Raw genomic sequence first — 246,624 nt, 5'->3', positions numbered from 1 at the left:
TTGCGGCGTCGCTCCCGGCGCGCCCCGCCTCGCCGCTCGCTCGCCGCCGCCGCCTCTCCACAGCGTTAAAGAGGAGCGCATCTTTGTAAACACTGAACAGGCACGCCAAACGCGCCTCTCAGAGCGAAACGGTGCTTTAGTTTATGAATTTACAACGCAGATACAAATGACACATTCATGTTTTTGTGTAATAATGACAACGTATACGCACGCGGACGATTGACTTGTTGATGGTGATGGCAAGAACGCTGTCGGGGGTTTTCTTTTCAAATGTTCGTTCATAGCCGTTGTGCTGCTATGATAGGCCATTTCCGCTCGACACAGTGTGCATACAACAACATTATTAGGCCGTTTATTGAAATACTCCCACACTTTTGACGACTTTTGGCGTGCTTTTTTCCCCTCGCTCGCATCATCTGCTTTGCGCTCCGCCATGACAGTAAAGTCGACGCGTCGTTTCAGCCTTAGATCCATCCCTTCATTAGTTTGGCGCTTCTTCTGACTTCAATACTGTGCTAAAGTCTTTTGAAGGTCACCACTAATATTGTTGTTTTTTTCACAAACACTCATCACTAGTGGTTTTTTAACAGAAATTGGATGGATTTTAAGGTACTTTTTTCTTCACTTTCTTACTTTTTTCGTTTTATTTTTAAGTTACCGGTATTTTATACATTTTTTCTCTTTTTTTGAGCATATTCTTATGTATTTTTGTCCTAAATTAAGCATTTTAAGCATGAAAATTACTAAAGCAAATTAAAAAAGCAAAATACTACAGTAGTATTAGCCATTAGATCAGGAGGGTCCCCAAACTTTTTGACCTGGGGGCCCATTGGGTTGAAAAAATGTGTCCGGGTGCCGGGCTATAAATATATAAATATACACTGGGATTTCACCGAACCAAATCCTCTGAAGAGCAGGGAAACCTGTGGAACAGGCCTGTAGGGATGAAACAGCCTCCGTGTTTTTTCACGACCTAACAAATATATATATATATATATATATATATATATATATATATATATATATATATATATATATATATATATATATATATATATATATATATATATATATATATATATACATATATACAAACCCCGTTTCCATATGAGTTGGGAAATTGTGTTAGATGTAAATATAAACGGAATAAAATGATTTGCAAATCCTTTTCAACCCATATTCAGTTGAATATGCTACAAAGACAACATATTTGATGTTCAAACTGATAAAAAAAATTTTTTTTGCAAATAATCATTAACTTTAAAATTTGATGCCAGCAACACGTGACAAAGAAGTTGGGAAAGGTGGCAATAAATACTGATAAAGTTGAGGAATGCTCATCAAACACTTATTTGGAACATCCCACAGGTGAACAGGCTAATTGGGAACAGGTGGGTGCCATGATTGGGTATAAAAGTAGATTCCATGAAATGCTCAGTCATTCACAAACAAGGATGGGGCGAGGGTCACCACTTTGTCAACAAATGCGTGAGCAAATTGTTGAACAGTTTAAGAAAAACCTTTCTCAACCAGCTATTGCAAGGAATTTAGGGATTTCACCATCTACGGTCCGTAATATCATTTCACCATCTACGCTCCGTAATATCATCAAAGGGTTCAGAGAATCTGGAGAAATCACTGCACGTAAGCAGCTAAGCCCGTGACCTTCCATCCCTCAGGCTGCACTGCATCAACAAGCCACATCAGTGTGTAAAGGATATCACCACATGGGCTCAGGAACACTTCAGAAACCCACTGTCAGTAACTACAGTTGGTCGCTACATCTGTAAGTGCAAGTTAAAACTCTCCTATGCAAGGCAAAAACCGTTTATCAACAACACCCAGAAACGCCGTCGGCTTCGCTGGGCCTGAGCTCATCTAAGATGGACTGATGCAAAGTGGAAAAGTGTTCTGTGGTCTGACGAGTCCACATTTCAAATTGTTTTTGAGAACTGTGGACGTCGTGTCCTCCGGACCAAAGAGGAAAAGAACCATCCGGATTGTTATAGGCGCAAACTGTAAAAGGCAGCATGTGTGATGGTATGGGGGTGTATTAGTGCCCAAGACATGGGTAACTTACACATCTGTGAAGGTGCCATTAATGCTGAAAGGTACATACAGGTTTTGGAGCAACATATGTTGCCATCCAAGCAACGTTACCATGGACGCCCCTGCTTATTTCAGCAACACAATGCCAAGCCACGTGTTACATCAACGTGGCTTCATAGTAAAAAAGTGCGGGTACTAGACTGGCCTGCCTGTAGTCCAGACCTGTCTCCCATTGAAAATGTGTGGCGCATTATGAAGCCTAAAATAGCACAACGGAGACCCCCGGACTGTTGAACAACTTAAGCTGTACATCAAGCAAGAATGGGAAAGAATTCCACCTGAGAAGCTTAAAAAATGTGTCTCCTCAGTTCCCAAACGTTTACTGAGTGTTGTTAAAAGGAAAGTCCATGTAACACAGTGGTGAACATGCCCTTTCCCAACTAATTTGGCACGTGTTGCAGCCATGAAATTCTAAGTTAATTATTATTTGCAGAAAAAAAATAAAGTTTATGAGTTTGAACATCAAATATCTTGTCTTTGTAGTGCATTCAATTGAATATATATATATATATATATGATCTGTCTCATTACAGATTAGGCAAGCTGCCTTTTCCTTACACTGAACAAAAAAAAAGTAATATGTCCACTGATGTTTAAAAACTCTACATTCAGAGTCTATTTTACGTTTCCCCAACAATTTCACCATTTTTTCCCCTGGTGCACTAATTCAGTGCGGTGCGAGCATGATGACTTCACATTATCGATGGGAAAATGCATTTTTAGACAATATGATTTGGCTGAGCGGCTAGGAGACCCAGAGAGTAACAAGCGGTAGAAAATGCATTGATGGATGGGCTACAAAGGACAGATAAAAAAAAAAGATAATTAAAAAAAACAAAACTACGCGGTCTGTAGTTTGGAGGCCTCTTCATTAGATGAAAGAACGCATTATTCAGTATTGTGGCTCCTGATTGGCTCAGGCAGCATCCAGTCTCGCCTTTACGAGTCTAAAAGTGGCTATGTGGGTGCATTTCGTCTCTAGAGGACTCTCATGATGTCAAAAAAATATGTTTTGTTTATCTTCTAGCTATGAAAATGTTGGATTTTTAATCAATACATTCCCTTCCCAGAGCCAGAACCAATTAATAGTGATACACCATATTACTGTAGTGAAGTATTTGTAATTTCATCAGGCCTATGTTTAGTGCTTGTCGCACACAAATAGGGCAAATTACTATACATTTTTTTTATATTTAAATGCATTTTGGGGGATTCTCCTGTACCAGACAGGATTTCTAAGGCCTAAGACTTTTGCAGAGTACTGTATTTTGTCACGTTTTTTTTGGGGGGGGGGGGGGGGGGGGGATACTATCTTATATGAATCGTTCTATTTGCTTGTGTTTTGAAATGTAAATATTTAAACCTTAAAGATCAACATGAAAGGACTTGGTCTTTGTCAACACTTGTGCATAATTACCACCATCAAGTGTCACAACTCCCTCTCAAGCACGACGTTGATTTACAGCTCCTTCACCATGTAACCACTGAACACACACAAGAGTCTTTACAGCTCCTTCACCATGTAACCACTGAACACACACAAGAGTCTTTACAGCTCCTTCACCATGTAACCACTGAACACACACAAGAGGCTCTGCTGTCCAGTCCGGACGTGACCAAAGAGGCCAGCACCTCTTATTCACCAAAGTGAAATCAGATGCTTCGGTCTCTCAAAACACACTTGGGATTAGCTGATTTTTTTGTTCACCCCCTCCCTATCCAAAACCCCCCAGTGAATTGTTGATGAGCTGGCTTTGTTTGTTCACAGGAGGATGTAAGGTAATATGGAGCATCAATTATGGAACACACACACAGAATGACACACACTACTCCCAAATAACCAGGGTCAATACCAGCTGCTTGATGGGTAACACAACAATTTACCCAGGAAAAGTACACTTTGTTAGTGTTAAAATTAGGGCTGTCAAAATTAACGTGTCACAAAAAATATATCAGTCATGTATAATCGGCTGGTGCCAAAACCCCAAATATTTATACTCCAACACCAGGAGGGTGTGCCTCGCATGATCTCTGGAGAGGTAACAGTCTGGAGGACGTGCTAGCTGTTCTAAGTCGTGACCTGGGGTAAACCAACTCCTCTTCAACGTGGATGAAGACATCCTACGACCCACTGCCTGCTTCCCAATGGACTGGACTCTCACATTACCATGAATAATTCAATAACTGTAACCACTTGGCATCCATTGGTCAGATCTAGTCTTAGACTTAGATTGGTCAGATCTAGCCTTAGACTTAGAGTGGTCACATCTAGTCTTAGATTGGTCAGATGTAGTCTTCGACTTATATTGGGTCAGATCTAGTCATAGGTCAAATCTAGTCTTAGACTTAGATTAATCAGATCTAGTCTTAGACTTATATTGGTCAGCTGTAGTCTTTGACTTATATTGGTCAGATCTAGTCATAGGTCTAATCTAGTCTTAGACTTAGATTGGTCACATCTAGTCTTAGATTGGTCAGATGTAGTCTTCGACTTATATTGGGTCGGATCTAGTCAAAGGTCAAATCTAGTCTTAGACTTAGATTAATCAGATCTAGTCTTTGACTTATATTGGTCAGCTGTAGTCTTTGACTTATATTGGTCAGATCTAGTCATAGGTCTAATCTAGTCATAGACTTAGATTGGTCAGATCTAGTCTTAGACTTAGATTGGTCAGATATAGTCTTAGACTTAGATTGGTCAGATCTAGTCTAGCGGCTGGTGCCAAAACCCAAATATTTATACTCCAACACCAGGAGGGTGTGCCTCGCCTGATCTCTGGAGAGGTAACAGTCTGGAGGACACGCTAGCTGTTCTAAGTCGTGACCTGGGGTAAACTAACTCCTACGACGTGGATGAAGACATCCTACGACCCACTGCCTGCTTCCCAATGGACTGGACTCTCACATTACCATGAATAATTCAATAACTGTACCCACTTGGCATCCATTTCAGCCGGTCACCCAGGAGGCGAGTCCTCACATCCTCCTTCCCAAGGTTTCCTCCTTTCCCCCATCTTGGGCGTTTGGAGATTTTCCTTGCTGGGATGTGGGTTTCAGATCAGGGGGATGTTGCAGAGGTTCTTGCAGCCCTTCGAGGCACTCGCGATTAAGGGCTATATAAATGAACTTTGATGGATTGATTGATGTATAAACTCAGAATAATTAATTTCCCAGGCGTTCAATCGATCACAAGTGGACTGTTTGGTTTGTCTTAGAAGACGTTTTGTCTCTCATCCAAGTAGGCTTCATCAGTTCATGCTCATAGAATTAGATTGGTCAGATCTAGTCTTAGAATTGGATAAGTCAAATCTAGTCTCAGACTTAAATTGGTCAGATCTCGTCTCAGACTTAGATTGGTCCGATCTAGTCATAGACTTACATTGGTCAGATTTAGTCTAGGGGCTGGTGCCGAAACCCCAAATATTTATACTCCAACACCAGGAGGGTGTGCCTGGGCAGGGACGTTCCAGTCCTATCGTAGTGAGACAAACAACTGTTGAGATGCAAACAAGCAATCCTAACTGTCGACGCCAACAACAGTCGTTGAAATGTAAATTCCCCTCGTTAGCATTGAGGTGTTGAGTGGCAGAACGATCGCTGTGGATCGACTACGACCAATCCAAAAACAGTCGGATCACCCTTGTTAGCACCTCTCTCCCACATACAACACTGTCCTTTCAACCATTCATAAAAGACTCTGCAATTTAGCCCCCAACAAATAACAGGACTTAAACATTCTAGTCACAGATGCTCTTTTGTGCCATTTGTTTACAACTGAATGGAATACTAACATGGGTGATTCCATCTATTATTGGGCGGTTAGTGGCAATCGTTCTGCCATAAAAGACCTCAACACTAGCGAGGGGGAATTACACTTCGACTGTCAATGGCGTTGACAGTTAGGATAGCTTGTTTGCATCAAAACAGTTTTTTTGTCTCACTACGATAGGACAGAAATGCATTGCCCAGGCACGACTTAGAAGCATTTAAGTCCCATCTTAAAACTCATTTGTGTACTCTAGTCTTTAAATAGCCTCCCTTTTTAGCGGGGGCACAGGTCCGGTGGCCATGGATGAAGTGCTGGCTGTCCAGAGTCGGGACCCGGCGTGGACCTCTCGCCTGTGCATCGGTTGGGGACATCTCTGCGCTGCTGACCCGTCTCCGCTCGGGATGGTTTCCTGCTGGCCCCACTATGGACTGGACTTTCACTATTATGTTAGATCCACTATGGACTGGACTCTCACTATTATGTTAGATCCACTATGGACTGGACTTTCACACTATTATGTTAGATCCACTATGGACTGGACTTTCACTATTATGTTGGATCCACTGTGGACTGGACTTTCACTATTATGTTAGATCCACTATGGACTGGACTCTCACACTATTATGTTAGATCCACTATGGACTGGACTCTCACACTATTATGTTAGATCCGCTATGGACTGGACTCTCACTATTATGTTAGATCCACTATGGACTGGACTCTCACTATTATGTTAGATCCACTATGGACTGGACTCTCTCACTATTATGTTAGATCCACTATGGACTGGACTCTCACTATTATGTTAGATCCACTATGGACTGGACTCTCACTATTATGTTAGATCCACTATGGACTGGACTCTCACTATCATGTTAGATCCACTATGGACTGGACTTTCACAATATTATGTCAGACCCACTTGACATCCATTGCTTTCGGTCTCCCCTAGAGGGTGGGGTGGGGTGGGGTTATTCAAATATGTGGTCCTCTCCAAGGTTTCTCATAGTCATTCACCTCGACGTCCCACTGGGGTGAGTTTTTCCTTGCCCTTATGTGGGCTCTGTACCGAGGATGTCGTTGTGGCTTGTGCAGCCCTTTGAGACACTTGTGATTTAGGGCTATATAAATAAACATTGGCTGATTGATTGATTGATGAGAACAGCTAGCGTGTCCTCCAGACTGTTAGCTCTCCAGAGATCATGCCAGGCACACCGTCCTGAGTATAAATATTTGGGGTTTTGGCTACAGCCGCTCGACTAGATCTGACCAATCTAAGTCTAAGAGTAGATCTAACCAATCTACTGTAAGTCTAAGACTATATCAGATCAATCTAAGTCTATGACTAGATTTGACCTATGACTAGATCCGACCAAAATAAGTCTAAGACTCGATCTGTCATAAAAAAAACCAATCATGTGTGCTTACGGACTGTATCCCTGCAGACTGTATTGATATATATTGATATATAATGTAAGAACCTACCAGAATATTAATAACAGAAAGAAACAACCCTTTTGTGTGAATGAGTGTGAATGGGGGAGGGAGGTTTTTTGGGTTGGTGCACTAATTGTAAGTGTATCTTGTGTTTTTTATGTTGATTTAATTAAAAAAAAAAAAAATTGTATTTGTATTTTATTTTTTAAAAATTTTTTAATTCTTCTGCGGCCCGGTACCAATCGATCCACGGACTGGTACCGGGCCGCGGCCCGGTGGTTGGGGACCACTGGTATAATGCACATGTTCCTTGACTGCACTTAAATGTAGAATATATGTAGACTATATTTATATTATTCATATATTACACATTTTATATATCATGTATTATCTATATTATATTATTTATTATTATTATTGTGTATTGTGAGCGAATTGTGGTGCTGAATTTCCCCCAGCGATCAATAAAGTACTTTCTATTCTATTGTATAGCACTTTTCTACCTTCAAGGAACTCAAAGCGCTTTGAAACTATTTTCACATTCACCCATTCACACACACATTCACACACTGATGGAGGGAGCTGCCATGCAAGGTGCTAACCACCACCCATCAGGAGCAAGGGGGAAGTGTCTTGCTCAAGGACACAACGGACGTGACGAGGATGGTAGAAGGCGGCGATTGAACCAGGAACCCTCAGGTTGCTGGCACAGCCACTCTCCCAACCGCGCCATGCCGTCCCCTGTCTAAGACTAGATCTGACCAATCTAAGTCTATGATCATGAACTGATTACCGTATTTTCCGCACTATTAGCCGCACCTAAAAACCACAAATTTACTCAAAAGCTGACAGTGCGGCTTATAACCCGGTGCGCTTTATATATGGATTAATATTAAGATTCATTTTCATAAAGTTTAGGTCTCGCAACTACGGTAAACAGCCGCCATCTTTTTTCTTCTTCTACGGCAAGCAACCGCCAAGGTAAGCACCCGCCCCCATAGAACAGGAAGCACTTCTTCTTCTACTGTAAGCAACCACCCGCCCCCGTAGAAGAAGAAGAAGCGCGCGGATATTACGTTTCATTTCCTTTGTGTGTTTACATCTGTAAAGACCACAAAATGGCTCCTACTAAGCGACAGGTTTCCGGTTCATGAAAAGACGCAATCTCTCCATCCGCACACGGACTACTATTTCACAGCAACTGCCTAAAGACTTTCAAGAAAAGCTGGCTACTTTCCGTGCATATTGTAAAAACAAGATAGCTGAAAAAAAGATCCGGCCAGAGAACATTATCAACATGGACGAGGTTCCACTGACTTTTGATATTCCTGTGAACCGCACTGTGGATACAACGGGAGCACGTACGGTGAATATTCGCACCACAGGGAATGAGAAGTCATCCTTCACTGTGGTTCTAGCTTGCCATGCTAATGGCCAGAAACTTCCACCCATGGTGATATTCAAAAGGAAGACCTTGCCAAAAGAGACCTTTCCAGCCGGCGTCATCATAAAAGCTAACTCGAAGGGATGGATGGATGAAGAAAAGATGAGCGAGTGGTTAAGGTAAGTTTACGCGAAGAGGCCGGGTGGCTTTTTTCACGCAGCTCCGTCCATGTTGATATACGACTCCATGCGCGCCCACATCACGCTGGTTTTTAATATATTATTAAAGTTTGACTGACCTATCTGACTGTTTTTTGACATTCCCTTTAGCGCAGTTAGATGCGGCTTATAACACGGGGCGGCTTATAGGTGGACAAAGTTTTGAAATATGCCGTTCATTGAAGGCGCGGCTTATAACCCAGGGCGGCTTATGGTGCGGAAAATACGGTAAGTCTATTTGGGGCGGTATAGCTCGGTTGGTAGAGTGGCCGTGCCAGCAACTTGAGGGTTCCAGGTTCGATCCCCGCTTCCGCCATCCTAGTCACTGCCGTTGTGTCCTTGGGCAAGACACTTTACCCACCTGCTCCCAGTGCCACCCACACTGCTTTAAATGTAACTTAGATATTGGCTTTCACTATGTAAAGTGCTTTGAGTCACTAGAGAAAAGCGCTATATAAATATAATTCACTTATCTTCACTACTTGGATGAGAGGCTTCAGTAGTGTGTGTGAGAGAAAAAAATGTCAGTTGTTTATGTGAGAGCTTTTCAGTAGTGTATGTAAGAGGTAATTCTGAATAACGTCCCTAACGGCCCCTCATACGCAGGGGCGCCGAAAAGGGGGTGTAAAGGAGACAGATTCTAGGGGCCCATGATGGAGGGGGCCCAGAGAGGCCCCTAATGATGATGAAATTATAATACAGAAAAAATAATGACACTGTGTTGGGGGCCCTGTAAAGATTATTTTCATGGGGCCCAAAATCCCTAGCGGTGCCCCTGCTCATACGAAACGTCTTCTCAGACAAACCAAACAGTCCCGTTGTGATGGATTGAACGCCCTGAGATGACAAAGACCTGATGAATGACAACATCCACAGACAAGTCAGATTAATTCAACATGAACAAATGATCTTGTATGACATTTAGACAATACAATTGCATTTATTTCAAAAATATTGGTGCGTTCTTGAAGCGATTTCCTGTGATTAAACTGAAATCAGATCTGTGATTAAGCTGACTGAAAAATATATAATACATAGAAAATGCATTTTTTCTAAAATATTAGGCCACTTCAAATATAATTCACATTTGTTTTATGTTTCTTATAGAAAAAACATACTGTATTATTATGGATATAAATTATTGTATAAAACGATTTATTATACACTTCATATCATTTCATGTTAATTTGCACTTAGAAATTCTATTTTCTGTCAATAATATGTAAACATAACATTTCACTGCTACTACTTTTTCAAACCATATGTGACTTAAAAAGTCCAAGTGCAATCAAAGCACTTTCTACTTCCTGTTTTTTTTATTTTTTTTATTTGTCGTAGAACTATTTTGAAATATTTTTTACAGATTATTTTCAAGAAATATTTACAATATGTATGTTTTAGTAAAATACATGGTACACCTGCATCACATTCAACTTCATTAATGTCCTGACCTTTATTTAACAGCAGAGAGCGCTGTAGTGCCACATCCCACTTAGTGTTAATGGTGGGCGGCCTCGGCAGTGTACTTAAAGGCCTACTGAAAGCCACTACTAGCGACCACGCAGTCTGATAGTTGATATATCAATGATGAAATCTTAACATTGCAACACATGCCAATACGGCCGGGTTAGCTTACTAAAGTCCACCCATCCATCCATCTTCTTCCGCTTATCCGAGGTCGGGTCGCGGGGGCAGCAGCTTAAGCAGAGAAGCCCAGACTTCCCTCTCCCCAGACACTTCGTCCAGCTCCTCCCGGGGGATCCCGAGGCGTTCCCAGGCCAGCCAGGAGAGATAGTCTTCCCAGCGTGTCCTGGGTCTTCCCCGTGGCCTCCTACCGGTCGGACGTGCCCGAAACACCTTCCTAGGGAGGCGTTCGGGTGGCATCCTGACCAGATGCCCGAACCACCTCATCTGGCTCCTCTCCATGTGGAGAAGCAGCGGCTTTACTTTGAGCTCCCCCCGAATGACAGAGCTTCTCACCCTATCTCTAAGGGAGAGCCCCGCCACTCGGCGGAGGAAACTCATTTCGGCCACTTGTACCCGTGATCTTGTCCTTTCGGTCATGACCCAAAGCTCATGACCATAGGTGAGGATGGGAACGTAGATCGACCGGTAAATCGAGAGCTTTGCCTTCCGGCTCAGCTCCTTCTTCACCACAACGGATCGATACAGCGTCCGCATTACTGAAGACGCCCCACCGATCCGCCTGTCGATCTCACAATCCACTCTTCCCCCACTCGTGAACAAGACCCCGAGGTACTTGAACTCTTCCACTTGGGGCAAGATCTCCTCCCCAACCCGGAGATGGCACTCCACCCTTTTCCGGGAGAGAACCATGGACTCGGACTTGGAGGTGCTGATTCCCATCCCAGTCGCTTCACACTCGGCTGCGAACCGATCCAGTGAGAGCTGAAGATCTTGGCCGGAGGAAGCCATCAGGACCACATCATCTGCAAACAGCAGAGACCTAATCCTGCAGCCACCAAACCAGATCCCCTCAACGCCTTGACTGCGCCTAGAAATTCTGTCCATAAAGGTTATGAACAGAATGAGTGACAAAGGGCAGCCTTGGCGGAGTCCAACCCTCACTGGAAACGTGTCCGACTTACTGCCGGCAATGCGGACCAAGCTCTGACACTGATCATACAGGGAGTGGACTGCCACAATCAGACAGTCCGATACCCCATACTCTCTGAGCACTCCCCACAGGACTTCCCGGGGTACACGGTCGAATGCCTTCTCCAAGTCCACAAAGCACATGTAGACTGGTTGGGCAAACTCCCATGCACCCTCAAGGACCCTGCCGAGAGTATAGAGCTGGTCCACAGTTCCACGACCAGGACGAAAACCACACTGTTCCTCCTGAATCCGAGGTTCGACTATCCGGCGTAGCCTCCTCTCCAGTACACCTGAATAGACCTTACTTACTAAAGTGCAATTTTAAATTTTGCGCGAAATATCCTGCTGAAAACGTCTCGGTATGATGACGTCAGCGCGTGATGTCGCGGATTGTGGAGGACATTTTGAGACAGCATGATGGCCAGCTATTAAGTCGTCTGTTTTCATGGCAAAATTCCACAGTGTTCTGAACATCTGTGTTGGTGAATCTTTTGCAATTTGTTCAATGAACAATGGAGACAGCAAAGAAGAAAGCTGTAGGTGGGAAGCGGTGTATTGCGGCAGGTGTTGTGCCGGATAACGCACACCCGCTGTAGAATGCACCCCCTGACAGTTGTGCCGGATAACACAGCCGGTGTTTCATTGTTTACATTCCTGAAAGATGACAGTCAAGCTTTACCATTGGCCTGTGGAGAACTGGGACAACAGAGACTCTTACCAGGAGGACTTTGAGTTAGATGCGCAGACATGGTGCCGTGAGTACGCATGCAGCTGTGGCTTCCAAACATTTGATCGCTTGCCCGTACGTGCGTGCCGCTATGTGCATGTCACGTACGTAACTTTGGGGACTTTGGGGAAATATATGTGCTGTGTGAACTTTGGGGAGGTGAACGGTACTTTGGGCTGTGGGATTGAGTGTGTTGTGCAGGTGTTTGAGTTGTATTGGCGGGTTATATGGATGGGAGGGGGGAGGTGTTTGTTATGCGGGATTAATTTGTGGCATATTCAATATAAGCCTGGTTGTGTTGTGGCTAATAGAGTATATATATGTCTTGTGTTTATTTACTGTTTTAGTCATTCCCAGCTGAATATCAGGTCCCACCCGCCTCTCACAGCATCTTCCCTATCTGAATCGCTCCCACTGCCCTCTAGTTCTTCACTCTCACTTTCCTCATCCACGAATCTTTCATCCTCGCTCAAATTAATGGGGAAATCGTCGCTTTCTCGGTCCGAATCGCTCTCGCTGCTGGTGGCCATGATTGTAAACAATGTGCAGATGTGAGGAGCTCCACAACCTGTGACGTCACGCTACTCGTCTGCTACTTCCGCTACAGGCAAAGCTTTTTCATCAGCGACCAAAAGTTGCGAACTTTATCGTCGATGTTCTCTACTAAATCCTTTCAGCAAAAATATGGCAATATCGCGAAATGATCAAGTATGACACATAGAATGGACCTGCTATCCCCGTTTAAATAAGAAAATCGCATTTCAGTAGGCCTTTAAGTCGCATGTTCTTTAACAGGGATGCATCAGAATACAGTGTGAAGCGACTGGGATGAGAATCAGCACCTCCACGTCCGAGTCCATGGTTCTCGCCCGGAAAAGGGTGGAGTGCCATCTCCGGGTTGGGGAGGAGATCTTGCCCCAAGTGGAGGAGTTCAAGTACCTCGGAGTCTTGTTCACGAGTGGGGGAAGAGTGGATCGTGAGATCGACAGTTGGATCGGTGCGGCGTCTTCAGTAATGCGGACGCTGTATCGATCCGTTGTGGTGAAGAAGGAGCTGAGCCGGAAGGCAAAGCTCTCGATTCACCGGTCGATCTACGTTCCCATCCTCACCTATGGTCATGAGCTTTGGGTCATGACCGAAAGTGTTGCGGCACAAGCACGCTCTTTGCTTCCCTCTTCTGCTGGAGCACTCAGAGGCTCTGCTGTGAGCACCAGACACGCCCCTGCGCTCGTCACGCAGACCGCGCCCACACTCCGCCGCAGCTGGAGACAATCTACAAACAACACACCTGGCTTTGATGAGGGACAACAGTATAAAGAGCCCCGACGCTGATTCCTCGTCGTCGGAACGTCACTCTGCTCGCAGTAAGCTTCACGTATCTGACTTCCCTCCAGCTCTCGCTCGTTTTTGCCTATTTCCTTGTGCCTCTTTTTCTGATCCCAGTGTTGTCTTTCGTTTCCCCACAGTGCTCGTGTATCAGCCTTGTTGTATCCACCGCTGCCATATTTCCCTCCTGGACTCTGCTTGCCTCCCCGATCCTTGACCCAGTTTTGGACTTCCGGATTTCGCCCTCCCGCTCTCGACCCCGCTTGGATATTGGACTCTCTCTTGGATCACCCCTTTGGACTTGGACGCTTTTCATTCAACACGCACCTCAACAAACCTTACGGTATTCATATGGTTAAATTCACACACATAGTTTCTCATGCAAACACATAGTAGCATACACACCCCATTCACTCATCAAGCACACAATAAACCTGTTGAGCTTGATATTCTGTTGTCGTGCCGTCTCCTTCCCCAGTTCGACATAACAGAAAGGACAAGATCACGGCTACAATCAGCTGAAATGAGTTTCCTCCGCCGGGTGGCGGGTCTCTCCCTTAGAGATAGGGTGAGAAGCTCTGCCATCCGGGAGGAGCTCAAAGTAAAGCCGCTGCTCCTCCACATCGAGAGGAGCCAGATGAGGTGGTTCGGGCATCTGGTCAGGATGCCACCCGAACGCCTCCCTCGGGAGGTGTTTAGGGCACGTCCGACCGGTAGGAGGCCACGGGGAAGACCCAGGACACGTTGGGAAGACTATGTCTCCCGGCTGGCCTGAGAACGCCTCGGGGTCCCACAGGAAGAGCTGGACGAAGTGGCTGGGGAGAGGGAAGTCTGGGCTTCCCTGCTTAGGCTGCTGCCCCCGCGACCCGACCTCGGATAAGCGGAAGAAGATGGATGGATGGATGGATGGATATATATATACATATATATATATATATATATACATACTTTCAACCTGAGAAATAACAGCTACCAACCATTCACGAAACCCAACACAACACTCCAATACGTGCACCATGACAGCAACCACCCACCCACCACCACTAAAAGAATACCTACCGGAATCAATACAAGGCTATCGATGCTGTCATCTAGCAAAGCTGAATTTGACCAAGCAACCCCCCCGTACCAAAAAGCCCTTGATGAAAGCGGATACAATTTCACCCTCACCTATGAACCCACGCCAGGAAACCAGCCAAAAAAGAACAGAAAACGAAACGACATCATCTGGTACAACCCCCCATACAGCAAAAACGTCTCAACTAACATTGGACACAAATTCCTCAATCTGATTGACAAACACTTTCCCAAAGACAAAAACCCTAAGAAAAGTATTCAACAAGAACAACATTAAATTGAGCCACAGCTGCATGAACAATATACGACAAATCATCTCAAACCACAACAAAACAATTGCAAATGAGCCGTCGGCCCCCAGACAGAGCGACTCCAAAACCAACAAAGGATGTAACTGCCGAAAGAAACCTGATTGCCCTCTCAACGGGGGGTGCTTACAAACATCAGTTGTCTACCAATCTAAGGTAATACGCAAGGACATTAACACATCCGACACATATGTAGGATTAACCGAGGGAGAATTCAAAACCAGATGGAACAATCACAAGGCTTCTTTCAGGAACAAAAACCTGCGAAATACCACAGAACTCAGCAAACACATTTGGGACCTCAAAGACAATAATGTTGAATATTCAATAACATGGCAAATTCTTGCATTCAGCACACCTTACAATAGTGGTAATAAAAGATGCAACCTATGCTTGAAAGAGAAACTGTTTATTATTTACCGTCCAGACCTGTCATCCCTCAACAAGCGCAGCGAAATTGTAACAGCATGCCGCCATAGACGGAAGCACCTCCTAGGTAACACATGAGCCAATCACCACGCCCCTACGCCAGCCTGTACCCACCCACTCTGTGCCCTATATAAACCATGGTATGCGAATGCTCCCATTAAAATCTCCTGATGATTGAGGGTACCCCCCCTCATGAAACAGGCCTGTAGAGATGAAATAGTCTTGTGATTTTTTTCCCACACATACATATATATATATATATATATATATATATATATAGTTAGAATTCACTGAAAGTCAAGTATTTCTTATATATACATATATATATATGAAATACTTGACTTGGTGAATTCTAGCTGTAAATATACTCCTCCCCTCTTAACCACGTCCTCACCCCGACCACGCCCCCCCACCTCCCGAAATCGGAGGTCTCAAGGTTGGCAAGTATAGTCCTATTATACACAAGTAGTTGTATTTACGCATGGACAATTGGTTCAAAAAAAGCTAACATTAGTGTATGAAATATTGCCCAAAATATGAATACATAACTTTTAGAACTCTGATACAGAACAAAAAAACCCTGCTTTTCATTTGTGTAAACTCCAGTCCATCTGTGACCATGTGCTCCATGATTTGACTTATTACTGCTGTTAGTGTGCAGCACAGTGGCACAGGGGTTAGTGTGTCTGCCTCACAATACGAAGGTCCTGGGTTCGATCCTGCACTCGGGATCTTTTCTGTGTGGAGTTTGCATGTTCTCCCTGTGACTGCGTGGGTTCCCTCCGGGTACTCCGGCTTCCTCCCACCTCCAAAGACATGCACCTGGGGATAGGCCCCTCCCACCTCCAAAGACATACACCTGGGGATAGGCCCCTCCCACCCCCAAAGACATGCACCTGGAGATAGGTTGATTGGCAACGGGGGCGGTATAGCTGGGTTGGTAGAGTGGCCATGCCAGCAACTTGAGGGTTCCAGGTTCGATCCAAGCTTCCGCCATCCTAGTCACTGCCGTTGTGTCCTTGGGCAAGACACTTTACCCACCTGCTCCCAGTGCCACCCACACTGCTTTAAATGTAACTTAGATATTGGCTTTCACTATGTAAAGTGCTTTGAGTCACTAGAGAAAAGCGCTAAATAAATATAATTCACTTCACAACACTAAATGGTCCCTAGTGTGTGAATGTTGTCTATCTGTGTTGGCCCTGTGATGAGGTGGTGACTTGTCCAGGGTGTACACCGCCTTCCGCCCAAATGTAGCTGAGATAGGCTCCAGCACCACCCGCAACTCAGAAAGGGACAAGCGGTAGAAAAAGGATGGATGTATGGACTGCTGTTAGTGCGATTGGTCGGTATGATGCAGGCTCATTTGCTGCTTTACTGTATCGTATATCCTTGCTTGAAACCAGCCCTTATGCTCGATACTGCCCGATTTCTCTTGCTTATTTTCAGCATAACTAGTTGTGTCATGGGCAGCACGGTGTAACAGGGGTTAGTGCATGTGCCTCACAATACGAAGGTCCTTTGTTCAATCCCGGGCTCGGGATCTTTCTGTGTGGGGTTTGCATGTTCTCCCTGTGACTGCGTGGGTTCCCTCCGGGTACTCCGGCTTCCTCCCACCGCCAAAAAAACCATGCACCTGGGGATAGACCCCTCCCACCTCCAAAGACATGCACCTGGGGATAGGTTGATTGGCAACACTAAATGGTCCCTAGTGTGTGAATGTGAGTGTGAATGTTGTCTGTCTATCTCTGTTGGCCCTGCGATGAGGTAGCGACTTGTCCAGGGTGTATCCCGCCTTCCACCCGAATGCAGCTGAGATAGGCTCCAGCACCCCCAGCGACCCCAAAAGGGACAAGCGGTAGAAAATGGATGGATGGATGGATAGTTGTGTCATTTGAAATAAGTGAACTTTTTGATATTGATCCCCTACTGACTGCCCTGGAGATTCTTACCTGTTTTGACCGAGATGACGATCCTGACGAGTCCTCTTAAAGGACTGATGTTAACTTTTTTTTACTTCTTCCCTTCGTAGCCAAAAATGTAATCATCCCCTAACAAATTGTGGTGTGAATCCTGTGCAGGTGCCGAGAACTTTCCTATCATTACTGCTTTTTTCCCTGTGACTGCTACTAAGAGTGTAGAACGCATTAAGTATGTTTTTTATAATCTGTTGAGAATGACCAACCTGACACGTGATGCTGTTGAGGGACTTGCTGAACAGCTTGCCCTGACTTCCCTTATGGCCATCAGGAACCGAATAGCCATTGACTGCATCCTAGCCAAGGAAGAAGGTGCATATGCAAGGTTTGGTGACCAATGCTGAACCTTCATGCCTAACAGTATTGCCCCCGATGGCTCGGTCTGGAGGGCCTTAGAAGGCATCTGAGCCCTGTCCAAAGAACTTATTGAAGTATCTGGTGTCTCTGACCCCTTTAAAGATTGGCACCACAACATCTTCAGCAGGTGGTCTGACCTAATTAAGTCTGCCCTGGTCTCCATTTGAGTTTTCTTGGCTATTATAGCTCCATGCGGATGCTTCATTGCCCCTTGTGCTAGGTCCCTATGCACCCGCATCATTGCTAGGGCTGTTGAGGACCAACCCCACCTTATTTCTAGGCTTGCTATTTCACTGAAGGGACTCAAGCACAGTAGTGACATTTGTGATGTTTTGAAGAAGCAGCTGTGTTCCTTTCTGGCCGAGAGGGGCTGTTTTTGCTCTACATAAGCGGACTCTTTTTGTTTGGATTTAGACCTTGCTTGTTGATGCTATGGTTGCATTGTAAGGCCTGGTCTCCTAGCGATTCAGTTAAACGTGGTATTGTACCATTCTGTCTCTGGGGTCCTTTTTACTCAACATACATGTCATCCAAAAGAATTTGGGATTGACCAGTGTGTTTTATTCCCTGAGAGGAAAACTGGCCGCACGCACCAGTACCCGCCACCAGCAGAGGTGTTCTTCTGTTTCCCAGCAGCGTGATCGCCATCAGATCTGACTGTCTCTTGTCCTGCATCGTTTTGGTCTTCTTGGAGGCCCAGATGCCGGTGCCCAGCACCAGCAGGTAGAAGAGCACCATCACAAAACTCACACTCATCGTGCTCCGAGGGAATGATAAACCACCCTCGCACACACACTTTATTTCTGCATGAATTTTTTTATTTGAGCAATTGTTTTCTGCAGGAGCTGTAAATGATAGCTCCGAAGTAAACACATAAGATGAACTGGTTTCTGTATAAATAGAAATAAAATCAATATGTAAAAGCATCCATTTTTTTTGCCATTTTTATATGATTAAGATAATTTGTAATACAAATACAGTCATGTTAAGTTAATTCAGTTCCTGCAGTTATACTAATGTTTGGTATTTCGTAATTGCTTCTCCAGGCTTTTTTTTTTGCCCTACTAGAATATGACAACGCATTGAAGCGCTTCACTGTGACAATACGGTGGAAGACGAAGAAAGACCAGGGTGTTGTTTTCATTCTTGTTAATAAGGATACGATTATGCAGAAGTGTACTTATAACACTTTTATAGCCAAATGGTAGTGAGTGAGGGGGGCACAAATGATGTTCTTCTTCTATAATTGAGAAGCACTGAATTAAGCTGGAGTGTACCCAACCTCTTGTCTGAAGTCAGCTGGGATAGGCCTTAGCTTACCTGTGGTTGTGACAGTAATGAGCATACTTGCCAACCCTCCCGATTTTCCCTCAATAGTCCCAAATTTCATTGCACCCCCCGAAAATCTCCCGGGGCCACCATTCTCACGAATTTCTCCCGATTTCCACCCGGACAACAATATTGCTACACCATCCTTCACTAGGGATGATGTTCGAAAACTAGCTAGCACAACAGTAAAAGCCAACTTCTCTTGCCTCGTTATGCGTATCGATTCGCTACCGTGCTGGTCCCCTTCTTCTCCACAGTGTGCTTCACCGGGATGTCGAAAGTGAGCGGCACCTTGTCCATGTTGGTGATGTGTTTGTCGGCAATTTTTGTATTTACAACGCACATAGCAGCACTATATGCTCACTGGGGGCGTGCCTTAAGCATCCTCTCTCACCTGAAACCTTCACTCTTTAACGGCCGCATGCTGTCCTCAGTCACGTCCGCTTTTTCTCCATATAACAGTCATATAACATCTATGGCTGTTGGAACTCAGTGCACACACAACAACCTATCTGGATTTGATAACAGATTTGATAAGGAATTGGTTCGATAAGAGGATTCAATAATGGCATCGACATTGATAATTTCTTAACGAACATCATCCCTATCCTATATATATGTATATATATATGCCCTCTCAACGGGGGGTGCTTACAAACATCAGTTGTCTACCAATCTAAAGTAACACGCAAGGACATTAACACATCCGACACATATGTAGGATTAACCGAGGGAGAGTTCAAAACCAGATGGAACAATCACAAGGCTTCTTTCAGAAACAAAAACCTGCGAAATACCACAGAACTCAGCAAACACATTTGGGACCTCAAAGACAATAATGTTGAATATTCAATAACATGGCAAATTCTTGCATCCAGCACACCTTACAATAGTGGTAATAAAAGATGCAACCTATGCTTGAAAGAGAAACTGTTTATTATTTACCGTCCAGACCTGTCATCCCTCAACAAGCGCAGCGAAATTGTAACAGCATGCCGCCACAGACGGAAACACCTCCTAGGTAACACATGAGCCAATCACCACGCCCCTACGCCAGCCTGTACCCACCCACTCTGTGCCCTATATAAACCATGGTATGTGAATGCTCCCATTAAAATCTCCTGATGATTGAGGGAACCCCCTCATGAAACAGGCCTGTAGAGATGAAATAGTCTTGTGATTTTTTTTCCCCACACATACATATATTGCGCTCTACTACGGTATCGAGCACTATTTTTTGGATAACCTTATTAAGACATATATATATATATATATATATATATATATATATATATATATATATATATATATATATATATATATATATATATATATTAGAGATGCGCGGTTTGCGGACACAACCGCGGAGTCCGCGGATTATCCGCGGTTCGGGCGGTTGAAATAAAAAAAAAATTAGATTTTAAATAGATTCAGGCGGGTGGCAGTTAAACCAATTGGGAAATATATATACATAGTTAAATGTTGTTACCCACATACGAAAAACGAGCAGGCACCTGCAGCATATGCCACAACAGAAGAAGAAAAAAAAAAGAGATGGACACTTTTACGGAGCGGAGAAGGGACGCCTCGCCGGGGTCCGGGACCAAGGCCCCTTCCCCCGAGAGGGCCCCACCGGGAGCCGTAGCTGAGGCGATCCGCGAGAAGGGCCCGACGCACGTCCAGGGTCACCACCGCGCCCACCGCACCGACACCCCGCCTCGTCCGCCTTCGCCGCGGCCGGCGTCACGCGCAGCAGGTAAGCAGCTTACCTGCCCGCCACCCCCGTGGCCGGGGGCTCGTAACAGGGGTCACTCCGCGCGCTCCGCCCGCGCAGCTTACCTGCGCTCATCAGACCTCAGAAAAGGTGTTGGTTGATATAGACAGCAGGACGGTGGCCATGGAAGTCGGAACCCGCTAAGGAGTGTGTAACAACCCACCTGCCGAATCAACTAGCCCTGAAAATGGATGGCGCTGGAGCGTCGGGCCCATACCCGGCCGTCGCCGGCAGCGAGAGCCGCGAGAGCTAGGCCGCGACGAGTAGGATTGCTCCACCCGGGCTCGCGCCCGAGGCTTCAGCGCGCACCGCGGGTGCGAGGGACATCGCACCTCCACGCGCTTGGAGGTGCGCTCAGCGCGGCTCCCAGATGATTGCTGCATTGGATCAGTCTCCTTTCTTTAACAGGCAAAAGCTTTAATAACCTCACTAATGCCTTGCATCGTCTATATTAGATATATAACAACGGGCGGGTGCGGTGTTGATTAAATTTTAATTCGGGTGGATGCGGATGTTTGACGACTTTTATGATGCGGTTGCGGATGAAATAATTGCCTATCCGCGCATCTCTAATATATATATATATATATATATACAGGTAAAAGCCAGTAAATTAGAATATTTTGAAAAACTTGATTTATTTCAGTAATTGCATTCAAAAGGTGTAACTTGTACATTATATTTATTCATTGCACACAGACTGATGCATTCAAATGTTTATTTCATTTCATTTTGATGATTTGAAGTGGCAACAAATGAAAATCCAAAATTCCGTGTGTCACAAAATTAGAATATTACTTAAGGCTAATACAAAAAAGGGATTTTTAGAAATGTTGGCCAACTGAAAAGTATGAAAATGAAAAATATGAGCATGTACAATACTCAATACTTGGTTGGAGCTCCTTTTGCCTCAATTACTGCGTTAATGCGGCGTGGCATGGAGTCGATGAGTTTCTGGCACTGCTCAGGTGTTATGAGAGCCCAGGTTGCTCTGATAGTGGCCTTCAACTCTTCTGCGTTTTTGGGTCTGGCATTCTGCATCTTCCTTTTCACAATACCCCACAGATTTTCTATGGGGCTAAGGTCAGGGGAGTTGGCGGGCCAATTTAGAACAGAAATACCATGGTCCGTAAACCAGGCACGGGTAGATTTTGCGCTATGTGCAGGCGCCAAGTCCTGTTGGAACTTGAAATCTCCATCTCCATAGAGCAGGTCAGCAGCAGGAAGCATGAAGTGCTCTAAAACTTGCTGGTAGACGGCTGCGATGACCCTGGATCTCAGGAAACAGAGTGGACCGACACCAGCAGATGACATGGCACCCCAAACCATCACTGATGGTGGAAACTTTACACTAGACTTCAGGCAACGTGGATCCTGTGCCTCTCCTGTCTTCCTCCAGACTCTGGGACCTCGATTTCCAAAGGAAATGCAAAATTTGCATGGTTGGGTGATGGTTTGGGGTGCCATGTCATCTGCTGGTGTCGGTCCACTCTGTTTCCTGAGATCCAGGGTCAACGCAGCCGTCTACCAGCAAGTTTTAGAGCACTTCATGCTTCCTGCTGCTGACCTGCTCTATGGAGATGGAGATTTCAAGTTCCAACAGGACTTGGCGCCTGCACACAGCGCAAAATCTACCCGTGCCTGGTTTACGGACCATGGTATTTCTGTTCTAAATTGGCCTGCCAACTCCCCTGACCTTAGCCCCATAGAAAATCTGTGGGGTATTGTGAAAAGGAAGATGCAGAATGCCAGACCCAAAAACGCAGAAGAGTTGAAGGCCACTATCAGAGCAACCTGGGCTCTCATAACACCTGAGCAGTGCCAGAAACTCATCGACTCCATGCCACGCCGCATTAACGCAGTAATTGAGGCAAAAGGAGCTCCAACCAAGTATTGAGTATTGTACATGCTCATATTTTTCATTTTCATACTTTTCAGTTGGCCAACATTTCTAAAAATCCCTTTTTTGTATTAGCCTTAAGTAATATTCTAATTTTGTGACACACGGAATTTTGGATTTTCATTTCTGGCCACTTCAAATCATCAAAATTAAATGAAATAAACATTTGAATGCATCAGTCTGTGTGCAATGAATAAATATAATGTACAAGTTACACCTTTTGAATGCAATTACTGAAATAAATCAAGTTTTTCAAAATATTCTAATTTACTGGCTTTTACCTGTATATATATATATATATATATATATATATATATATATATATATATATATATATATATATATATATATATATATATATATATATATATATATACATATATGTGTGTATTGGTGGTAGCGGGGGTGTACTGTATATTGTAGCCTGGAAGAGTTAGGGATGCAATGGATTCTGGGTATTTGTTCTGTTGTGTTTATGTTGTGTTACGGTGCGGATGTTCTCCCGAAATGTGTTTGTCATTCTTGTTTGGTGTGGGTTCACAGTGTGGTGCATATTTGTAACAGTGTTAAACTTGTTTATACACCCACCCTCAGTGTGACCTGTATGGCTGTTGATCAAGTATGCCTTGCAGTCACTTTCGTGTGTATGCAGAAGCCGCATTGAGTTGTGCATAAGATTGAATAATGTATTGAATAATAAAAACAAAGTATTGTCTGCCGCATTGAGTTGTGCATAAGATTGAATGATGTATTGAATAATAAAGATTGAATAATGTATTGAATAATAAAGACAAAGTATTGTCTGCCGCATTGAGTTGTGCATAAGATTGAATGATGTATTGAATAATAAAGATTGAATAATGTATTGAATAATAAAGACAAAGTATTGTCTGCCGCATTGCTTTGGCGGCGCCGAGCACTCTGCGCACGCGCACTGGCACTCTCCACAGGCGCACGAACCAAACATGGCGGCGGCCGTCGACAGTGTTGTGAAAGTGTAAGTTTGCCTTTTTTATTTCCTTCATGTCGCTCCAATAATATTCTGGCGCAACAATTAGGTCTCTGTTGACTTTGGGGAAAACACAACGCTCCCACAGACGTCTTGGAACACAAACGATGTGCCAAGAGAATAAGATCATCTTCGGTGCTAAGGTTAGCATGTTAGCTTGTTAGCCGCGGACAAATGGAAGCCAAGTAAGGAGTTAAGTTAGTAACTTACACTTCACAAACACTCACTTCACCGCCCTGCTTGCGTTTAAAGGCACATTCAGTCTACATTGCCAGTTGGCTGCCTGCTAATAAACATGTATTAGATTTGTATTGACGAGAGGCTAACAATCAACCTTTTGTTCAGGCGGGGATAGTGTTTTCATCTGGCAACCTTTAGCACCACCTAGCAACCTTTAGCACCACCTGGCAACATTTAGCGCCACCTGCCAACCTTTAGCACCACCTGGCAACTTTTATCACCACCTAACAACCTTTAGCACCACCTGGCAACTTTTATCACCACCTAACAACCTTTAGCACCACCTGGCAACTTTTATCACCACCTAACAACCTTTAGCACCACCTGGCAACATTTAGCACCACCTAACAACCTTTAGCACCATCTGCCAACCTTTAGCACCACCTGGCAACCTTTAGCACCACCTAACAACCTTTAGCACCATCTGGCAACCTTTAGCACCACCTAACAACCTTTAGCACCATCTGGCAACCTTTAGCACCACCTAGCAACCTTTAGCACCACCTGGCAACATTTAGCGCCATCTGCCAACCTTTAGCACCACTTGGCAACCTTTATCACCACCTGGCAGCCTTTATTATAATCTGGCAACCTTTATCACAATCTGGCAACCTTTAGCACCATCTGCCAGCCTTTATCATAATCTGGCAACCTTTATCACAATCTGGCAACCTTTAGCACCATCTGCCAACCTTTAGCACCACCTGGCAACCTTTATCACCACCTGGCAACCTTTAGCACCACCTGGCAACCTTTAGCACCACCTGGCAACCTTTAGCACCATCTGGCAACCTTTAGCACCACCTGGCAACCTTTAGCACCACCTGGCAACCTTTAGCACCATCTGGCAACCTTGATCACCATCTGGCAACCTTTAGCACATTTATCCAACCACTAAATGCACACTTCCAATAGAGCTAGGGTTAGGGTTAGTAGTTTACCATCACCTCTTCCAATAGAGCTGCACATAGGGCTAGTTGTTTACCAACACCACTTCCAATAGAGCTGCACATAGGGCTAGTTGTTTACCAACACCACTTCCAATAGAGCTGCACATAGGGTTAGTTGTTTACCAACACCACTTCCAATAGAGCTGCACATAGGGTTAGTTGTTTACCAACACCACTTCCAATAGAGCTGCACATAGGGTTAGTTGTTTACCAACACCACTTCCAATAGAGCTAGCTGCACATAGGGCTAGTTGTTTACCATCAGTGTTGCCACAGTTACCTTGAAAAACTAATCTGATTACTCCTTTTAGAAAGTAACTTAGTTACTTTATCGATTAATTGATTTTAAAAGTAACTAAATTAGATTGCAAGTTACTTTATTAGTTACATTCAGCGATGCAGCTACCGACATTACCCCGCCGCCTCAACATAAAAATGACAAGCGGTTTTGCCAATAATCACTTTATTTAACATCAACTGCACTTAACATAAATATTTTATTTGTTTTACATATTAACAAAATAAATAATGACAGTCTTTCTTTACTGGACATAAATACTTGTTTTATCTATATATCCATCCATCCGTCTTCTTCCGCTTATCCGAGGTGGGGTCGCGGGGGCAGCAGCCGAAGCAGGGAAGCCCAGACTAATTGGTACAGCTCCATCCGGGGGATCCCGAGGCGTTCCAAGGCCTGTCGGGAGACATAGTCTTCCCAACATGTCCTGGGTCTTCCCCGTGGCCGAAAAACCTCCTGAGGGAGGCGTTCGGGTGGCATCCTGACCAGATGCCCGAACCACCTCATCTGGCTCCTCTCCATGTGGAGGAGCAGCGGCTTTACTTTGAGCTCCCCCCGGATGACAGAGCTTCTCACCCTATCTCTAAGGGAGAGACCCGCCACCCAACAGAGGAAACTAATTTCGTCCGCTTGTACCCGTGATCTTGTCCTTTCGGTCATGACCCAAAGCTCATGACCATAGGTGAGGATGGGAACGTAGATCGACCGCTAAATTGAGAGCTTTGCCTTCCGGCTCAGCTCCTTCTTCACCACAACGGATCGATACAGCGTCCGCATTACTGAAGATGCCGCACCGATCCGCCTGTCCATCTCACCATCCACTCTTCCCTCACTCGTGAACAAGACTATATATATATATATATATATATATATATATATATATATATATATATATATATATATATATATATACATACCGTATTTTCCGCACTATAAGGCGCACCGGATTATTAGCCGCACCTTCTATGAATTACATATTTCATAATTTTGTCCACCAATAAGCCGCCCCGGACTATAAGCCGCGCCTACGCTGCGCTAAAGTGAATGTCAAAAAAACGCTGCGCTAAAGTGAATGTCAAAAAAACAGTCAGATAGTTCAGTCAAACTTTAATAATATATTGAAAACCAGCGTTCTAACAACTCTGTCCCAAAATGTACGCAAATGTGCAATCACAAACATAGTAAAATTCAAAATGGTGTAGAGCAATAGTAACATAATGTTGCTCGAACGTTAATGTCACAACACACAAAATAAACATAGCGCTCACCTTCTGAAGTTATTCTTCATTCGTAAATCCTTCGAATTCTTCGTCTTCGGTGTCCGAATTGAAAAGTTGCGCAAGCGTGGTATCCAAAATGGCCGGTTCCGTCTCGTCGAAGTCATCGGGAGTCAGTGTCGCTGTTGTTCTGTGAATCCTGCCTTCCGGAAAGCTCGGACCACAGTTGTGACCGAAATATCTGCCCAGGCATTTACGATCCACTGGCAAATGTTGGCGTATGTCGTCCGGAGCTGTCTGCCCGTCTTAGTGAAGGTGTGTTCGCCTTCGGAGCTGTGTGAAAAAAGCCACCCGGCCTCTTCGCGTAAACTTCCCTTAACCACTCGCTCATCTTTTCTTCATCCATCCATCCCTTCGAGTTAGCTTTTATGATGACGCCGGCTGGAAAGGTCTCTTTTGGCAAGGTCTTCCTTTTGAATATCACCATGGGTGGAAGTTAGCATGGCAAGCTAGAACCACAGTGAAGGATGACTTCTCATTCCCTGTGGTGCGAATATTCACCGTACGTGCTCCCGTTCCACAGTGCAGTTCACAGGAATATCAGTTGCTGTGAAATACAGTAGTAATCCGTGTGCGGATGGAGAGATTGCGTCTTTTTATGAACCGGATCCTTGTCCTTTGTAGGAGCCATTTTGTGGTCTTTACAGATGTAAACAGGAAATGAAACGTACGGTGATATCCGCGCGTTTTTTCTTCTTCTTCCGGGGGCGGGTGGTTGCTTAAAGCGCTTCCTGTTCTATGGGGGCGGGTGCTTTCCTTGGCGGTTGCTTGCGTAGAAGAAGAAGCGCTTCCTGTTCTACCGGGAAAAAAGATGGCGGCTGTTTACCGAAGTTGCGAGATCGAAACTTTATGAAAATTAATCGTAATAAAGCGCACCGGGTTATAAGGCGCACTGTTAGCTTTTGAGAAAAGTTGTGGTTTTTAGGTGCGCCTTATAGTGCGGAAAATACGGTATATATATATATATATATATATGTATATATATATATTTATATATATACACACAGGTAAAAGCCAGTAAATTAGAATATTTTGAAAAACTTGATTTATATCAGTAATTGCATTCAAAAGGTGTAACTTGTACATTATATTTATTCATTGCACACAGACTGATGCATTCAAATGTTTATTTCATTTAATTTTGATGATTTGAAGTGGCCAGAAATGAAAATCCAAAATTCCGTGTGTCACAAAATTAGAATATTACTTAAGGCTAATACAAAAAAGGGATTTTTAGAAATGTTGGCCAACTGAAAAGTATGAAAATGAAAAATATGAGCATGTACAATACTCAATACTTGGTTGGAGCTCCTTTTGCCTCAATTACTGCGTTAATGCGGCGTGGCATGGAGTCCATGAGTTTCTGGCACTGCTCAGGTGTTATGAGAGCCCAGGTTGCTCTGATAGTGGCCTTCAACTCTTCTGCGTTTTTGGGTCTGGCATTCTGCATCTTCCTTTTCACAATACCCCACAGATTTTCTATGGGGCTAAGGTCAGGGGAGTTGGCGGGCCAATTTAGAACAGAAATACCATGGTCCGTAAACCAGGCACGGGTAGATTTTGCGCTGTGTGCAGGCGCCAAGTCCTGTTGGAACTTGAAATCTCCATCTCCATAGAGCAGGTCAGCAGCAGGAAGCATGAAGTGCTCTAAAACTTGCTGGTAGACGGCTGCGTTGACCCTGGATCTCAGGAAACAGAGTGGACCGACACCAGCAGATGACATGGCACCCCAAACCATCACTGATGGTGGAAACTTTACACTAGACTTCAGGCAACGTGGATCCTGTGCCTCTCCTGTCTTCCTCCAGACTCTGGGACCTCGATTTCCAAAGGAAATGCAAAATTTGCATGGTTGGGTGATGGTTTGGGGTGCCATGTCATCTGCTGGTGTCGGTCCACTCTGTTTCCTGAGATCCAGGCTTTTACCTGTGTATATATATACTGTATATATATATATATATATATATATATATATACTGTATATAAAACAACCAGTTTTTCTTTACAGCAGTTGACATAAATTATGTTTTTTATAAAAATAGAATAAATACTGTCTTTTTAACCTGACTGTTAATACTGCAATGGCAAAACCTGCAAATATAAATGTAACTTAAATTATGTTGAACTTTTTTTATGGACACTGAACCTGTTGTTCACAACATCAGAGCAGCTCGGCGTGCTTTTACACAACAGTGTATAACACCACATGTTAGCTCTCATTGTTGCATTGTTATAATCGAGTTATGAGTCAAACATTGTATAACACCACATGTTAGCTCTCATTGTTGTATTGTTATAATCTAGTTATGAGTCAAACAGTGTATAACACCACATGTTAGCTCTCATTGTTGCATTGTTATAATCTAGTTATGAGTCAAACATTGTATAACACCACATGTTAGCTCTCATTGTTGCATTGTTATAATCTAGTTATGAGTGGCGTGGGGCGAGTAAACCAGTGGTTGTAGGGTTAGGGTTAGGGTTAGGGGTTAGGGTTAGGGTTAGGGTTAGGGTTAACCCTCTCAAACCTCTTGTCAGAAAGTCTATTCCTCATCCAGTGCAGCTTTCAGGTTGCTCTCCATCTGTGCATGCTCCATCTCCAGGTATGACCAAAAGGATGTTCTGTGAGGCAAGTCCGCCTTGATCGTAGCGAGGATCTTGTTTATAATGGCACGAAACCAGGGCGAGTCAACTGTGCTTAAGGGCAGCATTTCCTCCACTACATACTGCCCGACCAACTTCTTTAACTCCAAATAAAGACTATTTCCAACTTGAAAACGCGCTTCTCTCTCCGGCCTCCATTGTTGTTTACTTCGGTGTCGCACACGTGTTCTCCTCATGCTAAAAACGTGACGTGTCGCCTACGTGACGTCATTTTCCAAGACGGCAAGAAGAAAAACAATTTATTTTTACAAGGGAAAATAAAAAAATAGTAACGCACAGTGACATGGATTAAATAAACTTTAATCTGACTACTGGTTTGGAAATAGTAACGCGTTAGATTTGCCGTTAATGAAAAAAGACATCATATTAGATGAACGTGTTACTAAGCAACGTGCTACCGGCATCAGTGTTTACCATCCTTGTTGTACATTGCAGTGGTGTATTATTTTTTACTGTGTTTATCTACATCATGGGATGGGTGAAACTACACACATTGTGGTCAAATGAACCACACCTGAGCCTGCCTTGTAATATGTGCAATGAGTTGTAATACGAATTGTAGTTTGGCCAATACAGTTCATGTTATGATTGTGTTTCAGGCTAGGGGAGCAATATTACCGAGATGCCATGGAGCAGTGCCACAGCTACAATGCCCGACTGTGTGCTGAACGCAGCATCCTCATGCCCTTCCTCGACTCGCAAACCGGTGTGGCTCAGTCCAACTGCTACATCTGGATGGAGAAGCGACATCGAAGCACAGGTACACACCAAGTACAGTACACTCGGGCAGCATGATTGTGAATGTGAATCACTATTTTCTTGCTCAAAATGAAGATCGCGATTGTCTGAAACAATGTTTCTTTCACACGCGCCATGTTCCCAGGGCCATTTCTTTTTGTTTTTACACAACTTACAGTTATTATTACTAGATTCCTTGTTGTCTTGTTCTTCTTTTTTTTTGTAAATGAATAGAAAGACAAAATAATCCCAACAAATGAAAACAAAGCACGCTTGGTCACTCCACAATGCATAATAAAGAATGGTGATCGCTTCTCCCACGATGTGATGAATTGTAACTAGTACTCCAGTACGGTGAGAGAAAAGAAAAATAGTTGGCCGATGGTGTTTTTACTTCTTTTTGTGCAGCCCTACAGTGCACACTCGTCAAAATATGCCAACTGTTGGTCCTTTACTATGTCGGTCAGGTGTAGCTCCAGGTCAGCTGTACACTTACCCAGCTCGTCGCTGGAGGAAGAAACGACGCTCTCATCCACCCGAGGATCCGCGATTGGCTTTCCCACCTCTCAAAGCTGGTATTTACAGAAACGTCAGATGTTTATTTTATGAAAGACCTGTTCAAACTATCATTTGGTGTGTGTGTGTGTGTGTGTGTGTGTGTGTGTGTGTGTGTGTGTGTGTGTGTGTGTGTGTGTGTGTGTGTGTGTGGTGACTTAACTTTAGCTGGTGTGTGCGCAGCAGATTTAGACCTGGGCTTGAAGCGAGAGGCCATAGGGGCGGTGGACGGCAGCAGTCTGGAGGCCTTACTGAAGGGCGAGCCTCTGGACAGGAGAAGTGGCGTGGCAGACGTTCGTGGTCCTGAGGACGATGCAGCTACACCGGAGCCTCCCGCTAGCTCAACAGCCACTCACACGTCCTCCGGGCGTGTTCGCAAGGTCAGGGTAAACGTACTTCTCCATTGCATTTTTATGACATTTTAGAAATACTGTAAATTTGCGATTAAAATTGTTGGATAAAATATATTACAGCTAATTATTTGACTGAATAGTTGCTTGCTAGATTAGGGCATCAATTAAAATGTGTACATAAAATATTTGTTTCTTCCATTTCTTCTCTGATATTACAAAACAGTTATTTTCTGTCTATGCTAAAATATTACCTTTTCATATGATTACTTTTTTTCTACATTTAAAACACTTCCCTGTGGTTTACATAAAATGCAATGTTGGTTCTATGGTCAAAATGGTCAGACCATCTTCTAGCCACTTTCTGATCATCTCTTCAGGATGCGCTGTTTTGTGGGCGGTCTTTTTTACCTGCCTCAGTTTCGATTGCGTCTTCTCCCCGGCAGCCATGAGCGCTTCCTTGTGGCGTCTACTGACAGATATAAGTTAGAACTTTATGCTGCTTTGTATTAGAAATGACAACAGTAAAAGATGCATGAGCATGTACAAGTCAGTCTGCCCCACAACAAGAAAAAGAAGGAGCTTATTTACCACGTTGGACTACAATGATGGATTTGCGCAAAGCTCTCTTTGGGTATATGGAAAATATCTGCTGATGTCACAATTTGGGGGGAAAAAAGCTGGGCAAATTCCATACGGCTCGTTTGGAGAAAGTATTGTTTTATAAATATCACTGCTATACTTTCATGGTTTGATTTCAAATTTCCGGGACTTATGCATAATCCAAATACACAAAAACAGGTGCTAATAAGTAAGTAAAGTTGGTTTTGCATAAGAGGGCTCCTTTAAACATAGTATAATGTGTATAACGTGAGTATGCAAGGTGTTGATTAAAACTGAAATCGATCTTTAAAGTGCTAAGAAAAGTCATTGAGTTTCACTTTGAATCTATATCTTCTCACTGCAGAGAGTCTTGGACCACGAGGACTATTTGGATGACTTAGACGATGAAGACTTTGAGGATGAGACCCCAAAGAGGAGAGGCAAGAGCAAATCCAAAGTGAGTGCCAACTCTCTAAACTGGTGGGCTCTTCAGAGAATATAAGCTCTAAAGTTATACTTTTTTGCAAGATGTAACATCGTTGCACGGTATAGACGGTATTAATAACATACAATTGGCCAACTATAGAGCTTTTAATACTATTGTCATATCGTGATAATGAATGTTGATGACACATTTTAGCTGCGTTCACACATTTGACAGCAACAAGCAAACAAAGGAGTCCTAACCACAGTGTAGCAAGCTGGCAGCTAACATCCTCCCACAGTGCTAAGTTACTTCCAAGCCCCCAATCCCTGCTTCACAGGTGGCAAATAAACTGTTTATTTACAAGTAATATCACTGTAGGACCAGTAATAGTTGAACATACTACACTACACTACACACTGGAGGAGGATACAACAAGCCATACTAACCGCTAAGCTAGAGCCTTTGCATGTAAAAATGAGGTGTGCGGATCAATACAAATATTGACAGTAACAATAGTGGTAGTAATATGGTTGATACCACAGTGATCAGATCAATATTTTATATTATCACAAAACATTTTGTCGTTATTGTTTACAAACTCGGGGGGGGAAAGTCCCTGGACACGGGAGGACTTCAAGAGCAAAAACCAAAGGATGTAAATAAAAAATGGTAGTTTTTGTTAATGTTTAGTTATTTTACACTATTGACTTTAATTTGTTCAAAATATTGTATGTAAAAACAGGTACCGGTACTTGGGAATTTATTTTAATATTCAAGTGATATTCTTACCTCCCCATCCTGTGTTTTTGTCTGATTAGAATAGTGATCAAAAACGTAATCAATCAATCAAGGTTTATTTGTTAGCACATTACAACATCACAAAGGCCTTTACAGGAGAAAGACGTTAAAAGCAAGTAAAACCATGCATATTAAAACAGTTAAAAACCCTTCATATCTAAAAACACATGAGGCAATTAATGGTTAAAAGTCAGTTTAAAACAAAAAAGGGTTTTTAGTTGAGATTTAAAAGCGTCTCGCTCCGTAATGGCTCGCAACTCAGGGGGAGGGAGTTCCATGACCTGGGTGCAAAAATGCACCCCATTTTTTAACTCTAGTCCTCGGTACTTCCAAAAAGTGGGTCGCAAACAGTTAAATCATTCAATGATCTTAACTATTTTAAATATCAGTATTAGCATTGGTATGACCTGTAACTACTTGGTATTGAATGGATATCCAAATTTGTAGTATCACCCAAAACTATCCAAAGAACAGAACAATAAGTGATTGTTACAGAAGACATGTTAATATATGGTTACAAGAGAAAATAACCATATAATAACAGTAAATCAGCAAGTAGATTATTAATAGTTTTGAGAAAATATTACAACTGGAAATGATAGACTATGTCGCCGCATACTTTAGCAGCTAAATTAGGAGCTTTTGTAACTCATTTTTAAATGGATCAATCGTCATTTACATGCCAAATAATATATTGTGATGGTCTGATGAAACAAAGATTGAACCCTTTAGTGTGAATGCCAGGCACCATGTTTGGAGGAACATGCACCGCCCATCACCATCCCTACAGTGAAGCATCATGCTGTGGGGATGTTTTTTAGCGGCAGGAACTGGGAGACAAGTCACGATAGAGGGAAAGTGACCAAAGATAGTGTGCCAATCTTGTGGCATCGTATTCAAAAAGACTTGAGGCTGTAATTGTTGCCAAAGGTATTGAGCAAAGGCTGTAAATATTTATGTTGTTGTTTTGTTTTTTATACATTTGCAAACATTTTTAATAAAAACATGTCACATTGTCATTATGGTGTTTTGTCTGTAGAATTTTAAAGACAAAAATGAATTTATTCCATTTTGGAAAAAGGCTTTGGCATCAAATGCTGAAAAAATGAAGGGCTGTGAATACTTTTCCGATGCACTGTATATGGTTATCGTAGGAGGCTAAAATATATCGTGATATAGATTTTTCGGACATATTGCTCATCCCTAATGTGAAATACCTTTACTGGGTTCTTAAGGGTCGCAGTGACAAGAATGGCAAGAAAAAAAGTGAGGCTGCAGCTGCAGCTCTGGAGGAAAGAGACAAACCTTACGCCTGCGACAGTAAGTCAAAATACTCGTCTTACCGCCTGTGTACGCAGCAACAAAGCTTTGCTTTTCCTATTGAACAACAGTAACAGTTTGCATCATGTGACCTGTAAGACTGGAACTGAAGTAGAGAAAGATGCTTGGCTGGAAGCTTTTTTCCCGCCTCCTCCGCCATGTCTTTTGTGCTTTGTAATTGTTGTCTGCAGCCTGCTGTGCCAGTGCTGTTTGTGCTTGCTACTGTGCCAGCGTTGTTTGTGCTTGCTACTGTGCCATCGCTGTTTGTGCTTGCTACTGTGCCATCGCTGTTTGTGCTTGCTACTGTGCCATCGCTGTTTGTGCTTGCTACTGTGCCAGCGCTGTTTGTGCTTGCTACTGGCCATTAACCTGAGAAAATACGTGTGATGTCTATTTAGGTTAAAGTGGGAAATGAATGTGACACTTTCATGGCTCTGGTAGTTCCACCATCACTATAACCCTGTCTATAACTGTGTGTGTGTGTGTGTGTGTGTGTGTGTGTGTGTGTCAGTCTGTGGGAAGCGCTACAAGAACCGTCCGGGCCTGAGCTACCACTATACACATTCTCACCTGGCGGAGGAGGAGGGCGAGGACCGCGAGGAGATGGAGGCACCACCCACTCCTCGCCAGCCTGAGGAGCAGAAGAGTGAGTGCTGAGAGGAGAAGAAAACGAGGGGCGTGGGCTTGCATGTGTGTGTTTCCATGAGGAGGGTCACTTCTTCATCTTTTTGCTCTGGCCTAATTGGCCTTGATTTGATTAGATTTTCAGATGATCAAGAACTACACCCTGTTTGCGATAGTAAGCTGCTTAAAAAGATAACACTAGTTTTTTTTCTATCCCAACAAAACCATTGCATTGTTTTCTTTTGTACATGAAAAATTGTTGTCACATCTCAGTTCACATTATCAGCTATAGTTCCATAATTGTCATAATTATCATGAAAATGTTGCTATTCTTTAGGTTGCATCTATTGGAAAGTTCCAAAAGAGGAACCTTGATGAAGAGAGGCACTGTATTCATTGAACAATATGTTCATTGTGTTTGAAGTTGAGCTGTTTCTAATATTTTGCTTCCCCTCATGGCTCCTAAGGCCACCAACCTACCTATCAGTTTGATGCAGTGCACTAATTGTTAGTGTTAGATTGTGCATGTGCAGTGCACACAATGAGGTGACATATCAAGATAGTTCAACATTTAGTGTTGTTGGAATTGCATCTTCAATGCATTTGAAATGATGTCTTTTCCTCCTGTGTAGCCAATAAGAAGGGTCCAAATGGACTGGCACTGCCCAACGATTACTGCGATTTCTGTCTGGGAGACTCTACCATCAATCAGAAAACTGGCCACTCAGAGGAGCTGGTGTCCTGTTCAGACTGCGGCCGTTCGGGTATGGACGGGCCTATTGTCCCGATCACTACTTGCTGCTTGCTTGTGACTGATGGCGTTACTCCCTGCAGGCCACCCCACGTGTCTGCAGTTCACGCCCGTGATGATGGCCGCTGTCAAGACCTACCGCTGGCAGTGCATCGAGTGCAAGTGCTGCAACGTTTGTGGCACCTCGGAGAATGACGTGAGCATCTTTCCTAACATTCCTTCACCCCTCTTAAAAGGGCTATTTTCTACCTTGCATGTGAAAAAAAGTGCATATTCTGTACGTATATAAACAATCCAACTATGCAGTAGACTTGAACACTATACTTTATGAAAAATAGATTGATACATGAATTATTCGTTGGTCGTGTTTCCAGACATGTCAAACTGTATCGTGCTCCAGAAGTCATTCAATGTAAGGACAGCGCGGCTCGGATGTTAAAAACGGCCGTGCCAGCAATTTGAGGGTTCCAGGTTCGATCCCAGTCTGGTCCGTTGTGTCCTTGGGCAAGACACTTCATCCTTGCTCCTGATGGCTGGTGGTTCGGGCCTTGCATGGCAGCCATCAATGTGTGAATGTGATAATAATGTCCAAGCACTTTGAGCACCTTGAAGGTGGAAAAGTATAACCCTTATATATACAATATGGAGGGCCGGCCCTCGGCTTTTTGTGGCCCTGAACAAGATTTTGTTTGTGGCCTGGTTTCGGCCTTCAATATTACTTGTGCAACATGCTCTGCAGCCTAGTGAGTATTGTAATATAGTTGTCCTTCGCCACATCCTGTTTGCAGCTGGTAAAGGTGACTGCAGGCCAAAGTCACTTTTAGACTTAGACAAGCAAGGGAAATTGTTCCACACAGTAGATCACTATGGAAAGGATAATACAGGTATAAAGTAGACAAAAAATGTACCATAGTAGCAATATAAATATAACATGTATGTAATATTGACATATTACATATACCGTATATAGTAATGATATATTATATTTTTATATAATATACACGATATATAACAAATCCCAATTATCATGTACAATATTACAGTATTGTATTTTCCGCACTATAAGCCGCACCTAAAAAACACACATTTTCTCAAAAGCTGACAGTGCGGCTTTTATATGGATTAATATTAAAATTCATTTTCATAAAGTTTAGGTCTCGCAACTACGGTAAACAGCCGCCATCTTTTTTCCCCGCAGAAGAGGAAGCGCTTCTTCTTCTACGATAAGCAACCACCCGCCCCCGTAGAAGAAGAAGCGTGCGGGTATTACGTTTCATTTCATGTGTGTGTTTTTGTACAAAAAGACCACAAAATGGCTCCTACTAAGAGACACGCATACAACGCAGAATTCAAACTCAAGGCAATAAGTCACGCAGAAGAACACGGAAATAGAGCCGCAGCGAGAGAATTGAACATGAATGAATGAATGAATGATGCGTAGGTGGAGGAAGCAACAAGATGACCTGCGCCAAGTAAAGAAGACACAACAGAGTTTCTGAGGGAACAAAGCAAGATGACAACAGTTGGAGGACAAACTGGAACAGTGGCTTGTTGAGCAGAGAGCAGCAAGCAGAAGTGTCAGTACCATCACTATTGGAATGAAGGCAACAGAAGTGTCAGTACCATCACTATTGGAATGAAGTAAGGCAACAGAAGTGTCAGTATTGGAATGAAGTAAGGCAACAGAAGTGTCAGTATTGGAATGAAGGCAACAGAAGTGTCAGTACCATCACTATTGGAATGAAGGCAACAGAAGTGTCACTATTGGAATGAAGGCAACAGAAGTGTCAGTACCATCACTATTGGAATGAAGGCAACAGAAGTGTCACTATTGGAATGAAGGCAACAGAAGTATCAGTATTGGAATGAAGGCAACAGAAGTGTCAGTACCATCACTATTGGAATGAAGGCAACAGAAGTGTCACTATTGGAATGAAGGCAACAGAAGTATCAGTATTGGAATGAAGGCAACAGAAGTGTCAGTACCATCACTATTGGAATGAAGGCAACAGAAGTGTCACTATTGGAATGAAGGCAACAGAAGTGTCAGTATTGGAATGAAGTAAGGCAACAGAAGTGTCAGAACCATCACTATTGGAATGAAGGCAACAGAAGTGTCACTATTGGAATGAAGGCAACAGAAGTGTCAGTATTGGAATGAAGTAAGGCAACAGAAGTGTCAGTACCATCACTATTGGAATGAAGGCAACAGAAGTGTCACTATTGGAATGAAGGCAACAGAAGTATCAGTATTGGAATGAAGGCAACAGAAGTGTCAGTACCATCACTATTGGAATGAAGGCAACAGAAGTGTCACTATTGGAATGAAGGCAACAGAAGTGTCAGTATTGGAATGAAGTAAGGCAACAGAAGTGTCAGAACCATCACTATTGGAATGAAGGCAACAGAAGTGTCACTATTGGAATGAAGGCAACAGAAGTGTCACTATTGGAATGAAGGCAACAGAAGTGTCAGTATTGGAATGAAGTAAGGCAACAGAAGTGTCAGTACCATCACTATTGGAATGAAGGCAACAGAAGTGTCAGTACCATCACTATTGGAATGAAGGCAACAGAAGTGTCACTATTGGAATGAAGGCAACAGAAGTGTCAGTATTGGAATGAAGTAAGGCAACAGAAGTGTCAGTACCATCACTATTGGAATGAAGGCAACAGAAGTGTCAGTACCATCACTATTGGAATGAAGGCAACAGAAGTGTCACTATTGGAATGAAGGCAACAGAAGTGTCAGTATTGGAATGAAGTAAGGCAACAGCGCTAGCTAGCCAACTTGACTTGGATGATTTTAAAGGTGGTGCTTCTTGGTGTTTCTGGTTCATGAAAAGACGCAATCTCTCCATCCGCACACGGACTACTATTTCACAGCAACTGCCTAAAGACTTTCAAGAAAAGCTGGCTACTTTCTGTGCATATTGTAAAAACAAGATAGCTGAAGAAAAGATGCGGCCAGAGCACATGATCAACATGGACGAGGTTCCACTGACTTTTGATATTCCTGTGAACTGCACTGTGGATACAACGGGAGCACGTACGGTGAATATTCACACCACAGGGAATGAGAAGTGGTCCTTCACTGTGGTTCTAGCTTGCCATGCTAAACTTCCACCCATGGTGATATTCAAAAGGAAGACCTTGACAAAAGAGAACTTTCCAGCCGGCGTCATCAAAAAAGCTAACTGGAGGGGATGGATGGATGAAGAAAAGATGAGCGAGTGGTTGAGGGAAGTTTACGCCAAGAGGCCGGGTGGCTTTTTTTTTCACGCAGCTCCGTCCATGTTGATATACGACTCCATGCACACCCACATCACACAAGTGAAGCACACTAATACAACACTTGCACACTAATACAACACTAGCCATCATTCCGGGTGGATTCACCAAAGAACTCCAACTGCTGGATATTGCTGTCAACAGGCCATTCAAAGCACGACTGCCAACAACATGGGAACAATGGATGACCGAAGGAGAACACATCTTCACTAAGACATACGCCAACATCTGCCAGTGGATCCTAAATGCCTGGGCGGGTATATATCAGTCTCAACTGTGGTCCCAGCTTTCCGGAAGACAGGATTCATGGAACTGCTGGACAACAACAGATATCTCAAACTACTGTGATGTGCCGACCCTCAAACTACTGTGACGTGCCGACCCTCAAACTACTGTGACGTGCCGACCCTCAAACTACTGTGACGTGCCGACCCTCAAACTACTGTGACGTGCCGACCCTCAAACTACTGTGACGTGCCGACCCTCAAACTACTGTGACGTGCCGACCCTCAAACTACTGTGACGTGCCGACCCTCAAACTACTGTGACGTGCCGACCCTCAAACTACTGTGACGTGCCGACCCTCAAACTACTGTGACGTGCCGACCCTCAAACTACTGTGACGTGCCGACCCTCAAACTACTGTGACGTGCTGACCCCTAGTCGCCCCAAACACCCACATGCCTATCTCTCCTAAGCATTATATCTTGCCCTCTTTCAGCACATCATGTAGCATAGGATTTAAAAGGCGTACACACTCATTAGTTTGTGTGTGATAACCATTTAGCAAAGTTTAGTTGAATGCTTTTTCATATGTGACACCGTGTGAGTGACAACCAAGCAATTCTTTATTCACAATCACATGACTTTTTATTGACAACGGCTTCACAAACTAGGAATTTGACTTGGTGCAACTTAAGACATATAAGACAGAATAGGTAATAACAGAAGACATAATAGGTAATAACATAAGACAGTATAGGTAATAACATAAGACAGAATAGGTAATAACATAAGACAGTATAGGTACCGTATTTTCCGCACCATAAGGCGCCCTGGGTTATAAGCCGCGCCTTCAATGAACGGCATATTTCAAAACTTTGTCCACCTATAAGCCGCCCAGTGTTGTAAGCCGCATCTAACTGCGCTAAAGGAATGTCAAAAAAACAGTCAGATAGGTCAGTCAAACTTTAATAATATATTAAAACCAGCGTGATGTGGGCGCGCATGGAGTCGTATATCAACATGGACAGAGCTGCGTGAAAAAAGCCACCCGGCCTCTTCGCGTAAACTTACCTTAACCACTCGCTCATCTTTTCTTCATCCATCCATCCCTTCGAGTTAGCTTTTATGATGACGCCGGCTGGAAAGGTCTCTTTTGGCAAGGTCTTCCTTTTGAATATCACCATGGGTGGAAGTTTCTGGCCATTAGCATGGCAAGCTAGAACCACAGTGAAGGATGACTTCTCATTCCCTGTGGTGCGAATATTCACCGTACGTGCTCCCGTTGTATCCACAGTGCGGTTCACAGGAATATCAGTTGCTGTGAAATAGTAATCCGTGTGTGGATGGAGAGATTGCGTCTTTTCATGAACCGGATCCCTGTCGCTTAGTAGGAGCCATTTTGTGGTCTTTACAGATGTAAACACACAAAGGAAATGAAACGGTAATATCCGCGCGCTTTTTCTTCTTCTACGCGGGCGGGTGGTTGCTTACAGTAGAAGAAGAAGCGCTTCCTGTTCTATGGGGGCGGGTGCTTACCTTGGCGGTTGCTTGCGTAGAAGAAGAAGCGCTTCCTGTTCTACCGGGAAAAAAGATGGCGGCTGTTTACCGAAGTTGCGAGACCGAAACTTTATGAAAATTAATCTTAATATTTATCCATATATAAAGCGCACCGGGTTATAAGGCGCACTGTCAGCTTTTGAGAAAATTTGTGGTTTTTAGGTGCGCCTTATAGTGCGGAAAATACGGTAATAACATAAGACAGAATAGGTAATAACATAAAAGACAGAATAGGTAATAACATAAAACACAGAATGGGTAATAACAAGACAGAATAGGTAATAACATAAAAGACAGAATAGGTAATAACATAAGACAGAATAGGTAATAACATAAAAGACAGAATAGGTAATAACATAAAAGACAGAATAGGTAATAACATAAAAGACAGAATAGGTAATAACATAAAAGACAGAATAGGTAATAACATAAAAGACTGAATAGGTAATAACATAAGACAGAATAGGTAATAACATAAGACAGAATAGGTGATAACATAAAAGACAGAATAGGTAACATAAAAGACAGAATAGGTAATAACATAAAAGACAGAATAGGTAATAACATAAAAGACAGAATAGGTAATAACATAAAAGACAGAATAGGTAATAACATATAAGACAGAATAGGTAATAACATAAAAGACAGAATAGGTAATAACATAAAAGACTGAATAGGTAATAACATAAGACAGAATAGGTAATAACATAAGACAGAATAGGTAATAACATAAAAGACAGAATAGGTAACATAAAAGACAGAATAGGTAATAACATAAGACAGAATAGGTAATAACATAAGACAGAATAGGTAATAACATATAAGACAGAATAGGTAATAACATATAAGACAGAATAGGTAATAACATATAAGACAGAATAGGTAATAACATAAGACAGAATAGGTAATAACATAAGACAGAATAGGTAATAACATATAAGACAGAATAGGTAATAACATATAAGACAGAATAGGTAATAACATATAAGACAGAATAGGTAATAACATATAAGACAGAATAGGTAATAACATATAAGACAGAATAGGTAATAACATATAAGACAGAATAGGTAATAACATATAAGACAGAATAGGTAATAACATAAGACAGAATAGGTAATAACATATAAGACAGAATAGGTAATAACATATAAGACAGAATAGGTAATAACATAAAAGACAGAATAGGTAATAACATAAAAGACAGAATAGGTAATAACATAAAAGACTGAATAGGTAATAACATATAAGACAGAATAGGTAATAACATATAAGACAGAATAGGTAATAACATAAGACAGAATAGGTAATAACATATAAGACAGAATAGGTAATAACATATAAGACAGAATAGGTAATAACATAAAAGACAGAATAGGTAATAACATAAAAGACAGAATAGGTAATAACATAAAAGACAGAATAGGTAATAACATAAAAGACAGAATAGGTAATAACATAAAAGGCAGAATAGGTAATAACATATAAGACAGAATAGGTAATAACATATAAGACAGAATAGGTAATAACATATAAGACAGAATAGGTAATAACATATAAGACAGAATAGGTAATAACATAAAAGACAGAATAGGTAATAACATAAAAGACATAATAGGTAATAACATAAAAGACAGAATAGGTATTAACATATAAGACAGAATAGGTAATAACATATAAGACAGAATAGGTAATAACATAAGACAGAATAGGTAATAACATAAGACAGAATAGGTAATAACATAAGACAGAATAGGTAATAACATATAAGACAGAATAGGTAATAACATATAAGACAGAATAGGTAATAACATAAGACAGAATAGGTAATAACATAAGACAGAATAGGTAATAACATATAAGACAGAATAGGTAATAACATAAAAGACAGAATAGGTAATAACATATAAGACAGAATAGGTAATAACATAAAAGACAGAATAGGTAATAACATAAAAGACAGAATAGGTAATAACATAAAAGGCAGAATAGGTAATAACATATAAGACAGAATAGGTAATAACATAAAAGACAGAATAGGTAATAACATAAAAGACAGAATAGGTAATAACATATAAGACAGAATAGGTAATAACATATAAGACAGAATAGGTAATAACATATAAGACAGAATAGGTAATAACATAAGACAGAATAGGTAATAACATAAGACAGAATAGGTAATAACATATAAGACAGAATAGGTAATAACATAAAAGACAGAATAGGTAATAACATATAAGACAGAATAGGTAATAACATATAAGACAGAATAGGTAATAACATATAAGACAGAATAGGTAATAACATAAAAGACAGAATAGGTAATAACATAAAAGACAGAATAGGTAATAACATATAAGACAGAATAGGTAATAACATAAAAGACAGAATAGGTAATAACATAAAAGACAGAATAGGTAATAACATATAAGACAGAATAGGTAATAACATATAAGACAGAATAGGTAATAACATATAAGACAGAATAGGTAATAACATAAGACAGAATAGGTAATAACATAAGACAGAATAGGTAATAACATATAAGACAGAATAGGTAATAACATAAAAGACAGAATAGGTAATAACATATAAGACAGAATAGGTAATAACATATAAGACAGAATAGGTAATAACATATAAGACAGAATAGGTAATAACATAAAAGACAGAATAGGTAATAACATAAAAGACAGAATAGGTAATAACATATAAGACAGAATAGGTAATAACATAAAAGACAGAATAGGTAATAACATAAAAGACAGAATAGGTAATAACATATAAGACAGAATAGGTAATAACATATAAGACAGAATAGGTAATAACATATAAGACAGAATAGGTAATAACATAAGACAGAATAGGTAATAACATAAGACAGAATAGGTAATAACATATAAGACAGAATAGGTAATAACATAAAAGACAGAATAGGTAATAACATATAAGACAGAATAGGTAATAACATATAAGACAGAATAGGTAATAACATATAAGACAGAATAGGTAATAACATATAAGACAGAATAGGTAATAACATATAAGACAGAATAGGTAATAACATATAAGACAGAATAGGTAATAACATAAAAGACAGAATAGGTAATAAGATGAGCTGTAACTGAGCTATCAGATCTTGTCTGAAGGCGGAGGGTAAAAAGTGTTGAGGTGTTTTATTGAATAGAATTGTGTGGAGAAAAGAACATTTGAAGATGTGTTGTTGTTAAATCCACTCATGGAACAGAAGCTAGTCGGTGATCTTCTTCTTCTATTTTCACCTTCAAAAGTTGCAAACATCCTCTTTAGAAGTGAAAGAATGACTTGTAATATTTGTGTGTAGGACCAGCTGATGTTATATGTAATATAATATGTAATATAATATGTAATATAATATGTAATATTTGTGTGTAGGACCAGCTGCTGTTCTGTGACGACTGTGACCGAGGTTACCACATGTACTGCCTTTCTCCTCCCATGACAGAACCACCCGAGGGTAAGTTGAAATATTCTAACATCCTGCATCGTACTCGTCTTTTGTTTGTTTGATTAAGTTGAAATATTCTAACATCCTGCATCGTACTCGTCTTTTGTTTGATTGATTAAGTTGAAATATTCTAACATCCTGCATCGTACTCGTCTTTTGTTTGTTTGACCAAGTTGAAATATTCTAACATCCTGCATCGTACTCGTCTTATGTTTGTTTGATTAAGTTGAAATATTCTAACAACATCCTGCATCGTACTGGTCTTTTGTTTGATTGCAGGAAGCTGGAGCTGCCACCTGTGCCTGGCTCTGCTCAAGGAGAAAGCCTCCATATACCAGCAGAACCAGAACCCGGCCTCCGAGTGACATGGCACCAACTAGTTAGTCTCAGCCCCTCGGTCACACATCACAGCGCTCTTCTCAAGGACACTTTCCAAGTCTGGAGCTCAAGCAGTCGAAGTCTCCGTCGACATGGAAGCAAAACAGACCTCAGATCAGTTGAAGTGAGCCGCCAAGCTGCCTGCGAAGGCTTGGCTCACACATAAATATGTCTTGGAGACAGGAGAGCATGTGGTAACCATAGCAACAGCTGTCTCCATGGGAGCTCTGGGCAGTTGCATCTCAGCTAATTATCTGCATTTTGCCAAATGATCTATTTTGACTTGCCAGAAGCCGTGGGGGCAAATATAACAAACAGAATTATTATTGTTATTGTTCTCGTGGATTTTTGTAGTGTACTTTGTCCGATTCCATTGGAACAAGTCCAGCTCAGTCTGTTACTGTCAGGCAAACACCATGGAGATGATTGACTGTAGACAGGGTTCATCACAAAACATGTTGTTCTTAGTATTTATCCACCAAAGGGAGCTCACATTGTCTTACTTTTAGCGTCTGGCATACGGTAGCCTCAGTATGACGCTTGGCACACCATCTGTACCGTAGTAGAAACCACCCACGGCAACACACTCGCATCCTTCTTTTTGAGAAAATACAAATACAAAAATGACCTACTATTCCATGGGTGTTGGGAGAATTTTCTAGTCCAGTTTTGTAAAGTGTGTGCTGTACACTTATACCAAGATCATGCATTCTATGTACTGTGTTGCCTTTTTTGTTGTAACTGTGACATGTTTTCCATTCATTTGACTGTTCAAATATGTCAGACCTCCATTTTGAGTATTTGTAAAATGATGTACTTTGTTGTACTATTTTAATTTTTTTACATTTTTTCGACTAGCCTGACTGAAATAAACATCACTTTTCATTGGAATGATGAGTTTTTTTTTCAGTAATTGTGCTATTGTAGATTTGACCTTCTCCAACTTCTGCTTCAAGAATGTAAGTTATGCAGTTTAAATGTTCACTCTTGGTTGCTATATGGCAGTGATTCTCACCCTGTGGTATGTGGGCTCCATCTAGTGGTATTCCAGAGAGTCACTTAATAAAATGTTCATAGGACAGTGTTACCGTTCAAATTGTGTGCAATGTTAGTGGCAAGAAATATTAAATATATCTGTTAAAAAAAACAACCCTCTGCTGTGTTTTTAATAAATACTTGGGCCTACTATGCTATTGCATTAATGTTGGTAATTTAAATAGACTTCCTACCAGGACAAAAGTCCACTCCCTCTGGCATCTGAAATCAGCAGCCATTAAAAGGCACAAAGTGACTTTTACGTAAAGTAGCGTTTTAATTTCCCCGACAATAACAGAGCAGCACTTCTTCCAGGCACAAACAATCAAACACTTTGTAAACAACTTTCTGTCACACGCCACTTGCAGCAGAGCGAGCGTGAGTCTTTTACAACACATGATGGACTATGTGCAAGTACTGAAGAACTCTATTCTATAAAGTTGTGTTGCAGGTACAAAACACTCTCGTATCAAAAGGAGCTCTTATGAAATTCACTGTAGTGAAAAAAGCCAAATTGCGTCTTCTCTACAGCCACTCAAAGCTGATGGAGCAAAAGAGGAAGATGGCGTAGAGCAGCATGAGCCAGACACCCAGCCTGCGGTCCAACTTCCAGCGGTTCAGGTGCACACACAGGACCTGGAGCAGGTGGACACGAGAGAGAAAGACGGAAGACATCATGTTGTGTTGTGGTGGAAAAGATGGAGGGTTATAAAAGCAGACTTACAGTGAGAGTCACTGAGGCCAAGAGAAGGATGACGGAGTAAACCAGGCCTCTGCTGTTGATTGGCACCTGAAAACACACAAGAAGATGACTCTGTCATGCTCTTCCACACCAACACCAGTATGACCACAGTCATGTGGGGACACACCAACACCAGTATGACCACAGTCATGTGGGGACACACCAACACCAGTATGACCACAGTCATGTGGGGACACACCAACACCAGTATGACCACAGTCATGTGGGGACACACCAACACCAGTATGACCACAGTCATGTGGGGACACACCAACACCAGTATGACCACAGTCATGTGGGGACACACCAACATCAGTATGACCACAGTCATGTGGGGACACACCAACACCAGTATGACCACAGTCATGTGGGGACACACCAACACCAGTATGACCACAGTCATGTGGGGACACACCAACACCAGTATGACCACAGTCATGTGGGGACACACCAACACCAGTATGACCACAGTCATGTGGGGACACACCAACACCAGTATGACCACAGTCATGTGGGGACACACCAGTATGACCACAGTCATGTGGGGACACACCAACACCAGTATGACCACAGTCATGTGGGGACACACCAACACCAGTATGACCACAGTCATGTGGGGACACATAAATGCTCCCACAAAGTTGGAAGCATATAATCGTGCCAAAATTCTGGCAACATCAAGAATTAGGAGTAATCTCTGATCACCTTCTACAAACCCTGTTTCCATATGAGTTGGGAAATTGTGTTAGATGTAAATATAAACGGAATACAATGATTTGCAAATCCTTTTCAAGCCATATTCAGTTGAATATGCTACAAAGACAACATATTTCATGTTCAAACTCATAAACATTTTTTTTTTTTGCAAATAATCATTAACTTTAGAATTTGATGGCAGCAACACGTGACAAAGAAGTTGGGAAAGGTGGCAATAAATACTGATAAAGTTGAGGAATGCTCATCAAACACTTATTTGGAACATCCCACAGGTGTGCAGGCTAATTGGGAACAGGTGGGTGCCATGATTGGGTATAAAAACAGTTTCCCAAAAAATGCTCAGTCTTTCACAAGAAAGGATGGGGCGAGGTACACCCCTTTGTCCACAAATGTGTGAGCAAATTGTTGAACAGTTTAAGAAAAACCTTTCTCAACCAGAGGGATTTCAACATCTACGGTCCATAATATCATCAAAAGGTTGAGAGAATGTGGAGAAATCACTCCACGTAAGCGGCATGGCCGGAAAGCAACATTGAATGAGCGTGACCTTCCATCCCTCAGACGGCACTGTATCAAAAAGTGACATCAATCTGTGAAGGATATCACGTTGAGTGTGCCTGGAAGAGTGGCAGCACATCACAGTAGCTCCTAGTACTGTAAAGGAGTGTGTTTGGACGCCGGACATTCAACTTCTGCCTGTTGGAATTCGGACATATTATTTGCCAAGGGAGTTTACTTCATTGGAGTGTATGTTCCTCCTTCTGTTATCTTCATTGGAGTGTATGTTCCTCCTTCTGTTATCTTCATTGGAGTGTATGTTCCTCCTTCTGTTATCTTCATTGGAGTGTATGTTCCTCCTTCTGTTATCTTCATTGGAGTGTATGTTCCTCCTTCTGTTATCTTCATTGGAGTGTATGTTCCTCCTTCTGTTATCTTCATTGGAGTGTATGTTCCTCCTTCTGCTGACCAAACTGCTGCTTGTCACACCATTCATGCTGCTGTTGCTAAGCAACAGACCAAACATCCCGATGCCCTCATTCTCATTTCGGGTGACTTTAATCATGTTTCTCTGGACTCTATTTTACCCACTTTCCATCAATATGCCATCACAGGCTTCAACAATAAAGCCAAACTGCTGGATGGGGGTGTAGATAGAGCCAATAGATGGGGGTGTAGATAGAGCCAATAGATGGGGGTGTAGATAGAGCCAATAGATGGGGGTGTAGATGGAGCCAATAGATGGGGGTGTAGATAGAGCCAATAGATGGGGGTGTAGATGGAGCCAATAGATGGGGGTGTAGATGGAGCCAATAGATGGGGGTGTAGATAGAGCCAATAGATGGGGGTGTAGATAGAGCCAATAGATGGGGGTGTAGATGGAGCCAATAGATGGGGGTGTAGATAGAGCCAATAGATGGGGGTGTAGATGGAGCCAATAGATGGGGGTGTAGATGGAGCCAATAGATGGGGGTGTAGATGGAGCCAATAGATGGGGGTGTAGATGGAGCCAATAGATGGGGGTGTAGATAGAGCCAATAGATGGGGGTGTAGATAGAGCCAATAGATGGGGGTGTAGATGGAGCCAATAGATGGGGGTGTAGATAGAGCCAATAGATGGGGGTGTAGATGGAGCCAATAGATGGGGGTGTAGATGGAGCCAATAGATGGGGGTGTAGATGGAGCCAATAGATGGGGGTGTAGATGGAGCCAATAGATGGGGGTGTAGATAGAGCCAATAGATGGGGGTGTAGATAGAGCCAATAGATGGGGGTGTAGGTAGAGCCAACCAGCTGAATTTGTTTTTCAATAGATTTAACAATGCACCCCTTACTGGCGGAGCCTCCCCCCACTACTCTTGTTCTCACACCTCCCCTGAACTTCAATACACTAACTCCTTCTCTCTTACCTGCCACAGACATTTATTTGCCCCTCCCCCACTGAGAAAGCCAGCCCAGTGTGTCTGACACCTGGACATGTAAGACGGCAGCTGGAGAGAGTCAATCCAGCTAAATCAGCAGGCCCTGACCGAGTCAAGCCCTGGGTCCTGAAGACTTGCGCTGCTCAGCTAACTGGGATCCTGCACTCCATCTTCAACCTGAGTCTGAAGTTAGAACGGATACCAGTGCTATGGAAAACATCCTGCATAGTGCCAGTGCCCAAGAAGCCCATCCCATCGGGCTCAAATGACTTCAGACCTGTTGCCCTGACGTCCCAGGTCATGAAGGTCCTCGAGAGACTTGTGCTGGATCAGCTGAGACCACTGGTGGCTCCTTCCCTGGATCCTCTACAGTTTGCATATCAGCCCCATGTAGGAGTGGACGATGCTGTTATCTACCTGCTGCATCCTGCTCACTCTCACCTGGATGGTGGGAGAAGCACTGTGAGGATCAGGTTCTTTGATTTCTCCAGTGCCTTTAACACCATTCAGCCAATTGTGATGAGTGACAAGTCGCTCAGGACGGGTGTCAGTTCATCCATTGTCTCCTGGATCACTGATGACTTGTCTGACAGGCCCCAGTTTGTGCGACTGGGGAGCTCCCTGTCGGATACTGTGGTCAGTGGTGTAGGTGCTCCACAGGGGACTGTCCTGTCTCCTTTCCTGTTCACCCTGTACACCTCAGACTTCCAGTACAGTTCCAGGTCCTGCCACCTGCAGAAATACTCTGACGACTCTGCTGTGGTCGGGTGTATCAGAGAGGGACGGGAATTGGAGTACAGGACACTGATCGCTGACTTTGTGGAGTGGTCTCAGGCCAACCATCTGCTCCTTAATGTGGACAAGACCAAGGAGCTGGTCATCGACTTCAGGAAGAGAATGACCCCGGTGGAGCCCATCAAGATTCAGGGCCGGGAGGTGGCAGTAGTGGAGCAGTACAAGTACCTGGGAGTCCATTTGAACAGCAGACTGGACTGGAAGGACAACTGCAAAGCTGTTTACAAGAAGGGCATGAGCAGACTCTTTTTCCTGAGGAAGCTTAGGTCCTTTAATGTGTGTTGGAGATCTTTTATCAGTCTGTTGTGGCCAGTGCCCTGTACTTTGCAGTGCTTTGTTGGGGGAGCAGCACCAGCAAAAGGGACTCAAACCGGATTGATAAACTGATCCGGAAAGCCGGCCAAACTATTGGCACGCAGTTGGAGGCGTTTGTGTGAGTGAGGGACAGGAGGACAAAGTCAAGTGTTTGTGTGAGTGAGGGACAGGAGGACACTGGACAAAGTGATGGCCATCATGGACAATCGTGCCCACCCACTCCACCTGACAATTGAGGGACAGCGGAGTTCATACTCCAACAGACTCCTTCAGCTTCCTTCCCACACTGTGCCATTCAACAACTCCTTCATTCCATCCAGCTGTATAAAACACTGGCCATACAGCAATAGATGACATCTGTCTATTACCTGACACCTGACATGTGAAGTGAATTATATTTATATAGCGCTTTTCTCTAGTGACTCAAAGCGCTTTACATAGTGAAAGCCAATATCTAAGTTCCATTTAAAGCAGTGTGGGTGGCACTGGGAGCAGGTGGGTAAAGTGTCTTGCCCAAGGACACAACAGCAGAATCAGAATCAGAATCAGCTGTATTGTCATTACGCAAGGTAACGAGATTGAGGCCATTCCATACAGTGCGATGTGTGCATGCTAGAAAAACAATGTGCAAATATATAAAAATATAAAAAATGTAGAAGTGCAATGAATATGGTGTGAAATGAATATATACATGAAAAAAACAAAAACAAAAACAGGGTGGTTGGTGGAATGGGTTATTGCACCGAAGAGAAGGCAGTTATGAGGGACAATGGGGCAGTCCGTTCAGGATGGTTATGGCCCTGGGGAAGAAGCTGTTCTTTAGCCTGTTTGTTTTGGTTTTAATGCACCTGTAGCGCTTCCCAGAGGGCAGCAGGTGGAACAGGTCAGAGCCAGGGTGGGTGCTGTGACTAGGATGGCAGAAGCAGGGATCGAACCTGCAACCCTCAAGTTGCTGGCACGGCCACTCTACCAACCTAGCTATGCCGCCCCATGTTAGCTACTTCTCTTTGTTTATAATGTATATAATGTCTATTTTCTATTTCCTGCTGGATCTACTCTCTATTTTATGCTGCTGCTGTCACATATACTGTAATATTCTACATGTGTTGTATATATTGTATATATGTTATAGACAAAATATAATATATATGTATATATATTATTCTGTACACATATTATGTATATATTCGTATATATGTTAGATTTTTTTTATCGCTATAATAGTATTTATACCTGCAATGTCCTTTCCATCCTTACACTTTCCATCATTGTAACTGAGCTACTGTGTTGAACAATTTCCCTTGTGGATCATTAAAGTTTGTCTAAGTCTAAGTCTAAGTCACCACATGGGCTCAGGAACACTTCAGAAACCCACTGTCAGTAACTACAGTTGGTCGCTACATCTGTAAGTGCAAGTTAAAGCTCTACTATGCAAAGCGAAAGCCATTTATCAACAACACCCAGAAACGCCGCCGGCTTCTCTGGGCCCGAGATCATCTAAGATGGACTCATGCAAAGTGGAAAAGTGTTCTGTGGTCCAAATTGTTTTTGGAAATATTCGACATCGTGTCATCCGGACCAAAGGGGAAGCGAACCATCCAGACTGTTATTGACGCAAAGTTCAAAAGCCAGCATCTGTGATGGTATGGGGGTGCATTAGTGCCCAAGGTATGGGTAACTTACACATCTGTGAAGGCACCATTAATGCTGAAAGGTACATACAGCTTTTGGAACAACATATGCTGCCATCTAAGCGCTTATTTCAGCTAGACAATGCCAAGCCACATTCAGCATCTGTTACAACAGCGTGGCTTCGTAAAAAAAGAGTGCGGGTACTTTCCTGGCCCGCCTGCAGTCCAGACCTGTCTCCCATCAAAAATGTGTGGCGCATTATGAAGCCTAAAATACGACAGCGGAGACCCCGGTCTGTTGAACGACTGAAGCTCTACATAAAACAAGAATGGGAAAGAATTCCACTTTCAGAGCTTCAACAATTAGTTTCCTCAGTTCCCAAACGTTTACTGAGTGTTGTTAAAAGGAAAGGCCATGTAACACAGTGGTGAACATGCCCTTTCCCAACTACTTTGTCACGTGTTGCAGCCATGAAATTCCAAGTTAATTATTATTTGCAAAAAAAAACAAAGTTTATGAGTTTGAACATCAAATATGTTGTCTTTGTAGCATATTCAACTGAATATGGCTTGAAAAGGATTTGCAAATCATTGTATTCCGTTTATATTTACATCTAACACAATTTCCCAACTCTTATGGAAACAGGGTTTGTATTTTGTCATTGACATTAGTAAATCTGTGCGGCACTCTCAACGTAGATTGTTGATCATTTCAATGGTAAGAAGGTCATATTTGCACAATTGAAGGTAAATGTACACAAATAAAGAATTGATGATATAATATAGATGAATATAAGATATATTCACATGTATATTCTTTACAGCTCTTCCATTAGGATGTATCAATAAAAGAATGGATGACACACACTTAGTTAACTAGGACTTAACCAGGTTAGAATGGTAATAATGGACTCAAACTTGAACTTTAACCTTCAGTCGATAACATCAGCAGCTTTCTACCACCTGGAAAACATCCGAGGGATAATGACTCCATCAGACTTGCAAAGACTAATCCATGCAAGTTAGACTACTGTAGCGACCTTCTGACTGAGCTCTTTAAAGCAGCTGCTGCTCGAGTTTGACTAGAACCAGGACTAATCCATGCCTTGGTCTCCAACAAGTTAGACTACTTTAACAACCTTCTCACTGTGCTCTTTAAAACAGCTGCATCACATCCAAAGTGCTGCTGCTGGAGTTTGACTAGAACCAGGAAACATGACCATATTAGTCAGTGCACTGGCTTCCTGTTCCTGCTCAGAGAATGGACTAGGAGGTGAATCGTCGAGAGCTGTGAGAAACTCGGGGAGGACTCTCCTGCTGGTGCCTGGTCAGGACCAAACATGGCGAGGCTACCTTTTACTTCTACGCTCCTAAAATGTCAAAGAGTCTTCCAGAAGATGTGAACAAGCCTCAACTTTGGCAAAGTTCAAATCCAGGCTGGAAACACTTGTATTGAATTGTGGATATGACAAGGGAAAGTATTTGATCTACACTCTTTCATTCATTTTTATATGAATTGAAATTGTTTTATGATCATTTTGTTTTATGGTTTGAATATTAATGATGATTTCATATGTGCCTTGTTGTCATTCTGCACATTGTGATAAAGGCCTTAGAACTAGTCCAAGGTGAGAAGGTATGAGCTCACCACTGAGCCGTAGCTGACCAGCAGGGTCCTCAGAGCCCAGGGGAAGCCCAGACCCAGCAGCACGTCAAAGATGTTACTGCCGATGGAGTTGGACACGGCCATGTCGCCCAGGCCTGCAGGCAGAGGCACAGTGCTAATGCTAGTACCAAGTGTGTGTGTGTGTTGCCATGGAGACACACCCTGGCGGGCCACGATGAGGCTGGCCATGCAGTCAGGGACACTGGTGCCGGCCGCCAGGAAGGTGATCCCCATGATGACCTCGGGGATTCCAAGTGTGTAGCTGATGATGGACACCTGCTAGGAGAACTAGTGTGTGGACAGGCACCAATGTGTGTGTGTGTGTGTGTGTGTGTGTGTGTGTCGTACCATCCAGACCATGAGGTAGGAGAAGAGGGCGATCCAGAGTGTGGAGGTGAGGAAGGTCAGCAGGTAGCAGTGTTGCCACTGTGGAAGAGTACAGTCGGGCACGCTGCAGTGAAGCAGGAGGCTCACTGGCCAGGACAGCAGCCATTTTACACGCACACACCAGCCCTCTGTGACACACACACACACACACACACACACACACACACACACACACACACACACACACACACACAGTTAATACAATGATTCATGGAGGCTTCAGTCAACAAAGTTTCCACCTGGTATGATGAAAGGTTTAAATGGACTATTCTCCTCCTCTTCCTCCTCCTGCTCTTCATCCTCCTCCTCCTCCTCCTCTTTGGTTCCGCCCCCAAGTTGCCGTCCTGGCTCCTTCCCCGCTGGTCTCTCCACATCCAAAGGCTGAGCGTCTGTCTCGGCCGCCGACCCGTTCTCTCTCCCCCACGGCCCTGCGGAGCTGTCATCCACTGATGCTCCGCCCTGAGCCTGGACCAGCCTCTGTCTCTGTGGGAGGTGAGGCCAGTGAGGTCCAGGTGAGAGGAACACTCACCAAACCACCTGAGATGCAGACTGGCTTCATGCTGGATTGAGAGTGCTGACTCAGTAAGTGTGAGCCAGCACAGGAGCAAAGACGGCACATCTGCACGCCTTTAAGCAACACAGGAAATGAAGTATTGGAAATGGCGAGTAGACAGAGAGTAGACGAAGAGAAGACAGAGAGTAGATAGAGAGTAGACAGAGAGTAGACAGAGAGTAGATATAGAGTAGACAGAGAGTAGATAGCAGACAGAGAGTAGATAGAGAGCAGAGAGAGTAGATAGAGAGTACCGTATTTTCCGCACTATAAGGCGCACCTAAAAACCACACATTTTCTCAAAAGCTGACAGTGCGCCTTATAACCCGGTGCGCTTTATATATGGATAAATATTAAGATTCATTTTCATAAAGTTTCGGTCTCGCAACTTCGGTAAACAGCCGCCATCTTTTTTCCCGGTAGAACAGGAAGCGCTTCTTCTTCTACGCAAGCAACCGCCAAGGTAAGCACCCGCCCCCATAGAACAGGAAGCGCTTCTTCTTCTACTGTAAGCAACCACCCGCCCGCGTAGAAGAAGAAAAAGCGCGCGGATATACCGTACGTTTCATTTCCTTTGTGTGTTTACATCTGTAAAGACCACAAAATGGCTCCTACTAAGCGACAGGTATCCGGTTCATGAAAAGACGCAATCTCTCCATCCGCACACGGATTACTATTTCACAGCAACTGATATTCCTGTGAACCGCACTGTGGATACAACGGGAGCACGTACGGTGAATATTCGCACCACAGGGAATGAGAAGTCATCCTTCACTGTGGTTCTAGCTTGCCATGCTAATGGCCAGAAACTTCCACCCATGGTGATATTCAAAAGGAAGACCTTGCCAAAAGAGACCTTTCCAGCCGGCGTCATCATAAAAGCTAACTCGAAGGGATGGATGAAGAAAAGATGAGCGAGTGGTTAAGGTAAGTTTAAGTTTACGCGAAGAGGCCGGGTGGCTTTTTTCACGCAGCTCTGTCCATGTTGATATACGTATGTTTGTGATTGCACATTTGCGTACATTTTGGGAGTGAACAGAGTTGTTAGAACGCTGGTTTTTAATATATTATTAAAGTTTGACTGACCTATCTGACTGTTTTTTTGACATTCCTTTAGCGCAGTTAGATGCGGCTTACAACACGGGGCGGCTTATAGGTGGACAAAGTTTTGAAATATGCCGTTCATTGAAGGCGCGGCTTATAACCCAGGGCGCCTTATGGTGCGGAAAATACGGTAATATCAGTACTGTCAATTGATGTAAATAAAGTAGTAAAATAAATAAAATGGCTTTATTATCTATTTAAGGCTGCTGTACAAATCCATACGGTTTCAAAATGAATATTATATTTTGTTTTCTTTGTAATATTTGATATGACATTGTTATTGAAATAAAGATGACAGAATGAGAAAACCATGGTAACGGTGATGGCGTAAAACAAGTGACGTAGACCTTGCACATGTCTTGTGGTACTGGTGGGGCAGTGAGTCTATCCACAGTGTGGAGCTGTTTCTAAAGCACTAATTCTCGCCTCCATTGCTGCAAATAAACTGTGTTTCCCAGCGTTGTACCATCAGGACAAAGAATAACCATAAGAGGATACAAAAAGAGCTCTTGAATGGAAACAGGGGTGGGTGGATCGACACAAATATCGACAGTAATGATACCACGTATGGTATCAGTGTATTACTTCATTAACCAGATTGATATTTTTACTATCACAAATTATTTTGTCATTTTGCTGTTGTTTACAAACTTGGTAAATGTTGCACTATTGATTAATTTAAAGTGGTCATATTGTGATTTATTTTCTACATATAAAATACTTCCTTGTGGTCTACATAACATTTCATTGAGATTCTTTGCATAAATGATGTTTTACAGACCATCTTGGCAGTCTCTTCAGGATGCGCCGTTTTCTTATTTACGTGCCTCCAATTTGACTGCGACTTCTCCCTGCCATCTTTGTTGTAGTTTTAGCACTTCCATAGCGAGTCTACTGACAGATATAAGTTAGAACTATACGCTGCTTTGTAGCAGAAAACTAATGTAGAGAAGAGGTAGAAAGAGTCATGTCACAGCTATGAACAGTACCGTATTTTCCGCACTATTAGCCGCACCTAAAAACCACAAATTTACTCAAAAGCTGACAGTGCGGCTTATAACCCGGTGCGCTTTATATATGGATTAATATTAAGATTCATTTTCATAAAGTTTAGGTCTCGCAACTACGGTAAACAGCCGCCATCTTTTTTCCCCGTAGAAGAAGAAGTGCTTCTTCTTCTACGCCAAGCAACCGCCAAGGTAAGCACCCGCCCCCATAGAAGAAGAAGCGCGCGGGTATTACGTTTCATTTCCTTTGTGTGTTTACATCTGTAAAGACCACAAAATGGCTCCTACTAAGCGACACACTGTGGTTCTAGCTTGCCATGCTAATGGCCAGAAACTTCCACCCATGGTGATATTCAAAAGGAAGACCTTGCCAAAAGAGACCTTTCCAGCCGGCGTCATCATAAAAGCTAACTCGAAGGGATGGATGGATGAAGAAAAGATGAGCGAGTGGTTAAGGTAAGTTTACGCGAAGAGGCCGGGTGGCTTTTTTCACGCAGCTCCGTCCATGTTGATATACGACTCCATGCGCGCCCACATCACAGATGGTGTCAAAAAACAAGTGAAGCACACAAATACAACACTCACCGTCATTCCGGGTGGATTAACCAAAGAACTCCAACCGCTCGATATTGGTGTCAACAAGGCATTTAAAGCATGACTGCGAACGGCGTGGGAACAATGGATGACCGAAGGCGAACACACCTTCACTAAGACAGGGAGACAGCGCCGGACGACATACGCCAACATCTGCCAGTGGATCGTAAATGCTTGGGCGGATATTTCGGTCTCAACTGTGGTCCGAGCTTTCCGGAAGGCAGGATTCACGGAACTGCTGGAAAAACAACAGCGACACTGACTCTGATGACTTCGACGAGACGGAGCCGGCCATTTTGGATCCCGTAATTCGCCCAACTTTTTAATTCGGACACCGTAGGAGAAGAATTCGAGGGATTTATGAATGAAGAATAACTTCAGAAAGTGAGTGTTATGTTTATTTTGTGTGTTGTGACAGTAACGTTCGAGCAACATTAAGTTATTGCTATTGCTCTGCACTATTTTGAATTTTACTATGTTTGTGATTGCACATTACCGTACATTTTGGGAGTGAACAGAGTTGTTAGAACGCTGGTTTTTAATATATTATTAAAGTTTAACTGACCTATCTGACTGTTTTTTTGACATTCCCTGTAGCGCAGTTAGATGCGGCTTATAACACGGGGCGGCTTATAGGTGGACAAAGTTTTGAAATATGCCGTTCATTGAAGGCGCGGCTTATAACACGGGGCGGCTTATGGTGTGGAAAATACGGTACATTAGCAAGTACCTTAACAATAGTTTTGAGACATGTATACAACTGGCAATGTTACAGCATCCATCCATCCATCCATCCATTTTCTACCGCTTATTCCCTTAGGGGTTGCGGGGGGCGCTGGAGTCTATCTCAGCTACAATCGGGCGGAAGGCGGTGTACACCCTGGACAAGTCATTGCAGGGCCTGTTACAGCAAATGTCAGCAGCTAAATGATTCATGTTTTCATGCCAAATACGATATTGTGTACCGCGGGAGGCTGCAATATATATTTTAGGCCATGTTGCCCATCCCTGGTTTGGATGCTTACTGTATATGTGTGTGAATGCTTAAGCCCACAAGAGTTGGCCCGCTCACCGGGATGGGTCGGGTCCACTAGCACACCCAGCGAGGAGGGAAGTTAGTGAAAGGGTGCAAGCGCGTGCAGTCTACCTCGTTGATGACCATGCGTCCCGCCATGCGCAGGCGGGTGTAGGGGTGGAAATGCGAGGTGATGAGAAGGCGGAGGCTTGCCTCTGAGAAGGTGAGCTGGTGAGGATGCAGGTTGAGCAGCTCATCCACCATCACCACCCCTGAGTTTTGACCGACCACCGCGCAAGAGTCTGAGCAAGATGTCAAGAAAAAGAAGAAGGTTAAGAAGGCAGGACTTCAAGTAGCTCAGCTGTGGTTTAGATTCCCACAGGAGCAACTGAAAGGATCACATACCTGACTTGAGTGGCACAATATCGGCGTCACAATCTCCGGCATTCCCCACCGCTGTTGTACGGCGCAGGCTGCTCAAACATGGCTGACCTCTGGGACTGCAGTGTCTCTCTAGCAGGCTGCACAGGGAGCCATTGAACCTGAACACACACTGATGTTGACGTGGTACAACCCAATGTAAACAATAGCTGAGACTACACTTACTTCATGATAATGATGTATAGTCCATACATGGACATCAGGACAATTGTCTCCCACCTGCAGGATGCACATACACAGACTGAGAAATTCACTACTGGAACTTGTAAACTCAGCTCCTAGCCAAAGATCCTACCACTGGACTTTTTCATCGTAGATCACCTGCAAGTGTAAGGAAGACAAAAAAGAATCAGACTGCACACAGAAAAGGTTCATCAAGGAGTGCTAATCAAACAGATGAGAGGAGCTCCAGTATGGATGTTGACTTTCACAAGGTGTAAATTGCCATTAGGGAAGCGTTCCAATACAGTTCCTGGTACCTTACACCGGTACTTAACAGTACCAATTTCCTTTACCTTTGTGTGTGTTAATAAATGTTAGTTTGATTACAAATAAAATCTAATTTAAAAATGTTTAAAAAAAACAAATTTTAACTGTAATGTTTAGTTGTATGTTGTTTTCTTATTACCGTATTTGTTGGACCATAAGGCGCACCGGATTAAAAGGTGTACTGCCAATGAGCGTGTCTATTCAGATGACGTGACGTCACAAGCAACACAGCTATTGCAAAATGGCAATGTTTGATTTGACATGAAATGATAGTCGTTAGTACCTACGGAATTCAGCCGGTGCCCATTAAAGCACCAAGTTTGGTACCCACTCCTAATTACCATGAAGAGATGAAAATATTGAAATATTCGTTCTTACTATGATGAGCACGATGATGGAAAAGATGTAGAAGACAGCATCGCGAAACAGAGGCCACCAGCTCAGAGAGATTGGCTGGAGAAAGAAGACAGAAACATCCCACTTTTATTCCTTACAGGTAACTAGAGGTTTAACTTCATGGGTGTGTGTGTGTGTGTGTGCGTATATGTGTGTGTGTGTGTGTGTGCATGCGTGCATGTGTGTGTGAGACCTGTACTGCAAAGATGCCACAGAGGCCAATGATGACCAGGATGTTAAAGACCGCCGATCCCACGATTGTTCCCACACCCACGTCCCCTTTTGTGATAAACACTCCTGAAAACAGAGTTGAGTCCAAAAAGATAAAAAATTCTCTCCTGTCTCTTTTTCTCATGACTTATTTGGCCGCATCACACTTGAGCAAGACATAGTCTTAAACATGTGACCAAGAAGAAGTCTTTTCCAGAAAGAACTGAGGGAAAGTAACAATCACACACTCACAGCACTTGGACTTACCTCATTAGTTCATCACTTAGCACTTTCATAAATGAGCTTTTGCCTGTAAAAGTCCTTTGCTACTGTGTTTTGCTTTGCCAATCAAGCGTGTCTAAGTCTGTTTACGTAATGTTTGGAAAAAGACATTGTTGAGTGTCTCATGTCTATGTTAGGTATATTCTTGTGACCAGGAGACGATTGCATTATGCAGTATTGTTACAGATGTACCCATGAATTGGCTACCCATCTGTATTGGCCCATTTTTGTGGAAAAGTATGTCATCGCCATTGCTGTTTAATGCCTATCACAGACACAGATCCCCTCTGGCGGACACCATTTATTTTTAGTCCCTGGTTGACAAGCGGCTAGCAGCTAATTGTGTGTCTCCATACACAGTGTGGAGCCGCTCCCCTAAGATAATAATCAATCAATGTTTATTTATATAGCCCTAAATCACAAGTGTCTCAAAGGGCTGCACAAGCCACAACCAGAGCCCACATAATAATCACCTCCATAGCGGCAAATAACCTTCATTTCTTAGTATCATAATCAAACATCATTATTATTGGAAGACGAGGTTACACATTATTCAGATCAAGCATGCTAATATCTCAGCTAATGGCTAAACTACTTTGAAACAACAGCAAGAAATAAGTGCTTAGTAAACTTTAAGAAGTGTAGATGGAAGTACGTTACAGCAGAACGTAAGCGACCCCCAAGTCAAAAGAGGAATACATATCAGCATTGTCACAGCTAGTATCGACACACCAGAGGAGAACGGATGGATACCAAGAGTAGCATCAGTATTTGATCCATATATTTATTGTCTCAAAATTCTTATTTTTGTTGTTGTTAATGTTTACAAACTCAGGGAAAATGTCCCTGAGAGGACATTAAGGGAAAAAGACTTGAAGGATTTCAGAATCAGAATAGTTGTATTGCCATAGTTTGAGAGGGGGTTCACAAACTAGGAATTTGTCTTGGTGCAATCATGCAACATAAATGTTTTTTATATTTGTTTAAATGAGGAGTAGATATTAGTTTTTGCTTTTGTTGACTTATTGTGTACTATTGACTTTGTTTTGCTCTTACAATTGTATGCAATTAAATAGAATAAGGAAGTACTTTGAAGTTTGTGTTGACATTGTTAAACTGTCAACGCACTCACCATAAATACATTTAATAAATGTAGAGTTAATACATGGCTCATCTCACTCATGGATGATTGGAATTGGCAGCGTAAGATCTTTAATTATTATACTTTAACTATATATTGTTGTGTATGTTATGCATTCTATTTTGTAGTTATTAATGAACCAGGTAATTATGAATTATGTAAATGTCTTGGGGTTTACAAAAAAGCTAATTTGAGTGATAGAGAGAACACCATATGCTTATGGGAATATATATTTATTTGTGTTCGACATTATCTTGATGGATATTAAATCATTTGAATGATTATTCCATCCATCTTCTTCCGCTATCCGAGGTCGGGTCGCGGGGGCAGCAGCCTAAGCAGGGAAGCCCAGATTTCCCAGCCACTTCGTCCAGCTCTTGCCGGGGGACCCCGAGGCGTTCCCAGGCCAGCCGGGAGACATAGTCTTCCCAACGTGTCCTAGGTCTTCCCCGTGGCCTCCTACCGGTCGGACGTGCCCTAAACACCTCCCTAGGGAGGCGTTCGGGTGGCATCCTGACCAGATGCCCGAACCACCTCATCTGGCTCCTCTCCATGTGGAGGAGCAGCGGCTTTACTTTGAGCTCCCCCCGGATGACAGAGCTTCTCACCCTATCTCTAAGGGAGAGACCCGCCACCCGGCGGAGGAAACTCATTTGGGCCGCTTGTACCCGTGATCTTGTCCTTTCGGTCATGACCCAAAGCTCATGACCATAGGTGAGGATGGGAACGTAGATCGACCGGTAAATCGAGAGCTTTGCCTTCCGGCTCAGCTCCTTCTTCACCACAACGGATCGATACAGCGTCCGCATTACTGAAGACGCCGCACCGATCCGCCTGTCGCTCTCACGATCCACTCTTCCCTCACTCGTGAACAAGACTCCGAGGTACTTGAACTCCTCCACTTGGGGCAAGATCTCCTCCCAAACCTGGAGATGGCACTCCACCCTTTTCCGGGCGAGAACCATGGACTCGGACGTGGAGGTGCTGATTCGGAACGTCACCTCGCTGAATGATTATTGTTATGTTCAAATGTTTACTTATAGTAAAACATTTTGATACAAAATTGCTTGTTGAAGCCAAATGGTGGCCCACATACACTAGAACAGTGTTTCTTAACCATAGGGCCGGGGGCCCATTGTTGGGCTACCAAAACAAATGTGTTTCTCAGCCGTGGTCCGTATGGGCCGCAGCGGTACTCCGTTGTAATTCACTCGTCCACCACATGTGGCAGTAAACCTACTCAGTGGCCTAGTGGTTAGAGTGTCCGCCCTGAGATCGGTAGGTTGTGAGTTCAAACCCCGGCCGAGTCATACCAAAGACTATAAAAATGGGACCCATTACCTCCCTGCTTGGCACTCAGCATCAAGGGTTGGAATTGGGGGTTAAATCACCAAAATGATTCCCGGGCGCGGCCACCGCTGCTGCCCACTGCTCCCCTCACCTCCCAGGGGGTGATCAAGGGTGATGGGTCAAATGCAGAGAATAATCTTGCCACACCTAGTGTGTGTGTGACAATCATTGGTACTTTAACTTTAACTTTAAACAGAAGAAGCCCAGAGCTACAAATATGACTTACGTTGTGACCATGTATTTTCAATTACACTTTATTGACAGTTTACTTAAGAAACATATTCATTATTCATTTAGTCTAACACAACATAATTGTGTGTACATTTATTTTCGCCAGTCATTTACGAGTCTCTTTTTATGCAGTATATTTGGTTAGTACTTGTTTTTTTAACCAGCCTGACTTCACTCTATGGTTTATGTGTTAATAATACAAATAATAATCTTTGTGATTAACACATGTTTTCATATCCTTTGACAAGATTGTAAACTGTAAGTAGGTTGGATATAATTATTGAATATGATTCAAATCAAGATGACTAAATCAGTGTTAATATTGGAGTGGAAAAGTTAGGCCCCGAGGTCAAAAAGGTTAAGAATCCTTGCACTAAAAGCCAATCTGGTGAAGATGCTGATGATGAGGTGTAATTTGCTGGTGGAACACCATTGAGTAAATCATATGTCACACTGACCAATCAAGGAGGTGAAGAGCTCAGGGGCAGAGCTGCCAGCTGCCATGAAGGTTGCCCCGGCAACATCCTGGCTGAGTTGCAGGTTCTAAAGGGTTCAATAAAGGTGGAAAGTTGTGGTGTGCAACTTATCATTTGGATTTGGATATAAGTCCTAATAAAGTTTACAACAAACCTCTGAGATTTTTTCCAGTGAGGGCACAAAATAAACCTCACACACTATGGCCAGGGCATGAAACATGTAGATAGCCTGCAAAAGGAGAAGAAGAAAATAAACATGACACACTATGGCCAGAGCATGAAACATGTAGATAGAAGAAGAAGAAAATAAACATGACACACTATGGCCAGGGAGTGAAACGTGTAGATAGAAGAAGAAAATAAACATGACACACTATGGCCAGGGAGTGAAAGATGTAGATAGAAGAAGAAGAAAATAAACATGACACACTATGGCCAGGGAGTGAAAGATGTAGATAGAAGAAGAAGAAAATAAACATGACACACTATGGCCAGGGAGTGAAACGTGTAGATAGAAGAAGAAGAAAATAAACATGACACACTATGGCCAGGGAGTGAAACGTGTAGATAGAAGAAGAAGAAAATAAACATGACACACTATGGCCAGGGAGTGAAACATGTAGATAGAAGAAGAAGAAAATAAACATGACACACTATGGCCAGGGAGTGAAAGATGTAGATAGAAGAAGAAAATAAACATGACACACTATGGCCAGGGAGTGAAAGATGTAGATAGAAGAAGAAGAAAATAAACATGACACACTATGGCCAGGGAGTGAAAGATGTAGATAGAAGAAGAAAATAAACATGACACACTATGGCCAGGGAGTGAAAGATGTAGATAGAAGAAGAAGAAAATAAACATGACACACTATGGCCAGGGAGTGAAAGATGTAGATAGAAGAAGAAGAAAATAAACATGACACACTATGGCCAGGGAGTGAAAGATGTAGATAGAAGAAGAAAAAACATCCGACTTGAAACATGCAGATAGAAGAAGAATTTGAGCCAGTAGACAACTCACACAGAGCACATGGAGGATGACAGCTCCCGCTCTCCTCTGCTCCAGACTAAAGATGTCTTCAGGAAACTCACTGATTGCTGAACAGACGACAACAACAAATAGTGGAACATTATTCATTATCTGTGTTTTCATCACGACACAGAAAATCTACTTAATTGTCTTGTTCTAAGATTAGAAACTTTCCTTCACGGCTTAGTTCATTTTTCTGTTGGACTTTTCTTTGCAGAAGTGAGCGGCTCAGTGTGTGACTAAGCTGCCTTACTGGCTTCTTAATTCACTTTTCTCCCTTTTTCTTCTGACTCCTCACAATCTGTCCTGCCATTTTACACACTTCTCTCAACTATTCCCTTCAAAAGCCGCCTTGACAAACTTCCTTTCAAGGGCCTTGTCTTAAATAGGGATGTGCTGCTATCAGAATGGGCCCATTTTCATGAAAAATAATGTCCATCACAGACTGACACTATTTATTTTTGGTCCCCTGGCTGACGAGCGGCCAGCAACCAATTATGGGTCTCCATACACAGTGTGGAGCCGCTCCACAACACATAAGAATAAACACCTCCATTATGGCAAATGAGCAGCATTTTATACTTTCTAAAGTATCATTTTCAGAGCAGAACAAGGCTAAACATGTTACACATCGACAGCAAGCCAGGAGCAAACAGCTAAGCCCTAAACTAGCTTGAAATAACCCCTATCCCAGCTGCATTCGGGCGGAAGGCGGGGCACACCCTGGACAAGTCGCCACCTCATCGAAGCTTTTACATGATATATTTGATCAAATATATCATTGACATCAATACCATGGATTAAAAACATTGAAGTGGGTGTGTTTTGATGCCACACAAAGGCGGCGCTATGTCAGACGACAAGCATAGAGACCTGTCAGCCGATGTCATCTTGCTTCAGAGCAACTTTATGGATTATTATTACCGTATTTTTCAAAGTATAAATCGCACCTGCCGAAAATGCATAATAAAGAAGGAAAAAAACATATATAAGTCGCACTGGAGCCCGGCCAAACTATGAAAAAAAACTGCGACTTATAGTCCGAAAAATACGGTATACTTCCTTTTTCCACTTTTTGGAGTGGATTAATATTGGCCTGTGGGTTACTGGATCAGCGGCGGTCGTGACTGGTGAGTAAAGCGCGTTCAATCGGACACCCTTATTAACTTGCGTGGGACTTTTGTGGAGGAAATATTGCTGTGTTGCAAACTTTTGTATGGTGTTGCTTCCTTATTTGTGATTATTCCAAGCTGATTATCAGATCCTACCTGTGTCTTTTTATTGTGGTGTAGCGGCACCTACAGTAAGTTCATGTGTCGGGGCGCACTTGAATAAGAAAAATACCGATGGCTGTATCATTTGTCCAGGATCTTAACGGTTTCCCTGGACCGATCCAGATAGGAACTGATACCAAAAAAAATAGTATACATCCCTAACAATAACCGTTGTGTCAGCATTGTCAGTCAGTACACGGCATATAAGAGAAGGGCAGATCAATAATCAGTATATGATTGATACTGGGGTCATGTTTTGTTTTTGTTCATGTTTACAAACTACAGACTAATTCCCTGGACACAGAAGAAACAAAGGATGTAAATGAGTAACAGAAAATAGTACTACCGACTTTGTTCTGCCCAACCAATTGTATGGCATAGAAGAGAATAGGGAAGCAGTTGAATTATTGTGTTGATATTCACTGTCAATAGCACGCACCATTGTACAATATGTGTAGTGGTACTGACCCATCTCACCCATGGATGGTCAGCAGCATAAAACCCTGATCAGACAGTAAATATGATCAAACATGGAGACTACCTGTGCTTTATCTAAAGATCTGTAAGCCCCTCAAGTATATGATTTAGATTAGACTCAACATACCTCCTCTCAGCATCCAAATGACTCCCCACTTCAGGCAAACATGTTTAAGTGATGAGAATGCTTGTGATGAAGAGGCCACTAATCAGCGGGTCATTACAGCAGGTCGCTGCATGGTGCTTTCATTTCAACTACAGATGCATCCTTCAGTTTCTTAGCAACCGCATCCCTCAAAGGCTCAGTGTGCCTTAACATGTCGGTGGTGGACACACTGCCAGGTGTGTTGAAAGATGATTTGTGTGTGCTCTGCATAGTCACATGTTAATCATTGGTGCTGATCATGTGTGTGGCATCATTACATCAAACATGATTTCATCTTACCAGATTTTGAGTCTGTGCTTTGGTTGTTATCTTTCTGTGTGGCGACCTCCTTTTTGGTTAAGAAGATGTCACCATCTCCAGTGGATCCATGAGGGGCTGCAAAGATTGCTTCATTGATACAGAATATATTAGTTTTCATGAGGATCAACACTGCAGAACAGATCATTCTGTTTGATGAATGAACAAAATATTGCCACATCAAGTTGAAGGTAATATGTTGCACCTGTGACATCACTGGGATGCACCAGCCAGGCGGCTGCAAGCAGGCCGACAGCAGCGACGCAGAGCCGGGGGAGGAGCAGCGTCTGCCTCGGTCTTCTCGCCGCCTTCATTCCTGCCGCTCCTTCAGAACATGTCCACGCTCCTGAAATGGCTCAAAAGCAGCTTAGCGCCTACTTGTTAAGCGGGAAGATAGGCGGCGCGTCAAAGGTATCTCAGCATCCGAGCCAGCTGGAAGGGATCCGGACTCCTAAGAGGAAATACACGTCGAAAAGAGAGTCTTTACATCTCCCGGGTCCGGAAGAAACATGAGGTTGCGCGATCGGAGGAAGGCGAGGCGGTTGGCCGGTGCGATGGCTCACCACCAGAGGGCGCCCTTGCTGTGAGTGGGCGGCTGCACTGGTGGAGGAGGAGACACTGTTGCTAACACTTCCATCTAGCCATTTTCTACCACTTGTCCCTTTCGGGGTCGCTGCAGGGCGGGGAGGAGGAGACACTGTTGCTAACACTTCCATCTAGACCAGGGGTAGGGAACCTGTGGCTCTCGAGCCAGATGTGGCTCTCTTGATGACTGCATCTGGCTCTCAGATAAATCTTAGCTGACATTGCTTAACACGATGATTAATGAATAATTACACTGGTAATCACAGTGTTAAAAATAACGTTCAAAATATAAAACATCCTCGTGCATTTTAATCCATCCATCCGTTTTCTACCGCACCTGTTCAAGAAGTCGCATTAATGGTAAGAAGTATTTTATTTATTATTGGTTTGCGTCAGAATAACAATGTTATTAAAAAAAGAATAAGAGACTTATTATAGTCTAAAAATGTTGGTCTTACTTAAACACATTTAGTTGTATTCAGTGTTAAAAAATATTATTTGGCTCTCACGGAAATACATTTGAAATTAAAGCTGCAAGCAGCATTGGTCGGGCCCGCGTATTTGGCAGGTGCTAGTCCTAACTGTCCCAATACTTTTGTCCAGTGATAGTCATAAGTGTCCCAATACTTTTGTCTACTTTTAGTCTGAAGTGTCCCAAGACTTTTGTCTAGTGTACCTACCTTGTCTGCATTGTGTGGGCACGTTGGTGCTTCCTGCTTTTAAGCAGCCATATTAAAAAAAACAGCAGCGCAGCGGGTCTTTGAAGGGTCATAAAATCAAAACCGGAGCAGTTAGAAAAAAAGCGCTTCTGTCATTGTAATCACAAGGGTTCAATCTCTCTTCTGTGTTAGTTTGAAGGTGAAACGACAAACGCGCTCAGAGGAGTTCGTTTTTGAAGGAAGGTGACCGTTTTTTACAAAAAATTTGGTTTGAAGGGGGAATAGCAAACTTCCTGTTGATTTTTGCTGGGGGTTGTCAATTTATGAAATGTAGGTCTAAGTGAGACCTACATAGAGGTTTTTGTTTCATGTCTCTCCGACTTTCCCAGTGGGAGTTACAGGCAGTGTTGTCATTTTCTTCTTCCGAGGAGCAGTTTTTTCTGCGTTTTATAAAAAAATTGCGGTAGAGCACAATTTTTAGATTTGGGGTTAGGTTTTTTCATTAGATCACAGTTTTAGCCAGTCCTGGTGTGTGTGTTCAGTTTGGTGAGTTTTGAAGCATGTTAAGGGGGTCAAATTAGAGCTCAAAGAGGCAAAAGTGACTGTTTTTAGTACTTTTTTGTCTTGAAGGGGGAATTGCCAACTTCCTGTTGATTTTAGCCCAAGAATGTACTATTATGAAATGTAGGTCTAAGTCAGACCTACATAGAGGTTTTTGTTTCATGTCTCTCCGACCTTCCTAGTGGGAGTTACAAGCAGTCTAGTTTTTTTTCTTTTCCTAGGGGGCGCTAGAGCGCAATTTTGAGTTTTGTGGTTCGGTTTTTTTTTTAAAAAGGCAATTTTCGCAGGTCCTGATGTGTGGGTCAAATATGGTGAGTTTTGAAGCATGTTAAGTGGGTCAAATTACAGTTTAATGTCGCGGCGGAAGAATAAAGAATAAAGAATAAAACCTTACAAATTCAATAGGTCCTTATGTCCCATTGCATAAGGACTCCCACAGGGAGTCCTTATGCAATGGGCCATGCGGGCCCTAAAAATGTGGCCTTCATGGCTTTCTCAGCCAAAAAGGTTCCCGACACCTGATCTAGCCATTTTCTACCACTTGTCCCTTTCGGGGTCGCTGCAGGGCGGGGAGGAGGAGACACAGTTGCATTCCACAAGACGACAAGGTGTCCCAGCAGACTGTGGAAGCCTGCAATTGGAAAGCATCTTACCTTGAGGATGAGGTGTTAAAACAAACAAAAACAAATGCCACAAACAAAATGTATTTTTCCCCACACAATACAATGAAGTGTGATAGGAAGTGGACTTGACATACATAGACAAGTGCTTGGGTCAGACAGGAGGCAAGGCTCCATAGTGCACATTAAAGTAAGGCTCTAATGTCAGACATAAGCGCCTCCACAGCTCGCTGATGGAGACAAAGTCTGCATGGCTCCCTGCAGCCAGGCTGAGCAAGATGGCCACGAGCAGCAGCATGCAGAGCACTACCACTTTGTGGCTGCTGGACGTCTTGGCCTGCGTACACCTCCAACACACACAGGGAGCCAATGAATGATGAGTGAAAGCATGCATGATCCAACACAGGACATTTACTTGCTGGTTGGAGGCTTGACTAGAAGACTGCTGGCTTCCTCGGGCTCACTGTCCTCCTGTACACACGGCCACATGCACCTCAATCACTCCTGCTCAAATGAAGTTATTCTAACATGAGAATAACTCATACATGACTTGAATCCTTGGAGGGTACCAACATGCTTTTCATGCCCGCTGTGGAGGCCAGAAGCCTAATCTCCTCTGCCAGAGACATGGCGGGGACATGTGACGCCTCCTTGTCGCCCAACAAGTCGTTAAGTGTGTCGCTGAAAACAACCACAAGTCAGTCAAGTGCACACAGAAAAAGTTGGAGTGCTTCCCAGAAGATCGTATATTGGCCCAAATGTAAGACAGCAAAACACATTTGGAGATTTATACACATTTTCCTTCTTGTCACTCACATACAATAAGTTGCAAACGTGTCTTAATTAAAGGTTGCTAGCTACAAGAGAAAAGTGATGACTGTACTCTAATGTTATCCATGAAGCATAATCATCAAACTGGAGCAACTGGGAGAAAAGATGAATAAGAAATAATTATTTTGTCTCCAAAATATCTTCTGAAAAAACATGTCATCTTGTATTTAGGTCAATGTGGTATTTAGAGCTCGTCTTACAGTGAAGCCTCATCCTCTCTGTCCTCCAACTGACTCTTCAGCTCCTGGTTGGTCAGCCGAAGATCCTCAAGTACAAACAATACAAACATCTCAGACGTGGATGATGTGCTTCGCTTTGCTCTGTTTCACATTTGTAATGATGAGCTCCTGTCTGATAACTCAGGACTTCCCCCATTGCAGTTGAAATGGATGATGCACAACATCTGCATACTAATACTGTAGTATCTTATCATGGTAACATCTGCATACTAATATTGTAGTATCTTATCATGGTAACATCTGCATACTAATATTGTAGTATCTTATCATGGTAACATCTGCATAGTCTATACTAATACTGTAGGAGATAATCATGGTAACATCTGCATAGTCTATACTAATATTGTAGGAGATAATCATGGTAACATCTGCATAGTCTATATTAATACTGTAGTATCTTATCATGGTAACATCTGCATAGTCTATACTAATACTGTAGTATCTTATCATGGTAACATCTGCATACTAATATTGTAGTATCTTATCATGGTAACATCTGCATACTAATATTGTAGTATCTTATCATGGTAACATCTGCATACTAATATTGTAGTATCTTATCATGGTAACATCTGCATACTAATATTGTAGTATCTTATCATGGTAACATCTGCACAGTCTATATTAATACTGTAGTATCTTATCATGGTAACATCTGCATAGTCTATACTAATACTGTAGTATCTTATCATGGTAACATCTGCATACTAATGTTGTAGTATCTTATCATGGTAACATCTGCATAGTCTATACTAATACTGTAGTATCTTATCATGGTAACATCTGCATACTAATGTTGTAGTATCTTATCATGGTAACATCTGCATAGTCTATACTAATACTGTAGTAGCTAATCATGGTAACATCTGCATACTAATATTGTAATATCTTATCATGGTAACATCTGCATAGTCTATACTGATACTGTCGTAGCTAATCATGGTAACATCTGCATAGTCTATACTAATACTGTAGTAGCAAATTCTACGGACAAAGGGGATTTGTATCTTTTTAGTTCAATTCAACTCAGTTGGTGGGGCATACTAATCAATTTAAGACGTCTTATTGTGTAATACAATTCACCTAGGTGTACTAACATCTGTGTGTGTAATCAAATTCACCTGTGTGTACTACTGTATGTGTGTGTGTGTAATCCAATTCACCTGTGTGTACTAATGTATGTGTGTGTGTAATACAATTCATCTGTGTGTACTAATGTCTGTGTGTGTGTGTGTGATACAATTCACCTGTGTGTACTAATGTCTATGTGTGTGTAATACAATTCACCTGTGTGTACTAATGTCTGTGTGTGTGATACAATTCACCTGTGTGTACTAATGTTTGTGTGTGTAATTAGGTACGCGTGTGTGTTTTAAGTTGTACATGTTATGATTTGTCAGTGTGTATAAAATATGTGTCAGTCTGTATTTGGATGAGTGTGTGTGTAAAAAATAGGTATGTGTACATATTTAGATGTGTGTGAAGCAGAAACTTTCTATTGGCTGTCTTTTCACACCTGACTTTTACGACACTTTCGGCGTGTGTGAGTTGTAAATGCAAAGGGGAGTAAACACAATCTTTTGGGCCTGGTTGTCATTAGATAACAACTTGTTACAGTGTGAGTGTTACAGTGTGAGTGTGAGTGTGAGTGTTACAGTGTGAGTGTTACAGTGTGAGTGTTACAGTGTGAGTGACTGCAAGGTGAGCATAAGAAAGGCAACTCCTTCAAATCCCTGTACTCAGACAACTCACACACTGCACAAGTGTAACAAGACAGCCATTCCTGCTTCACACACACACACACACACACACACACACACACACACACACACACAGACCTAAATACGCAGACACACACACCCATCAAAACACGACAGATATTTTTTTACACTGACGCTGATCGAAATAAGTACAGACTGTTTTTTATTTACACAAAGACAAATCATAACACAGGCAAGTAACTTAAAAAACACATATGACTACACACACAGACACACACATTAGCGCACACACACACACACACACACACACACACACACACAGACACACACACACACACACACACACACACACACACACAGAGACTGATATACAGACACACACAGATGAATTGGATTACACAGGCACAGATTGAGATACAGGTTTGCAAATAACGATGCTACAGTAATACTTCAATATTATTTATCATGAATGCTAGCAACAGAAAGAATCAATAATGTGTGCAGAGCTGCTCTCTGCTGCTCTCACCTGTTGATTGCAGGAAGTATTTGAATTACCTTGATGATATTAGCGTACTCCTCTACTGTTTCCTCTGCTTGCTTTAACTGCAGCTTGTTCTACCACACACACACGCATGTGAAACCATGAAGAATAGTCACAATAGTACCTCAAAATATCAGCATTTTTACTTTACCTGTTGAATAACCTCATCCCTTTGCTGCAGTCCTATCTGAGCTGCTTCTATTCCATACTGATGAAACACACTCTTTATAAGTCGGAATAGTGTGTGGACACTAGGATATGTGTATGAGAAACACTCTTTAAAAGTCAGAATAGTACATGGACACTAAGATATGTGTATGAGAAACTCTTTAAAAGTCAGAATAGTGTGTGGACACTAGGATATGTGTATGAGAAACACTCTTTAAAAGTCAGGATAGTGCATGGACACTAGGATATGTGCATGAGAAACACTCTTTAAAAGTCAGAATAGTGTGTGGACACTAGGATATGTGTATGAGAAACACTCTTTAAAAGTCGGAATAGTGTGTGGACACTAGGATATGTGTATGAGAAACACTCTTTAAAAGTACATGGACACTAAGATATGTGTATGAGAAACTCTTTAAAAGTCAGAAAAGTGTGTGGACACTAGGATATGTGTATGAGAAACACTCTTTAAAAGTCAGAATAGTGTGTGGACACTAGGATATGTGTATGAGAAACACTCTTTAAAAGTCAGAATAGTGTGTGGACACTAGGATATGTGTATGAGAAACACTCTTTAAAAGTCAGAATAGTGTGTGGACACTAGGATATGTGTATGAGAAACACTCTTTAAAAGTCGGAATAGTGTGTGGACACTAGGATATGTGTATGAGAAACACTCTTTATAAGTCGGAATAGTGTGTGGACACTAGGATATGTGTATGAGAAACACTCTTTAAAAGTCAGAATAGTGTGTGGACACTAGGATATGTGTATGAGAAACACTCTTTAAAAGTCGGAATAGTGTGTGGACACTAGGATATGTGTATGAGAAACACTCTTTATAAGTCGGAATAGTGTGTGGACACTAGGATATGTGTATGAGAAACACTCTTTAAAAATCAGAATAGTACATGGACACTAAGATATGTGTATGAGAAACACTCTTTAAAAGTCAGAATAGTGTGTGGACACTAGGATATGTGTATGAGAAACACTCTTTAAAAGTCAGAATAGCGTGTGGACACTAGGATATGTGTATGAGAAACACATGGATTTTACCTCAAGATTTTGAAGAGCAAGACTGAACCTATTCAAGCGTATCTGGTCCTTCTCTTTTTGCTCCTGGAGGATCTGAACCTGAACATATTGATAATAATGTTCATTAAGGTTTCCACCTTTGGGATATTATTTCTTAAAAAACACACTTCTGCGGTCAGTTCTTTATTTTGCTCCTTCATCACCATGGATTGCATCTCCTGCACACAGGACACAACTCAAATAAAGTGATCCATTTTCAAATGTCTTAATGCTACACTGTAGAAGTGTTTCTTGTCAACTACTGGCCAATAATTGCATGACTTTCACAGTAATTTATTGTGAAATATCTTTACTGAAACAGTAGTACAAGAGATCTGTGAGTTTATTGAGGATCCCCATTAGCCCACGCACAAACGCCAGGCTAGTCTTCCCGGAGTCCTTTTCAAAAGTTCAAAGTCAAATAATAATACACAGATCCAGTTACAAAACATACACAAATCCAATTACAAATGAAAGAAAGGAAAAAGGAAAAGAAAAAGAAAATTCTCAAAATAATAAAAAAAGGTTGTCTTGTACACAAGATAAATGACCAAACTTCTTACATTATTATATCTCCTTCGCTTGTGAACAAGCAAGCCACTTATTTCATTCTTCTGCAGATAAGGACTGGATCAACATAGAAAAAATATGTTAATGAATTTGGACATTTATATTATATTAAAAAAATACCTAATGAATTGAGGCAGAGCCCAATAGAAGCCACCTTTAACATTCTAAAACTGTGCCAGAAAATTCTAGGAATCAACTCAATGACATCTGTCAATCAACTGCTTTGGTACAATTCTAATATCATCATTAATAAAAATGTGGTTAAATGGACAACATGGAAAGACAGAGGTATTAGTAAACCTCATCATATTATTAATAAAAACTCTTTTAAACCGTTCAACGATTTAGTTGATCAATATAATGTACCTAGAAATCATTTTTAAATTTTTATCTCTTCAAAACACGCTGTAAATAAATGCATATCCTCTGAAAGTATGTCTTTAAATAGCCGTGAACTGGAAGATGCACTTTTTAATCAAGATACAATTAAGAAATTAATTAAACTATTTTATGGAATAATAAATGAACACCACACAAGAAATGCAAATGATGCATGTGTTGGGAAATGGATGATGCACTTAAACATTTGAGATGAAAGAGACAGATCATGGAATGATATTTGGAAAAATGCCAATAAGCCCTTTAGAAGCATTAAAGATAAGCTGACTTAATTTAAGATCTTGAATAGATTGTATTTGACATCTTCTCAGCTGTTTAAAATTGGTGTAGTAGATAGCAAGTTATGTATGAAGTGTTGTTCATTTATTGTGGGAATGTCAGAGAATAAAAGAGTTATAGTTGAAAACAACAAAAGAAGCAATCACAAATTCCTTAATATAAACATCCCAATGACACGGCAAACTTGTATTCTTGGGTATCTCAATCAATTTAGTAACGTGTCATCAAAGAGTAAAAATGCTTTTCTTTCAATGTGCATAATAACAAAAAGGGTAATATTTAAAAAAATGGATAGTTGTTGATAGTCCAACTCATACTGACTGCTACACACAGGCTATGGAGATGATATCAGTAGAAAAAACTGCATTTAGTTTAGATAATAATGAGTCATACATTGGAATATGGGATCCATTATTTAAATTTGTTTTAACTATTAAATGAACCAAAATATGACTTATTATATCTTTGTGGAAAATATTGGACACAGTGTGTTGTCAAGCTTATGAGATGTGATGCAAGTGTAAGCCACTGTCACACTATTGTTCTTTTTTAATATATATATTTCTTCTATTCATGTTTTTAATGATAATATCAATGAGGTTTTTTTTTAATCACTGCTATTTTGAAATTGTTACTAATGTTGATACTGTTGTTGATGGTATTCATTTTTGTTTTGCTACTTTTGGATTGTTCCGTGTCATGTTTGTGTGTCCTCAATAGCTCTCAATTGCTCTGTTTATTGCTATTCTGGGTGTTGCTGGGTCGGGTTTGGTTTTGGAGTTGGATTGCATTGTTGTGGTGTTTTTGTGTGTTGTTTTGTTGAATTGATCAATAAATACATGAAAAAAATAAAATAAAATAAAGTAAAAATAAAAATAATAATAATAATAATAAAAAGATAACAGGAGAACATATGCAGATCCAGTTACAGTAAAAGAAAGGAAAAAGGAAAAGAGAAGGAAAATTCTCTAAAGAGTAAAAATAACAGTACACAGATCCAGTTACAATAAAAGAAAGGAAAATGGGAAAGAGAAAAAAAAAGTTCTCACATTGATAACATGAAATATTAACTCTTAAGTCTAAAAAGTGACCTTACATGTTTCTTAAATGCTTTTTTACTGGGAATAGTCCTAATATTGAAATGAAGAGTATTCCATAATGAAATGCTTCTGTATACAACATTGAATGAGTGCTTGGTGGTGGTAATGCCAGTAGACCTTGAGTTGGAGCTCTACTACTGTAGTGGTGAACATCAGCATTAGAACCAAGCTGCTTCAAAAGAGCATAGGGTACTTGGTATGAATAATGTTCCCAATAAATAACAATAAACTGCTGGATAATCTATGAATAACCTTCAGCCATCCAAGACAAGAATGCATACGGTCCACACTCCATCTATAAGAAGAATCAAGAGTAAGTCTAGCTGCCCTATTTTCAGCTGTTTGTCATTTTGTAAACTCAACTTTGGGTGCAGAAGCCCAAATAACTGAACAATAACCCAGATGACACAACACCAATGTTTGTACTACCTGTCTGCCAATTGCAGGTGTTACATACCTATCACATTTCCTAACAGCAGCGATACTTCTACCCATCTTAGCCACGATTTGATTGATATATTCGGACCAGGAAAGTGTATTACTAAGTGTAACGCCCAAAAGTCCTCTTGTTTGATTAATTGTCCTGAAATCTCTAAATTAAGTATAGGATTTTTTTTGCCAGACTATGTCGTGAACCAAAGACAATACTTGTTGTTTTTAAAATGTTTAAAAGCAGTCTATTACTTATAACCCACTCAATAACAGCATCTAAGTTGTTGACATAATATGTAATGTAATGTATTGTTGACATACAAACCTCGTGTCCATATGAGTTGGGAAATTGTGTTCGATGTAAATAAAAACGGAAAACAATTAGCAAATCCTTTTCAAGCCATATTCAATTGAATGCACTACAAAGACAACATATTTGATGTTCAAACTCATAAACTTTATTTTTTTTTTGCAAATAATAATTAACTTAGAATTTCATGGCTGCAACACGTGCCAAAGTAGTTGGGAAAGGGCATGTTCACCACTGTGTTACATGGCCTTTCCTTTTAACAACACTCAGTAAACGTTTGGGAACTGAAGAGACACATTTTTGAAGCTTCTCAGGTGGAATTCTTTCCCATTCTTGCTTGATGTACAGCTTAAGTTGTTCAACAGTCCGGGGGTCTCCCTTCTGCTATTTTAGGCTTCACATTTTCAATGGGAGACAGGTCTGGACTACAGGCAGGACAGTCTAGTACCCGCACTCTTTTACTAGGAAGCCACGCTGTTGTAACACATGGCTTGGCGTAGTCTTGCTGAAATAAGCAGGGGCGTCCATGGTAACGTTGCTTGGATGGCAACATATGTTGCTCCAAAACCTGTATGTACCTTTCAGCATTAATGGTGCCTTCACAGATGTGTAAGTTACCCATGTCTTGGGCACTAATACACCCCCATACCATCACACATGCTGCCTTTTACACTTTGCGCCTATAACAATCCGGATGGTTCTTTTCCTCTTTGGTTCGGAGGACACAACGTCCACAGTTTCCAAAAACAATTTGAAATGTGGACTCGTCAGACCACAGAACACTTTTCCGCTTTGTATCAGTCCATCTTAGATGAGCTCAGGCCCAGCGAAGCCGACGGCGTTTCTGGGTGTTGTTGATAAACGGTTTTCGCCTTGCATAGGAGAGTTTTAACTTGCACTTACAGATGTAGCGACCAACTGTAGTTACTGACAGTGGGTTTCTGAAGTGTTTCAGAGCCCATGTTGTGATATCCTTTACACACTGATGTCGCTTGTTGATGCAGTACAGCCTGAGAAATCGAAGGTCACGGGCTTAGCTGCTTACGTGCCGTGATTTCTCCAGTTTTCTCTGAACCCTTTGATGATATTACAGACCGTAGATGGTGAAATCCCTAAATTCCGTGCAATAGCTGATTGAGAAAGGTTTTTCTTAAACTGTTCAACAATTTGCTCACGCATTTGTTGACAAAGTGGTGACCCTCGCCCCATCCTTGTTTGTGAATGACTGAGCTTTACATGGAATCTACTTTTATACCCAATCATGGCACCCACCTGTTCCCAATTTGCCTGCTCACCTGTGGGATGTTCCAAATAAGTGTTTGATGAGCATTCCTCAACTTTATCAGTATTTATTGCCACCTTTCCCAACTTCTTTGTCACGTGTTGCTGGCATCAAATTCTAAAGTTAATGATTATTTGCAACAAAAAAAAAGTTTATCAGTTTGAACATCAAATATGTTGTCTTTGTAGCATATTCAACTGAATATGGCTTGAAAATGATTTGCAAATCATTGTATTCCGTTTATATTTACATCTAACACAATTTCCCAACTCATATGGAAACGGGGTTTGTAATATGTAATGTAATGTATTGTTGACCTATAATGTAATATAATGTATTGTTGACATAGTATGTAATGTAATGTATTGTTGACCTAATATGTGATGTAATGTATTGTTGACATAATATGTAATGTATTGTTGACATATGTAATGTAATGTATTGTTGACATAATATATAATGTATTGTTGACCTAATATGTAATGTCATGTATTGTTGACATAATATATAATGTATTGTTGACCTAATATGTAATGTAAAGTATTGTTGACATAATATGTAATGTAATGTATTGTTGACATAATATGTATTGTTGACATAATACATAATGTCATGTATTGCTGACATAATATGTAATGTAATGTATTGTTGACATAATATATAATGTCATGTATTGTTGACATAATATATAATGTCATGTATTGTTGACATAATATATAATGTCATGTATTGTTGACATAATATGTAATGTAATGTTGTATCCTCAGTCAGGATGTGACCTTCTTATCTACGTGCCTCCACACGGACTGCGTCTTATCCCCGCCATCATTGTTGTAGTTTTGAACATTTCAATGGCTTCCATAGAGAGTTGACTTTGTCCTACAGAGGATGATGCATGTGCATGTACGAGCCAGTGTGCCCCACAACAAGAGGATAGTGAAGAAGAAGGACGAGGATGGTGGATTCACGCAAAGCCCTCTGGGTAAACTTCTAGCAAATATGAATAATCTGCTGATGTCACCAAGTGGAAAAACCTCAACAAATGGTGCAAATTCCAAACTGCTCCTTTCCTGGAAGTGTTTTATAAATATCTCCGCCATGGTTTGATCTCCAATTTTCCAGACTTATACAGATCCCAAATACACAACAGCAGGTACCAATAGTTTACAAAAAAAAGTTGGTTTTGCATAATAGGACCTCTTTTAAATGCTTGAAACCTTAGTAAGAAATGTTACAGTGTACATTGTCACCCACCAGTTTTTCTATCATGTATTCAGTCTTTCTGCTCTTTTCACCAGGATCCTGGTCCAAGTGCCACCTGCAAGGCTCTACTTTTCCTCGCACGCCATCTGTGTTCATCTGCTCCAGCCTGCACACACACAACCATTCAAGTCCAGTAGACAGTCCTGCACAGGACTACACTGAACCATTCAAGTCCAGTAGACAGTCCTGCACAGGACTACACTGAACCATTCAAGTCCAGTAGACAGTCCTGCACAGGACTACACTGAACCATTCAAGTCCAGTAGACAGTCCTGCACAGGACTACACTGAACCATTCAAGTCCAGTAGACAGTCCTGCACAGGACTACACTGAACCATTCAAGTCCAGTAGACAGTCCTGCACAGGACTACACTGGACAAGTCGAGTAGACAGTCCTGCACAGGACTGCATTGGACAAGTCCAGTAGACAGTCCTGCACAGGACTACACTGGACAAGTCCAGTAGACAGTCCTGCACAGGACTGCATTGGACAAGTCCAGTAGACAGTCCTGCACAGGACTACACTGGACAAGTCCAGTAGACAGTCCTGCACAGTACTACACTGGACAAATCCAGTGTTCTGAGAAAAAAATGGGTTGCTTCATAAAACAATGCAGCCAGTTACGTAATCTAATAGTTAGCAACATAGTAAAATGATGGCTAGCAACATAGTAAAATGATAGCTAGAAACATAGAATCTGATGGTTAGCAACAAAGTAATCTGATAGTTAGCAACATAGTAATCTGATAGTTAGCAACATAGTAATCTATGGTAAGCAACATAGTAATCTGATGGTTAGCAACATAGTAATCTGATGGTAAGCAACATAGTAATCTGATGGTTAGCAACATAGTAAAATGATAGTTAGCAACATAGTAATCTGATAGTTAGCAACATAGTAATCTATGGTAAGCAACATAGTAATCTGATGGTTAGCAACATAGTAATCTGATAGTTAGCAACATAGTAATCTGATGGTAAGCAACATAGTAATCTGATGGTTAGCAACATAGTAAAATGATAGTTAGCAACATAGTACTCTGATGGTTAGCAACATAGTAAAATGATAGTTAGCAACATAGTACTCTGATGGTTAGCAACATAGTAAAATGATAGTTAGCAACATAGTAATCTGATAGTTAGCAACATAGTAATCTGATGGTAAGCAACATAGTACTCTGATGGTTAGCAACATAGTAAAATGATAGTTAGCAACATAGTAATCTGATAGTTAGCAACATAGTAATCTGATGGTAAGCAACATAGTAATCTGATAGTTAGCAACATAGTAATCTGATAGTTAGCAACATAGTAATCTGATGGTAAGCAACATAGTAATCTGATGGTTAGCAACATAGTAAAATGATAGTTAGCAACATAGTACTCTGATGGTTAGCAACATAGTAAAATGATAGTTAGCAACATAGTAATCTGATAGTTAGCAACATAGTAATCTGATGGTAAGCAACATAGTAATCTGATGGTTAGCAACATAGTAAAATGATAGTTAGCAACATAGTAATCTGATGGTTAGCAACATAGTAAAATGATAGTTAGCAACATAGTAATCTGATAGTTAGCAACATAGTAATCTGATAGTTAGCAACATAGTAATCTATGGTAAGCAACATAGTAATCTGATGGTTAGCAACATAGTAATCTGATAGTTAGCAACATAGTAATCTGATGGTAAGCAACATAGTAAAATGATAGTTAGCAACATAGTAATCTGATGGTTAGCAACATAGTAAAATGATAGTTAGCAACATAGTAATCTGATAGTTAGCAACATAGTATGACGATAGATAGCAACATAGTAATCTGATGGTTAGCAACATAGTAATCTGATGGTTAGCAACATAGTAATCTGATAGTTAGCAACATAGTAATCTGATGGTAAGCAACATAGTAATCTGATGGTTAGCAACATAGTAAGATGATAGTTAGCAACATAGTAATCTGATAGTTAGCAACATAGTAAAATGATAGTTAGCAACATAGTAATCTGATAGTTAGCAACATAGTAATCTGATGGTAAGCAACATAGTAAAATGATAGTTAGCAACATAGTAATCTGATGGTTAGCAACATAGTAAAATGATAGTTAGCAACATAGTAATCTGATAGTTAGCAACATAGTAAAATGATAGTTAGCAACATAGTAATCTGATAGTTAGCAACATAGTATGACGATAGATAGCAACATAGTAATCTGATAGTTAGCAACATAGTAATCTGATAGTTAGCAACATAGTAATCTGATGGTTAGCAACATAGTAAGATGATAGTTAGCAACATAGTAATCTGATAGTTAGCAACATAGTAAAATGATAGTTAGCAACATAGTAATCTGATAGTTAGCAACATAGCAATCTGATAGTTAGCAACATAGTAATCTGATAGTTAGCAACATAGCAATCTGATAGTTAGCAACATACTGGTATGACCAGTATGTTGCTAACTGGTATATGGTACCACCATAATGACAACATTAAATACAGTAGTGTAGTAGACCTAAGTATTCATTAAGTACCACCATAATGACAACATTAAATACAGTAGTGTAGTAGACCTAAGTATTCATTAAGTACCACCATAATGACAACATTAAATACAGTAGTGTAGTAGACCTAAGTATTCATTAAGTACCACCATAATGACCACATTAAAATACAGTAGTGTAGTAGACCTAAGTATTCATTAAGTACCACCATAATGACCACATTAAAATACAGTACTATAGCAGGACTTAGTAGTCAATAAAAAGAAAACAGAAGTTTGATTTCACAAAAATGTTTGACATTTTTGGCCATTGTAACATTCCACACAGTTTGAACAGTAACACTGTGTGTATTGTTTGTCATAATACCAGATGTGTACTATAGTTAGACAATCACTAACAAGCAGCCATGCATTTCAGCTTAATACTGTTTTTGTTTTGCTTTGTAAACTAAATACTCAAAGTAATCACAATATAATATAATATATGAACGTAAACTAAAGTAACCACAATATAATATAATATATGAACGTAAACTAAAGTAACCACAATATAATATATGAACGTTTGTCACCTTCATTGATGATCTTATTACTGCACATGCTCAGTAGTGTGGACTACCATTTTAGTGCTGAACACCATTTCTTTCCTTGTATATAGTGTCATGTATATAGGGTCATGTATATAGAGTCATGTATATAGAGTCATGTATATAGAGTCATGTATATAGAGTCATGTATATATAATCATGTATATAGAGTCATGTATATAGAGTCATGTATATAGAGTCATGTATATAGAGTCATGTATATATAATCATGTATATAGAGTCATGTATATAGAGTCATGTATATATAATCATGTATATAGTGTCATGTATATAGAGTCATGTATATAGGGTCATGTATATAGGGTCATGTATATAGGGTCATGTATATAGGGTCATGTATATAGGGTCATGTATATAGGGTCATGTATATAGAGTCATGTATATAGGGTCATGTATATAGAGTCATGTATATAGGGTCATGTATATAGAGTCATGTATATAGAGTCATGTATATAGAGTCATGTATATATAATCATGTATATAGGGTCATGTATATAGAGTCATGTATATAGAGTCATGTATATATAATCATGTATATAGAGTCATGTATATAGAGTCATGTATATATAGTCATGTATATAGTGTCATGTATATAGAGTCATGTATATAGGGTCATGTATATAGAGTCATGTATATAGAGTCATGTATATAGAGTCATGTATATAGTGTCATGTATATAGAGTCATGTATATAGAGTCATGTATATAGAGTCATGTATATAGGGTCATGTATATAGAGTCATGTATATAGAGTCATGTATATAGAGTCATGTATATAGAGTCATGTATATAGGGTCATGTATATAGAGTCATGTATATAGAGTCATGTATATAGAGTCATCTATATAGAGTCATGTATATAGAGTCATGTATATAGAGTCATGTATATAGGGTCATGTATATAGAGTCATGCATATACAGTCATCTATATAGAGTCATGTATATACAGTCATGTATATAGAGTCATGTATATAGAGTCATGCATATACAGTCATCTATATAGAGTCATGTATATAGAGTCATGTATATAGAGTCATGTATATAGAGTCATGTATATATAATCATGTATATAGTGTCATGTATATAGTGTCATGTATATAGAGTCATGTATATAGGGTCATGTATATAGTCATGTATATAGAGTCATGTATATAGAGTCATGTATATAGTGTCATGTATATAGAGTCATGTATATAGAGTCATGTATATAGGGTTATGTATATACAGTCATGTATATAGAGTCATGCATATACAGTCATCTATATAGAGTCATGTATATAGAGTCATGTATATAGAGTCATGTATATAGAGTCATGTATATAGTGTCATGTATATAGAGTCATGTATATAGAGTCATGTATATAGAGTCATGTATATACAGTCATGTATATAGAGTCATGTATATAGAGTCATGTATATAGGGTCATGTATACAGAGTCATGTATATAGGGTCATGTAAATAGAGTCATGTATATAGAGTCATGTATATAGAGTCATGTATATAGAGTCATGTATATAGTGTCATGTATATACAGTCATGTATATAGAGTCATGTATATAGAGTCATGCATATACAGTCATCTATATAGAGTCATGTATATAGAGTCATGTATATAGAGTCATGTATATAGGGTCATGTATACAGAGTCATGTATATAGGGTCATGTAAATAGAGTCATGTATATAGAGTCATGTATATAGAGTCATGTATATAGTGTCATGTATATAGAGTCATGTATATAGAGTCATGTATATATAATCATGTATATAGTGTCATGTATATAGAGTCATGTATATAGGGTCATGTATATAGAGTCATGTATATAGAGTCATGTATATAGAGTCATGTATATAGGGTCATGTATATAGAGTCATGTATATAGAGTCATGTATATAGAGTCATGTATATAGGGTCATGTATATACAGTCATGTATATAGAGTCATGTATATAGAGTCATGTATATAGAGTCATGTATATAGGGTCATGTATACAGAGTCATGTATATAGGGTCATGTAAATAGAGTCATGTATATAGTCATGTATATAGGGTCATGTATATAGAGTCATGTATATAGGGTCATGTATATAGAGTCATGTATATAGGGTCATGTATATAGAGTCATGTATATAGGGTCATGTTTATAGAGTCATGTATATAGGGTCAAGTATATAGAGTCTTGTATATAGGGTCATGTATATAGGGTCATGTATATAGGGTCATGTATATAGTGTCATGTATATAGAGTCATGTATATAGCGTCATGTATATAGCGTCATGTATATAGAGTCATGTATATAGAGTCATGTATATAGGGTCATGTATATAGGGTCATGTATATAGGGTTATGTATATAGGGTCATGTATATAGGGTCAGTATATAGAGTCTTGTATATAGGGTCATGTATATAGAGTCATGTATATAGGGTCATGTTTATAGAGTCATGTATATAGGGTCAAGTATATAGAGTCTTGTATATAGGGTCATGTATATAGGGTCATGTATATAGTGTCATGTATATAGAGTCATGTATATAGCGTCATGTATATAGCGTCATGTATATAGAGTCATGTATATAGAGTCATGTATATAGGGTCATGTATATAGGGTCATGTATATAGGGTTATGTATATAGGGTCATGTATATAGGGTCAGTATATAGAGTCTTGTATATAGGGTCATGTATATAGAGTCATGTATATAGGGTCATGTTTATAGAGTCATGTATATAGGGTCAAGTATATAGAGTCTTGTATATAGGGTCATGTATATAGGGTCATGTATATAGGGTCATGTATATAGTGTCATGTATATAGAGTCATGTATATAGCGTCATGTATATAGCGTCATGTATATAGAGTCATGTATATAGAGTCATGTATATAGGGTCATGTATATAGGGTCATGTATATAGGGTTATGTATATAGGGTCATGTATATAGGGTCAGTATATAGAGTCTTGTATATAGGGTCATGTATATAGAGTCATGTATATAGGGTCATGTATATAGAGTCATGTATATAGGGTCATGTATATAGGGTCATGTATATAGGGTCATGTATATAGTGTCATGTATATAGAGTCATGTATATAGGGTCATGTATATAGGGTTATGTATATAGGGTCATGTATATAGGGTCAGTATATAGAGTCTTGTATATAGGGTCATGTATATAGAGTCATGTATATAGAGTCATGTATATAGGGTCAAGTATAGAGTCTTGTATATAGGGTCATGTATATAGAGTCATGTATATAGGGTCATGTATATAGGGTCATGTATATAGAGTCTTGTATATAGAGTCATGTATATAGTGTCATGTATATAGAGTCATGTATATAGGGTCATGTATATAGAGTCATGTATATAGTGTCATGTATATAGGGTCATGTATATAGGGTCATGTATATAGAGTCATGTATATAGTGTCATGTATATATAATCATGTATATAGTGTCATGTATATAGTGTCATGTATATAATTATCATGTATATAGTGTCATGTATATACAGTCATGTATATAGAGTCATGTATATAGAGTCATGCATATACAGTCATCTATATAGAGTCATGTATATAGAGTCATGTATATAGAGTCATGTATATAGGGTCATGTATACAGAGTCATGTATATAGGGTCATGTAAATAGAGTCATGTATATAGAGTCATGTATATAGAGTCATGTATATAGTGTCATGTATATAGAGTCATGTATATAGAGTCATGTATATATAATCATGTATATAGTGTCATGTATATAGAGTCATGTATATAGGGTCATGTATATAGAGTCATGTATATAGAGTCATGTATATAGAGTCATGTATATAGGGTCATGTATATAGAGTCATGTATATAGAGTCATGTATATAGAGTCATGTATATAGGGTCATGTATATACAGTCATGTATATAGAGTCATGTATATAGAGTCATGTATATAGAGTCATGTATATAGGGTCATGTATACAGAGTCATGTATATAGGGTCATGTAAATAGAGTCATGTATATAGTCATGTATATAGGGTCATGTATATAGAGTCATGTATATAGGGTCATGTATATAGAGTCATGTATATAGGGTCATGTATATAGAGTCATGTATATAGGGTCATGTTTATAGAGTCATGTATATAGGGTCAAGTATATAGAGTCTTGTATATAGGGTCATGTATATAGGGTCATGTATATAGGGTCATGTATATAGTGTCATATATATAGAGTCATGTATATAGCGTCATGTATATAGCGTCATGTATATAGAGTCATGTATATAGAGTCATGTATATAGGTTCATGTATATAGGGTCATGTATATAGGGTTATGTATATAGGGTCATGTATATAGGGTCAGTATATAGAGTCTTGTATATAGGGTCATGTATATAGAGTCATGTATATAGGGTCATGTTTATAGAGTCATGTATATAGGGTCAAGTATATAGAGTCTTGTATATAGGGTCATGTATATAGGGTCATGTATATAGTGTCATGTATATAGAGTCATGTATATAGCGTCATGTATATAGCGTCATGTATATAGAGTCATGTATATAGAGTCATGTATATAGGGTCATGTATATAGGGTCATGTATATAGGGTTATGTATATAGGGTCATGTATATAGGGTCAGTATATAGAGTCTTGTATATAGGGTCATGTATATAGAGTCATGTATATAGGGTCATGTTTATAGAGTCATGTATATAGGGTCAAGTATATAGAGTCTTGTATATAGGGTCATGTATATAGGGTCATGTATATAGGGTCATGTATATAGTGTCATGTATATAGAGTCATGTATATAGCGTCATGTATATAGCGTCATGTATATAGAGTCATGTATATAGAGTCATGTATATAGGGTCATGTATATAGGGTCATGTATATAGGGTTATGTATATAGGGTCATGTATATAGGGTCAGTATATAGAGTCTTGTATATAGGGTCATGTATATAGAGTCATGTATATAGGGTCATGTATATAGAGTCATGTATATAGGGTCATGTATATAGGGTCATGTATATAGGGTCATGTATATAGTGTCATGTATATAGAGTCATGTATATAGGGTCATGTATATAGGGTTATGTATATAGGGTCATGTATATAGGGTCAGTATATAGAGTCTTGTATATAGGGTCATGTATATAGAGTCATGTATATAGAGTCATGTATATAGGGTCAAGTATAGAGTCTTGTATATAGGGTCATGTATATAGAGTCATGTATATAGGGTCATGTATATAGGGTCATGTATATAGAGTCTTGTATATAGAGTCATGTATATAGTGTCATGTATATAGAGTCATGTATATAGGGTCATGTATATAGAGTCATGTATATAGTGTCATGTATATAGGGTCATGTATATAGGGTCATGTATATAGAGTCATGTATATAGTGTCATGTATATATAATCATGTATATAGTGTCATGTATATAGTGTCATGTATATAATTATCATGTATATAGTGTCATGTATATAGTGTCATGTATGGAGGATATCAAACATTCCAGTTTTAAAGACAGATCTATTTGGTTTTACCAAATAAAATAGACAAAAACTAAATGTTCACAGGTTGTCACAAATACATCCAATAGGAATAATAATAATAATAATAATAAAGGTGGTTTAGTTGAACTGCTCTGCTGTGAAGGAAATGAAGTTTTCTCAATGAGACTTTAGAAAGTTTAAATGAGGATTTAGCAAAGTTTGCGTGGTTGTAAGAACTGAAAATGACTCACATATTTTCCTCTGAGACTTCCTTTGACTCCTGCCTGCCAACACAACAACAACATGCACTTAAGTGTAGTATAAATACCATCATTGACAGCAGTTTAGCGGCCACCATGACGAGGAAAAGACGAAATAGTTACCTAGGAAACCACAGAAAGGAAGGTAGCTTTAAGCTAAGCTGCCCTAGCTAGCATGTGTGTCATTAGCACATCTCTATGGATGTTCTCATCAATGAACACACTTTACCCAACAACAATATTTCATAGACGACATACATTGACATTCAATAAAGAAAGGACTGCAAACTTACCACAAATAAGGATTTTATTCCTCTTTCATGCAGTCTTCACATCAGCTTGAACGAGTGCTTTCTTAGGGGTCGTCTAGTAACTCTCACAATTGATGAAGGGGAAACAATAGTTTGTTTATACTTAAATTTGTATACAACAAAAAAAAAAACCCATAATAGTCTCAATATAGCTGCTGCGCTTTTAGATGAATATTTCAACGGTGGATAACTACACAAAAAGTTCAAGTTTTTCCAGTTACTTTGACGTTACTCCCTAAGAGTAGCACACTTTATTGATCAAAGGATAAACCGCCATACATGTACAGTAAAGCTTTTGAAAAATCATTAAAAATAGATTTTCAACGTAGATTGAAGCGACTAGAAAGCCAGAAACACAGAGTACAAATTAAACAGTAAACACAAAATGTATTTCAGGTTTTGAAAAAAAAAAAAAACATCTTCCAAAACCAAAGCAAGACATATAAACAACAATACTGAGAAAATAGCTTTGGCTGTAATGGAAACAAATACTTACAAACATTCAACTAAAAGGGGTCTAATAAGGCAACCGGTGGTGCTGGAAAGATGGTGCCACTGGTTCTTAATCCCACACACAAAAACACTGTTCAGATGGTGGACTTGATATCCTGCAGACTATTTGTGACAGCTAAGAAACCATCATCATCATCATCATCATCATCATGATAAGTGAAATGGAGATTAAAGATGGATGACAAAGTCAAACTTCTCAGCATTCCAAAGAAACAATGTATGTTTCTGGAGGAACATTCTTCTAGTCCAGCCAAAGTAATGTTGTTCAGTCCACAGCAGAATACACCCCCAGTCTTATTAGTGGGGGGGCTCCAGTGACCCCGTCACCTGGAAGTGTATCCCATCCCCCCAAGCCCCAGTCTTATTAGTGGGGGGGCTCCAGTGACCCCGTCACCTGGAAGTGTATCCCATCCCCCGGTAGTGGCGATGAGATGAGCGGGCAAAGCCAGCCAAGGTACCAGCGACTGCCTAATGTGTGACGCAAGTTGCCCAGGAGTCCCAGGTTGTAGGGCCTGCGGGACGAGTACCACTCCCTGGTGGTTTGTCCCCGAACAAGCAGGAAGAGATGGAAGAAGAAGAAGGCGGAGACCAGCAGGAGGCCCACGACACAGGTGTCAGCGATGAAGGCGAAAGAGAAGGCCCGTGCAGACACCTGGCCTGTTGGGAGCCACAGCCATGAGTTGGTGTAGAAACATTGTGCAGATGAAAGATGGCAGTACCTGACACCAGCATGATCCAGGGTATGAGCAGCAGCAGGAGGCTGTGCACAGTCACTCCCTCCTTCAGTATGAGGAGGAAGACCTCGGCGTTCATCCAGGTGGCGTACAGGAGCCCCGACCACATGTAGAGCAGGCAAGTCAGGAAGTAGCGGTAGTTGCGGAAGCCCACGCAGCGGCCGAAGAAGACGCAGTGGTGGTCCCGCCGCAGCACGCACACCTTGCAGTCGTAGCAGTGCGAGCAGCGGGGAGGAGTGTGCGTCTCACAGGTGTAGCAGTACCTGCTCAAGCGGAAGAGGACACAGGTGTAGCAGTACCTGCTCAAGCAGAATAATCCAACATACAAGAGTGGTGTCTTACTTCCATCCTTGCCCCACATGATCCCCTCCCAGGAACACCCCCTTGATGCTGGGGGTGGTCCTGACGAAGAGCAGGGCGTTCCAGCAGATGTTCCCCAGCATGAAGAACTGGGCCAGCAGGTGCATGGACTTCCACGCTGAGGACCACTTCTGGCCAGCCTCCAACGGGGCCTGCACCAGCACCAGGTAGCTCACCTCCGCGGTGATGGAGAAGACCAGGAAGGTGTTGAGGAGCACGGGCAGGTGGGAGCACATCTTCTCCACATTGCCAAGCACGCTGCTCGTCATGGCGTCTGCTTCTACTCACTGCTTTGACCGCGGCAGTAACAACATTAACACACGCATTCAAACTAACTATTAGGAAGAACGATAATGGCGTGTGTGCAAGCCTCTCACCTTCTCGCTGGATCTGGGCCGGCACCGGTGTTGTGACGTCATTTCCGGGTTAGCCTGCTATGACTTTTGAGTGAATTAATGCTATTATAAACCCTTTAAAGTACATATTATCGGGGAGAGAAGGAGCCAATAAATGAGGTTGAATTTAAAATACAATAATTTAAATAGGAAGCGGTAAAAGTAAATAAAATGTTCGACCCCGGAATTGTTTCTGATGGCAGTGTTACATGAAAATACGTCCGCGGTACAACTATGGTTTCCGATAGCAGTGTTACATGAAAATACGTCCGTGGTACAACTATGCATGCTAAGGATACGCAGCATGGAGCGCTACTGCCTACTGGCGCTGACGAGACGCGGGGCCGCCATCTTGGAGTGGTGATCCGCTCCACTCAGTGCAATTCATTTGGCAGGAGCAAAGAACTGTCAGCGCATTTAATTCATTTGACCTCACTGAACATTACTGATTTTCACGCGCTTTTTTGTCATACGTGTAGCTATGATAAAGGACACATGTTTTATTATTCATAGTTTGCTTAACAGTAATAGAATAATCTTATGTGCTATAAGTGACTAGACGTCCCAGATCAAAACTGGGAATATAATCCCAGAAAAGGGTCAGCTATTTTGAAGTTGAAGAAACAATATAATTAGGTTATATATACATGCTACATAAACAATGTATGAATACATTAGATATCTATATATTTTATAGATTGTATCTCTGTTGCTGCCTATAAAACGTCCGCGGTACAACTATGGTTTCCGATAGCAGTGTTACATGAAAATACGTCCGCGGTACAACTGTTAGTTTTCACAACGTTCCCATGCATAATACAAGTACAGTGAAAAAATAGATTGGACATTTTTCGGCTTTTACATGTCATTTTGTATTGTAATAATTCCGGTTTAAAAAGGGCGTTCCTGCCTCTGCTCCCTCCCCCAAAGGCACTTAATCCCCGTTAATCTCTTGTGCTCCATAGAAAGTCTGCGGCCATGGAGACACGCAGGGATCATTTCTCCTCACTTTGGCATCTCAATGGCACACATGTCAACATTTGTAGAGAACACGGTCACAAAATGTGGTAAGGCCCTTCATTTTCAGTGCAATGTGGCTATTTTCATTTTTTTCATTTATTTATTTATTTCAGGCAATGACATAAAAAAGTACAAAGTTGACAAGACATAATAATATAAATGAATATAGTGCAAAAGGTAATGTATAGTATGTAATGCAGGATTGTCCAGTTTTGTCTGAAAGGGAGTGGGAATGGTTGGATATAGAGACAAGTTATGGTTGGATATAGAGACAAGTTATGGTTGGATATAGAGACAAGTTATGGTTGGATATAGAGACAAGTTATGGTTGGATACAGAGACACGTTATGGTTGGATACAGAGACACGTTATGGTTGGATACAGAGACAAGTTATGGTTAGATATAGAGACAAGCTATGGTTGGATATAGAGACAAGCTATGGTTGGATATAGAGACAAGTTATGGTTGGATATAGAGACAAGTTATGGTTGGATATAGAGACAAGTTATGGTTGGATATAGAGACAAGTTATGGTTGGATACAGAGACAAGTTATGGTTGGATATAGAGACAAGTTATGGTTGGATATAGAGACAAGTTATGGTTGGATATAGAGACAAGTTATGGTTGGATACAGAGACAAGTTATGGTTAGATATAGAGACAAGTTATGGTTGGATATAGAGACAAGTTATGGTTGGATATAGAGACAAGTTATGGTTGGATATAGAGACAAGCTATGGTTGGATATAGAGACAAGCTATGGTTGGATATAGAGACAAGTTATGGTTGGATATAGAGACAAGTTATGGTTGGATACAAAGACAAGTTATGGTTAGATATAGAGACAAGTTATGGTTGGATACAGAGACAAGTTATGGTTGGATACAGAGACAAGTTATGGTTGGATACAGAGACAAGTTATGGTTGGATACAGAGACACGTTATGGTTGGATACAGAGACACGTTATGGTTGGATACAGAGACACGTTATGGTTGGATACAGAGACAAGTTATGGTTAGATATAGAGACAAGTTATGGTTGGATATAGAGACAAGCTATGGTTGGATATAGAGACAAGCTATGGTTGGATATAGAGACAAGTTATGGTTGGATATAGAGACAAGTTATGGTTGGATATAGAGACAAGTTATGGTTGGATACAGAGACAAGTTATGGTTGGATACAGAGACAAGTTATGGTTGGATATAGAGACAAGTTATGGTTGGATATAGAGACAAGTTATGGTTGGATATAGAGACAAGTTATGGTTGGATATAGAGACAAGTTATGGTTGGATATAGAGACAAGCTATGGTTGGATATAGAGACAAGTTATGGTTGGATATAGAGACAAGTTATGGTTGGATATAGAGACAAGCTATGGTTGGATATAGAGACAAGCTATGGTTGGATATAGAGACAAGTTATGGTTGGATACAGAGACAAGTTATGGTTAGATATAGAGACAAGTTATGGTTGGATATAGAGACAAGTTATGGTTGGATATAGAGTCAAGTTATGGTTGGATATAGAGACAAGTTATGGTTAGATATAGAGACAAGTTATGGTTGGATATAGAGACAAGTTATGGTTGGATATAGAGACAAGCTGTACATTGTGTCAATGAAGTCATCAACATGTTTTTGCTTGGTTGACTTCAACAAATCAATGTTCAAATCACCACAGATAAAAACATGTTTTTATGGTTCACAGAGGAAAATAGTTTACTCATCCACTCATTGAAAGTTTCTATGCTTGAAGCAGGTGCCCGATATACACAACTCATGAAGATATTTGTCTTTTTTTCATTTATATTATATACTGTTAAACATTCAAATAATCCATCGACTGCTATGGTCATATTTGTCAAAACTTTAAATGTAACAGATTTATGAATGTACAATGCGACTCCTCCTCCTATTTTATTTGTTCTGTTTATGTATCTTCATTCATAGTCATTCAGACTAAAATCAAGACCTTTATCATTGTTGAAGCAGGTTTCAGTAATTGCAATAATGGTAAATGGATGACTAAATTCTTTCAAGTAATCCTTGATAGCCTCAAAGTTAGTGTACATGCTTCGACTATTGAAATGTATTATTGACAGACTATCTTCTGATTCTACACTGTTTTCATATTGTTCACAGGTCAAATAATTACAGTTTTTTACAATCGCAGAGAACAAATTATTATCAGGGTCTATCTCCATATCAGTCTCTGTTGATACTCACACGTTTACTTCTTTTTGTTGATGTTGTAGGATCTTGTGTAATGTAATGTCCATATCAGTACTTGGTGTGGTCTGGGTTCTTGGTGTGGGGAGCATTGAGATGATGTAAAGGTCACAAAGCTACATTGATACCAACAACTGCATCCATGTCAAGATCTTCTATGTTCCTTATCATCAAGGCTTTTGCTTCCTCCGGCGTCCCATTTAGTTTGATGAAGATCTTACAGTTGGTTACCCAGGTTTGTTGAATCTGGCTTTGCCTTTTAAGTTGTCGTGCGATTCTTGCCATGTCAGCATTTTTCTTGGTCAAAAGTCCATTTCTGAAAACATCTGTACCTTTCAGTTTGTGTCCTTGCCTTAATAGTGCCATTTTCTTTTTCCTGTTTGTGAATGTCATGATGACAGCTGGTGGTCTCTGGTTCCTCACGGGCAGTGGGTGACAAGCCTCCATGTGCTCCAGGTCCATCTCTATTCCCCTGCTCTGGAGATAGGAAGCCACCTGCTGTGTTTCCTGCACGTTGGGCTCCTCGCTGTCCTCGGCCACCGCACGCGTGTAGGAGCGCGGCTTGATCTTGATGCCGGTGATGACCACATCATTCATGCGGGACTATTGCTCCAGCTCGTCCACTCGCCGCTCCAGGTCCACAATGCGCCGCTCTTTTTCCACGTTCTGGAGGCGTAGTTGTTTGACCTCCTCCAGCAGGCCCAATATAGCTGCTCCTGCTGTGTTCTTATCGCCGCATAGGGAGTGGAGTGTGAGCCTCATCTCCTCCAACTCCTCCGATGTCGGGCTTTTCCTCGGTGCAGGCATCACGATGGTCTATCTGCCGACGCATCCAGCAACAGAAGAAAATAATCCCACCTCCGTATCTCAGGCTGCTAATGCTAGGTGTGCTAGCTCGCAGCCCCGATCGACACAAGCTGCAAAGTGTCACGACACAGTGACACAGTGACACAGCGAAGCCAAAAAAGCACAAAAAGATGTGCTGGCTTTGCACAAGGCGATCGCCAAACTCGACAGCCCCACGTCGAAAACAGCCAGTCAGACGCGCGTGAACTCCTAAACATGTCACAGTACTGCTGTAAAATGATGTCTGCAGTGTTCAAGTCAGAAGTATTACAAAATGACTTTCCCACTCAGAGGCATTTACTGTGAGAAATGAATGATCTTTATGTTGACATTGATATTTCTTTTCAGCAGCAAGCTGCATCTGCAACAGCGCTTGCAGGAGTTAAAGTGCAGAGAGTGCATGGCCCACCATAACAACAAAGAGCTGCTGCAGCAGTTTGACAAAGCTCAGGACACACTGAGTGACATGATCACTGCCACTGCTGCCATGAAAACTGTGCGGGTAGGTTTTACACACAGACACTTCACATTTCATGCACAACTTTCATGCTGACCTAACAGTTGGATGCTGCAGAAGGAGTACGAGCATCACTTGGAGGCCAGTGCTCCTTGTTGGCAGCAACAGATGAAGGAGGAAACACGAGGTCATCACACCACGGCACAACAGAAGCATCTTCTCGCTGAGTCAGCACACCGTCCCGTACTCCCTCCGTTTCTTCAACATGTCATTGCCCCTGTGACACACCCCCAGTGCGGGCCCAGGCTAAATGCAACAAGATGGGCCTCTAATCAAGATGACGGCCCCTGGTCCTCAGTAGGGATGCCCTCAGGCTCTGATGGTCATCTGTGCATGGAGGACTCCACAGCACACCTTGCTGAAACATGCAGTCATTCATCCCAGGAGCTGGATGTTCCACCAGGTAGGAATAGTAAACACCCAAACACTCGCCCTTTTTTGTGTACCGTAATTTCCGGACTATAAGGCGCACCTGACTATAAGCCGCACCAGCTAAATTTAGGGGAAAATACAGATTGCTCCATATATAAGCCGCACCCAACTATAAGCCGCAGGCGTTTTGATGTGTAATTACCGTAGTATATAGGGGTTCCTGCTACCACGGAGGGGATTGTCAGGACAGAGATGACTGTTTGGGAACGCAAAGCGTCCCATTTATTAACAATAAATCTTTCAATCATTCAATCAAACTTTCACATCTTTGACATGGCGAACAGCATTCGTGCAGAGTCCTTGTGAGAGGCAAGTCAAAGGACAGAGGCACTTCATCCATGTTTATTATCTCATCCGGTCCGATGGAATATTCGTCTATCTTTCTTTGTGTGAATTCGCGGAAGTTTGTTATTTTCTCCTTGTGGTCGGGAGGGAGTTGCTGACTCAGAGTCGTCCGTGCCCTAATGGACAGTCCTTTTCGTCTCATAAATCTGAGACACCATGATGGTCCACCTCTAAAATCTTCAATATTCATTTCTTTGGCGGTTGTTTGGGCTTTCAGTCGGATCTGCACGGTGGAAACACCCCGGCCGTCTGCTCTCTGTGTGTTCACCCAGTCCTCAAGAAAGTTTTCAAGTTCCGGCCATCTGCTTTTATTACCTCTGAAGGATTTTTTTGTCTTTTTGCATTGAATCAGTTCTTCATGCTGCCGTCTCCAACGTCTCACCATTGATTCATTGATGTCAAAGGTACGTGCAGCAGCTCTATTTCCTTCTTTGACAGCCAGATCGATTGCCTTTAACTTAAAAGCAGCATCATATGCACTTCTCCGTTTGTTTTCCATATTGAGGGTGTTTGCATGAACATTTCCTTCGCGCAAACTGTCGCTGACGGTCTCCTACTCTTTGTTTTGCTCTCGTTACCTGGCGCCAGATGTCTGCCTCGGTCTCGCGCATCCTCGGTAGTGCGCGCCCCTGGTTACCGTAAGCCGCAGAAAAGCCGCACCGTTGTATAAGCCGCAGGGACCAGAACGAGGGGAAAAAGTAGCGGCTTATAGTCCGGAAATTACGGTAATATCTATTTGTTCCACAGTGCGTTCAGCCAGTGAGCATGCACAACATGTCGGCAGCAGCACAGGGTCAACAGAACATGTCAGCAGCACAGGGTCAACAGAACATGTCAGCAGCAGCAGCACAGGATCAACAGAACATGTCGGCAGCAGCAGCACAGGATCAACAGAACATGTCGGCAGCAGCAGCACAGGATCAAGACGAGCGAGGACAAAGACGAAAGGAAGCACCTTTACAGAGAACAGATGCAGCTCTCAGGGGTAAGCCTTCATTTTGAAGACTTGCCAACATAATTCTTATATTTTTAACAACACCCCCTTTTGTTCATGGTGATTAAACAACTACCGTTAGTCATTTACATGCCATAAATGCTCTAATTAACCCCTCAATCAAGAGTATTCTATAGTCACCAGGTGAATGCTAAATAAAGGCCAGTGTCTCTAATTAGTGCAGGATCACAAACATTTGGAATTAGGCAACCTCCTAATGTAGTTTGCAGTAAGTCTAGGCTGCATTTGAAGTATGACTCAGCAGCAGGATCCACCTGTGCACCCGAGTGTTCACAATGGACTCAGCAGTATTCACCGTTACAACATTGGTTCTGTTGCTGCTCTCATAAATGATCATGTGGCCAAAGAGAGCAATTTTCTTTTCCGCTTTCTCATGCAGTCCAAGTGCTAGGAGAATAAGTAGTTAACATATAGAGTAGGACTCCAACTTGGTTCTGCCACAGAGCTCGTACCCCAAAACGCTCATCTGATATCAACATCTCCTATTGATATCAATGTATTGGAGTTTCCCCCCATCCATCCATCCATCTTCTTCCGCTTATCCGAGGTCGGGTCGCGGGGGCAGCAGCCTAAGCAGGGAAGCCCAGACTTCCCTCTCCCCAGCCACTTCGTCCAGCTCCTCCCGGGGGATCCCGAGGCGTTCCCAGGCCAGCCGGGAGACAGAGTCTGCCCCGTGGCCTCCTACCGGTTGGACGTGCCCTAAACACCTTCCTAGGGAGGCGATCGGGTGGCATCCTGACCAGATGCCCGAACCACCTCATCTGGCTCCTCTCCATGTGGAGGAGCAGCGGCTTTACTTTGAGCTCCTCCCGGATGACAGAGCTTCTCACCCCATCTCTAAGGGAGAGACCCACCACCCGGCGGAGGAAACTCATTTCGGCCGCTTGTACCCGTGAGCTTGTCCTTTCGGTCATAACCCAAAGCTCATGACCATAGGTGAGGATGGGAACGTAGATCGACCGGTAAATTGAGAGCTTTGCCTTCCAGCTCAGCTCCTTCTTCACCACAACGGATCGATACAGCGTCCGCATTACTGAAGACGCCGCACCGATCCGCCTGTTGATCTCACCATCCACTCTTCCCTCACTCGTGAACAAGACTCCAAGGTACTTGAACTCCTCCACTTGGGGCAGGGTCTCCTCCCCAACCCGGAGATGGCACGCCACCCTTTTCCGGGCGAGAACCATGGACTCGGACTTGGAGGTGCTGATTCTCATCCCAGTCGCTTCACACTCGGCTGCGAACCTATCCAGCGAGAGCTGAAGATCCTGGCCAGATGAAGCCATCAGGACCACATCATCTGCAAAAAGCAGAGACCTAATCCTGCAGCCACCAAACCGGATCCCCTCAACGCCTAGAAATTCTGTCCATAAAAGTTATGAACAGAATGGGTGACAAAGGGCAGCCTTGGCGGAGTCCAACCCTCACTGGAAACGTGTCCGACTTACTGCCGGCAATGCGGACCAAGCTCTGACACTGATCATACAGGGAGCGGATCGCCAAAATCAGACAGTCCGATACCCCATACTCTCTGAGCACTCCCCACAGGACTTCCCGAGGGACACGGTCGAATGCCTTCTCCAAGTCCACAAAGCACATGTAGACTGGTTGGGCAAACTCCCATGCACCCTCAAGGACCCTGCCGAGAGTATAGAGCTGGTCCACAGTTCCACGACCAGGAAGAAAACCACACTGTTCCTCCTGAATCCGAGGTTCGACTATCTGGCGTAGCCTCCTCTCCAGTACACCTGAATAGACCTTACCGGGAAGGCTGAGGAGTGTGATCCCACGATAGTGAGAACACACCCTCCGGTTCCCCTTTTTAAAGAGAGGAACCACCACCCCGGTCTGCCAATCCAGAGGTACCGCGCCCGATGTCCACGCGATGTTGCAGAGTCTTGTCAACCAAGACAGACCCACAGCATCCAGAGCCTTAAGGAACTCCGGGCGGGTCTCATCCACCCCCGGGGCCTTGCCACCGAGGAGCTTTTTAACTACCTCAGCAACCTCATCCCCAGAAATAGAAGAGCCCACCACAGATTCCCCAGGCACTGCTTCCTCATAGGAAGACGTGTTGGTGGGATTGAGGAGGTCTTCGAAGTATTCTCTCCACCGATCCACAACATCCGCAGTCAAGGTCAGCAGAACACCATCCTCACCATACACGGTGTTGATAGTGCACTACTTCCCCTTCCTGAGGCGGCGGATGGTGGTCCAGAATCGCTTCGAAGCCGTCCGGAAGTCGTTTTCCATGGCTTCCCCGAACTCCTCCCATGTCCGAGTTTTTCCCTCCGCAACCGCTGAAGCCGCACACTGCTTGGCCTGTCGGTACCTGTCCGCTGCCTCAGGAGTCCTATGAGCCAAAAGAACCCGATAGGACTCCTTCTTCAGCTTGACGGCATCCCTCACCGCCGGTGTCCGCCAACGGGTTCTAGGATTACCGCCACGACAGGCACCAACTACCTTGCGGACACAGCTCCAATCAGCTGCCTCGACAATAGAGGCGCGGAACATGGTCCACTCGGACTCAATGTCCAGCACCTCCCTCGTGACATGTTCAAAGTTCTTCCGGAGGTGGGAATTGAAACTCTCTCTGACAGGAGACTCTGCCAGACGTTCCCAGCAAACCCTCACAATGCGTTTGGGCCTTCCAGGTCTGTCCGGCATCCTCCCCCACCATCGCAGCCAACTCACCACCAGGTGGTGATCGGTAGAAAGCTCTGCCCCTCTCTTCACCCGAGTGTCCAAAACATGAGGCCGCAAATCCGATGTCCAAAACATGAGGCCGCAAATCCGATGGCACAACAACAAAGTCGATCATGGAACTGCGGCCTAGGGTGTCCTGGTGCCAAGTGCACATATGGACACCCTTATGTTTGAACATGGTGTTCGTTATGGACAATCTGTGACGGGCACAAAAGTCCAATAGCAAAACACCACTCGGGTTCAGAATCCTAGCGGCCATTCTTCCCAATCACGCCTCTCCAGGTTTCACTGTCGCTGCCAACATGAGCATTGAAGTCCTCCAGTAGAACAAGGGAATCACCCGGGGGAGCACTCTCAAGTACTCCCTCGAGCGAATCCAAAAAGGGCGGGTACTCTGAGCTGCCGTTTGGCGCGTAAGCGCAAACCACAGTCAGGACCCGTCCCCCCACCCGAAGGCGGAGGGAAGCTACCCTCTCGTCCACCGGGTTGAACTCCAACGTGCAGGCTCTGAGCCGGGGGGAAATAAGAATTGCCACCCCAGCCCGCCGCCTCTCACTGCTGGCAACGCCAGAGTGGAAGAGAGTCCAGCCCCTCTCGAGAGAACTGCTTCCAGATCCCTTGCTGTGCGTCGAAGTGAGTCCGACTATATCTGGCCGGAACTTCTCGACCTCGCACACTAGCTCAGGCTCCTTCCCCCGCAGCAAGGTGACGTTCCACGTCCCAAGAGCTAGCTTCTGTAGCCGAGGATCGGACCGCCAAGTGCCCTGCTTTCGGCTTCCGCCCAGCTCACATTGCACCTGACCTCTATGGCCCCTGCTATGGGTGCTGAGCCCATTGGAGGGGGGACCCACGTTGCCTCTTCGGGCTGTGCCCGGCTGGGCCCCATGGGGACAGGCCCGGCCACCAGGCGCTCGCCATCGTGCCCCGCCTCCGGGCCTGGCTCCAGAGGGGTGTCCCGGTGACCCGCGTCCGGGCGAGGGAAATCTGAGTCTCGATTCTTGTATTTCCATAGAAGTCTACGAGCTGCTATTTGTCTGATCCCTCACCTAGGACCAGTTCCCAAACGTTTACGGAGTGTTGTTAAAAGGAAAGGCCATGTAACACAGTGGTGAACATGCCCTTTCCCAACTACTTTGGCACATGTTGCAGCCATGAAATTCTAAGTTAATTATTATTTGCAAAAAATAATAATTAACGAGTTTGAACATCAAATATCTTGTCTTTGTAGTGCGTTCAATTGAATATGGGTTGAAAAGGATTTGCAAATCATTGTATTTCGTTTATATTTACATCTAACACAATTTCCCAGCTCATATGGAAACAGGGTTTGTAATAAAACAGCCCCAGCATCTACAATATTTTCATAGGTTCTACTTGTTTCAGATCATCCAGGACGTCCTCAGCTGCAGTGTCTGGAGGTCAATCTTCATCACGCAAAGGCAGCACCGGGACAATCAGAAGGAAAGTCATGGGACTTGCGCTTGGATCCCCAAAGATGAAGAACAAGAGAAATGACCAAGAGAGTCCAACAAGTTCTTCTCTCAGTAAATCTCCAGGTGAGGATGCAGGGAGTGCGAGTCCTTTCAACCAATCAGAAAGCACGAGAGAGCATCCAGCGTGTGGCAGCGGAAGCAACAAGGCTGTGGAAAGCAAGGACCACGAAGAAGAAATGGACAGAGAAGAGGACAGTGGTGAGGATGAAGAGCTGGATGAAGAGACGTCACAAGGGGATGAGAGCGAGGAGGATGGTGATGACCTTTCAGACAAGGTCAACAAGAAGGATTCAGTTTCTTTGCAGGAAGAGGAGGAGCAGAGTGAGGACAATGTAGAAGAGACTGATGAAGAGGAGGAGCAGAGTGAGGACAATGTAGAAGAGACTGATGAAGAGGAGGAGCAGAGGGAGGACAATGTAGAAGAGACTGATGAAGAGGAGGAGCAGAGGGAGGACAATGTAGAAGAGACTGATGAAGAGCAAACAAGTGAGGAGGAGAGCGAGTCAGATGACAGCATCATTGCACCTTTGCAGAAAAGGTAAGACAATGACTGTCCTCTCACCTTCAAAAAGTCAACACAGGATCTTCTTTCAGAGCTGAGATCCTCCAGGAGGTGTCTGATGGCAGGGAGGAGAGCACAAGAAGGTCTGATGGCAGGGAGGAGAACACAAGAAGGTCTGATGGCAGGGAGGGGAGCACAAGAAGGTCTGATGGCAGGGAGGAGAGCACAAGAAGGTCTGATGAAGACTCCACCGACGTCTTTGACGACAAGATAGAAAACCTCCTTGCTCCTCAGACAAAGAAAGTAGAGTAAGTCATTTTGTTCATTCTGTCTCTTCTATACTAACTCACTTTTTGTCTCCAGAGAAAATGACGTGAAAGCAGAAGAGGAACACAAAGGTATTACAGAAACAAATATATTTATTTTTGTTGTTGATTCATGTTTTCTTTATCTTCCAGCAACTTGCAATGTGAAGATTTCCCCAGCAGAAACACACCAGTCAAGACACTCTGATGACTTTGACCATTTTTATGACTGACCTACCTCCTAGTAGAAGCAGAAGAGATGTTGACATCAGAAGCAGTGGTCAAGGTCATGTCCAGTAAGAGATGATGACATTAGAAGCAGTGGTCAAGGTCATGTCCAGTAAGAGATGATGACATTAGAAGCAGTGGTCAAGGTCATGTCCGGTAAGAGATGACGACAATAGAAGCAGTGGTCAAGGTCATGTCCAGTAAGAGATGATGACATTAGAAGCAGTGGTCAAGGTCATGTATAGTAAGAGATGTTGACATCAGAAGCAGTGGTCAAGGTCATGTCCAGTAAGAGATGATGACATTAGAAGCAGTGGTCAAGGTCATGTCCAGTAAGAGATGATGACATTAGAAGCAGTGGTCAAGGTCATGTCCAGTAAGAGATGATGAGATTATAAGCAGTGGTCAAGGTCATGTCCAGTAAGAGATGATGACATTAGAAGCAGTGGTCAAGGTCATGTCCAGTAAGAGATGATGACATTAGAAGCAGTGGTCAAGGTCATGTACAGTAAGAGATGATGACATTAGAAGCAGTGGTCAAGGTCATGTCCAGTAAGAGATGATGACATTAGAAGCAGTGGTCAAGGTCATGTCCGGTAAGAGATGACGACAATAGAAGCAGTGGTCAAGGTCATGTCCAGTAAGAGATGATGACATTAGAAGCAGTGGTCAAGGTCATGTATAGTAAGAGATGTTGACATCAGAAGCAGTGGTCAAGGTCATGTCCAGTAAGAGATGATGACATTAGAAGCAGTGGTCAAGGTCATGTCCAGTAAGAGATGATGACATTAGAAGCAGTGGTCAAGGTCATGTCCAGTAAGAGATGATGACATTAGAAGCAGTGGTCAAGGTCATGTCCAGTAAGAGATGTTGACATCAGAAGCAGTGGCAAGGTCATGTCCAGTAAGAGATGATGACATTAGAAGCAGTGGTCAAGGTCATGTCCAGTAAGAGATGATGACATTAGAAGCAGTGGTCAAGGTCATGTCCAGTAAGAGATGATGAGATTATAAGCAGTGGTCAAGATCATGTCCAGTAAGAGATGATGACATTAGAAGCAGTGGTCAAGGTCATGTCCAGTAAGAGATGATGAGATTATAAGCAGTGATCAAGGTCATGTCCAGTAAGAGATGATGACATTATAAGCAGTGGTCAAGGTCATGTCCAGTAAGAGATGATGACATTAGAAGCAGTGGTCAAGGTCATGTCCAGTAAGAGATGATGACATTAGAAGCAGTGGTCCAGGTCATGTCCAGTAAGAGATGATGACATCAGAAGCAGTGGTCAAGGTCATGTCCAGTAAGAGATGATGACATTAGAAGCAGTGGTCAAGGTCATGTCCAGTAAGAGATGATGACATTAGAAGCAGTGGTCAAGGTCATGTCCAGTAAGAGATGATGACATTAGAAGCAGTGGTCAAGGTCATGTCCAGTAAGAGATGTTGACATCAGAAGCAGTGGTCAAGGTCATGTCCAGTAAGAGATGATGATATTAGAAGCAGTGGTCAAGGTCATGTCCAGTAAGAGATGATGAGATTAGAAGCAGTGGTCAAGGTCATGTCCAGTAAGAGATGATGACATTAGAAGCAGTGGTCAAGGTCATGTCCAGTAAGAGATGATGACATTAGAAGCAGTGGTCAAGGTCATGTATAGTAAAAGATGATGACATTAGAAGCAGTGGTCAAGGTCATGTCCAGTAAGAGATGATGACATTAGAAGCAGTGGTCAAGGTCATGTCCAGTAAGAGATGATGACATTAGAAGCAGTGGTCAAGGTCATGTACAGTAAGAGATGATGACATTGGAAGCAGTGGTCAAGGTCATGTCCAGTAAGAGATGATGACATTAGAAGCAGTGGTCAAGGTCATGTACAGTAAGAGATGATGACATTAGAAGCAGTGGTCAAGGTCATATCCAGTAAGAGATGATGACATTAGAAGCAGTGGTCAAGGTCATGTACAGTAAGAGATGATGACATTAGAAGCAGTGGTCAAGGTCATGTACAGTAAGAGATGATGACATTAGAAGCAGTGGTCAAGGTCATGTATAGTAAAAGATGATGACATTAGAAGCAGTGGTCAAGGTCATGTCCAGTAAGAGATGATGACATTAGAAGCAGTGGTCAAGGTCATGTCCAGTAAGAGATGATGACATTAGAAGCAGTGGTCAAGGTCATGTACAGTAAGAGATGATGACATTAGAAGCAGTGGTCAAGGTCATGTCCAGTAAGAGATGATGACATTAGAAGCAGTGGTCAAGGTCATGTACAGTAAGAGATGATGACATTAGAAGCAGTGGTCAAGGTCATGTACAGTAAGAGATGATGACATTAGAAGCAGTGGTCAAGGTCATGTACAGTAAGAGATGATGACATTAGAAGCAGTGGTCAAGGTCATGTACAGTAAGAGATGATGACATTAGAAGCAGTGGTCAAGGTCATGTCCAGTAAGAGATGATGACATTAGAAGCAGTGGTCAAGGTCATGTCCAGTAAGAGATGATGACATTAGAAGCAGTGGTCAAGGTCATGTCCAGTAAGAGATGATGACATTAGAAGCAGTGGTCAAGGTCATGTACAGTAAGAGATGATGACATTAGAAGCAGTGGTCAAGGTCATGTCCAGTAAGAGATGATGACATTAGAAGCAGTGGTCAAGGTCATGTACAGTAAGAGATGATGACATTAGAAGCAGTGGTCAAGGTCATGTACAGTAAGAGATGATGACATTAGAAGCAGTGGTCAAGGTCATGTACAGTAAGAGATGATGACATTAGAAGCAGTGGTCAAGGTCATGTACAGTAAGAGATGATGACATTAGAAGCAGTGGTCAAGGTCATGTACAGTAAGAGATGTGCTTCTCCAACAAATACACCCTTGAAGACAGCAAAACATCAAACCCACAAAAACTCATACTGATCATTATACTGCTATAGTACATTATACTGCCATAGTACATTATACTGCCATAGTACATTATACTGCTATCGTGCATTATACTGCTATATTACATTATACTGTATAGTATGACCTTCAAAGCTGACTTCCTGTCATGTGTGATATTCTGCAAAATAAAGGCATGCATTTATTACTGGTATTATACTATCAAAAGTATATAGCTAACTGAAAGCTGTTGTGATTGCCATGCCTCCTTATATATTCTACGTTATGCCATTATCTTATCTTAGCTCAGCACCCAGATGTATGGTGTACTGCTGATGTCTAAAAAAAATTAAAAAATCCAACCTAAGAATGTTAGACTACACTTTAAAGTTAAACAGACTTTAAACTTACACGCAATGCATTCATTTTCAAACTTCCACTCCCAATGCGCCACACACGCACGCACGCACGCACGCACGCACGCACACACAACTTTGTGTGAGTGCACATCCTAAGAGATAAGGCGAACAACACGAAGAGCGTTTTTCTAATTTTTTTCTCCTCTTCCTATAAACATGTAACTTATTTTATATCACTTTATCATGCTATTCATATCGACTGTTATTATAGTTATTAATCTAGGCTATTAGTTGTTACATTATTTTAATTATATATATATTTATCATCATTGGGTCCCTCATAATCACCACCTGGTGGTGAGTTGGCTGCGATGGTGGGGGAGGATGCCGGACAGAAACGCATTGTGAGGGTTTGCTGGGAACGCCTGGCAGAGTCTCCTGTCAGAGAGAGTTTCAATTCCCACCTCCGGAAGAACTTTGAACATGTCACGAGGGAGGTGCTGGACATTGAGTCCGAGTGGACCATGTTCCGTACCTCTGTTGTCGGGATGCCGTCAAGCTGAAGAAAGAGTCCTATCGGGCTCTTTTGGCTCATAGGACTCCTGAGGCAGCAGACAGGTACCAACAGGCCAAGCGGTGTGCGGCTTCAGCGGTCGCGGAGGCAAAAACTCGGACATGGGAGGAGTTCGAGGAGGCCATGGAAAACTACTTCCGGACGGCTTCGAAGCAGTTCTGGACCACCATCTGCCGCTTCAGGAAGGGGAAGCAGTGCACTGTCAACACTGTGTATGGTGGGGATGGTGTTCTGCTGACCTCGACTGCGGATGTTGTGGATCGGTGGAGGGAATACTTCGAAGACCTCTTCAATCCCACCAGCACGTCTTACTATGAGGAAGCAGGGCCTGGGGAATCTGTAGTGGGCTCTTCTATTTCTAGGGCTGAGGTTGCCGAGGTAGTTAAAAAGCTCCTCGGTGGCAAGGCCCCGGGAGTGGATGAGATCCGCCCGGAGTTCCTTAAGGCTCTGGATGTTGTGGGGCTGTCTTGGTTGACAAGACTTTGCAACATCGCGTGGACATCGGGGGCGGTACCTCTGGATTGGCGGACCGGGGTGGTGGTTCCTCTCTTTAAGAAGGGGAACCGGAGGGTGTGTTCTAATTATCGTGGGATCACACTCCTCAGCCTTCCCGGTATGGTATATTCAGTTGTACTGGAGAGGAGGCTACGCCGGATAGTCAAACCTCGGATTCAGGAGGAACAGTGTGGTTTTCGTCCTGGTCGTGGAACTGTGGACCAGCTCTATACTCTCGGCAGTGTCCTTGAGGGTCCTTGGGAGTTTGCCCAACCAGTCTACATGTGCTTTGTGGACTTGGAGAAGGCATTTGACCGTGTACTTCGGGAAGTCCTGTGGGGAGTGCTCAGAGAGTATGGGGTAACGGACTGTCTTATTGTGGCAGTCCGCTCCCTGTATGATCAGTGTCAGAGCTTGGTCCGCATTGCCGGCAGTAAGTCGGACACGTTTCCAGTGAGGGTTGGACTCCGCCAAGGCTGCCCTTTGTCACCCATTCTGTTCATAACCTTTATGGACAGAATTTCTAGGCGCAGTCAAGGCGTTGAGGGTATCTGGTTTGGTGGCTGCAGGATTAGGTCTCTGCTATTTGCAGATGATGTGGTCCTGATGGCTTCATCTGGCCAGGATCTTCAGCTCTCACTGGATCGGTTCGCAGCCGAGTGTGAAGCAACTGGGATGAGAATCAGCACCTCCAAGTCCGAGTCCATGGTTCTCTCCTGGAAAAGGGTGGAGTGCCATCTCCGGGATGGGGAGGAGATCTTGCCCCAAGTGGAGGAGTTCAAGTACCTCGGAGTCTTGTTCACGAGGTATCGATCCGTTGTGGTGAAGAAGGAGCTGAGCCGGAAGGCAAAGCTCTCGATTTACCAGTCGATCTACGTTCCCATCCTCACCTATGGTCATCAGCTTTGGGTCATGACCGAAAGGACAAGATCACGGGTACAAGCGGCCCAAATGAGTTTCCTCCGCCGGGTGGCAGGTCTCTCCCTTAGAGATAGGGTGAGAAGCTCTGTCATCCGGGGGGAGCTCAAAGTAAAGCCGCTGCTCCTCCACATGGAGAGGAGCCAGATGAGGTGGTTCGGGCATCTGGTCAGGATGCCACCCGAACGCCTCCCTAGGGAGGTGTTTAGGGCACGTCCGACCGGTAGGAGGCCACGGGGAAGACCCAGGACACGTTGGGAAGACTATCTCTCCTGGCTGGCCTGGGAACACCTCGGGATCCCCTGGGAGGAGCTGGACGAAGTGACTGGGGAGAAGGAAGTCTGGGCTTCCCTGCTTAAGCTGCTGCCCCCGCGACCCGACCACGGATAAGCGGAAGAAGATGGATGGATAAATATATGTATATCCCCAATCATATTCTTCATATCTTATTTCAATACCCCCACATTATCTGGCGTACGCATTAGTTTATTCCATTTTGCATTTAATTATTCTTATTTGATTTCTTCATCTATTTTTACTTTTCTCTCACTCCTCACCTCTATCGTCTTTTTGGAATCTTTCACCTGCCAGTGTCCAATATTTCATATGTTTTTATTTGAACCTATTTTTATCTGAACCTTTTAGTCGAACCTTGGTTTTTACACTATTTGTACTTGGAAAGATACACACGTAAACAAACGAACAAACACCACATACCCTCATCCGTTACTTAAAAGAAAGAAAGTAAAGAAACGTACTTACTCACTGGATTCAAGTCCATATGGTCCTCCTTTAAATTGTGTTTGTGTCAAAATACTTAAGATGTCCAGTTGGCTACATTGTGGTCTTCTACTATGCACACACACTTACTGTACATCTACACCTGCTTTAAACAATATGTCTATGAACATATTATTATTATTAAATCTACACCTGCTTTAAACAATATGTCTATGAACATATTATTAAATCTACACCTGCTTTAAACAATATGTCTATGAACATGTGTTGTTATTATGTTGCAGCTAAAGAGTACATCAAACACAAGATTGTAGATTTATTGCTGCTGTGTAAGAACATTCTACAGTCACAGCAGCTCATGTATTTGGTAGGAAAATCAACAAAGTTATTGCAGCATACTTCATATCAGTTTGCAAAGTGTCCTTTGTCTGTTCAAACCTTCACCACCTGAGCTGCCAAACATGGACTGACTCTCTTCTTGTCTGCCGAGGCTGAGGTGCGCTTGACCATCAGCCTGCCATAAGTCCCGCCCACTTGACCTTTGGTCAGGCGTCCAGGATTGATGCACACGCAGCCAATCACGTCCTGCAAAGGTGACATTTTGAGAGCATGGTTGTTGTGTACCTTAACAAAGTAGTAAGGTGATTGTGTATAAATGAGAGTATGGTTGTTGTGTACCTTAACAAAGTAGTAAGTTGATTGTGTATAAATGAGAGTATGGTTGTTGTGTATCTTAACAAAGTAGTAAGTTGATTGTGTATAAATGAGAGTATGGTTGTTGTGTATCTTAACAAAGTAGTAAGGTGATTGCGTATAAATGAGAGTATGGTTGTTGTGTACCTTAACAAAGTAGCGCATCTCAGAGGGAATAACGAGGACATCAGGTGTGAGCGGCATTCGACCGAAGCTGTGGAACTTCTCATAGTCCATGTTCAGCTCGTCAGCAGGTGGGTGGAGTGGGTAGTAACTGAGCAGCACCAACACAAATGCTGCTATTACAAAGCCTTGAGTATTCCAAATAAATGTCCATTACCTCCTCTGGGTCAGCATGTGCTTCACAATGCGAGAAAAGCGGTCCGGTCCAGTGCCGCTGCAACACAACCATTCATTAGCACACATTGATATCACAGGTTAAAACACACACATTGATAATACGGGTTAAAACACACACATTGATATCACAGGTTAAAACACACACATTGATAATACGGGTTAAAACACACACATTGATATCACAGATTAAAACTGTTCTTGCTCCAACAACTCCGGAGCACTACATCATTTTACAACAGCAACCTCCTTTTTTCATCATCTAGTTTGTGGGCAGGCTTGTTAGGCATGACAACTATTCATGCCAATCATTCCATTCATGCCACATGCCAATTACTATTATTTGTCACATTCTTTCCCAGTTTTCACCTCCAATTAGGGATGACACTTTTGGCCTCAGACCTGATCCTGAGTCCTGAGCCCATATTTGACAATAGATTATAGAACTAAAAATGATCTGTAGCAAGCAACTAAAGTAAACAATAACACATTGTTATGAAACTTATTACCGTATTTTCCGCACTATAAGGCGCACCTAAAAACCACACATTTTCTCAAAAGCTGACAGTGCGCCTTATAACCCGGTGCGCTTTATATATGGATTAATATTAAGATTCATTTTCATAAAGTTTCGGTCTCGCAACTTCGGTAAACAGCCGCCATCTTTTTTCCCGGTAGAACAGGAAGCGCTTCTTCTTCTACTGTAAGCAACCACCCGCCCGCGTAGAAGAAGAAAAAGCGCGCGGATATTACCGTACGTTTCATTTCCTTTGTGTGTTTATATCTGTAAAGACCACAAAATGGCTCCTACTAAGCGACAGGTATCCGGTTCATGAAAAGACGTAATCTCTCCATCCGCACACGGATTACTATTTCACAGCAACTGATATTCCTGTGAACCGCACTGTGGATACAACGGGAGCACGTACGGTGAATATTCGCACCACAGGGAATGAGAAGTCATCCTTCACTGTGGTTCTAGCTTGCCATGCTAATGGCCAGAAACTTCCACCCATGGTGATATTCAAAAGGAAGACCTTGCCAAAAGAGACCTTTCCAGCCGGCGTCATCATAAAAGCTAACTCGAAGGGATGGATGAAGAAAAGATGAGCGAGTGGTTAAGGTAAGTTTAAGTTTACGCGAAGAGGCCGGGTGGCTTTTTTCACGCAGCTCTGTCCATGTTGATATACGACTCCATGCGCGCCCACATCACGCTGGTTTTTAATATATTATTAAAGTTTGACTGACCTATCTGACTGTTTTTTTGACATTCCTTTAGCGCAGTTAGATGCGGCTTACAACACGGGGCGGCTTATAGGTGGACAAAGTTTTGAAATATGCCGTTCATTGAAGGCGCGGCTTATAACCCAGGGCGCCTTATGGTGCGGAAAATACGGTATATGTAGAACTTGCTAGTATTGCTGTAAATAAGATGATTACATCTGTGGTATTTCTTGATAATTACTTTTTTTTTTAAATTAAAATAAAGTGGCTGGTGCACCATAACTAAACAAAATCTTTTGGCTCCTATTTAAATTCTTTGTGTTTCACCCTTATAGCCTTCTTGTATGCAGAAACGTACTCCTTGAGGTTGTAAACAATAACAAAAACAGCAAAAATAGTTTGTAATAATAAGAAAAAGAAAGAGAGAAAACAATGTAATCATGTTGGTATGGTTTATGCACTGATACTACACTAGGTATGGACATCTGGTTTATGCACTGATACTACACTAGGTATGGACATCTGGTTTATGCACTGATACTACACTAGGTATGGACATCTGGTTTATGCACTGATACTACACTAGGTATGGACATCTGGTTTATGCACTGATACTACACTAGGTATGGACATCTGGTTTATGCACTGATACTACACTAGGTATGGACATCTGGTTTATGCACTGATACTACACTAGGTATGGACATCTGGTTTATGCACTGATACTACACTAGGTATGGACATCTGGTTTATGCACTGATACTACACTCGGTATGGACATCTGGTTTATGCACTGATACTACACTAGGTATGGACATCTGGTTTATGCACTGATACTACACTAGGTATGGACATCTGGTTTATGCACTGATACTACACTCGGTATGGACATCTGGTTTATGCACTGATACTACACTAGGTATGGACATCTGGTTTATGCACTGATACTACACTCGGTATGGACATCTGGTTTATGCACTGATACTACACTAGGTATGGACATCTGGTTTATGCACTGATACTACACTCGGTATGGACATCTGGTTTATGCACTGATACTACACTAGGTATGGACATCTGGTTTATGCACTGATACTACACTAGGTATGGACATCTGGTTTATGCACTGATACTACACTCGGTATGGACATCTGGTTTATGCACTGATACTACACTAGGTATGGACATCTGGTTTATGCACTGATACTACACTCGGTATGGACATCTGGTTTATGCACTGATACTACACTAGGTATGGACATCTAGTTTATGCACTGATACTACACTAGGTATGGACATCTGGTTTATGCACTGATACTACACTAGGAATGGACATCTGGTTTATGCACTGATACTACACTCGGTATGGACATCTGGTTTATGCACTGATACTACACTAGGTATGGACATCTGGTTTATGCACTGATACTACACTCGGTATGGACATCTGGTTTATGCACTGATACTACACTAGGTATGGACATCTGGTTTATGCACTGATACTACACTCGGTATGGACATCTGGTTTATGCACTGATACTACACTAGGTATGGACATCTAGTTTATGCACTGATACTACACTAGGTATGGACATCTGGTTTATGCACTGATACTACACTAGGAATGGACATCTGGTTTATGCACTGATACTACACTCGGTATGGACATCTGGTTTATGCACTGATACTACACTAGGTATGGACATCTGGTTTATGCACTGATACTACACTAGGTATGGACATCTGGTTTATGCACTGATACTACACTAGGTATGGACATCTGGTTTATGCACTGATACTACACTCGGTATGGACATCTGGTTTATGCACTGATACTACACTCGGTATGGACATCTGGTTTATGCACTGATACTACACTCGGTATGGACATCTGGTTTATGCACTGATACTACACTCGGTATGGACATCTGGTTTATGCACTGATACTACACTCGGTATGGACATCTGGTTTATGCACTGATACTACACTAGGTATGGACATCTGGTTTATGCACTGATACTACACTAGGTATGGACATCTGGTTTATGCACTGATACTACACTCGGTATGGACATCTGGTTTATGCACTGATACTACACTCGGTATGGACATCTGGTTTATGCACTGATACTACACTCGGTATGGACATCTGGTTTATGCACTGATACTACACTAGGTATGGACATCTGGTTTATGCACTGATACTACACTAGGTATGGACATCTGGTTTATGCACTGATACTACACTCGGTATGGACATCTGGTTTATGCACTGATACTACACTAGGTATGGACATCTGGTTTATGCACTGATACTACACTCGGTATGGACATCTGGTTTATGCACTGATACTACACTAGGTATGGACATCTAGTTTATGCACTGATACTACACTAGGTATGGACATCTGGTTTATGCACTGATACTACACTAGGTATGGACATCTGGTTTATGCACTGATACTACACTAGGAATGGACATCTGGTTTATGCACTGATACTACACTCGGTATGGACATCTGGTTTATGCACTGATACTACACTAGGTATGGACATCTGGTTTATGCACTGATACTACACTAGGTATGGACATCTGGTTTATGCACTGATACTACACTAGGTATGGACATCTGGTTTATGCACTGATACTACACTCGGTATGGACATCTGGTTTATGCACTGATACTACACTCGGTATGGACATCTGGTTTATGCACTGATACTACACTCGGTATGGACATCTGGTTTATGCACTGATACTACACTCGGTATGGACATCTGGTTTATGCACTGATACTACACTCGGTATGGACATCTGGTTTATGCACTGATACTACACTAGGTATGGACATCTGGTTTATGCACTGATACTACACTAGGTATGGACATCTGGTTTATGCACTGATACTACACTCGGTATGGACATCTGGTTTATGCACTGATACTACACTAGGTATGGACATCTGGTTTATGCACTGATACTACACTAGGTATGGACATCTGGTTTATGCACTGATACTACACTAGGTATGGACATCTGGTTTATGCACTGATACTACACTAGGTATGGACATCTGGTTTATGCACTGATACTACACTCGGTATGGACATCTGGTTTATGCACTGATACTACACTAGGTATGGACATCTAGTTTATGCACTGATACTACACTAGGTATGGACATCTGGTTTATGCACTGATACTACACTAGGAATGGACATCTGGTTTATGCACTGATACTACACTCGGTATGGACATCTGGTTTATGCACTGATACTACACTAGGTATGGACATCTGGTTTATGCACTGATACTACACTCGGTATGGACATCTGGTTTATGCACTGATACTACACTAGGTATGGACATCTGGTTTATGCACTGATACTACACTCGGTATGGACATCTGGTTTATGCACTGATACTACACTAGGTATGGACATCTAGTTTATGCACTGATACTACACTAGGTATGGACATCTGGTTTATGCACTGATACTACACTAGGAATGGACATCTGGTTTATGCACTGATACTACACTCGGTATGGACATCTGGTTTATGCACTGATACTACACTAGGTATGGACATCTGGTTTATGCACTGATACTACACTAGGTATGGACATCTGGTTTATGCACTGATACTACACTAGGTATGGACATCTGGTTTATGCACTGATACTACACTCGGTATGGACATCTGGTTTATGCACTGATACTACACTCGGTATGGACATCTGGTTTATGCACTGATACTACACTCGGTATGGACATCTGGTTTATGCACTGATACTACACTCGGTATGGACATCTGGTTTATGCACTGATACTACACTAGGTATGGACATCTGGTTTATGCACTGATACTACACTAGGTATGGACATCTGGTTTATGCACTGATACTACACTAGGTATGGACATCTGGTTTATGCACTGATACTACACTAGGTATGGACATCTGGTTTATGCACTGATACTACACTAGGTATGGACATCTGGTTTATGCACTGATACTACACTAGGTATGGACATCTGGTTTATGCACTGATACTACACTAGGTATGGACATCTGGTTTATGCACTGATACTACACTAGGTATGGACATCTGGTTTATGCACTGATACTACACTCGGTATGGACATCTGGTTTATGCACTGATACTACACTAGGTATGGACATCTGGTTTATGCACTGATACTACACTAGGTATGGACATCTGGTTTATGCACTGATACTACACTCGGTATGGACATCTGGTTTATGCACTGATACTACACTAGGTATGGACATCTGGTTTATGCACTGATACTACACTCGGTATGGACATCTGGTTTATGCACTGATACTACACTAGGTATGGACATCTGGTTTATGCACTGATACTACACTCGGTATGGACATCTGGTTTATGCACTGATACTACACTAGGTATGGACATCTGGTTTATGCACTGATACTACACTAGGTATGGACATCTGGTTTATGCACTGATACTACACTCGGTATGGACATCTGGTTTATGCACTGATACTACACTAGGTATGGACATCTGGTTTATGCACTGATACTACACTCGGTATGGACATCTGGTTTATGCACTGATACTACACTAGGTATGGACATCTAGTTTATGCACTGATACTACACTAGGTATGGACATCTGGTTTATGCACTGATACTACACTAGGAATGGACATCTGGTTTATGCACTGATACTACACTCGGTATGGACATCTGGTTTATGCACTGATACTACACTAGGTATGGACATCTGGTTTATGCACTGATACTACACTCGGTATGGACATCTGGTTTATGCACTGATACTACACTAGGTATGGACATCTGGTTTATGCACTGATACTACACTCGGTATGGACATCTGGTTTATGCACTGATACTACACTAGGTATGGACATCTAGTTTATGCACTGATACTACACTAGGTATGGACATCTGGTTTATGCACTGATACTACACTAGGAATGGACATCTGGTTTATGCACTGATACTACACTCGGTATGGACATCTGGTTTATGCACTGATACTACACTAGGTATGGACATCTGGTTTATGCACTGATACTACACTAGGTATGGACATCTGGTTTATGCACTGATACTACACTAGGTATGGACATCTGGTTTATGCACTGATACTACACTCGGTATGGACATCTGGTTTATGCACTGATACTACACTCGGTATGGACATCTGGTTTATGCACTGATACTACACTCGGTATGGACATCTGGTTTATGCACTGATACTACACTCGGTATGGACATCTGGTTTATGCACTGATACTACACTCGGTATGGACATCTGGTTTATGCACTGATACTACACTAGGTATGGACATCTGGTTTATGCACTGATACTACACTAGGTATGGACATCTGGTTTATGCACTGATACTACACTCGGTATGGACATCTGGTTTATGCACTGATACTACACTCGGTATGGACATCTGGTTTATGCACTGATACTACACTCGGTATGGACATCTGGTTTATGCACTGATACTACACTAGGTATGGACATCTGGTTTATGCACTGATACTACACTAGGTATGGACATCTGGTTTATGCACTGATACTACACTCGGTATGGACATCTGGTTTATGCACTGATACTACACTAGGTATGGACATCTGGTTTATGCACTGATACTACACTCGGTATGGACATCTGGTTTATGCACTGATACTACACTAGGTATGGACATCTAGTTTATGCACTGATACTACACTAGGTATGGACATCTGGTTTATGCACTGATACTACACTAGGTATGGACATCTGGTTTATGCACTGATACTACACTAGGAATGGACATCTGGTTTATGCACTGATACTACACTCGGTATGGACATCTGGTTTATGCACTGATACTACACTAGGTATGGACATCTGGTTTATGCACTGATACTACACTAGGTATGGACATCTGGTTTATGCACTGATACTACACTAGGTATGGACATCTGGTTTATGCACTGATACTACACTCGGTATGGACATCTGGTTTATGCACTGATACTACACTCGGTATGGACATCTGGTTTATGCACTGATACTACACTCGGTATGGACATCTGGTTTATGCACTGATACTACACTCGGTATGGACATCTGGTTTATGCACTGATACTACACTCGGTATGGACATCTGGTTTATGCACTGATACTACACTAGGTATGGACATCTGGTTTATGCACTGATACTACACTAGGTATGGACATCTGGTTTATGCACTGATACTACACTCGGTATGGACATCTGGTTTATGCACTGATACTACACTAGGTATGGACATCTGGTTTATGCACTGATACTACACTAGGTATGGACATCTGGTTTATGCACTGATACTACACTAGGTATGGACATCTGGTTTATGCACTGATACTACACTAGGTATGGACATCTGGTTTATGCACTGATACTACACTCGGTATGGACATCTGGTTTATGCACTGATACTACACTAGGTATGGACATCTAGTTTATGCACTGATACTACACTAGGTATGGACATCTGGTTTATGCACTGATACTACACTAGGAATGGACATCTGGTTTATGCACTGATACTACACTCGGTATGGACATCTGGTTTATGCACTGATACTACACTAGGTATGGACATCTGGTTTATGCACTGATACTACACTCGGTATGGACATCTGGTTTATGCACTGATACTACACTAGGTATGGACATCTGGTTTATGCACTGATACTACACTCGGTATGGACATCTGGTTTATGCACTGATACTACACTAGGTATGGACATCTAGTTTATGCACTGATACTACACTAGGTATGGACATCTGGTTTATGCACTGATACTACACTAGGAATGGACATCTGGTTTATGCACTGATACTACACTCGGTATGGACATCTGGTTTATGCACTGATACTACACTAGGTATGGACATCTGGTTTATGCACTGATACTACACTAGGTATGGACATCTGGTTTATGCACTGATACTACACTAGGTAATGGACATCTGGTTTATGCACTGATACTACACTCGGTATGGACATCTGGTTTATGCACTGATACTACACTCGGTATGGACATCTGGTTTATGCACTGATACTACACTCGGTATGGACATCTGGTTTATGCACTGATACTACACTCGGTATGGACATCTGGTTTATGCACTGATACTACACTCGGTATGGACATCTGGTTTATGCACTGATACTACACTAGGTATGGACATCTGGTTTATGCACTGATACTACACTAGGTATGGACATCTGGTTATGCACTGATACTACACTCGGTATGGACATCTGGTTTATGCACTGATACTACACTCGGTATGGACATCTGGTTTATGCACTGATACTACACTCGGTATGGACATCTGGTTTATGCACTGATACTACACTAGGTATGGACATCTGGTTTATGCACTGATACTACACTAGGTATGGACATCTGGTTTATGCACTGATACTACACTCGGTATGGACATCTGGTTTATGCACTGATACTACACTAGGTATGGACATCTGGTTTATGCACTGATACTACACTCGGTATGGACATCTGGTTTATGCACTGATACTACACTAGGTATGGACATCTAGTTTATGCACTGATACTACACTAGGTATGGACATCTGGTTTATGCACTGATACTACACTAGGTATGGACATCTGGTTTATGCACTGATACTACACTAGGAATGGACATCTGGTTTATGCACTGATACTACACTCGGTATGGACATCTGGTTTATGCACTGATACTACACTAGGTATGGACATCTGGTTTATGCACTGATACTACACTAGGTATGGACATCTGGTTTATGCACTGATACTACACTCGGTATGGACATCTGGTTTATGCACTGATACTACACTCGGAATGGACATCTGGTTTATGCACTGATACTACACTCGGTATGGACATCTGGTTTATGCACTGATACTACACTCGGTATGGACATCTGGTTTATGCACTGATACTACACTAGGTATGGACATCTGGTTTATGCACTGATACTACACTAGGTATGGACATCTGGTTTATGCACTGATACTACACTAGGTATGGACATCTGGTTTATGCACTGATACTACACTAGGTATGGACATCTGGTTTATGCACTGATACTACACTAGGTATGGACATCTGGTTTATGCACTGATACTACACTAGGTATGGACATCTGGTTTATGCACTGATACTACACTAGGTATGGACATCTGGTTTATGCACTGATACTACACTAGGTATGGACATCTGGTTTATGCACTGATACTACACTAGGTATGGACATCTGGTTTATGCACTGATACTACACTCGGTATGGACATCTGGTTTATGCACTGATACTACACTAGGTATGGACATCTGGTTTATGCACTGATACTACACTAGGTATGGACATCTGGTTTATGCACTGATACTACACTCGGTATGGACATCTGGTTTATGCACTGATACTACACTCGGTATGGACATCTGGTTTATGTACTGATACTACACTCGGTATGGACATCTGGTTTATGCACTGATACTACACTCGGTATGGACATCTGGTTTATGCACTGATACTACACTCGGTATGGACATCTGGTTTATGCACTGATACTACACTAGGTATGGACATCTGGTTTATGCACTGATACTACACTAGGTATGGACATCTGGTTTATGCACTGATACTACACTCGGTATGGACATCTGGTTTATGCACTGATACTACACTAGGTATGGACATCTGGTTTATGCACTGATACTACACTCGGTATGGACATCTGGTTTATGCACTGATACTACACTAGGTATGGACATCTGGTTTATGCACTGATACTACACTAGGTATGGACATCTGGTTTATGCACTGATACTACACTAGGTATGGACATCTGGTTTATGCACTGATACTACACTAGGAATGGACATCTGGTTTATGCACTGATACTACACTCGGTATGGACATCTGGTTTATGCACTGATACTACACTAGGTATGGACATCTGGTTTATGCACTGATACTACACTAGGTATGGACATCTGGTTTATGCACTGATACTACACTCGGTATGGACATCTGGTTTATGCACTGATACTACACTCGGTATGGACATCTGGTTTATGCACTGATACTACACTCGGTATGGACATCTGGTTTATGCACTGATACTACACTCGGTATGGACATCTGGTTTATGCACTGATACTACACTCGGTATGGACATCTGGTTTATGCACTGATACTACACTCGGTATGGACATCTGGTTTATGCACTGATACTACACTAGGTATGGACATCTGGTTTATGCACTGATACTACACTCGGTATGGACATCTGGTTTATGCACTGATACTACACTAGGTATGGACATCTGGTTTATGCACTGATACTACACTAGGTATGGACATCTGGTTTATGCACTGATACTACACTAGGTATGGACATCTGGTTTATGCACTGATACTACACTAGGTATGGACATCTGGTTTATGCACTGATACTACACTCGGTATGGACATCTGGTTTATGCACTGATACTACACTAGGTATGGACATCTGGTTTATGCACTGATACTACACTAGGTATGGACATCTGGTTTATGCACTGATACTACACTAGGTATGGACATCTGGTTTATGCACTGATACTACACTAGGTATGGACATCTGGTTTATGCACTGATACTACACTAGGTATGGACATCTGGTTTATGCACTGATACTACACTAGGTATGGACATCTGGTTTATGCACTGATACTACACTCGGTATGGACATCTGGTTTATGCACTGATACTACACTCGGTATGGACATCTGGTTTATGCACTGATACTACACTAGGTATGGACATCTGGTTTATGCACTGATACTACACTAGGTATGGACATCTGGTTTATGCACTGATACTACACTCGGTATGGACATCTGGTTTATGCACTGATACTACACTCGGTATGGACATCTGGTTTATGCACTGATACTACACTCGGTATGGACATTTGGTTTATGCACTGATACTACACTCGGTATGGACATCTGGTTTATGCACTGATACTACACTCGGTATGGACATCTGGTTTATGCACTGATACTACACTAGGTATGGACATCTGGTTTATGCACTGATACTACACTAGGTATGGACATCTGGTTTATGCACTGATACTACACTAGGTATGGACATCTGGTTTATGCACTGATACTACACTCGGTATGGACATCTGGTTTATGCACTGATACTACACTAGGTATGGACATCTGGTTTATGCACTGATACTACACTAGGTATGGACATCTGGTTTATGCACTGATACTACACTAGGTATGGACATCTGGTTTATGCACTGATACTACACTCGGTATGGACATCTGGTTTATGCACTGATACTACACTCGGTATGGACATCTGGTTTATGCACTGATACTACACTCGGTATGGACATCTGGTTTATGCACTGATACTACACTCGGTATGGACATCTGGTTTATGCACTGATACTACACTAGGTATGGACATCTGGTTTATGCACTGATACTACACTAGGTATGGACATCTGGTTTATGCACTGATACTACACTAGGTATGGACATCTGGTTTATGCACTGATACTACACTAGGTATGGACATCTGGTTTATGCACTGATACTACACTAGGTATGGACATCTGGTTTATGCACTGATACTACACTAGGTATGGACATCTGGTTTATGCACTGATACTACACTAGGTATGGACATCTGGTTTATGCACTGATACTACACTAGGTATGGACATCTGGTTTATGCACTGATACTACACTAGGTATGGACATCTGGTTTATGCACTGATACTACACTCGGTATGGACATCTGGTTTATGCACTGATACTACACTAGGTATGGACATCTGGTTTATGCACTGATACTACACTAGGTATGGACATCTGGTTTATGCACTGATACTACACTCGGTATGGACATCTGGTTTATGCACTGATACTACACTCGGTATGGACATCTGGTTTATGCACTGATACTACACTCGGTATGGACATCTGGTTTATGCACTGATACTACACTAGGTATGGACATCTGGTTTATGCACTGATACTACACTAGGTATGGACATCTGGTTTATGCACTGATACTACACTCGGTATGGACATCTGGTTTATGCACTGATACTACACTAGGTATGGACATCTGGTTTATGCACTGATACTACACTAGGTATGGACATCTGGTTTATGCACTGATACTACACTAGGTATGGACATCTGGTTTATGCACTGATACTACACTCGGTATGGACATCTGGTTTATGCACTGATACTACACTAGGTATGGACATCTGGTTTATGCACTGATACTACACTAGGTATGGACATCTGGTTTATGCACTGATACTACACTAGGTATGGACATCTGGTTTATGCACTGATACTACACTAGGTATGGACATCTGGTTTATGCACTGATACTACACTAGGTATGGACATCTAGTTTATGCACTGATACTACACTAGGTATGGACATCTGGTTTATGCACTGATACTACACTCGGTATGGACATCTGGTTTATGCACTGATACTACACTCGGTATGGACATCTGGTTTATGCACTGATACTACACTCGGTATGGACATCTGGTTTATGCACTGATACTACACTAGGTATGGACATCTGGTTTATGCACTGATACTACACTCGGTATGGACATCTGGTTTATGCACTGATACTACACTCGGTATGGACATCTGGTTTATGCACTGATACTACACTAGGTATGGACATCTGGTTTATGCACTGATACTACACTCGGTATGGACATCTGGTTTATGCACTGATACTACACTCGGTATGGACATCTGGTTTATGCACTGATACTACACTAGGTATGGACATCTGGTTTATGCACTGATACTACACTCGGTATGGACATCTGGTTTATGCACTGATACTACACTAGGTATGGACATCTGGTTTATGCACTGATACTACACTCGGTATGGACATCTGGTTTATGCACTGATACTACACTCGGTATGGACATCTGGTTTATGCACTGATACTACACTAGGTATGGACATCTGGTTTATGCACTGATACTACACTAGGTATGGACATCTGGTTTATGCACTGATACTACACTCGGTATGGACATCTGGATCCATCACTGTCCATTTAAAGGAGACTCAGATCTACGTGATTCACTCGGATCACATCATGCAAATCAATTTCATCAGATAACCTCACACAAAAGTGATATCATAGTCTGTGGTCCTCAGAGGCAAAGAGAAACCATTATTAGTCACCTTCAGACCTTCTCTCTGAAACCTAATAGTCAGGTTAGAAATGTACAGCTGCGATGAGGTGGCGACTTGTCCAGGGTGTACCCCGCCTTCCGCCCGATTGTAGCTGAGATAGGCTCCAGAGCCCCCCGCCACCCCGAAGGGAATAAGCGGTAGAACATGGATGGAAATCTACAGGTCATAATGGACTCAGACTTGAATTTTAATGGCCAGATGAAGTTAATAACCTCAGCAGATGTTTACCACCTGAAAACATCTGCAGTGCATCTGGAAAGCTGCTGCTCGAGTCCTGACTAGAACCCGGAAATATGACCACATTAGTCCAGCGCTTAGGTCACTGTTGCTCAGAGAATAGACTTTAAAACTTGTGTACAAGTCTTTTCATGTTAGAGACGTGTGAACCCTCTTGGTCTCCTGCTGGTGTGCAGAGTCAGGACCAAACATTGTCTACAAGTCTTTTCTTGTTAGAGACGTGTGAACCCTCTTGGTCTCCTGCTGGTGTGCAGAGTCAGGACCAAACATTGTCTACAAGTCTTTTCTTGTTAGAGACGTGTGAACCCTCTTGGTCTCCTGCTGGTGTCCAGAGTCAGGACCAAACACGCTGAGGCTGCGTTTCACTTTTCTGCTCCTTTAATCTGGAATAGTCTTCCAAAAGATGTGAAAGGCCTCAAAGTAGAAAACACTTTTATTTTCATCCATCCATTTTCTACCGCTTGTCCCGTTTGGAGTCGCAAGGGGTGCTGAAGCCTATCCCAGCTGCATTCGGGCGGAAGGCGGGGTACACCCTGGACAAGGAAGGCGGAGTGCACTCTGGACAAGGGAGGCGGGGTACACCCTGGACAAGGAAGGCGGAGTGCACCCTGGACAAGGGAGGCGGGGTACATCCTGGACAAGGGAGGCGGGGTACACCCTGGACAAGGAAGGCGGGGTACATCCTGGACAAGGGAGGCGGGGTACACCCTGGACAAGGAAGGCGGGGTACACCCTGGACAAGGAAGGCGGGGTACACCCTGGACAAGGAAGGCGGGGTACATCCTGGACAAGGGAGGCGGCGTACACCCTGGACAAGGAAGGCGGGGTACATCCTGGACAAGGGAGGCGGGGTACACCCTGGACAAGGGAGGCGGGGTACATCCTGGACAAGGAAGGCGGGGTACATCCTGGACAAGGAAGGCGGTGTACACCCTGGACAAGGGAGGCGGAGTGCACCCTGAACAAGGGAGGCGGGGAACACCCTGGACAAGTCACCACCTCATCACAGGGCCAACACAAGATTCACACACTATTTAATTGTGCATTTGTAAAACTGAAAGTATTTTATCTACATTATTTGATGATTATGATTATAATTAATGTTTTTAAACTTGAAATATAATTATTTAATTGTTGCCTTCTTGTCATTTTCTGTAAAGCACTTTCAACTGCCTTGTGTAGGAATGGTGCTCTAGTGTAGGAATGGTGCTCTAGTGTAGGAATAGTGCTCTTGTGTAGGAATGGTGCTCTTGTGTAGGAATAGTGCTCTAGTGTAGGAATAGTGCTCTTGTGTAGGAATAGTGCTCTAGTGTAGGAATAGTGCTCTTGTGTAGGAATAGTGCTCTAGTGTAGGAATAGTGCTCTTGTGTAGGAATGGTGCTCTTGTGTAGGAATAGTGCTCTAGTGTAGGAATAGCGCTCTTCTGTAGGAATAGTGCTCTAGTGGGACGGCGTGGCGCAGTGGAAGAATGGCCGTGCACGGCCCGAGGGTCCCTGGTTCAATCCCCACCTAGTACCAACCTCGTCATGTCCGTTGTGTCCTGAGCAAGACACTTCACCCTTGCTCCTGATGGGTGCTGGTTAGCGCCTTGCATGGCAGCTCCCTCCATCAGTGTGTGAATGTGTGTGTGAATGGGTAAATGTGGAAGTAGTGTCAAAGCGCTTTGAGTACCTTGAAGGTAGAAAAGCGCTATACAAGTACAACCCATTTATCATTATTTAATTTAGTGTAGGAATAGTGCTCTTGTGTAGGAATAGTGCTCTTGAAATGAACTTGCTTTGCCTCTAGCTTCTTCTAAGTTCCTGCTCAGTGTGGTCATCAGCTGCTCAGCTGAAAAGAGGCAAATATCTCTACTGCTAATAGTGACACATTTCATTGTTAAAGCTGTTCTCTTAGACCAGCGTCCATTTAGTTGCAGTCATGTTTTGTGGAAGAAAATGGAATAAAAACAAAGCGGTGACATACAGTATAGCAGCTTTAAAGTGGCCATGGATCATTATCATCAGCCAACTTGTAACCTAAACAAGTGCAGAGTCCTCACCAGCTGATCTCCTCAGACCCCATGTGGAACAGGATGTCAGTGGAGGTCACACCAAAGGTCACGTTGTCAATGAGTAAGGTGCAGGGGTCTGGCACCAAGGTCACGCGCTGTGTGGGTTCAAGCATGTTAAGGTCATAAGCTGAGAGTTCTTCCACAGAAGTGTGTCTTACTGGGTTCTTGCTGAGGCTGGCGAGGGTGAAGGGAGGCTGTGGGTAGATGTAGTGATGGTGGACGTCTCTCTGGGAAGGAACAAAGACCAGGCCACAGCCAACCCTGCAAGAGCATCAACAACTCCTTTACAATCACTCCCTTAGTTTGACTTCTAGCACAAAAATACCCTCTGAAAAGATCCTATATCAGTCCTATTTACAAAAACAATCGTAATTATTTGAAGTTTGAAATAGGAAATGTTGCCACTTGCTGGCTGTGAGAACAAATCAAGTAGCAAAGGCTGTCATTGCATTACCGTATTTTCCGCACTATTAGCCGCACCTAAAAACCACAAATTTACTCAAAAGCTGACAGTGCGGCTTTTAACCCGGTGCGCTTTATATATGGATTAATATTAAGATTCATTTTCATAAAGTTTCGGTCTCGCAACTACGGTAAACAGCCGCCATCTTTTTTCCCCGTAGAAGAGGAAGTGCTTCTTCTTCTACGCAAGCAACCGCCAAGGTAAGCACCCGCCCCCATAGAACAGGAAGCGCTTCTTCTTCTACTGTAAGCAACCACCCGCCCGCGTAGAAGAAGAAAAAGCGCGCGGATATTACCGTACGTTTCATTTCCTTTGTGTGTTTACATCTGTAAAGACCACAAAATGGCTCCTACTAAGCGACAGGGATCCGGTTCATGAAAAGACGCAATCTCTCCATCCGCACACGGATTACTATTTCACAGCAACTGCCTAAAGACTTTCAAGAAAAGCTGGCTACTTTCCGTGCATATTGTAAAAACAAGATAGCTGAAAAAAAGATCCGGCCAGAGAACATTATCAACATGGACGAGGTTCCACTGACTTTTGATATTCCTGTGAACCGCACTGTGGATACAACGGGAGCACGTACGGTGAATATTCGCACCACAGGGAATGAGAAGTCATCCTTCACTGTGGTTCTAGCTTGCCATGCTAATGGCCAGAAACTTCCGCCCATGGTGATATTCAAAAGGAAGACCTTGCCAAAAGAGACCTTTCCAGCCGGCGTCATCATAAAAGCTAACTCGAAGGGATGGATGGATGAAGAAAAGATGAGCGAGTGGTTAAGGTAAATTTACGCGAAGAGGCCGGGTGGCTTTTTTCACGCAGCTCCGTCCATGTTGATATACGACTCCATGCGCGCCCACATTACGCTGGTTTTAATATATTATTAAAGTTTGACTGACCTATTTGACTGTTTTTTTGACATTCCTTTAGCGCAGTTAGATGCGGCTTACAACACGGGGCGGCTTATAGGTGGACAAAGTTTTGAAATATGCCGTTCATTGAAGGCGCGGCTTATAACCCAGGGCGCCTTATGGTGCGGAAAATACGGTACTTTATTTGTCACTAACTTACCATTCTTTGCAAGCGTGTCTCATTTGGCAAACAATGACATATGTTGGGTAGCGAACACAACATTTCAAAATGGAAATTCTAGCGCCCCCTTGAAAATGTGAAAAAATGAGCCCCAGCCGCCAGATTCACTTATTGTCACAACATGATGACATCTGTCTTTTACCTGACACCTGACACGTTAGCTACCTCTCGTTCTTTATTATATCTACTTTCTGCTGGATCTACTCTCTATTTTATGCTGTAGCTGTTACATATTGTACATGCTCATTGGTATATATTGTATGTATTATATAAAATCATATACTGTAAATATCATATGTCAATATTACATACATGTTATATTTTATATTGCTACTATGGTACATTTTTAGTCTACTTTATACCTGCATTATCCTTTCCATCCTTTGTAAGTGAGCTACAGTGTGGAACAATTTCCCTTGTGGATCAATAAAGTTTGTCTGAGTCTAAAATGGCTGGAGACGCACCTAAAAGTCTCAAAAAGCCATATTTGAAAACAAACAGGAAGTCAGCCATTTTTGAGGCAAAAACAGGGATCATCCTTTAAAGTTAAAGTTAGAGTAGCAATAATAGTCACACACACACTAGGTGTGGCAAAATTATTCTCTGCATTTGACCCATCACCCTTGATCACCCCCTGGGAGGTGAGGGGAGCAGTGAGCAGCAGCGGTGGCTGCGCCCGGGAATCATTTTGGTGATTTAACCCCCAATTCCAAGCGTTGATGCTGAGTGCCAAGCAGGGAGGTAATGGCTCCCATTTTTATAGTCTTTGGTATGACTCGATCGGGGTTTGAACTCACAACCTACCCATCTCGGGGCGGACACTCGAACCACAACACAGTGTTTTTCAACCTTTTTGGAGCCAAGGCACATTTTTGTCATTGAAAAAATACGGAGGCACACCACCAGCAGAAACGTTAAAAAATTAAACTCCACCAGGTTGTCTTTTTTTTTTTAGTTTGTTGTTTTCCTGTGTGTAGTGCTTTAGTTCCTGTCTTGCGCTGTTATTTTGGTGGCCCTTCCTGTTCTGTTGGTGTTTTCCTATAGCAGCTTCACGTCTTCCTTGGAGTGCTATTGCCTGACCTGCTTTGTTTTGGCAATCAAGACTATTTCCGTTGTGTGGACGCTATCCTTCTTTGTGGGGACATTGTTGACTTACAACTGTAAGTCTTTGCTGTCGTCCAGCATTCTGTATTTGTTTACTTTGTAGCCAGTTCAGTTTTACTTGCGTTTTGCATAGCCATCCCTATGCTTCAGTGCCTTTTCCTAGCGGGACTTGCCTTTTGTTCATTTTTGTTTTAAGCATGACGTACCTTTTTGCCTGCATGCTGTCTCCCGCTGTGCTCTGCATAGTGGGATCACGACAAACCATCCTTGACACGTTCTGACTTCTACAAAGCAATGAACTACCTGCTGCCACCTGCTGGTTACCCTGCCAAGCTCTATACAGCACATACTCTAAACAACGGCACATTATTTGCAGATTAGAATTATTGATTTGCAAAAAATATTTTTTGGACCAATTAGGTGAAGTTGCATCATTTCCCACGGCACACCAGACTATCTCACGGCAACAAACTCCTCCTGGGAACTTTGAGCCAATGAGTTGTGGTTAAAATGACAGATGGGCGCTGATAAATTGTGAAATAATTTTTCCCACGCTATATTCAGGCTGTGGGCGTGATGCCAATCTTGGATCTGATGGTTCGCCACTAAACTTTCAACATTTATAACTGGGCTCCACAAACTGAGATCAGAGTTGGTACAAATACAATCACAGCCTGAAGTGTTGGATCGGTCAGCACTTGTTGATATTCTTTCTTAGTGGGCGGAGCCTGGCGGCAAACACCAACCATCATTACTGCATGTGTCCCTTCCAAACTGATACTGTGCTTTTAAGTCGGGGTCTGCTCATGATTACACGTTGATATCCACACCAATGTCGCCTCCTTGTGGTGGAAAGCTATAACGTCATAACTTTCTCCCACATGCTCCGATCTTCCCGAAATGTTTCATGGTGGATGGAGTGCGTCATGTGTGTTATTGTGCTTACATGTTTGTATCTATTTTTGAAAAGGGTATATTTGGTTTAGTTTGGAATGTAAAACATACGCTTTTGTGCCTTCCACGATGCTCTCGATGCATCTTGAGAAGATGGCGTCATAGGTCTCTGTCACCTGGGACTTCTGTTTGGGGTTCAAGAGAAGATGGTTACTTGCAGAGAAGCTTGGGATTTGAGTTTGGAACTGACCTCAACTTGCTGGTGTTTGGAGTCAACAAAAGGACCCAGCTACAGAAAAGGAAAGAGCGCATTATGTCAAAGACTTGTAGCTGGACGACTGTGAGAGAACTAACCAGGATGCAGACGTCAGGACGATCCCTGGCAATGACATGGATGAGGTCCAGCAGAGGGTCAAAGGTCAGGCTGTCAGAAGGACTGTAAGGTCCACAGGCCACCAGCACATTGAGCGCCTCTGCTGGTACAGAAAGTAAAACAGACAATGTCTAGTTCAAATTGCAGAATTCCTTCTTTACCTTCGTCCGTCTCTTCTTTGACGTCTGACGTGAAGAAGGGAGGTGGGATTCCCTGGAGAAATGAAAACCCGCCATGATCAGGTCTGATGTGGAACAATGAGGTTTATTCTAAACGGAGTGCTGACCTCATAGATTTTAGAAACGACCAGTTTTTCTCCTGTTGTGTTCAATCCCTCCATCGCCACCACCTGGAGGAGAGAGGTTAGTGCTGGCATATTTCATAGTATTAGTCTCCATCTCTTCCACAAGCAAGGTTGTGAGAGCTCTCGGTCGGATGCTGGCAGAGTTTCCAGACCAGCTTCCTTGGCATACTCAGTTCCTCTGGGTGGTCCATAGAACCTGCTGCGCACACACTCAGCGCACAGGCAAAGGAGAAACCACCGCTGGAGCATTTAAAAGACGCCATAGCGACTCACTTGGCCAGGAAACAGGGAGTACTCTTGGAGCTCTGACAAGTCCAGGCGTACTTGCTGAGCACCTTGCTCTGGTCCCGCTTCCAACACAACCGACTGAGCATTCAGTCTCCCATTACTGTCACAGCACACCTGGCCCACAACACACACAGAGTCCTGCCAAAAACACAAATATTTACATTTGAAATGTCATTCACCAGCTCAGCATATTACTGTGCTAGAGAAATATCAAACAGCAGCCTTTACAAGCATGAGAATGTTCAAGTGTTACAGTATTTGTTGGTGCAAATGTCTTCCCAATTAAGTGTGAAAGGAGTCTTATTAAGATTTGTTTTCTAAATGTTAAAGACTTCCTTGTGGTCTACATAACATGTCATGGTGCTTCTTTGCTCAAAATAGATCTTCAAGTCACTTTCTGGCTGTGAAGACTGGGTGGTTTTATTTATGTGGCTCAGACCTCCTCCAGGGCAAGCCCCCGTCCACTTCATCTGCACCCCGTCAGCCATGTTGTGGCTTTTAGCACTTCTATATGGAGTCTCCTGACAGACCTATATGCTACTTTGTATTAGAAATGGCCACAGTGGAGGATGCATGTGCATGTACGAGCCAGTCTGCCCCGCAACAAGAGAATGGAGAAAAATAAGGGACTTATTGAGTACAACTGGAAAAAAATGGCGGCCTCGCGCAAAGCTCTACGGATAAACCTCAACCATATATGGTGATCTACACTGACGAAACTCAGGCAACATATGTCAGTAAAGTCTCAAATTCCAAAAAATATCTTCTTTGAATTCAAAGTTTTGGAAAGTCATGGGGATGATAAATACACAATGCATTTGCCATTGTTAAATACTACATATTAGATTGAAAGTGAAACCACAGGTAGTGTGAGGTTCTATATTGGATTGAAAGTGAAACCACAGGTCGAGTGAGGTACTATATTAGATTGAAAGTGAAACCACAGGTAGTGTGAGGTTCTATATTGGATTGAAAGTGAAACCACAGATAGTGTGAGGTTCTATATTAGATTGAAAGTGAAACCACAGGTCGAGTGAGGTTCTATATTAGATTGAAAGTGAAACCACAGGTAGTGTGAGGTTCTATATTAGATTGAAAGTGAAACCACAGGTAGTGTGAGGTTCTATATTAGATTGAAAGTGAAACCACAGGTAGTGTGAGGTTCTATATTAGATTGAAAGTGAAACCACAGGTCGAGTGAGGTACTATATTAGATTGAAAGTGAAACCACAGGTAGTGTGAGGTTCTATATTGGATTGAAAGTGAAACCACAGGTAGTGTGAGGTTCTATATTAGATTGAAAGTGAAACCACAGGAAGTGTGAGGTTCTGCTGCACCTGTGCTGGCAGTGACACAGGAGAGAACTCTTCAATGCTGAAGTGAGATCGCAGTTCTTCTCCCAGCTCCTCTATCTTCTCCGTCAACACTGCAGAAGAAGAACATAAATATATGGACGCTGTGTGTGTGTGTGTGTGTGTGTGTGTGTGTTAGCCTCTCCTCTCACCGTTGCGTACATCACGCAGTCTCTGGAACATGTACTTGTAGCTGCAGTGCAGGGAGTCTTCTGGTCCTTCCAGCACATGCAGCTGAATGTTAGCACCAGCAGACTTCCTGCCTGCCCAGCGAGTGCCCTGCACCGCCCCGAAGGACACCACCACCTCTCCCTTGCCTCCACGCTGGCTGTACTTCTGGGAGGGAGTGCTGCTGCAGGGGCAAGAAATTGTTTGTCACACTTTGGGTTGTCACCATAGCTACAGTAATTACACTTAGGCTTGTCACCATAGCTACAGTAATTACACTTAGGCTTGTCACCATAGCTACAGTAATTACACTTAGGCTTGTCAAGGAGCTCATCAAGTAGTTCATCAAGTAGTTCATCAAGTAGTTCAAGTAGTTCATCAAGTAGTTCATCAAGTAGCTCATCAAGTAGCTCATCAAGTAGCTCAAGTAGTTCATCAAGTAGTTCATCAAGTAGCTCATCAAGTAGCTCATCAAGTAGTTTATCAAGTAGTTCATCAAGTAGTTCATCAAGTAGCTCATCAAGTAGTTCATCAAGTAGCTTATCAAGTAGTTCATCAAGTAGTTCATCAAGTAGTTCATCAAGTAGTTCAAGTAGCCTATTGTCTACTCTAAAAGGTTAGCAACATAACTCCTACACTTATTAGAGTTTTGAAAAGAAACAATTCCTTTAATATAATACCAAGTGGAACACACTATTTTGTTAGCGCCATCAGATTGGATGTGGCACTATTATTGTGAAGGGGGAATGTGTGCTGTGCTGTTCTGTTCTCAACTTGAGGAGTAAAGAGGTGACTCAAAAAGAGAGAGCGCCTCTCAAGTTGCTGCCTTGTTTGTAGATGGATGTAACCTTGATGATGTCGTTCACAACAACACAAGCAGATGAGACGTGTTGTCATTTTTATCTTCGTAGTTTAGTCGCTGTTTCAAGTGGCCGTCTGGAAATGGTTTAGTTCAGGACAGGGCAGCTGAGTGCTACCAGACATTATTTTCCCAAACAAATGTTCCATCCATCCATCCATCCATCTTCAACCGCTTATCTGGAATGGGGTCGCGGGGACAACAGCTCCAGCAGAGACGCCCAGACTTCCCTCTCCATAGCAACATTAGCAACTTCCGCCTGGGGGATCTCGAAACGTTCCCAGGCCAGAGAGGAGATGTAATTCCCCCTATCTGGTCCTTGGTCTCCTCCCAGTGGGACGTGCAAGGAGGACCTCCCTCGGGAGACGCTGGTGAGGCATCCGCACGAGATGCCCCAACCACCTAAGCTGGCTCCTTTCCAAGCGGAGGAGCAGCGGCTCTACTCTGAGTCTCTCTCGGGTGACTGAACTTCTCACCCTATCTCTAAGGGAGATGCCAGCCACCCTTCTGAGGACACTCTTGTATCTGCAATCTTATTCTTTTGGTCATGACCCACACTTCATGCCCATAGGTGAGAGTAGATAGATAGCTTGGTAGACCGAGAGCTTTGCCTTCTGGCTCAGCTCTCGTTTGGTCACAACAGTGCAGCAGAGAGACTGCAATACTGCCCCAGCTGCTCCGATTCTCCGGCTGATTTCCTTCTCCATCTTTCCTTCACTCGTGAACAAGACCCCGAGATACTTAAACTCCGTTCTCTACCTGGACTGTACAAATCATCGGTTTCCTGCTGAAAACCATGGCCTCAGATTTGGAGATGCTGATCCTCATTCCAGCCGTTGAACACTCGGCTGTGAACGGATCCAGTGAGAGCTGAAGGTCACGAACCCAAGGTGCCATCAGGACCACATCATCTGCAAACCTTTAGCCCCCCGAGACGTACACTCTCTCCGCTATGGTCACTACTCTGCCTAGAAATCCTGTCCATGAAAATCACAAACAGGATAGGTGACAGAGAGCAGTCCTGGCGGGGAGACCACCCCCAATTGAAACGGATCCGACCTACATCCAAGCACCTGGACACAACTCTTGCTTTGGTTGTACAGAGATTGGATGGCCCTCAGCAGGGTGCCCCTCACCCCGTACTTCCTCAGCACCTCCCACAGGATCTCCTGGTCATACGCATTCTCCAAATCCACAAAGCACATGTAGACCGGATAGGCATACTCCCAGGCCCTCTCCAGGATTCTCGAAAGAGTAAAGAGCTGGTCAGTTGTTCCACGAGCAGGGCGTAATCCACATTGCTCCTCTTGAATCTGAGGTTCGACTATCGGCCGGACCCTCCTTTCCAGTACCTTGGCGTAGACTTTCCCAGGGAGGCTGAGTAGTGTGATACCCCTGTAATTAGCACACACCCTCTGGTCCCCCTTTTTGAATAGGGGAACCACAACCCCAGTCTGCCACTCCCTCGGCACTGTGCCAGACTTCCACGCAATGTTGAAAAGGCGTATCAACCAAGACAGCCCCTCAACACCCAGAGCCTTCAGCATTTCTGGACAGATCTCGTCAACCCGTTAACCCCCGGAGCTTTGCCACTGTGGAGTTGTCCAACTACCTCAGTGACTTCACTCCGAGAGATCGACGTCGGATCCCCCATCATCCTCAGGTTCCTCTCCTGTCAGGGAGGGTGTGTAACCCTAACCCTTCACAGAACGAGACGGAGCCGGCCATTTTGGATCCCGTATTCGCCCAACTTTTTAATTCGGACACCGAAGGAGAAGAATTCGAGGGATTTATGAATGAAGAATAACTTCAGAAAGTGAGCGTTATGTTTATTTTGTGTGTTGTGACATTAACGTTCGAGCAACATTATGTTGCTATTGCTCTGCACTATTTTGAATTTTACTATGTTTGTGATTGCACATTTGCGTACATTTTGGGAGTGAACAGAGTTGTTAGAACGCTGGTTTTTAATATATTATTAAAGTTTGACTGACCTATCTGACTGTTTTTTTGACATTCCTTTAGCGCAGTTAGATGCGGCTTATAACACGGGGCGGCTTATAGGTGGACAAAGTTTTGAAATATGCCGTTCATTGAAGGCGCGGCTTATAACCCAGGGCGCCTTATGGTGCGGAAAATACGGTAAAAAAAGATGAGATTAAAGAAAGTGCTGTTTCATACCACCAACTTCATCACTATTAATGTGCTTTGTTGACTGTCAACAGTAATACTTTAGTATTGCAAATATGTAGAATATCCAATGTGTTGACCATTTTCAAGCACTTTCGGGAATTTAAAGTGGCTTAAATTGGCGCTGCTTGTGTAACTTTGTTGCAAACTGGACCTTTATGCAAAATGCGCTTTGATAATGAAACATGTTTGTGGTACCTTGGAGAGAAGCAAGAAGGAGACAAGAGGACGCCTGGACTGCTCAACAAAGCTGAGCTCCTCTTTGAGTGAGGATTTTCTGGAGTGGTTAGTGCACGTTTTTGGGAGCCCTGCACACGCACAAACACAAACACACACACACACACACACACACAGGAAGGGAAACAAAACAGTTGTGATTAGGACAGCTAATAGTCCCAGGGTCATTGTGATGACAACATACCTTTGCAGGAGTAGAGTAGCAGTCAAGTAGATCATCCTCCTCTTCTTCTGCTTTTATTCTGACAGGACAACAGAGTGTGAGATGCAACATTGAAAAAGCAGTGTTTGATGGTTCTTACATGTCATGTATTGTGTGGATGTCTCGGGGTCTGTTTGGCTCTTCCCTCTTGAAGCTCTGCTTGGATGCAGTCCTCTTGTTTAACACCTGCCCAGACAAGAAGATGATTGACCATTGACCATGCTGGATGACAGCAGCTCAGGGTTGCCATTACATCGTGTTCAAATTGATCCAGGGAGTCCACGGAGAGCACCAGCCCATTCTTGGTGGTGCTGTAGGCAACCCACTCCAACACCCACTGGTCTGCTGGCATCCTGTTGCACACACACTGCGCCACCACTGAGGAGACACCATAAACAACACATTGCAAGGTAAACACCACACAATACTTACTGTTGCACACACACTGCGCCACCACTGAGGAGACACATTAAGCCAGTGTTTTTCCACCTTTTTTATACCAAGGCACATTTTTTTATTGACAAAATCCTGAGGCACACCACCAGCAGAAATCAATAAAAAATTAAACTCAGCGGATATTGACGATGAAAAGTTGTGGTCGCAATTGTTGGATATGACTTTAAACCATAACTGCATGACTTTAGGTCAAAGTAGGTGTACTGTATCAATATAGGTCTTGTCTCAAAGTAGGTGTACTGTATAAATATAGGTCTTGTCTCAAAGTAGATGCACTGTATCAATATAGGTCTTGTCTCAAAGTAGGTGTACTGTATCAATATAGGTCTTGTCTCAAAGTAGGTGTACTGTATCAATATAGGTCTTGTCTCAAAGTAGGTGTACTGTATCAATATAGGTCTTGTCTCAAAGTAGGTGTACTGTATCAATATAGGTCTTGTCTCAAAGTAGATGTACTGTGTCAATATAGGTCTTGTCTCAAAGTAGGTGTACTGTATCAATATAGGTCTTGTCTCAAAGTAGATGTACTGTATCAATATAGGTCTTGTCTCAAAGTAGGTGTACTGTATCAATATAGGTCTTGTCTCAAAGTAGGTGTACTGTATCACTATAGGTCTTGTCTCAAAGTAGATGTACTGTATCAATATAGGTCTTGTCTCAAAGTAGATGTACTGTATCAATATAGGTCTTGTCTCAAAGTAGGTGTACTGTATCACTATAGGTCTTGTCTCAAAGTAGGTGTACTGTATCAATATAGGTCTTGTCTCAAAGTAGGTGTACTGTATCAATATAGGTCTTGTCTCAAAGTAGGTGTACTGTATCAATATAGGTCTTGTCTCAAAGTAGATGTACTGTGTCAATATAGGTCTTGTCTCAAAGTAGGTGTACTGTATCAATATAGGTCTTGTCTCAAAGTAGATGTACTGTATCAATATAGGTCTTGTCTCAAAGTAGGTGTACTGTATCAATATAGGTCTTGTCTCAAAGTAGGTGTACTGTATCACTATAGGTCTTGTCTCAAAGTAGATGTACTGTATCAATATAGGTCTTGTCTCAAAGTAGATGTACTGTATCAATATAGGTCTTGTCTCAAAGTAGGTGTACTGTATCACTATAGGTCTTGTCTCAAAGTAGGTGTACTGTATCAATATAGGTCTTGTCTCAAAGTAGGTGTACTGTATCAATATAGGTCTTGTCTCAAAGTAGATGTACTGTATCAATATAGGTCTTGTCTCAAAGTAGATGCACTGTATCAATATAGGTCTTGTCTCAAAGTAGATGTACTGTATCAATATAGGTCTTGTCTCAAAGTAGATGTACTGTATCAATATAGGTCTTGTCTCAAAGTAGGTGTACTGTATCAATATAGGTCTTGTCTCAAAGTAGGTGTACTGTATCAATATAGGTCTTGTCTCAAAGTAGGTGTACTGTATCAATATAGGTCTTGTCTCAAAGTAGATGTACTGTATCAATATAGGTCTTGTCTATAAGTAGATGTACTGTATCAATATAGGTCTTGTCTCAAAGTAGATGTACTGTCACAACATGTCACATCACTCCCTGACTTATTTGCTGTTTTCCCGTGTGTAGTGTTTTACTTCTTGTCTTGCGCTCCTATTTTGGTGGCATTTTCTTTTCTTTTTTTTGTATTTTCCTGTAGCAGTTTCATGTCTTCCTTTGAGCGATATTCTCCACACCTGCTTTGTTTTAGCAATCAAGACTATATACGTTGTTTTTATCCTTCTTTGTGGGGACATTGATGATTGTCACGCCACGTTCGGATGCACTTTGTGGACGCCGTCTCTGCTCCACACGCTGTAAGTCTTTGCTGTCGTCCAGCATTCTGTTTTTGTTTATTTTGCATTCAATGCACTTTTAGTTTTATTCTGCGTAGCCATCCCTAAGCTTTAATGCCTTTTCTTAGGGGCACTCACCTTTTGTTTATTTTTGGTTTAAGCATTAGATACCTTTTTACCTGCCGCATATTGTGATCACCACAAAGCATGTTCCAGACGTCTACAAAGCAATTAGCCACCTACTGACATGAAAGAGTATTACACGGTTACTCGACAGCACGGACACATTTGCAGACTCTAACTACTTTTTGAAGGCAATGAGGTGCAATGACATCATCTCAGTGGTTGACGGCCACTCAACACGACACAAGATGAGAGGACTTACTTTTGTCCAAGTTGGAATCATCTTCACAAGTTATGCAGAACATTTCAAGTTCTGTTTTGAGGTCTTCTGCAGTCACCGGCGACATGTTGACGTTGACAAAGTGCAGCAGTAGCTGGACTCGCACAGCCAATTGTACAAAAAGGCTTGGGAAAGTGAAGTAATTGAAGAGAATATCAGTGGATTAAACTAGACGCCGCTGCAGCAGAAGAACATTCTCTCATCTTTGGTCGCCATTTCATTTTACCGCGAAAAACTGCTGCCGCTCTTCGTCCTCTTCCGGTCTTTTTTTCTTTTCTGGCGGGTGAATGACGTCAGCGTCAGCTGTGTCGCCCCCTGCTGCTTGGGAGTCAGGCTGACTCTCAATAAAGAACACTTACTTCTTGTTCTACGAGTTTGTGCCATCAGATAAAGCTGCTGGGAAAATGACAACAATATTTCAATTGTAATCCATAACAATCAAGTTAAAATCTTTCAGGTGTATTTTAAATGGGAGCTGATTTTGAATAACTCAAAAGCCAACTATTTTAGTGTTTAATGCAGTCATTAAATATGAAATGAGCACAAAAAGACATTTGCCAGCCTGTTTGAGCTCTAAGTTCATGTTGCCTAAGTAGCTCTAATAGTGTTGGAGGGGATAGAAAAAGATTGTATTTTAAAATCAAAGACTAAAGATGTGTAAAACAATATAAAACAAGTGACATGGGCTATGAGAATCTCTGAGGCCCCTCCATGTTCAAACTGCTCCCACAGTGGATTGTTTTAAGTCTCGTCTTAAGACCCACTTTTATTCTTTGGCTTTTAACACTACGTGAGTTGTGTGCTCCTCTGGGTTTTTTATACATTTTGATTTCTATTTACTGTTTTAATTGGTTTTACCCTTTAAAATCGTTTTTAATCATATTTATTTTTATATTGATTTATTGTTTGTTTTTATTCAGTCATTGGTGGAGCGAAGGATAATATTTGAATATTGTTTTTAATATTGTTGTGCAGCACTTTGGAAACATGTTTGTTGTTTAAATGTGTTATATAAATAAAGTGGATTGGATTGGATTAAAAAAACAGGAATATTTAGTTAGAAGAAAAAAGTGAGATAATACAAAAGATACATATTACACAATTAACAGATCTCTAAAACTATACTTCCATTTCCAAGCTAGTTCAACAGAGATAATGAAGATGTTTACAAACATTTTATTCATTTAATCCATCCATTTTCTACCGCTTGTCCCTCTCAGGGTCGCGGGGGTTGCTGGAGCCTATCCCAGCTGCATTAGAGTTTGAGTTTGAGTTTATTTGGAACATGCAATCATACAACATGATACATCACAATCTCCAGTTTCTCTATTCAACATGTTGGAAAAGGAGTAGGAAGAAGCAGAGCTTATTTAATCCTACCCCTTTTCTTTTACATAACAGTTGCTAAAACTTTTGTTCACTTCCTGTTCTCAATGTATTCACAATATACTCCATAAGTAATCACAATAAAAATAAGTAAATAAATAATAATTGGTGAAGTAAGTTACATTTCATATGTTGAGATAAGTAAGATTATTTTGTGAGTGAAAGAATGAAAGAATGGATGAGTTAAATAAATACAGAATGTTTATCTTCTTCTTTGTACTTTGTAAACACTTTAAGTTTGAAGAGTTTCTTGAAGTGGATCATATTAGTACATTGTTTGATTGCTTTGCTTAATCCATTCCATCATTTAATTCCACATACTGATATACTGAAGGTCTTAAGCGTTGTACGTTAGGGCAGAAGGCGGGGTACACCCTGGACAAGTCACCACCTCATCACAGGGCCAACACAGATGTACAACACTCACACTCACATTCATTCATATTGTTTTGTAAACAGCAAGTTAGTTTATAATATAATAACACATCATGTTAATAGCATTTTCAACTGGACAAGATTGAAATATTACACATTGTGCAGAAATGTATTTGATTTAATATTGAGTGATGAAATGAAAATGAAAGTGTAAGTTATGAACCATGACTTGGAAATGCATCCCATGTGTTATGTGTTGAAGTGAAGATTGATTGTCTAATAATGATCACATGTCTCTTCCGGTGGTCTCCTCACTTTCCAGGTGCTCTTCCACCTGAAAAAAACACAACATATGACAACATTGTTTTCAAACATGAACCCCCCCCCCCCCGGTACCTGAGCAGCAGAGTAGCACCTGCTCCTCGGCACACACCTCCATGATGTCACCCTCAGCAGGGCTTCACGCAGAGACGCCCACAGCTGCTGAGTGTCACACACCTGCACACACACACACACACACACACACACAAATATGAATATCATGGAAAAGTGTACTTATTTCCATAATTCCATTGAAAACATTCAACTTCCACAGATTCACAACTTGTTTATTTGTACATCATTTGTGCTTCCAGCACATAAGATCTATGAAAACAGGATTTCCAAAAATGAAATGCTCTGAGTTTAGTAGTCGAGTATAGTGAGACACTCACTTTCAAACATTCATGCTCTGAGTTTAGTAGTCGAGTATAGTGAGACACTCACTTTCAAACATTCATGCTCTGTCACATTTGGCCTGATTTCTTCACACTATTCTCATTTTTGGAAATCCTCTTTTCGTGGGTTTTGTGAGCTGGAGGTCCAAATAAAGGACTAAATAATTGCAGTTGAATCTACAATCTATGGAAGTTTAACGTCTTGAATGGAATGAAATGCAGTATTGTAAATGTTTGTGACCAAAGTTGTCACCTGCATGCGACTCATACAGTCCTTCCTGAAGTCCTGGTTGGTGCTGCAGGTGACGATGCTGATGGTGGAGCTGAGCAGGACCTCAGTGGCTGTGAGCATCTTCTCTTGGTCCTTCAGACGCACACACACACTTGACACTCTGACATTGTGTGTGTTGGACTTTACCTGCCTGCTCTCTGCCATGTTGAGCCTTCAGAGTGTTGGTCAGCTCTTCCTGCAGCACTGCGGTGAGCTCCCTGCTGTTGTTGCTCACAATGTGGTGCAGGTGGCGCTCCATCAACACCTCGGTGACTACAAGGGAACCACCAAGCTCTTCTTGTAAGGTTCCATTCAGTGGAGTGCATCAGCCTCTCACCCATGAAGTCAGAAATCGTTGAGGCAAAAGGGTCGCTGTGCTGCAGGAAGAGGAAGATGGACAGTTTCTGTTCCACGGGATGGAACTTTTTCTGCGGTTCCTGGCCTGATTCCTGCTCCACAGTGTACACCACACCGCCGTGATGTGAGGGACCTGCACGGGAAGATGCTAAACTCCATTTCAAAATCAAAATAATTAGAGTGGTCATCTGATTAATCACACTTTTGAATTTGGATTCATCAGGATTAATCACAGGTTATTGCTTACTTCCATCACTTATTTGGACAACAATACAATGTTATTGTCAGAATGTCAGAAGGGAACATTTTTTAAGGTTTTACCACTCCTACCCACTTCTCCAAAGTGGGCTGGCTCAGGGTGGAGGACAGAGTAAAACAACTTGCACTGAGCCTAGTCTATAAAATCCGCTACACCTCCCTGATACCGAAGTACATGTCAAACTACTTCCTTAACGTAAATGACCGCCATAACCACAACACCAGGGGGAGCTCCACTAACCACGTTAAACCCAGATTCCCATCTAACAAAGGTCTGAACTCATTCTCTTTCTATGCCACATCAATGTGGAATGCACTCCCAACAGGTGTAAAAGAAAGGACATCTCTATCCTCCTTCAAAACCGCACTAAAAGAACACCTCCAGACAACTTCAACCCTAAACTAACACCCTCCCCCTTCAACATCCCACCTCCCCGGATTGTAAATAATCAAATGTAAACAATCAAATATATATACTTTCTGAGCTCACTATGTTCTCTGCTCGCTGTACATATCCTAGCAAGTCACACCTACATTCTTTCAATGTCCATTTCTCTAGTGATATAATTGTTGATGACTGAAGTGTTGATATCAACCCAACCTAAACCCCCTCCACATCCCACCCCCTGGATTGTAAATAATGTCAATAATTGAATGTATATACTCTGATGATGAACTTGTGTGATGACTGTATTATGATGATAGTATATATCTGTATCATGAATTGATTAAAGTGGACCCCGACTTAAAGAAGTGTAAAAACGTATTGGGGTGTTACCATTTAGTGGTCAATTGTACGGAATATGTACTTGACTGAGCAACCTACTAATAAAAGTCTCAATCAATCAATCAAGTAAGTGAGACAGGAAGTTCTTCCACTGGGACTTGATGTGGATTCTTCTAACTGCTGGAGAGATGTGGATTCTTCAGGGCAAGTCTGACTGCTGGAGAGCAGCACTAAAATGTGGAAGTGATTTGATGCAGCGAACAAAGAGGCTTGTTAAAACCATCTGGAACAGTTCTTTGGTTCAGCTAAGAGGAACAGCCTTTCTAACTGAGATGAGTGAATGAATAATGGAGGTTTTGTCTCTCTTTTAGTCGTGCATACGTGACTTTAAAATGATATGTTTTCAATTGTATAGATAAGCCTTTCTTTCTATCTTGTTGAGTCCTGCTCTTTTCATGGAAATGATGTCTTTGCCAAGCAACTCAGTGAACTCTGTCTGCTAAACACAAGTTGTTCAACTCAGATGTCACGCTGCAACTAAGTTACCAGTCTTTCAAAAAGTCCCTTTTAAAAAGTTGGGGAAATGATGCACATTGCATGCTGGGAGTCATCCTTTACGGGAAAGTGCTGTTTCATGAAAGACTTCACCTGTGTAGGAGGGGCTGCTGAGGCCCACGTCCTGGCAGTCCAGACCAGCCGGAAGGTTCTGGAGGAAGGATACTGGCAATGTGATGGGAAGATTGGCCGGGCTGTACGCCAACACCTGAACACAAGTCAAGGATCCCTGCTGGATGTGTCACATGATGCCATCCCAATCAGAAGGATATTTGAAGATGTGTGAGTGTGGCCTGGAGGTTAGAAGGATATTTGAAGATGTGTGAGTGTGGCCTGCAGGTTAGAAGGATATTTGAAGATGTGTGAGTGTGGCCTGGAGGTTAGAAGGATATTTGAAGATGTGTGAGTGTGGCCTGGAGGTTAGAAGGATATTTGAAGATGTGTGAGTGTGGCCTGCAGGTTAGAAGGATATTTGAAGATGTGTGAGTGTGGCCTGGAGGTTAGAAGGATATTTGAAGATGTGTGAGTGTGGCCTGCAGGTTAGAAGGATATTTGAAGATGTGTGAGTGTGGCCTGGAGGTTAGAAGGATATTTGAAGATGTGTGAGTGTGGCCTGGAGGTTAGAAGGATATTTGAAGATGTGTGAGTGTGGCCTGGAGGTTAGAAGGATATTTGAAGATGTGTGAGTGTGGCCTGGAGGTTAGAAGGATATTTGAAGATGTGTGAGTGTGGCCTGCAGGTTAGAAGGATATTTGAAGATGTGTGAGTGTGGCCTGCAGGTTAGAAGGATATTTGAAGATGTGTGAGTGTGGCCTGGAGGTTAGAAGGATATTTGAAGATGTGTGAGTGTGGCCTGCAGGTTAGAAGGATATTTGAAGATGTGTGAGTGTGGCCTGCAGGTTAGAAGGATATTTGAAGATGTGTGAGTGTGGCCTGCAGGTTAGAAGGATATTTGAAGATGTGTGAGTGTGGCCTGCAGGTTAGAAGGATATTTGAAGATGTGTGAGTGTGGCCTGGAGGTTAGAAGGATATTTGAAGATGTGTGAGTGTGGCCTGCAGGTTAGAAGGATATTTGAAGATGTGTGAGTGTGGCCTGGAGGTTAGAAGGATATTTGAAGATGTGTGAGTGTGGCCTGCAGGTTGGTGTACTGCAGCAGACAAGGACTGAGCAGAGTCACAACACGCATGCTGAGCTGGCCACACAGGCCGTGGTCCATGACGTCAGAAGGAATGCTGAGCTGCAACATGCTGCCCAGGACGGGGTGGCCGCCATGACACCATACCTCCTTCACCTGCTTGTTCATACTTCAACAAACATTTATCAGCTTGATTCAATGAAGAGACAACATGAAAGGAGATCCATTAGAGGAGAACCTGCCACAATACAGCTCATTTTCCTTCATTCAACTTATTTAGCAAATATAACAAGCAGCTCTCAGTATGATGCACAATAATACAACTTTGTTCAATAAATACATCTCAATTCAAACTGTGCTTGTGTTGATGTTTGATTTGCATCCCTGAATGTGATGTTACTGTTAGTGAAGTGCAGGTGACGGCCATGCCTTCTTTCATTTGCATCCCTGAATGTGATGTTACTGTTAGTGAAGTGCAGGTGACGGCCATGCCTTCTTTCATTTGCATCTCTGAATGTGACTAAAAAAGTGATGTTACTGACGGTGAACTGCAGGTGACGTCCAAGGTCAGCGACAGCTGCTCTCCCACTTTCACTTTCCTTGTAAAGGTCGCTCTGCAAAAAGAAAATACAACATTATCGCCACACTTCAATTCTAAATAACTTATATGATTTGGTTTGCAAAGTATATGAAATGTTCAAGGTACCGTATTTTTTGGACTATAAGTGGCAGTTTATTTCATAGTTTGGCCGGTGAGTGTGACTTATACTCAGGAGCGACTTATGTGTGAAATGATGAACACATTATAATATTATTGATCTCATTCACGTAAGAGACTAGACGTATAAGATTTCATGGGATTTAGCGATTAGGAGTGACAGATTGTATAGCATGTTCTATATGTTATAGTTATTTGAATGACTCTTACCATAATATGTTACGTTAACATACCAGTTGGTTATTTATGCCTCATATAACGTACACTTATTCAGCCTGTTGTTCACTATTCTTCATTTATTTTAAATTGCCTTTCAAATGTCTATTCTTGGTGTTGGCTTTTATCAAATACATTTCCCCAAAAAATGCGACTTATACTCAGGTGGGTAGAGTAGCCAGAAGTTGTACTCAAGTAAGAGTACTGTTACTTTAGGGATTTATTACTCAAGTAAAAGTAAGGAGTAGTCACCCAAATATTTACTTGAGTAAAAGTAAAAAGTATGTTCAAGTACTGAGTAACTGATGAGTAATCTGTTCGTTTAATGATGACGGCAACAAATAATGCACAAAAACATAAAAATAGCAATGAGCAAATTCAGAGCCAGGAATATATCTTAAGCAACTAAAACAATAATATATATTAAATAATAATACATTAACATAAAAAAAATGAAGGCAAATTGAGCCACCATAACTTAACAGCACCGTAGGCTCAGTAGGCAGAGATTACAAAGGAAAATAACAAGTTAGCCTTTATGCAAACCATAAACTGATAGGTGTGGGCTGCACCTGGGAACACACTGATTGATGTTTGTATGCATGCGTGTGTGTGTGTGTGTGTGTGTGTGTGTGTGTCTATGAGGCTGCAGTGCGTTAATAAATGTCCCCACACGATGTACATTTGACAGTGATTCATAGCAGGGAAGCTAACATCAGCCTACGGTGACAGACAAAATATCTACTAACGTTACTTACCGTACTTCCTCAAATTTGAAGTTGAGTTCATGTAAGCCAGGGGTGCCCACACTTTTTCAGCAGGCAAGCTACTTTTTAAATGACCAAGTCGAGGTGATCTACCTCATATATACATATACATACACACACATATCATATATATATATATATATATACATATATATATATATATAAATACTGTATATATATATATATATATATCAAAATATAATACATATATATACATACATATATATATATATATATATATATATATATATATATATGTTTTAATGAATATACATGCATGTTTAACATATAGATTCCTTTCTTTCATGAAGATAAGAATATAAGTTGGTGTATTACCTGATTCTGATGACTTGCATTGATTGGAATCAGACAGTAGTGATCAAATGGAGGAGAAAAATAGTTCCTCCTTTCTGTCTAATACCACATGAAAGTGGTTGGTTTTTGGCATCTTATTTGTCCAGCTTCCATATTCGTTTTTATACACTTTACAAGAAATACATTGGCGGCAAACTCCGTAGCTTGCTAGCTTGTTTGCGCTGGCTTTCGGAGACTCTTATTTTGTTAGCGAAGGCGCGATGGAGCGGCACTTTTATTGTGAAGACGGGAACTGTGCGGTCAGTCTTTAGGCTTTTGGGGAGGTACGGTTGAAATAATAAAAGTGTCTTTTTTCCTTCACACTTTTGATTGATTGATTGAAACTGTTATTACTAGATTGCACAGTACAGTACATATTCCGTACAATTGACCACTAAATGGTAACACCCCAATACGTTTTTCAACTTGTTTAAGTCGGGGTCCACGTGTGACGGTCATGTGACCGCCTGGCTCTGTTTGATTGGTGAAACAGAGTCAAACGTCACCAGTGACTGCATTTGATTGGTGAAACGCAGGCATGCGATAGATGCTACTTTGAAGGTCTGTCTGACAGACCAAAACAAACAAAGCGTGCATTAACAGATGGATAAAAATTAGTAGCGAGTAGCGAGCTGAATGTAGATAAAAGTAGCGGAGTAAAAGTAGCGTTTCTTCTCTATAAATATACTCAAGTAAAAGTAAAAGTATGTTGCATTAAAACTGCTCTTAGAAGTACAATTTATCCCAAAAGTTACTCAAGTAGATGTAACGGAGTAAATGTAGCGCGTTACTACCCACCTCTGCTTACACTCCAGTGTGACTCATATATGTTTTTTTCCTTCTTTATTATGCATTTTCGGCCGGTGCGACTTATACTCCGGAGCAACTTATAGTCCAAAAAATACGATATGTACACATACCTACATAGAAAACCAAAACAATGTTGAATAGATATAAAGTAATCTTATTTGAAATCATCATTTCTTTGTTAGGATATGGCAAAAAATGCTTTGCGGTAATATTTTAAATTTGAACCCATACGGAACCAATTCCCGCTACCTGGGAATCAAAACTCAAAGGTATCAATTTTCGAGAGAAATGTCAACTGTTTGATCATAACATTTTATTTTCTAAAGTAACATTTAAAAATGAGCTGCTTATGATAACTGTGTTGTCTTGTTTTATTACATTTACTCAACTGCCAAGACTTTGATGGCGAGCCACACTCAGATTGCTTTTAACGCCAGAGGAAGAAAAGTTTTCTCTTTTAAAAAGACTTCCATCATTTCCGACTGTCTGTGAGGCCGTGAACGAGTCCTGAGGAAGGTCAAGTAAAACAAGGCTGGAAGCCTGAGTGTTCAGTTTAGCTTCTCCAGTGTGCAACCCCTTGGGTAAGATAACCACAAATACAAAGATGTTGTCTTTGTAGCATATTCAACTGAATATGGCTTGAAAAGGATTCGCAAATTATTGTATTCCGTTTATATTTACATCTAACACCATTTCCCAACTCATATGGAAACGGGGTTTGTTAACAAGATTCTTTGTAGAGGTCAGTGCTCTATTGAGTTAAATTTAAAGTTGACCCTCAAAAGTGATATTTCATCTGCCTTTTAGTGGGAGGAAAGGCTGCGTGCTTGCAGCTCCATCAGCTTCAGATACTTCACACCTACCTAAATTGCTGCTGCATGGTCAGCTGAGGGACTCTGCATGTCAGGTGCACTGTGGTCTGTGAGAGCACACATAGCATCATCATGGTGAGAGCACACATAGCATGTCAGGTGCACTGTGGTCTGTGAGAGCACACATAGCATCATCATGGTGAGAGCACACATAGCATGTCAGGTGCACTGTGGTCTTCAACAGCAGCCAGCAGAAAGAAAATGGCCTACCTGTGCGTTGGCCTGACTAAATGTGTGCAGGAAAGCTTGGATTCCAGAGAGCCAGTCAGGAGTGAAGAATCTTGCATCTTTGACCTGCGTAGCACAAAGACACTTAAAGTGCAACTTCAGCTGGTCAATTGTTGTAAAAGTGTCTTCTTGTTTCAAAATGTGGAGTGAGAGTGAGCTGCCTCTGCTGGGTTCATAGCTGCAGCACACTGCAGATAGTGCCATCACACCACTTGATTATTGGGATGATTCTAATGTAGACTTAAAAGACTTCCGTGTGGTGCAAATATTTATTGGATATGTTTTAGTGTTGATTGAATGTTGCTGCACACTCTCATTTAGAACACGTCTTTTCAGTCTGTCTGCAAGATGTTTGTTTGTGGACAAATTCACACTTTGCCATTGAAACCATCCAATTATAACCATTTACCTTTTGGAAATGTACACTGTTAAATATATACTGCATCTTGAAGACCAATATTATTTAAATATATACTGCATCTTGAAGACCAATATTATTTAAATATATACTGCATCTTGAAGACCAATATTATTTAAATATATATTGCATCTTGAAGACCAATATTATTTAAATATATACTGCATCTTGAAGACCAACATTATTTAAATATATACTGCATCTTGTAGATCAACATTACTGTCAAAAATAATCTTCATGAACATGATATACATTCTCTGGTCACAAGATTAGGTACAGCTGACTGCTCCAGCATCAACAATAAAATATGCTTTTAAGTCACTGCATGTAGCACATGAAAGATGACATGGACATAACACCCCCTTCTACTTTCTTCACACCGTCCCTTTCCACTGACTTCAGTGGCTGATCCACTTCCATAGTGGACCAATAAACACGGACGTATTTCTTTTATAGACCAAGAACGGGTGTGAGGGCATGAAAGCAGAAGGAAGCAGCATTGCTCAGCAGAAGGGGAAGAGATTTGTCAGGAATGCCCACATATGTACGTCCGTCAATCTATGACCTCACAAATGGCCCAATGTTAAAAGAAGACTGCGGTCGGAGGCTTAGAAATCTGCATGCATGAATATTTAGAACCTTGTGACACCAGCATCCAACATTGTAACAATATTTATAACCTTGTAACACTTTAACACTAGCATCCAACATTGTAACAATATTTATAACCTTGTAATAACTTAACACCAGCATCCAACATTGTAACAATATTTATAACCTTGTAATAACTTAACACCAGCATCCAACATTGTAACAACATTTATAACCTTGTAATAACTTAACACTAGCATCCAACATTGTAACAATATTTATAACCTTGTAATAACTTAACACCAGCATCCAACATTGTAACAATATTTATAACCTTGCAACACCTTAACACTAGCATCCAACATTGCAACAATATTTATAACCTTGTAATAACTTAACACCAGCATCCAACATTGTAACAATATTTATAACCTTGTAACACTTTAACACTAGCATCCAACAATGTAACAATATTTATAACCTTGTAACACTTTAACACCAGCATCCAACATTGTAACAATATTTATAACCTTGTAATAACTTAACACCAGCATCCAACATTGTAACAATATTTATAACCTTGTAACACTTTAACACCAGCATCCAACATTGTAACAATATTTATAACCTTGTAATAACTTAACACCAGCATCCAACATTGTAACAATATTTATAACCTTGTAATAACTTAACACTAGCATCCAACATTGTAACAATATTTATAACCTTGTAATAACTTAACACCAGCATCCAACATTGTAACAATATTTATAACCTTGTAACACTTTAACACTAGCATCCAACATTGTAACAACATTTATAACCTTGTAATAACTTAACACTAGTATCCAACATTGCAAGAATATGTATAACCTTGTGACACCTTAACACCAGCATCCAACATTGCAAGAATATGTAGAAGTCACAAATGAATATCTTGTAGTTATTGAAGTTATTGTATTTCCAATAGAGAAAATAAATGAAGTTAAAGTAGCACACACACACTAATTATGTAGAGTAACAAATGCTAAATAGCAAAGAAGATCAACTGTATTACAATGTTTATTATTTCCTGAGAGAGAAATGTACAAACCCCGTTTCCATATGAGTTGGGAAATGGTGTTAGATGTAAATATAAACGGAATACAATGATTTGCAAATCCTTTTCAAGCCATATTCAGTTGAATATGCTACAAAGACAACATATTTGATGTTCAAACTCATAAACTTTTTTTTTTTTTTGCAAATAATAATTAACTTAGAATTTCATGGCTGCAACACGTGACAAAGTAGTTGGGAAAGGGCATGTTCACCACTGTGTTACATCACCTTTTCTTTTAACAACACTCAATAAACGATTGGGAACTGAGGAAACTAAATGTTGAAGCTTTGAAAGTGGAATTCTTTCCCATTCTTGTTTTATGTAGAGCTTCAGTCGTTCAACAGTCCGGGGTCTCCGCTGTTGTATTTTATGCTTCATAATGCGCCACACATTTTCAATGGGAGACAGGTCTGGACTGCAGGCGGGCCAAGAAAGTACCCGCACTCTTTTTTCACGAAGCCACGCTGTTGTAACACGTGCTGAATGTGGCTTGGCATTGTCTTGCTGAAATAAGCAGGGGCGTCCATGAAAAAGACGGCGCTCAGATGGCAGCATATGTTGTTCCAAAACCTGTATGTACCTTTCAGAATTAATGGTGCCTTCACAGATGTGTAAGTTACCCATGCCTTGGGCACTAATACACCCCCATACCATCACACATGCTGCCTTTTACACTTTGCGTCGATAACAGTCTGGATGGTTCGCTTCCCCTTTGGTCCGGATGACACGATGTCGAATATTTCCAAAAACAATTTGAAATGCGGACTCGTCAGACCACAGAACACTTTTCCACTTTGTATCAGTCCATCTTAGATGATCACGTGCCCAGAGAAGTCGACGGCGTTTCTGGGTGTTAAAAAGTTTTCGCCTTGCATAGGAGAGTTTTAACTTGCACTTACAGATGTAGCGACCAACTGTAGTTACTGACAGTGGGTTTCTGAAGTGTTCCTGAGCCCATGTGGTGATATCCTTTACACACTGATGTCACTTGTTGATGCAGTACAGCCTGAGGGATGGAAGGTCACGGGCTTAGCTGCTTACGTGCAGTGATTTCTCCAGATTCTCTGAGCCCTTTGATGATATTACGGAGCGTAGATGGTGAAATCCCTAAATTCCTTGCAATAGCTGGTTAAGAAAGGTTTTTCTTAAACTGTTCAACAATTTTCTCAGGCATTTGTTGACAAAGTGGTGACCCTCGCCCCATCCTTGTTTGTGAATGACTGAGCATTTCATGGAATCTACTTTTATACCCAATCATGGCACCCACCTGTTCCCAATTTGCCTGCTCACCTGTGGGATGTTCCAAATAAGTGTTTGATGAGCATTCCTCAACTTTATCAGTATTTATTGCCACCTTTCCCAACTTCTTTGTCACGTGTTGCTGGCATCAAATTCTAAAGTTAATGATTATTTGTTGTTTATGAGTTTGAACATCAAATATGTTGTCTTTGTAGCATATTCAACTGAATATGGCTTGAAAATGATTTGCAAATCATTGTATTCCGTTTATATTTACATCTAACACAATTTCCCAACTCATATGGAAACGGGGTTTGTACATTGACTTTGAAGGTTTCCAGTATTTGCTAACAATGACAGACATGATGGTACAGTCTTCAGTGGTATGGCACATACTTGCAGACAATGTACCTGAAAGGACAGCAGTAGTCTCAGGGAGCCGTGCAGCTCAGTGAAAGCACAAAGTTCTTCTGGGTCAGGATCAGCAAAAGGTCCCGAAGACAAAAACTCCAAATCTGTGAGGACTAATACAGTACAAAGAACCCATTTGCACTTCCTTAGCTATATGTGAACTGTGTACTGTACATACCCCTGTGAACTGTGCACTGTACATCTACATACCACTGTGAACTGTGTACTGTACATCTACATACCACTGTGAACTGTGTACTGTACATCTACATACCACTGTGAACTGTGTACTGTACATCTACATACCACTGTGAACTGTGTACTGTACATCTACATACCACTGTGAACTGTGTACTGTACATCTACATACCACTGTGAACTGTGTACTGTACATCTACATACCCCTGTGAACTGTGTACTGTACATCTACATACCACTGTGAACTGTGTACTGTACATACCCCTGTGAACTGTGTACTGTACATCTACATACCACTGTGAACTGTGTACTGTACATCTACATACCACTGTGAACTGTGTACTGTACATCTACATACCACTGTGAACTGTGTACTGTACATCTACATACCCCTGTGAACTGTGTACTGTACATCTACATACCACTGTGAACTGTGTACTGTACATCTACATACCCCTGTGAACTGTGTACTGTACATCTACATACCACTGTGAACTGTGTACTGTACATCTACATACCACTGTGAACTGTGTACTGTACATCTACATACCCCTGTGAACTGTGTACTGTACATCTACATACCACTGTGAACTGTGTACTGTACATACCCCTGTGAACTGTGTACTGTACATCTACATACCACTGTGAACTGTGTACTGTACATCTACATACCACTGTGAACTGTGTACTGTACATCTACATACCACTGTGAACTGTGTACTGTACATCTACATACCCCTGTGAACTGTGTACTGTACATCTACATACCACTGTGAACTGTGTACTGTACATCTACATACCCCTGTGAACTGTGTACTGTACATCTACATACCCCTGTGAACTGTGTACTGTACATCTACATACCCCTGTGAACTGTGTACTGTACATCTACATACCACTGTGAACTGTGTACTGTACATCTACATACCACTGTGAACTGTGTACTGTACATCTACATACCCCTGTGAACTGTACATCTACATACCCCTGTGAACTGTGTACTGTACATCTACATACCACTGTGAACTGTACATCTACATACCACTGTGAACTGTGTACTGTACATCTACATACCACTGTGAACTGTGTACTGTACATCTACATACCACTGTGAACTGTGTACTGTACATCTACATACCCCTTTGAACTGTGTATTGTACATCTACATACCACTGTGAACTGTGTACTGTACATCTACATACCACTGTGAACTGTGTACTGTACATCTACATACCCCTGTGAACTGTGTTCTGTACATCTACATACCACTGTGAACTGTACATCTACATACCACTGTGAACTGTGTACTGTACATCTACATACCCCTGTGAACTGTGTACTGTACATCTACATACCACTGTGAACTGTGTACTGTACATCTACATACCACTGTGAACTGTGTACTGTACATCTACATACCACTGTGAACTGTGTACTGTACATCTACATACCACTGTGAACTGTACATCTACATACCACTGTGAACTGTGTACTGTACATCTACATACCACTGTGAACTGTACATCTACATACCACTGTGAACTGTGTACTGTACATCTACATACCACTGTGAACTGTGTACTGTACATCTACATACCACTGTGAACTGTGTACTGTACATCTACATACCACTGTGAACTGTGTACTGTACATCTACATACCACTGTGAACTGTGTACTGTACATCTACATACCACTGTGAACTGTACATCTACATACCACTGTGAACTGTGTACTGTACATCTACATACCACTGTGAACTGTACATCTACATACCACTGTGAACTGTGTACTGTACATCTACATACCCCTGTGAACTGTGTACTGTACATCTACATACCCCTGTGAACTGTGTACTGTACATCTACATACCCCTGTGAACTGTGTACTGTACATCTACATACCACTGTGAACTGTGTACTGTACATCTACATACCACTGTGAACTGTACATCTACATACCACTGTGAACTGTGTACTGTACATCTACATACCCCTGTGAACTGTGTACTGTACATCTACATACCCCTGTGAACTGTGTACTGTACATCTACATACCACTGTGAACTGTGTACTGTACATCTACATACCACTGTGAACTGTACATCTACATACCACTGTGAACTGTGTACTGTACATCTACATACCACTGTGAACTGTGTACTGTACATCTACATACCACTGTGAACTGTGTACTGTACATCTACATACCACTGTGAACTGTGTACTGTACATCTACATACCACTGTGAACTGTGTACTGTACATCTACATACCACTGTGAACTGTACATCTACATACCACTGTGAACTGTGTACTGTACATCTACATACCACTGTGAACTGTACATCTACATACCACTGTGAACTGTGTACTGTACATCTACATACCACTGTGAACTGTGTACTGTACATCTACATACCACTGTGAACTGTGTACTGTACATCTACATACCACTGTGAACTGTGTACTGTACATCTACATACCCCTGTGAACTGTGTACTGTACATCTACATACCACTGTGAACTGTGTACTGTACATCTACATACCACTGTGAACTGTGTACTGTAAATACTACTGTGAACTGTGTACTGTACATACCACTTTGGAGTGCCTCCATTCCCACGCCTTTCCACTTGGGACCAGCAGCTGCCACTGGACAACATATGTTTGTTGCACTTTGTGTCACACAACATATTGTTGTACTTTGTGTCACACAACATATTGTTGCACTTTGTGTCACACAACATATTGTTGCACTTTGTCACACAACATATTGTTGCACTTTGTGTCACACAACATATTGTTGCACTTTGTGTCACACAACATATTGTTGCACTTTATGTCACACAACATATTGTTGTACTTTGTGTCACACAACATATTGTTGCACTTTGTGTCACACAACATATTGTTGTAGTTTGTGTCACACAACATATTGTTGCACTTTGTGTCACACAACATATTGTTGCACTTTATGTCACACAACATAGTGTTGCACTTTGTGTCACACAACATATTGTTGCACTTTATGTCACACAACATATTGTTGCACTTTGTGTCACACAACATATTGTTGCACTTTGTGTCACACAACATATTGTTGCACTTTGTGTCACACAACATATTGTTGCACTTTGTGTCACACAACATATTGTTGTACTTTGTGTCACACAACATATTGTTGCACTTTATGTCACACAACATATTGTTGTACTTTGTGTCACACAACATATTGTTGCACTTTGTGTCACACAACATATTGTTGTAGTTTGTGTCACACAACATATTGTTGTAGTTTGTGTCACACAACATATTGTTGCACTTTGTGTCACACAACATATTGTTGCACTTTGTGTCACACAACATATTGTTGTAGTTTGTGTCACACAACATATTGTTGCACTTTGTGTCACACAACATATTGTTGCACTTTGTGTCACACAACATATTGTTGCACTTTGTGTCACACAACATATTGTTGCACTTTGTGTCACACAACATATTGTTGCACTTTGTGTCACACAACATATTGTTGCACTTTGTGTCACACAACATATTGTTGCACTTTGTGTCACACAACATATTGTTGCACTTTGTGTCACACAACATATTGTTGCACTTTATGTCACACAACATATTGTTGTACTTTGTGTCACACAACATATTGTTGTAGTTTGTGTCACACAACATATTGTTGTACTTTGTGTCACACAACATATTGTTGTAGTTTGTGTCACACAACATATTGTTGTACTTTGTGTCACACAACATATTGTTGCACTTTGTGTCACACAACATATTGTTGCACTTTATGTCACACAACATATTGTTGTACTTTGTGTCACACAACATATTGTTGCACTTTGTGTCACACAACATATTGTTGTAGTTTGTGTCACACAACATATTGTTGTAGTTTGTGTCACACAACATATTGTTGCACTTTGTGTCACACAACATATTGTTGCACTTTGTGTCACACAACATATTGTTGTAGTTTGTGTCACACAACATATTGTTGCACTTTGTGTCACACAACATATTGTTGCACTTTGTGTCACACAACATATTGTTGCACTTTGTGTCACACAACATATTGTTGCACTTTGTGTCACACAACATATTGTTGCACTTTGTGTCACACAACATATTGTTGCACTTTGTGTCACACAACATATTGTTGCACTTTGTGTCACACAACATATTGTTGCACTTTATGTCACACAACATATTGTTGTACTTTGTGTCACACAACATATTGTTGTAGTTTGTGTCACACAACATATTGTTGTACTTTGTGTCACACAACATATTGTTGTAGTTTGTGTCACACAACATATTGTTGTACTTTGTGTCACACAACATATTGTTGCACTTTGTGTCACACAACATATTGTTGCACTTTATGTCACACAACATATTGTTGTACTTTGTGTCACACAACATATTGTTGCACTTTGTGTCACACAACATATTGTTGTAGTTTGTGTCACACAACATATTGTTGTAGTTTGTGTCACACAACATATTGTTGCACTTTGTGTCACACAACATATTGTTGCACTTTGTGTCACACAACATATTGTTGTAGTTTGTGTCACACAACATATTGTTGCACTTTGTGTCACACAACATATTGTTGCACTTTGTGTCACACAACATATTGTTGCACTTTGTGTCACACAACATATTGTTGCACTTTGTGTCACACAACATATTGTTGCACTTTGTGTCACACAACATATTGTTGCACTTTGTGTCACACAACATATTGTTGCACTTTGTGTCACACAACATATTGTTGCACTTTATGTCACACAACATATTGTTGTACTTTGTGTCACACAACATATTGTTGTAGTTTGTGTCACACAACATATTGTTGTACTTTGTGTCACACAACATATTGTTGTAGTTTGTGTCACACAACATATTGTTGTACTTTGTGTCACACAACATATTGTTGCACTTTATGTCACACATCTTGACATATAACTGATGTGTTAAGTGAACATTTGAAATAATACTCACCAGTGCAGTTTGCTGCTCCAGATTCCGTCCAAAGAAGAACAAAAATCCCGCCATGACTTTGACTTTGTTTTCCCAGAAGTAGAAACAAGCGCAGGACCTGCGGGCCAACAACACAACCACTAACATCTCATGCTACATGTGGCTATGCTATGCTATGCTACATGCTAATGTACCACATGTTACACGTGGCTCTGATAATGTACCACATGCTACATGTGGCTATGCTATGCTACATGCTAATGTACCACATGTTACATGTAGCTATGCTATGCTACATGCTAATGTACCACATGTTACATGTAGCAATGCTATGCTACATGTTAATGTACCACATGCTACATGTGGCTAGGCTATGCTACATGCTAATGTACCACATGTTACATGTAGCTATGCTATGCTACATGCTAATGTACCACATGTTACATGTAGCTGTGCTATGCTACATGCTAATGTACCAATGTGGCTATGCTAATGACAAGATGTGTATTTTCACCTAACTCTTCCACTCAAATAGCATCCTTATGGACTACTTCCTGTGTGAACTAAGTGTTGTATGTTTGCTAAACCAACATTACTCACCTGTTTGATGACTTCCTGCATCTTGGTGGCTGCTTGTGTTCCACAACTATGATTGACTGAGCACTAATTAGCTCATAAGATATTGTTACATTCCTTAATATACATCAAAATAATATGATAATGTAAGATGTTTAAGGTGGCATATTATCAGTATTTCATTTATCCATTAATGTATAAGGTTAAAAAAAACACCTTGAGTATTTTTGAATTGAAATCATTTTATGATCAATACTAGACTTCTTACTATAACATGATTATTTGTTTTCAATCAATTATACTTAAACTTACAAATGTATTGTATTGCAGCAACATGTATCACCACCTTTAAAAAAAAGAACGTATTTTTTTTGTTTTTTTCATCAAAGGCAAAAACTAATTGGTACTCTTTTCTGGTCAGTGTTATTCCTCATTTGGAAAATGTTTTCCATATTAAGACTCAACAAAGATGAAGAAATACAAGCAGGGAAATAACACATTTTATTGATTTAATTACAACAGGAAGTGGAGCTGAAAAACTAAATGGAATATAAGTAAAACAAATATATATTTTCCCTTGAATTTAACATTCAAATGCTTTTAAAAAGGTGACTTATATATAAGCACTTTTATATACTTATATATAAGCACTTATATATAAGTGACTTATATATAAGTGACTTATATATAAGCACTTATATATAAGTGACTTATATATAAGCACTTATATATAAGTCACTTATATATAAGTGCTTATATATAAGTGACTTATATATAAGCACTTATATATAAGTGACTTATATATAAGCACTTATATATAAGTGACTTATATATAAGCACTTATATATAAGTGACTTATATATAAGCACTTATATACAAGTCACTGCCCTGCTTTCTGGGACCACTCCTTGTATCCGCCAGCGTAATTCCGTGCCCTGAAACACAGAAACACAACAGTTAGGATCACAGGGCTGAAAACTTTGTTTTTATATTGGCCGCTGTCCATAATTATTGATATTTTTTTACAACTTCTGGAGAGTATGGACCAGGAGAAAAATATACTAAATGTAAACATTGTTTTTCCTTTAATTATGACACCCTCAGCTATCAAGGCAGGAAGAAAAGGAAATCAAAGTAAACACTCAATGTAAACAACAATGTAAACAACAATGTAAACAACAATGAAGCTGCGAACATAAGCAGTATGTAAGAAATACTCAATAATAAAGTGTAACAAAATAGTGGTCAGTGTAACATTTAATTTGGTTCTTATTTAAGTATGGAAATGATGCTCGGCAATAAATGATTATTAGCAAATTATAATTTGAAATGAGCACACATGTTATTTATTGTATTTATACAGTCCTGCACTCCAGTTCCCACCTGGTGTTTCCGTCCAGGTGAACAGAGAGCGGACGAGGGTTGAAAAGAAAAGATGAGAAGAACTATGGTCCGTTTGAAAAAATGCCATCCTGTCCAGGTGACTTTTGCTCTTATTGACAATTTCTTCACTTTTAGTTTCTCTTCTCACTGCATTCAGAGAATCAACAGCAAAACAAGATGAGGCAAACAAACTTGCTAGTTGACACTGTTACACAATTGACTGTTTAGTGTGGCTCACTGTTCACTTCCTGTTTAGTGTGTCCCTCCCACTGTTCACTTCCTGTTTAGTGTGTCCCGCCCACTGTTCACTTCCTGTTTAGTGTGTCCCTCCCACTGTTCACTTCCTGTTTAGTGTGTCCCGCCCACTGTTCACTTCCTGTTTAGTGTGTCCCTCCCACTGTTCACTTCCTGTTTAGTGTGTCCCGCCCACTGTTCACTTCCTGTTTAGTGTGTCCCGCCCACTGCTCACTGTTCACTTCCTGTTTAGTGTGTCCCTCCCACTGTTCACTTCCTGTTTAGTGTGTCCCGCCCACTGTTCACTTCCTGTTTAGTGTGTCCCTCCCACTGTTCACTTCCTGTTTAGTGTGTCCCGCCCACTGCTCACTCTTCACTTCCTGTTTAGTGTCCCTCCCATTGCTCACTTCCTGTTTAGTGTCCCTCCCACTGCTCACTTCCTGTTTAGTGTGTCCTTCCTACTGCTCACTTCCTGTTTAGAGTGTCCCTCCCATTGTTCACTTCCTGTTTAGAGTGTCCCTCCCATTGTTCACTTCCTGTTTAGTGTGTCCCGCCCACTGCTCACTCTTCACTTCCTGTTTAGTGTGTCCCTCCCATTGTTCACTTCCTGTTTAGCGTGTCCCTCCCACTGTTCACTTCCTGTTTAGTGTGTCCCTCCCATTGTTCACTTCCTGTTTAGTGTGTCCCTCCCACTGTTCACTTCCTGTTTAGTGTGTCCCGCCCACTGTTCACTTCCTGTTTAGTGTGTCCCGCCCACTGCTCACTCTTCACTTCCTGTTTAGTGTGTCCCTCCCACTGCTCACTTCCTGTTTAGTGTGTCCCTCCCACTGCTCACTTTTCACTTCCTGTTTAGTGTGTCCCTCCCACTGTTCACTTCCTGTTTAGTGTGTCCCGCCCACTGCTCACTTTTCACTTCCTGTTTAGTGTGTCCCTCCCACTGTTCACTTCCTGTTTAGTGTGTCCCGCCCACTGCTCACTTTTCACTTCCTGTTTAGTGTGTCCCTCCCACTGTTCACTTCCTGTTTAGTGTGTCCCTCCCACTGTTCACTTCCTGTTTAGTGTGTCCCTCCCACTGCTCACTTCCTGTTTAGTGTGTCCCTCCCACTGTTCACTTCCTGTTTAGTGTGTCCCTCCCACTGCTCACTCTTCACTTCCTGTTTAGTGTGTCCCTCCCACTGCTCACTTCCTGTTTAGTGTGTCCCGCCCACTGCTCACTTTTCACTTCCTGTTTAGTGTGTCCCGCCCACTGCTCACTGTTCACTTCCTGTTTAGTGTGTCCCTCCCACTGCTCACTTCCTGTTTAGTGTGTCCTTCCTACTGCTCACGTCCTGTTTAGAGTGTCCCTCCCATTGTTCACTTCCTGTTTAGTGTGTCCCTCCCACTGTTCACTTCCTGTTTAGTGTGTCCCTCCCACTGCTCACTCTTCACTTCCTGTTTAGTGTGTCCCGCCCACTGTTCACTTCCTGTTTAGTGTGTCCCACCCACTGCTCACTCTTCACTTCCTGTTTAGTGTGTCCCTCCCACTGTTCACTTCCTGTTTAGTGTGTCCCACCCACTGCTCACTCTTCACTTCCTGTTTAGTGTGTCCCTCCCACTGTTCACTTCCTGTTTAGTGTGTCCCTCCCACTGCTCACTGTTCACTTCCTGTTTAGTGTGTCCCTCCCACTGTTCACTTCCTGCTTAGTGTGTCCCTCCCACTGCTCACTTCCTGTTTAGTGTGTCCCTCCCACTGTTCACTTCCTGTTTAGTGTGTCCCTCCCACTGCTCACTTCCTGTTTAGTGTGTCCCTCCCACTGTTCACTTCCTGTTTAGTGTGTCCCTCCCACTGCTCACTGTTCACTTCCTGTTTAGTGTGTCCCTCCCACTGTTCACTTCCTGTTTAGTGTGTCCCTCCCACTGTTCACTTCCTGTTTAGTGTGTCCCTCCCACTGTTCACTGTTCACTTCCTGTTTTGCTCCTGTTCCACAACCAATGCAATCAACCATGCTTCATTTTTACGGTTTCTTCCAACCAAAATTAAGAAATAAAACACTTTAAAAAATGTATATACACGCATACACACGCACACATAAATATATATATATATATATATATATATATATACACACACACATATATGTATACACACATATATACACAAAAACATTATATATATACACACGTACATAAATATAAATATATAAATATATATATATATATATATATATATATATATATATAAACATTTAACAGGATGCATTTTTTATTGATATTGATCCTTTATTTATTTATTTATTGCGATATATGTTGATATAATTTTCGGCCCAGCCCCATTATGGAAGCAATAATTGCATCATATTTGCTGTCAAATGACAACATGATGTTTATCATCTGTGTGAGTGTAGGATGTAGATAGTGTAGTCAGTTGTGTTGTTAAAGTGTTTATAGTGTGTGAGTGTGGGATGTAGATAGTGTAGTCAGTTGTGTTGTTAAAGTGTTTATAGTGTGTGAGTGTGGGATGTAGATAGTGTAGTCAGTTGTGTTGTTAAAGTGTTTATAGTGTGTGAGTGTGGGATGTAGATAGTGTAGTCAGTTGTGTTGTTAAAGTGTTTATAGTGTGTGAGTGTGGGATGTAGATAGTGTAGTGAGTTGTGTTGCAAAGATGGTAGATGTTTGAATGCAATAGAGAAAGAGTAGCAAGAATATATGAAAGTAGTAAGTGACTTACTTAACATAGCCAAGTTCCACAGCTTTGCTTGTGGCCATTGAGCCTCGCTTGCCCATCTGGCAGTGAAAGATCAGATCTGAAGAGTCCAAGGCTGGCTTGCTGACTCCATATTTACTCTTGAAGGCTTCTGCATCCATGGTGAAGGCCTCTTCTACCGTGTTCACTGTTTCACAATTCAAATGTTCAACTTGCAACTCAACATTCCATACAACTTTCCACACCCACACCTTACCTGGGATATGAAGTGATCCAGGTATGCGTCCCTCATCCACTTCCTCCTTTGTACGGACATCAACCACAAGTACGTTTGGCCTTTTGTCCAAAACTGCTCTGAGGTCATCATATGAGATGTCACTTGTAGCTGCATGGAAAGAAGTCATGGAGGCCTGAATTTAATGCTGTCATTATGGTGGTACTTAATGAATACTTAGGTGTACTACACTACTGTATTTAATGTTGTCATTATGCTGCTACTTGATGAATACTTAGGTGTACTACACTACTGTATTTAATGTTGTCATTATGGTGGTACTTAATGAATACTTAGGTCTACTACACTACTGTATTTAATGTTGTCATTATGGTGGTACTTAATGAATACTTAGGTCTACTACACTAATAGGTTTTATTTATTAATAGGTTTTAGGGATGGTTTCCTGCTGACCCCACTATGGACTGGACTCTTACTATTATGTTAGATCCACTATGGACTGGACTCTCACAATATGATGTCAGACCCACTCGACATCCATTGCATTCGGTCTCTCTAGAGGGGGGGGGGGGTTACCCACATATGCGGTCCTCTCCAAGGTTTCTCATAGTCATTCACATCGACGTCCCACTGGGGTGAGTTTTTCCTTGCCCTTATGTGGGCTCTGTACCGAGGATGTCGTTGTGGCTTGTGCAGCCCTTTGAGACACTTGTGATTTAGGGCTATATAAATAAACATTGATTTATTGATTGATTATTATAAAAGTAATAACGTTCACTTTACGAGTTTGTTGATCATGTTGCCGCTTCATGACACTTTGGACTTCCGGGTTTGCTATCGCGAGAAGTTGCACACTTTTACATTTTGTAGTCATGATCATCCTTTAATTGACAAATAAATAAACAGTTTTTCATTTTGTAGAGTCATGATCATCCTTCAATTGACAAATAAATAAACAGTTTGTGGTACCGGAAATATGATTTTAGCCCAAAGCTATGAACACTAATCCCAATCTGTTCATGTAAGATTTGTTGCTCTGTTATGAGAGAAGGCGTTTGTCAACATTCGTGAATGGTAAGTATGAAAAGGAGGTGTAAGTTTACTCACTTGAAGCCGCCATGTCAAGTCTACTTTGTCTTCTTCTACCATTCAATCAAACTCCTCACTTCCTCATGGCCGCGCTGATGCAGGAAGATCATTGGAGCTTACACCTAAACAAGGCGTGGCTTATAGTGCTCACAGCCAATCATATCAACGTTCCGACAGCAGCACAATGACTTCAAAATAAAAGCGAAAGGAATGATGCACATTGACTTCAAAATAAAAGCGAAAGGAATGATGTACATTGACTTCAAAATAAAAGCGAAAGGAATGATGCACATTGACTTCAAAATAAAAGCGAAAGGAATGATGCACATTGACTTCAAAATAAAAGCGAAAGGAATGATGCACATTGACTTCAAAATAAAAGCGAAAGGAATGATGCACATTGACTTCAAAATAAAAGCAAAAGGAATGATGCACATTGACTTCAAAATAAAAGCGAAAGGAATGATGCACATTGACTTCAAAATAAAAGCAAAAGGAATGATGCACATTGACTTCAAAATAAAAGCGAAAGGAATGATGCACATTGACTTCAAAATAAAAGCAAAAGGAATGATGCACATTGACTTCCAAATAAAAGCGAAAGGAATGATGCACATTGACTTCAAAATAAAAGCGAAAGGAATGATGCACATTGACTTCAAAATAAAAGCAAAAGGAATGATGCACATTGACTTTAAAATAAAAGCAAAAGGAATGATGCACATTGACTTCAAAATAAAAGCAAAAGGAATGATGCACATTGACTTCAAAATAAAAGCAAAAGGAATGATGCACATTGACTTTAAAATAAAAGCAAAAGGAATGATGCACATTGACTTCAAAATAAAAGCGAAAGGAATGATGCACATTGACTTCAAAATAAAAGCGAAAGGAATGATGCACATTGACTTCAAAATAAAAGCAAAAGGAATGATGCACATTGACTTCAAAATAAAAGCGAATGGAATGATGCACATTGACTTCAAAATAAAAGCGAAAGGAATGATGCACATTGACTTCAAAATAAAAGCAAAAGGAATGATGCACATTGACTTCAAAATAAAAGCGAAAGGAATGATGCACATTGACTTCAAAATAAAAGCAAAAGGAATGATGCACATTGACTTCAAAATAAAAGCGAAAGGAATGATGCACATTGACTTCAAAATAAAAGCGAAAGGAATGATGCACATTGACTTCAAAATAAAAGCGAAAGGAATGATGCACATTGACTTCAAAATAAAAGCAAAAGGAATGATGCACATTGACTTCAAAATAAAAGCGAAAGGAATGATGCACATTGACTTCAAAATAAAAGCGAAAGGAATGATGCACATTGACTTCCAAATAAAAGCGAAAGGAATGATGCACATTGACTTCAAAATAAAAGCGAAAGGAATGATGCACATTGACTTCAAAATAAAAGCGAAAGGAATGATGCACATTGACTTCAAAATAAAAGCGAAAGGAATGATGCACATTGACTTCCAAATAAAAGCGAAAGGGATGATGTACATTGACTTCAAAATAAAAGCAAAAGGAATGATGTACATTGACTTCAAAATAAAAGCAAAAGGAATGATGCACATTGACTTCAAAATAAAAGCGAAAGGAATGATGCACATTGACTTCAAAATAAAAGCAAAAGGAATGATGCACATTGACTTCAAAATAAAAGCAAAAGGAATGATGCACATTGACTTCCAAATAAAAGCGAAAGGAATGATGCGCATTGACTTCAAAATAAAAGCGAAAGGAATGATGCACATTGACTTCAAAATAAAAGCAAAAGGAATGATGCACATTGACTTCAAAATAAAAGCGAAAGGAATGATGCACATTGACTTCAAAATAAAAGCAAAAGGAATGATGCACATTGACTTCAAAATAAAAGCGAAAGGAATGATGCACATTGACTTCAAAATAAAAGCGAAAGGAATGATGCACATTGACTTCCAAATAAAAGCGAAAGGCATGATGTACAATGACTTCAAAATAAAAGCGAAAGGAATGATGCACATTGACTTCCAAATAAAAGCGAAAGGAATGATGCGCATTGACTTCAAAATAAAAGCAAAAGGAATGATGCACATTGACTTCAAAATAAAAGCGAAAGGAATGATGCACATTGACTTCAAAATAAAAGCGAAAGGAATGATGCACATTGACTTCAAAATAAAAGCGAAAGGAATGATGCACATTGACTTCCAAATAAAAGCGAAAGGGATGATGTACATTGACTTCAAAATAAAAGCAAAAGGAATGATGTACATTGACTTCAAAATAAAAGCAAAAGGAATGATGTACATTGACTTCAAAATAAAAGCGAAAGGAATGATGCACATTGACTTCAAAATAAAAGCAAAAGGAATGATGCACATTGACTTCAAAATAAAAGCAAAAGGAATGATGCACATTGACTTCAAAATAAAAGCAAAAGGAATGATGCACATTGACTTCAAAATAAAAGCGAAAGGAATGATGCACATTGACTTCAAAATAAAAGCAAAAGGAATGATGCACATTGACTTCAAAATAAAAGCGAAAGGAACGATGAAGAGTGAGTCGCAGCAAAGCTAGAAAGTGTGAATATAGTCGGTGTGTGTTTTAATTGAAAAAAAAAAACCGACTGGTTTATTTCAATTTCAATTTAAAAAATAAAATTGAAAAACAAAACGTTTTGGGGTTTTTTGAATGTTGAAAATTAACATAATTTGAAGACTTTTTGGTTTCATTTGATATTTCATATAACTGGAATGGAAAACATTAGAAGTAAAAGTGGGGATACTGCCTGGCTAATATGTTCAATGATGTCACAGCCAGGACTTACCTCACTAAATATTAATATGTTCAATGATGTCACAGCCAGGACTTACCTCACTAAATATTAATATGTTCAATGATGTCACAGCCAGGACTTACCTCACTAAATATTAATATGTTCAATGATGTTAGACATGTCACAGCCAGGACTTACCTCACTAAATATTAATATGTTCAATGATGTTAGACATGTCACAGCCAGGACTTACCTCACTAAATATTAATATGTTCAATGATGTTAGACATGGCACAGCCAGGACTTACCTCACTAAATATTAATATGTTCAATGATGTTAGACATGTCACAGCCAGGACTTACCTCACTAAATATTAATATGTTCATGTGTGTGGATTATGGTATATGTGTGTATAGATGAGGTATATGTGTGTATAGATGAGGTATATGTGTGTATAGATGAGGTATATGTGTGTATAGATGAGGTATATGTGTGTATAGATGAGGTATATGTGTGTATAGATGAGGTATATGTGTGTATAGATGAGGTATATGTGTGTATAGATGAGGTATATGTGTGTATAGATGAGGTATATGTGTGTATAGATGAGGTATATGTGTGTATAGATGAGGTATATGTGTGTATAGATGAGGTATATGTGTGTATAGATGAGGTGTGTGTGTGTATAGATGAGGTGTGTGTGTGTATAGATGAGGTATATGTGTGTATAGATGAGGTATATGTGTGTATAGATGAGGTATATGTGTGTATAGATGAGGTATATGTGTGTATAGATGAGGTATATGTGTGTATAGATGAGGTGTATGTGTGTATAGATGAGGTATATGTGTGTATAGATGAGGTGTATGTGTGTATAGATGAGGTATATGTGTGTATAGATGAGGTGTATGTGTGTATAGATGAGGTATATGTGTGTATAGATGAGGTATATGTGTGTATAGATGAGGTATATGTGTGTATAGATGAGGTATATGTGTGTATAGATGAGGTGTATGTGTGTATAGATGAGGTATATGTGTGTATAGATGAGGTATATGTGTGTATAGATGAGGTATATGTGTGTATAGATGAGGTATATGTGTGTATAGATGAGGTATATGTGTGTATAGATGAGGTATATGTGTGTATAGATGAGGTGTATGTGTGTATAGATGAGGTATATGTGTGTATAGATGAGGTATGTGTGTATAGATGAGGTATATGTGTGTATAGATGAGGTATATGTGTGTATAGATGAGGTATATGTGTGTATAGATGAGGTGTATGTGTGTATAGATGAGGTATATGTGTGTATAGATGAGGTATATGTGTGTATAGATGAGGTATATGTGTGTATAGATGAGGTGTATGTGTGTATAGATGAGGTATATGTGTGTATAGATGAGGTATGTGTGTATAGATGAGGTATATGTGTGTATAGATGAGGTATATGTGTGTATAGATGAGGTGTATGTGTGTATAGATGAGGTATATGTGTGTATAGATGAGGTATATGTGTGTATAGATGAGGTATATGTGTGTATAGATGAGGTATATGTGTGTATAGATGAGGTGTATGTGTGTATAGATGAGGTATATGTGTGTATAGATGAGGTATATGTGTGTATAGATGAGGTATATGTGTGTATAGATGAGGTGTATGTGTGTATAGATGAGGTATATGTGTGTATAGATGAGGTATGTGTGTATAGATGAGGTATATGTGTGTATAGATGAGGTATATGTGTGTATAGATTATGGTATATGTGTGTATAGATGAGGTATATGTGTGTATAGATGAGGTATATGTGTGTATAGATGAGGTATATGTGTGTATAGATGAGGTATATGTGTGTATAGATGAGGTATATGTGTGTATAGATGAGGTATATGTGTGTATAGATGAGGTATATGTGTGTATAGATGAGGTATATGTGTGTATAGATGAGGTGTGTGTGTGTATAGATGAGGTGTGTGTGTGTATAGATGAGGTGTGTGTGTGTATAGATGAGGTGTGTGTGTATAGATGAGGTGTGTGTGTGTATAGATGAGGTATATGTGTGTATAGATGAGGTGTGTGTGTGTATAGATGAGGTGTGTGTGTGTATAGATGAGGTATATGTGTGTATAGATGAGGTGTGTGTGTATAGATGAGGTGTGTGTGTGTATAGATGAGGTGTGTGTGTGTATAGATGAGGTGTGTGTGTGTATAGATGAGGTGTGTGTGTGTATAGATGAGGTGTGTGTGTATAGATGAGGTGTGTGTGTGTATAGATGAGGTATATGTGTGTATAGATGAGGTGTGTGTGTGTATAGATGAGGTGTGTGTGTGTATAGATGAGGTGTGTGTGTGTATAGATGAGGTGTGTGTGTGTATAGATGAGGTGTGTGTGTGTATAGATGAGGTGTGTGTGTGTATAGATGAGGTGTGTGTGTGTATAGATGAGGTGTGTGTGTGTGTGTATAGATGAGGTGTGTGTGTGTGTGTATAGATGAGGTGTGTGTGTGTGTGTATAGATGAGGTGTGTGTGTGTGTGTATAGATGAGGTGTGTGTGTGTGTAGATGAGGTGTGTGTGTGTATAGATGAGGTGTGTGTGTGTATAGATGAGGTGTGTGTGTGTATAGATGAGGTGTGTGTGTGTGTGTATAGATGAGGTGTGTGTGTGTGTATAGATGAGGTGTGTGTGTGTATAGATGAGGTGTGTGTGTGTATAGATGAGGTGTGTGTGTGTATAGATGAGGTGTGTGTGTGTGTGTATAGATGAGGTGTGTGTGTGTGTGTATAGATGAGGTGTGTGTGTGTGTGTATAGATGAGGTGTGTGTGTGTGTGTATAGATGAGGTGTGTGTGTGTGTGTATAGATGAGGTGTGTGTGTGTGTGTATAGATGAGGTGTGTGTGTATAGATGAGGTGTGTGTGTGTGTGTATAGATGAGGTGTGTGTGTGTGTAGATGAGGTGTGTGTGTATAGATGAGGTGTGTAAAGTAAGTGGTGTCACAATGATTGACTTCAGTCGATGCAAATGAAAATATTTACTTTATTAAGAAATCTTTTTTTGACACTGAATTTATGTAACTTTTCTGCGTTTGAATTGAATAAAAATGTTTTCATCAAATCATCCTTTATTTTATTTTCAATGAAATGATTATTATCAATTGAATTGAGTGTAAGAACAATAGAAATGGAGAGTAAAGAACAGGAGTGATCAAGGAGGTTGTGATATACAATCTTTTATTGTTCACACTTAATATTGTCAATCACACACATTTGATATTTTTATGTACATTATGACTGTACCTGCGATGAGGAGGCGACTTGTCCATGGTGTACAACGCCTTCCTTGTCCATGGTGTACACCGCCTTCTGCCTTAGTGCAGCTGGGATAGGCTCCAGCACACCCGCAACCCCAAACGGGACAAGCGGTAGAAAATGGATGGATGGAATTCTGACTGTCATAATTCAGTAAAATGACTAAAGTTCATTCCGTTTTTAAGATGGTCTGTTTAGTTTTTACACTGAAAAAGACACTGAAATGTACATGAACATACAGAATGTACATGAACATACAGAATGTACATGAACATACAGAATGTACAGTCATGAACATACAGAATGTACATGAACATACAGAATGTACAGTCATGAACATACAGAATGTACAGTCATGAACATACAGAATGTACAGTCATGAACATACAGAATGTACATGAACATACAGAATGTACATGAACATACAGAATGTACAGTCATGAACATACAGAATGTACAGTCATGAACATACAGAATGTACATGAACATACAGAATGTACAGTCATGTACATACAGAATGTACATGAACATACAGAATGTACAGTCATGAACATACAGAATGTACATGAACATACAGAATGTACAGTCATGAACATACAGAATGTACATGAACATACAGAATGTACAGTCATGAACATACAGAATGTACAGTCATGAACATACAGAATGTACATGAACATACAGAATGTACAGTCATGAACATACAGAATGTACAGTCATGAACATACAGAATGTACATGAACATACAGAATGTACATGAACATACAGAATGTACAGTCATGAACATACAGAATGTACATGAACATACAGAATGTACAGTCATGAACATACAGAATGTACAGTCATGAACATACAGAATGTACATGAACATACAGAATGTACAGTCATGAACATACAGAATGTACATGAACATACAGAATGTACATGAACATACAGAATGTACAGTCATGAACATACAGAATGTACAGTCATGAACATACAGAATGTACATGAACATACAGAATGTACAGTCATGTACATACAGAATGTACATGAACATACAGAATGTACAGTCATGAACATACAGAATGTACATGAACATACAGAATGTACATGAACATACAGAATGTACAGTCATGAACATACAGAATGTACATGAACATACAGAATGTACAGTCATGAACATACAGAATGTACATGAACATACAGAATGTACAGTCATGAACATACAGAATGTACAGTCATGAACATACAGAATGTACATGAACATACAGAATGTACAGTCATGAACATACAGAATGTACATGAACATACAGAATGTACAGTCATGAACATACAGAATGTACATGAACATACAGAATGTACAGTCATGAACATACAGAATGTACAGTCATGAACATACAGAATGTACATGAACATACAGAATGTACATGAACATACAGAATGTACAGTCATGAACATACAGAATGTACATGAACATACAGAATGTACAGTCATGAACATACAGAATGTACAGTCATGAACATACAGAATGTACATGAACATACAGAATGTACAGTCATGAACATACAGAATGTACATGAACATACAGAATGTACATGAACATACAGAATGTACAGTCATGAACATACAGAATGTACAGTCATGAACATACAGAATGTACATGAACATACAGAATGTACATGAACATACAGAATGTACAGTCATGTACATACAGAATGTACATGAACATACAGAATGTACAGTCATGAACATACAGAATGTACATGAACATACAGAATGTACATGAACATACAGAATGTACAGTCATGAACATACAGAATGTACATGAACATACAGAATGTACAGTCATGAACATACAGAATGTACAGTCATGAACATACAGAATGTACATGAACATACAGAATGTACAGTCATGTACATACAGAATGTACAGTCATGTACATACAGAATGTACATGAACATACAGAATGTACAGTCATGAACATACAGAATGTACATGAACATACAGAATGTACAGTCATGAACATACAGAATGTACATGAACATACAGAATGTACAGTCATGAACATACAGAATGTACATGAACATACAGAATGTACAGTCATGAACATACAGAATGTACAGTCATGAACATACAGAATGTACATGAACATACAGAATGTACATGAACATACAGAATGTACAGTCATGAACATACAGAATGTACATGAACATACAGAATGTACAGTCATGAACATACAGAATGTACAGTCATGAACATACAGAATGTACATGAACATACAGAATGTACAGTCATGAACATACAGAATGTACATGAACATACAGAATGTACATGAACATACAGAATGTACAGTCATGAACATACAGAATGTACAGTCATGAACATACAGAATGTACATGAACATACAGAATGTACAGTCATGTACATACAGAATGTACATGAACATACAGAATGTACAGTCATGAACATACAGAATGTACATGAACATACAGAATGTACATGAACATACAGAATGTACAGTCATGAACATACAGAATGTACATGAACATACAGAATGTACAGTCATGAACATACAGAATGTACATGAACATACAGAATGTACAGTCATGAACATACAGAATGTACAGTCATGAACATACAGAATGTACATGAACATACAGAATGTACAGTCATGAACATACAGAATGTACATGAACATACAGAATGTACAGTCATGAACATACAGAATGTACAGTCATGAACATACAGAATGTACATGAACATACAGAATGTACATGAACATACAGAATGTACAGTCATGAACATACAGAATGTACATGAACATACAGAATGTACAGTCATGAACATACAGAATGTACAGTCATGAACATACAGAATGTACATGAACATACAGAATGTACAGTCATGAACATACAGAATGTACATGAACATACAGAATGTACATGAACATACAGAATGTACAGTCATGAACATACAGAATGTACAGTCATGAACATACAGAATGTACAGTCATGAACATACAGAATGTACATGAACATACAGAATGTACATGAACATACAGAATGTACAGTCATGTACATACAGAATGTACATGAACATACAGAATGTACAGTCATGAACATACAGAATGTACATGAACATACAGAATGTACATTAACATACAGAATGTACAGTCATGAACATACAGAATGTACATGAACATACAGAATGTACAGTCATGAACATACAGAATGTACATGAACATACAGAATGTACAATCATGAACATACAGAATGTACAGTCATGAACATACAGAATGTACATGAACATACAGAATGTACAGTCATGTACATACAGAATGTACATGAACATACAGAATGTACAGTCATGAACATACAGAATGTACATGAACATACAGAATGTACAGTCATGAACATACAGAATGTACATGAACATACAGAATGTACAGTCATGAACATACAGAATGTACAGTCATGAACATACAGAATGTACATGAACATACAGAATGTACATGAACATACAGAATGTACAGTCATGAACATACAGAATGTACATGAACATACAGAATGTACAGTCATGAACATACAGAATGTACAGTCATGAACATACAGAATGTACATGAACATACAGAATGTACAGTCATGAACATACAGAATGTACATGAACATACAGAATGTACAGTCATGAACATACAGAATGTACATGAACATACAGAATGTACAGTCATGAACATACAGAATGTACAGTCATGAACATACAGAATGTACATGAACATACAGAATGTACATGAACATACAGAATGTACAGTCATGAACATACAGAATGTACATGAACATACAGAATGTACAGTCATGAACATACAGAATGTACAGTCATGAACATACAGAATGTACAGTCATGAACATACAGAATGTACATGAACATACAGAATGTACATGAACATACAGAATGTACAGTCATGAACATACAGAATGTACATGAACATACAGAATGTACATGAACATACAGAATGTACAGTCATGAACATACAGAATGTACATGAACATACAGAATGTACAGTCATGAACATACAGAATGTACAGTCATGAACATACAGAATGTACAGTCATGAACATACAGAATGTACATGAACATACAGAATGTACATGAACATACAGAATGTACAGTCATGAACATACAGAATGTACAGTCATGAACATACAGAATGTACAGTCATGAACATACAGAATGTACATGAACATACAGAATGTACATGAACATACAGAATGTACAGTCATGAACATACAGAATGTACATGAACATACAGAATGTACATGAACATACAGAATGTACAGTCATGAACATACAGAATGTACATGAACATACAGAATGTACAGTCATGAACATACAGAATGTACAGTCATGAACATACAGAATGTACAGTCATGAACATACAGAATGTACATGAACATACAGAATGTACATGAACATACAGAATGTACAGTCATGAACATACAGAATGTACATGAACATACAGAATGTACAGTCATGAACATACAGAATGTACATGAACATACAGAATGTACAGTCATGTACATACAGAATGTACATGAACATACAGAATGTACATGAACATACAGAATGTACATGAACATACAGAATGTACATGAACATATAGAATGTACATGAACATACAGAATGTGGGATATTAACTATGACTAATAAAAGACTGAATATTTACAATGCTCCTCTACTGCAGACCTCATCCTTTATCGACAGCTTTTAGAATAGAATAGAATAGAAAGTACTTTATTGATCCCTGGGGAAATTCAGCACCACAGTTTGCTCACAATAGACAAGAATAATAATAAATAATGTAGTGGAATTTCTGACCTTTGTATCATATTTTGTTGTTTGTGAAAATCCAAAGAGAAGGAGGTGTAAAAGTGTTCAGGAGTGGAGTCACCCTGACACTCTACAACATATCTGGATTGTTGTTATGGCCAAGAGAAATAGATCAATAATAAATAACCAAGTAGACCAAGTCTAGGTCGATGATTCTCGCTTCATCCAACGTCTCCGGAGACATTTTCTGTTTGCATGGCAATTCAATCCAACCTTGTACCATTTGATTAGGAGTAAATAAAACGTTTGTACTAAATTCACTTGTGTTCCTCTTTATCATTTGTACATTCTAACACATACAATTGGCGTCACAAACAGGATGGGTCAGAACGCTGCGGTCCATATCCGGACTCCCTCAAGGCTCTCTCAAGGCATGCAGAGTTGCACGCGCGCATCTAAAGGGAAGCCATTTTGCTGAATGTGTAAACGTTGTCTGTCTGGAGATGGAGGGAGCTGCCATGCAAGGCGCTAACCAGCAGCCATCAGGAGCAAGGGTGAAGTGTCTTGCTCAGGACACAACGGACGTGACTAGGATGGTAGAAGGTGGGGATTTAACCAGCAACCCTCCGATTGCTGGCACGGCCACTCTACCAACTTCGCCACGCCGTCCCTAAGAAGGTGTCTGAGGTTTTGATTACACACAAAAAAAAAGGCTCGCTCTTTGTTAACTTTTCTTGCGTGTGTGACGCAGTAACACAAGGAGGTGCTGTGAGGGATCAGACAGATCCATCCCGTCCCCAACATAGTTTTGTTTAATGCAAGTTCAAAGTTCGGAATAACATACGGCAGGAAATGAAATAAGAGAGGGGGCTCTTTTAGGACACATTTTGAGGTAAGAGGTGTGTCTTGGTGACCAGGTTGTGTGACGTGCTGCACGTTACACGTGAGCCGGAGAGGTGTGTCACTGTTAGCATCAGGCCCGGCCCTAACCAATCTGGCGCCCTAGGCAAGATTTTAGGTGGAGCCACCCCACATTGGTAGTGAAGTGTATATACTCACAAGAAACCGAATAGCTTTGTCTTTAACCTTTTTTTTTTACTTACAACTATACCTAATATATAAAGGGGTGGAAAAGTGACTATTACCTGCAGGGCAAACATTAGCTAACCAGAAGGCAATAACAATGTAAACAACAAACACCTGCTTAAAAGATCTAATACAAATGTCCCTGAGGAATGTAAGGTGGGAGTACTGTAATTACCTAACGTTACATTATTATTTTCCATAACAATTTAGCCCCCTCCACAATATTAACCCGACGTTAAAACAGAACTAGCTATTTATTGATTAGCAATTGCCGAATCATGTAACATTAGCTTAATGCTAAAAAGCCAGGTTACTATCACATTCTGTAACAGACAAATAATTTCATGTAGGCTAACGTTACCTACCTGCTACCTCTGTCTTTTCTCGTTTCTCCTCCTCTTCTTTTCTCTTTTTTCTTCCCTGGGCACCTGACAGTTTTGGCCGTTTTGACATCTTGTGTTGATTTTTTGATGTGGTGACGTCCAAAAAGAGTCATGATACGGGAAGGGAGGGGGCGCACCGTGCGGGGGGAGGGGGGGGGGCGTAATGTTGTAACAAATAATATTTCTATTAAATAGGCTTTACTTTGCATTTTAATTAACGTGGGATTATTTTTTGTATTTACAAATAATAGTACCAACTTTTTTTTTTTTTTTTTTTCTTTTCTCCAACGTTTGTGGCACTGGCGTGGCGCCCCCTGATGGACGGCGCCCTTAGCATTTGCCTATACGGCCTATGCCACGGGCCGGCCCTGGTTAGCATAGCATAGGTTAGCATATTTTAGCATAAATTAGATTAGCATAGGATTAGTTTAGCATTGAGCTAGCTTAGCTAAAATGATCTTACTGAGGCCTAGTAAGGCTAGGTTAGCATTTAGCTTGGCATTATAAGTGATGAGATTATGAAGGGGGGCGTCATCAAGCTGAGGGTGAGGTGTTAAGTGGGGGGAGGTAGTCATTGGAGTTGGGGGGCTGTGAGGAGGGGCGGTGGGGATGGATTGGTTGGCTGAAGTTGTCAGGGGGCTGGCTGGCATAATCAAGAAAGAGCAACAAACAGGCGAAAGGACAAAAAACATCCACTTATTTTATATAATTTCAATTTATTTGATATAATATCCACTTGTTTGATATAATATCACTGTTCCTATGGTTGTTCATCTGGTAAAGACCAAACTCAGTCTTGTGAACAACGAATTTACGCTTAAATGTGGATTTATTCCTCCGTGCAAACATCTATATATATATATATATATATATATATATATATATATATATATATATATATATATATATATATATATATATATATATATATATATATATATATATATATATATACATACATATATATATATATACATATATATATATATATATATATACATATATATATGTATGTGTGGGGAAAAAAATCACAAGACTATTTCATCTCTACAGGCCTGTTTCATGAGGGGGGGTTCCCTCATTCATCAGGAGATTTTAATGGGAGCATTCACATACCATGGTTTATATAGGGCACAGAGTGGGTGGGTACAGGCTGGCGTAGGGGCGTGGTGATTGGCTCATGTGTTACCTAGGAGGTGTTTCCGTCTGTGGCGGCATGCTGTTACAATTTCGCTGCGCTTGTTGAGGGATGACAGGTCTGGGCGGTAAATAATAAACAGTTTCTCTTTCAAGCATAGGTTGCATCTTTTATTACCACTATTGTAAGGTGTGCTGGATGCAAGAATTTGCCATGTTATTGAATATTCAACATTATTGTCTTTGAGGTCCCAAATGTGTTTGCTGTAACTGTCGAAAGAAACCTGATTGCCCTCTCAACGGGGGGTGCTTACAAACATCAGTTGTCTACCAATCTAAGGTAACACGCAAGGACATTAACACATCCGACACATATGTAGGATTAACCGAGGGAGAATTCAAAACCAGATGGAACAATCACAAGGCTTCTTTCAGGAACCAAAACCTGCGGAATACCACAGAACTCAGCAAACACATTTGGGACCTCAAAGACAATAATGTTGAATATTCAATAACATGGCAAATTCTTGCATCCAGCAAGAAAAAGTGGTAATAAAAGATGCAACCTATGTTTGAAAGAGAAACTGTTTATTATTTACCGTCCAGACCTGTCATCCCTCAACAAGCGCAGCGAAATTGTAACAGCATGCCGCCACAGACGGAAACACCTCCTAGGTAACACATGAGCCAATCACCACGCCCCTACGCCAGCCTGTACCCACCCACTCTGTGCCCTATATAAACCATGGTATGTGAATGCTCCCATTAAAATCTCCTGATGATTGAGGGAACCCCCTCATGAAACAGGCCTGTAGAGATGAAATAGTCTTGTGATTTTTTTCCCCACACATACATATATTGCGCTCTACTACGGTATCGAGCACTATTTTTTGGATAACCTTATTAAGACATATACATATATATATATATATATATATATATATATATATATATATATATATATATATATATATATATATATATATATATATATATATATATATATACATATATATATATATATATACACACGTTTACCTGATTATCGTTATCCAGCACTATCTGCTGGTCACATTGTGTATCACAGTCAGACTTGACACGTAGAAAGTGGTATGTCACTCAAAAGTGCAGATTTTAACCTTTGGAATCATTTCTAGAGTTTGAAAACATCCACTGAAATGTTAATTATGTTATAGTAAGCAAAGTTATATTATGTTATATGTTATATAGTATGTTATGTTATATGTTATATAGTTAATTATGTTGTATTAAGCAAAGGTTAACAGCCTTTTTTATGCTGTTTTGGGAGACCCGTGTCACGTGACGTCAAACTTGACTCCTCATTGGCTGCTCCTGAGACAGGATCTCAATTTACCAGTAATGAGTCTTGCTTTTGAAGCAGCACAGTTTCCCACACTGCGTCGTGATTGGCTGGCTGCAGTTGCCTTGGAAACGCTTGAGAAGAAAGTGGTGAGCTTTGCTTGGCAGAAGACAGACTTTCTTACCAAATAACTTTTTATTTGCCAGGGTTTGTTTGTCTGCTGGCTGCTCAACACAACTCACAAACTTCTGGACACATTTTGATGAAATGTGCGAAAAGGACAAGGAAAAGTCACCTTGCCACTCCCGTGCTGGTCAGACACGTTTTTAGACCCGCACCTTGCCACTCCCGTGCTGGCCAGACACGTTTTTAGACCCGCACCTTGCCACTCCCGTGCTGTGACTAATCTAAGTCTATGATCATGAAGTGCTGAAGTCTAGTCAGATGAGAGGTGAAACATCTTCCAAGACCAACCAAGCAGTCCAGTTGTGATGATTGAATACCCTGAGATGACTGTACTATGGGAAATAAATCTATAGATAGAACAAACTGTACCCACTTGTATTGATCCAAATAGGTTCATTTTATTACCAAAGTTGTATATCACAAAATATTTCCAAAAAACTTCTAGGAATCTACATTAGTCAATTTGCCCGCAAAAAACATGTAGTTGTAGCCCTATAAGATAGTCTAGTTCTTGACACGTCTCTATGGTAAATAACCTCTACTGGTGTATCTCACAGAGTCTCTTCCTTGCTGTATGAAGGGTTACCAAGTCCATCTACTGGTGTATCTCACAGAGTCTCTTACTTGCTGTATGAAGGGTTACTAAGTCCATCTACTGGTGTATCTCACAGAGTCTCTTCCTTGCTGTATGAAGGGTTACCAAGTCCATCTACTGGTGTATCTCACAGAGTCTCTTCCTTGCTGTATGAAGGATTACCAAGTCCATCGGCCGAGTCTCTCTTTGCCTTTTTGCTCTTCCAACATCTCCAGAAGATGATGGCCGAGATGAGGAGCAGAAGGGCGATTCCTCCACAAATGATGGCTGCCAACATGTTGAAGTCTGAAGACGGAGGATCGTACCGCTGGCAGGAGAACTGTGAGGGTGTGCTGTGTCCTGCTTTGTTCACCGCCTCCACACACACCTTTGTTCCTGCTTCCAGAAACCCCACAGGACTTCGTCGGAAAGCGTTGCCAAATTCCAGAACTTGTCCGTCTCTTCCTTCCACCACCACCTTGTACTGAGTCACCACAGAAGAAGGAGAACACCACTGTACCTCCACCTTGCCCCGGTTGTCCCCCTCCCTGATTGGCACCAGGGCTTGGACTCGCGGCGCATGCGGAGGCGTGTCAGGCCCGCTGACGCCAGGACAGAGACAACCCCTGATGTCTGCCAGCTGGGCACAGGGAACCTGCTGCTCCAAGCAGGGGTTGAACGGGCAGAGCTCGCGCTGAAGGAAGTGAGTCCTGGTGGTGGCCAGAACCTCGGGCGGGCCCCGGCTGGCCTGCTCGTCCTCATCGTAATAGTCCTCGTAATCGTCCGAACCCAAGCCCGTGATGAATGTGATCCGTGGACGCGTGATGGGAGGAGAAGTGGAAGCGGCGTCGGCGTGGAGGCGAGGCCAGCTCATCAGAACAAGGAGAAGCACATGGAGTGATGTCATGTCTGTGGAGGGACATATCAGGGTATAAATACCATAGGGACATGACCATCATCATACAGGGTATAAAAACCAAAGGGACATGACCATCATCATACAGGGTATAAATACCATAGGGACATGACAATGATCATACAGGGTATAAATACCATAGAGACATGACCATGATCATGCAGGGTATAAATTGTTATGATCCGCTGCCCGGATCATATTTCTGTTTGGGTTTTCGGGTCACGTGTGTTTTCTGTTAGTCTTGGACTCATTTTGTTCCTGTCTGTGCACCTTTGAGTTGGTTACCATAGTTACATATTAATTCCACCTGCCGCTTGTGTTTCTGACGCGCACCTGTTTGTCATCACTGACATTATCATTTAAGCCTTCCTTCCCAGTCAGTCTGTCTTGCTTCCTACTTTGTTTCCATACAACAGATGACGACTTTTGTTTCCTGCGCTAAACCTACTAGCTCCTGCGCTAAAGGCTCTGTTTACCTTCTAGCTCCCACGCTAAAGGCTCTCTTTACCTTCTAGCTCCCACGCTAAAGGCTCTGTTTACCTTCTAGCTCCCGCGCTAAAGGCTCTGTTTACCTTCTAGCTCCCACGCTAGCTCCTTTTGTTTCTGCCTTAAGTGCTATGAGCACGTTTTTCTTTGTTTCAGTATAATTTATTCCTTAAATATATCATTTCTTACCTGCAGGCTGTGTCCGAAGCTCGATCTGCATTCCTGGGAGAACGAAACCCCGCATCACCATGCGACCCGGTCGTCACATAAACACTCTGGTGGGAGCTGATTCTAAGGCCCCACAGAGGCGTGAGAAAATAGAAGTTTTTTTTGGTGTTATGTGTTTTTATGAGGTCCATATATTAGGTACACCTGGTAATGATTCTGAGGTCCATATATTAGGTACACCTGGTAATGATTCTGAGGTCCATATATTAGGTACACCTGGTAAAGACTTGCATCTGGCTCCGCTGACATGATCATTAGGAAATGACCTCCAGGCTTGTGTACTGAATGACTTTTTTCTAACTGTTTATTTCCACTGCTTATTTCAACCCAAACAAAGAGGATTGTTTCCTTTTTCTGCTGAAACTCACTCTCACTTGTCTTAGTGCTACGCTCCAGCTGCTTGACCATCACGTCATATGTAACCCAACTATTCTCAACAGCATATTGCAAAAATCCCTTTTGAGTCAAATCGTGAAATTGTTGTAAGATTCCCATCCCTAAACTGTACTCGTGAGGGGACCTAGGATGCATTTTGTGACTTCTAAATGTCGTTACAATGTCAGGTACCTATGATAATCCATGTTGAGGCCTCAAAACATGAGGTTCATGCCTTTTAGTGAGATCTTCCACACAGTTTTGGATGCCTCTTTTTGCAGGATATTCAATCAATCAATGTTTATTCATATAGCCATAAATCACAAGTGTCTCAAAGGGCTGCACAAGCCACAACGACATCCTCGGTACAGAGCAGTCAGGCTACGTTGTGATGTCACAGTGAAGCGGACGCACTTATTTGGACATTAAGTCAAGCTCTCAGCCGCTTCAGGCTACGAGGAAACACAAAAAAAGGTAATGTAAAGGTGTACTTCCCTCTAATCTTGGCATGCGCACAATAACACCAACATCAATTCTGCTAAAAACTATTTTTTTGATGCAGTCTGAATGGATCGGCAAGTGTACCTAATGTTGTGACCGTGTGACAGAACTTTACTTTCGACTGTGTCGGGTAAAAAAAATAGTGGTGACAACTTTGAGATATACAGGTAAAAGCCAGTAAATTAGAATATTTTGAAAAACTTGATTTATTTCAGTAATTGCATTCAAAAGGTGTAACTTGTACATTATATTTATTCATTGCACACAGACTGATGCATTCAAATGTTTATTTCATTTAATTTTGATGATTTGAAGTGGCAACAAATGAAAATCCAAAATTCCGTGTGTCACAAAATTAGAATATTACTTAAGGCTAATACAAAAAAGGGATTTTTAGAAATGTTGGCCAACTGAAAAGTATGAAAATGAAAAATATGAGCATGTACAATACTCAATACTTGGTTGGAGCTCCTTTTGCCTCAATTACTGCGTTAATGCGGCGTGGCATGGAGTCGATGAGTTTCTGGCACTGCTCAGGTGTTATGAGAGCCCAGGTTGCTCTGATAGTGGCCTTCAACTCTTCTGCGTTTTTGGGTCTGGCATTCTGCATCTTCCTTTTCACAATACCCCACAGATTTTCTATGGGGCTAAGGTCAGGGGAGTTGGCGGGCCGATTTAGAACAGAAATACCATGGTCCGTAAACCAGGCACGGGTAGAGTTTGCGCTGTGTGCAGGCGCCAAGTCCTGTTGGAACTTGAAATCTCCATCTCCATAGAGCAGGTCAGCAGCAGGAAGCATGAAGTGCTCTAAAACTTGCTGGTAGACGGCTGCGTTGACCCTGGATCTCAGGAAACAGAGTGGACCGACACCAGCAGATGACATGGCACCCCAAACCATCACTGATGGTGGAAACTTTACACTAGACTTCAGGCAACGTGGATCCTGTGCCTCTCCTGTCTTCCTCCAGACTCTGGGACCTCGATTTCCAAAGGAAATGCAAAATTTGCATGGTTGGGTGATGGTTTGGGGTGCCATGTCATCTGCTGGTGTGGGTCCACTCTGTTTCCTGAGATCCAGGGTCAACGCAGCCGTCTACCAGCAAGTTTTAGAGCACTTCATGCTTCCTGCTGCTGACCTGCTCTATGGAGATGGAGATTTCAAGTTCCAACAGGACTTGGCGCCTGCACACAGCGCAAAATCTACCCGTGCCTGGTTTACGGACCATGGTATTTCTGTTCTAAATTGGCCCGCCAACTCCACTGACCTTAGCCCCATAGAAAATCTGTGGGGTATTGTGAAAAGGAAGATGCAGAATGCCAGACCCAAAAACACAGAAGAGTTGAAGGCCACTATCAGAGCAACCTGGGCTCTCATAACACCTGAGCAGTGCCAGAAACTCATGGACTCCATGCCACGCCGCATTAACGCAGTAATTGAGGCAAAAGGAGCTCCAACCAAGTATTGAGTATTGTACATGCTCATATTTTTCATTTTCATACTTTTCAGTTGGCCAACATTTCTAAAAATCCCTTTTTTGTATTAGCCTTAAGTAATATTCTAATTTTGTGACACACGGAATTTTGGATTTTCATTTGTTGCCACTTCAAATCATCAAAATTAAATGAAATAAACATTTGAATGCATCAGTCTGTGTGCAATGAATAAATATAATGTACAAGTTACACCTTTTGAATGCAATTACTGAAATAAATCAAGTTTTTCAAAATATTCTAATTTACTGGCTTTTACCTGTATATTAAAATAAATCCAAAAGATAAATGGTGGTACTTTAAGTTTCATGTGCAATATGCCAGGAACTCCTCCAGAATCCAACATCTTGTAGACAGAGGGGTTGAAATAGTGACTTTGGAGCAAAATGGACACTAAAGAATATCTAACACATTTTATCTTGACCACAAAAGATGGGTTTTAAATCGTCACAGTTCATTAGGAAGCAGTGCGGCCTAATCAACTAGGAGCCATATTGAACACCTACACAAATACAGAGAGTTCTAGCAAATATCTCTTTGGTGAGCTCCTGTTTGGAGATCCCTGATTAAATAAGAGAATCTCCCAACAATGGCCAATCTTGCAGAGTGAAAGTGGCTTCTTTAGTTCCTATTTGGAATAGAACATTTGCATAATTCAGCCCACAGACATAGAAGTAACCTCATAGTCATCCATGGAACTACATTTGTACTAAAGAACAGAAGAATAGATGTTTTTGTTCCTGTTCCAATCATCTTTGACGGTGCAGGTGTGCACTACACAATACAAACATTTATCTTCACATTTCTTCTGTCCTACAAAATCAAATAAGACACCAACATTGGATTGATGGATTTCTAGACTTGAGTCAAGTCCTGGAGTCTTGCCACATTAGCAGTGAAAGCTCAATGGTTTCTGTGGGAACTTGAATCAAGCATACAGTAAATAATGGACTGCGTCGCCAAGAATGAAGCACTAAGTTGTTTTGTATTCAGGCCACAGCAAAGAAAATGGGTTTCCTGTACCTGTGATGAAGGGTTCCACTTTCCACTCTTTATCCACACGTTCTCTTACTGTTGCCTGGTCTTGTGTTCACGTTCTCTTACTGTTGCCTGGTCTTGTGTTCTGGTTCCCTTGGTGTTGCCTGGTCTTGTGCTCACGTTCTCTTGGTGTTGCCTGGTCTTGTGTTCTGGTTCTCTTACTGTTGCCTGGTCTTGTGTTCTGGTTCTCTTACTGTTGCCTGGTCTTGTGTTCTGACTGTGCAAAGACTCTCCTCAACATCCCCTCTTGTTCTCCCCTTGGTGCCTCTCCCTCCCCTTTTCTATTCCACATGGCGCTGAGCACTATTTATTCCCTCTGCTCCCTTTCTCTACATCCACCATCACACTTTTATATGCTTTAAAAAAGGAATGTATGTGTTTGTGGGGTGTGTGTAGTGTTACCATCTGCTGCTTGCCATATGAAGAGAGAAGTTGCTTGTTTTGTTTGGTATGGTAAAAACTTCCAGGTGCCCCATGACAAGAACATTAGGTCAGCGTCAGTGCGTGTTTAGAGAGTAGGGGGTGAGGAATGCACACATGTGTATTTATTAGTCCCCCTCCCCATGGAGCGTGACGCTAAATGCTAATCCCTCGGAGGGGTAAAGCTGGCAAAGATTGCAGGGAAGCAGCTTTTTTTCTTCAATCCATCTCTCAACTTGCAAAGAAATGATTTTATAAAGGAAAACAATGAAAGTGGGTCTGTATGAAAAGTGTGGCACCAAGCACGTTACCACAAAGAGAGGCGACAACACAAACATGGCTGGAATATTAAAGCACTCTTTGAACAGTGCAGCCAAAAGGCTGCAAATGCACACAAAGCCAAAGCCACACCCACAAATGTGGCGTTTACATTTGCCTGCATGTTGTGGGTGTATATTGTCCAGATGTCGCGGATGGAGAGAATGTGTGTCAAATGTCAATTTACAGGAGCTGTAGCACCAAATTCTGGGTCCTACTAAAGGGCAACCCTCCCATCCCACCCTAAACCCCACACACACACACCTGGTATGTTTACATGCACTCAAAACACATTATGGACTTCAATTGCTTAAAACCAGCTTTTTAAAACACTTCAATTACACTGTAAAAAGGGAACTGCACTTTTTGGGAATTTTGCGTTCACAATCATTATGAAAAACATGACGTGATGACTTTTTTAATGCATTCTAACTTGCAAATACAAGTCTGCTCTCAGCAGAGTCAATTGGAGGTCCACTATGTTGCCCAGAAAATACAATAAATAACATTCAAAAAACGCCAACAATACTCCAAAGTATTAGTGATATTGTTATTATAAATATGAACAAGTATTAGTGATATTGTTATTATAAATATGATAAATAAATAAATGATAAATGGGTTGTACTTGTATAGCGCTTTTCTACCTTCAAGGTACTCAAAGCGCTTTGACACTACTTCCACATTTACCCATTCACACACACATTCACACACTGATGGAGGGAGCTGCCATGCAAGGCGCTAACCAGCACCCATCAGGAGCAAGGGTGAAGTGTCTTGCTCAGGACACAACGGACATGACGAGGTTGGTACTAGGTGGGGATTGAACCAGGGACCCTCGGGTCGCGCACGGCCATTCTTCCACTGCGCCACGCCGTCCCTAATATGAACAATTATTAGTGATGTTGTTATTATAAATGTGAACACTTATTAGTGATGTTGTTATTATAAATATGAACAAGTATTAGTGATATTGTTATTATAAATATGAACAAGTATTAGTCATATTGTTATTATAAGTGCTAACGCAGACAAACTGTGATCACAAGCCTGTGTACAATTTTGACAAGATGGACTGGCGAGGTGTTTCCTTGCTTCCTTGCTCCCTGGATCCTAAATCATGCATCTCACCTGGACAGAAGAAGTCTGAGGACGTACTCTGACAAGTTGGTACATTTTGACAGCCAATTATGATCCAGTAATGGCGAGAACGACACACACACACACACATTTGTCAACTAACAATTTTGCGAAAGTCTATTTTGGCAAATAATTTTGACCCTTATAGCTTTTTGATGACGTATTTGTGGGATTAACATGACCAGATCGTTCAGACATGGGATACATATTTGGTTTATATCCACATACAAAAACTCTGCATTGTACTTGTGACCTTGACATGAAAAAATGTGATACTGGTCACATGCGGACGAACAAAATGGGAATTGACTAGCAGTGTGAACGAGGCCCAAGTCTTTCAAAGAAAGAGAGAGAGGTCACAGCTTGTATGCCTTATCTGTGTACTAGTGATGGGTTGATGAGGCGTCATGAAGCGTTTCGACACATTGCAAAACTGTATTGATACTGTGTCGATACTGTGTCACTAAATACTGACATCTGCTGGACATTAAAAATCCCTACAGGCAACCTATGGACCGACTCAACTGACACTGATTTGATGCCCTAGTACAGGGGTCACCAACCTTTTTGAAACCAAAAACTACTTCTTGGGTACTGATTAATGCGATTAATCTACCAGTTTGATACACACTTAAATAAATAAATATATTGTCATTTGTAAGTTACACGTAAGTGTGATTTAAACAAGAATACCTAAATAAATGTATATATATAAAAAAATGGGTATTTCTGTCTGTCATTCCGTCGTACATTTTTTTTTCCTTCTACGGAAGGTTTTTTGTAGAGAATAAATGATGAAAAAAAACACTTAATTGAACGGTTTAAAAGAGGAGAAAACACGAAAAAATTTAAAATAAAATTTTGAAACAGTTTATCTTCAATTTCGACTCTTTAAAATTCAAAATTCAACCGACAAAAAGAAGAGAAAAACTAGCTTATTTGAATCTTTTTGAAAAAATTAAAAGAATTTATGGAACATCATTAGTAATTTTTCCTGATTAAGATACATTTTAGAATTTTGATGACATGTTTTAAATTGGTAAAAATCCAATCTGCACTTTGTTAGAATATTTAACAAATTGGACCAAGCTATATTTCTAACAAAGACAAATCAGTATTTCTTCTAGATTTTCCAGAACAAAAATTTTAAAATAAATTCAAAATACTTTGAAATAAGATTTAATTTGATTCTACAGATTTTCTAGATTTGCCAGAATATTTTTTTTAAATTTTAATCATAGTAAGTTTGAAGAAATATTTCACAAATATTCTTCGTCGAAAAAACAGAAGCTAAAATATTTATTATTCTTTACAATAAAAAAATGTACTTGAACATTGATTTAAATTGTCAGGAAAGAAGAGGAAGAAATTTAAAAGGTAAAAAGGTATATTTGTTTAAAAATCCTAAAATCATTTTTAAGGTTGTATTTTTTCTCTAAAATTGAATTTCTAAAAGTAATAAGAAGCAAAGTAAAAAAATAAATGAATTAATTTAAACAAGTGAAGACCCATCCATCCATCCATTTTCTACCGCTTAATCCAAGTGAAGACCAAGTCTTTAAAATATTTTCTTGGATTTTCAAATTCTATTTGAGTTTTGTCTCTTTTAAAATTAAAAATGTGGAGCAAAGCGAGACCAGCTTGCTAGTAAATAAATAACATTTAAAAAATAGAGGCAGCTCACTGGTAAGTGCTGCTCTTTGAGCTATTTTTAGAACAGGCCAGCGGGCGACTGATCTGGTCCTTACGGGCTACCTGGTGACCGCGGGCACCGCGTTGGTGACCCCTGCCCTAGTATATACAATAATATAAACCAAGTCATTTAGGATTATTTCATATCTTCATTTAAATAAAAATATATTTGTATCTTTTTTAGATACAGTCAATAAATAATGTGAACATGTATCATAACATGGAAATCTAAGAGAACGTGTTGTGGATGATTGTGGACTGGGAATTTTTTTAATTTTATTTTTTTACACATTTTTATAAAAAAAAAAAAAAAAAAAAGTTTTTCCGACGTATTACATTTTAGACGATTTCTCTTCTTAGTTATTATTTCTCGGGCTGTAGAAAAGAGCCGCTCACAGGGCACAGAGGAGGCGACACAGTTGGCGTATCGGTCACGTGACCAAAACAGCTCATGATCGGTCACGTGACTTTCTAAAACCGACACAGGGTTTTGCTCTATGAGCTCGACGCATGCGCCGATGCATCGGTGTTGCCGGACCCATCACTACTGTGTACCAATCTTTTGAAAGAAGTCTCTACTGGTAGTTTTGGCCGCATGACAACCCCACCCAGCCCCCATGAGCCATCTCCACAAAGGCGGGCACTGATAAGTTGCACCAACCTGGGACAGGATGGTGCAGGTTTCTGTGCAACTTATCAGACTTTTGTGAACACTACGTCTCTGGGAAGTCTCTCAAGTGAGTCATCATTATTTACACACAGTCCAATCCCTTTGCACATTTATGGATGTACTGTATACAACTTTTCTTTCCCTCTGTTTCCTATTAGGAATACACACGCACACCCATTGTTGCTTTTAAGAAATGACTTTGTGGTCAATAAAGCTTTGCGCAAGCACGTAAAGAACCTTCATGTCAGACGCTAGAATGAGTGAGCTTATCCGTAGGAGATTTGTGGTCAATAAAGCTTTGCACAAGCACGTAAAGAACCTTCATGTCAGACGCTAGAATGAGTGAGCTTATCCGTAGGAGAGAGGTCACAAACCGCCCTTATGGCAACATTTTTGAAGTGTAAATGGTCAAACCAATGCAGGGGATTATACTTATATGGTATAAATCTATCCAGTCCGCCATTTTTAGTGTAAACTTGCACGCAGGCCCGGCCCTAACCAATCTGGCGCCCTAGGCAAGATTTTAGGTGGCGCCCCCCCACATCGGCAGTGAAGTGTATATACTCACAAGAAACTGAATAGCTTTGTCTTTGACCTTTTTTTTAATTAAAGAAAGCAAATTAACAATCAGAATAGTTAACAAGATAAAAAAAATATGAATAAATAAATGAATGCAAAAAATAAAAAATGAATATATGAAATACAATATTTTTTACATACATATTGCTTAATTAACATTAATGATGTGCACTTTAACAACTAGGCTTACAACTATACCTAATATATAAAGGGGTGGAAAAGTGACTATTACCTGCAGGGCAAACATTAGCTAACCAGAAGGCAATAACACCTGCTTAAAAGATCTAATACAAATGTCCCTGAGGAATGTAAGGTGGGAGTACTGTAATTACCTAACGTTACATTATTATTTTCCATAACAATTTAGCCCCCTCCACAATATTAACCCGACGTTAAACCAGAACTAGCTACTTATTGATTAGCAATTGCCGAATCATGTAACATTAGCTTAATGCTAAAAAGCCAGGTTACTATCACATTCTGTAACAGACAAATAATTTCATGTAAGCTAACGTTACCTACCTGCTACCTCTGTCTTTTCTCGTTTCTCCTCTTCTTTTCTCTTTTTTTTCCCTGGGCACCTGACAGTTTTGGCCGTTTTGACATCTTGTGTTGATTTTTTGATGTGGTGACGTCCAAAAAGAGTCATGATACGGGAAGGGAGGGGGCGCACCGTGCGGGGGGGCGTAATGTTGTAACAAATAATATTTCTATTAAATAGGCTTTACTTTGCATTTTAATTAACGTGGGATTATTTTTTGTATTTACAAATAATAGTACCAACTTTTTTTTTTTTTCTCCAACATTTGTGGCACTGGCGTGGCGCCCCCTGATGGACAGCGCCCTTAGCATTTGCCTATACGGCCTATGCCACGGGCCGGCCCTGCGTGCACGTCTGTAGTTTACACCACAAAATGACCAAGATTTGACCCGAAAAAGGAAAATGCTGTTATTGGTTGTATTAGCCAACTCAGAACTGGATTCAAACCTCCAGTCTCATATGAAGAAGTAAGAAGTGCCTGGCTAACAATTTTGTTTTGCGGCAATGCACCTCCAACTGTGAAGAAGTCACTTGTGCAAAGAATAGTCCTGCTTCACCCACAAACTTTCACAAAAAGATGGATTTTCCTAAAAATGTCTTTTAATGGCGGGCTTGGTGACTCCTCTCTATGGCAATGAAACAGTAGGTTAGAAATGTGTGTTAGCAATGTCAGCTTGAGGTGTTGTGTAACTAGCTTAGCCTTCTACTGTAAGACCATAGTGTCATCATCATCGGGCAAACTAAAGAACAATTAAAAAAAAAAAAAAATGTAATTGGATCAGTGTCTACTGTCTTTGGCATTGGACAAGTAAGTTATATACCGCAATCCGTTATTACGTTCACGGTGTACAAACCCCAAAAGCAGTGAAGTTGTCACGTTGTGTAAATGGTAAATAAAAAGAGAATACAACAAATTCTTTTCAACTTATATTCAATTGAATAGACTGCAAAGACAAGATATTTCATGTTCACACTGAGAAACTTTCTTATTTGTTGCAAATACTAGCTCATTTGGAATTTGATGCCTGCAACATGTTTCAAAAAAGCTTGCACAAGTGGCAAAAAAGACTGAGAAAGTTGAGGAATTATTTGGAATATCCCACAGGTGAACAGACTAATTGGGAACAGGTGGGTGCCATGATTGGGTATAAAAGCAGCTTCCATGAAATGCTCAGTCATTCACAAACAAGGACGGGGCGAGGGTCACCACTTTGTCAACAAATGCCTGAGCAAATTCAAGATTGAAGATTGTCATATGCACAGTTAAACAGACAGTTTGCCGTACAATGAAAATCTTACTTTGCAAGTCCTCCCTTCAACAAGTCACACGGTACTTAGCTAAAATAAAAACTGTACATAGAAGGCACAGTAAGTAACATAAGATTATTGCACATTCTGATTGACAGTCAACAGTATAAATATGGAGGTGACATTTGGTCACAGCAGCAGTTCAAGTCTATTTAGTGATCAAAGGTGAAAAGTGTCTACAGTGATGGTTCACAGTTCAGGAGTGGTCATGGTAGCTGTCTTTTGTTCAAAAAGATAAAAAATAAAACGAGGGGGGGGGGGGGGGGGGGGCTAGCATTCACAAGTTAGCATTCACAAGCCTGATGGTCTGTGAATTTAAACAATTCCAAATTGTTTAACAACAACATTTCTCAAGCAGCTATTGCAAGGAATTTAGGAATTTCATCATCTACGCTCCGTAATATCATCAAAAGGTTCAGAGAATCTGGAGAAATCACTGCACGTATGGATCTTGGATCCCTCAGGCGGTACTGCATCAAAAAGCCACATCAGTGTGTAGAGGATATCACCACATGGGCTCAGGGTCACTTCAGAAAACCACTGTCAGTAACTACAGTTGGTCGCTACATCTGTAAGTGCAAGTTAAAACTCTACTATGCAAAGCCAAAGCCATTTATCAACAACACCCAGAAACGTTTCGCTGGGCCCGAGCTCATCTAAGATGGACTGATGCAAAGTGGAAAAGTGTTCTGTGGTCTGACGAGTCCACATTTCAAATTGTTTTTAGAAACTGTAGACCAAAGAGGAAAAGAAGCATGGGGACAGTTCTAGAGTGAAAGTGTGAAAGCCAGCATGTGTGATGGTATGGGGGTGTATTAGTGGCCAAGACATGGGTAACTTACACATCTGTGAAGGCGCCATTAATGCTGAAAGGTACATACAGCTTTTGGAGCAACATATGTTGCCATCCAAGCAACGTTACCATGGACGCCCCTGCTTATTTCAGCAAGACAATGCCAAGCCACGTGTTACAACAGCATGGCTTCATAGTAAGAGTGTGGGTACTAGACTGGCCTGCCTGTAGTCCAGACATTGAAAAGGTGTGAAGGTTAAAATATGAGAGACTGTACATCAAGCAAGAATGGGAAAGTGTCTCCTCAGTTCCCAAACCTTTACTGAGTGTTGTTAAAAGGAAAGGCCATGTAACACACTGGTAAAAATGCCTTTTTTGCAATGTGTTGCTGGCATTCAATTATAAGTTCATGATTATTTGCAAAATATGACAAAGTTTGTCAGTGTGAACATGAAATATGTTGTCTTTGCAGTCAATTCAATTGAATATAAGTTGAAAAGAATTTGTTGTATTCTCTTTTTACACAACGTGACAACTTCACTGCTTTTGGCTTTTGTAGCTTGTAGCGTACCTTTTAGCCCTGAACCTCCATTGTTTACTACTCGAAGCAGTTGTTTACATGATATAAAATAGAAAAGCCTTTTATTGTCAACTTGCATCCAGGATCTAGCATTAGAAAGTTAGACTTGGTATCATCGGCGTCATACCAGGTCATCATTTTGTCTCTCAAAATGAGCTTTTTTGAAAGGGAGCAAAAAAGTAACTTTAAAATAGGTTTGTAAAAATGAATCTTTGCAAATGTTTCCCTAAGGAACCACCTTTACATGTCATGTGTTACTTTACGTTTATGCTTCTGTGTGTGTGTGTGTGTGTGTGTGTGTGTGTGTGTGTGTGTGTGTGTGTGTGTGTGTGTGTGTGTGTGTGTGTGTGTGTGTGTGTGTGTGTGTGTGTGTGTGTGTGTGTGTGTGTGTGTGTGTGTGTATGCTGGCAGCCTGCAGGGAGTTTCTTTCAGTGCATTACAGATAGCTCAAAGGTTATCAGCGGATTTTCAGATGTCAGACATGTCAGCATTGGGACAAGGAACAAACTGGCATTTTGGATTCAGGAAGTTTTGACTTTTTGGAGATAGGGCCTGGTGAGGGGCTACTTTTCTAGTTCATATTATTACTAATGGCCAAAGGGGTGATTTCTATGAAACGTGTTTGTTTACAAACATGCACTTTTTCAATTAGCAACTTTTTCATCTTGATCTTTTTTTATGTCCCAAAAATGTTTTACGCTATCGAAAGGAGACAAGTCAAACACTAGTGCCAGGTGGAAAACGCCATTCAAACTTGTCGTTTTAGACCGCCCTCAAGCTCATTGATTCAATTTTGGGGGGCTGCCCTGCAAACGTAACAATGATTGACAGCACGCAGCAGCTGACCAATCTGCTTTCAGATGCAAACACAGCAACATGAATCACAAAGAAGTAAGATGGACAACACAATCCACACAGGAGGAGTCTAGTGCTCCACTCAAAGACAGTTACCGTATTTTCCGCACCATAAGCCGCCCTGGGTTATAAGCCGCGCCTTCAATGAACGGCATATTTCAAAACTTTGTCCACCTATAAGCCGCCCCGTGTTGTAAGCCGCATCTAACTGCGCTAAAGGAATGTCAAAAAAACAGTCAGATAGGTCAGTCAAACTTTAATAATATATTAAAAACCAGCGTGATGTGGGCGCGCATGGAGTCGTATATCAACATGGACGGAGCTGCGTGAAAAAAGCCACCCGGCCTCTTCGCGTAAACTTACCTTAACCACTCGCTCATCTTTTCTTCATCCATCCATCCCTTCGAGTTAGCTTTTATGATGACGCCGGCTGGAAAGGTCTCTTTTGGCAAGGTCTTCCTTTTGAATATCACCATGGGTGGAAGTTTCTGGCCATTAGCATGGCAAGCTAGAACCACAGTGAAGGATGACTTCTCATTCCCTGTGGTGCGAATATTCACCGTACGTGCTCCCGTTGTATCCACAGTGCGGTTCACAGGAATATCAAAAGTCAGTGGAACCTCGTCCATGTTGATAATGTTCTCTGGCCGGATCTTTTTTTCAGCTATCTTGTTTTTACAATATGCACGGAAAGTAGCCAGCTTTTCTTGAAAGTCTTTAGGCAGTTGCTGTGAAATAGTAGTCCGTGTGCGGATGGAGAGATTGCGTCTTTTCATGAACCGGAAACCTGTCGCTTAGTAGGAGCCATTTTGTGGTCTTTACAGATGTAAACACACAAAGGAAATGAAACGTAATATCCGCGCGCTTCTTCTTCTTCTACGGGGGCGGGTGGTTGCTTACAGTAGAAGAAGAAGCGCTTCCTGTTCTATGGGGGCGGGTGCTTACCTTGGCGGTTGCTTGCGTAGAAGAAGAAGCACTTCCTCTTCAACGGGGAAAAAAGATGGCGGCTGTTTACCGTAGTTGCGAGACCTAAACTTTATGAAAATGAATCTTAATATTAATCCATATATAAAGCGCACCGGGTTATAAGCCGCACTGTCAGCTTTTGAGTAAATTTGTGGTTTTTAGGTGCGGCTAATAGTGCGGAAAATACGGTATGTTGTTGAGTAAAACTTGCACTGAGGGAATAGGAATGAGTAGTTTGTCATTCATGTTTGGGTTCTTTGTAGACCTGGTTCGATTCCTAGCCAGGACTTACAAGGTAAACAAAAAAATCATATTGCAATCTAGAAAAAACAGAGTTGATTGTGTTATTTCATACAAAAATAATTACTGAACAGTTTGTTTCCCATTCATACGACTCCAAAACTTGCATTTAATCTCTTCATTCAATCCACTTCTCAAATTCTAATTCTGTGGCTAGTTTTGTATGTCGACATGTGTGGTAATATTGTCAACTTCCTCGTTATGATTCTTATATGTTCTACATATTGTGTTACTTCAAATAAGCAAATTGGTCCAAGTCTTAGACTTTAAGATGAAAGTCCCTGGGGAAAAACTACATAACTTGGATCAACACTCTTTGTAGTGTACCAAAGAGGTTGGTGGAGGTCTATGTTGTGAGTAGTGAACCAAAGAGGTTAGTGGAGGTCTATGTTGTGAGTAGTGAACCAAAGAGGTTAGTGGAGGTCTATGTTGTGAGTAGTGAACCAAAGAAGTTAGTGGAGGTCTATGTTGTGAGTAGTGAACCAAAGAGGTTAGTGGAGGTCTATGTTGTGAGTAGTGAACCAAAGAGGTTAGTGGAGGTCTATGTTGTGAGTAGTGAACCAAAGAGGTTGGTGGAGGTCTATGTTGTGAGTAGTGAACCAAAGAGGTTAGTGGAGGTCTATGTTGTGAGTAGTGAACCAAAGAGGTTAGTGGAGGTCTATGTTGTGAGTAGTGAACCAAAGAAGTTAGTGGAGGTCTATGTTGTGAGTAGTGAACCAAAGAGGTTAGTGGAGGTCTATGTTGTGAGTAGTGAACCAAAGAGGTTAGTGGAGGTCTATGTTGTGAGTAGTGAACCAAAGAGGTTAGTGGAGGTCTATGTTGTGAGTAGTGAACCAAAGAGGTTAGTGGAGGTCTATGTTGTGAGTAGTGAACCAAAGAGGTCGGTGGAGGTCTATGTTGTGAGTAGTGTACCAAAGAGGTCAATGGAGGTCTATGTTGTGAGTAGTGAACCAAAGAGGTTGGTGGAGGTCTATGTTGTGAGTAGTGAACCAAAGAGGTTAGTGGAGGTCTATGTTGTGAGTAGTGAACCAAAGAAGTTAGTGGAGGTCTATGTTGTGAGTAGTGAACCAAAGAGGTTAGTGGAGGTCTATGTTGTGAGTAGTGAACCAAAGAGGTTAGTGGAGGTCTATGTTGTGAGTAGTGAACCAAAGAGGTTAGTGGAGGTCTATGTTGTGAGTAGTGAACCAAAGAGGTTAGTGGAGGTCTATGTTGTGAGTAGTGAACCAAAGAGGTCGGTGGAGGTCTATGTTGTGAGTAGTGTACCAAAGAGGTCAATGGAGGTCTATGTTGTGAGTAGTGAACCAAAGAGGTTGGTGGAGGTCTATGTTGTGAGTAGTGAACCAAAGAGGTCGGTGGAGGTCTATGTTGTGAGTAGTGAACCAAAGAGGTTAGTGGAGGTCTATGTTGTGAGTAGTGAACCAAAGAGGTTAGTGGAGGTCTATGTTGTGAGTAGTGAACCAAAGAGGTTAGTGGAGGTCTATGTTGTGAGTAGTGAACCAAAGAGGTTAGTGGAGGTCTATGTTGTGAGTAGTGAACCAAAGAGGTTAGTGGAGGTCTATGTTGTGAGTAGTGAACCAAAGAGGTCGGTGGAGGTCTATGTTGTGAGTAGTGTACCAAAGAGGTCAATGGAGGTCTATGTTGTGAGTAGTGAACCAAAGAGGTTGGTGGAGGTCTATGTTGTGAGTAGTGAACCAAAGAGGTCGGTGGAGGTCTATGTTGTGAGTAGTGAACCAAAGAGGTTAGTGGAGGTCTATGTTGTGAGTAGTGAACCAAAGAGGTTAGTGGAGGTCTATGTTGTGAGTAGTGAACCAAAGAGGTTAGTGGAGGTCTATGTTGTGAGTAGTGAACCAAAGAGGTCGGTGGAGGTCTATGTTGTGAGTAGTGAACCAAAGAGGTTAGTGGAGGTCTATGTTGTGAGTAGTGAACCAAAGAGGTTAGTGGAGGTCTATGTTGTGAGTAGTGAACCAAAGAGGTTAGTGGAGGTCTATGTTGTGAGTAGTGTACCAAAGAGGTTGGTGGAGGTCTATGTTGTGAGTAGTGTACCAAAGAGGTTGGTGGAGGTCTATGTTGTGAGTAGTGAACCAAAGAGGTTGGTGGAGGTCTATGTTGTGAGTAGTGAACCAAAGAGGTTGGTGGAGGTCTATGTTCTACTGAGGCACATCCCATATCATATTTGGTCATTTCAACAGTCCTTAAACAACAAATACCTTTCACACAGCTATGCTAGAGGGCTTATATCTTACTACAAAAGGGAGCAACTTAAGTCCTTAAAATCAATCAATCAATCAATGTTTATTTATATAGCCCTAAATCACAAGTGTCTCAAAGGGCTGCACAAGCCACAACGACATCCTCGGGGAGACCGAATGCAATGGATGTCGAGTGGGTCTGACATTATATTGTGAGAGTCCAGTCCATAGTGGATCCAACATAATAGTGAGAGTCCAGTCCATAGTGGATCTAACATAATAGTGAGAGTCCAGTCCATAGTGGATCCAACATAATAGTAAGAGTCCAGTCCATAGTGGGGCCAGCAGGAGATCATCCCGAGCGGAGACGGGTCAGCAGCACAGAGATGTTCCCACCGATGCACAGGTGAGCGGTCCACCTCGGGTCCCGACTCTGGACAGCCAGCACTTCATCCAAGGCCACCGGGCCTGTGTGTCTCCCCCTCCACAAGGAAGAGTGGAGCAGAGGAGAAAGGAAAAGAAACGGCAGATCAACTGGTCTAAAAAAGGGGGTCTATTTAAAGGCTAGAGTATACAATTGAGTTTTAAGATGGGACTTAAATGCTTCTACTGAGGTAGCATCTCTAATTGTTACCGGGAGGGCATTCCATAGTACTGGAGCCCGAACAGAAAACGCTCTATAGCCCGCAGACTTTTTTTGGGCTCTGGGAATCACTAATAAGCCGGAGTTCTTTGAAGGCAGATTTCTTGCCGGGACATATGGTACAATACAATCAGCAAGATAGGATGGAGCTAGACCGTGTAGTATTTTATACATAAGTAGTACAACATTTTATGTACATATTTGAACAATTAGTGATTCACTGAAATATATTTATTAATTGTGGTTCTTACAAAAAATATATCTTATAAAATATAAAAGCTAAAATGTCTCTTAAAGCTCTGCCCCTTTAATTAGTGAATACTAAATAATTTAACTTTAGCCTACTACTACTACAACCATATTATTTACCAGCAACATGAAGTGAAACAGAGGCAGAGGTGTCCTGCCACAGTCAGTCAACCTCCTCCTCCTCCTCCTCCTGCTGCTGCTGAACAGGTCGCACCCTGTGGTCCGGACTGTAGGCCTACCTCCTCTCCAAGTCGAGCCCTTTTCAGCCGATGAAAATATTTTTCTATACTCATCTGTGTGAAGGAGTGAACATCCAACATTAGAATTTATTACTAACGAGCAGAAGCGCTCTATGTACAGTGCCGTCTAACCAGCAGCTCAACACATGCAGGGTTCAACGTTAAGGTTTTTTTCTACTTGCCTGACTTCTCAAATCTACTTGCCCCAATATTTGTACTTGTCCTGCCTAGGTTTTTTTCTGGCTGTGTAGTGCTCATGGCTTATATCTTACTAGAATCCTTCCCATTGACTATTTACAACACTACACAGTATTTATTATTATTATTATCTATAATTGCATTTAAATGGCATTGCATACATGTAAAATTAAATGCTATTTCACATTATTTGACCAATAGCAGTTACACCCATCTGAACAGGTCAGCCACCTGTTTAAAGCCCGATCACAGTTGAAATCTTGAAATGAACGGTCTTTAATGGCCAAAACATTAACCTGGACAACATTTTAACAGCTGGTTGGCTCAGATTTGATTCTTTTCATTGCATTCACATGCTGCAGTGGACAGTGGACAATTTAGCTTCAGTCCATGTGTGTTTATTGACAACAGGGTTATAACCTGGACACGTTAGCTTGTCGGTATGAAAACACGTGACTGTTACTACGTGCGTCTGCAGTCAAACAGCGGCGGTGTTAATGAAGCAGCGTCAGGCTGCTCACCGTCAGTGAAACGCTCGGTGAAATCGCGGATTAACGTTAAATATATGACGAGCCGCGAGCGATGCAGCTATAACCTATCTACCTATAACACCTGTAAAAATGCAGCAATGCTACCACGCTAGCAAGCGTTAGCTAGCCGGCTATGAGCCACCAAGCTGCCAACTATCGCCAAAAGGCACCATTTAAGTTTTTTTCCCCATGGCATCCTGGATCAAGGCTTTCAGCAGCTTTTGGACGTTTGAGGTAGAAACGTAGGAAGCGCCATCATTATGAAAAGTAGCCGGCGAGTATTTTGATCCCGTCCGTCCGTCCGTCCGTCCCTATTCTTCTTCTTCTTCTTCTTCTTCTGGCCCACCAGGTGAATTAAGTGCTATTGGCGGAGTTACAATGCATAGTAGGCTACCGCCACCTACTGCACCGGAGGTGTAACTACAAGGTACATTCACAGACAGAGTCCCATTGCTTTTATGAGCGGTCGAGCGAGTCAAAAGCCGAAAAATCCATTTGTGGCGGACGTAATTCTTTCGTGGCAGGCCGCCACAAATAAATGAATGTGTGGGAAACACCGCTGTATATATCTGTATCATGAATCAATTTAAGTGAACTCCGACTTAAACAAGTTGAAAAACTTATCGGGTGTTACCATTTAGTGGTCAATTGTAGGGAATATGTACTTCACTGTGCAACCTACTAATAAAAGTCTCAATCAATCAATGTTCATCTTACTTTTTAGTGCCACAACCTTGTTTGGAATAATCAAGGGAATGTTGTACCCACCCTGTCTGAAGTGTAGTCACCCTCTAAGTTGCACAATACAGGTAGTGCACACCATCTAGATTCCCCCATGGATATGGTTGTTTAGTCTTCACCGATGTCATATCTCATCTATGACTAAAAACATCACTGAGCTCGGATTGGATCTTTGCTGAAATTCTAAAAAGTCGACATAGTTTGAATACAGAGTGTTTGTAACCGTAGGGTATGTATCATTGGACTTGTTGACGTTTTGTACAAGCTGTGGTGCTCTAAGGCCCCTGTGGAATACAGAGTGAGTCACACTACTCCAAATAAAAGTGGCTTGCCAGTGCAGAATTCCTCTCCCACCATTGCAGCATGTTTGTGCACGTTTGCAGGAACGCTGCCCTCCAAAACCACTGAAGGTGGTGTCACAACATTGCCTAACTCATGGAAAACAAGTCATTACTCTGTACAAGTCACCATTTATTACACTAACCCACAGCCACTGTGCAAGTTGAGACCAATCCATTCTGGTTGTCTGTGTTCATCACAGGACTTGATCATGTCTGAGAAATGTGTGGGCCTCTTCATAGTCATTCCCTTCCTACACACACATCCCTAAGGAGTTCAACTATTCCCATTTTACAGGAAGCTCTGCTATTGGCCGTGGCCGATCCCCTCTCGCACCCCGTTACACTATGGTCAATTCCCAAGGTAGTTGTGTGCAATCCTATTTTAGGCCTAATGATGGACAATGCCATGGCTCTTTCTAAATTGGTAACATGTGTCCCAGTGATGATGTCCATTATAACCATCTAATGACTCACTCAGACAGTGACGTTTAGTCTCGCACAACTTAAGAATCTCAGAAATCAAGGAGGAACATTTTTACAATCGGATGCATTCAATTCATGTTAATCACAGTCTGAACACAGTCTTATTTGAAATAACAGTCACATGTCAGTCACAAAATGATTCATAACATTGTCAATTCTGATTTAAAGTGGCTTTTTATATGAAGTTTCTATTTGTCCAGTAAGTATATTCTCGCTATATGACAGGAAAACATGGAAACAGGACTGTAATGTGTTGTGTTCGAAGTAGGATTAGCCTCTGCATTAAACACACACAAATACTTACATTTGTAATATTTCCAAGCAATACGTGAAGCAAGGCAAGCACACGTCTAAAAATATCTTGAGGCTTACCCCAGGGATCAATACTGGGACCAAAATTGTTCAATTTCTATATAATTGACATTTGAAAAGTTACAAAAGACTTAAAATGAGTCTTATTTGTATACGGTACTACTGCGTTTTGTTCAAGACAGAACACAAAGACGCTAATACCGGTACATAAAAATAACAATAATAAGGTTTGACAAAAACAGACTATTCTTGATATTGTGGGATGAATAAAGTCCGCCCCATCCCGTCTCAGTAAAACTAAAATAATGCTATGTTATAAATGCAGTAACCAAGGTCAAACACAAATACAAATAGACGGAGTAGACATTAAAAGAGTACCGTATTTTCCGCACTATAAGGCGCACCTAAAAACCACAAATTTTCTCAAAAGCTGACAGTGCACCTTATAACCCGGTGCGCTTTATATATGGATAAATATTAAGATTCATTTTCATAAAGTTTCGGTCTCGCAACTTCGGTAAACAGCCGCCATCTTTTTTCCCGGTAGAACAGGAAGCGCTTCTTCTTCTACGCAAGCAACCGCCAAGGTAAGCACCCGCCCCCATAGAACAGGAAGCGCTTCTTCTTCTACTGTAAGCAACCACCCGCCCGCGTAGAAGAAGAAAAAGCGCGCGGATATCACCGTACGTTTCATTTCCTTTGTGTGTTTACATCTGTAAAGACCACAAAATGGCTCCTACTAAGCGTCAGGGATCCGGTTCATGAAAAGACGCAATCTCTCCATCCGCACACGGATTACTATTTCACAGCAACTGATATTCCTGTGAACCGCACTGTGGATACAACGGGAGCACGTACGGTGAATATTCGCACCACAGGGAATGAGAAGTCATCCTTCACTGTAGTTCTAGCTTGCCATGCTAATGGCCAGAAACTTCCACCCATGGTGATATTCAAAAGGAAATCCTTGCCAAAAGAGACCTTTCCAGCCGGCGTCATCATAAAAGCTAACTCGAAGGGATGGATGAAGAAAAGATGAGCGAGTGGTTAAGGTAAGTTTAAGTTTACGCGAAGAGGCCGGGTGGCTTTTTTCACGCAGCTCTGTCCATGTTGATATACGTATGTTTGTGATTGCACATTTGCGTACATTTTGGGAGTCAACAGAGTTGTTAGAACGCTGGTTTTTAATATATTATTAAAGTTTGACTGACCTATCTGACTGTTTTTTTGACATTCCTTTAGCGCAGTTAGATGCGGCTTACAACACCGGGCGGCTTATAGGTGGACAAAGTTTTGAAATATGCCGTTCATTGAAGGCGCAGCTTTTAACCCAGGGCGCCTTATGGTGCAGAAAATACGGTAAATGAAATCACATTTTTTGAGTGTAATAATAGATGATCAAATGAACTGCAAATCTCATATAAAATATATATAACGTAAGTGTCATGTCTATGTGATCATGTTTTGTTTTAGTCATGTTCGGTTTGGTTTTTGGACTCTTTGTGCACTTTTGTTTGTTTTGTCACCATAGCAACCCATTAGTTTTCACCTGTCATGTCACGCACCTGTTTCACGTTTTGAGTCACGCACCTGTTTTCACCGATCATGTCACTGCTGTTTAAGCCGGTCTGTTTCTGTTGTTCGTGCTGGTGACATTATCTATCTATCTATCTATCTATCTATCTATCTATCTATCTATCTATCTATCTATCTATCTATCTATCTATCTATCCATCCATGCTACCTGTGCTACCCATGAGATTCCTGTTTATTAAAGTTCATGCTTCATGCCATGCCACAGTAAGTGTTTTTGTTTCGTGTTCATAGTTAATTGCCTTTGTGCTAGTCTTTTGTTTTCATTAGTCAAGTTTGTTCTCCGCCATTGTGCGCACCTTTTGTTTACTTCCTTTTTTGTAGTTTGTTAGTGTTATTAATAAATATGTACTTACATTCATGCCTTGCCCGCGCCAACTTTCCTTTGCATTCCGGGAAAACAAACCCCAAGATCCACGTATTGACAGTAAGGTGGCAAGAAACACATCAATAATGAATGAAGCAAAAATATGCACTGGACAAAAAAAGTCACTCCATATTCTCTATTACTCGCTAGTGTTACCAATTATTGTGTAAAAATATGGGGAATTAACGACAAAAGTATACACTAACTGTATTCCAAAAGAGGTCAGTTAGAATAATACATAATGTTGGCTATAGAGAACATTCAAACCTTTTCTTTATAGAATCAACAATATTGAAATTCAATGATTTAGTGAATTTGCAAACAGCCAAAATTATACACAAAGAAAACTATAACCTGCTACTCAAGACTGTACAACAATTCTTCTCAACAGAAGGAGGAGAAATGTAACCTCAGAGGAAAATGTATAAAGTACAAAGAAGAAGAATCATGATAAACATTTTAAATTGACTGAAAATTAGATCATCTTATTCATCTCACTATATGAAATACAATTGTCTTTACTATATATTATTAAGTCATTAATTCATATTTTTAGTTAGAATTGTATTATTTGTGGATTGTATTGAGTACAATTTGAGAACATGAAGTGAACAAAAGTGTTAGCAATAGCTATGCAATGGTTGATATCAACACTTCAGTCATCAACAATTGCATCACCAGAGAAATGGACATTGAAACAGTGTAGGTGTGACTTATGTACAGCAAGTAGTGGACATAGAGAGAGAGATCGGAAAGCATAAGAATAAGTATCTACATTTGATTATTTACAAAAGGGGGAGGTGGGATGTGGACGAGGGTCTGTTAAACCACAAGTAATGGCATACATTTATGTTTTAAAATATAAATACAACACATTGCAACTTGTCCTTCACACCGTTTTTTAGTGAAAATACCTCAGCAGGCCCACAAATGTGTGCTGTTTATTGAGACTTGCAATGAAACACGATCTGGTTCATGGATGTCTTCATGAAGTCTTACAGCGCCCACTAGTGGTGCACACTGTTAGTGACATTGCACCTTACTGGATGCAACTACCTCACTTTTCTACTGACCTTAGACTTAGACTTCCTTTTTATCGTCATTCAACTTTGAACTTTACAGTACAGATAAGTGCATTGCTTTTGTAGTATATGATTACAACATTGCATCCATCCATCCATTTGCTACCGCTTGTCCCTTTCGGGGTCGCGGGGGGTGCTGGAGCCTATCTCAGCTACATTCGGGTGGAAGGCAGGGTACACCCTAGACAAGTCACCACCTCATCACAGGGCCAACACAGATAGACAGACAACATTCACACACTAGGGACCATTTAGTGTTGCCAATCAACCTATCCCCAGGTGCATGTCTTTGGAGGTGGGAGGAAGCCGGAGTACCCGGAGGGAACCCACGCAACATGCAAACTCCACACGGAAAGATCCCGAGCCCGGGATTGAACTCAGGACCTTATTATTGTGGGGCACATGCACTAACCCCTGTTCCACCGTGCTGCACAACATTGCATGGTTTTGTAATATATGATTACAACATTGCATGGTTTTGTAATATATGATTACAACATTGCATGGTTTTGTAATATATGATTACAACATTGCATGGTTTTGTAATATATGATTACAACATTGCACACAGCAACTCATGAGAAACCACGACTGAACAATGAACGTCATTCATGAATAAGTGTATTTGCTGATGATATTGTACAGATTATGCAGGACATTTTCATGCAAACATGCAACAAAAGAGGAGAAATATAACCACATTTAAAACACTGTATGCACTTTAAATCTTTAGTGTATCAGTATGTGGAATAAATGATGGAACTATGTCAAACAACGGTTCAAACTACACTTATTTACAAAGAAACAACCATTATTTACAAAGTACAAGAAAAGAAGAAACATGATAATTGTCTTGAAGGTATTGAAAATAAGATTGTATTCCTCTTATTAAGTGACTCATAACTGCCTTTGCTTCATATAAAGATAACTGTTGTATTTACGATGAATTGATGTCAATTGTGAAGAAATTGTGAGCAGAAATGTGTTAGTAATTGTTATTACTGTGAGTAGAAAAGGAGCAGGAGTAAATAGGCCTACTCCTTTTCAAACATGAAATGATGTCAAATATGCGATGATGTGAAAAGTGTATACAGGTAAAAGCCAGTAAATTAGAATATTTTGAAAAACTTGATTTATTTCAGTAATTGCATTCAAAAGGTGTAACTTGTACATTATATTTATTCTTTGCACACAGACTGATGCATTCAAATGTTTATTTCATTTAATTTTGATGATTTGAAGTGGCAACAAATGAAAACCCAAAATTCCGTGTGTCACAAAATTAGAATATTACTTAAGGCTAATACAAAAAAGGGATTTTTAGAAATGTTGGCCAACTGAAAAGTATGAAAATGAAAAATATGAGCATGTACAATACTCAATACTTGGTTGGAGCTCCTTTTGCCTCAATTACTGCGTTAATGCGGCGTGGCATGGAGTCGATGAGTTTCTGGCACTGCTCAGGTGTTATGAGAGCCCAGGTTGCTCTGATAGTGGCCTTCAACTCTTCTGCGTTTTTGGGTCTGGCATTCTGCATCTTCCTTTTCACAATACCCCACAGATTTTCTATGGGGCTAAGGTCAGGGGAGTTGGCGGGCCAATTTAGAACAGAAATACCATGGTCCGTAAACCAGGCACGGGTAGATTTTGCGCTGTGTGCAGGCGCCAAGTCCTGTTGGAACTTGAAATCTCCATCTCCATAGAGCAGGTCAGCAGCAGGAAGCATGAAGTGCTCTAAAACTTGCTGGTAGACGGCTGCGTTGACCCTGGATCTCAGGAAACAGAGTGGACCGACACCAGCAGATGACATGGCACCCCAAACCATCACTGATGGTGGAAACTTTACACTAGACTTCAGGCAACGTGGATCCTGTGCCTCTCCTGTCTTCCTCCAGACTCTGGGACCTCGATTTCCAAAGGAAATGCAAAATTTGCATGGTTGGGTGATGGTTTGGGGTGCCATGTCATCTGCTGGTGTCGGTCCACTCTGTTTCCTGAGATCCATTAACGCAGTAATTGAGGCAAAAGGAGCTCCAACCAAGTATTGAGTATTGTACATGCTCATATTTTTCATTTTCATACTTTTCAGTTGGCCAACATTTCTAAAAATCCCTTTTTTGTATTAGCCTTAAGTAATATTCTAATTTTGTGACACACGGAATTTTGGATTTTCATTTGTTGCCACTTCAAATCATCAAAATTAAATGAAATAAACATTTGAATGCATCAGTCTGTGTGCAATGAATAAATATAATGTACAAGTTACACCTTTTGAATGCAATTACTGAAATAAATCAAGTTTTTCAAAATATTCTAATTTACTGGCTTTTACCTGTATATGTTGAAAATGCACTGTTAAATATGTGATGATGTGAAAAGTGTATATATGTTGAAAATGCACTGTTAAATATGTGAAAAGTGTACACATGTTAAAAGAGAGAAAGGAAGGCAACATACCAACATGGTAACTTAAGTATGGTGGAAGAAAGGAGGCCGTTCTTTGTTTCCAAATTGGACAGTTGACCCAGTTTTGGGAGTTTCCAGAGAAGAGAAAATAATCAGCCCATTTCAAGGCTGACATAACAGCTTTTTCCTCCGCTGGCTGCACAAACACACAAAGAAAGAAAGAAAGAAAGAAAGTGATTAAGGAAAATTGAGAGGAAGTTATTAGTCACAGCTTGGATGAAGTTGTTTTTAAATCAAATAGCGTCAACGACAACATTTGTGTAATTGAGCAATAAATAGGCTTTAATACTAACATGAGCTTACTACTGAGGGTCTAAATTATTCGAAGAAAATAGTACAAATGTTTTACTAGCTAAAAAGCTAACAGTGCAGTCTGCTGCGACACGTTCGTGCATCTTCGTCAATTATCCGGAAAGAGCCGAAGAGCCAGCGCCGCCATTGGCCCGACTCGTAACCGTCAGTGTGCCAGGAAAGAGGGCGTGACTTAGCTGTCGAGTTAGTTCGTGCATCTTCGTCAATTATCCGGAAAGAGCCGAAGAGCCAGCGCCGCCATTGGTCCGCCTCCTAACCGTCAGTGTACCAGGAAGGAGGGCGTGAGTTAGCCGCTGAATGACTGGCGGACAGGCGGCGCTGTGGACGGCGTGGACGGGACAGGACAGCCTGTGGAACATTTACTATCCCGACGGCGCATGTTGTTTGAACAATTGGCGTGAGGACGGCCTTGGTCGGAACGCGAGGGCGCTGTTGTGTTGTCGTAGGTTGATGGCCAGGAGCGAGCAAGACAGAAAAGTCAACATCTTTTCAGGACTTTTTTAAAGATCGCAATAATTCCGTTGGCATGACACATGCTGGACTGAGTGCATCGACGTGCTGTCCATGTTTCGACTGAGGGCCAATCACGTTTGCTATTCAAATCCAGGCTTATGTCAGTGACCTACATCTCATGTCTGTGCGCCAAGAGCCCGCAGTCTCCTCCGCGCTAGACCAGAGCCCACAGTCTCCTCGGCGCTAGACATGGGCAAGAAGCAGGCGCAGCCGCCAAGCGGCGAGTCCGAGACTGAAGACGATGCTAGTCTAGAAGCGGCTCCGAGGAAAGATGAGCCAGCAGCTGGCAGCGAGGGCAAAGTCCCGCAGGAGGACAGCAAAGTCCCGCAGGAGGACAGCAAAGTCCCGCAGGAGGACAGCAGCGTCCAGCTGATCGACACCGGCTGCGATCCCATCCCATGCCCGGGTCTTCAAGCAGACCCGGCGGTTCCAGTGGACAGGCACGGCGCAGGATTCGTGCCACCCGAAGGAGGTTTTGGCTGGCTGGTGGTTCTGGCAGCAACCTGGTGCAATGGGTCCATCTTTGGAATTCAGAACTCTTTTGGCATCCTGCACTTGATGCTGGTGAAGGAGCATGCGGACCCAGAGGACCAGACGTCCCAGTTCAAAGTGGGTATGTAGGATACATCTATGCAGTGTGCATGAAAGCATCCGTCTAGACAAGCTGCGGTTCAGTTCCTGGGTCGTGCCGGCTGCAGGTCTGCAATAATCAACACTATGTTAGTGTTAAGTCCTGCTGCAGGTCTGCTATAATCAACACTATGTTAGTGTTAAGTCCTGCTGCAGGTCTGCAATAATCAACACTATGTTAGTGTTAAGTCCTGCTGCAGGTCTGCTATAATCAACACTATGTTAGTGTTAAGTCCTGCTGCAGGTCTGCTATAATCAACACTGTTAGTGTTAAGTCCTGCTGCAGGTCTGCTATAATCAACACTATGTTAGTGTTAAGTCCTGCTGCAGGTCTGCTATAATCAACACTATGTTAGTGTTAAGTCCTGCTGCAGGTCTGCTATAATCAACACTATGTTAGTGTTAAGTCCTGCTGCAGGTCTGCTATAATCAACACTATGTTAGTGTTAAGTCCTGCTACAGGTCTGCTATAATCAACACTATGTTAGTGTTAAGTCCTGCTGCAGGTCTGCTATAATCAACACTATGTTAGTGTTAAGTCCTGCTGCAGGTCTGCTATAATCAACACTGTTAGTGTTAAGTTCTGCTGCAGGTCTGCTATAATCAACACTATGTTAGTGTTAAGTCCTGCTGCAGGTCTGCTATAATCAACACTATGTTAGTGTTAAGTCCTGCTGCAGGTCTGCTATAATCAACACTATGTTAGTGTTAAGTCCTGCTGCAGGTCTGCTATAATCAACACTTTGTTAGTGTTAAGTCCTGCTGCAGGTCTGCTATAATCAACACTATGTTAGTGTTAAGTCCTGCTGCAGGTCTGCTATAATCAACACTATGTTAGTGTTAAGTCCTGCTGCAGGTCTGCTATAATCAACACTATGTTAGTGTTAAGTCCTGCTGCAGGTCTGCTATAATCAACACTATGTTAGTGTTAAGTCCTGCTGCAGGTCTGCTATAATCAACACCATGTTAGTGTTAAGTCCTGCTGCAGGTCTGCTATAATCAACACCATGTTAGTGTTAAGTCCTGCTGCAGGTCTGCTATAATCAACACTATGTTAGTGTTAAGTCCTGCTGCAGGTCTGCTATAATCAACACTATGTTAGTGTTAAGTCCTGCTGCAGGTCTGCTATAATCAACACTATGTTAGTGTTAAGTCCTGCTGCAGGTCTGCTATAATCAACACTATGTTAGTGTTAAGTCCTGCTGCAGGTCTGCTATAATCAACACTGTTAGTGTTAAGTCCTACTGCAGGTCTGCTATAATCAACACTATGTTAGTGTTAAGTCCTGCTGCAGGTCTGCTATAATCAACACTATGTTAGTGTTAAGTCCTGCTGCAGGTCTGCTATAATCAACACTATGTTAGTGTTAAGTCCTGCTGCAGGTCTGCTATAATCAACACTATGTTAGTGTTAAGTCCTGCTGCAGGTCTGCTATAATCAACACTATGTTAGTGTTAAGTCCTGCTGCAGGTCTGCTATAATCAACACTATGTTAGTGTTAAGTCCTGCTGCAGGTCTGCTATAATCAACACTATGTTAGTGTTAAGTCCTGCTGCAGGTCTGCTATAATCAACACTATGTTAGTGTTAAGTTCTGCTGCAGGTCTGCTATAAATAATCAACACTATGTTAGTGTTAAGTCCTGCTGCAGGTCTGCTATAATCAACACTGTTAGTGTTAAGTCCTGCTGCAGGTCTGCTATAATCAACACTATGTTAGTGTTAAGTCCTGCTGCAGGTCTGCTATAATCAACACTGTTAGTGTTAAGTCCTGCTGCAGGTCTGCTATAATCAACACTATGTTAGTGTTAAGTCCTGCTGCAGGTCTGCTATAATCAACACTATGTTAGTGTTAAGTCCTGCTGCAGGTCTGCTATAATCAACACTATGTTAGTGTTAAGTCCTGCTGCAGGTCTGCTATAATCAACACTATGTTAGTGTTAAGTCCTGCTGCAGGTCTGCTATAATCAACACTATGTTAGTGTTAAGTCCTGCTGCAGGTCTGCTATAATCAACACTATGTTAGTGTTAAGTCCTGCTGCAGGTCTGCTATAATCAACACTATGTTAGTGTTAAGTCCTGCTGCAGGTCTGCTATAATCAACACTATGTTAGTGTTAAGTCCTGCTGCAGGTCTGCTATAATCAACACTATGTTAGTGTTAAGTCCTGCTGCAGGTCTGCTATAATCAACACTATGTTAGTGTTAAGTCCTGCTGCAGGTCTGCAATAATCAACACTATGTTAGTGTTAAGTCCTGCTGCAGGTCTGCTATAATCAACACTATGTTAGTGTTAAGTCCTGCTGCAGGTCTGCTATAATCAACACTATGTTAGTGTTAAGTCCTGCTGCAGGTCTGCTATAATCAACACTATGTTAGTGTTAAGTCCTGCTGCAGGTCTGCTATAATCAACACTATGTTAGTGTTAAGTCCTGCTGCAGGTCTGCTATAATCAACACTATGTTAGTGTTAAGTCCTGCTGCAGGTCTGCTATAATCAACACTATGTTAGTGTTAAGTCCTGCTGCAGGTCTGCTATAATCAACACTATGTTAGTGTTAAGTCCTGCTGCAGGTCTGCTATAATCAACACTATGTTAGTGTTAAGTCCTGCTGCAGGTCTGCTATAATCAACACTATGTTAGTGTTAAGTCCTGCTGCAGGTCTGCTATAATCAACACTATGTTAGTGTTAAGTCCTGCTGCAGGTCTGCAATAATCAACACTATGTTAGTGTTAAGTCCTGCTGCAGGTCTGCTATAATCAACACTATGTTAGTGTTAAGTCCTGCTGCAGGTCTGCTATAATCAACACTATGTTAGTGTTAAGTCCTGCTGCAGGTCTGCTATAATCAACACTATGTTAGTGTTAAGTCCTGCTGCAGGTCTGCTATAATCAACACTATGTTAGTGTTAAGTCCTGCTGCAGGTCTGCTATAATCAACACTGTTAGTGTTAAGTTCTGCTGCAGGTCTGCTATAATCAACACTATGTTAGTGTTAAGTCCTGCTGCAGGTCTGCTATAATCAACACTATGTTAGTGTTAAGTCCTGCTGCAGGTCTGCTATAATCAACACTATGTTAGTGTTAAGTCCTGCTGCAGGTCTGCTATAATCAACACTATGTTAGTGTTAAGTCCTGCTGCAGGTCTGCTATAAATAATCAACACTATGTTAGTGTTAAGTCCTGCTGCAGGTCTGCTATAATCAACACTATGTTAGTGTTAAGTCCTGCTGCAGGTCTGCTATAATCAACACTATGTTAGTGTTAAGTCCTGCTGCAGGTCTGCTATAATCAACACTATGTTAGTGTTAAGTCCTGCTGCAGGTCTGCTATAATCAACACTATGTTAGTGTTAAGTCCTGCTGCAGGTCTGCTATAATCAACACTATGTTAGTGTTAAGTCCTGCTGCAGGTCTGCTATAATCAACACTATGTTAGTGTTAAGTCCTGCTGCAGGTCTGCTATAATCAACACTATGTTAGTGTTAAGTCCTGCTGCAGGTCTGCTATAATCAACACTATGTTAGTGTTAAGTCCTGCTGCAGGTCTGCTATAATCAACACTATGTTAGTGTTAAGTCCTGCTGCAGGTCTGCTATAATCAACACTATGTTAGTGTTAAGTCCTGCTGCAGGTCTGCTATAATCAACACTATGTTAGTGTTAAGTCCTGCTCGGTGTTTTGTAGACCATTCCACTGGTTTTAAAGAATGAGTGACAGTAATTGCAGATCTTTCCCAAAGTCTATCTCAATGGCAATCATTGATGGTTATCCTCTGTTTCAAATGTCACAGTGTGATCATTACATTCAAACATGCATGATTATGAATACATTTGATCCTTGAAAGCCCCAAAAGTTGTAGACATTTTGTGTTTAGCTATAATTAAAATAATATAAGACACGATGCAAGCAAATGTCATAAGATTTCATCTCAATGACACGTTAGTTCAATTGAATTGACACTAGGTGACAGTGTCGCTTGGCAAACACCTTCCCACTTAATTAACAGGTGTTTTCAAAGGATATGAGGAGTTTTACTTTATTTTAGTTTTAGTACACAATAAATAACTTCACTTTACTCTGATGCGGCAATTAAATATGTTAAATTGTTATACAAAACAGTTCATTATTTTTTTATGGAGTCAGTTTGATCCTGGAGCATTTTAATTGTCCTATGAGAAATATTGTTTTGAAGTCACAAGTAGGGATGTAACAGTATCATAGATACTCTGGTATTGCTCTTTCAAAATACTCACAATATTGCCATGACGTATCAAATGAAACCTTGGTAAGTGTATTTTTTTTCTGGCGCTTTTGCGTCGGCTGGTCTGACAATAGACTACATTTCCCATAATGCTCTGCGCAGATTCCCTCTCAGATTGCCAGTCCAGCCGATCACGCCGACTTGCATATGTTGGCCCGTATTTGCGACACTATAATTTGTACTAACAGTCCTTTTTGAAATAAACTGTCCAAGAAGAAGAAGTTAGTCCAAAGCATCCGTCTTTGATGTGATGACTGTAAAAAGCAACTAACAGACAAACAATGTAAACATAATCTCTTTGGCTGAGGGAGGAAAGCGCGCCACGTTCGTCTCAAACGTTGCAAACCAAAACTGAGTCAAGGCGCGCCCCGCTGAGGGAAAATATATTTGAAGGCAGGTTAAATATCCATTTGTGAGGTATTTATATTATTATAACCTCAATTGTGAGATATTCTGTCTGAGAAATGGATATAAAAACATGTCCCCTGCAGAAAGTAAACATTTCAAGTGTTTTTCACTTGTTACACACAATGTTTCCATTGTCAGTTCACACTCACCTATATATATATATATATATATATATATATATATATATATATATATATATATATATACACATATATATATATATATATATATATATATATATAATCTGAACCTTGGTATTTACTGTGATGACGGACTGGCAGTGTGTCGCGCCCCGCCAAGGAGCAGCGAGAATACCAAGAAGGGCATATGCCAAATTTTCAAAGAGAACGGCCTACGGATCACGATTGAAGCCAACAATCAACTTCCTTGACGTCACTTTCAACCTGAGAAATAACAGCTACCAACCATTCACGAAACCCAACACAACACTCCAATACGTGCACCATGACAGCAACCACCCACCCACCACCACGAAAAGAATACCTACCGGAATCAATAAAAGGCTATCGATGCTGTCATCTAGCAAAGCTGAATTTGACCAAGCAACCCCCCGTACCAAAAAGCCCTTGATGAAAGCGGATACAATTTCACCCTCACCTATGAACCCACGCCAGGAAACCAGCCAAAAAAGAACAGAAAACGAAACGACATCATCTGGTACAACCCCCCATACAGCAAAAACGTCTCAACGAACATTGGACACAAATTCCTCAATCTGATTGACAAACACTTTCCCAAAGACAACAACCTAAGAAAAGTATTCAACAAGAACAACATTAAATTGAGCTACAGCTGCATGAACAATATACGACAAATCATCTCAAACCACAACAAAACAATTGCAAATGAGCCGTCGACCCCCAGTCAGAGCGACTCCAAAACCAACAAAGCATGTAACTGTCAAAAGAAACCTGATTGCCCCCGCAACGGGGGGTGCTTACAAACATCAGTTGTCTACCAATCTAAGGTAATACGCAAGGACATTAACACATCCGACACATATGTAGGATTAACCGAGGGAGATTTCAAAATCAGATGGAACAATCACAAGGCTTCTTTCAGGAACAAAAACCTGCGAAATACCACAGAACTCAGCAAACACATTTGGGACCTCAAAGACAATAATGTTGAATATTCAATAACATGGCAAATTCTTGCATCCAGCACACCTTACAATAGTGGTAATAAAAGATGCAACCTATGCTTGAAAGAGAAACTGTTTATTATTTACCGTCCAGACCTGTCATCCCTCAACAAGCGCAGCGAAATTGTAACAGCATGCCGCCACAGACGGAAACACCTCCTAGGTAACACATGAGCCAATCACCACGCCCCTACGCCAGCCTGTACCCACCCACTCTGTGCCCTATATAAACCATGGTATGCGAATGCTCCCATTAAAATCTCCTGATGATTGAGGGTACCCCCCCTCATGAAACAGGCCTGTAGAGATGAAAAAGTCTTGTGATTTTTTCCCCACACATACATATATATATATATATATATAGTTATATATATATATATATATATATATATATATATATATATATATATATATATATATATATATATACAAACCCCGTTTCCATATGAGTTGGGAAATTGTGCTAGATGTAAATATAAACGGAATACAATGATTTGCAAATCATTTTCAAGCCATATTCAGTTGAATATGCTACAAAGACAACATATTTGATGTTCAAACTGATAAACATTTTTTTTTTTTTTTTGCAAATAATCATTAACTTTAGAATTTGATGGCAGCAACACGTGACAAAGAAGTTGGGAAAGGTGGCAATAAATACTGATAAAGTTGAGGAATGCTCATCAAACACTTATTTGGAACATCCCACAGGTGTGCAGGCTAATTGGGAACAGGTGGGTGCCATGATTGGGTATGAAAGTAGATTCCATGAAATGCTCAGTCATTCACAAACAAGGATGGGGCGAGGGTCACCACTTTGTCAACAAATGCGTGAGCAAATTGTTGAACAGTTTAAGAAAAACCTTTCTCAACCAGCTATTGCAAGGAATTTAGGGATTTCACCATCTACGGTGCGTAATATCATCAAAGGGCTCAGAGAATCTGGAGAAATCACTGCACGTAAGCAGCTAAGCCCGTGACCTTCCATCCCTCAGGCTGTACTGCATCAACAAGCGACATCAGTGTGTAAAGGATATCACCACATGGGCTCAGGAACACTTCAGAAACCCACCGTCAGTAACTACAGTTGGTCGCTACATCTGTAAGTGCAAGTTAAAACTCTCCTATGCAAGGCGAAAACCGTTTATCAACAACACCCAGAAACGCCGTCGGCTTCACTGGGCCTGAGCTCATCTAAGATGGACTGATACAAAGTGGAAAAGTGTTCTGTGGTCTGACGAGTCCACATTTCAAATTGTTTTTGGAAACTGTGGACGTCGTGTCCTCCGGACCAAAGAGGAAAAGAACCATCTGGATTGTTATAGGTGCAAAGTGTAAAAGGCAGCATGTGTGATGGTATGGGGGTGTATTAGTGGCCAAGACATGGGTAACTTACACATCTGTGAAGGCACCATTAATGCTGAGGTACATACAGGTTTTGGAGCAACATATGTTGCCATCCAAGCAACGTTACCATGGACGCCCCTGCTTATTTCAGCAAGACAATGCCAAGCCACGTGTTACATCAACGTGGCTTCATAGTAAAAGAGTGCGGGTACTAGACTGGCCTGCCTGTAGTCCAGACCTGTCTCCCATTGAAAATGTGTGGCGCATTATGAAGCCTAAAATAGCAGAAGGGAGACCCCCGGACTGTTGAACAACTTAAGCTGTACATCAAGCAAGAATGGGAAAGAATTCCACCTGAGAAGCTTCAAAAATGTGTCTCCTCAGTTCCCAAACGTTTACTGAGTGTTGTTAAAAGGAAAGGCCATGTAACACAGTGGTGAACATGCCCTTTCCCAACTACTTTGTCACGTGTTGCAGCCATGAAATTCTAAGTTAATTATTATTTGCAAAAAAAAAAAAAAGTTTATGAGTTTGAACATCAAATATGTTGTCTTTGTAGCATATTCAACTGAATATGGTTTGAAAAGGATTTGCAAATCATTGTATTCTGTTTATATTTACATCTAACACAATTTCCCAACTCATATGGAAACAGGGTTTGTATATATATATATATATATGTATATATTAGAGATGCACGGTTTGCGGGCACAACCGCGGAGTCCGCGGATTATCCGCAGAATGGGCGGATGAAATTAAAAAAAATTAGATTTTATCCGCGGGTCGGGTCGGGCGGTTGAAATAAAAAAAAATTAGATTTTAAATAGATTCAGGCGGGTGGCAGTTAAACCAATTGGTAAATATATATACATAGTTAAATGTTGTTACCCACATACGAAAAACGAGCAGGCACCTGCAGCATATGCCACAACAGAAGAAAAAAAAAAAAAGAGATGGACACTTTTACGGCGCGGAGAAGGGACGCCTCGCCGGGGTCCGGGACCGAGGCCCCTTCCCCCGAGAGGGCCCCACCGGGAGCCGTAGCTGAGGCGATCCGCGAGAAGGGCCCGACGCACGTCCAGGGTCACCACCGCGCCCACCGCACGACACCCCGCCTCGTCCGCCTTCGCCGCGGCCGGCGTCACGCGCAGCAGGTAAGCAGCTTACCTGCCCGCCACCCCCGTGGCCGGGGGCTTGTAACAGGGGTCACTCCGCGCGCTCCGCCCGCGCAGCTTACCTGCCCGCCACCCCCGTTGTCGGGGGCGCGTAACAGGGGTCACTCCGCGCGCAGTGCGCTCACAAAAGGGGTGGGGCTCACCCTGGTTGATATAGACAGCAGCTAGGATGGTGGCCATGGAAGATGGAACCCGCTAAGGAGTGTGTAACAACCCACCTGCCGAATCAACTAGCCCTGAAAATGGATGGCGCTGGAGCGTCGGGCCCATACCCGGCCGTCGCCGGCAGCGAGACGCGCTTGGAGGTGCGCTCAGCGCGGCTCCCATATGATTGCGCACTGGTGTGCGTCTGGGTCGTGACAGCGTGGCACGCGAATGTCTGTGCTGCATTGGATCAGTCTCCTTTCTTTAACAGGCAAAAGCTTTATAACCTCACTAATGCCTTGCATCGTCTATATTAGATATATAACAACGGGCGGGTGCAGGCGGATGCGGTTCTGATTAAATTTTAGGTCGGGTGGATGGCGGATGGTTGACGACTTTCTGATGCGGTTGCGGATGAAATAATTGCCTATCCGCGCATCTCTAGTATATATATATATATATATATATATATATATATTTGTATATATATATTTATTTTAATATTTGCTTGTAACATTGGATGTTCCTGCACTATTCTTTGCACTTGATACTAATACATGTGATTAGTACATTTGAGCATTATGTTTGTGTTCAATTCCTGCCACTTCATTTCAAGTCTTTTTTTTCTTTGGACATATATGGCAATGATATGGTACCATGGCCTTAATACCGGGATAAAATGGTACCGTGAGATTTTGATACAGTTACATCCCTACTCTGGAGTCAAACGATTGTTGACTTTGGCGGTTCCACTGGACTTCTCCTGTTTTTTCCTCGCATTGGTCCAATGCAGAAGGTACTAACTATAACAAAGGACAGACTTGGCAGGACATGACTTCTCCGTGCAGGAAATAACTGCTATAAAAACAATAATTAGATTTCCAGGAATGTGTTTTGGCTGAATCTCTGCTTGGGCATCTGTTTTTTTCCGGGTACTCTGGCTTCCCCGTAACATGCACGTTAGGTTCATTGGAGACTATAAATGATCCGTAGGTGTGAATGATTATATTTATATACAATGTTCCCTATGATTGACTGAAAATGGATGGATGGACTTCGGCTGATTTTAGTTCTTTTTAAAATTTGCTACCAAAGGGGCTACAGTACCTCCACCTTTTACCAGAATACAACCATTGTTCACCCCCTTTTGCACAAATGTACGGCCCGCGGGCCGAACAGGTTTATTCCGGCCCACAGCCCGTGAGATCTCTTTGCTTGATATAAAAATGAGCTGCATTTTTTTAGTGAAAGAAAGTGCTGTTCTAAATGTGGCAAGTGTAACCCACATCACACATGACACTGTTTAAAGATGACGACTTGAAGGATTGGCTGCTACTACTCCAAGCAGTGCAGGTGCAAGTGGTGTAGCCACACACAATACCTTCTTTCACTGTAAATGATCCATTCAACAAATAAAATAACAAAACGGTAAGATGCAAAGACTCAAGTCAACATGACCGTCATCTTCTTGCTAGAGTTCCATGCAGTGCTTACAACTGCTTGAATGCAAAACACGCACCCTGAACTCCATTGTAAACATGTCTTTCTACATTTGTTCTAGTTTATTTGATCCTTAAGTCTTACTATGTTCACATTGGTTAATTGTGTAGTAATGTTACCTTGATTTCCACCATTCTGATGTATTTATATTAGAATATTTTATATTTGAATGGTGATAAATGAATGTGTTGTGGCAGTTGTGGGTGTCAACTTGAGGAAAACACTTGGTTGCTTTTCCAAACACGTCTCTAATGGTGAACTGCCGACGTCAGAGTACAAGTGCTTACTTACATTTCAATGGTTTGTAAACACACTGAGACAAAGTCCACGTTCATTGTGTTGGAATTGCAACAATTTTTCAGAATTTTCAACTAACTTGAAGTGTTTTTCCAAGAGGATTATTTGTAATGTCTACATTTTCAGAATGTGCTTTGTCCTATTTTTTTTTGCCAAAATTAGACCGAGAAAACGATTTAGAAGTTGTCTTTATTTTTAAGTTATTATGGCGTGAGTTCATATCGATTTCCTCCATGCGGCCTCTGAGCTAAACGGGTTTGACACCTCTGGTGTAGCGGAATGCTTACGGTAATGTTGACACAATTCTAGAGAACCTTGAAAACAAATGTTAGCCAATAATCACAGGAAGGACTCTTGAAACTGCTTTGTAAAAAAGAATGATGATCATTTTTATGCTCATTGTGGTCATGATTATAGTCAAGTGAGGCCTGTTAGTGTGAAATCATGTGACAAATATATTATAGCCATAAGATTTGACAGGCATGCTGGTGTTACACTGCATAATCCCAGCTCTGCCCTTAAAACCTTTTCATCTCAGCAATCAAACAGCTGATACATATTGGAGTGAAAGGACTCTGGAGTTATTACAAGAAGAGTTGACACATGAGGGTCTTTCTTCTCAAGGGTTAGGGAAGAGATTATTGTTGTTAGGCTGTACCCCGTGGAGCAATTGCAGCCCACCACCATGAGAGTGAACAGAGTTGCAATGTCTTTAATAGCAGCTCTGTCAAGACCACAAGGCCATCCGGTTCTTCCTTTCCATTCAAAATCCACAGATTCCTCATAATCGTTCTGGAAAAAGCAGGCCGGCGATGTGGTCTTTCAAGTAGCCTTCTATCATTCTTTGTCTGCCAGCGTTCACATGTGAAGGACTCATCACAATCCTGCCTGAGGCAACCAACAACACTGCCTCATTAACAAAGTGAATAGTCCAGCTAGTCTTCATTATAGTCACATTCTCAATTCCCATGAAAGTGCACAAGTTGTTGTTTTGTCTTCACATTCCCCACAAATGAGGACTATTTTAACAGCGTAAAAAGAAGCAAAACACTCTAAAAAGTCCTTGTCTTAACTTTGATCATTGACAGTAAGATGATAAAACTGTTTTAAGCAAATGCAGGTGACATTGTTGACAATAGTTGGCTGCTCGTCATAATTGCTGATCAATCATTGCATACACACAACCCCGAGGTGTGTACTCAGCTGGGCTGTCAAACACAACATATCCATCTTCTCTGTGAAAAACAAACATCCATCTTCTCTATGAAAAACAAACATCCATCTTCTCTGTGAAAAACAAACATCCATCTTCTCTATGAAAAACAAACATCCATCTTCTCTGTGAAAAACAAACATCCATCTTCTCTGTGAAAAACAAACATATATTACTATGTTGTATATCACTATGTTGTATATCACTATGTTGTATATCACTATGTTGCATATTACTATGTTGTATATCACTATGTTGTATATCACTATGTTGTATATCACTATGTTGTATATCACTATGTTGTATATCACTATGTTGCATATTACTATGTTGTATATTACTATGTTGTATATCACTATGTTGTATATCACTATGTTGCATATTACTATGTTGTATATTACTATGTTGTATATCACTATGTTGTATATCACTATGTTGCATATTACTATGTTGTATATTACTATGTTGTATATCACTATGTTGTATATTACTATGTTGTATATTACTATGTTGTATATCACTATGTTGTATATCACTATGTTGTATATTACTATGTTGCATATCACTATGTTGTATATCACTATGTTGTATATTACTATGTTGTATATCACTATGTTGTATATCACTATGTTGTATATTACTATGTTGTATATTACTATGTTGCATATTACTATGTTGTATATCACTATGTTGCATATTACTATGTTGTATATCACTATGTTGTATATCACTATGTTGTATATTACTTTGTTGCATATCACTATGTTGTATATCACTATGTTGTATATTACTATGTTGTATAGTACTATGTTGCATATTACTATGTTGTATATCACTATGTTGCATATTACTATGTTGTATATCACTATGTTGTATATCACTGTGTTATATATCACTGTGTTGTATATTACTATGTTGCATATCACTATGTTGCATATTACTATGTTGTATATTACTATGTTGTATATCACTATGTTGTATATCACTGTGTTGTATATCACTGTGTTGTATATTACTACGTTGCATATCACTATGTTGCATATTACTATGTTGTATATTACTATGTTGTATATCACTATGTTGTATATCACTATGTTATATATTACTATGTTGCATATCACTATGTTGCATATCACTATGTTGCATATCACTATGTTGTATATTACTATGTTGCATATTACTATGTTGTATATTACTATGTTGTATATTACTATGTTGTATATTACTATGTTGCATATCACTATGTTGCATATCACTATGTTGTATATCACTATGTTGTATATCACTATGTTGCATATTACTATGTTGTATGTCACTATGTTGTATATTACTATGTTGTATATCACTATGTTATATATTACTATGTTGCATATTACTATGTTGCATATCACTATGTTGCATATCACTATGTTGTATATTACTATGTTGCATATCACTATGTTGCATTTTACTATGTTGTATATCACTATGTTGTATATCACTATGTTGCATATTACTATGTTGTATATCACTATGTTGCATATTACTATGTTGTATATTACTATGTTGTATATCACTATGTTGTATATCACTATGTTATATATTACTATGTTGCATATCACTATGTTGCATATCACTATGTTGCATATCACTATGTTGTATATTACTATGTTGCATATCACTATGTTGTATATCACTATGTTGTATATTACTATGTTGCATATCACTATGTTATATATTATTATGTTGCATATCACTATGTTGCATTTTACTATGTTGTATATCACTATGTTGTATATCACTATGTTGCATATTACTATGTTGTATATCACTATGTTGTATATTACTATGTTGTATATCACTATGTTGTATATCACTATGTTGCATATTACTATGTTGTATATCACTATGTTGCATATTACTATGTTGTATATCACTATGTTGTATATTACTATGTTGTATATCACTATGTTGTATATCACTATGTTGTATATCACTATGTTGCATATTACTATGTTGTATATCACTATGTTGCATATTACTATGTTGTATATCACTATGCTGTATATTACCATGTTGTATATCACTATGTTGTATATTACTATGTTGTATATCACTATGCTGTATATTACTATGTTGTATATCACTATGTTGTATATTACTATGTTGTATAGCACTATGGCCGCCATGGTCCTTTCCTCCCTCGTAGTTGTTGTATTTCTTACATTGAATAAAGAGCACCAAGTACAATTCCTTATGTGTTAAACATACTTGGCCAATACATTTGAGTCTCATATTGTCATTATTTGTACAGCATAGAGTGTTGATGGGTAGGTCGTGAGTTCAAACCCCGGCCGAGTCATACCAAATACTAAAAAAATGGGAGCTGTTACTTCCCTGCTTGGCACTCAGCATCAAGGCTTGGAATTGGGGGTTAAATGACCAAAAAATATTCCCGGGTGCGGCCACTGCTGCTGCTCACTGCTCCCCTCACCTCCCAGGGGGTGATCAAGGGTGATGGGTCAAATGCAGAGAATAATTTGGCCACACCTAGTGTGTGTGTGTGTGTGTGTGTGTGTGTGTGTGTGTGTGTGACTATCATTGCTACTTGAACTTTAATATAGTCAATCAAAGAAAATGTCAGTTTTCTGGAATGACTGCTGGTGTTTGAGGGTTGGACTCTTCAAACTGTCACTTCCAGCTCTACATTCAAACTTTTTGTATTATTGAATGACTCAACACAAGTACTTTGCACGACATCACTGGAAGGAGGCAAGAATCTGAAATAAATACACTTATGTTAAATGAACCTTGATAAAAACTAGTTCCTTCTAAAAAGAATAATAACTATAATACTTTATAATATCCACTAGGGTGGATCCAAAATGATGTTGCTAATTCACACTCTCCTGTAAGGTCAAGAGTGATGGTCAAATGCAGAGAATCATTGTGCCACACCGAGTGTGTGTGTGTGTGTGTGTGTGTGTGTGTGTGTGTGTGTGTGACAGTCATTGCTACTTTAACTTGAACTTAACTTAAGTAAAAGTCTCACAATGCATTTATTGCTGTTTGATTGATGTTATTTGTACTTGTAAAGTTGTGTTTAGGCTGTAAAGTAGCAGCCAGCTGCTCTGCGAGGACCTGGGAACAACAAGTCATGTGATCTCAATGGAATGTGCTTCCTTACCAAGTCTTTTGTCTTTCACCTCAAGCTATAACTTTACAAACAAATGCTTGACTATCGTCACGATGACGCTATATATATACACGTATATATTAGGGCTGCAACAACTAATCCATTAAATCGATTATAAAAATAGTTGGCGATTAATTTAGTCATGGATTCGTTGGATCTATGCTATGCTATGCGCAGAGGCTACAGTACGTAAACAGCTGAGAAACAATCATCAAAATGATAGGGGTGTAACGGTACATGTATTTGTTTCCAACTGTTTTGGTACGGGGGTTTCGTTTTGGTGCGGAAGTGTACCAAAGGAGTTTCCACACGGACATATAAAGTAGCGTACTGCACATTGTGTAAACAATACTCAAAGTGCCGGACATTTGAGGCATTTTATGAAACTCCGCCCTGACAGCTCCGCAAAAGATGACATGTGCGGTGAAAAGAGGACGTATGGTCAGTCTATACGTAGCCCGTTAGCTGCTAGCATGTTTGCAAAAGAGAACTAGCAGCGATCGGTTTTACCGGGCTAGGTCGTGACCGTACGTCCTCTTTTCACAGCACGTGTCACCTTTTGTGGGGCTGTCAGGACGGAGTTTCATAAAATGCCTCAAATGTCCGGCATTTTGAGTTAGAGTTGCGTGTATTTTCAACGTACGTTCAGGGTTAAGAAGGTTAAAGACACAACAAAACACAGCAGCATTGGTGAGGGAGGGGCAGAGACAGAGAGAGAGCGAGAGAGTTGTGATAAATGCGCATGCGTTGTCAGACTCTGCTTTTCATCCATACACTTGTCACATTTAATTTTTTATTATCTAGAGCAGGGGTGTCAAAAGTGTGCATTTTTGTAACATATTTCTTGTTTTATTTGGCAAGTTGAAAGAACATGGCGCCAGTATGCTGTTTTTTCCCCAATAGAATACTGGAAAGGATAGAAATGTAGTTTGTCTCTTTTATCCGATTATTAATTGATTAATCGAGGTAACAATCGGCAGATTAATCGATTATCAAATGAATCGTTAGTTGCAGCCCTAATATATATATATATATATATATATATATATATATATATATATATATATATATATATATATATATATATATATATATATATATATATATATATATATATATTTAGTCTATTTATACTTGCATTGTCCTTTCCATCCTTACACTTTCCATCAATGTAACTGAGCTACTGTGTTGAACAATTTCCCTTGTGGATAATTCAAGTTTGTCTAAGTCTAAGTCTGTATAGGACTTGATGGCTGAAGGGATTGTATTTTGCTGTAATATCACATTTGCAATGTTAAATGTTATCCACCATCAAAATATGTACGGTGTATATCTTAAATGTTGTGAATGTAATGTGTGGTGCAGGATTGCCAATGAAGAGCAATATTTCAAGTATCTACAGGTAAAAGCCAGTAAATTAGAATATTTTGAAAAACTTGATTTATTTCAGTAATTGCATTCAAAAGGTGTAACTTGTACATTATATTTATTCATTGCACACAGACTGATGCATTCAAATGTTTATTTCATTTAATTTTGATGATTTGAAGTGGCAACAAATGAAAATCCAAAATTCCGTGTGTCACAAAATTAGAATATTACTTAAGGCTAATACAAAAAAGGGATTTTTAGAAATGTTGGCCAACTGAAAAGTATGAAAATGAAAAATATGAGCATGTACAATACTCAATACTTGGTTGGAGCTCCTTTTGCCTCAATTACTGCGTTAATGGATCTCAGGAAACAGAGTGGACCGACACCAGCAGATGACATGGCACCCCAAACCATCACCCAACCATGCAAATTTTGCATTTCCTTTGGAAATCGAGGTCCCAGAGTCTGGAGGAAGACAGGAGAGGCACAGGATCCACGTTGCCTGAAGTCTAGTGTAAAGTTTCCACCATCAGTGATGGTTTGGGGTGCCATGTCATCTGCTGGTGTCGGTCCACTCTGTTTCCTGAGATCCAGGGTCAACGCAGCCGTCTACCAGCAAGTTTTAGAGCACTTCATGCTTCCTGCTGCTGACCTGCTCTATGGAGATGGAGATTTCAAGTTCCAACAGGACTTGGCGCCTGCACACAGCGCAAAATCTACCCGTGCCTGGTTTACGGACCATGGTATTTCTGTTCTAAATTGGCCCGCCAACTCCCCTGACCTTAGCCCCATAGAAAATCTGTGGGGTATTGTGAAAAGGAAGATGCAGAATGCCAGACCCAAAAACGCAGAAGAGTTGAAGGCCACTCTCAGAGCAACCTGGGCTCTCATAACACCTGAGCAGTGCCAGAAACTCATCGACTCCATGCCACGCCGCATTAACGCAGTAATTGAGGCAAAAGGAGCTCCAACCAAGTATTGAGTATTGTACATGCTCATATTTTTCATTTTGATACTTTTCAGTTGGCCAACATTTCTAAAAATCCCTTTTTTGTATTAGCCTTAAGTAATATTCTAATTTTGGGCTTCACGGTGGCAGAGGGGTTAGTGCATCTGCCTCACAATACAAAGGTCCTGAGTAGTCTTGGGTTCAATCCCGGGCTCGGGATCTTTCTGTGTGGAGTTTGCATGTCCTCCCCGTGACTGTGTGGGTTCCCTCCGGGTACTCCGGCTTCCTCCCACTTCCAAAGACATGCACCTGGGGATAAGTTGATTGGCAACACTAAATGGTCCCTAGTGTGTGGATGTGAGTGTGAATGTTGTCTGTCTATCTGTGTTGGCCCTGCGATGAGGTGGCGACTTGTCCAGGGTGTACCCCGCCTTCCGCCCGATTGTAGCTGAGATAGGCTCCAGCGCCCCCCGCGACCCCAAAGGGAATAAGCGGTAGAAAATGGATGGATGGATGTAATATTCTAATTTTGTGACACACGGAATTTTGGATTTTCATTTGTTGCCACTTCAAATCATCAAAATTAAATGAAATAAACATTTGAATGCATCAGTCTGTGTGCAATGAATAAATATAATGTACAAGTTACACCTTTTGAAGGCAATTACTGAAATAAATCAAGTTTTTCAAAATATTCTAATTTACTGGCTTTTACCTGTATATCCTCTCCTCATGTTGCCTTGCATTATCCACAGCTGAGCTTGACCCTGCATTGTCCCTTGGATCGCTATTTGGATCGCTATTTATAGCTCGGGATGTTACAATATTTGACTAAAGTCGCCAGAGTTCGGCATAGCACTGTTTTGTTTGTAGTAATGCAATAGTTTCTTTTCAAAATGGCATGACACACCTATTGTGTTTCCACAAGAACCTTTGTGCTAGCTTCAGGGCTCCTTCTGCAGTCTCTGGAGTTGTTTGCTTTTGTTTCAAGAAGTTTGTCACTCCCACAATCCTTAAATACGTCTTCTTTTGACATCGCTATGTAATACCCACAGTTTACAATGCATGATGGGAAACGGTCATGAGTGAATAAACGCTTCCAAGTGTAAAGTGCCTTGGCTTTTTTAAAACTCAAGTGAATTAATTCTATTAATATTGCAAGCAGTGTCCTCCTCCATTGAAAGAACGATCAGACGCCTCAAATTCAAGGACAGGATTTCTCTTCAAGAACTTTATTAGAACAGCTGTTGGAAACATGTCAACAGCTCACATGTACAACCGGTTCCAACTATGGTATGTACTTATGTATGACACAGACCAGTATGTGTAGAAATACACAGTACTTATGTATGACACAGACCAGTATGTGTAGAAATACACAGTACTTATTTATGACACAGACCAGTATGTGTAGAAATACACAGTACTTATATATGACACAGACCAGTATGTGTAGAAATACACAGTACTTATATATGACACAGACCAGTATGTGTAGAAATACACAGTACTTATGTATGACACAGACCAGTATGTGTAGAAATACACAGTACTTATATATGACACAGACCAGTATGTGTAGAAATACACAGTACTTATATATGACACAGACCAGTATGTGTAGAAATACACAGTACTTATATATGACACAGACCAGTATGTGTAGAAATACACAGTACTTATATATGACACAGACCAGTATGTGTAGAAATACACAGTACTTATGTATGACACAGACCAGTATGTGTAGAAATACACAGTACTTATATACGACACAGACCAGTATGTGTAGAAATACACAGTACTTATGTATGACACAGACCAGTATGTGTAGAAATACACAGTACTTATATATGACACAGACCAGTATGTGTAGAAATACACAGTACTTATATATGACACAGACCAGTATGTGTAGAAATACACAGTACTTATATATGACACAGACCAGTATGTGTAGAAATACACAGTACTTATATATGACACAGACCAGTATGTGTAGAAATACACAGTAGCATCAGGAATGTTGGTGTTATTATTCCATCACCATGGTTACATTATATAGGCCAAAGACCAGAAAACACTCACAGTCTCAGCTACATTTACAGTATCATGACTACACTCTTCTCTGTCCTATAGTATACAGTATCATGACTACACTCTTCTCTGTCCTATAGTATACAGTATAATGACTACACTCTTCTCTGTCCTATAGTATACAGTATCATGACTACACTCTTCTCTGTCCTATAGTGTACAGTATCATGACTACACTCTTCTCTGTCCTATAGTATACAGTATCATGACTACACTCTTCTCTGTCCTATAGTGTACAGTATCATGACTACACTCTTCTCTGTCCTATAGTATACAGTATAATGACTACACTCTTCTCTGTCCTATAGTATACAGTATCATGACTACACTCTTCTCTGTCCTATAGTGTACAGTATCATGACTACACTCTTCTCTGTCCTATAGTGTACAGTATCATGACTACACTCTTCTCTGTCCTATAGTATACAGTATCATGACTACACTCTTCTCTGTCCTATAGTATACAGTATCACTCTTCTCTGTCCTATAGTATACAGTATCATGACTACACTCTTCTCTGTCCTATAGTATACAGTATAATGACTACACTCTTCTCTGTCCTATAGTATACAGTATAATGACTACACTCTTCTCTGTCCTATAGTATACAGTATCACTCTTCTCTGTCCTATAGTATACAGTATCATGACTACACTCTTCTCTGTCCTATAGTATACAGTATAATGACTACACCCTCTTCTCTGTCCTATAGTGTACAGTATAATGACTACACTCTTCTCTGTCCTATAGTATACAGTATAATGACTACACTCTTCTCTGTCCTATAGTATACAGTATAATGACTACACTCTTCTCTGTCCTATAGTATACAGTATAATGACTACACTCTTCTCTGTCCTATAGTATACAGTATCATGACTACACTCTTCTCTGTCCTATAGTGTACAGTATCATGACTACACTCTTCTCTGTCCTATAGTATACAGTATAATGACTACACTCTTCTCTGTCCTATAGTATACAGTATCATGACTACACTCTTCTCTGTCCTATAGTGTACAGTATCATGACTACACTCTTCTCTGTCCTATAGTATACAGTATCATGACTACACTCTTCTCTGTCCTATAGTATACAGTATCACTCTTCTCTGTCCTATAGTATACAGTATCATGACTACACTCTTCTCTGTCCTATAGTATACAGTATAATGACTACACTCTTCTCTGTCCTATAGTATACAGTATAATGACTACACTCTTCTCTGTCCTATAGTATACAGTATCACTCTTCTCTGTCCTATAGTATACAGTATCATGACTACACTCTTCTCTGTCCTATAGTATACAGTATAATGACTACACCCTCTTCTCTGTCCTATAGTGTACAGTATAATGACTACACTCTTCTCTGTCCTATAGTATACAGTATCATGACTACACTCTTCTCTGTCCTATAGTATACAGTATAATGACTACACTCTTCTCTGTCCTATAGTATACAGTATAATGACTACACTCTTCTCTGTCCTATAGTATACAGTATCATGACTACACTCTTCTCTGTCCTATAGTATACAGTATAATGACTACACTCTTCTCTGTCCTATAGTATACAGTATCACTCTTCTCTGTCCTATAGTATACAGTATCATGACTACACTCTTCTCTGTCCTATAGTATACAGTATAATGACTACACTCTTCTCTGTCCTATAGTATACAGTATCATGACTACACTCTTCTCTGTCCTATAGTATACAGTATCACTCTTCTCTGTCCTATAGTATACAGTATCATGACTACACTCTTCTCTGTCCTATAGTATACAGTATAATGACTACACTCTTCTCTGTCCTATAGTATACAGTATCATGACTACACTCTTCTCTGTCCTATAGTATACAGTATCATGACTACACTCTTCTCTGTCCTATAGTATACAGTATCATGACTACACTCTTCTCTGTCCTATAGTATACAGTATAATGACTACACTCTTCTCTGTCCTATAGTATACAGTATAATGACTACACTCTTCTCTGTCCTATAGTATACAGTATCATGACTACACTCTTCTCTGTCCTATAGTATACAGTATCATGACTACACTCTTCTCTGTCCTATAGTGTACAGTATCATGACTACACTCTTCTCTGTCCTATAGTGTACAGTATCATGACTACACTCTTCTCTGTCCTATAGTATACAGTATCATGACTACACTCTCTTCTCTGTCCTATAGTATACAGTATCATGACTACACTCTCTTCTCTGTCTTATAGTGTACAATATAATGACTACACTCTTCTCTGTCCTATAGTATACAGTATCATGACTACACTCTTCTCTGTCCTATAGTGTACAGTATCATGACTACACTCTTCTCTGTCCTATAGTATACAGTATAATGACTACACTCTTCTCTGTCCTATAGTATACAGCATCATGACTACACTCTTCTCTGTCCTATAGTATACAGTATCATGACTACACTCTTCTCTGTCCTATAGTATACAGTATAATGACTACACTCTTCTCTGTCCTATAGTGTACAGTATCATGACTACACTCTTCTCTGTCCTATAGTGTACAGTATCATGACTACACTCTTCTCTGTCCTATAGTATACAGTATAATGACTACACTCTTCTCTGTCCTATAGTATACAGTATAATGACTACACTCTACTCTGTCCTATAGTGTACAGTATCATGACTACACTCTTCTCTGTCCTATAGTATACAGTATCATGACTACACTCTTCTCTGTCCTATAGTATACAGTATAATGACTACACTCTTCTCTGTCCTATAGTATACAGTATAATGACTACACTCTTCTCTGTCCTATAGTATACAGTATAATGACTACACTCTTCTCTGTCCTATAGTATACAGTATCATGACTACACTCTTCTCTGTCCTATAGTATACAGTATAATGACTACACTCTTCTCTGTCCTATAGTATACAGTATAATGACTACACTCTTCTCTGTCCTATAGTATACAGTATCATGACTACACTCTTCTCTGTCCTATAGTATACAGTATAATGACTACACTCTTCTCTGTCCTATAGTATACAGTATCATGACTACACTCTTCTCTGTCCTATAGTATACAGTATAATGACTACACTCTTCTCTGTCCTATAGTATACAGTATAATGACTACACTCTTCTCTGTCCTATAGTATACAGAATAATGACTACACTCTTCTCTGTCCTATAGTGTACAATATAATGACTACACTCTTCTCTGTCCTATAGTGTACAGTATCATGACTACACTCTTCTCTGTCCTATAGTGTACAGTATCATGACTACACTCTTCTCTGTCCTATAGTGTACAGTATCATGACTACACTCTTCTCTGTCCTATAGTATACAGTATAATGACTACACTCTTCTCTGTCCTATAGTATACAGTATCATGACTACACTCTTCTCTGTCCTATAGTATACAGTATCATGACTACACTCTTCTCTGTCCTATAGTATACAGTATAATGACTACACTCTGCTCTGTCCTATAGTGTACAGTATAATGACTACACTCTTCTCTGTCCTATAGTGTACAGTATCATGACTACACTCTTCTCTGTCCTATAGTGTACAGTATCATGACTACACTCTTCTCTGTCCTATAGTATACAGTATAATGACTACACTCTTCTCTGTCCTATAGTATACAGTATAATGACTACACTCTTCTCTGTCCTATAGTGTACAGTATCATGACTACACTCTTCTCTGTCCTATAGTGTACAGTATCATGACTACACTCCTCTCTGTCCTATAGTGTACAGTATCATGACTACACTCTTCTCTGTCCTATAGTGTACAGTATCATGACTACACTCTTCTCTGTCCTATAGTGTACAGTATAATGACTACACTCTTCTCTGTCCTATAGTATACAGTATCATGACTACACTCTTCTCTGTCCTATAGTATACAGTATCATGACTACACTCTTCTCTGTCCTATAGTATACAGTATAATGACTACACTCTTCTCTGTCCTATAGTGTACAGTATAATGACTACACTCTTCTCTGTCCTATAGTGTACAGTATCATGACTACACTCTTCTCTGTCCTATAGTATACAGTATCATGACTACACTCTTCTCTGTCCTATAGTGTACAGTATCATGACTGTACAGTGCTTGTTGGTCTGACCCCTGAGGTGTACAGTACTTGTTGGTCTTGTCATGTCTGTGTGATCATGTTTTGTTTTAGTCATGTTTTGTTTAGTTTAGTTATTGGACTCTTTAGTTTCGGTTTACGCTCCATTGTTTTTGTTTCCATGACTACCCATTAGTTTTCACCTGTCCTCGTCACGCACCTGTCTCACGCTTTGCACTCGCACACCTGTCACTAATCATGTCACTGCTATTTAAGCCTGTCTGTTTCTGTTGTTCGTCCTGGTGACATTATCCTTTCATACCATGCTGTTTCTGACACCCCTGCTACCTCTGTTTGTTTCATGCTTCCAAAGTTCCATGCCAAGTAAGATTTTGTTTATTGTTCATAGTTTCTGCCTTTGTGCAAGTTCTGTTCTCCGCCATTGTGCACGCCTTTTGTTTGCTTCTTTTTTTGTAGTCTGTTAGTGTTTAAAATAAAAGATGTCACTGCCTTCACGCCATGTCCGGTCCAACTTCACTTGCATCTCGGGAAAACAACCACTCCATAGTCCACGATCTGACATTATGTCACCAGCAAATTGCTTTCCCGCAAGGAATTTGGACGAGGAAGGAAAGTGGGAGTCGCTAGGAGCCATGGCGGAGCGAGACCTGACGTGGGGGCCAAATGGCAAGCTAATTCCAATTAGCTCCATTTGGCCCGAGGACGGCACTGCGTCACCGCAGTCCCGGAAGCGCCGCTCCAGACCAAGGACGTCAGGGAAGGCGAGCGGACAGCACGCGGCGCTCCCGCAGGCTCCTCCCACTCCGGGCGGAAGCAGGCTACTGCCAGCCCCGCAGCTCAAGGATGACATCACAGATCAAGGTTTTTTTTTTTCTGAACTCTTTTTCTTTTGATCACCCGCCCCCAGCAAATGACTCTAAGTCCAAGGTAGAACATTATCAAAACATGTTTCTAAAAATCATAGCAAGTCAGTCACAGCCATCTGAATTTCATGCCCCGCCCCCCAGGACTCAAGCCCCGCCCACGTCACAAAATTCTTCTTTTTTTTTCGGCCACTCGATCCCAGGTAGAAAAAAAAGACTTTTTGGACATTTTAAAGGGGAGGATTCTGCCCCCCTCCTGACCTCCCTCCACCCACCCCAAAAAACGGTTCCAGACCGCGGGGAGCGTGTCTGGTATCCGCTCCTTGAGGGGGGGGGGCTAGGGCTGGGAACTATTCAGGTGGGGTGGCTCAGCATTGTCACGCCAAGCCACAGCCACAACCACAACCAATACCACCAGTTCTTCGACCTGCCAAGCCACAGCCTCCAGTACGGCCGCCACCACCAGTCTTTCGGCCTGCTAAGCCCCAACTTCCGGTTCGGCCACCACCACCAGTCTTTCGGCCTGCTAAGCCGCAACCTCCGGTCCGGCCACCACCACCGGTCTTTCGGCCTGCCAAGCCGCAACCCCCAGCTAGGCCACCTCCACCTGCACCACGGCTAGCACCACGATTAGCTGCACCACGGCTAGCACCTGTTGCTGCTCCAAGGCTAGCACCACGACCTGTACCACGGCTAGCTCCACACCCTGTGCTAAGGCTAGCAACAAGCCTAGCAGTATCACGCCAAGCTCAACCACCCCAAGTTCCTCCAGTAGCAGCTCCACGCCAAGTTCCTCCAGTAGCAGCTCCACGCCAAGTGCCGCCAGTTGCAGCTCCACACCGCCAAGTGCCGCCAGTTGCAGCTCCATGCCGCCAAATGCCGCCAGTCGCAGCTCCACGACGCCAAGTGCCGCCAGTCGCAGCTCTACGACGCCAAGATCCATGCCAAGACCAAGACCCTCCATGCCAAGATCAAGACCCTCCATGCCAAGACCAAGACCCTCCATGCCAAGACCAAGACCCTCCATGCCAAGACCAAGACCCTCCATGCCAAGACCAAGACCCGCCATGCCAAGCTTCGCCGCCTGACGCGCCACTCCAAGCTTCGCCGCCTGCCACGATGAAGTGGCCGCTACCTGGTCGTCCGCCACGCCAAGTGCGCCGACCTCCTCGTCGGCCACGGATGTGGCCCTTCCCGGGTCGCCCACCTCGTCAGGTACGGCGACGCGTAGAGCGCCGCTGGACCTGACGAGGCCACCTAACTCTGCCCCGGTGGATTCGGAGACACGTGGTCTGGCGACCCACCGCCATGTCCCCCTCCCGCCCTCCCATGACTCTTGGTCTTGCTTTTGGACATCTAGTATCTGTCCTTAAGGGAGGGGCTATGTCATGTCTGTGTGATCATGTTTTGTTTTAGTGATGTTTTGTTTTGTTTAGTTATTGGACTGTTTAGTTTCTGTTTACGCTCCATTGTTTTTGTTTCCATGACTACCCATTAGTTTTCACCTGTCCTCGTCACGCACCTGTCTCACGCTTTGCACTCGCACACCTGTCACTAATCATGTCACTGCTATTTAAGCCTGTCTGTTTCTGTTGTTCGTCCTGGTGACATTATCCTTTCATACCATGCTGTTTCTGACACCCCTGCTACCTCTGTTTGTTTCATGCTTCCAAAGTTCCATGCCAAGTAAGTTTTTGTTTATTGTTCATAGTTTCTGCCTTTGTGCAAGTTTTGTTTCTTTAGTCAAGTTTGCTCTCCGCCATTGTGCGCACCTTTTGTTTGCTTCTTTTTTTGTAGTTTGTTAGTGTTTAAAATAAAAGATGTCACTACCTTCACGCCATGTCCGGTCCAAGTTCACTTGCATCTCGGGAAAACAACCACTCCATAGTCCACGTTCTGACAGGTCTTTCCCCTGAGGTGTACAGTACTTGTTGGTCTTACCTTTGAGGTGTACAATACTTATTGATCTTACCCCTGAGGTGTACAGTACTTGTTGATCTTACCCTTGAGGTGTACAGTACTTGTTGGTCTTACCCCTGAGGTGTACAGTACTTGTGATTCAGCTTGATATCAAAGCTACCTTTGCTCTCCAGACAGCCAGAACCAGACAGTTGTTTGTTTGCATTTGAAGGTACATATTGTCCAAGTGTAGACAAGGTCCACCACATCATCCACTGTGTGCTTAACCACCACGCTAAATAAATAGGAACTAGGTTTTAGTCCCTACCGCAGAGATATTCAACTTACCGGTAATTGTTTTGGTAGCAGACTTTCCCCTTCACTATTAGTCATATTATGTGTTTGAGAGAACTTGTACAGTAGACATTTGATGACATTGACATTTGGTCAGAGTTACTAGTTCTCTTGTTTTTAGGACCTTGTGAAAAAAAGTTAGTCAAAAATCCTCCCTATGACCTCACTGTAGTGTTTTTATGAAAGCACACCTTTTTTGAAAGCCCAAATAATGAAAAAGAGAGGACTTCAAATGGAACCGTAACTAAAAAGTTGCATCTGAAGTACGTCAACAAGCTCCATCAACACCTAAGTTACATAAATCTCAGCAGGAAAACATTGTGTAACTACCAAAAAGGAGAGGACTTAAAGGTGTGCCTCGAGGAACGCCTCAGTTATGTCAATTGAAGTTTGGACCCCATGTTTGCTGTCAATGCAAGGATCTTGTTATGGTTCGCAGGGGAAGATGGCGCTAACTGACACCAGAGGGCCGTAATGTTCATTCATTTATTATATATATATATCAAATATACAAACCCCGTTTCCATATGAGTTGGGAAATTGTGTTAGATGTAAATATAAACGGAATACAATGATTTGCAAATCATTGTACTCCGTTTATATTTAATGACAAACGTCATTTAAATGATTCACACAAAGTCACACATTGTTGTGTCACTACCTTAGTGTATCATTGTTGTAATGTTCACACAAAGTCACACATTGTTGTGTCACTACCTTAGTGTATCATTGTTGCGTCACTACCTTAGTGTATCATTGTTGCGTCACTACCTTAGTGTAACATTGTTGCATCACTACCTTAGTGTATCATTGTTGCGTCACTACCTTAGTGTAACATTGTTGCATCACTACCTTAGTGTATCATTGTTGCATCACTACCTTAGTGTATCATTGTTGCGTCACTACCTTAGTGTAACATTGTTGCATCACTACCTTAGTGTATCATTGTTGCGTCACTACCTTAGTGTATCATTGTTGCGTCACTACCTTAGTGTAACATTGTTGCGTCACTACCTTAGTGTAACATTGTTGTGTCACTACCTTAGTGTAACATTGTTGTGTCACTCTCTTGGTGTAACATTGTTGTGTCACTACCTTAGTGTAACATTGTAACTTTTCTTCTCTTCTCTGTAGCCTGGGTCGGGGCTCTGGCCATGGGCATGATCTTCTTCTGTTCACCGGTGGTCAGCATGTTCACCGACCACTTTGGCTGTCGAACAACGGCGGTCAGTGGGGCGCTGCTGGCGTTCATTGGACTGCTGAGTACATCTTTTGCAAAGTAAGCAGTGATCATGAAAGTAGTGCTCATGCATCATTTATCTCCAACACTCATCTCTTAACTCACTGCTCAGCACAAGTATTATTAATGTTTGGTCTAGTCTGGCCCAACTTCACACTCAGGGCCTAAGCTATGAAAGCTTTGCGTGTACTAGAACAGCTGCAAACATGCAGAGATGATCTAGGAAACTCCTGTCTCTGTTAAGTGAGCAGAATAACTCCTGTCTCTGTTAAATGAGCAGAATAACTCCTGTCTCTGTTAAGTGAGCAGAATAACTCCTGTCTCTGTTAAGTGAGCAGAATAACTCCTGTCTCTGTTAAGTGAGCAGAATAACTCCTGTCTCTGTTAAGTGAGCAGAATAACTCCTGTCTCTGTTAAATGAGCAAAATAACTCCTGTCTCTGTTAAGTGAGCAGAATAACTTGTGTCTCTGTTAAGTGAGCAGAATAACTCCTGTCTCTGTTAAGTGAGCAGAATAACTCCTGTCTCTGTTAAGTGAGCAGAATAACTCCTGTCTCTGACAAAAAATGTCATTATTGTCTTTCTTTGAACAAAGAATGTTAGGGTACATGAAACATATGTTTATTATTGTCATTTAAATTAAATAGTGAACATACTAGGCAACTTGTCTTTTAGTAGTAAGTAAACAATCAAAGACTCCTAATTAGTCTATGCAGTAACATATTGTGTCATTTTGTACACATTATGAGGGACAAACTGTAAAAATGTATTATTAATCTACTTTTACTATTAATATCTGCTTATTTTCTGTTTCAACATGTTCTATCTACACTTCTGTTAAAATGTAATATTCACTTATTCTTCTCTTCTCTGATATTTACCCTAACCCAAAATGCATCCATAACCCTTTTCTGTCTCCACACTGTGTCTGCTTGTAAGTACTCTGTGTGTGTGCCTTGCCAAACATGCTTCTCTGCTCGTAAAACCAGCAATGTGACCACGAAAAAAAAAAAGCAACTGGTATTTTTCAGAGGCAGTTTTTAATTCATTAGTACCGTGGTACTTTATTAGTACCGTGCACCGTACAACCACGGTACACGGCACACGCCTTGTATTTGGATATTAGTAGATCAGTGGATTATTAGTTTTACATGTACAAAGAACCTCCCCTTTTAGTACACAGGGTAGTATTATGTATATGAAAGCTAGTATTTGACAAACACTGTACAGAATGTGGCACCCAGAAAAGTCCACATTCCAGCCAGTCTTTATTGGCTTTGCAGTCAAATTCCGCCTAGAGTTGAAGACCTTAGTCCTGACTTTCCATGCGTCGCATAGAGAGGGCCCCTCAGTATATCGCTGATTAGTTGTGGCCCTACACTTCAGGGCGCAGCCTTCAGTCTTCAGGCCAAACATTTATTTTCAACCCTGGCATTCCAGGCTGTAGCCCCCCAGACTGTGGAATGACTCGCACCAGTCCCTTTGTGATCTCCACTCTTGTAAAAGCCTTTGAAGACTTCACTTTTTAGTCAAGTTTTGAGTTAATGGACTGAGCAGTGGTGGTTGTATAAATGTCATGCTAGCCCTCAATGCCTGTGTTCCTCTTCCAGCTCCCTGAGCCTGCGTTATTTCACTTATGGCATCCTGTTTGGCTGTGGATCCTCCTTCGCCTTCCAGCCCTCTTTGGTCATCCTGGGCCACTACTTTCGCCGGCGCCTTGGCTTGGCCAACGGTGTGGTGACGGCGGGTGCCAGCCTCTTCTCCATGGGTCTCCCTGTGTTGCTGGACAAGGTGGTGGAGCCGCTGGGACTCAGCAGGACCTTCCAGATCCTCAGCCTCTTCATGCTTGTACAAGCCTTGCTGGCACTGACATTCAAGCCATTGCTACCGGCCGGACATGGCATGGGACCACCAGGCAGCGCTGAGTCTCCAACTCAGCCAGGGACCACTGCTCAGAGCGCAAAGTGGTGGAATAAGGCCTTGGCGGGGGTCAGAAACTACTTTAACCTGAGAGTTTTCCGCATACTCACTTACCGTGTTTGGGCATTTGGAGTTGCTACAGCTGTGTTGGGCTACTTTGTGCCTTACATCCATCTGGTAAGAACATTATTCTTTTACTCTTACTCTTACCATTACAATTCATGGGGGGGGGGGGAGGTCACTCTCTCATATGCAAGGGTCAATCAACTCCAATTGGGTTTATGATTAGGACACAACTCTTCTTCTATTTTAGTACTACTTAAACATAGTCTGATGAGCAATACATAGCCTAACATCCGGCAGTGTGGAATGTCCGTGCGTAAGTCAAGCAATTTCTTTCTCTTTATCACAGAAGAAAAGTCAACTGCACCATGTTCTCAGCTAACTTGGGAAACATGGACAATGGGAGCATTGATGTCCTGGTTTTATGGATAATCTTCATTTTCTGTAGGGCTTTGGCAAATGAATGCAAACAAGCCATGAAAATCAGACATGGTCAGGAGTTTTATATTAAGTCTATGCATACTTGCCAACCTTGAGACCTCCGATTTCGGGAGGTGTGTGTGTGTGTGTGGGGGGGCGTGTTTGGGGCGGGGCGTGTTTGGGGGCGTGGTTAAGAGGGGAGGAGTAAATTTACAGCTAGAATTCACCAAGTCAAGTATTTCATATACCGTATTTTCCGCACTATAAGGCGCACCGGATTATAAGGCGCACCTTCAATGAATGGCCTCTTTTAAAACTTTGTTCATATATAAGGCGCACCGCATTATAAGGCGCATAGAATAGACACTACAGTAGAGGCTGGGGTTACGTTATACATCCATTAGATGGAGCTGCGCTAAAGGGAATGTCAACAAAACAGTCAGATAGGTCAGTCAAACTTTATTAATAGATTACAAACCAGCGTTCTGACAACTCCGTTCACTCCCAAAATGAATAAACAGCTGTTTTATTATTTCCCCCAGGTAAAGTCAGTGACGTGGTATTTCGTTTATCCTTTAACAACAGCAATATATATATATATATATAATATAACTTGTAGTGCAACATTTATATCACATACACTGCAAAAACTGAAATCTAAGTAAGATTAAATATCTCAAATAAGGCTGATATTTGCTTATTTTGTGTCTGATAAGATAATTCTTCTCACTAAGCAGATTTTATGTTAGAGTGTTTTACTTGTTTTAAGGGTTTTGTTTCCTAAATGATCTCAGTAAGATATTACAGCTTGTTGCTGAGATTTGATGACCTATATTGAGTAAAACATGCTTAAAACTAGAATATCAAGTGTTGCAAAACTGTGTCATCCACACTCACAAGTATAAAACTACTTTTTTAAAGTAATAATTCTTACTTCAAGCATGGAAAAAAATCATGATGCCGAGCGCATATCATTATGTCAAGATAATGGCTCTAGCATTTACTTAATTTAAGAATATTTTTCAACATATTGAGCAAAAAGGTCTCTTTTTTTTTCTACCAAGAAAAGTGCACTTGTTATTAGTGAGAATATACTTATTTTAAGGTATTTTGGGGTTCATTGAGGTTAGCTAATTTTACTTGTTTTGTAAAGTCTTGACAAGCCAAATTTTCTCGTTCTATTGGCAGATAATTTTGCTTAGTTCAAATAAAATACCACTAATTTTTGTATTTTTTTTTCTTCTTGTTTTTGAACACTGACTTTTTGCAGTGTATAAGGTGCACCGGATTATAAGGCGCACTGTCAACTTTTGAGAAAATTGGAGGTTTTTAGGTGCGCCTTATAGTGCAGAAAATACGGTATATATATATTTCAGTTAATTCTAGCTATATATATATATATATATATATATATATATATTTATTTTATTATATATATATATATATATATATATATAAATAAGAGAAATACTTGAATTTCAGTGTTCATTTATTTACACATATACACACACATAACACTCATCTACTCATTGTTGAGTTAAGGGTTGAATTGTCCATCCTTGTTCTATTCTCTGTCACTATTTTTCGAACCATGCTGAACACCCTCTCTGATGATGCATTCTGCTTCGTCTCCTTGTTGTGTGCGCAGTTGTGCACTGCACTCTCTAAAAGCCCTAGATGTTATTATCACATATGCATGTCCAGTAGATGGCAGTATTGTCCTGTTTAAGAGTGTCACAACATTGCTGTTTACGGCAGACGGAAACGTGACTGCTGTTGTTGTGTGTTGTTGCCGCGCTGGGAGGACGTTAATGAAACTGCCTAACAATAAACCCACATAAGAAACCAAGAACTCGCCCTCCATCATTCTACAGTTATAACGTGATTGGGCAGGCACGCTGTTTATATTGTAGGAAAGCAGACGTGAAAACAGGCTGTCCTCACTCAGGTCCGCATGGAGCTGGAGGGGGCGTGGCCTCCAGCTCCGGCTGAATTTCGGGAGACTTTCGGGCGAAAATTTGTCCCGGGAGGTTTTCAGGAGAGGCGCTGAATTTCGGGAATCTCCCGGAAAATCCGTGAGGGTTGGCAAGTATGAGTCTATGGCCTAACATCCCTTAACTTAGACGTTGCAAAGCAAAGCGTAGTAAGTAACACTACATTCAACTATGGTAGAACATCTGAAAAGTGTTTGCTACCATTCTTGTCCATGTCATTTGTGGCAAATACACCCAGAGGCTATTTTTGACACACATTGGAAGTACAAGTAAATATGCCTTTGAAGTGAGAGGTGTTAGGGTTAGAGAACCCAGTTCCAGTTGTAATGAAAGGTGTTAGGGTTAGAGAACCCAGTTCCAGTTGTAATGAAAGGTGTTAGGGTTAGAGAACCCAGTTCCAGGCCATCTCCTCAATGACTGGGCAAAAGGCACTCTGGGCTCCATGACTGCTACCAACTTGGAGTCAATGCGAGGTGTTTGTGGCCATTCCTTGTTACTTGTTTGACGTGGGAAAAACAAGCCTTGTTGTGCAACATGGGGCTGTGCCACCTGCCAGGAATGGGGAAACGTGAAGAAGTTTGATCATTGAAGATTGGCCTTCAACACCACACACTGCAGTGCCTTGTGCCAGTCAAACACACGACACAACGTCCACGTTTTGAACGCACAGAAGCTCAATCAATCAATCGATTGATCAATCAATGTTTATTTATATCACAAGTGTCTCAAAGGGCTGCACAAGCCACAACGACATCCGCGGTTCAGAGCCCACATAAGGGCAAGGAAAAACTCACAACCCAGTGGGATGTCAATGTGAATGACTATGAGAAACCTTGGAGAGGACCACAGATGTGGGTGACCCCCCCCCCCCCCCCCCCCCCTCTAGGGGAGACCAGATGCAATGGACCTCGAGTGGGTCTGACATTATATTGTGAAAGTCCAGTCCATAGTGGAGTATGTTTATGATCTGGAGTAGGTTTATGATCTGGAGTAGGTTCATGAGCTGGAGCAGGTTCATGAGCTGGAGCAGGTTTATGATCTGGAGTAGGTTTATGAGCAGGAGCAGGTTCATGAGCTGGAGTAGGTTTATGAGCAGGAGTATGTTTACAACTATTATTTTGGTAAATTTGTTCATAAAAAGGGAGGTCAAAAGGACAGCAGTTGCATGCATCATCACGTGCTTGGTAGCTAAAATGGCGCCTTTCCTTTATTTGGCCATCCAGTCTTGATATAGCACTCTCACCTTGATATAGCACTCTCACCTTGATATAGCACTCTCACCTTGATATAGCACTCTCACCTTGATATAGCACTCTCACCTTGATATAGCACTCTCACCTTGATATAGCACTCTCACCTTGATATAGCACTCTCACCTTGATATAGCACTCTCACCTTTGGGGCTGCAGAGGCCATGCAAGCTGTGTCTTCAACATGGAATAAAGCACCAACCTCGTAGAGCAAATGTAGGCCACTGATGCTAGGCTTCTTCAACAACTGATTATGAGTGGGTCAAAGGTCAAATGATATTTGCCTGAACTCTCAGTATTTTCACAAACATTTGATTCCGATAGTAGGCTTCTATTTAATGACAAATGGTATAAAGACAATGGACCTAATCTACTAAAATCCAGATAACATAGTATGGTAGTGGGCAACAAAACATAAAAGCCAGCAGACACAGTTTTAATCATCCATAAATGATCAAATTATATTTTTGAATTGACCATCATTTTAATCTGTGCTAGTCCAAATATGTGTACACGTCAGATTTAGGATTCTCTTTGCAGCGCTCCTTTCTCACAGTCCTGTGCGTAACAGTTTGCATGTAGAAATGCTTAGTTAAGACTCAAAATAGGTACTAACTGAATACAAATTGAAAAACGAAGACAACAGTTTGCACCAAACCCCTCAGGTGAAACTAAAGGGTTTAGTTTTCCAGAAAGCCAAAGAACAAAAGGCTGGACTTACTATTATTCTTATTTTGTATATTCCAGAGAAGCAGAGTCGTCCAAAGAAGAGATTTGATTATGCTCTGTTTATTTGTGGGATGTTTTTAAGGAACTTCTGCAAAAAGATCTCTATGACAGCACTCTAGTCTTTTAAGAATCTTCTAGAAGAATGAACAAACTGAACTCGCGGGCCACCAGAAATAATAAAAAGAAAGATGGAACCCTGAGGAACACTTCTAGTATTAAAGAAGTTGACTACATTTGAAGTAAACAAGCGAGAGCAACACCTTAGTTACATAAAGCACATTATAAAAAATGTGTGTAACTGACATGAAGGAGAGGACTCAAAGGGGAGCCTTGAGGAAACAAAGGGGAGCCTAGAGGACTCAAAGGGGAGCTTTGAGGAAACAAAGGGGAGCCTTGAGGACTCAAAGGGGAGCCTTGAGGAAACTAAGGGGAGCCTTGAGGACTCAAAGGGGAGCCATGAGGAAACAAAGGGGAGCCTAGAGGACTCAAAGGGGAGCCTTGAGGAAACTAAGGGGAGCCTTGAGGACTCAAAGGGGAGCCTTGAGGAAACAAAGGGGAGCCTTGAGGACTCAAAGGGGAGCCTTGAGGACTCAAAGGGGAGCCTTGAGGAAACTAAGGGGAGCCTTGAGGACTCAAAGGGGAGCCTTGAGGAAACAAAGGGGAGCCTTGAGGAAACAAAGGGGAGCCTTGAGGAAACAAAGGGGAGCCTTGAGGAACGCCTCACTTATGTAAATCCCAAGTTTGGAGCCTAGTGTTCTATGTTTGCCTTGCAGGGTTAAAATGTCAGTCTGACCCTCCACAACAGGAACACTCTCGTGCTTTTAGGAATTTGCTGCAAAAAGGTTTACCTCCCAAGTTTTGAACTGAACTTGGGGGCCAGTATGGGGTCATGCTAGGGACGGATTTGGCTCCCAGGCCGCCAGTTTAATAGCTTTGCTATAGTTTTTGGAACATTTGAATCTGAAGTGATAAAAGGTAAGTGGTGGGGTTAAATAAGAGTGCCGCCTTGTGGGTCCGTGCAGACTTGGTGCACCTTAGGGTCACAGTTCTGCATGCATAGGTTCAGGAGTAGAAGTGTCAACTTATTTAGTGAAGAATAAGCTGCCAAGTGTTGATTTGAGTCAAATATGAGGATGCAGTACAAAGTTCAAGTGCAGAGCTGTGAAATAGTCCTTCCTATGTCCAGATGTCAGATGTTCCAGCTCCTTCTGCCAAAGATGTTGTTGTTCTAGGCCTTGGGCCCAGATGTCCTGTAAACACAGCCCCGGTCTTTGTAATGGCTTGACCCCTGCAGGAAGCCTCACCTGTATGGCCCCTGTAGGCCTCAACATGACCACCCTATGGCCATTCAAGCATAGCAAACCCTTCAAAGCAGGTTCAGGAAGGACTTCAGAGGGTGGTGTCATGAGGGTCATGACCACTGACCATTATGCACTGGCTCTTCCTGTTGTGTGGCTGGCCTGAATGCATGTGTTCCCTTTCTAACCAAGTCTGTCTTTGTCTTTGTCTTTGTGTGTCAGATGAACTTTGTACAGGAGCAGTTCAAGGGCACGGACAAAGAGTGGCTGCTCCTGGTGTGCATCGGAGCTTCTTCAGGGGTGGGACGGCTCGCTTTTGGCAAGATCGGAGACCTTATTCCTGGCCTGAAGAAGATCTACATGCAGGTCAGGAAATGAATGACTTAGCCCATTGAGTGGACTTTGTCCATGGTCTGAATCAGTACATGTTCCAAAAAGAAACCAGCATAAAACAGCAGCAGAATTAGAGATATTACAAGTCAAAGTGATGAAGCTTAGTGTTACGCTCATGACTTGTGTAACTAAACATTACCCCATAAGATGAAGGCAATATTTGAAATGTATTCAATGTTTATAAATGAATATTTACATTTCATAATGTAAAAGAGGGGAATAAATATTCAAAATAAGATCATTAAATGAAATGTAGTTTAGTTACGCCATCATGAGCGCAACACAAGCTTGTAAAAGTGTCAAGTACAATTCTAAATAAGATGTCAAAAGCTTAAAGATTGATCAATACCTATTTAAATTTAGGAATACATAAATATGATGATTTATCAAAATATAAAAGAAATATACCTGAACAGAACGCTCATGATGGTTACACCAAAAAGTAACGCTATGAAGCGCGTTTTTACAAGTTTTTGGGGCATTTTTATGCTATTTCCAAGCATCTCCTTTTTATTATCCTTGATTTTAAATGGTCAAACTAATGCAGATTATATATGTATGTCCTAGTAAACCAAAAACAAAGTCATGATTATGATTTTTGTTTTTTAATTAAAAGTGGATTGTAACCAGCAGGATTATAGCAAGTACAGTTGCATTCCTACTATTTATTACCGTGGTATGTTGTAATAAACATGTTCACCATGTTTGATGGAGGTAATATATGTTAACTATTGTTTACTAGAGGTGGAGAGGTACATGTTTGATGGAGGTAATATATGTTAATGGGACGGCGTGGTGCAGTGGAAGAATGGCCGTGCGCGACCCGAGGGTCCCTGGTTCAATCCCCACCTAGTACCAACCTCGTCATGTCCGTTGTGTCCTGAGCAAGACACTTCACCCTTGCTCCTGATGGGTGCTGGTTAGCGCCTTGCATGGCAGCTCCCTCCATCAGTGTGTGAATGTGTGTGTGAATGGGTAAATGTGGAAGTAGTGTCAAAGCGCTTTGAGTACCTTGAAGGTAGAAAAGCGCTATACAAGTACAACCCATTTATCATTATCATTTAGGTAATATATGTTAACTATTGTTTACTAGAGGTGGAGAGGTACATGTTTGATGGAGGTAATATATGTTAACTATTGTTTACTAGAGGTGGAGAGGTACAGGTGACCCACACTACGGTACACACCTGGTTTTACTTCTTTTTATGTACACTTTGTGGGTTATACACAATAACTTTTTTTTCTTGCCATCACAAACATTCTGCAGCAAACAAAGTATCTTTGGTGTATTTCAAGTTAGTATTTACTAAACAATACTTTCAAATAAATTATAATTTGTATTCTTGAATGACTTGTATACATCAGTGATTTATTTATTATTATTTATTATTTGTATTCTTGAATGACTTATAAGTGATTTATTTATTATTATTTGTATTCTTGAATGACTTATAAGTGATTTATTTATTATTATTTGTATTCTTGAATGACTTATAAACATCAGTGATTTATTTATTATTATTTGTATTCTTGAATGACTTATAAGTGATTTATTTATTATTATTTGTATTCTTGAATGACTTATAAGTGATTTATTTATTATTATTTGTATTCTTGAATGACTTGTATAGATCAGTGCTTCTCACCAATTGTTTGTCAAACAACAAGTGGTGACCCAGATTGTGGAGATGTTTTTAAACTCAAATACTGTATTTGATATTTCATAAAAGTACATTCAAGTGCAGTTTGAATTTGAGGTGCTGTTAAATAATGTGTAGCATGTTGTGTTTCAACTTCTGTTTGTGTTAGTCATATTTCTTGCTTTCATTCTTCTGGGCTGCACTTCCACATGTGGAAGGAGAAGACGCACAACATTCATGTGAGACTCACTTTGGCCAAGGTGGAACGGGAGGTCGCGCACACACACATGGACACAAACACTTGTCAAAAACACACACAGGTACACCAACACACACGCACATGGACACACAAACACTTGTCACAAACACACACACAGAGGTACACAAACACACACACACATGGACACAAACACTTGTCAAAAACACACACAGGTACACCAACACACACGCACATGGACACAAACACTTGTCACAAACACACACACACACAGAGGTACACAAACACACACATCTGCAGACACACACCCAGAGGTACACAAACACACACATCTGCAGACACACACAAACACTTGTCACAAACACACACACACACACACACACACACAGAGGTACACAAACACACACATCTGCAGACACACACAAACACTTGTCACAAACACACACGCACACACAGAGGTACACAAACACACACATCTGCAGACACACACAAACACTTGTCACAAACACACACACACACAGAGGTACACAAACACACACATCTGCAGACACACACCCAGAGGTACACAAACACACACATCTGCAGACACACACAAACACTTGTCACAAACACACACACACACACACACACACACAGAGGTACACAAACACACACATCTGCAGACACACACAAACACTTGTCACAAACACACACGCACACACAGAGGTACACAAACACACACATCTGCAGACACACACAAACACTTGTCACAAACACACACACACACACACACACACACACACACACACACACACACACACACACAGAAATACACAAACACACACATCTGCAGACACACACACACACACACATACAGAGGTACACAAACACACACATCTGCAGACACACACAAACACACACATCTGCAGACACACACAAACACTTGTCACAAACACACACATCTGCAGACACACACAAACACTGGTCACAAACACACACACATAGAGGTACACAAACACACACATCTGCAGACACACACAAACACTTGTCACAAACACACACACACAGAGGTACACAAACACACACATCTGCAGACACACACAAACACTTGTCACAAACACACACGCACACACAGAGGTACACAAACACACACATCTGCAGACACACACAAACACTTGTCACAAACACACACACACACACACACACACACACACACACACACAGAAATACACAAACACACACATCTGCAGACACACACACACACACACACAGAGGTACACAAACACACACATCTGCAGACACACACAAACACACACACAGAGGTACACAAACACACACATCTGCAGACACACACAAACACTTGTCACAAACACACACATCTGCAGACACACACAAACACTGGTCACAAACACACACACATAGAGGTACACAAACACACACATCTGCAGACACACACAAACACTTGTCACAAACACACATCTGCAGACACACACAAACACTTGTCACAAACACACACACACAGAGGTACACAAACACACACATCTGCAGACACACACAAACACTTGTCACAAACACACACATCTGCAGACACACACAAACACTTGTCACAAACACACACACACACACACAGAGGTACACAAACACACACATCTGCAGACACACACAAACACTTGTCACAAACACACACATCTGCAGACACACACAAACACTTGTCACAAACACACACACACACACACACAGAGGTACACAAACACACACATCTGCAGACACACACACACACACACAGAGGTACACAAACACACACATCTGCAGACACACACAAACACTTGTCACAAACACACACGCACACACAGAGGTACACAAACACACACTTCTGCAGACACACACAAACACTTGTCACAAACACACACACACACACAGAGGTACACAAACACACACATCTGCAGACACACACAAACACTTGTCACAAACACACACACACACACACACACACAAATACACAAACACACACATCTGCAGACACACACACACACACACACAGAGGTACACAAACACACACATCTGCAGACACACACAAACACACACACAGAGGTACACAAACACACACATCTGCAGACACACACAAACACTTGTCACAAACACACACATCTGCAGACACACACAAACACTGGTCACAAACACACACACATAGAGGTACACAAACACACACATCTGCAGACACACACAAACACTTGTCACAAACATACACATCTGCAGACACACACAAACACTTGTCACAAACACACACACACAGAGGTTCACAAACACACACATCTGCAGACACACACAAACACTTGTCACAAACACACACATCTGCAGACACACACACAGAGGTACACAAACACACACATCTGCAGACACACACAAACACTTGTCACAAACACACACATCTGCAGACACACACAATCACTTGTCACAAACACACACATCTGCAGACACACACAATCACTTGTCACAAACACACACATCTGCAGACACACACAATCACTTGTCACAAACACACACATCTGCAGACACACACAAACACTTGTCACAAACACACACACAGAGGTACACAAAGAGACACATCTGCAGACACACACAGACACTTGTCACAAACACACACATCTGCAGACACACACAATCACTTGTCACAAACACACACATCTGCAGACACACACAAACACTTGTCACAAACACACACACAGAGGTACACAAAGAGACACATCTGCAGACACACACAGACACTTGTCACAAACACACACACACACACATGTGCAGACACACACAGGAGAGGGTCAATGCAGGTTGATTTGTGTCTTCAATATCAAAGACACTGAATTTATGGAACTGCATTTCATTGAATTGTTTGTTTACATGAAATGATGCTGACTATTGTTTGTTTACATGAAATGATGCTGACTATTGTTTGTTTACATGAAATGATGCTGACTATTGTTTGTTTACATGAAATGATGTTGTTTGTTTACATGAAATGATGCTGACTATTGTTTGTTTACATGAAATGATGTTGTTTGTTTACATGAAATGATGCTGACTATTGTTTGTTTACATGAAATGATGTTGTTTGTTTACATGAAATGATGCTGACTATTGTTTGTTTACATGAAATGATGCTGACTATTGTTTGTTTACATGAAATGATGCTGACTATTGTTTGTTTACATGAAATGATGCTGACTATTGACTGAACAACAAATTGAGTCTTTTAAAAGTCAGAGTTTCAAATCATCATCTTGTTGCATCTTGTGGCTGAAGAACGCATGTCATGGATGTTCTTTTACTGTCCTCTTTGTATTTATTATTCCATGTTGGGATGTTCTTTTACTGTCCTCTTTGTATTTATTATTCCATGTTGGGATGTTATTTTACTGTCCTGTTTGTATTTATTATTCCATGTTGGGATGTTCTTTTACTGTCCTCTTTGTATTTATTATTCCATGTTGGGATGTTCTTTTACTGTCCTCTTTGTATTTATTATTCCATGTTGGGATGATATTTCACTGTCCTGTTTGTATTTATTATTCCATGTTGGGATGTTATTTGACTGTCCTGTTTGTATTTATTATTCCATGTTGGGATGTTCTTTTACTGTCCTCTTTGTATTTATTATTCCATGTTGGGATGTTATTTTACTGTCCTGTTTGTATTTATTATTCCATGTTGGGATGTTATTTTACTGTCCTGTTTGTATTTATTATTCCATGTTGGGATGTTCTTTTACTGTCCTGTTTGTATTTATTATTCCATGTTGGGATGTTATTTTACTGTCCTGTTTGTATTTATTATTCCATGTTGGGATGTTATTTTACTGTCCTGTTTGTATTTATTATTCCATGTTGGGATGTTCTTTTACTGTCCTGTTTGTATTTATTATTCCATGTTGGGATGTTATTTGACTGTCCTGTTTGTATTTATTATTCCATGTTGGGATGTTATTTTACTGTCCTGTTTGTATTTATTATTCCATGTTGGG

At 41.2% G+C, this 246,624-nt stretch overlaps 10 protein-coding genes across 27 annotated transcripts in view; 3 read left to right on the top strand and 7 right to left on the bottom strand.

Moving 5' to 3' along the window:
* The first annotated feature begins 23,661 nt into the window (after positions 1-23,661).
* Positions 23,662-45,177, top strand: dpf2l (D4, zinc and double PHD fingers family 2, like). Of its 2 annotated transcripts, none has more exons than XM_061927726.2 (11): positions 23,662-23,739; positions 29,780-29,940; positions 30,386-30,493; positions 30,657-30,853; positions 31,791-31,883; positions 33,887-33,971; positions 34,483-34,617; positions 35,228-35,359; positions 35,430-35,542; positions 43,836-43,917; positions 44,188-45,177. In XM_061927726.2, the coding sequence occupies exons 1-11, from the start codon at positions 23,708-23,710 to the stop codon at positions 44,271-44,273; spliced, it is 1,224 nt and encodes a 407-aa protein (XP_061783710.2). In that variant the 5' UTR covers positions 23,662-23,707; the 3' UTR covers positions 44,274-45,177. The 2 variants fall into 2 exon arrangements, with proteins under 2 accessions (XP_061783710.2, XP_061783709.2); XM_061927725.2 differs by having other exon boundaries at positions 30,642-30,853.
* Positions 45,178-45,584: 407 nt separating this feature from the next.
* Positions 45,585-67,482, bottom strand: slc24a6a (solute carrier family 24 member 6a). 3 transcript variants are annotated; one of them, XM_061928155.2, is made up of 18 exons: positions 66,407-67,482; positions 66,234-66,353; positions 66,011-66,118; positions 63,806-63,882; positions 62,936-63,010; positions 62,764-62,848; positions 59,285-59,388; positions 59,074-59,148; positions 58,502-58,527; positions 58,372-58,425; positions 58,171-58,307; positions 57,898-58,067; positions 53,732-53,975; positions 53,454-53,620; positions 53,267-53,381; positions 53,088-53,200; positions 46,046-46,111; positions 45,585-45,957 (listed from the first exon to the last, which is right to left on the bottom strand). In XM_061928155.2, exons 2-18 carry the CDS (start codon positions 66,340-66,342, stop codon positions 45,847-45,849), a joined length of 1,836 nt encoding a protein of 611 aa, XP_061784139.2. In that variant the 5' UTR covers positions 66,343-66,353; positions 66,407-67,482; the 3' UTR covers positions 45,585-45,846. The 3 variants fall into 3 exon arrangements, with proteins under 3 accessions (XP_061784139.2, XP_061784140.2, XP_061784141.2); XM_061928156.2 differs by having other exon boundaries at positions 57,979-58,067; positions 66,234-67,474; XM_061928157.2 differs by lacking the exons at positions 66,011-66,118; positions 66,234-66,353; positions 66,407-67,482 and adding an exon at positions 65,693-65,851.
* Positions 67,483-67,993: 511 nt separating this feature from the next.
* LOC133575142 (uncharacterized) lies at positions 67,994-88,476 on the bottom strand. Of its 9 annotated transcripts, XM_072912335.1 has the most exons (13): positions 88,347-88,476; positions 87,833-87,914; positions 87,531-87,563; positions 78,657-78,771; positions 73,159-73,209; positions 73,013-73,090; positions 71,937-71,993; positions 71,800-71,859; positions 69,485-69,549; positions 68,999-69,134; positions 68,869-68,924; positions 68,591-68,800; positions 68,175-68,464 (listed from the first exon to the last, which is right to left on the bottom strand). In XM_072912335.1, coding segments are annotated over exons 3-12 (813 nt in total). In that variant the 5' UTR covers positions 87,533-87,563; positions 87,833-87,914; positions 88,347-88,476; the 3' UTR covers positions 68,175-68,464; positions 68,591-68,607. The 9 variants fall into 9 exon arrangements, with proteins under 9 accessions (XP_061783653.2, XP_061783651.2, XP_061783655.2 ...); XM_061927665.2 differs by having other exon boundaries at positions 68,177-68,800; XM_061927672.2 differs by lacking the exon at positions 68,175-68,464 and having other exon boundaries at positions 68,616-68,790.
* Positions 88,248-90,465, bottom strand: zdhhc24 (zDHHC palmitoyltransferase 24). The gene is made up of 3 exons (XM_061927674.2): positions 89,440-90,465; positions 89,083-89,360; positions 88,248-89,020 (listed from the first exon to the last, which is right to left on the bottom strand). The coding sequence occupies exons 1-3, from the start codon at positions 89,724-89,726 to the stop codon at positions 88,728-88,730; spliced, it is 858 nt and encodes a 285-aa protein (XP_061783658.1). The 5' UTR covers positions 89,727-90,465; the 3' UTR covers positions 88,248-88,727.
* Positions 90,466-90,707: 242 nt separating this feature from the next.
* LOC133575257 (uncharacterized) lies at positions 90,708-101,564 on the top strand. Its single transcript, XM_061927859.2, has 8 exons — positions 90,708-90,919; positions 93,510-94,456; positions 94,529-94,874; positions 95,996-96,233; positions 100,353-101,000; positions 101,057-101,272; positions 101,328-101,362; positions 101,423-101,564. The coding sequence occupies exons 2-8, from the start codon at positions 94,268-94,270 to the stop codon at positions 101,500-101,502; spliced, it is 1,752 nt and encodes a 583-aa protein (XP_061783843.2). The 5' UTR covers positions 90,708-90,919; positions 93,510-94,267; the 3' UTR covers positions 101,503-101,564.
* Positions 101,565-107,764: 6,200 nt separating this feature from the next.
* pola2 (polymerase (DNA directed), alpha 2) lies at positions 107,765-136,875 on the bottom strand. 5 transcript variants are annotated; one of them, XM_061927843.1, is made up of 18 exons: positions 136,779-136,875; positions 136,535-136,677; positions 134,151-134,275; positions 133,998-134,083; positions 133,880-133,937; positions 133,657-133,766; positions 130,394-130,593; positions 130,227-130,315; positions 128,875-129,027; positions 128,584-128,646; positions 128,459-128,510; positions 128,279-128,400; positions 128,175-128,213; positions 128,036-128,109; positions 124,354-124,626; positions 108,495-108,551; positions 108,302-108,428; positions 107,765-108,046 (listed from the first exon to the last, which is right to left on the bottom strand). In XM_061927843.1, the coding sequence occupies exons 2-18, from the start codon at positions 136,617-136,619 to the stop codon at positions 107,894-107,896; spliced, it is 1,866 nt and encodes a 621-aa protein (XP_061783827.1). In that variant the 5' UTR covers positions 136,620-136,677; positions 136,779-136,875; the 3' UTR covers positions 107,765-107,893. The 5 variants fall into 5 exon arrangements, with proteins under 5 accessions (XP_061783827.1, XP_061783829.1, XP_061783831.1 ...); XM_061927845.1 differs by lacking the exon at positions 136,779-136,875 and having other exon boundaries at positions 124,354-124,460; positions 124,524-124,626; positions 136,535-136,772; XM_061927847.1 differs by lacking the exon at positions 136,779-136,875 and having other exon boundaries at positions 124,354-124,460; positions 124,524-124,626; positions 128,279-128,397; positions 136,535-136,772.
* Positions 136,876-138,490: 1,615 nt separating this feature from the next.
* Positions 138,491-155,958, bottom strand: top6bl (TOP6B like initiator of meiotic double strand breaks). The gene is made up of 14 exons (XM_061927969.1): positions 155,869-155,958; positions 155,290-155,386; positions 152,857-152,910; positions 150,060-150,172; positions 146,281-146,364; positions 146,062-146,117; positions 142,876-142,947; positions 142,310-142,502; positions 141,291-141,405; positions 139,638-139,790; positions 139,452-139,573; positions 139,283-139,393; positions 138,710-138,811; positions 138,491-138,647 (listed from the first exon to the last, which is right to left on the bottom strand). Exons 1-14 carry the CDS (start codon positions 155,887-155,889, stop codon positions 138,600-138,602), a joined length of 1,341 nt encoding a protein of 446 aa, XP_061783953.1. The 5' UTR covers positions 155,890-155,958; the 3' UTR covers positions 138,491-138,599.
* Positions 155,959-156,611: 653 nt separating this feature from the next.
* On the bottom strand, positions 156,612-161,590 carry tstd1 (thiosulfate sulfurtransferase like domain containing 1). The gene is made up of 4 exons (XM_061927841.2): positions 161,487-161,590; positions 160,401-160,529; positions 160,169-160,331; positions 156,612-156,779 (listed from the first exon to the last, which is right to left on the bottom strand). The coding sequence occupies exons 1-4, from the start codon at positions 161,497-161,499 to the stop codon at positions 156,725-156,727; spliced, it is 360 nt and encodes a 119-aa protein (XP_061783825.1). The 5' UTR covers positions 161,500-161,590; the 3' UTR covers positions 156,612-156,724.
* Positions 161,591-176,860: 15,270 nt separating this feature from the next.
* Positions 176,861-204,221, bottom strand: LOC133575397 (LRRN4 C-terminal-like protein). 2 transcript variants are annotated; one of them, XM_061928101.2, is made up of 3 exons: positions 203,976-204,221; positions 203,674-203,818; positions 176,861-177,961 (listed from the first exon to the last, which is right to left on the bottom strand). In XM_061928101.2, the coding sequence occupies exons 2-3, from the start codon at positions 203,795-203,797 to the stop codon at positions 177,201-177,203; spliced, it is 885 nt and encodes a 294-aa protein (XP_061784085.1). In that variant the 5' UTR covers positions 203,798-203,818; positions 203,976-204,221; the 3' UTR covers positions 176,861-177,200. The 2 variants fall into 2 exon arrangements, with proteins under 2 accessions (XP_061784085.1, XP_061784086.1); XM_061928102.2 differs by lacking the exons at positions 203,674-203,818; positions 203,976-204,221 and adding an exon at positions 182,073-182,327.
* Positions 204,222-204,276: 55 nt separating this feature from the next.
* Positions 204,277-246,624, top strand: part of slc16a2 (solute carrier family 16 member 2) — a 68,256-nt gene continuing 25,908 nt past the window's right edge. The window contains exons 1-4 of one of the 2 annotated variants that reach the window (XM_061928099.2): positions 204,277-205,120; positions 232,602-232,746; positions 234,317-234,803; positions 240,603-240,746. In XM_061928099.2, coding sequence (XP_061784083.1) covers positions 204,697-205,120; positions 232,602-232,746; positions 234,317-234,803; positions 240,603-240,746 — 1,200 coding nt within the window. In that variant the 5' untranslated portion in view covers positions 204,277-204,696. The remainder of the gene's footprint in view (positions 205,121-232,601; positions 232,747-234,316; positions 234,804-240,602; positions 240,747-246,624) is intronic. The other variant, XM_061928100.2, reaches the window with a different exon arrangement.

Source organism: Nerophis lumbriciformis, linkage group LG35 (assembly GCF_033978685.3).
Source record: "Nerophis lumbriciformis linkage group LG35, RoL_Nlum_v2.1, whole genome shotgun sequence".
Lineage (NCBI taxonomy): Eukaryota > Metazoa > Chordata > Actinopteri > Syngnathiformes > Syngnathidae > Nerophis > Nerophis lumbriciformis.
This window is presented reverse-complemented; position numbering and strand designations above follow the sequence as displayed.

Coding starts and splice junctions, on each gene's coding strand:
- dpf2l (XM_061927725.2), top strand. CDS start 23,708: ATGGCGGCGGCCGTCGACAGTGTTGTGAAAGT. Junction 30,494..30,641: donor TTTCCCACCTCTCAAAGCTG/GTATTTACAGAA, acceptor ACTTAACTTTAG/CTGGTGTGTGCGCAGCAGAT. Junction 30,854..31,790: donor CCTCCGGGCGTGTTCGCAAG/GTCAGGGTAAAC, acceptor TTCTCACTGCAG/AGAGTCTTGGACCACGAGGA.
- slc24a6a (XM_061928155.2), bottom strand. CDS start 66,342: ATGAAGGCGGCGAGAAGACCGAGGCAGACGCTGCTCCTCCCCCGGCTC. Junction 53,382..53,453: donor CCTACCTCATGGTCTGGATG/GTACGACACACA, acceptor TTCTCCTAGCAG/GTGTCCATCATCAGCTACAC. Junction 45,958..46,045: donor TGGCCTCAGTGACTCTCACT/GTAAGTCTGCTT, acceptor CACCTGCTCCAG/GTCCTGTGTGTGCACCTGAA.
- LOC133575142 (XM_072912335.1), bottom strand. Junction 71,994..73,012: donor TTGCTCTTCAAAATCTTGAG/GTAAAATCCATG, acceptor GTGTTTCATCAG/TATGGAATAGAAGCAGCTCA. Junction 69,135..69,484: donor AGAGAGGATGAGGCTTCACT/GTAAGACGAGCT, acceptor GGTTGTTTTCAG/CGACACACTTAACGACTTGT.
- zdhhc24 (XM_061927674.2), bottom strand. CDS start 89,726: ATGACGAGCAGCGTGCTTGGCAATGTGGAGAAGATGTGCTCCCACCTG. Junction 89,361..89,439: donor CATGTGGGGCAAGGATGGAA/GTAAGACACCAC, acceptor CCGCTTGAGCAG/GTACTGCTACACCTGTGAGA. Junction 89,021..89,082: donor CTGGATCATGCTGGTGTCAG/GTACTGCCATCT, acceptor GGCTCCCAACAG/GCCAGGTGTCTGCACGGGCC.
- LOC133575257 (XM_061927859.2), top strand. CDS start 94,268: ATGATCTTTATGTTGACATTGATATTTCTTTTCAGCAGCAAGCTGCAT. Junction 94,457..94,528: donor CTGCCATGAAAACTGTGCGG/GTAGGTTTTACA, acceptor TGGATGCTGCAG/AAGGAGTACGAGCATCACTT. Junction 101,273..101,327: donor CCTCAGACAAAGAAAGTAGA/GTAAGTCATTTT, acceptor TTTTGTCTCCAG/AGAAAATGACGTGAAAGCAG.
- pola2 (XM_061927843.1), bottom strand. CDS start 136,619: ATGTCGCCGGTGACTGCAGAAGACCTCAAAACAGAACTTGAAATGTTC. Junction 130,316..130,393: donor ACTGCGTGATGTACGCAACG/GTGAGAGGAGAG, acceptor CTTCTTCTGCAG/TGTTGACGGAGAAGATAGAG. Junction 128,214..128,278: donor GTCCTGACGTCTGCATCCTG/GTTAGTTCTCTC, acceptor CCTTTTCTGTAG/CTGGGTCCTTTTGTTGACTC.
- top6bl (XM_061927969.1), bottom strand. CDS start 155,889: ATGCAGGAAGTCATCAAACAG. Junction 152,911..155,289: donor TGGAGCAGCAAACTGCACTG/GTGAGTATTATT, acceptor TATGTTGTCCAG/TGGCAGCTGCTGGTCCCAAG. Junction 138,812..139,282: donor ACTGTATGAGTCGCATGCAG/GTGACAACTTTG, acceptor GTGTGTGTGCAG/GTGTGTGACACTCAGCAGCT.
- tstd1 (XM_061927841.2), bottom strand. Junction 160,332..160,400: donor TGGATCACTTCATATCCCAG/GTAAGGTGTGGG, acceptor ATTGTGAAACAG/TGAACACGGTAGAAGAGGCC. Junction 156,780..160,168: donor GTGGAACTTGGCTATGTTAA/GTAAGTCACTTA, acceptor TCTGTGTTTCAG/GGCACGGAATTACGCTGGCG.
- LOC133575397 (XM_061928101.2), bottom strand. CDS start 203,797: ATGTCAGCCTTGAAATGGGCTGATTATTTTCTCTTCTCTGGAAACTCC. Junction 177,962..203,673: donor ATACTTAAGTTACCATGTTG/GTATGTTGCCTT, acceptor GTCCCTCCACAG/ACATGACATCACTCCATGTG.